Below are 288,358 nucleotides of genomic sequence, written 5' to 3'. Positions count from 1 at the left end.
GCCGTTCTAATTTTTCAAATCTCTCAAAATCAATAGAAAACCACACATAAGACTAAATCTCTGGATAATAACATTAAACATTAACTTTCTTGGTTGGACACTTTTCCATATTATCTACTAAAAACAATCCACATTAAAAATAATTTTTTTCATTTATTAAACTTGTGAGACACAATTCATTAAAAATGAACTCTAAACTTAAAAGTGACTCCCTGAAGCATAGATTTGGCAATAGATAACTTTTTAGAAGGTCCTGGCCAGTATCCTGATCTAAAATGTAACTCTCTCTTTGTCATCTACTATTAATAAAGCACCTGATAAATCATTCCCATTTGAACCCCACACTGCCACACAAAAAATCAAAATAGACTTTTTTTTTCATTTGAAAAACTGAGAAATTGAGATTATGAAGAAAATGACACCTGTTCAGTCAAGTCATAATGATGGAGCTAGAAGTTCAATCTAGTTTTCTCAGCTTTAGGTTTTATTAACAAAATAAAATAGATAAGATCTTAGTTCTGCAGCTGGAAGAAAATGGGTTAAAATACTGGCTGTGCCATTACATGCTGGAGGGTACTCGACAAGTTAGGTAATCCCTTTATCAGTCATTTTCTTTATCTTTAAAATGGGGATAGCAATCGTGTCCATGTCAGTATTGGTATAAGAATTAAATAATGACCGAGGCAAAGTACTTAATATAGTCCCTGGCTTGTAATAAGCACTCAGTAAATGTTTGCAAATGTAATCAGCCTTGTCTTTTCTCCTCAATAGAGGGAGCCTCAGGGAAGTGGTAAAAGCTTGGCTTTGGTATCAAACAGATGCTACCTGATTTCTGTTTTATCACATGACCTGTAAAGGCATTACTTACCTGTAACCCGTGGGCCAGTTTTGTTATGTGTGGAGCCTTAAGGAATATTCTGAAGATTAAAGCTCTGATCTACAGAAGGGAGCATTTAATAAATGTGCAATTTCTTTTATTCTACCTTGAAACTTCTGAAAAAAAAAAGTTTATGTACTAAGTACTTATTTCATCCTATGCATTTTGCCCTAGTGCTTACATTAACCATCGTATTGAACACTGTATCACCAGCACCTAGGACAGTGCCTGCATCTTAGTAGGCACCCAACAGATACATGTTGAACTATGTATTTCATGCAATGGGAGACAGAATTCTCTGCAGCTTAGGATGGCCAGAGAAGACTCCATGAAGGAGATAGAATTTAAGTGAGTCTTGAATAATATTTGGAAAAGATGGTCACCATATAAGAACAGAGAATGATAGTTGGGTGACTTGCTCCTGAGATCAGCAGCCCACAAAACCTAAACTTCAATTACGGGGAGGAATGATGATCCTTGTAGAAGTCCTAGAGATGATATCTTTCTCTCTCTATTTTTTTTAAAGATTTTATTTATTTATTCATGACAGACGCAGAGAGAGAGGCAGAGGCAGAGACACAGGCAAAGGGAGAAGCAGGCTCCATGCAGGGAGCCCGACGCCGGACTGGATCCAGGGATCTCCAGGATCATACCCCAGGGTTAAAGGCAGCACCAAACCACTGGGCCATCGGGGCTGCCCATCTCTCTCTCTCTCTCTCTCTCTCTCTCTCTCTCTCTCTCTCTCTCTCTCAGATTTATGTTTTTATTTGTGTGTGTATGAGAAAGGGGGCTGAGGGGCAGAGGAAGAGGGAGAGAGAGAATCTCAAGCAGACTCCCCGCTGAGCATGGAGCCAGATGTGAGGCTCAATCGTAGGACTCTGAGATCATGACCTGTGCTGAAATCAAGAGTTGGACGCTTAACCAACTGAGCCACCCAGGCACCCGAGAGATAGTGTCTTTCAAATCCAACACAGGAGTCATTCAGCATTCCAAGGCAGGAGCGATACAAATCCTAGAAAGAGCATAGGGAAAAATGAGTGCAGATTGGTAATTTTGGAAATGGAAAAAAGTTAAAGTTATCTTTTCCATCTTTCAAAAGTAGTGGTAGAATGGTTCGTTAGGCTGTGTTCACAATTCTGATTTAATGAAATTTCAAAATACCAGTTTCTCCTTCATATACTTTCCTTTGACTCTATTTTTTTTTTAAATATTGTATTTATTTATTCACGATAGACACAGAGAGAGAGAGAGGCAGAGACATAGGCAGAGGGAGAAGCAGGCTCCACGCAGGGAGCTGATGTGGGACTTGATCCCCGGTCTCCAGGAGCACACCCCGGGCCAAAGGCAGGCGCCATACTGCTGCGCCACCCAGGGATCCCCACCTCTAATTTTTCTATATGACTATAATCATCCCATTAATGTTAATGAATATTCTAGGCATACGTAAAAAGGAGCTCTGGGAGCATTGCTATCTTGTAACTATGGGTTGCAACTTTGTTAGGAGGTAAAGTTTTGTTTTAATAATTGGAAAATATTCAAAGGCATTGGGCTCCTACCTGAGGTGGGGGAAAGACAGCTTCAGAAAGTTCACTGAGTTTTCTTCTGCATGGCACCCTCAATTTTGGGTGCAAAGTTATCTCACTGCTAGAGGTAGGCTGTGTTAGGTAAGAGTTCAAAGTGCTAAGGACATGGAAACTATATCAACAGAGGTTTTTGAGAGGCATAGGTACATGCATCTTGGCTTTGAAATTTCCTTTTGAGGCAACCCTGGACTGTGTTAGAAGACAGTCACTGATTTCTCTGTTGAGGTTGGAGACTCATGCTCTTTTCCCCCTTTCTGAGTCTCCTGGACACACTCCATCTGTATCTGTATCTGTATCTGCTCTTTCTGTAGCTTTGATAAACTCTGCTTTCACCTCCACCTCCACCCCCTCAAAGAAAAGAACAGAATAATGAGGTTAATCTGAGAACTTCACATTACATTTTGACTGCGTACTCGAAAGACCTTTATCTATTTATTAACTTGTTCATGTCTTTATTTAATTTGTAAAAAACATCTCATTCCCATTCCTATTGACCATAATCTGGAGCTTGTCACCATCCAGAACTGCTATACTTAAAGTCTTCAGTTTTGTCAATCTACTCCCTGGCCCTGTAATTACCCCTCATCATCTGTTCTACAAAGCCCACACAGTTTATAATTCCAGGACACTTCTCCTTTATCTTCACCTATCAATGTTGTCAATAACTCACTGCCTTCCCCTCCAGCCATGATTCCATGCTTCACATTCTAACCTCTCCTCTCCCCAACAATCTAGATTCCAATCTGCTGCCACCACTGCCTCGTAAAACACCAGACATAGAAGAATCTAGTGTTTCCAGCACTGCACCAACAAAGTAAACTTCTACCCAGTGCCTCCCCAATTTCTCCTCTATTCTTAAAACACTTAGTCCTTAAGAAAATGTAGCTATTAGGGACGTCTGGGTGGCTCAGTGTTTGAGCGCCTGCCTTTGGCTCAGGGCGCGATGCTGGGGTTCCAGGATCGAGTCCCATATCGGGCTCCCTGCATGGAGCCTGCTTCTCCCTCTGCCTGTGTCTCTGCCTCTCTCTGTGTGTCTCTCATGAATAAATAAATAAAATCTTAAAAAATAAAAAAGAAAATGTAGCCATCAAATAAAAGTCCTCTCTCCACATCTGTCTCTCAATCTAAAGATCCACTTGCTTCCAAACTCACTATTCTCTTATTTCTCCTCTTTTAAAAGAAGGGGTGTCCCTGCTCCTAAAGTTAATCTCTGCCTGAGCTCTTGTGTTTCTATCTCAGCCAATCTCTCAAGGCCTTTACCTATTAGTAAGCCCATCTCCCTCCCGTATTCTCAAATCTATATTTTCCCCCCTTCCTATCAGCATTAAGGTTGCTTGAGTCTCTCCTATCTTAAGAACAACAAAAATTCCCCCCAACTCCACATTGGCCTCCTTCTACTATCATCTTCCTTTCCCAGCCGGAACACCTACTCAAAAGGGTTATCTACTCTCACTTCCTTTCCAACAACCCCTTACTCTTCATACTTTTCTATATTGTTTCTGCCTTTACAAGTCTATTACAATAGACGTTCTCACTAATGATTACAGTGATTTCTTAGAGTTAAATCCAATGGATCATTATTAGTCCTTGTAACTCTCTGTAGAACTTGACATCATTCTTCTGTTCCTTTCTCCCAGAATCTTTCTTTCCTTGGCCTCTGTGACATCATACTCCTCTGCTTTCTTTTGGTACTTTCTCTATTTTTCCTTGCTAACCCCTTTTACTCAGATTTTTCTTGCTAGCTTGTCTTTCTTTGTCTGTTTCTTAAACATTGATGTCTCTATGGGCCTGATTCATCGTCAGCCCTTCTCTTTATTACAGACACTCTTGCCAGTCAATCCCATTAGTTTCCATGGTTCAACTTTCTACCCATAGGTTGATAACTCCCAAATGTATATTTCCATTTCAGTGGCTCTTCTGAGTAACAGGTTCATACTTGCAACTCCTCTTGGACAGGTATGTCTGCCTTAGTTTGCAGAGCTATTGAAAACTATTTTGTAGTTGTTATGGTGATGGTAGAAAGGGACTGTGGAGACCGTGGTGTTGGTGTGGTAATCTGTAATTGAGAACATTTAGTAAATTAGACCTTTTGAGCTAATGCGCCCTAGATAAATTGCTGTGATATGAAAGAGTTGTAGACCTATTAAATCTTGATCCCCTACCCCTAGGGATGTTAGGTGTGATATTAGGCCAATTTCTCTAAACCTAACAAAATACTATATACTGGTTGGTTTAAATTACAGAATTTATTTTTTCACAGTTGTGGAGGCTAGAAGTAGTGGAGGCTCCTCCAGATCAGGGTGCCAGTGTGGTTGGGTTCTGATGAGGCCCTCTTGCTGATTTACTGAAGGTCATGTATCTTTTTTTTCTCTTTTTTTAAATAAATTTATTTTTTATTGGTGTTCAATTTGTCAACATACAGAATAACACCCAGTGCTCATCCCGTCAAGTGCCCATCTCAGTGCCTGCCACCCAGTCCCCCCACCCCCTGCCCACCTCCCCTTCCACCACCCCTAGTTCGTTTCTCAGGGTTAGGAGTCTTTCATGTTCTGTCTCCCTTTCTGATATTTCCCACTTATTTTTTCTCCTTTCCCCTTTATTCCCTTTCACTATTTTTTATATTCCCCACTGAATGAGACCATATAATTTTTGTCCTTCTCCGATTGATTTATTTCACTCAGCATAATACCCTCCAGTTCCATCCACGTCGAAGCAAATGGTGGATATTTGTCGTTTCTAATGGCTGAGTAATATTCCAATGTATACATAAACCACATCTTCTTTATCCATTCATCTTTCGATGAAGGTCATGTATCTATCCTCACATGATGGTGGGCTGGGGCGGGGTGAGGAGAGACAGTTTTTTTCTTCCTCTTCCTATAAGGCTACAGTCCTATCAGATAGGACCTTACCCCTTATGATCTCATTTAACTTTAAATATCTTCACAAAATCTCTATCCACAGAAACAGTCATGTCAGAGGTTAGAGCTTCAACAGGGACATAATTCGGTCCAAGATTGAACTCAACTTCATACTAAAACCAGCTCCATTTGCTGTGTTCTCAATTTTAGGGAGTAGCACCTGAGACAGTGTAACGCACCCAAGTACTAGTAAAGAAAACAGATGCTACAGCCAATCTTCTTGGGCTCAATTCCAGGTTCTAATCTTTCACTGATAATTTGTCCTTGGGATCCACTTCTGTCATCTGTAGATGGGTTTATTATGTAGTATCTATCTCATAGAAATGTTGTTAGAATTAAATGAGTTGATATAATTCTTGAGATGGTGGCATGCCCATAGATAAGAGTATTAAAACAGTGTTTAATAAACATCAGCTGTTCTTATTATCATCCACCTAATTGATTAAACCAAATGCCTGCAAGCCATCCTTGACCCTTACCTTTTGCCCTCCTTACCTTTTAAGTAAAGTTATTTACTTAATTTCCAGGTTCGACCTTCCTCCATTCGTTAATCTTTTCCCCAAGCCAGTAACCATAATTCTGAATTGCTAGAATATGTTATCCAATCTCCCTTGCTGTTTGTCTGCCTTCCTTCTGATTTATTCTGTCCCCACATCTAATAGTGGTTTTCCAAAGATGTGAATTTCATTCCAGTTCTATGCCTAAATCCATTCAATGGCTACCTATAATTTTTATAATGGTTTACAAGGCCCTTTGTGATCTTTCCATGGTCGCTTTGTATCCTCATTTTCCTCCCTCACAAATTTTCACTCCGTGTGGTAGCCACACCAGCTCTGTGCTTCAAGGTGGTGCTTTCCAAGAAACTTTTCTACTTCGTAACACACACAAAGTCATAATACATATACTGCACATGAGGAGAAATCAACAAAGTTGCTTATGTTGAACAAAAACTTGCAACGCCTGGGTGGCTCAGTGGTTGAGCATCCACCTCCTGCTCAGAGTGTGATCCCAGGATCTGAAATGAAGTCCCACATCGGGCTCCCTGCCTGGAGCCTGCTTCTCCCTCTGCCTATGTCTCTGCCTCTCTCTGTCTCTTGTGAATAAATAATCTTTAAAAAAAAAAAAAAACTCAACTGAAGAAATTTGGAGATATAATTGGCTTTTACTAAGCAATTCGTGAATCAGGCAGCATTTTGTCTAGCAAGTAGAGGGGAGCTCCAAAGAGTTGTAAAAATGGAAGGTTATTGGGGATCCCTGGGTGGCTCAGCGGTTTAGCGCCTGCCTTTGGCCCAGGGGCGGTCCTAGAGACTCGGGATCGAAACCCGCATTGGGCTCCCGGCATGGAGCCTGCTTATGTCTCTGCCTCTCTATCATAAATAAATTTTAAAAATCTTAAAAAAAAAAAAAAAAAGGAAGGTTCTTGTATGAAGGACTTTGAGGCAAGAAAGATATGAGCCAAAAAAGCAAGGTCGCCTTCCCCTAGGGGGAAGGATAGAGGATTTTATAAGATGGATTATGTCATCTTCCTTGGAGGAATAGAAAGGGCGCCTATGACGGATTACTTTACTGGTGCTGATCAGAAAATTCCTGACTGACTGATTAAGACTTACATTTCTGGGGGAGCTTGACAAGACAATTGGGTTAGGTATTAAGCCCTGGTGTGATGACTTGGCCTAAGAATGACATTTTGGGCCTGTGATTTTCTTTTTAATATTGTGTCTAGGGGCAATTGGCCCCGATTGCATCTAGCCCCATCTCCCATCAAGAGTTGGTAAATCAAGATTCAAATATATCTGTAACTCACATCATAACACTAGATCTAGGGCACATTAGCTTGAAACCTCCGAATAATACACCAGATGTTCTGAATTACCAATTATCACACCAGTATCATGATCTCTTCCGCCCTTTTCTACAGTCAGCATAACCATGACCAAAGCTCCTCTAAAATTCAAGCCAATCCTTCACATTTCAGTTTATAGATCACTTACTCTAGAAGACTTCACGTTATTACCCATTGGTCCAGGTCCAATGTTTTTCTTATGTATTCCAAATAGCAGCTTGGGGGCAGCCTGGGTGGCTCGGCGGTTTAGCGCCGCCTTCGGCCCAGACTGTGATCCTGGAGACCAGGGATCGAGTCCCATGTCGGGCTCCTTGCATGGAGCCTGCATCTCCCTCTGCCTGTGTCTCTGTGTGTGTGTGTGTGTCTCTCACGAAAAAATAAATTTTTTAAAAAATGTGCAAATGGCAGCTTGTAACTCCCCTTTTGTAGCTTACATAAAAATATGCTCTTGGGGAACATGCTGCAGTAATAGATAAATGCCTAGGATCTAGTGGGAGCATAGAAAAATCTGCAAAGTGTACAAGAATCCAGTGTTAACGTAAAGTTAATTCTCAATAGTACCTAAAATTTCTGACCAGTGTTGTCACTTCCTGTACTTAATTAGGTAGATTCTTCATTGACATACTTAAACACTTTTTACATAGTAAACCAACTTCATTTTTAGCTAATGCAATTGCCTACCTTAAGTACCAGTATAAACTAGCAAGATAATCACTTTCCTTTAATAATCAGGAAGATGTAGCTTGGGATATGCCTGGCTTTTGGCAGCAGCACCAGAGTAAATCTAACTAAATGGTAGATATTTACATGCAGGTTCATTTTGGGAGAAAATCTTTAAATGCTCTCAAACATCAGAATCTCCACATATACATGGAAATTCCACTAAACCTTCCAGAAACAATGTGAATTCAATGCATGATTAATTTATCCTTTTGGATTTTTGACTCAAGTCTATTTCCAGCTGTGTGAATAATTGAGAATTAACTTGACATTTTAACATCTCTATTCTTGGAAATAACAACAGTTCCACTAATTCCTTAGTGCTTATTAAAGATAAACTAAAAAAACTAAAAAAAAAAAAAAAAAAAAAAATAAAGATAAACTAAAAAAAAATTTAAACTCAGTTTATTTCACTTTTAATATCCTGTTAACATCTTTGGGACTGATTTTATATATATATAAATATATATAAATATAAATATATATAAATATACATACATATATATACACAGAAACACAAATTAATCCCTGTTCTTCCTTTAAGATAATTTATCTGATTTTGGATTATTATGTATTTTTAAGCAAAACTTTTACATAAGAAAAACATAGCAGATATGAGAAAAGTGGCTAGGGGTTTTGGGGTTTTCTACTAATACAAATCAAAACCATATCATTAACTGACCTACTCATTACACAAATAATGCAAAGGGAAATTTAGGAAAATTGATTAGGTAAGAAATTAAAGCCAGCTGACTAGTTAACAATGTAGCTTTGAAACCCATTATTATGTTTGTGTGTGATCCTTTAAAGAAGAGGGGGTTAACCACATGACATTTTGAGGTTCTCCCAAAATTGTATTGCTATTCATCTCCTGTTAGTTGCCTTTTTGCTAACACATTCATAGCACCCCAATCATCAAGTGAAAAACAATATCCCTTGGCTCTACTTCCTTCTCTGGCCACCAGCTTATTTTCCTTTTTGCCTTAGCCAACCTTAGTTAGATGCCAACATTTCCTTTCCTTGTATATTTCCTTAACTTCTCTTTACTCTTCCGCATTGAAGTCTGCCTTCCATTTATCTTTCTGCTGAAACTATGTTCACTGATATAACTGATAACCTTTTATTAGTATTATCTAGGGAGATTATCTCAACCCTCTGTGTGCCCTAGGCAGTACTTGATAACTACTGAGTACATGACAGCATCTCTTCTTCCTTCTTTTGCTCATGAAATGGTAAAACCAAGACAGCGCATCTGGGTTCAGGCCCATCCCAGGATGATGGGATAAACAGTTGCTGGCCAAACAGCACATGAATGGACCGAGGACTGAAGGTCAGTCTGTGGTCAGTGTAGCTGTGCCAGCCGCAGCCATAGTCTCTTTCTCAGATTGAGCTCAAGTTCCCAAAGAGAGCTGAAAAAAAAAGAAAGAGGACTTGACAAAGGGAAAGGGATTGAAAAACACTGAACATGTATGTATAATTTGTAAGGTCATTCTCTACTCTATTTGTAAGACTAGACTGTGAGCCAGGATATGCTCATGCTTCTGAGGAACGCCACCAGGCTACAGCAGAAGCCCCCATGGTAGCCATTAGAAAATCATTGGAATCATCGAGAAGTTATACTAACTATGGCTGAAAACATCTATTATCTTATGGGCTCCAGAAGCAATAATGAAACTTGATCCAGGGAGGTCTTGGAAAAAGACTGAAAGAGTATCAGGACTGCAGCCAATTGGCAGGTATCCACAATCGACCTTTATCTTGTTTGGCCTCTCCTCAAGAGAACTCTTCCCTCACCTCCAATCTACATGGTATTCCCTATCTTAATGTTGCAATAGTGTATAGTTGCTTTCCCTCCAGTATGATATCATTCATAAATAGCTTCAGCATATAAGTATTTTATTTTCTATCTTATCTTAATTCCAATATAGTTAACACAGTGTTATATTAGTTTCAGGTGTACAATATAGTGATTCAACACTTCCATACAACACCCAGAGTTAATCATGACAAATGCCTTCCTTGATACCCATCACCTGCATCTACCCTACCACCACCTGGCTCCCGTCTGGTAGCTATCAGTTTGTTCCTTATAGTTAAGAATCTGCTTCTTGGTTTGTCTTTCTTTTTTTATTTTTTTTTCTTTTGCTCATTTATTTTATTTCTAAGTTCCATATATGGTAAGCCCACAATGCCATTGGAAATGTGGTATAGAGTACTGGTATAGAGTCTAATTCTGGACCCATGACACTAGAGTTCAAATCCCAGCTGTACCTTTTATTGTCTGCGTGTCCTTGGGCAAATTACTCAAATTCTCTGTGCTTTAGTTTCCCCGTCTGTTTAAAATTAGGGCCACAGAGGAATGCCTGGGCAGCTCAGTCAGTTGAGCATCTGAGTCTTAATCTCAGGGTCCTGAGTTCAAGCCCCACGTCGACTCCATGCTGGGCATGGGGTCTCCTTAAAAATAAATAAATAAAATTGGAACCATAGAATTGTTGTGCAGGATAAATAAGCTAATTCTTAGAGAATGCCAGTAGAGATGTTAATTAAAAATTGCTCCCTGATAGGAGACACTCTCAAGATTTTTTCCAGTGTTGAATACTCAGCATAGGTAAGTCTGACTAATGTTGTTTTCTTCGCAGTTGGCAAGTTGATATGTATGTATTTAAATAAACGCTGACATTTCCAACTAAATTTATCATTTTTATTGTTGGAATTTATTAAATTCCAATTAAAGTTATTAAGCTTACTCTAAACAAAGGGAAGCAGCAGAAGGAAATCACCTAATGATTAAACTAGCATTGCATGTATATCTACTCACCCACTCACTAGGAGGCTAGTCTTTGCTTCTAGCAACTGATGTTTTTTTTTCCTAGTCTTGAAATTGATATTTTGGTCTTTGGGAATTGGATACTTGTAGGTTCTTGCATCCCAGTTTCATTCAGACTGCTCCAGATCTGGTGGTTTTGTTGTTTTTATGATCTCCTCTAATGTGCCAGGTGGGTGAACAGGTCTCTGTTACCTTGAGGGACTAAACATAGATGATAGATAGATAGATAGATAGATAGATAGATAGATAGATAGATAGATAGATAGATGATAGGGTTTCAGCTCTATTATTGAACTAACCTATTTATGACAGTTAAATGCATTTCCCCTTTTCCCTTTCCCACATAGTTTTCCAACCTAAATGTCGAGGGCAAAAATTCTCCTTAGACCCCCTGTTGACTGGGTTGTTCCTACCCTTGGGTCTTCTGTGTAATTTCTCCCTACTATATGTGTGCTGCAGTGGCCGGTCCCTGCACCTCAGTACAGGCAGAGTTTCTAGGGGTCATCTGGGAGTGCAGTGAAGACCTCCTCTGACGTGTAAAAGGTGAGGATGGGGTGACCCGCTATTCCCCATATTTCCTCTTATGATGATCTCTGACTTAACACATGTGCATGAGTCATCCATGGCCCACAATATGTGTTTTCTCCAAAGCTGCTTCATGTATTTTAGAGCATGACACTTACTCTATCTTTTGTAATTGCCTTAAAATGTTATTTACATTACAATCTCATAGGAGAATTGCCACAAAACACAAAACCAAAAATAGAATAGAGGTGACACAATGACAATCCCTTTACATGAGAAAGGGAGGGTATGCTCACCAATGCCATTCCTACCTCAGAGAGGCACCAGAAGTTGGTAGTTAGGAATTTCTTGCTGATTACTTAAGGCTGGTTGCAGCCAGAACTCTGACCTGATGAACTGCATCTTGTCCTATCTTGCTTTTCATGGCTGTGGATAAACATTCTATCCTGAAGACTCTTAGAAACCATATAACTGGGGTGCCTTGGTGGTTCAGTTCGTTGACCATCTGTCTTTGGCTCAGGTCATGATCCTACGGTCCTGAGATCAAGCCCTGCATTGGGCTCCCTGCTCAGCAAGGAGTCTGCTTTTCCCTTTCCCACTCCTTCTGTGCTCTGTCTCTCTCCCTCTCAAATAAATAAATAAAATCTTAAAAAAAAAAAAAAAAGAAACCATATAACATACTGGAAAGCAGGCTGAGCCTTCATGGTAAAGAACAGGTACAGTGAGGTTCTGCATTTAGGAGCTAGAAAGGAATCTTAACAGTCATCTAATCAAAGTTCTGATTTTTTCAGATACAGAAACAGATCCAGAGAAGATGGAGAGCTACCCAAGAAAAGCATGTAGCCAGCCGGGGACTAGAGGCCTGCTTTCTTCACTGGAAGCTAGAATTTCTCCCACTTTGCCATCTTGCTTCCCCCATCCTTTGGAAGAATTCATCATCTGGCTTCACAGTTCTGAGAGGCTGAGTTCTAGGATCAGCAGTCAGGAAATTCAGATTTGCAGCCAGGCTGGCATAGTATAAACTACATGGGTTCTAGAGTAAAACCCCAGCTGCTACTTCTCAGCTGCATCAGCTTTACTAAGTCACTTTCTCACTTTTTAGTTTCATTATATATCAAACATAGGCATCAGAGAGTTACTATGTTATACCCAGCCTTGTATACTCAGTATATCTTTTTGCTCCTTCCCTACATTTATTTCCCTCCAAGGGCTCCATGTCTTTGTCATGGCTTCGAAGGAAAGAAGGAAGGAAGGAAGGAAGGAAGGAAGGAAGGAAGGAAGGAAGGAAGGAAGGAAGGAAGGAAGGAAACTAGCTAAGTATTATGAATACATCATTTTAAAGGTTGCCCTTGAGTGTAAATCTAAGGAGAATTACTTATAATAATTATTCAATAATTACTGCCCGTTGCAACTTTAGGCTGGCAGGGCTGAAAGAAAGCATTTCAGCTTTCTGTTTTACTCAAGATTATAGTATTAGTAACCCCAGTCTATTTACAAAAGGCAACTGGAATGGCGCAATTATTCAGATAAAAAACCAAGATAAAGACTAAGTTATTTTTCTAATTCTTTTAACTAGAGTCTTTCTTTTGGAAGACCCTATTTCTGTTCTCAGAAAAAAAAGCCAACAGTAAACAAGTTGAAACTAGTCTCTCCTTTCTCTCACATGAAAGCATAGAGCACTTGGTCTCTCCTAGTTCTCAGTTTGAAAGGAACTTACAGAATGCAACCTTTACCTTTTCCTGCCCTGTTTCTGCTTTTTACAAGCCCAGCCCACTCCCTGTGCCCTTGAGGTCTTCCTCCCTCTTGCTCAATGAACTGACCTTTCTGTTTTCATCTCCTTTCTTGTCCTTCATCCATAAACATGTTAATCTTTCTTTCAATCTAAAAAAATAAGATAAAATTAGACCCTGCTTTTTCAGTCACACATCCTTTATACATTATCCCTCTCGTGTCCTTCACAGACAATTTTTAAAAATACCTGTTTCTACCACTCTGAAGTCCATTATATTCTAATTTCAGCTTCAAAGCCTCTACTAAACTATTCCTGTTAAAATACCAGACACATCACTATTGCCCAAGTCAGTAATTCTCCCCAGTCCACAGGTAACTTGGTTTCTGTATGCATTTGATACTGTTCCCTTTTCCTTAATACTTTAAAAAAGCTTAAAAACAAAACAAAACAAGAAATAGACTCCCATTTTGGAAAATTAGAAAGTACAAAGAAGCAAAAAGAAACAAAAATCACCAAGATTTCATGACCTAGGAGGAACAAAAACAGCTGGGTGTGCATCTTTACACTAATAGGTATGCTTAATATGAGCATGCAGGCGTGCACACACACACACACCCCAAGAATATGCTATTTATTGTATTTGAATTTGGTCATAAATGTAGTGTGAACTTTGTCACACTATGTCAAAAGGCATTTTGTCAGTGTTTAGAACTTATTTTTAACTTAACAAGTCCAAGGATATTTCTTTCTTTCTTCTTTTTATTTAGATTTTGTTTACTTACTTGAGAGAGAGAGAGAGAGAGAGCACATGAGCAGGAGGCAAGGCAGAGCCACTGAGCAGGGAGTCCAATAGGGGACTCAATCCCAGGACCCTGGGACCATGACCTGAGCCAAAGGCAGATGCTTAACTGACTGAGCCACCCAGGCACCCCTCTGAGGAATATTTCTTATAGATCTTTTCTAACAGTTGAGTATTACGCAAGCAACAAACAAAGCACATATAGCTATATTAATATTACAATAAGTAAAAATTTAAGCTGAAACAGTGCTAGAGATTAAAGAACATCATTTTATAATGATTACAGTGAATTTCCTGGTTTAATTCACCAGAAAAACTTAACAATTCTTTATTTGCATGCAAGTAAAATTATAGCCTTAAAATAGATCAAACAAGCACTGCCAACTCCCAATGCAGAGACATTTTCATTGCTTTGGTTCTCCAAAGATGAAATATTTCCTTCCTCTTTTCCAAACGTGCTCACCAAAGTTTCCTGGTTTCTCTGTCTAGTTGAAATTTCCATATATTACCATAATAATTTCTAATACCTGTATTTTCTATGGATATTGAATAATAAAATTAAGAGTTTTCCAGTCCTTTATTACACCCTCAGAGATAATTTTCAAAAGTGAGGGTCTTAAATAATCTGTGTGTATGTGTGTGTGTGTTTGCATGTGTATGACTGCTTTCATATTTATAGAAGTAGTTAGAATTTCACCTAAATGTGAAATACATACATACACACACAGACACCCCCTTCAAATAAAAGAGAAACAGGGACAACTGGGTGGCTCAGCAGTTGAGCGTCTTCAGCTCAGGTCGTGATCCTGGGGTCCTGTGATCGAGTCCAGCATCGGGTTCCCTGCACTGAGCCTGCTTCTCCCTCTGCCTGTATCTCTGCCTCTTTCTCTGTGTCTCTCATGAATAAATAAGTAAAATCTCAAAAAAAAGAAAAGAGAAACAAATTCCTTTTTTTAAGATTTTGTTTATTTTTTTAAAGGATTTTATTTAATTTGAGGGAAAAGAGAGCACAAGCAGTGGAGAGAGGTAGAGGGAGAATCAGCCTCCCTGCTCAGCAGGGAGCCCGACTCAGGACTCGATCCCAGGACACCAGGATCATGGTCTGAACCAAAAGCAGATACTTAACTGACTGAGACAGGTGCCCAACAAACTCCTTTTAAAAACATGTGGCAAGACAGAATTTTGTTCCTTCTTACAGCCCAAAGACCCATTGCCAACATCCAGAGCTAGAGTTCTTAGTTTTAAAAGTAGGGGGCTTTTTGTAAAACAGGAAAGGTGAAAATCAAAAAGAAAAAAAAAATAGAAATTATCATTACTAATGTTATACAAATTCTTGCAGATAATATAATAGACATACTATTTCCCAGCTCATTTTGTAAAGTCTGTGTAATCCTGATACCAAAAGAGCTGGAGACATTACCAAAAAAAAAAAAAAAAAAAAAAAAAGGAAAAGGAAAATTACAAATTAATCTTTCTTATAAATGTGCATACAAAAATCCTTAAGATATAAGCAAATCAAATATTACAACACCGAAAAAGCATAACCCATTGTTGGTTTAATTTGAAAGTTCAACATGATTTAAATATTAAAGAGAAAAGTTATATGATAATTAAGTAGGTGCAGAAAACGCAGTTATCAAATTTAAGCTCCAGATCATGATCAAAAACTCTCTGCAAAATAAGAATGGAAGGAAAAAAATCCCAGTCTAATGAAAAGCATCTATAAAAATACCCGAGTTAGTATCATTCCTCTGCTGAAATACTGAATGCTCTTCCTCAAAGACAGGCAAAAGGCACAACTGTCTACATTTCTTTAATAGATTTACTTTTTAGAACAGTTTTAGGGTAACAGCAGCATTGAGAGGAAAGTAGAGAGTTCCTGTACATCCCTGGCTCTCACATATGCAGTTTCCCCCTTAGCTACAGAAGGTGGTACATGTGTTATAATCCATGAACCTACATGTACACATCGTCATCATCCAGAGTCCAAAGTTGACATCAGGGTTGGTTCTTGATATTGCACATTCTATAGATTGTGACAAAAGTATAATAACATGTATCCACAGTTGTAGCATCGTCCAGAATGGTTACACTGCATTACATTACATCCTTTCTGTTCTACCTATTGCATCTCTCTCTCCCTCCAGTCCCTGGCAACCACTGGTCCTTTAACGTATAATCTTGCTCTTTCTAGAATATCATATAGTTGGAATGATCAAGTATGTAGCCTTTTCAGATTGGCTTCTTTCATTTAATAACATGCATATAAAGTTTTTCCCAGGTCTTTTCGTGGTTTGATAGCTTATGTCTTGTTAGCACTGAATAATACCCAACTGCCTGGAAGTTCTACAGTTTATTTGCTTATTCACCTATGGAGGATATTTTGGTTGCTTCCAAGTTTTGGCAATAATGAATTAAGGTGCTATAAACATTCCTGTGCTGATTTGCAAGGGGACATAAGTTTTTGATTATTTTGGTAAGTACCGAAGGATGTGATTGCTGGATCATATTAATTTTTAAGAACTTCCCAAATCATATTCCAAAGAGGCTATGCCATTTTGCATTTCTACCAGCAATGAATGAGAGTTCCACTGATACCGCATTCTCATAAACATTTGGAATTGACAGTGTCTTGTATTTTGGCCTTTCTAATGAGTATGTACTGATATCTCATTGTTTTAGTTTGCACTTCCCTAATGACATTTGATGTTGAACATCTTTTTATTTTTTGTATATTTTTTTATTGGAGTTCAATTTGCCAATATATAGCATAACATTAACCCAGTGCTCATCCTGTCAGGTCCTCCCCTCAGTGCCTGTCACCCAGTCACCCCATCCCCCTGCCCACCTCCCCTACCACCACCCCTTGTTCGTTTCCCAGATTTAGGAGTCTATCCTATTCTGTCACCCTTTCTGATATTTCCCACTCAGTTTCTCTCCTTTCCCTTCTTTCCCTTTCACTATTATTTATATTCCCCAAATGAATGAGAACATACATTGTTTGTCCTTCTCCGATTGACTTACTTCACTCAGCATAATACCTTCCAGTTCCATCCACGTTGAAGCAAATGGTGGGTATTTGTCATTTCTAATGGCTGAGTAATATTCCATTGTATACATAGACCACATCTTCTTTATCCATTCATCTTTCGATGGACACCGAGGCTCCTTCCACAGTTTGGCTATTGTGGACATTGCCGCTATAAACATCGGGGTGCAGGTGTCCCAGCATTTCACTGCATCTGTATCTTTGGGGTAAATCCCCAGCAGGCCAATTGCTGGGTCATAGGGCAGATCTATTTTTAACTCTTTGAGGAACCTCCACACAGTTTTCAGAGTGGCTGCACCAGTTCACATTCCCACCAACAGTGCAAGAGGGTTCCCCTTCCTCCACATCCTCTCCAATATTTGTCATTTCCTGTCTTGTTAATTTTCCCCATTCTCACTGGTATGAGGTGGTATCTCATTGTGGGTTTGATTTGTATTTCCCTGATGGCAAGTGATGTGGAGCATTTTCTCATGTGCTTGTTGGCCATGTCTATGTCTTCCTCTGTGAGATTTCTCTTCATGTGTTTTGCCCATTTCATGATTGGATTGTTTGTTCTTTGCTGTTGAATTTAATAAGTTCTTTATAGATCTTGGAAACTAGCCCTTTATCTGATTTGTCATTTGCAAATATCTCCTCCCATTCTGTAGGTTGTCTTGTAGTGTTGTTGACTGTTTCTTTTGCTGTGCAGAAGCTTTTGATCCTGATTAAGTCCCAATAATTCATTTTTGCTTTTGTTTCCCTTGCCTTCATGGATGTGTCTTGCAAGAAGTTGCTGTGGCCAAGTTCAAAAAGGGTGTTTCCTGTGTTCTCTAGGATTTTGATGGATTCTTGTCTCACATTTAGATCTTTCATCCATTTTGAGTTTATCTTTGTGTATGGTTGCAAGGGAGTGGTCTAGTTTCATTCTTCTGCATGTGGCTGTCCAATTTTCCCAGCACGTTTATTGAAGAGATTGTCCTTTTTCCAGTGGGTAGCCTTTCCTGCTTTGTCAAATATTAGTTGACCATAGAGTGAGGGCTCATCTCTGGATTCTCTATTATTTTCCATTGATCTATGTGTCTGTTTTTGTGCCAGTACCACACTGTCTTGATAATCACAACTTTGTAGTACAACCTGAAATCTGGCATTGTGATGTCCCCGGCTCTGGTTTTCTTTTTTAATATTCCCCTGGCTATTTAGGGTCTTTTCTGATTCCACACAGATCTTAAGATGATTTGTTCCAAATCTCTGAAGAAAGTCCATGGTATTTTGATAGGGATTGCATTAAATGTGTAAATTGCCCTGGATAGCATTCACATTTTCACAATATTAATTCTTCCAATCCATGAACATGAAATATTTTTCCATCTCCTTGTGTCTTCCTCAATTTCCTTTAGAAGTGTTCTGTATTTTTTAGGGTATAGATCCTTTACCTCTTTGGTTAGGTTTATTCCTAGGTATCTTATGCTTTTGGGTGTAATTGTAAATGGGATTGACTCCTTAATTTCTCTTTCTTCAGTGTAATTATTAGTGTATAGAAATGCCACTGATTTCTGGGCATTGATTTTTGTATCCTGCCATACTACCGAATTGCTGTATGAGTTCTAGCAATCTTGGGGTGGAGTCTTTTAGGTTTTCTATGTACAGTATCATGTCATCTGTGAAGAGGGAGAGTTTGACTTCTTCTTTGCCAATTTGAATGCCTTTTATTTTTGTTGTTGTTGTTGTTGCCTGGTTGCTGAGGCTAGGACTTCTAGTACTATGTTGAATAGCAGTGGTGAGAGTGGACATCCCTGTCATGTTCCTGATCTTAGGGGAAAGGCTCCCAGTGCTTCCCCATTGAGAATGATATTTGCTGTGGGATTTTTGTAGATGGCTTTTAAGATGCTGAGGAATGTTCCCTCTATCCCTACACTCTGAAGAGTTTTGATCAGGAATGGATGCTGTATTTTGTCAAATGCTTTCTCTGCATCTATTGAGAAGATCATATGGTTCTTGTTTTTTCTCTTGTTGATATGATCTATCACATTGATTGTTTTACGAGTGTTGAGCCAGCCTTGCATCCCAGGGATAAATCCAGTTGGTCATGGTGAATAATCTTAATGTATTGTTGGATCCTATTGGCTAGTATCTTGTTGAGAATTTTTGCATCTGTTTTCATTGGGGATATTGGTCTATAATTCTCCTTTTTGGTGGGGTCTTTGTCTGGTTTTGGAATTAAGGTGATGCTGGCCTCATAGAATGAGTTTGGAAGTATTCCATCCCTTTCTATCTTTCAGAACAGCTTTAGTAGAATAGGTGTTGTTTCTTCTTTAAACGTTTGATAGAATTCCCCTGGGAAGCCATCTGGCCCTGGACTTTTGTGTCTTGGGAGGTTTTTGATGACTGCTTCAATTTCCTCCCTGGTTATTGGCCTGTTCAGGTTTTCTATTTCTTCCTGTTCCAGTTTTGGTAGTTTGTGGTCTTCCAGAAATGCATCCATTTCTTCTAGATTGCCTAATTTATTGGCATATAGCTGCTCATAATATGTTTTTAAAATCGTTTGTATTTCCTTGGTGTTGGTGGTGATCTCTCCTTTTTCATTCATGATTTTATTAATTAGACTCTTTTTTGTTTTTAATAAGGCTGGCTAATGTTTCATCTATCTTATTAATTCTTGCAAAGAACCAAATCCTGGTTTTGTTGATCTGTTCTACGGTTCTTCTGGTCTCTATTTCATTGAGTTTTGCTCAAATCTTCATTAACTCTCTTCTTCTGCTTGGTGTAGGTTTTATTTGCTATTCTTTCTTCAGTTCCTTTAGGTGCAAGGTTAGCTTGTGTGTTTGAGTTTTTTCCAGTTTTTTGAGGGATGCTTGTATTGCGATGTATTTCTCTCTTAGGACTGCTTTTGCTGTATCCCAAAGGTTTTGAATAGTTGTATCTTCATTCTCATTAGTTTCCATGAATCTTTTTAATTCTTATCTAATTTCCAGGTTGACCCTTTCATCTTTTAGCAGATGCTCTTTAGCCTCCACATATTTTTCTTCCAAATTTCTTCTTGTGATTGAGTTCAAGTTTCAAAGCGTTATGATCTGAAAATATGCAGGGGACAATCCCAATCTTTTGGTATCGGCTAAGACCTAATTTGTGACCCAGTACATGGTCTGTTCTGGAGAAAGTTCCATGTGCACTTGAGAAGAATGTATTTTCAGTTGCCTTTGGATGTAAAGTTCTGTAAATATATGCAAAATCCGTCTTGTCAAATGCAAATTTAAAGCTCTTATTTCTTTGGAGATGTTGTGCTTAGAAGATCTGTCATTTGCAGAAAGAGCCGTGTTGAAGTCTCCCAGTATTAGTGTATTATTATCTAAGTATGTCTTTACTTTGGTTATTAACTGATTGATATACTTGGCAGCTCTCACATTAGGGGCATAATTATTCATGATTGTTAGGTACTCTTGTTGAATAGATCCTTTAAGTATGATATAGTGTCCCTCTTTATTTCTTACTACAGTCTTTGGGATAAACTTTAATTTATCTGATATGAGGATGCTGTATTTTCTCAAATGCATCTATTGTGAGTATTAGATTTAAAAGAGGAAACAATAATGCTGCCTTTCTTTGCAGATGACATATGGTTGTACTTGTAAAAATTCCTAAGTAATCAATATAAAATCTACTAGAACTTCTAGGTAAATTTAGCCATGTTATAATATCAAAGTGACCTTGCAAAAATAAACTATTTTTACTTCCCCAGATTTGAATATAAGATTAAGATAAGGTAGCATTTATAATAACACCCAAAACAAGATACTTAGGAATAAATTTAGTAGGATTTGTGTTAAAACTCTATATTTAAAATTATTAAATATTTTGAGAGAAATTAAAAAAGACCTTGAATATGTGGAGAGACATATATCATATTTGTGAATTATGAGGCTCAGCACTACTAAATGTTCAGTTGTCCCCAAATTGGGCTATTGATTTTTTGCAATCCCAATTTTAGCAGACTTTTTAAAAGTAGAAGTTGACAATATTATTTTAAAATTTATATAGAAACTCAAAGAACCTAAAAGGAGCAAATTATTTTTGAAGTAATTTTTTCCCCAATAAGTGGTGCTAGAAACAGTAGACCTCTGTATGAGAAAAGAAAAAGATGCTGACCTCTGCCTCAAGTCACACACAAGTACTAATTTGAGAAGAATAATACACTTAAATGCAACAGCCAAAACGATAAAGCTTCTAGAAGAAAATATAGAAGACTATATTTGCAAGTTTGTGTTGGGCAAATGTTTCTTAGAAATGAGAAATAAAGGTAAAGTTTAAAAAATGAAAAATTGAATGTTAAAACTTAAAAGTACTCATCAAGAGACATTACTAAGAAAATGAACACACAGCCATAGAAAGAGAAGAATATTTGCAACACATAAATTTGAGACTAGGAATGGTATTCAGAATATAGAAACAATTTCTACATTTCAATTATAAAAAGATAACCAGCCCAATATAGACGTGAGTCAGACACTTAACCGACTATGCCACCCAGGCACCCCTCAATGTTGCTAATCATTAGAAAAATGAAAATTAAAACTACCATACAAAATAACTACATAGGCACTAGAGAGGCTGAAATAAAAGCATAGTCAAATGTTGATGAAGGTGTAATGCAAAAAATCAACATATATTGTTGATGGGTGTGTAAATGCTATTTTGGAAAACTTGTAATATTTGAAAGATTTAAATGTATTTCTACCCTATATATACCATATATATATATATATATATATATATAGTTATTGGTATATATATACATATATATATATCCACAGCAGGTCCATTTTTAGATTTTCATTCAGGAGAAATAAAAATATATATCAAAAATAACTTTTACAAGGACATCCACAAGCAGCTTTACTTATAATAGCATACTGAACCTGGAAACAGTCTGGGTTTCCATTAACTGAAGAATGAATTAAAAAATATACAATGGAATGACATTCAGCTATAAAATGGAATAAATTACAGCTGCATGCGACAGCATTATACAGAGTGAAAGGATCATGACATAAAGAAATACATACTTAGGGGCACCTGGGTGGCTCAGTCGGTAAAGTGTCTGCCTTTGGCTCAGGTCATGATCTCAGGGTCCTGAGATGGAGTCCCATGTTCCACTGAGAGTCTGCTTCTCCCTCTGCCTCTGTGCTCTCTCTCTCTTTCTCTCTCTCTCTCAAATAAATAAAATCTTTTAAAAAGATACATACTTATATGAATTCCTAGGAAGCCTAATTTATGATGGTGATGAAAATCAGAACAGAGCTATTTCTGGGTGAGAAGAGACTAACTAGAAAGAAGCATAAGAAAATTTTCTGGGACCATAAAAACGTGCTATATTTTAATAGGGTATAGGTTATATATCCATTTGTCAAAACTGATGATACTGTACCTTTAAGGTCTGTCTACTTCACTGCCATAAAATAGACTTCAAATTCTTTTAAATGGGACAAAGCAAATACTGATAGGGAACTAAAATTCACAACACAAGATACTTAATTTCCTGTGGATATTCTACAAGGCAGGCAGACTGCTATAAAGGCCCGCTTGCACCTCCCCACCCTAAACCCTTCAGGATCTTGTTTTCCTCTTTTCTAATTCAGCAAATGTGTGTAGAGCAGAGGATGACTGACATGCTCACTGGAGGTCCAGATATGGTCTACCTTAGTGAGTCAGTGGAAATGTGGGAATCTCCTCCTTTATACATGTTGCTTTCTGATTCTAAAGTCTACCATTATAGGTTAACCTTGACTCTGACTCAGTACACTTCTATTATATTACAAAATATGATTTCCCAATATTATCCACAGATTGGTCACTCAGTCTGCTAAGATACATTGCTTCCTGGTCCATAGATTACTACTCTTTTCTGGTCACAGGGATCTCTGATGGGACATTTTTTTTCTCCCAGAAATCATAAGACTGATGTATAATTTGTGGTGCAGGTTTTTGTTACAGTTCATTATTGTCACTTTCTCTTTGATTTGGTGGTACACAAGGAGAAATGACAAGCTTTTCATTTTCTAGGTTACAGTAAAAATTCTACTTTGTATCCCATTGCGTTTTGCAAGTTATTGTTTACTCATTGTGTGAGATTGACGAAATAGTACTAATCAGTAACCCGTGGGAGCATAAAAACTGTGCCCCGGCTAATGGTGTATAGGAATTCTGGGATGTACAGTCTAAAACATTTTTTCTTTCGTTTTACACAGATACACTCTATAAGAAAAAATAACGAATTTTTAAATTTTTTGTTATCATTTCTGAGTATATGCATTGATGAAAGAGACATTTTTTTTCCCTCACTTGGGAAACTTGAATATAATCACAGAGTGCTGACAACAATTTCCAGAAGGCATTTCTGTTCTGCTTAATGTTATTTAGGTTTGGGTATGTGAGCAAATATTTGGTGACCTGAATCGTATTGTTTACACAGTGAACAACCAAATGAGTGATGTGGGTTTTGCTATCTACTCATTCAATATCCTGTGAGTATAAAACGTTTGAGGGGGTTTTTGTCTCCTGGGCAGTTCTTGTGCTTATGAGTCTTTGTAGAGAGAAAAATACGTCATTGAGTAAACTCAGGTGTAGCCAAAGTGTAGTAATGACCTTCATTAGTGATCTGGCTGTGTAGATTGGATTTGCCTGAAGCTTCGTCCCTTGGGATTTATGTGCTTGAGCGTTTTGAAACATATTTTCCATTCAAAACTAAATGCAATTATTATTCTTTAATATTTATGTATCTGGGCAGCCAAAGCCTGATGGAACTGACCTCCAGTGTGTTGACAGGGAAGGTTGGGTGAAAGACAAGTAATTCAGATTTCACCTCTTCTCGCCTATGAAGCCTTCTTTGTTCCACTCCTTTCCTCCTCATTCGTCATCCCCTTACATTCTGTGTATAGTATTAGATTTGCACTTATTGATATGTATGTTTATTTTTTAACTGTTGAGATGTGATTCATATACCATAAAATTCACTACTTTAATGTGTACACATTGGTGGTTTTCAATACATTCCCAGAGATAGGCAACCACTGTTACAACCTAATTTCCAAACATTTTAAACAGCCCTGAAAGAAACCCCATATCCATTAGCAATTACTCCCCATATCTCCCTGACCCTAGCCTTTAGAACCACTCAGCTAATTTTGGTCTCTATGGACTTACCTATTCGGACATTTCTTATAAGTAGAACCAAATAATATGTGGTATTTTGCAGTTGGCTTCTTTCATGTAACATAGTATTTTAAAGAATCATCCATATTGTAGCATGTGTCAGCACTGCAGTCCTTTTTATTATCATATAATATTCCATTGTGTTGATATACTACATTTTATTTATCTAAGTATCAGCTGATGGACATCTGTTTTTTTCCCCCACAGTTCCAAGTGTTTATTTTTAAATTTTATTTAAATTCTGTTAATTAACATATAGTGTATTATTTGTTTCAGTAGTAGAGGTCAGTGATTCATCAGTCTTATATAACACCCAGTGCTCATTACATCCTGAGCCCTCCTTTTAATGTCCATCACCCAGTTAGCCCATCCCCCCTCATCGCCAGTGACTCTCAGTTTGTTTCCTATGATTAAGAGTCTCTTATAGCTTGTTTCCCTCTCTGAATTAATCTTGTTTCATTTTCTTCTCTCTTCCCCTATGAATGTCTCTTTTGTTTCTTAAATTCTATATGAGTGATATGATAATTGTCTTTCTCTAATTAACTTATTCCACTTAGTATAATATCCTCTAGTTCCAGTTGATGGGCATTTGAGTTATTTTCGCTCTTGACTATAATGAATAATACTACTATGGATATCTGTGTACCAGTCTTCTTGTGAACATATGTTCACATATGTTTTTATTTCTCTTGGATAGACACCTAGGAATGAAATCGGTGAGTAATATAGCTCCATTTAACATTTTGAGTAACTGCCAAACTGTTCTCCAAAGTCACTGCATCATTTAACATTTCTACCAGCAGTGTATGAGAGGTGTGGATTTTTCCACATCCTTGTCAACTCTTATTATTGTCTGTCATTTTGAATAGAGTCATCCTATTGTGTGTGAAGTGGTATGTCATTTCATTTTGATTTGCATTGCCCTAATGACTAATGATTTTGAGTCTCTTTACATGAACCTATTGTCTGTCTAGCTTCTCTGGAGAAATGTCTATTCAAATCCTTTGCCCATTTTTAATTTGAGTTATTTATTTATTTATTTTTGTTATTGAATTGAAAGATATACACTCCCACAAAACCATACTATGGAGAAAAAATATATCCCCCCCGCCCCCCACAAAAGAGGATGCCCTTTTATGAAAGGAAACAAATTCCAAATAGCAAAAGTAACTGTAAATATGCTCTGTTATTCACTTCTCATTCTCTATCCCATTGCATTAAATGCCATTCTCTTGGGATCTCTCTTCCAGGAAGATGATAAAACTCTACAATAAATTGGTTTAAAAATAATAAATTGGTTTGATTTTAGGTATTTGACATCTGAAGATAGTGATCTTTTAGCCATCTATTCATCCATTCATCCATCCATCAGTTCAGCCATTTACACATTCATTCATTCCACAATACATTGAGAACCCAGTACTTGCTCATTGTTGGACTGAGTAGTCAGAAAAGGGCCAGTGAAAACAGACATGGTCCCTGCCTCATGAAGCTCATTGCGTGGGAGGTAGACAGTGATCATCTAAGTACACAAATCAAAAATAGTGATAAGTAGCTGTACCTGGTTGGTTCAGTTTGTTAAGCATCTGCCTCTTGATCTTGGCTCAGGTCATGATCTCAGTGTGGTGAGATCGAGTCCTGTGACAAGGCTTTATGCTGGGCTTGGAGCCTGCTTAAGATTCTCTTTCTCCTTCTCCCTCTGCCCTTTCTAGCCCCCTCTAAAATAAAAAATAGTGATAAGTGCCATGAAAGATGTAGGGATCTGACCCAATTTGTCAAATTAGAGCAGGATTTCCTGAGGAAGATATTTGGATAATTTGAAGGAAAAGAAAAAATTATTAAGTGAAAGTACATGTGAGAGGTGTTTCAGGGAGAGGAAATGGTAAGTGGAATGGCTGTGCAGTGAGGACAGGGTACATCCAGAATTGGAAAGAAGCCAGGAAGTTTGAATAAAGAGTGAGAAAGAAAGCAGCAGGTGAGGAGGCTGGGGCTGAGGTGATCTGGGATTTAAGCAGTCAGAGCATCATAGGACATGTTAAGGAGCCTCTTATTTATCTTAAGAGCACTGTGTTACTTTTGAAGGGTCTTAAGAAGGAAGAGAATATGGTGAGACCTATTTTAGTCAGCTCACACAGTCTCTTGTATGGGAGAATCAACTGGAAGAGGCAAGTGTTGTACCAGAAAACCAGGTCAAGAGCTTACTATAGGAGACCTTGTTATTTGAATTAGGAGTGGCAACAAAGGAGAGAAAGAGAGAGGGATGTGCATAGATTTGAAGATACTTTAAAGATGGTATCAGTGGAACTGGTGATGGGCCACTGTCCTTATAAAGGGATAAGATGTCAAGGATGACAATGATATGTATATACTATTTACAGGAAGAGGTGACACCAGGAGAGGACCAGATATGAGATAAAGGTGACAAGTTTTAAGTGTTGGTCATATTGAGTTTGAGGTCTCTTTAAGACACGTAGGCAGAGATGTCAGATAGAGAGATGGATACATATGTCTAGAGCTTGGAATTTTAGGTAACCTGAAAAGTTAATGAGGGGAAAGACTTTTAGCCTACTACATGCCATGAAGAGAAAAAAAAAATCTGTCTATTACAATGAGTAATTATCAATGTTAAATACAAGATTAACTATAAACACTTACATATAATAAGCATCCCAGACTTTCCCATAAAAATGTTAGAATAACATAGTATCCTGAATTAGTATCCACCTCCTTCATGAAGCCTGGTCAGACCCATCCCTCTGCTCAGTTCTTTCAGGCACTACAGCAAAGGACTCTCTCAGCTTCCGTTCCAAGTCTACTAGTCTTTTCCTTTTCTGATCATAAGGTCTTTTTATGATGCACTTCAGAGCTTTATCTATTCACAAGTTTATACTTCGGTAGGATGTGTTTCTATGTTTTTGTGTTTTTCTACACTTTTTCACTATAAACTTTTTATAGAGCAGCAGAGGTTGTCATTATTTACTAAAGAAATTGCATAATTGTAAGTAGATAACAAACCCCTGAGTAAAAAATTAGAGTTCTGCAAGCAGAGTAAAACAAGCAAACAAAATCCAATAAGTCATGTATCTCAAAAGCCTTAATAGTCACATTACGATCAATATGCTTATGCTAAGTCTACCCACTCACTAGGCTGTTTGTTTCCTGGTTTCCAAAACATCAGTAAATATTTACTTATCTTATTCATCTTTGTTAGGCTGTAAATCCTGTGGAAGGAGGAATAGCCCCTTTCAAGCCATTCTTTATCAGTGCAGAGCTCTTGAGGGAGTTTGCACAGGAAATCATAACTCATTTTAAATAATGACATTTGGATTTACAAATGGAACTCTTGACAGCGTTCGAGAAGGTTAGTCTCAGAAGCCAACGTTTTAATTCAAATAAGAGGTACAAGCCTAGTGTTCTGTTAAATTTGGATATTTGGTCTTTTGGAAGGATCCCTTTATTTTATTGCAGCACACTCTACCTGAATTTCTACAGGCTTTTTGTTTTTGTTTCTGTTTACACAGTTAAAAGAACTCACAGGTGCTATGGGAATGAAGTAATAAATAACCTGGTCTGGATCACACAAATATGGCCAGAGCTAGAACTGCATGCCGGGTCTCCTCACTCTTAATCTAAAGCTCTTTGTGGGTTTGATCATGAGGAAGAATGTGGTATAAGGACTAGGGGCTGTGTATACACGTGTTAGTTGTCATCTCCATGCAGTGCATCAGGAGACCCCACTTAGAATCTTCTCTTCCCCCCTGCCCCTGCTTCTCCCTGCTTCCAAACCCTTTTCCCCAATGATGCTGATGTTGCACTATTAGTATTTCCTTTCTTTATTTTAAAGGTTATATTTCTTGACACAAATACCTCTAGGAATGGTAGTTAGTAAAACATAATCCCTCAGGTACACTTTAGTGAGAGACTCTGTGAACCAGATAATTTACTAATAGGTGTGTTTGACTACTAGATGATAAAAAGGAGCCTACTGGGGTGGTGAGGAAGCCAGGTCAGAGAGGGCACCAAGGATGAGGAAAAGGAAAAAGAGGCTCCCAGTGACTGGAGATAAGCTTTATATCTGATAGAAGCTTTGTATCAAACCAGACTTCCGCTTTCTCATTCAAAACACTCATCACAAGTGTTTTCATCATTTTTTTTCACTTACAGATTCCAGTAATCCGGGACCTCCAATTCAAGACCAGTGTCACTGATAACTCAATTGATAAAACAGAGGCAGATACACTCTGTACAAACATTTCTCAGTATGACCTTGTAGATAATTAGGGGTGAAACATATTTTCCATTTTAAAAATACAGGACATTTTGAACATATTGTTTATTATGAGGGGAAATCATAGAGAACCAGAGTTCTTACCCTTTGTTCTGTTTCCATAGCTGATTTGATAATGGTAGAAATGTCTTTTCAGCTAGTGAGATTTTGTATGCTTGTACTACGATTTAGCTCTGCTTCCATGACAGGACAAACACTGTTAGAAGAAGGATGAAATAGAATGGAAAGTGGAACAAATAAAAAATATTAATCTGGAATCATTGGTTATATTACTTGTAAATAATTAAAATAATGCCAAACGATACCAATAATTCCTGAGCTGGAATATTCAGGAGTTGCCTAATTCCTTTTCAGTTCTCAAAGTTTATCTTAGTCCCTGAGTAAATAATACATTTTTATTTATTAGTGTTATAAGGTTAATAACACTGTAATTTGTAGTATTAGGAAGTTACTGCCCTTTTAAAATGATCCTTGTTGATTGTTTCTGGATTGTTTGATTCTTCTTTTCCTCACTTTTCCTCCTTTCTTCTCTTCCCGTCTTTCCCTCCACCCCCATCTCCTGAACCGATTTACAATCACCATAAGTCAAGTTATTTGTCTACTCATAGACACCTGTTCAGGTTTTCTGCCTACATTTTCCCTTCCCATACTTAGAAAATATCATGTGTGAAAGATACTAAAGAATTTTTTTTTTGTATTCCAGCTTTTCCCTTAGTAAAAAAAAAAATCACAAATATTCTTATTTGATGTATCTTCATGTTATAATGCAAGCAAGAACATTATCACCTAATGAGCTTATCAGTTAGCATAATCCATATATATATTAGGTATTTTATAAATAGTACGTGATTGATGAAGAATATATTTTTTAAATTATAGGACTACTGTGATTGTAATATTATGTAATCTTGATATGTAAAGCATAGCAACGTACATCATCATGGACACATACCTGCAAATCTCTGTCACATATCAAAGCATGGCAAAGGCTGTTTCACTGCAATTGCTGCCACTATTACCAAGTTACTGCTTTGAAGACAATTAGAATGCAGGAAAAGTGTAGAAACTTATGGTGCAAATGAGATGCCATTGTTGTGTTCCTCCAATCTTTATTCATATCCTTCAGCTCTCCTTCATGTTGGTTTTAGGATTGCAGGCATCCACATTACTAATTGACACTGTTGGCTCCAAACTGATGTTTGAAAATGTTAACACACTGATTGTGTTCAGTTAAACCTATTTTTTAAATGATATCTCTCATATTTTTCTTGTTCCTGCCAGACAAGATTTTATTACTTGCTGACTGTTAACTTGTACTTTTTTGGCTGATGGCATTTTGATGGGGGGAGATCTGGGTAAACAGCTTTAACGTGGTGGCCTTACAACAAGATGCTATGTCCTACCTTCCTCTACCTTACAAACTCCTTTCCTCCTTAACTCTGGCTGAAAGCAGACAATATTTCAGGGTAGGATTAGAAGCAGATAGCAAAGAATGAGCTCCTAAAATCACAGTTGCATTAACTTTGGTCTTGTAGAGATTTAGAAAGATATTTGATTTTTGAATTAGTTGCATGGATACTCCAGACCTTGAAGATTATTGCATTAATTTTGTTTAATCAGCATTTTAAAATATCTCATTTTTATAAGATGTAAAGGTGATTTTATTAAACTCTATAAAAATAATAAATATCTATTATCGTGTATAAAGATATATGTTACATATATATGTGACAAGTACATATCAGATACTTGCATCTGAGATAACCAAAGCAAAATTTGGGATTAAAACACCAGTATTGTGACGCCTGCATGGCTCAGTGCTTGAGCATCTGCCTCTGGCTCAGGGTGTGATCCCAGGGTCCCGGATCGAGTCCCACATCAGGCTCCTTGCAGGGAGACTGCTTCTCCCTCTGCCTGTGTCTCTGCTTCTCTCTCTCTGTGTCTCTCATGAATAAATAAAGTCTTAAAAAAAAAACAGTATTATATTTTAACATAAAAATCAATATACTATAAAACATTAAAATTATCTGTTGCAACTTATTCTTTGGTCACCTTTCTGGAGTTTGACCAAGCCCATTGTTAAACAATGGCATAAAACACAAAAGAATATAAATAAATGAGAAAATTTTAATTAATAGTTTCCAAAGTTAAAAATTAAAAACATATCAGTGATCAGTGACCAATGAGGTTGGATCCACATTGTCAATCAATTTTGTTTTCTTCCTTTTACTACTGTGCTACTCACAGGATAAAAAATTTGAATGGGTAAATTATTAGAGGCAAAACAGAGACACAAACAAGAAATGCCTAAATCAGGTAACCTCATAACCTTGATTTCAAAATGCCAAAAGTTACTGATGATGCATTTTCTTTTGATTCTTCACTTGGCTTAGTAGATCAAAAGCAAACTTGTGACGCATTCTAAACTTGCTTTTAAATGCAATATTTGGTGAAAGATCAGGAGAGAATCCCATCTCCTAATTGAAACCAAGGGAACTTATTTGCTTTTTTAAGATAACAAAATATTAAGAACATCAAGGAAAAGATATTAAACAAAAATACTTTTCACCATTGTGAAAATAGTCTATAACTTGAAGTACTTGTGAAAGCACATCAGAGACCCCACTCAGAATAATGAAGCTGCATGCACAGCAATTACTCTGAGTGAGTGAGGCTTTAATATCCAGTATGTGTGTCAGAGGCCTGGGTCTCCCTGACAGGATATTGCAATTTGGTAATTCCCTTGGGGAAAGGGAAATAATCATGTTGTTACTCTTTAACCATAGACAAGGTTTGAAATGATTGAATAGGGTATTCAGAAACCTAATGAACTATGATGTTTCGAGGCAGGACACGGTTATTACGCATTTTCTGAAGGGCATACAAGGTTATTCATACTACTCCCTCTTGATTACCAACCACCCCAACCCCTAAATATTGTTTTTAACCAGTTTCCACATTGAAGATGCATAACAGGGGAGATATTTAGGGCAATATCAATGCTTTGGAATAACTATGTTCCAGCAATGCAGACATCAATGGCTTACTCTTGGAGCCTACTCTGGCAGCATAGAATATTGAAATGTCGCCAAGTACCCGATATTTATACTTCACTGTCTTTCAGATCTTTATGTATATTACTTACATAGGCCATATGCATATAGGTGAATTATTGGATGCAGAACTAGCTTAAACAAACAGAAACTCCTACTTTCTTTCCATACTTAGATTCCTTTCCTTTAGAAAATTGACCTTTATTCAAAAGTTTATTAACTGTCCTAACCTGTCACCCAGATCCAGATTGCCTGACCCACTTGATGAGTAAAATAACCAAGCTGATGAAAACTACTTCCGTGCTCATGATAGGTCACGAATGGGTCAGAGCTCTGTTTACCTATTAATGCAAAAGGCCTTATATAATTAGTTTATTTTCTACAACCTCTTAAATACACGAGTTGCTGAAATCAATTGAGTTGTAATCATCTGCGGAATCAGTAGTAGGGGAGGACAAGTCTCTAGATCTGAGGTATGAGAGCTTCCTAGTTTCCATTGTATACAAAGAGAATGAGAAGAATGCAGGCTTTCCCTCTCTTATGCTCCTTGGAGTAAGGTTTGTTTGTTTTCCTCCACAGTGTAGTCCTCCATTATCAGCAGATTTCACTTTTCAGGTTTTAATTACCAGCGCCAATGTAGTCTGGAAGCAGGTGATTCTCCTTCTGATGTATAATCAGAAGGTCAATAGTAACCTAAGGCTACATCACAAAACCTGTGTCATTCACCTCACTTCGTCTCATCACCTAAGCATTTTATCAGCTCACATCCACACAAGAAGGGTGAGTACAGTAAGATAATTTGAGAGAGAAAGCAAGATCACAATCACATGACTTTTATTACAGAATATTGGTATCATTGTGCTAGTCTGTTATTGTTTATGAACAATAGTTCATTTCTTATTGTGCCTAGTGTAGAAATTAAACTCTTACAGGCATGTATGTTTAAGAAAAACACAGTCTCTAGAGGGTTCAGCGCTATCCACAGTTTCAGGCTTCCACTGGGGGTCTTGGAACGTATCCCTCATGAGTAAGGGGGGGACTACCGTCATTTTTTTCAGCTTTTAAAAAAATGAACTGCCAGTTGTTTTATCTTTTTCTCCAGCTAAGCATTTTTCATTTGTTCTTAATTTTGTTTTACAGTTAAGATGAAAAAAGTTCCTACAGCCTTAGTTAGTTTCTTTCTCTTCCCTCGCCACCACCTCTGTTGTCTCCGCATACCTGGATTGTCTTGGTATACTTGCCCTGATTGTGTGAGACCTTGCCAGCATCCCATATGTCATGCCAGGGATCCTGGGTGGCTCAGCCATTGAGCATCTGCCTTTGGCTCAGGTCATGATCCCAGAGTCTTGGGATCAAGTCCCACGTTGTACTCCCCATTGGGAACTTGCTTCTCCTTCCGTCTATGTCTCTGCCTCTGTGTGTCTCTCATGAATAAATAAATAAAATCTTAAAAAAATATGTCATGCCAAGAGGCAACTGCAGAGTATCAATTGTATTTCTTACTACATGATTTGAGTTTCATAGAGGAAAACCTTTCCTATTTGTTAGTACTATAACCCCTTTTCTTAAAGTTCATATTATCATTACACTCTGCAGTGCTCAGAAACTAGATTCAATCATATTTTTAAATGAGTTGATTTTTTTCTGACAGTGATAAACAAATAAGGACATGTTTGTAAAATATAAGCTAAGCAGTTTTACTATATTTATTACAATATTGTGCTTTATTAAGAAATATATATTTAAGTTTTTGTTTTATCAAGAAATATATATACTTGGTCTGCATCACAGCTCAGAGCTCCCCAAACTCTTGGAATTTCCTGAGCCACAGGAGCTGTGGAAGCACCTTTTGTCATAATATTTGGTCTCTTATCCTCAGTTGCTTTAGAACCATAAAGGTAAAATGAGTGTCTTGTTATTCACAACATTCAAGCCCTTTCCAACACAGCTGCCTTTATGTTAATGAAGATGACTTTTGCAAAACACCTAAGGTTGGAGGGTGGTTGCCAAAGGAACCAACCAGAAATAGAGGGTTGAAACTTCCAGTCTTACCTTCTGATTTCTAGGGAGGTGAGGGAGACTTAAGGTTGAATCAATGGCAAATGAGTCAATTACCATAATGAAGCCTTCATTAAGAATCCAAAACTATGAGGTTGGGTTGGGGGGTTTTTATTGCTTCCACCAGAATGCTTCCACATGCCACAATGCTGGGCCTCAAGCTCCATGAGGGCAGAGGCTCCTTTGTTCTGGACCTTGACTTATGTATTTCTTCATTTGGTTGTTGATTTGTATCTTTTGAGATAAGTCAGTAATCTAGTGAGTAAATGGGTTTTCCTTAGTTCTGTGAGCAATTCTAGCAAATTAATCAACCCCCCCAGGAGGCATTGTTGGAGCCTCAATCTGTAGCCTATAGATCCGAAGCATGGCTAACAACCTGGTGTGTGTGTGTGGGGGGGGGGGGGGGAATCTTGTGGGACTGGGTTCTTTACAAGTAGAGTCTGATTCTGTCTCCAGGTAGATAATGTCAGAATTGAGTTGAATTCTCAGACACCCTGACAGTGTCTTAGACTTGCTTGTTGGTGTGGGGAAGTCTACACACATGCGCGTGCGTGCGCGCACACACACACACACACACACACACACACACACCAGAATTGGGTCCAGGAACCTAATTCATTTATGTGGCAATGTATTAATTTTCTACAGATGTCTAGGAAAGTAGCTCTGGAAATCAAAACAAAACATGAAATAAATGGAAGGAAATGAAGTCAGAGTCACAGTTGTCATGGAACAATTTCATTTGAATGCTTGGTTCATTTAAAGATTTCTTCTGCAACTGCAATTTATGATTAGAGCAAGACTGGTGGCCTGACACCCCCTGCTGACCTGTGAGAGAATGCTGTGGCGTCGCCCTTCAACATTTACTGAAGGGACACATTCTCTAGGCCTTTTTCCATTGGTCATTATGATGACTGCTGACACATTATATTACTTCATCCCAGATTACAGTAAAAATTGTTAATTTGGAGTGATCTTAGAAGCTGATTTGAGGCCCTTGCACATTCTCATCCTTTGCTTTTAGATTTGGTGACACCAAAACTGTCCTGTAAATTAACTAGTTGTAGCCATGAGCATGCTATCTTTGAACTATACCATAATGCTAGGTCTGGATAATGCTAAATTATTAGGCCAATTTTATCTGACCAACTTTACCGATATGAAAACTGAGTTTAGTAAACAAGGGAGATAAGATGATATAGTGCTAAGTCTGGAGAAACTAGTGTTTCATTTGTTGGTCTTTAGTTCATTGGTTAGACCATTCAGATCAGTGTGACTGGCGCACATAGATGTCTCCATAGTGTCTAAAAGTTTTTTCTATATTCCAATGCTTATCACTTGGTACCAAAGGCCTACTTACTAGCTATTTCCACAAAAGAAACATCTAACTCAACAGCCCTTCCAAATAACTCTTGGCTTAGAATTTGAGCCAGCTTTAGGTTTTCTTTTAATGGACACTGACTGGAGGTCATTTTGTGCATGTGAAAATTCTTTAATTCTTTAGAGCCCCCAAAAGTTAGTGGTTTATATTATGCAGCAGCACTTAAAGAAAATAGCAATGCTGGGATTAGAATTTGATTCTAAGGGCAGCCCTGGTGGCTCAGCGGTTTAGTGCCTCCTTCAGCCAGGGCATGATCCTGGAGACCCAGGATCGAGTCCCACGTCGGGCTCCCTGCATGGAGCCTGCTCCTCCCTCAGCTTGTGTCTCTGCCTCTCTCTCTCTCTCTCTCTCTGTCTCTCATGAATAAATAAATAAAATCTTTTTTAAAAAAAGAATTTGATTCTAAGCTTGTATAATCTTCTGGAAGATAGAAACTACATTCTCCTAAAATTGCTATACCACCAAATAGGCATAATATCCTCTAAGGCCTTTCCAGTTGGAACAATTAGTATTAAGAATTGGGGAAATCTTTTTCTATTTATAGTCCCATAGAAATGTTGACTTTTTCATAGTTTACCACTGCATATCATTTAAAATACATACAGTTGAACTTTGAACAACATGAGTTTGAACTGTGCAGGTCCACTTAATATGTGGATTTTTTCAATAAATACAGTGCAGTGCTATAAATATATTTTGTTTCTTAAGATTTTCTTTTTTTACGATTTTATTTTTTGGCAGAGAGAGAGCACATGAGCACCAGCAGGGGATTAGCAGAGGGAGAAGGAGAAGCAGGCTTTCCACTGAGAAAGGAACCTGATGTGGGGCTCAATCCCAGGCCCCTGAGATCATGACCCAAACAAAGGCAGACGCTTACCTGGCTGAGTCACCTAGGTGCCTCCTATAATTTGCTTAATAGCATTTTTTCTCTAGCTTACTTTATTGTAAGAATACAGTATGTAATGCATATAACTTACAAAATAGACGTTAACTGACTATGTTATCAGTAAGGCTTCCAGTCAACAATAGGCTATTAGGTTAAGTTTTTGGGGAGTCAAAGTCGTCCATGGCTAGAGTTATAAAGTGCCCCCATTCAACCTGTCCTACTCAGCAGGACAAAGCAGTGCCTGATGTATCTCATTCTGCAACAGTGGACAGCACTGCTCTAAAGTTACTCTTGGGGACGCTCAGTGATTGAGTGTCTGCCTTCAGCTCAGGGCGTGATCCTAGTCTAAGGATCTAGTCACTCATCAGGCTCCCTGCAAGGAGCCTGCTTTTTCCTCTGCTTATGTCTCTGCCTCTCTCTCTGTGTGTCTCTCATGAATATCATGAATAAATAAATAAAATCTTAAAAAATAAAAGTTACTCTTGCCCTGGGGAAAAGGGTCGATAACCATATATACCAATTAGACTGCAGCCCCATCAGGTGCCTGGGTGGCCAATAGGTTAAGCATCCATCTTTCACTCAGGTCATGATCTCAGGGTCCTGGGATCAGGCCCCACATTGGGCTCCCTGCTCAGCAGAGAGTCCACTTCTCCTTCTTTCCTGCCCCTCCTCATGTTCTCTCTCACTATCTCTCTCTCTATCGCAAATAAATAAATGAAATCTTAAAAAAAAAAAAAAAAGACTTCAGCACCAGCAGTGGGCTGCGGACAGACATCTACTCTGACTGTTGGTCCCACCCACCATCAAAAACCTGACAAGGAGCAGCATAGAGAGCCCTCTTGTTCAAGGTCATTGCAACCCAAAGACAGACTGGGGACAGACATCTGCTCTGACTGCCCGCCCTGCCCATGAAAGTCTCTTAACGGACAATGCAGGGAGACTGCCCTACACTTTCATGTAACCATAGTTCCAGTAAACAGGCTGAAGGCAGGCATCTGATCTAACCCAACTACAAGCACAAGGTGGCCCCAGACCAGCCCCTTAATACACAGGGACCAAACCCTGCTCACAACAGGCAAAGAGGACCATTGCTCCTGGCTGGACTGAAGGTATGTGGGGCTCATTTGCAACAGTAGGGCACACAATATAGATAGGGGACACTACTGAAGCTCCAGGTTCTAGGAAACAGGGGACATTGCACTACAAGGCACTACAGGACCTATTCTTCATAAGGCCACTACTTTCAAGATCAAGAGATATAGCTGACTTTCCTAATACAGAAAAACAGAGAGTTAGACAAAATTGGCGGACAGAGGAATATGTCCCAAATAAAAGAAGAGCAAAAAAATCACAACAAAAGAACTAAATAAAGTGGAGATAAGCAATATACCTGCTGGAGAATTCAAAGTAATGGTCATAAAGATACTTACTGTATTTGAGAAAAGAGTGAAGGATCTCAGTGAAATGTTCAGTGAAAAGAGAGAAAATATTAAAAAGAACCAATCAAAGATGAAGAGCTTAATAACCAAAATTTAAAATACACAAGAGGGGATAAGTAGTAGTTTAAGAGAAAGCAGAAGAACAAATCAGCAAGCTGGAAAGCAACAAGCTAAATAGCAAAAAGAAAAGAGAATATTAAAAAATGAGAGTAGGTTAAAGGAACTCAGTGACATCATGCAACATAATAACACTCACATTATAGGAATTCTGGAAGGAGAAGAGATAGAAAAGAGAGGGAAAAATTGTTGGAATAAATAAAAACTTCCCTAATAGGAAAGATACAGACCTCAGATCCAGATGGCACAGAGTGCCCCAAGAAAACCAACCAAGGAGGTCCACACTAAGACACATAACAATGAAAATGACAAAAAGTAGTGATAAAGAGAATTTTAAAAGCAGCAAAAGAAAATAGTTATAGGGTGAAAATAGTTATATACAAGGGAAATAAGGCTGTCAGCTAATTTTTCAGCAGAAACTTTTCAGGCAAGAAAGAGTGCATATATTCCAAGTACTGAAAGGAAAAAAACCTACAGTCAAGATTACCCAGCAAGGTTACCATTCAGAATAGAAGGAGAGATAGAGTTTCTCAGACAAACAAAGGTTAAAGAAACTCATCACCAATAAAAGCCCTAAAAGAAATGTTAAAGAAATTCTTTGGGTGTAAAGAAAAGGCCATAATCAGGAGGAAGAAAATTAGGAAAGGAAAAAAATTCACAAATACATACAAACATAGTAAAAGTAATGCCTTAATCACGTATAAAACCAGCAGAGAGTTTAAAGCACAAAAGCAGTAAAATCAATTTTATCTATAAAAATTAGTCAAGGAATTCACAAAATAAAATGATGTCAGGTATGACATCATGTATATATAAAACCTGGGAGGAAGGAAGAGTAAAAATATAGTGCTTTAAAAATGAGTTCAAATTTAAGTAACCACCAATCTAATATAGACTGCTAGATGCCTAAGCTAATTATATATGAGTCTAATGGTGAACCACACTAAAGGTAGCCACAAATCAAAAACCCGTAAAATATATGCAAAATATAAAGAAAAAGGAATCCAAGTATATCCTAAAGAAAACCCTCAAACCACAAGGGAAGAGACCAAAAATAGAAAGGGATAGAGAAGAACTACCAAAACACCTGGAAAACAAGGAACAAAATGGCAATAAACACATATCTTTCAATAATTACTTTGAATGCAAATGGACTAAATGCTCCAATCAAAAGACATAGGATGACTGATTGGATAAAAAGATTAAGACCCATCTATGTAGTGCCTGCAAGCGACCCAATTTAGACGTACAGACACACGCAGATTGAAAGTGAAGGAATGAAAAACGTTTAGCGCAACTAGAAAAGAAAACCAGGGTAGCAATAATTGCATTGGACAAAATAGACTCTGAAAGAAAGACTGTAACAAGAGACAAAGACACTACATAATCGAAAGGGAATAATTCAACAAGAAGATATAATAACAATTGTAAATATTTATACACTCAACATGGGAGCACCCAAATACATAAAACAACTATTAACAAACATAAAGGAAGTAATCAATAATAATACAATAATAGTAGGGGACTGTAACATTCCTCTGACATCAATGGATAGACCACTCAGAAAATTGACAAGAAAACAGTGGCTTTGAATGACACATTGGCCCAAATGGATCTAATACATATATTCAGCACATTCTATGCAAAAAATAGCAGAATGCACATTATTTTCAGGTGTACATGGAACATTCTCCAGAATAGATCACATGTCAGGCCACAAAACAAGTTTCAACAAATGTAAAAAGATTGCAATCAGATCATGCAACTTTTCTGATCACAACAGTATGAAACTAAAAATCAACTACAAGAAAAAAATCTGGGAAGACCACAAACATGTGGAAGTTAAATATCATGCTACTAAACAATGAATGAGTCAACCAGAAATGAAATAGGAAATTAAAAAATACATGGAGACAAATGAACATGAGAACACAACAGTCTGGAATCTTTGGGATGCAGCAAAAATCTTTCCTCTTAGGAAAGAGGAAAGATTATAGAAATACAGGCCTACCTCAAGAAGCAGGAAAAAATCTCAAACAACCAAACTTAAACCTAAATGAGAGAGAAAAAGAACAAACAAAACCAGCAGAAGGAAGGAGATAGTAAAGATTAGAGCAGAAAAAAAAATGATATAGAAACTAAAAGAAAAAAAGCACAATACAACAGATCAATGGAACCAGGAGCTTGTTCTTTGAAAAGAGCAACAAAATTGATAAAACTCCAACAAGGATTATTAAAGAGAGAGAAAGAGAGAGAACCCAAATAAATGAAATCACAAATGAAAGAGAAGAAATAACAACCAACACCACCGAAATACAAACAATTATAAGAGAATATTATGAAAAATTATATGCCAGTATGTTGGACAACCTAGAAGAATGGATAAATTTCTGGAAACATAACTTCTCAAAGTTGAATCAGGAAGAAATAGAAAGTTTGAACAATCTGAGTACCAGCAATTGAAATCAATGAGATTGAATCAGTAATCAAAAAGCTCCCAACAAACAAAAGTCCAGGACCAGATGGCTTCACAGGTGAATTCTATCAAACATTTAAAGGGGAGTCTTTGAATGCAAAGGGGAGACCAAAAGTGATAAAGTACCAGAGAAAATCTCCAGAAGCAAAGAGAAAACAACTAATAAAATAACAATAAATACATATCCATCAATAATTCTTTGAATGTAAATGAACTAAACACTCTAATCAAGACACAGCATGTCAGAATGAATTAAAAAAAAAAAAAAAGACCCACCTCTATGCAGCCTACAAGAGACTCATTTTATTTTTTTTTATTTTTTTTTTTTAATTTTTATTTATTTATGATAGTCACAGAGAGATAGAGAGAGAGGCAGAGACACAGGCAGAGGGAGAAGCAGGCTCCATGCACCGGGAGCCCGACGTGGGATTCGATCCCGGGTCTCCAGGATCGCGCCCTGGGCCAAAGGCAGGCGCCAAACCGCTGCGCCACCCAGGGATCCCAAGAGACTCATTTTAGATCTAAAGACATCTTTAGGTTGAAAGTGAAGGGATAGACTAACATTTATCATGGAAATTAATGTCAAGAGAAAGTTCGAGTAGCAATATTTATTTCAGAGAAACTAGACTTTTTTGTTCTTGTATTGTTTTCATCCTGTTTCAGTGTCACGATAGTACTGGCCTCATGGAATGATTTTAAATGTTCCTTCTACTTTATTATAAGATTTTGATAAAAGCATTCATTAACTTTTTTTTAAAGATTTTATTTAATTCATGAGAGACACAGAGAGAGAGGCAGAGACACAGGCAGAGGGAGAAGCAGGTTCCATGCAGGAAGCCCGATGCGGAACTCCATCCCAGGACTCTTGGATCAGGCCCTGAGCCAAAGGCAGAGGCTCAACTGCTAAGCCACTCAGATGTCCCTGTTTTTTTTTTTGTTGTTGTTGTTTGTTTTTTTGTTTTTTTTTTTTAATTTATTTTTATTTATTTATTTTTTTTAAACATTTTTTTATTTATGATAGTCACAGAGAGAGAGAGAGAGGCAGAGACACAGGCAGAGGGAGAAGCAGGCTCCATGCACCGGGAGCCCGACGTGGGATTCGATCCCGGGTCTCCAGGATCGCGCCCTGGGCCAAGGGCAGGTGCCAAACCACTGCGCCACCCAGGGATCCCCGTTTTTTTTTTTTTTAATTTAAATGTTTGGTCGAATTCACCAGTGAAACCATGTGGACTTAGCTTTCTTGTGCTGGAAGATTTTTGATTTCTAATTTAACTTTCATTCTTGTTATTGTCTAAGAAGATTTCCTGTTTCTTGAATTTAAGATTCATGATTCAGTCTTGGTAACTTCTGTATTTTTAGTAATTATCTGGGTTTTTTTTTTTTTTTCCTAAGTTATCCTACTTGTTAATGTATAATTGTTTATAATCTATTATCACACTATGGATTTCTGTGGTTATCTGTTGTATTGTTTTCTCTTCCGTTTCTCATTTTGGGTTTTGAAACTTTTCTTTTTTTCTCAGTTAATGTAGTTAAAGCATTACCAATTTTGTTTACTTTTTGGAAAAACCTGTTCATTACTTTCAATGTTATGTTCTTGTTTATTCTGGGCTCCATTTTACTTATTATTTTTCTTTGTTATTTCCTTCCTCTACTAAATTTTAGCTAAGGCTCTTCTTTTCCTAGTTCCTTGTAATGTTGTTTGTTTGAACTTTTTTCTTAATATAAACATTTATAGCATAAATTTCACTCTAACATCTGCTTTTGCTGCATCCCATAAGTTTTAGAACATCATGTTTTTCTATTGTTTTGAGCCATATTTTGATTTGTCATTAGAGTTCTTATTTGGCCCATTGCTTGTGCGGTAGTGTGTCATTTAATATTTATATATTAAGTATTTAATATTTACATTATAGATTCTTCCAGCTTTGTTTTACTGTTGATTTTTAGTTTTGCACCATTGTGGTTGGAAATATATTTGGTATGTCTTCTTAAACTTGTAATATTTGTTATATTACATTTTTTATCTGACTAAACCAGGGGACTCTTCTGTGTGTACTTGAAGAAAATGTGTATTCTATTTTTTCTTGGATGGAATGTTTTGTATACATCTTTTAGAACCAGGTATTCTGAGGTATGCTTCAATTAAAAAATGTTCTTGTTGAAAAAAATTACTTTTACTGAAGGTAGTCATTTAACATAAAACATATCAGAGGGGAGGTGGGTGGGAGGATGGGTGAAATTACCAAAGGAGATGAAGGGTACACTTCTCATAATGAGCAATGTGTCACGTATAGAATTGTTGACTCATTAGACTATACACCTAAAATGAATATAATACTGTATGTTAACTATACTGGAATTAAAGTTTTAAAGCTTAATAAAAAATAGTTAATACTTATTTTTTCCAAACCGTTCCAAAAGATGGAAGAGGAAAGAAAGCTTCCAAATTCATTCTACAAGACCAACATTATTCTGATACCACAACCAGATGAAGACAAGCAAAAGCTTGAAGAAAAAAAGCAAAGAACTACAGGCCAATATCCCTGATGAACACAGATGTGAAAAACCTCCACAAACTGTTAACAAACCAAATCCAACAATACATTGAAAAAAATCATTCACCATGATCAAGTGAGATTTATTCCAAGGATGCAAGTGGGGTACAATATTTGCTAATCAATCAATGTGATACATCACATCAAAAAAAAAAAGCTACACCTGAATGTTCAACTCTGTGGAGGGTCAGCACCCCAAACCCTTAATTTTTTAAGGGTCAACTGTACTTTAGATTTCAAGTTACTTAGAGCATTTACTCAATGTATTCTGTTGGAAAGTACCATGTTATAGTCTACCTCTTCTTCCACTATGGTACGTTTACATTTCTCATTAAAGTAAAAAAGACGTTCAATTCAGATTTTAAATAATTCAGTGTTTAGAATAAGATCTGGCACATAGGGGATCCCTGGGTGGCGCAGCGGTTTGGCGCCTGCCTTTGGCCCAGGGCGCGATCCTGGAGACCCGGGATTGAGTCCCACGTCGGGCTCCCGGTGCATGGAGCTTGCTTCTCCCTCTGCCTGTGTCTCTGCCTCTCTCTCTCTCTCTCTATCTGTGACTATCATAAATAAATAAAAATTAAAAAAAAATTTAAATCTCAACTCTTGAGTATATATCTTTTTATTATTTTGCATGATGCAAAGAGAAGTATACATATACATAAAAGACTTCTACACCCTGCATGAAGTATGACGGTCCTGAGAAAAATCACACGTGCAATTATTTGAGTTTTGAGTTAAACTACCCACATTTTCTATGATATACCATTCATACAGAAATTTTAAAAAAAGATTTTATTTATTTGACAGAGAAAGAGAGCTAGCACACAAGCAGGAGGAGTGGCAGGCAGAGGGAGAGGAAGAAGCAGGCTCCCCACTGAGTAGGACCAGGGACTCGATCCCAGGACCCCAGAATCATAACTTGAGCTGAAGGCAGATACTTAATGGACTGAGCAACCCAGGTGCCCCACGAAATATCATTTTTAATCCAAAGACCTAATTACAGATTAATTATGGTTATTTGGACTTTAATATCTTAAAAATGAATGGAGTGAGCCTGTCACTTCAGAAAATATAACCAAATGTTTGTTACCAATAGTAGCATTTGAATTTTCACATGAAAATTAGAATTTGGAAAAAATTCACCGTGAGCTTCCAAATACTTAAAGACTCTTCTGCTGAGATTGGTAATAATAGTAACAAATGTGCTGTTTTATTTTCTGTAATGAAATGTGTTGGCATTTTAACGAGCTGCATAATTTCAATGAGCCTATATTTTCCAAATGACAAACAAGTATGCTACAAAGTCCTGCATAGATTTAAAAAAATCTGGGTAGGACAGACCAATGGGTTTATTTGAAGATAAAAGAGTAGGTTTATTGATATTTGGTTTCAGCTTTCACATTTCAGCTCACCTTTAAGAAATTACCACTTGTTATCAATACCATGGGTGGTATCAAAGGTAATTTTTTAGAAGACTATTGAAATAGCTCTCTTTTTCCAGTAGCACACTTGCTTGTGGCTATATTTTCCTCATAAAGTTTAGCTGAAATGTATATTTCAATAGACTTATGATAGAAGTAGTATGAGAATCCAGCTACTTCTCTTCAGCCAGACATAAAAGAAATCTGCAAAAGTGTCCAATAATCGCACTCTTCTCCCTAAAATTTTTTGGTTGGGGAATGTTATTTTTCATTTCAATATATATTTACCTTAATTTATAATGAATTTATTATTATTTAATTTTTTAAAAAGATTTTATTTATTTATTCATGATAGACAGAGAGAGAGAGAGAGAGAGAGAGTCAGAGAGAGAAGCAGGCTCCATGCTGGGAGCCCAACGCGGGACTCAATCCTTGGTCTCCAGGATCATGTCCTGGGCTGAAGGCAGGTGCTAAACCGCTGAGCCACCCAGGGATCCCTTATTATTTAACTTTTTATAAAGATTTATCTATTTATTTTTAGAGAGAGAAAGAGTACACGAGCAGGAGGGGCCGAGAGAGAGAGACAGAATCCTAAGCAGCCTCTGCCCTGACATGGGGCTCAACCCTGAGATAACCACCTGAGCTGAAACCAAGAGTCCAACGCTTAGCCAACTCTTACTCTCCCACCCAGGCACCTCTATTATTGTCATTTTAAAATGAATATATAGATAATTGTTCCAAACATTTCTTTTTGATTTCAAGCGCAGTAGATATTAGTAAGCCATTTCATCAAAAACTTTCTTGGGTCCTCAATTATTTTTAAGAATATAAAGAATTCCTGAGACAAAAAAGGTTAAGAAACACTAGTGTAGAATAAATGTCTGTTGTGTGGCATCTTCACACCATAGAATCCCTTCAGTCAAGGGCTTTAGAAGATAGAATAAGGACTATAATTCTGTACATAAAATAAACTGGAATAAAGCAATAATATGTAATCAGGCATGACTCTAGAAATTCCTTTAAGATAAAGAGAAAGGAACACATTTTTGTGACTAAAGGTATACCACAATTAATGAATAAAATGTTTTTTGAGAAGTTATTTATGAATTGAGAGATTTATGAATTGATTGCAACTGGAAAGTTTTCAGGCTGCTGTTTATTCTTCTTGTCAATACGAGGGTAGTAATAATCTTACCAAATGCTCAAGATGAAATTCTTATTATCTGGTGACTTGGAGATACCGATAGAGGGACAGTGGACTTCAGTAAGTTTGTACTTTTTTTTTTTTTTTTTAATGTGCTTGAAAGCATTGATGCTTGATTCCTGCTAGTTTCATAATGATTATTTCTTAGATTTCCTTCTTCACTCTACAAGTGAGAGTGGCTTTACGGTAGCCTTTCTGTGTAATGAGAGACTTTACCCGACTTGAAAGCTCAGTGAGGTCTTTGACTATTTTTCTACTTTATTTGTAACCAGCTGCCAAATTGTACTGTCTCTTCTCTTCAAATCCATCCCCATTGTCCTCTTCTAATCCAGATGATCATTACCAAGACCTGGCTTTTTAGAGGGAGATCTTAGCTGATCTCTCTGCTGCTAGGAGCATTAAATATCTGACTAGAGCAGTGATTTGATCTTGTCACTTTTGAGCATAAAACGCTCCAGAGGCTCATGATTGCCTATAAAATACTTCCTCAGCCCAGCATTCAAGGGCATGCAATACTATTAATTGTCTCCAGACTTTGTATTCAGAATGTCTTTCACTATAGCTCATCAGGGCAGGAAGATTTCCCAATGTCCTGCATAAGACATGCCTACAATTGAAACCAGAGCTTGACTTTTGTAACCCTACAGACAAAAATGTCCCCCTCCTCTTCCAGTTACAGATCCCATTGTCCAGAGTCCAGGTCCCAACTTTTCCAGAAATACTCTTCCCTTTCTTGTAGAATTTAGAAATAAAAATATTAATAATACAATTACAGTGCTTCCTCTGTGCCTCAAATCCTAATGCTACATGATATGGGTGACTTACAGCAGAGAACGATGTCCTATTTTTTTATCATTGGCAAGGTGGTGAGCCATAGTCTTTGGAGTTAGAAGATCAACTTCAAACTCTAATTATGGTTAAAGAAATTTGGACAAGTCATATCAACCTTTTGTACTTGGTTTTCTCACGTGTAAAATGGGGATGATAATAATATATACTTTACAGGATCATTAAAGAATCAAATCAGAGAATGTCTCTTGAAAATGACAAGGCTCCACAAAGTTTATTATTACTATTACTGCTGCTATTATTACTACTCTGATTATTGTTATTATTGTTGCTATTATTGCTTTTTTATGTATGTAGGTATTTATTTTTTTTAGAAGATTCTATTTACTTATTTATTTGAGAGAGAAAGAGAGAGGTAAAGAGAGCAGGGAGAGGAATAAGCAGACTTCATGCTGAACACAGAGCCCCACTTGTGGCTTGATCTCATAACCCTGAGATCACCACCCGAGTGAAAACCAAGAAGCAGAGGCTTAACTGACTGAGCCAACCAGATACCCCTAATGTGTGTATGTGTTTTTATGCCCTTAATTAGGATATAGTTTTGAAAGGGAAGTATTGAGCCATTCTTTACTTTTTAATCCCCCCTTGGTAACTAAAGTTCTGAATATAAGAATGAATGTTTACAAAAAGAGAAGTAGACTGTGGTAACCCACAAATAAATTTTTTGTTTTGCTAAGAAAAAAAAATATGAACTGGGAGATTAGCAACGTGGAGCTTAATTCTGCTTTTATTGAGGGATTGTCTCATAGTGATGAGAATAGTCTTACTACTAAAAAATTTTGAACCGCAAGAATTTTTAAAAGATTCCAAGATAAATAATTTATAGCTTCTCAAGGGAGAATGAGGTTAAAATTCTGTAGGGAAGGAATGAACCAAAACAGAGGAGACTTAAGCATGAATCAACATGAAAAATAAAACTGTAATAGAATATACGGTTGGCTAAATTCTGGGAAGGTGGCTTACCTCTTACACACAATAACTTATTACAGAGATTAAAGCTTAAGTCATCTACATAGTTCAATTTCTAATGTTCAATCAGCTCAGTGGTCGGCAACCTATATGATAGATTATGGTGTCATAAGGAAACTAATGTAAAATTAATAAATTTTCAGTGCTTCCAGAATTATAAGAAATGCTATTAAACTTTTAATAACCACATGCTGACTTGAGAGTTACCACATACTATAACTTAAATGAAATCCTGAGCCAATGAGAATGTTCAAGGTTAGGAATAGCTGGTAAGAAGAGGTGTGGAGCACCATGCAAGTGCATATATGCAAATATGAAGCAAATAGCTTCATAAACAGAGGGATCAGCGAGTATGATAAAGGTAGGAGGGCATGTAAGGGATAACATCCTGCTTGTCTTCTGCTCACTGCTCTTCTCCAGCCTTTATAGGGTAGGTCAGCACCTACCTGTCCCCTCTGTGCAGTGCTCAGCTCTACGTTAGACTCTGGAACCAAATCAAGGGAAATTGGCTTCAAATAAATGATGTTACTAATCCCTCTGATTTTGAGTCTTGCCTGCTTCTCACCTTCTGCCTCTTATGTGATCAAAGAAACTCCCCCTTTTGCTTCCTTTGTTCCCAAGCCCTGGTTAAATTGGCATCTACTCAGTAATGCACTACTTTTCATCACCTCTCTTTGTCACCAACACCAATTGCTTCTTCTTAGTTTGGCGCCCTTGTTGCCTTTTCTACACAATGGGGGTGAATAAAATTTAGGACTATAAAGCAGATAGTTTGAAGAAGTACCTAAAATATGATAAATTTAATTTTCTTCCCATTGAAGAAAGAAAGGACTTTCCGTAGTAACAAGTGAAAGAAAATTAAGAGTAAAAGAAGCTAACAAGTAAAAGAAAGTTACATATTGGCACTGAAGCACAGGTCCCACAGACAGCCATTTGCACTCAACCCATTGAGCAAGTGGAGTCAAACTCTGTGATGACCCCCATGGAAGCCACAGCAGTAGAGTTTGTATTTCAGGATCATGTTCTGAGCTATTGGTGGAGTGAAGGATCTGAACGATGCTTCACAACAACGTCTGGAAATATGATTACTTTACTTTGGTCTTCAGTGAAGTTTTCTTGAACTTCTATTATATGCCAAACAATATGCTAGCTAGTAGGGGTTCATAGATGAAAGAGACTGGTTTTTGCCTTCAAGAAACTCACTGTTTTGATAGATGAGGCAAGAGGTTGTGATACATTAAAAAGAAAATCATTGGGGATGCCTGGGTGGTTTCGGCTCAGGGCGTGTTCCCGGGGTCCTGGGATCAAGTTCCACATTGGGCTCCCCACAGGGAGCCTGCTTCTCCCTCTCCCTATGTCTCTGCCTCTCTCTGTATGTCTCTCATGAATAAATAAATGAAATCTTTAAAAAATCAATAAAAAGAAAAATCACTGAGGTGAGAAGATTTGGGATTTGGTGAAATTGAGCCATACCGAAGAGTCACCACAACAAACAAAATTGTGTGGTGTCAGTAATAATTAGGACACAATTTTATTTGAAATTCTTTACTTTTTATCTCCTGAGGAGAAATCAAGAAACTGTGATGGGACACAAACACAAGGATTGAAAAAGAGAGATAAATGACAACTAGTTTAAAACACTTCAAGTGTAGCAAGGGAAAAATACATGTGAATGTTCAGTGATACAAAAAATTAACATCAACACTAAAAATTGCAATGTGGTACAGCTTGAATAAACTAATAATGAACATGATTATAGGGAGATCTCATCTGAAGGTGATTGGAGAAGACTTTGAGAGTAGTTTTTGGGCACCCCGGGTGGATCAGCGGTTTAGCACCACCTTCAGCCCAGGGCATGATCCTGGAGACTCTGTATAGAGTCCCGCGTTGGGCTCCCTGCATGGAGCCTGCTTCTCCCTCTGCCTGTGTCTCTGCCTCTCTCTGTCTCTCATGGATAAATAAATAAATAACCTTAAAAGAGAGAGAGAGTAGTTTTCAACCAGAACCTGAAGATAATGATAGAAACTCTTATCCCATGGCTAAGTCTAGGTAATGACTTGTCCCAAAGCACAAGGACAAACATTAGCAAGTTTGGTTGAAGGATAACAATGAAATGTTGTTGGCCAAAGTAGAGGGTTCAAATTGCCAATTAATAAAATATGAGTTAAGGGTTGAGCTGAGGAAGAAAATGGGTGACCCTGAATTATAGACTCATGTGGACACATGTGAACTTAGGTAGATCTATAATATCTCAAGAATTTAGAACTAGCAATTTGCTGAAAACAAAGGAATCCAGTGGGTCTGAGAGTCTGGGGAGCAGGAATTTATGGTCACCTGGCAGAGTAGAGATATCCATTCATTCATTTACTCATTCATTAATCTAATATTTATTGACAACTTACTGTGTTCCAAGAAATGTTCTAAGCATTTGGAGGAGCTCTGAAGCTTTATGAAACTTACGTCCTTATGGAAGAAGTCAGAAACAAACAGATAAACAAACAAATGAAGAAATTGCCAGATAATAATTGCAATTATTATTGCAAATTATTGGAAATTAAAAGAAATCATATGAAGAGAGACTCATTTTTCTCTTAAATTTGGGCACAGGGAAGGAATGGTAGTAGAGGAGGGCTCTTTGAAAATGTGACATTTAAACAATGACCTGGAGTCAAGAAGGAGATACACATTTACACAGGGATGTGTGGCTGCGATGAGCATAGTCTGATGGAGCAATTCCCAGCAGACAGACTAAATTCAAAACCCTGGGAGGCCAATGTGGTCAAGAAGGAGTAGTCAAGGAACAAATGGCTTAAGTAAGCAAGCTGGGTAAGGGAGGATGAGGATCCTGTGAGGAAGGATCTCAGGAACTTAAACCACAATTCTGAGGTATAGAGAAGCCAAGAGCTAGTTCAAAGAGGAGAGGTCCAAGGGCTGGGTGTGGGCATGTGTGCGAGATTCAGTCATGGATAAACTGAGCAATGTTAGAATTCGGTACAGTTGGGGCATCTAGGTGGCTCAGTCAGTTAAGCATCTGAGTCTTGATTTTGTCTCAGGTCATGATCTCAGGGTCCTGGGATCGAGCCCCATGTCACGCTCTGCGCTCAGCGTGGTAGTCTGCTTATCCTTCTCCCTTTGCTCCTCCCCTCACTCACATTCTTTCTCTCTCAAATAAATAAATAAAATCTAAAAAAAAAAAAAAAAAGAATATAGTACAGTTTGCTGTAGTAAAGAACCAGAAATTAGCTTGGGTCTGAGGCAGTGTTTTCTCATGAAAGACTTTGTAATAATAATAATAAAAAAAATAACCACAGTAATTGTTCCAGTGCTCTACCACCTACTTGTGACAACCTTCTGTTTCCTCTTTGCCTTTATAACTTTTACTCATTTTTGCCTCTTGGTTGAAATCAGGTGTCTCATTCTCCTTGATCCAACTCCCCAGTCTTGGTAGAGTTTAGAAGTTCTTACTCAGGGATCTGTGAATACACTATTACTATTTCCATATAAGTACATTACTTTATGTTTGCATTTCTGCTACTATGTGAGGGTTTTCAGGGCGAAGGACTAAATCTTATTCTTCACATCTCAAGTTATTAACATAGTGCCTCGCACCAGGATGTATTCAATATATATTTTTGATTGAATAAATTAATGAAAAAAATGAGTAAATGATAGCTTATTAAAATCCTTTTAGAAATTAAGGCAAAAATATAAAATAAGAGTAAAGTATATGAGTATGTCTCATACACACTGGGTTCTTTACTTAAACCATGTCTGTTAGTTCTCACAGCAAGAAGTCAGTGTGGTGGAGAGTGAAATCATCCATCCTTTAGAGTCAAAGAAACTGCACTTCAGAATCCATAAAGCCCAGCAACAAAGTGGAATATCTAGTGATGGGCAAGGCTGGGAAACGACGCTGGGCTCTTTCTAGTTTGCCTAGGATCACAGCATGGATGGTGTTGAACTCACAGATATGTGCACAAGAAGGAAAGTTTTCTGCCAGAGGGCACATAGTTCCTGATGGCTGTGTTGCTGTGAACTTTTTTGACTATTAGGCAATGGAGAACAATTTAAGTTTCTGAGTGAGTAATAGGATAAAATGTATTATGCTATCTATGATGGACATGGTCTTTGAGATAATTATTCTCACTACTCTGGGTACTCTGTATAGGCTGAATTAGAGAGACCAGTTAGGGGTTAATTATAGTCCCCAGCTGTGGAGTTGTGAAAAATGACAATTGTGTGTGTCCCTAGAACTAGAAAAGAAAGAAAAAATAAATTAGGAGATATTGGATAGGAAAAAAATAACAGGACTTAAAAATCTCATTAGATGTGAGATAACAAGGAGAGAGTTCATTTAAGTATGGGGTTTCAAGTCCACAGATCTTAAGAGCATCCAGGAGTTTTGGATGGCACCTCATTTAAGGGATGTGCTGGATGCTGCCTGAATGAAATTCATTACATTTTTAAAATATCCAATGTTCCACTAAAAAATCATGGAGTGGGTGGATGCAAATCAGTGTGCAATTCATGTCTCATTGTTCCTCATCTAAAAACTAGTAAGAGATTTCTTAGATGATTTTAAGGGTCAATGTCCTCTCTAAATTTATAAAATTCTTGAATTGGAACAGTTTCTTTCTTTTATGTGACCCTCCTTTTCCTTCCCTCTTCTTATTTCAAAATGATGGCCCTGAAAGTGATCATTATCTAGATGAACAAATATGTTTAAAACAAGCATATAATTAGAAATCTTTCCCAGGTTTTGTACACACGAAGTACATTTTTTGGTTTGCCAGTGCTGGAAATGTTTGTGATGGCTTCTTGGCTTTTAGTAAGGATTACTCAGCACAACCACCTGCTTTTTTCTTTCTTTTCTTTTTTAATTGCTTGGGATGAAGCTGACTGTTTTCTATCATGGTGTTTTCCATTTGATAAAACTCTTCTGTTTACCTTACTTTCAAACATTTCTCTGTAGCACACCCTTGGAGATGGCTAAGAAATCCTGCTGTCATCAGTCATCTACGTTAAGTATGTTGCAGAGTCTTAAACATTTCTAGAATTTCAATATGGGCAGTAGCAGCAAACAGTTTGTGTCAATCATGCCTCAGGATTCACTGTACCTTACCAAAAAAAAAGCTGAACCAGAATTTGAGAAGCATGATTTGGTAGCACAAAGGAGAAACATAGGAAAAACACATTATTATGATATATTAAATCCAGAGCAGTGGGGCCTTGGAAATTGGAATGTTGATTTGCAACATCATCTTCTGAAATAATTAAGATGTGTTGCTGAAACTAATAGCCAGAATAAAGAAAGTAACAAGAGAAAAGGGCTCAGAAGACAAAGCAGAAGGAATTCATTAATTTGAAAATATTTATCGAATACCAATTATTAAGATATGGAGGCATCATGTTAGACATTGGTCATACAGCAGAACACAAAAGAGACAGTCCCTGCCCTTCCAGAGCTTACAGCACATAGAGTGTGAAGCTATAGGGAATGTAGGTATTGCATAAACTATTAGAAATTTTAAAATGAAGAACTCCAAGTGAAATGGAAGGAAAAGGAACTTGACTTTGGGCAGAGAAAGAGGGGATATTGTTGGCCTGGTAAGATCTTTTTAGGAAAAGGCAATCTTTAAGATTAAAATTAAAGGTTAGGTAAGTGTTAGCAAGGCAGAAATGTTGGGAAAGGAATGGGATGGGATAAGTATGAAGGCTAATTAGACCCACAGGAGCTGAGACATTCTTGGAATTGAAAAAAAATCCATTTCTTCTTTCAGAACAGATAAGATTTGGTCAAGATTCTTTGAGACCATATCAAAAAGAATAGGTAGCAAACCAAAGGAAGTGGGGAACCATTGAAGGGAGGTGACAAAGATCTGTGTATTGAAATGATCATGTTAACAGCTGTTGGAAGTACAAGTAAGTAATACTTATGTGTCTAAGTGTGGCTCACAGAAAATAATGTCTATTTGCTCTAAATCTAGGCAGTAAGGAAATGCTATTTGTCATATTGCATTAACTGAAGGAAGAGCAAGAAGTTTAGGATAATGGTTTATCACATTATTAGGCAGCCTAGTTAAGTTTTCCTTTTTGATGGCAACCCTTGCTATAAGATTACAAACATTTGTACTGCTGGAACAGTGTCAAGAGCCAGGTTCCCTAGCCTTTCTTAAAAAGCTTTCTAAATATCACAGATCAGGAAATCACTCCACTCTTTCCTTAAAAATCAAAACAAAACCCAAACAAACCCAAAAACCTAAATATAAATTTGGAATGCCATTTTAACATCATGATTTAAAAAGAATATAATTTCACAATAAATGGTAAGCCTTCTAATTCCTCTGTAAGGACAGTTAAAAATTTTTGTGCATATGATTCTTTATTTTTCTAGTTTGTCCACAAAGCTATAACATTTTGTCACATCCACAATGTCCCAGAGCCTGAATTTTGTAAACCTTAATTCTACTTATCACAGAGACAGGATAAAAACTGGTGCCACCTTTACCCTTGAACCAATTATATCCAAGGTCACTTAAGAGTTGAAATACACTTTAATTCCACAGCTGTGCCTTTTAGGATAGACCAGAAGGAGGCTTAACCTCTCTTACTGACAAAGCATGATTAGTTGCTTATTCATTGAAGGGGAGCAAAAGTTTCTCAGAATATTCCTTTTGCTTGATGGGTACTAGGTTTGTAAATATACCCCTGGAAGAGACAACACAATTGTGATGAGTCATCATGGTTTCATATAAGGATGCTGAAATGTAACCTCAGAATAGGAATAGAAACTGAAAACTTATTTTAAGACTTCTCTGATTTGTAACATTTTTTTAAAGGAACAAACACAGGAAATAAATTCGATGCATGTATATTAATTTAAATTGAATATATTTAGAAAATAAAGACCCAGTGAACAACCCTAAAAATGTTTCAAATCATGGACATTATGTTTTTAGTTTTACAATTAAGAGGGTGAAGTAATAAGCAATGAAAAACGCTGATGGGTAATGAGTTCTTTTTTATTTTATTCTTAATAATAATAGGTCTTCTGGTGGAAGAGAGCTTTGGTAAGAGGAAAATGTAATTTCCACTCTGGATAAAGTAGGCATAAGGAAGTTTGTGAGTGAGTTGAGTTAAAAATAGATCTGGCCTACGACCCAGCAATTGGCCTGCTGGGGATTTACCCCAAAGATACAGATGCAATGAAACGCCGGGACACCTGCACCCCGATATTTACAGCAGCAATGTCCACAATAGCCAGACTGTGGAAGGAGCCTCGGTGTCCATCGAAAGATGAATGGATAAAGAAGATGTGGTCTATGTATACAATGGAATATTACTCAGCCATTAGAAACGACAAATACCCACCATTTGCTTCAACGTGGATGGAACTGGAGGGTATTATGCTGAGTGAAATAAGTCAATCAGAGAAGGACAAACATTATATGGTCTCATTCATTTGGGGAACATAAAAAATAGTGAAAGGGAATAAAGGGGAAAGAAGAAAAAATGAGTGGGAAAAATCAGAAAGGGAGACAGAACATGAGAGACTCCTAACTCTGGGAAACAACTAGGGGTGGTGGAAGGGGAGGGTGCGGGGCTTGGGGGTGACTGGGTGACGGCAATGAGGTGGACACTTGACGGGATGAGCACTGGGTGTTATTCTATATGTTAGCAAATTGAACACCAGTAAAATATAAATTTATATTTTTAAAAAAAAGTAGGCATAAGGAAGTTGTGAGTGAGTTTGTGAGTTTGTGAGTGCTTGGGTGGCTTAGTTGGTTAAGCAACTGCCTTTCTGCTCAGGTCATGATCTCAGGGTCCTGGAATTGAGTCCCTCATGGGGTTCCCTGCTTGGCAGGTAGTCTGCTTCTCCCTCAATCCCTCCCCCTTGCTTGTGATCTCTCTCTCTTTCTCTGTCTCTCAAATAAATAAATAAGATCTTAGAGAAAAAAAAAAGTTTGTGAGTTTAGTCTTAACCTGCAGAGGAGTGACACTGCATACCTACTAGCATATCAAGAAGATTTTTTCCAAAATACACAAATGGAAATGCATCAAATTAAAAGCTGCAGGGGGCGGGGATCCCTGGGTGGCGCAGCGGTTTAGCGCCTGCCTTTGGCCCAGGGCGCGATCCTGGAGTCCCGGGATTAAGTCCCACGTCAGTCTCCTGCATGGAGCCTGCTTCTCCCTCCTCCTGTGTCTCTGCCTCTCTCTCTCTCTCTATGTCTATCATAAATAAATCTTTAAAAAAATAAAAATAAAAAAAAAAGCTGCACAACAAAAGAAAGGAGTAGCAAAATGAAAAGACAACTTATGGTTTATTTGCAAATCACATATCTGATAAGGGCTTAATATATAAAGAATTCATATAACTTGATAGCAAAAAATTCTAGTTAAAAAATGGACCAAGGGGATCCCTGGGTGGCGCAGTGGTTTAGCGCCTGCCTTTGGCCCAGGGCGTGATCCTGGAGACCCGGGATCGAATCCCACGTCGGGCTCCCGGTGCTTGGAGCCTGCTTCTCCCTCTGCCTGTGTCTCTGCCTCTCTCTTTCTCTCTGTGTGTGACTATCATAAATAAATAAAAATTAAAAAAAAATGGACCAAGGACCTGAATAAACCAAGAAGGCATGCAAATGGCCAATAGGACAATGAAAAAGTGCTCAGCATCACTAATCATTAGAGAAATGCCAGTCAAAATCGCAATGAGCTATCACCTCACGTCTGTTAGAATGGCTACCAACAAAAAGACAAGCAATAACAAATGTTGGTGAGAATGTGGAGAAAAGAGAACTCTTGTGCACTGTTCATGGGATTTTAAATTGGTCCAGCCACTATGGAAAACAGTAAGGAAGTTCCTGAAAAAAAAAAAAAAAAAAAAGAATGACCCTATGATCCAGTAAATTCTGAGTCTGTGTATTTATCTGAAGGAAATAGAAATACTATGTCAAAGAAATATCTGTACTTCCATGTTTGTAGCAACATTATCCTCACTAGTCAAGATAGAGAACCTAGGTTGTCTATCAAGAGATGAATGGATAAACAAGTTGTGAATTTTGTGTATATAATGGAATATGTTTCAGTTATAAAAAATGAAACCCTGCCATTTGTGACAACACGGATGGAACTTGAGAGCATTATGCTCAGTGAAATAAGTCAGAGAAACACAAATACTGTGTATTCTCACTTACATGTGAAATCAAAAAATCCCCCGGAACCCAATTCATAGGAAAAGAGATCAGATTTGTGGTTACTGGAGGCAAGGGGTGGAGGGAATTGGATGAAAGGAGTCAAAAGGTGTAAAATTCCAGCTATAAGAGAAATAAGTGCTGGGGATGTAAGTACAACATGATGACTAGAGTTAACACTGCTGTATGCCGTATGTGCAAGTTGCTAAGCGAGTAAGTCCTAAAAGTTCTCATCCAAAGGAAAAAAACAGCATAATCTTGTCTTGCTTGTTTGATATCTGTCTGAGATTATGGATGTTAACTAAATTTATTGTGGTAATGTCACATTTTAGAAAAGTCAAGTCATGATTGCTATACGCACAAGCTTATACACTGCTGTACGTGAATTATAGCCCCATAAAACTGGAAAACAAACAAACGAAAACAAATAAACAAAACAAAACAAAAGATGTTTCTCCAGAAACTTGAATGCCTTGCTTTCTTTCTCATTCCTTACATATTTGAGAGCAGAATAAATGCTATTATCATTGGGTGGTTTTGCTTATGCAAAATGGTAATGTCGGCTAAACTTGTTTTAAATTATGTATGAAAAAAAAAAAACCTTGAAAAAAAGCCATGGTCCTTAAAATCAGGAAGACTTGAGTTTGCTCTCTGCTCTAACACTTAGTAATTTACCTTGGGCAATTTAATCATATGTCTTAGTTTCCCATTTATAAAATGTAGATAATGCCCTTCGATAGTGTAGCTGAAAAAAATTTTTTTAATAATAAATTTATTTTTTATTGGTGTTCAATTTGCCAACATACAGAATAACACCCAGTGAGTGTAGCTGAAAATTAAATGAAACAGTATAACTGTTTTTCTGGACCCTTGCTAAATGGTCACTGTTCTCCTCCTATGTTCATTCTTCTGTGCCAGGATCCAGTCTTCTCTGTGTACTTACCTCCCTTTGGGTGAGGATACTTTCCATCCATCTGCCCGGTCCAGACTGTTTTCCCCAAGGAAACATACAAATGTTAACTTTCCCATTACTTCTCATATCAAAATGCGCCTCTTCAATTAATTGTATATTTGAGCCAAGATTTATTTACAAAAATGTTTATCAAAGTTTTGTTTATAATAGTAAAGAAATTGGAAACAGCATAATATCTTGAAATAAGTTATCCTTTAATAATAAATTATAGTGTCCCAATACATTGTAATATTACACCATTATTAAAATATCTTATTGATATGGAAAAATATTTCCAGCATACTTGAGCAAGTAAAAATAAAGATTACGAAGTAGTTATATTACAAAGGAATTAAAAAATACGTATAGAGTACATATACATGTACAAAATAAAAAATAGTGATATACAACAAAATGCTAGTCAGTGTTATCTGTAGGTGGTGATTTTTATTCTCTTTCTTCTATAGAATTAGGTACGGTGGCTACAAATTCTGTAACACAGGATCTAAGTCATTTATTTTCCTAAGTCAAACTTGAACTGTTCCTAGCCCCTATCTGGCTAGAACATTTAATTTCAAGCATTATTGAAACTTCTTTGCACTTAAAATTGTCCAAGTTTATGCAAGTGTTCTGTGGATCTCGTAAAATTCAAGACATACATTTATTTTAAAGATTTTATTTATTTATTTATTCATGGGGGGGGGGTGGGGAGGCAGGCAGAGACACAGGCGGAGGGAGAAGCAGGCTTCTCACAGAGAGCCTGATGTGGGACCTGATCCTCGGACCCCGGGATCATGCCCTGAGCTGAAGGCAGAGGCTCAACTGCTGAGCCACCCAGACATCCTAAGTTCCAGACAGTTAAATAGAATCCCCTGATTTTGATATATTCTGATTACTAGTGATAAGCCCATGCCCAAGCTGCATCATGTTTTGAAATTTAAGAGCTGTTTTCCTGGGGATCCCTGGATGGCTCTGTGGTTTGGAGCCTGCCTTTGGCCCAGGGCGCCATCCTGGAGTCCTAGGATTGAGTCTCACGTCAGGCTCCCTGCATGGAGCCTGCTTCTCCCTCCGCCTGTGTCTCTGCCTCTCTCTTTCTCTATGTCTATCATAAATAAATAAATATTAAAAAAAAAAAAAAAAAGAAAGAGCTGTTTTCCTGCCTCTGCACCAAACTTGAGTTCTGGGAACTCCTACCAATCTTGTAATCTCAATCCTTTACTTTCTTCTTCAACTTGTTTTTCAATTTTTCATATAGCAAGGCTGTTTCCTACAAAGAATAAACTGGTTTTCTTTTTCCATGTATTAATTCTTGAAGTAAAAGGCAATTAGAAGATTAATTTTTTTTAAATTTGGACTTTATTTTTTTTAAGATTTTATTTATTCATGAGAGAGAGAGAGAGAGAGAGAGGCAGAGACACAGGCAGAGGGAGGAGCAGGCTCCATGCAGGGAGCCCGATGTGGGATTTGATCCTGGGACTCCAGGATCATGCCCTGAGCCCAAGGCAGACGCTTAACCACTGAGCCACCCAGGCATCCCAGAAGATTAAATTTTAATAAGTATTCTTAAGTACTTAATATGTATCTCCCTGTATTACTTATGTATTACTACGTAGTACTATGTATCACATACTATGTATAAGGCACAGAAGTCCCTAATTTTAAATGGAGTCCCGGAATCATCAATCTTTTTTATGCATTTAGTAATTTTTTAAAAGATTGAAGTACAACTGTCACACAATGTTGCATTAGTTTTAGGTGTACAACATAGTGATATGAAATTCTATGTGTTATGCTGTGCTCACCACAAGGGAAGCTACCATCTGTCACCATACAACGCTATTACAACACCCACTGACAACATTCCCAATTGTGAATTTTGGGATGGAGCCTGGTGTGGGGCTCTGCGCTCAGCACAGAGTCAGCTTACCCCCTCCCTCAGCTCCTCCCCCTGCTCTCTCTCAAATAAATAAAATCTTTAAAAAAGAAAAAAAAGTAGGATTTGGGCTTTGCAAGCATACCTGGGAGGGGAGATGGAAGTAAGTAAGGAGTTGAGGTTAGCAATCTTTTCCATACTTTGTACCGGCTGCTTTAGTAGTCCTACAACTTAAAATATTCTTTGTGAATGGAAGACAAAGTCATGATTTGGAGTGGAGAAGAGAAAAATACCTACAGCAGGAGAACAAAACACACCAGAATGACATGTACATTATCAGAATGTTTAACAATGAGTTTGTTACTTACCTCATATAAATTTAAAAAAAAAAAAACCCACAATAATTTAGCAGGAAAGAAAACAAAGCATGTGTATATTAAAACTCCAAACTTTCTCATTTCCTATTTACTTGGGAACTTTTTCTTTGACTTCTCAGGCTCAATTAATTTATCTGTGAATAAGCAAAGCAAAGGGAAATGACTATAAAAAGATGTACATATTTTGAGGTTAAAGGTTTGGTTTAAACTCTTTTTTTTTTTTTTAAGATTTGTTTATTTATTCATGAGAGACACAAAGAGAGAGGCAGAGACATAGGCAGAGGGAGAAGCAGGCTCCCTGCAGAGAGCCTGATGAGGGACTCAATCCCAGGACCCTGGGATCATGACCTGAGCCTAAGACAGATGCTCAACCACTGAGCCACCCAGGTGCCCCTAAACTCTGACTTTGCTGTTCAATTGTGGGTAAATCACCTACTCTCCAAGAGTCTTTGATGTTCTATTCTTTCAGTGGAATGATAACAAGAAAGTTGGGGGCAAGGCTGTCAGGACCCCAGTTCATCCCAGAGGTCACTTGCAGCTCCCATATGCTGGGAAGACTTTCTTCCTTAAGCACTCATGTCTGCCTCTCTAGGGATTTAGAAACAGAGGACATGTTTTGTAATCCCAATCTCTTTGTTTCCCAAGTTGTTTTTCCCAACTTTCAGATGGCAAAACTGATTCCAACTAAGAATAAACTGATTTGTTCAGATGTAAGGTCAGGAGGTAAGCAGCAGTTTGAAGATTAACTCTTAAATTTCAATTCAACATTATCAAATACATACTATGTATAAAACATTGAGTCTCTAACTTTGAATTGAGTCTCTGAATCATCAATCTTATATAAATTATTTTGCCCTACCATGTGTCATGGGCTGGTTTATTCATGCAGTTGACTTTTGTCAATTTTTTTCAACCTTCCACTTCCATCCTTTCCATCTTGACAGGCCTCCTCTTGTTCAGGGAGTACACCACATCTTCTTGGCACAGTAATCACTTTGGCTTCCCCTTCCCCACATCAACACCTCTATTCTTCAGTCTATCCTGCTATCTTCCAGAATATTAGTTTAACAGTGTCATTCCCCGACTAAGATCCAAAAAACCAACACCCATCTGTGACAAAGAACCAACTACCAAAATTAAAATAAAATGGCACAACTAACCACTGCCATCTCTGATACCTGGGAAGTTTCTTATTCACTGCAGGAAAATGTCTAAATTTCCCTATTATTAAGGAACTGTGAAAGCCAGATCCCCAATGTACATTTCTAAGTTTATCTTCTACTGCTCTCCCCACAAACTCTCCTCATCTAGAATTGCCTTTGTACTTCCTCCCAACCATGAATGCTGGCCTTTGCCTTTTCTACTCAAATTTATGATGATCCATCAAATTATAATCCAAGTTTCATGGCCCAATTTGGATTTTCAGATTTAATTTTGTACTCCCTTGTTGCTATTTCCTCCCTCCAGGACTTCTTGTTCAAGACATTTGTAATGGCTTTCAGTCATACATATCTTTTATATTTCATGCGTCAATACAGGTTTCTGAGCTTGTACATTTCTCCTACACTCAGTTTCATGGCTGATTGGCTTATTTTCACCCTTCAAGTCTCAGTTGACATGTATCCTCAGAGAGGCCTTCCCTGGACATGTTGGATTATTTTTTTAAGTCATTATCTTATTTATTCTGTTCCTTGCCTCTCCTGTCCAAGGAGGATATAGTCTCCATGCAAATATGAACCTTGTCTATCCCTTTTGTTCTCTCTGGTTGCTAACAACATGCTAGGCACATGATGAGTAGGCAAGACTGCAGGAGAATGGCTACATTAAGTCCTTGGTAAAGCTAGATTATGTTTTAAGGTCTTCCCAGGAGCCAATCTTATCACAAAAGCAACAGATAGACTTCTTACTTTCAAAGGATGAAGGCACTTGGCCAATGGATTTATCAGTTAGTAACCTGTGCTTTCTGAGTTTGACTTTTGCCTCCCCAAGTAAATTATGGATTTTTAAAAGGATCTCTCAGTATAAGTATTTAAAAATCATAAATGAGTGATCAAATGAATGAATCATATTATTGGGTGAATGAATGCTATTTATTAAATATATATTACACCCAAAGAGAATGCTGTGTAATATTTAGTAGAACATTCCAAAATGAAACGACCCCATATAACTTAAACTATGAATTTATAACAAATATCAGAATGGGTGTTAAGGAAAATAGAAATATCTATAGAACCAAATGAAAGGGAAATTGGTTTTTCTAGAACTACTATTTTTTTAAAGTTTTTATTTATTTATTCATGAGAAACAGAGAGAGAGAGAGAGAGAGAGGCAGAGACACAGGCAGAGAGAGAAGCAGGTTCCCGAGCCCAATGCGGGACTCGATCCCAGGACTCCAGGATCATGCCCTGGGCTGAAGGCAGACACTTAACCACTGAGCAACCCAAGTGCCCCTAGAACTACTATTTACAATAAAATAGTCCCACCCTTTTCTTCTTATTTTAGTGATATATGAAAATATTATTTGATATTATGGTGCTTTCTTTAACTATAGCAAATGATAAACAAGAATGGACATACAATTAGTTAGGGTACTAATTTTTTTTTTATTCAGATTTTGGACCAGTCTATTTTCAGGACAGTTAAAATACCTCAATAGGATATTAATTAAGAAATATTTAATTTTTGTGTGTCAGCAATATTTTCCTCAATGGTCCTATCTATATAAGTAAAACAGTTGGATAATTTTGCTAACTTGGAATGGATTTGATTATTATGAGTGTTTTGGTTTTTTTTATAGCAGTTTTTGGATTTTTGCCTTAGTTGTTGTGAGTTATCTTAAATTTCATTCTATCCTAAAAAACAGATTTGGGACAAACTGAGATTAGAGGCTAGATTAAATGTAATGAAATTAAATTCTAGTATGTGATTCTCTTTGTTAGCTGGGTGAAGGTTAAGAGTTACTTGCTTTTCTTTGCTGTGCTTTCAGTCAGACAACAATGACCTATATATATTGGGAATGAAGAAAGACAGATTTTCCAAAGAGAAATTGTTGGGCCTGACAACATATTTGGACAATCAGATAACAAAAGTGCTTTTGAAGATGTTTAGTCACTGGTTTTACAGACATAAATACGGGAAAGCTATTACTCTTATAAAAACAGGACTCACATCTATCAGAGCTCAGTCACTTGATGAACTCTGGACATTCACTTAGCAGTAATTCTTCCCACTCAAATGAAAATGTCAGAGAGGGTGGCAAAACATGAGAGACTCCTCACTCTGGGAAACAAACAAGGGGTAGTGGAAGGGGAGGTGGGCGGGAGGTTGGGGTGACTGGGTGACGGGCACTGAGGGGGGCACTTGATGGGATGAGCACTGGGTGTTATGCTAAATGTTGGCAAATTGAACTCCAATAAAAAAAAATAAAAAACAAATTCTTCCCATTCAGAATTACCTTCAAAGAAAAGGACAGATTCTCTCATGGTCATCAGTACAGCTAAATTCCAGGAGTACAAATATTTAAAAAATTCTATCAAGTGCCGGCAAGTCAGTTTTTGAGCTGTGTAATTGGGCTGGTGCCTATTCTGACAAAATTCCTAAAACTAGACATGCACTTGCTTTACCAAATTTAGAGGGATCTTGGAGAGTAGAAAACAACTAGCTAAATTATTTCCATGAGTAGGTAAAATGCACGAGGACAATTCAGCTTCCTCAAAAGTTCCTGAACATGGTTTGTCTATAGTCAAGATTTTTTACTGTGTATTAAGTCATATTAATTGCTGACTGTAGGGATCCCTGGGTGGCTCAGTGGTTTGGCGCCTGCCTTCCACCTGGGGCCTGATCCTGGAGACCCGGGATCGAGTCCCATGTTGGGCTCCCTGCGTGGAGCCTGCTTCTCCCTCTGCCTGTGTCTCTGCCTCTGTCTCTCTCTCTCTCTCTCTCTCTGTGTGTGTCTCTCATGAATAAATAAATGGGGTCTTTAAAAAAAATAAAAAAATAATTGCTGACTGTATGACCCGTTCCACTTGTACAATATAAACGTGCAATTTGTGATAGAATCAGAAAGGATCCTGATTTGATTTTCACCTCTACTTTATCTACAAAAGAAGAAGAAATGTTTTTAAGGTACAGTAATATAAGTTGAGGGGCAGTGTAGAAAACTTCATGGTATAAGTCTGATAGTAAAATGATCTGACTTGTAGGAAAGTTTTTCTGGGAATGAAATCTAGGATGAGTTTATGAGGGGAAAGGAGATGAAAGAGTGAATCCCATATGATAGCACATGTAACAGTAATAAAAGGGTGTAAATTAATATTTTCAAGGCAAAATGAAAAGGAAAATGTAGATATAAAAATTTTGAATCTAGGGATCCCTGGGTGGCGCAGCGGTTTGGCGCCTGCCTTTGGCCCAGGGCGCGATCCTGGAGACCCGGGATCGAATCCCACATCAGGCTCCCGGTGCATGGAGCCTGCTTCTCCCTCCGCCTGTGTCTCTGCCTCTCTCTCTCTCTCTCTGTGACTATCATAAAAAAAAAAAAAATTTTGAATCTAGAAACCTAAAGATGAACGAAGGACTTGGGGTAGGAAGGATAGGCAAGAAAGTAAGCATTGCTGATGAGGAAGAGAATGATGGAAGTTTCTAACCTGAAACTAGAAATTAGGAGCCTAATTTCATGATTGTAGTGATTAATTATACCACAAATGTAGTAAGATATAAACAACCTGGCTCCTTACAGACTCTATCTAAAGAATAACCGTGATATTGCCAGTGCTTTATTTGCTATAATCCTCTTACTGTATTTAAAAAGAAATTAACAAGGAAAACATTTTTAAAATGTAGTGATAATCTGCCTAATACGTTCAATTAGAAAGCAATAATTAAGAAAAAATTATTGTTTCCACTTATCAAGTTAAAGTATTGATGTAAATGTATGGGTGTAGTAAATGTATATGAAGAGTACAGGTGATTACTAGTAGATATTTAACGATTAAAATATAGTTCTTATTGTTCATAAATACTCTTCTTAAATCTGTGCTTTCATCATGACATTTAATTTTTAAATGCATTATAAATATATCTTTTAAAAATAATTTATTTATTTAAAAAGAGAGAGTGTGTGAGCAGGGGAAAGAGAGAGGGAAAGGAGCAGAGGGAGAGAGAATCTCAAGCAGACTCTCAGCTGAGACCGAACCTCATGTCCAGATCAATCTCAGGACTCCAGGATCATGACCTGAGCCTAAATCAAGAGTCTAACATTCAACCAGCTTAGCCACCCAGGAGCTCCACATTATAAATACATCTTAATTAGAGTTCACTCCACCCTAAATCTCTGATTAGCTTTATATCACCAAGAATTTTACCAGTGTAGGGGAGGGGAGTAGAAAAACTAAACTTTCTCCTCCTCCTCCTCTTCTTCTTCTTCTTCTTCTTCTTCTTCTTCTTCTTCTTCTTCTTCTTCTTCTTCTTCTTTTTCTTCTTCTTCTTCTTCTTCTTCTTCTTCTTCTTCTTCTTCTTCTTCTTCTTCTTCTTCTTCTTCTTCTTCTTCTTCTTCTTAAGATTATTTACTTAAGAGAGGGATAGTGAGAGAGAGCATGAGCAGGGGGTAGTGGCAGAGGAGATGGAGAAGCAGGCTCCCCACTGAGCAGAAAGCCAGATGGAATGCAGGGCTCTATCCCATGACCCTCGGATCATGACCTGAGCCAAAGGCAGACACTTAACCCACTAAGCTACTCAGGTACCCCAAACATTCTCTTCTTTAATAATGATGAAAATAGCAGTTGGCAAGCAGAATGTTACCAGGTTTAAGATACCTCTGAACCCACTATCATAGAAAACAAATTCAACAAATATCCTTTGAGTTCCTGGTGTAATATACATTTTGGGAGCGGGTTGACTAGAATGAAGAAGGCTTGCTTCCTGTCATCATAAAGCATAACATATATTTCCTTTTACAACCAAATATAATACAAGTTGATTAGTGCTCGAATGAATTGTTTTATGCTGAAAAGGGGATTGGGTGTAAAATTTTCCAAAGTGGTAATTGAGTTAACCCTTTCAGGATGAAGATTATTTCAGTGGCACTTAAGGGCGAGGTGTACAGGAAGAATTAGTTTCTGTGTTGAAAGAAAGGTGAGGGTCTATTAGTTGGAGGCCAAAAATTTCACAGGCAAGAATGACTTTGATTTTCTTTGATTAATATTTGGAAGAAAGGGATGACTGGGGGCCCCTGGGTGGCTCAGATGGTTAAGCATCCAACTCTTGATTTTGGCTCAGGTCATGATCTTAGGGTTGTGGGATGGAGCTCCACATGGGGCTCCACACTCAGTGCAAAGTCTCCTTGAGATTCTCTCTCTCTCCCTCTGCCCCTTCCTCGCTCGTGTGCCCTCTAAATAAATAAAATCTTAAAAAAGAGAAATGAATAACTCATATGAATGATATTCACACACAGATAAATAGTAAGAATACCAACTCATTATTTTACTATAAACATGGTCACAATATGGACCAGAATACTCAAGCATGGCAGTGCATAAAAGGGACATATTATTACAAGCAAATTTGTTACTGGTGAACATTTAGAATCTTCTCTGTGTCTATCTGCAATCTGAATTGGATTTTCCTATTCAACTCTGTTAGTGTTCTTTTTTTAATAGTAAAACATTTCAATAATAAATAGGTACACATAACTCTAGTATTCCCACTCCTCCCCTGTAGTGAAGTTCAGGAAGAAGGTGAAGAAGGTGGCCTGATGTTGGCAGGACCAGGTTTTTATCTCTGAAGCCATCTCTGATCATAAAAATGACTGATTGGATCTAACTTGAAATTTGCAATGGACAATTTTGCCTTTACGTTTTCCACGGTAATTATTACACTGGTATTTTAAGTTCATCATAATAGTGACATGCAATGTTAGGCACACAGAAATATGTCCAAGCATACAATTAGAACTTCTGGAGCAATACATGGATGTTGTGACTCCCTCTAAGTAGCCCAAAGCATATCCACCTGTATCAAATGTGGAGAAAAGGACTTCTTTACAGATGACTTGGTCTCAACTTTGACCAAAAGGCCAGCTTCACTGAATTTGTTTCTTGGTTGAGAAACACAAATCAGGCCAGAAGAAGACCTAGACTATGAGAAATATCTTTGAAATAAAGAAGGCAAGTTTGAAAATTTTTGAAGGCATACCTGTGTTTATCTATCATCTATCTATCATCTATCTATCATCTATCTATCATCTATCTATCTATCTATCTATCTATCTATCTATCTATCTATCTATCATCTATCTATCTAACCATTTAAAGAAGGTATCCATTGGCATACTGGCTAATTGCTTTCATTGAATGTATAGATTTTACTACAAATAGTATCTCATTCCTCATGCCCAAGTTTCCAGGAGGCAAATCACTTTCATGCAGTTAGAGCACAGGATAGGTGAAGCAGAAGTTGTAAAAAGAGAACGGAAAGCAACTTCATGTAAAAGAAGAAAAATCCATCAAAAACATCAAGTTCTTCGTTTACATTTTTTGAGCCATGGATTTTGACAAGTATGTACTTCCTTCTTAATTAATTCAGCCACTTTTAGGACTGTTCTATTTGCTTGCTTATCCAATGCTAATTATTATTAGGGCTCATCATTCTCAGTCTAAAATGTTCAGGTGTTGATAAGTAACAAATGGTATGAAACTCATTGCAAAAGGAGGGACTGTGTTTAAGGAGGCAGCTACCATACCACTCAGTTTCAGATGGGTTTTACCAGTAGTCCTCCTAAAAGACCTTCACTGATCACCAGCCCAGGAAGAGGAGTCTTCAGATGTAATTGATAGCACAGCCTGAAGCAGGCTCTGAAAGCAGTGTCTCTCTTAACCTAAGGTGCAGGCAGAGGTCCTTGGAGCCAGTAGATATAATTTTGGAGAAAATGGGATAAAGATAGTAAATCTGAATGTGTACTATCCATTTAAAGGTCTATCTGAATAGTGAAATCGGGTAGGGAGCCAAAATGGATGCGGACATGGAAGCCATGGAATAGGGCAATGAGAGGTGGTCTATATCAATTATAGATAATTGATATCTATATTAATATATAGCAGTATTGAAAGCTACAATTTTTTATTATCAAACTAGAACACTACGAAGCTCATGAAAAGGAAATCTTTGTCAGAGTCTTAGGATGAGCATACCTTGCAAAACATAATCTTTGACCATTTGTACCTAGGGAAGGGGAGAAAATAGTAGTATGCTCTCAGTTTTTCTCTTCCACACACATTGCCTCTCAAGAAATTTGGGGTCTCCAAAGATACAGATGCAATGAAATGCCGGGACACTTGCACCCCGATGTTTATAGCAGCAATGCCCACAATAGCCAAACTGTGGAAGGAGCCTCGGTGTCCATCGAAAGATGAATGGATAAAGAAGATGTGGTCTATGTATACAATGGAATATTACTCAGCCATTAGAAATGACAAATATCCACCATTTGCTTCGACGTGGATGGAACTGGAGTGAAATCAGTCAATCGGAGAAGGACAAACATTATATGGTCTCATTCATTTGGGGAATATAAAAAATAGTGAAAGGGAATAAAGGGGAAAGGAGAAAAAATGAGTGGGAAATATCAGAAAGGGAGATAGAACATGAAAGACTCCTAACTCTGGGAAACGAACTAGGGGTGGTAGAAGGGGAGGTGGGTGGATGGTGGGAGTGACTGGGTGACGGGCACTGAGGTGGGCACTTGATGGGATGAGCACTGGGTGTTATTCTATATGTTAGCAAATTGAACACCAATAAAAAATAAATTTATAAAAATTTTAAAAAAGAAATTTGGGGTCTTCTTGATAACTAAAAAGATCTTGATCTTATGAGACACTACAGGCCTTTTTTAGGAAGGAGAGATTTATAATATGCCATGTTGAATTTATGGGAAAAAATAAAAACAAAAAGGAGTTGATATTTGGGCTGCAGAAGGCAGATAATCCTGCAGACTTAATGATGGAGTCTGCAGAAAATATATTCTTTGACAATGCTAAAAAAGAGCTAGGAGAGTGTGCCCCCTATTTGATTAGGGCCAAAACTAGAAGACCCTGTGTTTGAAAACAAGCTATACAAAATGAACCTCTCAATCTTTAAAGACAGGGATCCATTCTTGTGGGCTTTGGATAAACTTAAACAGTACACTTTCTTTATTATAGTGACAGAGGGTATTTAAATTTGTATTACCCATTTGTGATTCTACGTGATGAGATTTTTTCCCCTCTATATCTCAAAATATACATTAGAGTCTTTGGTGTGTCTTTAATCTTAAATTTCCAAACAGTCGGGTAGGTTATCAACTCAGGTGTTTTGAGTTTGGGGAGGAACTATTTGAATAGATCATTTAAAGTGGGCTTACATCGTTCATCTCCTAAAGGTACACATTTGATATTTTGGGTCTGTCTTAACCTTTCCTTGTATAAAGAATGCAGATGCTATTTAGCTTTTCAATTTTGTTCTGACTTGTTTGGGCACTTGGGAGGTGGGAAGAGGAAGCAGTAACTGCTTGAGCAAATAGGTGCTTCCAGACACACACACACACACACACACACACACACATCCATGAGGTTTAGGACCAGGTAACTTACGCATTATTTTAAGCACGTTTTGTGACTTCAGCCTGGCAAGTAAACATTTACGTTTAAGATATCTGCTTCTGCGAGAACACAGCTTTCCCTCTCTTCCTCTTTCATTCCACCTTAAACAGCTTGCAGAAGCTAAAGGAAACCAGCCCACATTTTAGCTCCTCCTACCAAGGATCAGACTTGAACTTCACCGCAGTCCCCGCCGAAAAAGGATCCTGACTGAAAGCTAGAGGCCAAAAGGAGCCAGAAGAATCTCATGTAACTCGGGGAACAGTAAGCAATATATTTACTCTCGCCCCGCTCCACTTCCCCCCCTCCCCTCCACCTCCTTAGCTTGAGGTCTGTATCTTACTCGGAAGGGAGAAAGGACGGAGGCAAACCTGGGATCCACTGCCTTACAAAGTCTGCGTCTTCTCTCTCTCTGCCTTTTGGAAACCAGACACAGGTCAGGGAATTTAATTTCTTTCTAACAAGTGCCAGCTTGCTTCCCGGGGTCTGAAAGGTGCAGGGGAGTGGGACCAGGAGGGTATTCCCTCATCCAGAGCCCGGACGGAAAGCGCACGTTCCCCTGGGCAGAGGTGGCTCTGGTTGGGCTCCACGTGACGCTGCGCCCTGGCGCCCCATCCTCGCTGTGCTCCTAAGCGGGGAGACTTGGGGGGCTCCGTCTCGTTGCAGTGAAAAAAAGAAAAGAAAAGAAAACAAGTCATTGCCATAACTTATGCAAAAGCATCCCTGGGGTTTTCATATGCTGCGGGGTTAGGCGAAAAGAAAGACGATGTTGAAAAAGAGAATCGTTTGCAAGACGCCTGGTACTCTAACTCGCCCTTCCCTAAGTTATTGGACCTGCCAGGAGAACCAAGCTCAAACCTAGATGCTGGGAAAGACTTGACAGAACAAGAAGTAAGGTTAAGTTTTGAGCGCGAATACTCTTTTGGTCATTTCGTTTTAGACAAAGAAGTTTAAAAGGGCATTTGGATCTGAAAGAAGAGTGGCTTAACATATCTAAAGCTCTTACAACTCATAATGGTAGCTGTAAAAATAATGATTTTCATCTCAAAAACTAGAACAGGACATGCTCTTCACATTAGTTGATGATGTAAGCATTTATTCAGCTAAGGTGGATGGATGAAGTCTACACTCAGAAGCATCTCTTTTGGATGGGTGTCAATTCTCATTTATGATATTTGCATATATGACCCTTTGAGTTCGAGGAGGATTTGTGTTGTGTTTTGTTTCTGTTTGTTGCAGGAATTTGGAATCGTAGCCCAAGAGATATTTGCAGGGAATTTAGTGATGCAAACCCTGTTAAGAATTTTTAAATTTTACTCCAGAAGTCCTTAGACCCTGACAATCAAGTTTGATGGTGGGATAAGAAACAAGTATTTACTTCTTTCATTGAGCCAAGGAAGAGTTAAATTTTAAATTAAGCAATAATTGTGAAATGCACAGAGAAGTGTGTATTCTGCCTTTGCTCAAAGCAGCTTTACAAACTTCCTGAAAAGGCAGCACAATTTGTGGGTCAAGAAACTAAGAAAACTATTTAATAATTTTCCTTTTCCTACTTAAACACAAATGCAAAATATCCCATTAGGGACTTACAATGATACATTTTAACATTTTAAGTCCTTATTGGGGTATTTTGCATTTATGTTTAATTAGGGAAGGAAAATTGTTTAATAGGTTTCCTAGGACCTGATAAAGTTCATTCCATAGAAATAATTTGGCCTGATGGTTTTTAACCCATCAATATCTTTCTTTCCTGGTGTCACTGCTTAGAAAGCAAAATCATGAGACCAAATCATTTTCATATTAAAACATATGTTCCAGGAATAAAAAAGAGGAAGACACGGTTGCTGTGGTTCCTTTTCCTCTCTCATAAGCCTTTCATTTGCCTTCAGTTTATTTCCCTCCTCTTGCTTGTAGACTTTATAGCTTTAATTATTCTCAACTTTTTTTTTTAACCCACAGAACCTTTTGCACATCTTATGAAAGCTATAGACTCCCCTCCCCAGAATAATGTGTGTATGCTTCTCCAACATGCACAAATTTGGAGACACCATTAGGATGATCACAAACCCTTCAAAACAATTCATGCCACATGAACATGTAGTAGTTTTTTGAACTTTGGAGTTTTCTACTAATATTAAATAATAAATCATTTAACTTATAGGAACTATTGGACAATGAATATTGCAGTGCCCTTGTTGCCATTTATTCAATTAGCATTCTGGAACTTATCTAAGCAATTTGGTGTAATGAAAAAAACTACTTGCCTGAAAACCAAGTGACCTAGATTCTTGACTCAACCCTTAGAACTAACTGTATGATGTTGAGCTTTCCTTTTTCTGTAGCATCTGATATTTTTTATTGCTGAATGCAGTAAGTAAAACAAACAGGAAAATAAGATACAAGTTATAGTTTATTGGATTATGGGATGTCTGTATTTCTTGCTTTTATTCCAAAATTCCTGACAATGTTTCCCAGGAGGATTCTTTTATGATATCCTTGTTTTTTACAAAGGTAATTCCTGGTCACTTTAAATTTCATTAGATACAGAAAATTGCAAAGGAAGAAAGGAAAAAATGACCTATAATCTCCTCAAGGGATAACTCTTAAAAATGTCATTCATTGGGATCCCTGGGTGGCGCAGCGGTTTGGCGCCTGCCTTTGGCCCAGGGCGCGATCCTGGAGACCCGGGATCGAATCCCACGTCAGGCTCCCGGTGCATGGAGCCTGCTTCTCCCTCCGCCTGTGTCTCTGCCTCTCTCTCTCTCTGTGACTATCATAAATAAATAAAAAAAAAATTAAAAAAAAATGTCATTCATTCATTTATTCAGTCAACAGATTTATGGACTATTATACATAAGTACAGAGACAAAGAGACACAAATTCATGAATATACATCTGTTTTTACTTCTAGACATTTTTCTATACATACTTTCACATGTAAATTTTACAGAATTGTTATTACATTTTTAAAAGGTAAACTGAGGCATGTCAAAAATTTTAAGAGTTTGTTTGAATAAAACTTGATTGGATAGGGACAGCACCAAAGGGAAGTGGATAGAAGCGCTTTCCCAACAGGATCTCCAAGGAGAGACTTATAATAAGAAAGAGTGGAGTCGACATAACAAAATTATTGATTGCCCATAGTTTAAAGCCTACTTGGCTGTTTGTGATTGGTTGTCCTTACGTTTCAATTCTGTAGGTTTAGTTTTTAGAGCAGTTTAGATTTTGGTTTGCTTATGTAGGCCATCGAGGCATTAGAGCCACCTCGTCTAATGGCCTCCTTGTTTCATTAGTTTAACACATAGTTGCTATTTTATAACATGCTTAGTCCTCAGTCATGAAGTTTTCTGTTAACATATGATTTTTTTATACTCGTGTATAATTTTGTATTCATTCGTATCTGAAACAAATATTATTGAGTCCCTACTATGTGTTAGGTGCTGTGCAAGTAATGGCAGTCTATCCATGAGCAAGAGTGGTTCCCACCGTGAGTTAGTTTGTAGCCTGTGGAAATATTATATTGGTTGATTATAAATTGTTGGATATTTAGGTGGATTAGTTTTCTATTCTAAATAATGTTTCAGCTCTTTTTATAAGTGTTTGTACACATCTTTGTACTTCCTTTGGATAGATTTTTAAAAGTGCATACCAGGTTTTAACTTACAAAGTTGTGAGATCATAAGCCATTTTTTTAATCAAAACACTCTTTTTCAACTGTGAAATCGTAATAATCATAACAACAATTGAGTGTTTGGAGGATTCTCAAAAATATTTAACAAAATATCATGGAATTATTTTTGCCATTTTGCTCTTGGGAAAAATTATATCAATTTATAAGCAGTATAGAAGAGTAGAATTCTATATGCTAACATGGTGTAATCACTCAAACAGAACAAACAACTACAGATTCAAAAACTTAGTCAATGGTTGTATAAAAGGGTATCTTGTTTAAATTTATACTTTTTTTCAGAAATAAGGTTGGCTAGTTTTATAGTGGCCACTCATGTCTATATTTATGAATTGCCTCTTTCAATGTGATTTTTAAATATTTTATTTTTCAGTTTTAATTCCTAATATGGTAAATTTCAATAGAAATAACTCATATAATCCAAGTCCCTTTAAGGTCCTCAATAATTTTGAAGTGTTTGGGGTCCTTAATATCAAAAGCTAAATGTTAAACTGGAAGTAGAAAATTCTCTACTGCTTTTCTCAATTTTGGAAGATAGTTCTTATTTTAATGAATTCAAATGACTTCAGTGAGACTCAGCAAGCTGTTAAGTGATCCTTATCTGAGTTTGACAGCTGCTGGGATAAAGAGGAGAGATTGCACCATTTTCTTCTTTATTCCTTCTCAGCACACACATTTGTGAAGCCCTGGTCCCTCTTTCTTAATCTACTACCCCATTTTCTTGACTTCTGGAGTGTGCAGGGAAATTTAGGCATTTCAGGTAATAGTAGATTTTGAATGAGAAAGCAAATGTCCATCATATGGGTAATTTCATGATCTTATAATACATAAAACTCATATATATATATATATAATATAAAACTCATATATATACATATATAATAATGAGCTTATCTTGCTTAGGTTTTGATTTTACTATTTAATTTATAATTTGTTTTTTTGATTACTCAGTTGGAAAAAATATCAGGGGGCCAATAATACCTTTCATTTGCATAGCATTTTGTGGCTTATAAAGGGGTTGCTTAATAACTTCATTCCCACAATAACCATGTAAGTTAGCAGAGTACGTATTCCCATTTCAAAGATGTGAAAAGAGAGAGATTGAAAAGTCAAATCATTTGTTTAATGCCCAAGCCTTACAATTTCTGTTTTCATGCATTTTATGTTCCAAGTGATTGAGTTATATTTCCAATTTTGATGCATACTATTAAGGCTGTCAACTTCTTCCAATTTTTATTAACATCAGAAAAATTATAGGGGAAGAACCAGAAAATATGCATCCTAATTCTGTATTAACTCCATTGTTCTGTGCTTATATCTGGGCTACTGATTAACATAATAGGGAAGTTACACAAGCATTTAAAAATTGATTGAAAAAGTAGTGTATGATTTAGATTTTTTTTGTCTTAGAGGTATGTAGTATTTTACATAGATATATGCCACTTGGAGAAAACAAAGAATATGAAGTTTTAGCCAAAAGTACAAAAATAGACACATCATGAGTTATATAAGTACCAATTTTACCAAAGATTTTACTTCCAGTGGTAGTGGAGCATTCTCTTAGAATGTTCTAAGTATAACCTACAGAGCCTATTGCTCTTTTTAGTTCTTATTAATCCTGGAAGTTGACCGAAAGCGTTTGTGTCAAAATGGTTACTCTGACCTTGGATTTAGCATTATTTGACCTTTCCGAACAATCCAGGAGCTTATGGTAAACCAGATACTCCTTTTCAGCGGTGAAAACCAACTTTTGTTCCAAGATGGTGTATCATGCCTATGTGTAACTTCTTAGGAACTGATGTAGAGTGGGTCAGTTTTGGTTGCTGGATGCCGCTATGCCACTAGAAACCAAGGTCAGTGAACAGCTTCTGCATTTTAGTCAGTAAATTGACATACTTTCAATTTGCTCCATACTCTACTGCCCATGGCATTACAAGATAAGCAGATTGAGTGCAATACATGGACTGTAAACTGTGATGTTAGACCCCTTATGGAAGGAGGTATTCTTGCTGGATTCTGGATTCATAGTTGTAGAAGAGATCATGTCTGCCTGGGATAGGCTGGGGGCAAATAAATAAATGGTATCTTTTGTTTTCTTTGGGTTCTCACTTTTAATTTATTGAAATGAAAGAGTAATCCATCTTGTAGACTTTTTTTTACGTGTTTTTGGTTCCATATTATGAAAGTATTGAGAAAAGTAATTTAAAGCAATTATGTAAGATTTTATAGAAAAGCAGTTTGGGGAACAGTGCCTAAGGGTGCATGTAGTTATGAGAACCTGCCATATAGACACCTGCATCTGTAATTCAGATTTCTTAATATCCATCAGTCCCTTGTTATATATATCACAAACATCAAACAGGTATTAAATTCCTTTCCATTCAACTGTCATGAAGAAAAGGCAGATGAATTTAAAATTGATTGAGGTCATGGACTTCGGCCTTAATGAGATAACACTAGAACAATTCCATCATTCACAACACAGTCTTCTAAATCACTACTTTTTTTTTTTTTACTACTTTCAATTTTTCAATTTATGATGGGAATTCATGTTCAGTTAAAGACTTCAAAGTATTGTTGGGTCCTTGATCCTTAGAAAAAGATACTAATAACATATTTTAGGAAGATTTCACATAACAAAAATTTTAATTTAAAGAGATTTCCTGGTTAAAAATTGCACACTCTTAAGATGGTTACTTAGAGTCTAATACTTGGTACTTATTTTTTTTAAGATTCTTTATTTAGAGGGAGAGAGAGTGTGTGTGTATGTGTTTGTGCACGCACACATGCATGAGCGGGGAGTTGGGAGGAAGGGGCAGAGAGAGATCCCAAGTAGACTTTGTGTAGGCTGGACACAGGACTCGCTCCCATGACCCTGAGATTCTGACCTAAGCTGAAACCAAGAGTCAGAGTCGGAGGCCGAACTGATTGAGCCCACCAGGTGCCCCTACTTAGTTTTCTTTCTTTCTTTTCTTTTCTTTTCTTTTCTTTTCTTTTCTTTTCTTTTTTTTTTTTTTTTTTTTTTGTGATGATCTCCAAGGAAGGATTTTTTTATATTTAAAATACATAAAAGTTCACAATAGTTACTTGGGATTTTTTTCCTTATCTGCATCACAAACAATGCCCCTGCTGTCAAGGAAAAGCAATAAAAGAATCCATTTTGTGAGACTCATTCAGTGTTTGCAAAAGCTCTTACTGTTTAAATTATGTTTTAGATTGACGGATTGATTAGGTTGAGTAATACCTTGTGAATTACTGTCAGAGTAAAAACACTCTTGTATAAATTATGATTTTCCGTGAGTAAAATAATTTCCAGCTTTTTATTAATATACTACATAGTGTGCCTAGGAAAACAGTAGGAAAAAATGTATCTTTTTAATACTTGGAAAAAGAATAGGTTTTATAGGAAGCAATTTAGAAAATCTGTGCTCTCTCACTTAAGAATCTTACCTGTTGGATTAAAAAAAAAATCTGGGTCTTAACCAGGAATGGTTGATCACAGGGCTGGGTGCATATATATTCCTTCACCAGTTCAGGAAGTTTTCATTCATACATACATACTGCTAGGCACAGTGCTACCTTTCAGCATACCTGGGTGAATAAAACAGGTATGATTAATTCCCTCTTGGAAGAGAGAAGCAATAGTTAAGCAGATGGTAAACAGATAATAAAGGAAGCAACCAGGTTGCAACAGCTGAGAATAACCTGGGGAGGGGAAGGATGGAAGGCTTTTGCTGAGGTGAAAGGTAAATGGAGCTGCTGAAAGATGGGAAGCCATGAGTGGGAGGTGAATGAGTGAGTGGGAGTGAGCAAGGTGTGGCTCAAGCTGGGTCTCTAGGCAGAGCATCTATACCTGAGCCAGAAAAAAACAAAACAAAACAAACAAAACAAAACAAAAAACCAAGGGAGCTGGGTGGAAAACCAGGGATTTGGGAGATGTCATGGCTGCAAAGAACTTGGTTCCAGGGAAACAGAAGATAGAAAAGTGACTTCGTTTGAATACTGCAAGGTTATTAGTGATCTTAATAGCAGTTTCAGTGGAGTGGTGGGGACACCACGAAAAACAAAACACCTAAAACAAGAATACATAGAAATTTGTGAGCTTATAGAATACAGATATATAAAGATATATAAATACCTTTTATCTAAGGTAATTATTAACTAGCAGGGAGTAGTTACAAGTTGGCTTGATTTCCATCAGGTGGTAGGAAGGGATTTGGTCTTTGTTGCTTTCACTCCTGTTGGATTTTTACCATACTGGTTCCTGGCCCTGGTTCTATATATCAGTGAACCTGCTCTAGGAGCCATTGTGCTGGTTTTTCGTTTGTTTTTTCCTTCTTGTCCTACTTGCTAGAATTGTTGTCCTTCTGAGCTTGGATTAAGAGTGCGCCTGCCTTTATTGGGTGCCTAGCTAAATCCAGTGTCTGCCTTCTATCACCTCTGCCTCTGCTCTTCTTAACATTTGCTTACTTCTCCAGGCTCCTGGAAGCCATCAGTACTCCCTCAAGATAATGCTGGCTAGAATTTGAAGCATTGTAGCTCTAGAGTAGAGAGATAGCTAAAACATGTAGTTGTAGGGGTAGAAAATGACCATCAGAAGAGAAGGTTTTTCTTTTATAGCTTTGCTTTCAGGATGTTCTTTCTTTAACCTGACATAAACCCTTCATTTTGCAATGAAAAGTCATTTCCTTCTCTTTTCTTTTCAATCCTTCGAGCTTTGGAGAACAGCTGGTTACTATAATTGAAATGGTTTTCTTCAGGAATGAAAATAATATTCTTGAAATATTGACTCTTAACATTTTTTCGAGGTTTAAAAGAAAATCTTGTTGTTGCTTCGATTCGTTAGACATTTTTCATAAATCCTCTTAACATCAAAGTGCTTTAGTTTTATTCAAAGGATGGCCAGGCACTTTCATGAGTGGAAGCAATGAGCCTGTGTAGGTCAAGCCAGGCAGTATGGTGAGGAGGGAAAGCCCTTTGTGGCCTGATCCATTTAGGTTCGCTTCTGGCAAACCTTTCCCAGTTGCGCTACCTGCCACTCTAGTTTCATTTCTGTCCTCCTTTCCTCCTACCTCTGTGAGACATGCCATGAATTAGAAAGTCATTCTGTACTTTATTCCTGCTTTTGCCCATATCTGTTTGGCTACGGTTTAGATATAGTTCTCTAACTTTTTCCTGTCCAAAATGAAGGAAACATTTGCAAACTGAATGGGAGAGTATGGCACTGTTTTCGTTAATTTCATATTTTTACAAACCCACTGGAACACTTTTTTTTTTAAAGCTTTTATTTATTTATTTGATGGAGAGAGAGTGAGCGTAAGCATGGCGAGTGGTCAACAGAGGGAGAGGGAGAAGCAGGCTTCCTGCAGAGCAGGGAGCCCGGTGTGGAGCTCAATGATTCCAGGATCTGGGATTATGACCTGAGTATAAGGCAGATGTTTAACCAACTGAGCCACCCAGGTGTCACCCCTGGGACATTTTATTATGTCACCAGCAGAAGTGCAACAGAGGCATTCTTATAGATTTTATTAATATCCTTGGTACTGTTCTCTAGCTGGCAGATCAAAGGTGGAGAAAATGTAAATTTCATATTTTGAAGCAAATGACAATGTTTCTAATTTATTCCAACCTGTATTTATTTCATGTAACATCTAAATATTCACATTGGGCTTACACGTTCATCCTGGTGCTGGCAGAGGTGGATAGTACAAAAAAAGCGCTTAGTTTTGTATCATTTTACCTTTTATTGTGCTGTTAGTTCTTTTGTCCTCAAAAATGTCACACTGAACTTGAAAACTATATAGGTACACTCCACAGACGTAGAGAAAACGTGCTTGCAAGGCTCTAAAGCATATATAAATATCGTATAAGGGGTTTTCTAGACCAAATGGACTCCATGTATTTCAACATAATGGGTTTTCTTTACAATCCGATGTTTCTATTTCATGAATTTTATAACGTCCTACTGTATCAGGGGGTCCCTGCAGCTTTCCCAGACTTCCAGACTGGTCTGGTCGTGGCACAAAAAGAATTCCTGAGGCTATTCCTTTCAAATGCTTACTTGCACAGCTCTTAATCCTGCAAAAGGCAGGGTTTCCTGTTTAGTTCAAAAGTGAATTGCCATTCACAGTATCTAGAAACACATTTCGAAAGCTTCTTACAACCTGAGAAAAGAACAGGGAGATGAGCATTCTACACGTCCTGGATTGTGTTACACGGGACTGGAGTGGAAATTCACTGTTCTTTTCTTTTTTTGTCATTTAATTTCCGATAATGCCTGGAATGGGTGGGTGTACAGCTCCTCTGATCCTCCACAATCCTGCTATATTGATTTGTCCTCTTTTTCCACTTTTAAGATCATAGTCAATGTCCATATTTTAACTGCAAGGTCAATCTCACTAGCTGCCTGAAATAGTTATTGTGTTAGTTGAAAAAAAAAAAGTAAAACAAACCCAAAATGTTGATAATTTCATTCAGTAATAAAAGGGTTCTCATGAAATGTTTAAGTCAGTATGACGATTTTCCTGGGGGTTTTCCCTGGACTGTTTAGAAGAAAAGATATGGCTTTCCCTCCTGTGGCAATCTTGAGTACGTCATGAGAAAAAAGCAGCAATTAAGGAGGGAGTGGAACCCTCGACAAAACGCAAATACTCCCTAGGGGAGGATTTTTGCAAACTGTCTGGACTAGAGAGAGAAAGCTGTAGAAGTAAATACGCCTCTCAAAACATTCTCTTTTTTTCTAGCATTTTGTGTCACATCGTTAGGTATATTAAAAAAGTAACACCAAGTCATCATTGTTATCCTTTTTTTTTTTTAAAGTAAAAGAACATTATTCTACATTTTCTGAAAATGAACATGGTATTAGTTAATACTTGGGGTGCCTGGATGGCTCAGTTGGTTGAGCATCTGCCTTCAGCTCAGGTCACCATCCCAGGATTCTGGGATCAAAGAGCCCTGCATGGGGTTCTTTGGAGCTGCTTCTCCCTCCCCTTCAGCCCCTCCCCAATGCTTGTGCATGCTCTCTCAATCTATTTCTCTCTCTCTTTCAAATAAATAACATCTTTGAAAAAATTTTAAAAATATAGTTAACACTTGTCAATGTAGTGGTATTCCACAATTGCCTATGTGGGAAGAGGAATTTTTAAAACAGTCCATCTACTATTTGTGAGTAAACATCTTACAAGTATAATTCAAACCTAGAAAAGGGTGAAAGATGAAAATGACTCTCTTAAAGTTTGATTTGAGCAAACATAAATTCAGTTTTTCATTTCTCTCCAATTTTTATCTTGAATCTACTCTGTACCACCAAACAATAACTTTGCAACTTCAAATTTTGGTCAAACTAATATATATATATCCTTTTTATTTTGGCTGTATTTCCTTTTTAGCTTGAGTATGTAAGGGGCAGGAGAGAGGAAGACATGTGGTAGGATAAAGAGAAAGAGTACCTGGTTCAGCCCTTTCTCCTACAGGGTGAACTTGACTAGTGTAGGAAAGGAAAAATTTCTTTCTACCCTTCAAGGTTCTTCCAGCTAGTCTAAGAATTAAATTATCATGAGGCAGATTAACAGGAGAAAAAACCCAGAGTTTAACTCTGTGTACATGGAAGCAAGACCTAAAGAAATGACCAAGACAGGCAATTTTTGTATTTTTTTGGACAGAGACAATAAGTCTGTGAGGAATTGACAAGACAGATAAATTACTGTTTGGTGCTTCATTTAGTAGGGAATCCTAAACTAACTTGGGCTGGGGTACTAATTTAGTAAAAGTAACAAGGGTCATTCATACAGCCTTTTCAGCTTTGAATTCCCTATCTTTGGTGATAAGGATGTCTCTTTAACTTCTGGTACAGGGAGGGTACCTTTTGCATGGGAGATTTATTTTCTCCTTTGTGGAGACAAAGGTGGGATGGGAGGGTGGGATGTGGGGGGTGGTCAGAGTGTTCTTTTTGCACTGGCTGTTTCTTAAGTAACTTTTATTTAAAATAATCAGCATGCCAAAGGGGCACATTTTGGAGCAGTCTGTCCTTGGCCCCTACACTATGTTTGTTAACATCTTTTGGCCTCAGCTTATATATTTGCACAATGAAGTTCTGCCTGGGTGATGGTTGTGAATATTTCTTCCAATTTCAAATTTTGTGAACTTAAAATAGTGAGGATGGTGGCTTGGTTTTGGCCACCAAGGAAACAATGGAAAATAGCAGCTCACTAGATAGTCAAGGAAAGAAAAGCCAAAAACTGGCTCAGGGATGAGGAGACATTCTTGCTTTGTTTATAATGCAGCATGTGAAACTGGGCCAGCCAGTTTCCTAGCCCTTAAAATAGACAGGTTCACCTGGATTAGTACTTCCCAATTGTGAAGGGGTTGAATAAACTGTTATGTATTGTGTTTTATTTATAGAGTATGTGTGTGTGTGCACACATATGCATGCTCTTTTTAAATAACCCGACAAGGGAGACTGGACCATCTAAAAGATGCTGTATCCTCTTTATCTTATCCACAATTCTAGTTTAGACGCATTTCCTATCACATTTGAACCTCTCTGGCTGGTTGTGTCCCTTCCTTCTAAAGCAACGCATTTCTCCATGAACAATTGTATGCTTCTTTGTTTGACTGCTATGTTTATATTACTGATGTGTTTTAGGCAGAATTGTGCTCGCCCTGCATCATATGTTGAAGCTCTATCCTCTGTATCTTAGAATGTGTCTGCATTCAGAAATGGGGCCATTAAAGAGGTGATAAACTAAAATGATGCCCTTAAGATGGTTCTTAATCTAATCTGACTGGGTTCATTATAAGAAGAAGAAATTTGGACACAGAGACACCAGGGATGAGTGGGCACAGAGGAAAGACTGTGAGGCTATGGAGAGAAGGGGACCATCTGTAAGCCAATGAGAGGCCTTAGAAAAAAAAGCAAATCTGCCATTGCATGCATTTTAGACTTCCAGCCTCTAGAACAATAAGAAAATAGTGTCTGTTTAAGTCACCTACTCTGTTTTTTTCTTTTTTATTCAAATTCAATTAACCAACATATAGTGCATCGTTAGTTTGGCGTTTTATTATAGCAGCCCTAGCAAACTAATACAAAGTGTCACTTCCATCATGCCATCTCTATGCTGAGATCCTCTCATATGCTGTTGCTTAGTGTATAATGTCTCTGAATCTCTGCCTGTCCTTCAGGGTCTCATGTGACAGGACACTAGAAAAAAAAAGAATTTGGTATGAGGCCGAGGGTCAGGATTCCAGGGCCTTCTCAACCCCTGTTAACCCAGATGACCTGGGAAAGTTTCTTAGTCTTCCTGGAAGACAGTGCTTCCTCCTAGAACGTGGTAAGGGAGACTTTGCCAATTAGGCAAATCACTTAACCTTTCTAAAGGTTAAGTTTTTTTTTTTAATCTCTAAAATGGTAATAATCTCTCTCATTATGAACATGAAATGAGGTGGTATGTATAAATCACTTAGCACGGTACTTGGCACCTAGGAAATGTTTAATGAAGGTGAACTTTTAAAGTTAAGTAATCAAATTAGCAATTGCTAAGATATCTTCCAGTTTGTCATTCTAGAGTCTATTAATAGGCTTTGCTTCCCCTTGATTATTTCTCAATACAAGACCTCATCTGTGGTTTTCCCCCTGGCACACCATACAAATTCCCAAGTTTGTTCATTCATCTTTTCAGTTAATAGTAATTGAGTGATCATCTGGGGCCCAACAGGAATACAGGGAGAAGGAGATGGAACTTGCCTCATGTTGCACACAGTGAGGGAAGCATACACTGTGTATAATGGGATTGTAATGTGTGACAGTGTGGCAAGAGATATCAAGAAGATATATGAGGGTCCTAACCTAGTAGATAAAGAGATAGTTTAAGTTTACAGTGGAACCCTGCAGGACAGGTAAAGACTGTCCTGTAGAGAAGGTGTGAGGACAGGAGAACAGCACCAGGAAAGCTGGAGGTTGGACAAAGCATCTTCAGTGAGAGTGTGGCTCACTGCTCCTGTCTTTTTTTAGAGGAAGTGTTTTTCATTTCCCCTCTCTATACATTTAAGCTTGATCATGATTTCAAATATCAGCTTAGTTATTCTCCTTTTCTATCAAGCCTTTTTCCTATTTGAAACCACCTGACTCTTACTTCTCTGAAACTCTAGTAGATACTCTATATACTTGTCTGTTTAAATAACAAACTCTCAATAATAGAAATTTGAGAGATAAAGAAGCAGTGCCAGAGACCTAAGAATAAAAACAGCAGGACAAGCCAAAAGAAGTAGCATGGACATTAGCCACAGGGATGGGGTATCTGCCTGCAGGATATGGAAGGCAAGTTCCATTCCATTGGGTTCCTGGCTTAGGAAACACACTTAGTTAATTGATGTGCATCTTTGGTGGCATGCCTTTAGATTTCCTTGGGAATAGGGAAGTTCTCCTAACAGCTTTTCCATACTAAACTGAGACTACGGCTTAGAGACATTTCTAATAAAGAGCAGCTCATTTGCCTATCTTAATTCCTGTTGTTCATTTCTCTCTTCTGTTGATGATAGCAAACTCTTTGCTTAGCCCAGTTTTAAAAAAATGTCCAGCAAAATAATCCAAGAATTAAAAACAGTTGCGCCATTATGACTATATACCTATGCAAGGATGAAGATGGTGGGAACAAAAGTTCACTGCTTTTTGCCTTTGGAACATCTTTCTATCTCCAGCATAATGGAGAAAGTTTTGAGTTTGGAAGCAGACAAGTCAGTGGCCCAGGATTTTTTTATTTTTAAAATCTCAACAAATCAGAAACAGGAGTATTTCTTCATTTCTGTTACAACTCATTGTTGAGTATGGAAAAAGTACACAGTCTTTAAAAGAGGTGCTTAGCAAATTTGCCTACTTGAGTTTCTTAGAAATTTCCAAAGAGCCAAATAAATCTCAGGAAATTGGAGCAATCTGGGGGAAAAGCACCGGTTTCATAAGCAACCACAATAACAACAAATGATAATTTTGTGTATTTATGACTGGCTAGGTACTGTGCTTGATGATAGACATATTTTCTTTCATTTCGTCATCCCACTGCCTCTGTGATGTGTGGGGGCCATTTCCTCTATTTTACAGATAAGGAGACTGAGGATCAGGCTCCTATAGTCAGAGAAAGGAAGACACAAGCTTGAACTGAGGTCTGGCTCCAGCAGGGAGCTTTTGTGTTGAGCCCCTTATTAAACTAATCTGTTCTGTTATACAGTGAAATGAAAGGAAAGAGGGGCACCTGGGTGGTTCAGTGGTTGAGCATCTGCATTTGGCTCAGGTCGTGATCTCAGGGTTCTGGGATTGAGTCCTGCATTGGGCTCCCCATAGGGAACCTGCTTCTCCCTCTGCCTATGTCTTTGCCTCTCTCTGTCTCTCTCATGAATAAATATATAAAATCTAAAAAAAAAAAAAAAAAAAAGGAAAGAGGAATGGATCCTTGGCTTACCTATCTTTCTTTCTTCCTGATGCCACAGCCCCTTCTCTTCCTGTTGTCCTATCGCTCTATGCAGGGAAAGAGAATTGACAAAGCAGCCCACTCTATGTTTCTGGTTCTTGTTCACTTTTCCCAGAGAAGCCTGTCTTGCTCTGACAACATGACTAAAAGGGTTTTGGATAGACCATACACTATTCAGCATTCATGGAAAGCCAAAAGTTACATTGCACGGGCAAGTATGTTACAAAGCGTATCCAAATTTCCCCTCTCATTAGTGTTCAGAAAGTTTCTAATGACAGGGCAGCCAAAAGAAAAAAAAAAAGTAAAGAAATTAAAGAAAATCTGAGCTTTCTATCTCTTGCTTCAGACTTAAAAGACTGTATACTCACCAAGGCTGGTCATTCAGCTTAGTTATAAGAAAACAAAACACAAAACCCCCCAAACTCGTGTCTTATGAGCATTCATGACAATGGTTGTGCAACCTAGTTGCAGTAAGATTTCCAGGACTGAGCCAGTTGTGGGGAAAAAAACATTTTCCCAGTGTTTAATGTGGCTAGCTGGACAGAATGCCTTAATTTCATAAAAACCTAAAATATCTACTACTACTAGGGGGGGGAAAAGGATAAAAGGATGCCTATTTGTAACTGGAATTGAAAATGCTGTCACTGTCTTGACAATAATGACCAGTAATTTTACCCTGAAGAACATAAACCTTAGTCAGTTCCCATATGACTGTTTTCTTTCTTCTTCAGAACTTACTTTGGAATGGAAATTGCACATGTAAATTAGACCCATACACATGTATTGGATTTGTAAGTAACTTTTTAATTTTGAAATAATTTAAGATAAGAAACTGCAGAAATATCACTGAGTTCCCATATCCCTTTAGCTAGATTTCCCCAGTGTAACAGTTTACATAATCATTAGGATATTATCAACATCAGGAAATTGACAACAGCATAAGTCTATTAACTAAACTACAAATCTTATTTGGATTTCATTGTTATTTTGTATATATTAGATTTTACCCAGTCTGACAATCTCTGCCTTTTGACTGGAGTATTAAATCCGCTCACATTTAATGTTGTTATAGTTATGGCTGTATTTCCAACTGCCGTTTTGCTTTCAGTTTTCTCTATGTCTCACGTCTTTGTTGTTCCTCTATTCCTGTGTTCAGTTCATAGTTTCCAGTGGACCATTTCAGTTCCTTTGTTGATGTGTTAACTATATTTTTGAGTGATTTTTATAGTGCTTTCTTTCTAGGAATTATTTCTAGATATGCCTTCATTTACTATAATCTACTCTATGTAAATAATAACTTAATTTGAGTAAAATATGGAAACTTTGCTCCACTGTAGTTCCAGTCCTCCTTTGTGCAATTACTGTTATACCTATTAAGTCTATATATGTTATAAATCTAATAATACAGTACTGTAACTGATTGTTTTAGGCTTTCAGTGTCTTTTAAAGAAGCTGTGAGAAAAAAAGAAAAACTATATAGAATATTTTATATCAAATACCATCTGGTCTTATATCCTTACTCCATTACAGCTCCATATCCTTCCTATCTTTTGGACTATTATTTTCATATCTACGATATCTTTAAGTAAGCCCCAAAATACAATTTTATAATTATTATTTGAATGCAATTGACTTCTAAATCTGTAAGAGAAGAAAGTAGAAAGCTATATTTTTGCTATCTTATAAAATTGTTTTTATATAATCTATTGGCTCTCGGTTTCTCTGTATGGCTTTGAGTTACTGTTTGGTGTCACTTCCTCCCAGCCAAAGCTTTCCTCATTATTCCAGTGAATGCTTCTCTCCTGGCAAAAAATTCTTTCAGGCTTTATTGATGTGAGAATGTCTTTATTTCTCCTTCACTTGGAGGATAATTTGTTGGATATAATATTCTTGGTTAATAGTTTTGTTCTTTCAGCAATTTGAATATGTCCTCCCACTACCTTCAAGCCTCTGTTCTGACGAGAGGTGAGATTTTAATCTTATTGTGGTTACCTTACACAGAATGAACTTTTTTTTCTCTTGTGACTTCCAAGACTTGGTCTTGGATTTTCAGCAGATGGACTATGATGTGTATAGATTTGAATCTCTTTGTATTTATCCCACTTGAAATTGGTTGAGCTTTTTGATATGGTTTTAATCAAATTTGGGGAATCTTTAGACATTATTTCTTCAAATATTCGTTCTTTCCTTTTTTTCCTCTCTTTTCTGCTGAGATTCCATTTACACAGCCTATTAGTATACTTGATGTTGTCTCCCGGGCTTTAAGGCTTAGTTAAATTTTCTTCATTCTTTTTATTTTTCTTTCTGTTCTTCAGATTGAATCATCTCTATTCCCATATATAAATCCACTGATTTTTCTGAAAGTTTAAATGTGCTGTTATCCTCTGTAGCAAATTTTTCATTTCAATTATGGTTTAACGCCAGAATTTCCATTTGGTTATTTTTTCTATTGTCTATACCTCTTTATTGCTATGTTACTGTGTCATACTTTCCTCCAATTCTTTCTGGTTTTCTTTAGTTCTGTGACCATGTGTATAACAGATGCTATGAAATATTTGTCTGTTATGTTCATAATCAGGAGTCCTGCAGAGATAGTTATTATTGGTTGCCTTTCCTTCCTGTGTCTGGCTTACATTTTCCTGGGTTTGTTTATTTTGTTTCTATTGTTGAACAGTGAAACTTTTAAGTTAGGTATTGTAGCAACCATAGAATCTCATCCTTCTCCCGGGAGGGTTACTCTTTGCTCTTTGTCTTAGTGGCTTCTTCTGCTTGTTCTATGGAGTCTTAACCCACAGTGTTCAGACTCTGACACTCTGATGTGTCAGCACAGTTTTCACTTTTCATTCTTATTTTGAAGCCTAGTTCCCCTAGGTGCTGCCCTTGGGTCAGCATATTTCTGTTGTTAGCTAGTGATTGGCAAATGTTTGCTTAGACATCTTGAGCAAGTAAGTCTACCTTGTGCTGTTTAATCAGCATGTGGCCTGGAGAATTTCAAATACAAGGAAATTATGAGTTCTCCCTGGTTTTTACTTTCTGCATTTGCAAGGCCTCACTCTTAGTGGGTATTTTGCTAAGTCCTCTGAGCTTTCTTCATAGGGGGTATAGTATTGCATATACACACAGCCTTCCAGACTAGGAATAAGTGGGCTTTAGCAACCGTGCTCTTTGCTTATCTCCTCCTCCAAAACTTGCTATTAAATTTCTAAAATGGTCTGCAGTTTTTGTAGTTCTTCCAACCAATATGGACTCGATGCTAGTATTAAACTTCCCACATTGTTTGCTGCTGTGTCTCTATTTTTTTTAAGATTTTATTTATTTATTCATGAGAGACACACACAGAGAGAGAGAGAGAGAGAGAGAGAGAGAGAGAGGCAGAGACACAGGCAGAGGGAGAAGCAGGCCCCATTCAAGGAGCCCGATGCTGGACTCGATCCCGGGACCCCAGGATCATGCCCTGGGCCGAAGGCAGGCACTAAACCACTGAGCCACCCAAGGATCCCCTCTCTATTGCTTTCGATAATATCCCTGGGCATGGAACTTTCTATACTTTGTTCCAAATACAGTTATTTCCTTCACCCTCAAACAGAAGGCAACAAAGCTGTAAATCCACAGGACTGCTCTATCTTCCCAGCTAGAACTTCTATGCTGAAGAACTGGAGGATGGTAGATGCAGTTTCTTGCTAAAATATCATAGATTCTCATTGCTCTTACTGAAATTTAATAGTTTTTTTAAAAAGATTGAAGTGTGGTTGATACACAATGTTATATTAGTCTCAGGTATATAACATAGTGATTCAACAAGTTTATATGTTATGGTATATGCTATGCTCACCACCATGTGGCTACCACCTGTCCTAATATATCACTATTACAATGTATAATTATAAGGCACAATTATATGCCTTAGCAGACTTCTAAAAAATAAGTGCTTTTGAGGTGTTCCATGTCCTTTGATTAGTTTCCAGAATTGATGTTTATAACTCTGACCAATTTTATCTGCTTTTTAGAAAGAAGATTTTCTAAGTTCCTCATTCTGCCATTTTGGAAGTTGGCACACCTACATGTTAAATTTCAAAGTGAAACTTGAAAGTGGAAGCTTTGGTCAAGACTCTATGATAAAAGAACTAAGAAATCAAATACTAAAGTAGTTTGTGATACAGCCTGTCCTTTTACATTTTGAGTAAAGCAGGTGGACAAGAACAGTATTTAACTCTCAAATTACATGCCACCTACTTCACCAGTCTTAAGGCTCAGAATAGCAGGTATGTGGGGAGGACTTTAAGAGGGTTTTGTGTTGTTGTTTGTTCATTTGGGAGAGAACTGATTGGAGTAGAATCCTTTTGGAATCCTTCCTTGGTGAGGAGATTTGGAAGAAATATACTTCCTAACCCCTAATCAAGAGAGGGGCCTTTAAAGAGACTACTCAGAGTCTATCAGAGAGTTTAATATGCATGTCCTACATAGGCTGGTGTCTAGTTGGGCCTGAGAAACATAAAGGGCACAAGTAGCTGAATGGAGAGTTTCATTTGGGAAGCAGTTGTACTCTCTCTGTTGAGTATTCTCTGCAGACTGAAGAGAACTGAGTGAAAGGATCTTAAATCCTATACAGAGGTTTTGCCTGGTAGGATGAAAGAACCACAGAAGAAGACCTGTGGACATAGACCACAGGATGCATGGGGGCTTAGAAGAAAGTATAAGCCTCCAGCTATAATAGAGATGCATTGCTACATTCCAGAAAATACAAGGAAGAGATCTCAAAAGTAGAGTGTCCTAGAAGAATTTGCAAAAGCATCTATTTATGAGAAAAAGAATCAGCTTTAATATATACCAGGCCCAGGGTTCACAAAACCTGCTTATGATAGTATAGTGAAGTAGTAACTTTCTTGCTCCTGTATCTTTGCCAGCCTTCTCCAGCTCGGAGGTGTTAAAAACCAGAGTTCATGAGTTAGAAGGGTTAGGCTGTAGACAGAGGCAGAGAGAAGCCAATGACCTTATCTTTCCCTGCTATAGTTGCAGAGGAGAAAAATTTCAACTCTAAATCAAGTTGAATTTTGGATGGATACATGGGCCTAGCATTTTAATTTCTAAATAGGCATATTTAGAAATTATATATATTAGAAATTAAATTAGAGATTAAATATATGTATATATATAAATTAAATATATATAAATATATATGTGTGTGTATATGTATATATATCTCCAATTTTTTAGAAACATTCTGAGGCTGACCAAGGTTTCACCAAAGTAGGAGAAGACATAGCCCTGAGTGGATTTAAAGAGCAAAAGAATGTTTCTCTAGGATTAAATGCCATGAATTATATATGTTTACTATCTACCTTTTATTTTATTTTTTAAGATTTTATTTATTTATTCATGAGAGAGAAGGCAGAGGCATTGGCAGAGGGAGATGCAGGCTTCTCGCAGGGAGCCCGACGTGGGACTCGATCCCAGAACTAACTCTGGGATGATGCCCTGAGCCAAAGGCAGATGCTCAACTGCTGAGCCACCCAGGCGTCCCTATCTACTTATCTTTTCATTTCTAACCTAATAGACATGGACAGTTAGCTATCATAAACATATCTCCTGCTTTTAGCTTAATATTTGGGCTGTCTCTGTTCAGATCTTCCTGCAGGATACAGTAGTAACCGTGGTGGTGAATAGGTAGGTGGTGAGCGCAGTGATAATGAATGGAGTTGCTGGAAATAAGAAGAGGAAATAAAGCTGCTGACACCAAACTTTGGGTGCTAGCAACACATTTCCTCTAAACATTTTGAGTACTAGTCTCATCTCTTCTGAAATATATCAGTTCTGCTTTTTTAATAGAGAGAGAGAGAGAGAGAGAGATTTAACATCCGTGGACATTAGGAATGAAAGAGAGAGACCTCAAAAGAGAGTGCCAGTACTATTTTCTAAATTTCCTTCATACAGAAACCTGACCATGTGTAATATTCATCCATTCATCCATCCAACAATATTTATTCTGAACCTACTACATTTTAGGCTCTGGGCATTAGGGATAACTCTATGAATAAGACAAATGTGATCCCTGACTTTATGCATCCCTTAGTTCTCTCAGGAAAGGCAGACCTTTTGTAAGTTGAGTGAAAGACTTGAGCCGGAGTGCAAAGTGCAAATGGAATCAATAATAGGCAGACTAGACATACTTTGAAGATAATGGAAAGTTTCTCTGTGGAAATGACACTTAAGCCGAGTCCTGAAGAAAGGGTGACTGGGCCTCTCCTCTATTTCCAACCTCACCATTCATGAGTCCCTCATCTCTCAGTTTTTCAAACAACCTGCCTGGAACACAACATTCTGAACCCACTCCCTCCTGTCCCTCCAAAGCTAGCTATTTTCCAGAGCCCAGACCTCAGATTACTCTGTAGTTCTGCTTTTTTGCTCACTTCTCTCATTTTATATATCTCTATTTCTAATTGTTTTCTTTATTTCTCAGATTACTTGTTGTCTGACTGCCCTCTAGAAATGAGGAAAGGGAATGTATCTAACTTATTTCACTTTTGCCTCTCCAGACACTGGAATAGTTTTTGATACATAGGAGTTATGCCTTAAATATTTGTTGAATAAATGGATGGAGAGAAGTGGTAGGTTACAGCTGTGAGTGAGCAAGAGTATGGCACCACTGAAGAAAGAAAACAGTATGGCCATAACATAGAAAGAAAAGGGAAGGATGGAGGGATAAGACTGAGGGAGTTGATAGAAATCATCTTGAAGTCATGAGACCATTAATTTCAAACTTCCATTGGCAGGCCATGAAATGAATTTAGTGAGCTACTATCATATTTAAACACATGAAATAGAATAGATAGATATAATAGAAATAGAATAGATAAACACATGAATAGAACTGGATATACTCTTAGGATATACTTTCTTAGGATATACTTTCTTAGGATATACAGTTCTTTGTAAAACTGTCAAATCAAATTTGTTTCATTATTTTGTTTATGTGTGTGTGTTGTGATATGAAAAGGTTTTCCTACTTTGGATGGCATAAATAGGTATGAAAGCCACACAATAGATATGAAATAGAAAGATTTCTAATTTTAGAATAAAGGAATAAGAAACCACTGGAAATATTTTTGTAGGGGAGTGAGTTTCAAGATTCCTTTCCAACTCTCGACATTAATTATAGTGTTGTTGCTTTTGCAACATGTGAGTGTGAAGTACCAGGCTAGGCTGTAGTTATTGCCACCTCAAGGTTACTTTATGCTTATCCTACATGTATCCTTTCTGACCACAACACTAGGATACTAGAAGTCAACCACAAGAAAAAAATCTGAAAAGACCACAAATACATGGAAGTTAAATAACATGCTATTAAACAATGAATGGGTCAACCAGGAAATAAAAGAAGAAATAAAAAAAGTACATGGAAACAAATGAAAATAAAAGCACAATGTTTCAAAACTTTTGGGATGCAGCAAGAGTGGGTCTAAGAGAGAAGTTTATAGCAATTCAGGCCTACCTCAAGAAGCAAGAAAAATCTCAAGCAACCTAACCTTGTACCTGAAAAGCTAGAATAAAGAACAACAAACCAAATCTAAAACTAACAGAAGGAAGTACATAGTAAAGATTAGAGCAGAAATCAATGATACAGAAACTAAGAAAACAATAGAACAGATCAATGAAACCAGGAGATGGTTCTCTGAAAAAAATCAATAAAATTGATAAACCTCATCAAGGTTTACACAGACACCAGACTCATCAAGGAGAAAAGAGAAGGGACCCAAATAAACAAAAAGCACAAATGAGAGGAGAAATAACCAGCACCACAGAATTATAAACAATTAGCATACAGTTTTTCATAATATTGTAACATATTGGACAACCTAAAAGAAATGGATGAATACCTAGAAACATAAATGACCAAAACTGAACCAGGAAGAAACAGAAAATTTGAAAAGACTGATAGCCAGCAAGGAAACTTAATCAGTAATCAAAAACTCCCAACAAACAAAAGTCTAGGATCAGATGGCTTCACAGGCAAATTTTACCAAAAATTTCACCTAACTTTTAAAGAATTAATACTTATTTTCAAACTATTCCAAAAAATAGAAGAGGAAGGAAAACTTCCAAACATTATCCTGCCAACATTATCCTAATAGCAAAACCAGATACAATTTTTTAGTACAGGGCAATATCCCCATGGAGCAAAAATACAAAAATCCTCAACAAAATACTAACAGACCAAATCCAACATTGTATTAAACATTATATTAACATTATATTAAACATTATATTAAAATATTAAAATATTAATATTAATATAAAATATTAAAATAAATAAAAAACATTATATTAAAAAATTTACCACAAGGAAAGGATAATCTCAAATCAATCAGTGTGATCACATCAATAAGGAAAGGATAAGAATCATGTGATCATTTCAATAGCTACAGAAAAAGTACAAAATCCATTCGTAATAAAAACCCTCAACAAAGTAGGTTTAGGGATCCCTGGGTGGCGCAGCGGTTTAGTGCCTGCCTTTGGCCCAGGGCGCGATCCTGGAGACCCGGGATCAGATCCCACGTTGGGCTCCCAGTGCATGGAGCCTGCTTCTCCCTCTGCCTGTGTCTCTGCCTCTCTCTCTCTCTCTGTGTGACTATCATAAATAAATTTAAAAAATTTTTTTTTAAAAAACAAAGTAGGTTTAGAGGGAACATACCACAACATAATAAAGGCCATATATGAAAAACCCACAGGAAGGAGTATCCCATAGGAAAAGGATAGTAAATGGTGCTGGGAAAACTGGACCACTTTCTTACACCAGACACAAAAATAAATTCAAAATGGATTAAGGGCCTAAATGTGAGACCTGAAACCATAAAAATCCCAGAGAAGAACACATGCAATAACTCTTTGACCTTGGCCATAGCAACTTCTTTCTAGATAAGTCTCCTGAGGCAAGGGAAACAAAAGCAAAAACTACTGGGACTTCATCAAAATAAAAATCTTGTACATAGCTCAGCAAACAATCAACAAAACTAAAAGGTACCCTACAGAATGGGAGAAGAAATTTGCAAATGACATATGCTATAAAGGGTTAGTATCCAAAATACATAAAGAACTTCTCAGGGTGCCTGAGTGGCTCAATTGGTTAAGCATCTGACTTTAGATTTTGGCTCAAGTCATGATCTTAGGGAAGGGGCAGAGAGACAAGGAGAGAGAGAATCTTAAGAAGGCTCCATACCTAGAGCAGAGCCCACTGTGGGGCTTCATCTCATGCCCTGAGAAGGGATGCATGTGCCCCCATTTTTATTGCATTTACAATAGCCAAGATATGGAAGCAGCCCATGTGTCCATCAATTTTTGAATGGATAAAGAAGTTGGTGTGTGTGTGTGTGTGTGTGTGTGTGTGTGTGTATACACACATACACACAATGGAATATTCAGCTATGAAAAAGGATGAAATCATTTGCAATTACATGGATGGAGCTAGAGGGTATAATGCTAAGCAAAATAAGTCAGAGACAAATACCGTATGATTTCACTCACATGTGGAATTTGAGAAATAAAACAAATGAGTAAAGGGGAGAAAGAGGGAGAGAAAGACAATCCAAAAAAACAGACTTAACTATAGAAAACAAACTGTTGGTCCCCAAAGGGGAGGTGGGGTAGTGGATGGGTGAAATAGGTGATGGAGATTAAGGTGTAGACTTGTGGTGATGAGGACCTGTGATGTATGGAATTGCCAAATCACTTTGTTGTAAACTTGAAACTAATATAACACTGCATGTTAACCAACTGAAATTAAAACAGAACTTAAAAAAATTTTTAAAGAAGGAAGGCCTGCATGCATTGAGTATTTACTATGTTACAGGCACCTTTCACCATAATTAATTCATTAGTCCTCACTACAACATACAGTACATTCATAGTCCTATTCCCATTTATGGTGGAATACACTGGATCTTAAAATGTGAAACTGAAGTTTGAATTGAGGTCTTTCTAATCCCATATCCAGTGGTATTTTGACCAAATTATGCTGCTTCGATGAAGAAAATAATATGATTTTCCCTCAGGCATTGTATCCCTGATAGTATCTTGGCATTACTGTACAAGCATATGGACTTTTCAGCTTCTGGAAAGGGAATTCTCAGGAATCACCAGTGATGCAGCAACATAAAGGCTTCCTGCTCTTGGGTCTAGGAGCTTCATATGGCCTATCATGTATTTGAAAGAAGAATTCTGTTAAGAAATTGCTTCACTTCTAGAGGGTGGTAATATAGGGGAAATGTACATTTTCATCAAGATGAAACAGTACATTATAAGAAGATAGAAGTCAACTTTTAGTAATTACAAAGTAAGTGATTAAAAGAAATGTTTTATTTAAAAAATATTTTTTCTAGTAAAATTAATGATTCTTGATGAACCAGAACAAGGAAGAAAGGAGATTTTCATTTTATACAATTTTTAAATAGAGAACTATGAGTGATTTTTATCTTTCTTATAATATAGCTTCATGGTTTTCATATTACAAATAATGAAGCCAGAGTGGTAGAAAAAATGCAAAAGACACATGTGAAAAAGGACTATTATCCAAAATATACAGAACTCTTAATATTTAACAGAAGACAAACAGCCTGATTTTTAAAATGGACAAAAGACCTTAACAGACACTTCACCAAAGAAGATAGATAGGTGGCAAATAAACATATGAAAAGGAGATCACATCATATGTCATCAGGGAAATGCAAATTAAAACAGCAGTGAGATTCCACTGTATACCTATTAGAATGGCCAAAATCTAGACTGCTGACAACATACACTGTAGGTGAGGATGTGAGCAACAGAACTGCTGAGTATTGCCGGTGGGAATGCAAAATGGTACAGACACCCTGAAAGATAGTTTGGTGGTTTCTTATAAAATGAAACATATTCTTCTATTTGATTCAGCATATAGAAGAATATATTTGGCACTTGATATTTACCCAAAGGAAATGAAATCAATCTTATGTCCACAGAAAAAGTTGTACATAGATGTTTATAGCAGCTTCGTTCACAATTGCTAAAATTTGGAAACATCCAAGATGTTCTTCAGTAGGTGAATGGATAAACTGTGGTACATCCAGACCATGTAATATTATGCAGATCTAAAAAAAAAAAAAAGAGTTATCAAGCCATGAAAAGACATGGAGAAAATGTATTAAATACATATTACTAAGTGAAAGAACCCAATCTGAAAATCTGAAAAAGCCAATGTGAAAAATCACATACTATGTTATTGCCACTATGTGACTTTCTGAAAAAAAGCAAAACAATGGAGACAAGTAGAAAGATAGGTGATTGCCAGGGCTTGAAAGATAAGGAGGAAAGAATAGACAAAGATTTTTTACGGTGTGAAAATACTCTTATGATACCATAATAATGGATACATGTCATTATATATTTGTCAAAACCCATAGAATGTAGAACAGGAAGAGTGAACTCTAAGATAAACTATGGTCTCTGTGTGATGATGATGTATTAGTGCAGGTTTATCAGTTGTAACAAACGTCCCACTATAGTAGGGGATGTTGGTAAGGAGAGAGACACTGCATGTGGGGCTGAGGGGCAGAGAGTATATGGGGAGATCTCTGTACCTTCCTCTCAATTTTGCTGTGAATTTAAAATTGCTCTAAAAAATATTAAGCCTTTAAAAATAAAGGCAGGAATAAATAAATAGATGCTATTCTTTTTGCTTAGAAAATGATGAAGTGAATTTAAAAATTCAAAGGCACTTCATGAGATCGCATTTGTGTAAAAACAAAATTCAAATCCTTTCTTTTCCTTTTTACTTTAAATATATGAATATGCATTGGATAGTCTGGAAAGCTACACATCAAAATAAAATCGTGATTATATTTTATTCTTGATTTGTTTCCATAGTTCATATTTGTAAAATTAACCATGAGTTATTTTGTATAACTTTAGAAATGTGATGTTTAAAAAGAAAAGAAACATTTGAAAAATTTTTAATACATTTTATTCTGAAATAAAAATGTTTTAGAATTTATGTATTTATCATAAACAACAAAGACATTTGAAAAGGTGTTCCAAATTAGATGTGACACATATAGAATACTAACATTTAGGTATATGTTGAGGGGAAAATATCTATGATGGAAGAACAAAATGTTTATTGAATATTTTTTAAAAATTTTAAATACTATAGAATAATTGTAGAAGAAAGCAAAGTATATAAAGTACTTTTTCATTATTTTTTCATATTTTTCATTCCTTTTTAACTGCTTCCAGATTAAACTGGTATTTTAGAATGAGTAAACTTTTTAAAATATATCAGCGCTGAAGTGGAAATTCAACATGAATGTATCTTTAAAGTTCTTAACAAATAGCTAAGGTAAAAAATGTTCCTTTCTTATGAATTTGTGTAACACTGGCCCAATTGAGAAAACAATGACATGTGGCTTTTTAATGAGAAACAGTACAAAAATAATTTTAATTTTTTTGTAAGTTCAAGGAATGTCTCATGAAATACTTGGCCAATGCAAAAAAAAAAAAATCTGGAGTTTCCTAATAACTACTAACAGAATAAATTTGAACAAATAAATATGGAAATTTAGCTGTACTATCAAAATATGTTTACCCTTTCCCTAAGTTATGTGTGTATACTCGGTCATGTAAACAATTGGGAACTCAGTCTATCTGGTTCCCTTGGGTGGACTTTTACTTCCTAAGATTCATATTTATCATAATTTAAATCTTAGAACTGCATCCAAGAGGAAGCTTAACAATAGTGATTGTTTATTTTGTAGGTTTTAAAGAAGCTTGAGTGCCAGAGAAGACCTTTGAAGTGTGAAGAGATTTCCTGTAATTAAAACCAAAATGTCATTTATAGATCCTTATCAGCACATTATAGTAAGTCACTTACTGTTTATATGTCCTTTCTGGGAGGGAGGGAGGTATACTTCTGTGCATGAGTATTGGTAGCATTGGCTAATAAAGTAAAAGTCTATGACAAATCCAGAACCTGAGATACTTGGAGGGGAAAAAAATGCCAAAACATGTGTAACAATACAGAACTTCCATGGAACGATAAAAAACGAGGTTACCACTTAGCAATGATCTGTCTATGGATGTTCTACCCTTACTACTAATAAAAGAATTATTGAATTGAAGGCTATATTTTGATATGTGTTGCCAGGGTAAAGCATTCTGTAAACTTTCTCTTTGCTATGCTTAAACCAATAGGTGGTTAGTTTATAGTCAAGAGTAACTTCAAATTTTAGTATGTATTTTTCAAAACTTAATTGGAAGTATACACCTTCTTTTCTGATTGAAAAAACAGGGATTTCTTTGCTGAATTCGACTTGAGATCTAGTTAGGTTTTTGGACTGGAAATAGTTTTTATGGATATTAAGGAACAATCCAGAGTCTTATTATTACTTAAAATGAAGCACTTGTTCTCTTACCCTACATCCTTCTCTAGCTACCATCCTTTCTCTGTCCCTACATGGAGAGCAAGGATTAACATACTACAGTTGTTTTCTAGTGTTTTCTTGTGCTCTATTCATAACTCAGATCATTAAAAACTGGACTCAGCTTTTCCAATTCACAAAAAAAGCCTCCTCAGGGGCCTCTTTTGGTGCTGAATTCAAAGGACCCTTCAGTAACCACCACAACCCGCACACCAACACCCCACCCCAACCTTCCCCAACCTCCACTGGTCATTCTCTTCTTAAAACTCTTCTCAATTTTCAGATTTCTCTGTTTCTGTTTCCTGTTTTCTTGCAATTGGTTCCTTCTCAAGAACTTTTCTTTGTAAGCTGCTCTTTCTTTTGGACCTTTTTTTTTTTTAATTGAGGTATAACATATATAAAGTGCATAAATCTTAGTTGTTCAGCTTGATGGATGAACCTATGTATTCCGCTCATGAAACCATCATCCAGATAAAAATACACAGCATTAAAAGTAACCCAGAAGAGTTGCTTATGTCCTTTCCAATCAATAGACTCCACAAGGTAACCAATATTTGACTTCTTTTACCATAGATAAGCGCTGCCTGTTTTTGGCCTTCATGTAGATAATCCATGAGATTCATTCATGTTGTTATAAAGCAGCAGAATTCTACCCTTTTACATTGCCATGTGATATTTCCTTATCCGAATATACTACAAGCTATCTAGTCCCCTGATAACTTATCATCTCCTCACTGAATGGCAGTGGTGCCCCTACTGTAAATCAAGCAGCCTTATGTGTGTAGCTTGATTTCTATACTGTTCTGTTGGTCTATTAGGCTTTGTTATATAATGTTGATTGTATAATAGATCTACCTTAATTTCTGTATCTTTGAGATGTATCATATATTTTATAATTAGTTTGTCAATTTACACACACACATACACAAAACTACTGAAATTTTTATTGGCACTATAATGATTTTATAGACCAACTAAGGGAGAGATGATATGATAATGTTGAATCTTCCCACCCATTAATATCCCATGAATCTAATCCAAAACTAATGTTATTATGATTATCTTTAATTCTCTTAGGAGTGTATTGTAGTTTTCAGTATGAAATCTTTTATAGTATTCCCCACCCCCACCCCCACACCTGCAATTTCAGTGACTCGTGGTCAGACTTTATACAGAAGCAGATGATCCTCCTTCTGACATATCTTCAGAAGGTCAATAGTAACCTAACACTACTACCTCACAAAGCCTGTGTCGTTCACTCACTTCATCTCATCACCTAGGCATTTTATCATCTCATATCACCACAAGAAGGAGTGTGAGTACAATACAAGATACTTTGAGAGAGAGAGCACATTCACTTAACCTTTATCACAGTATATTGTTATAGTTGTTCTATTTTATTATTAGTTATTTAATTTCTTACTGTGTCTAATATAGAAATTAAATTTTATCGTAGGTATGCGTGTATAGGAAAAAAACAGTATACAGGGAGTTTGTACTATCCACAGTTTCAGGCATTCATGGTGGGGTGGCAGGGAGGTTGCTTGGAATGTATTCCCTGAGGCTAAAGAGGGATTACTATATATCTTTTTTTAACTGTATTTCTTGATAGTTGATGTTTTAGTGTCATTGTTTATAGATTTTATTTTCCAATTAGTTTGCATTCATATCAAGATACAATTGATTTTTGTAGATCCAGTAAATTTACTGAATTTCTTTATTAATTTTAATAGTTTGTAGATTCTTTTGGATTTTCAACTTATACATTACTGTTATCTGTGAATAATGCCAATTTTATTTCTTCCTTTTAAATTTTTAAATATTTATCTTTCAAGCTTTATTAATTGTAGACCATCTATTTTAGGTGTAGCACATAGGTTTGGAAATACCATATTTTCATAATTGCTAACTGAAAAATATTTTTATTTCATCTGTCTTTTGACTCATGGGATACTTAGACACGTTGTATATTAATTTTCAAACAATTGTCTTTGATTTCTAATCTAATACCAGTACATTCAGAAAACATACTCTGCATGATTTTCTGTTGTTTGTAATATATTTATACATAATTTTGGCCTAGCATATTGTCTATTTTGCTAAGTGTTCCATGTACAACAATATGTTTCATTTTCAACCTTTGCTTTATGGATTTTGAAGATATGTTATTAGTTCATATAACTTCTGGATGATATATTTTTCTGTCTAATTGATGTTTTATCATTGTAAGTCCTTTTTTTATCTCTAATAACAACTTTTGTTCCTAGATTAAATTTTACTTTGTCTTTTATTATTTTGACCCTTTCCAATTTCTTTGATTAGTGTGTGCATCCTTTTATGTTCAAATTTATACTTTTCCTTATATTTAAGGTGTGATGTTTGTGAAAAGCATATAATCAGAGTTTAAAATGAGATGATCTTTGTTTTTTGAAACAATATCCTACTTTCCACAATTATGGTTTTCTATACATGCATTTAAACAATGAAATAAAATTGTTTTTTGATATAAATGAAGTTTCTATATGTTATGTGCAGATTAATTTCTTTCTCACCCCACCACCTCAAGACAAGTTATGAATTTCTATAACTCTCAGAGAATTTAATCAATGTGTGCATTCTTAAACTTTAGCATGAAATTCAGCACTAAGAACTGAAAAGGAAGAAGAAGGTAAGGTTAAGGTCTATAACCCTGAGCTTAAGACAAAGACCAACAATAATTTTGAATGCTAACATTTGGACTTTCAATTCATTCTGCCTATAAAAATATTTTATTTTATTTTTTCCCTGAGCACTTAAAATTATTCATTGTTTGCCCATTGTGTACCACTCCCTGTCAGTTGTGAATAGGTACTGGGGTTGCAAAATTGTGTCAGACATATTCCCTGAACTGACCTTATGGCTAGCAGAAAAACCATTTATCTAACACTAACCATACTTTTAGAAAGGGCTCTGATTAGAGACAATGAAGATTATTCTGGGAATATACAACATGAATAACTAATAATAGGAATCCTCCTGAAATTCCTAGTGGGAGTGACGTATAAGCATAGACCTGACGGTTTAGTACAAGTTAAGTGGAGAGGGAGAACATTACTTCTTTTCTGGATTGGAAAAAAGCAAATGTGAGGTAGTCTGGAGATGAGAAAGCTCACTTAAGAAAATGAAAGTTCAGTATGGTTGGAGTATAATACACTTCAAAGAATATCCTCATTTCAAATGTCCTTCACTCTCCTACCTAAATCTGACCAGGTCTTATTAGTGACCACTCTACAGTCCCCACACATCACTTGTCAGATGACCTTGTGAACTGGCCATTTAATTTCTCCTTTTAACATGGCAGAGTTTATTTAAAAATCAAACTGCTTCTGGATATGTTAAAACTCATTGCTGTCACCTTTTCTAGCAAATTTGAGCTAGAGCTAAATATTTAGGACATAGTAATTGCCTATGTGGCATCGTGATATGATGAAGCATGCAAACCACAGATCTGTATCACAGGTTTTGTTACCTTTCCCAGCGTCAGAGTGGGACATTTATAGCACTTTTAATTGGGGATCCCTAAGAGTTTGTTTTTTTTTTTGTGCCTCAAGGCACACAAGATAGGCCTTATTTTCACTACACCTGTGATGCAGTGACATGTTGGGGAATCCCATGGGCTGATGCAGCAATTGACAGCCAGCAGGTTCTCTTTCTTCCAGGGCTGGCTTTTAGGAACTTGGTACAAAATGGAGTGATAAACATATCTCAGAATTCAGTTTCCATATGATTAGAGTCACTGTGAATAACTTCTTAGCCTGAAGGATGTTTATGTCTCCAGGATTTATTGAAATTCTCTTGGACCAATTTTACAAGGATAGGTCAAGTATAAATCATTTATAAAAATTTCCATCTTTTTGCTCTGCAAATGAGTCACTTCCCTGGAGTGAAAAAGAATCCACACCTCTTCCCACCACTTATTAGCAATGGAGGGCCACTGTCCCACATCCACAGAAACTAAGGTTGTCTTCACATTAGACAGCCAACCACATGGGTAGGCTAACATGAATGCCTGCTAAAATACAGGAGCCTTTTGAAAAAACATCTTTGTGGGGTGACTGGAAATTTTACCAAGAAGGTAGAAATATACTATTCTTGATTATTACAGTAACATAGTGGGGGGTGAGCAACACTGGGTAAGTAATCAAAGAACTAGTATTCTAGTGGTAGTTCCTGTCTTCAGTTACGTGCTCATGAGCACTTAAACTGAGTTTTAGCTCCTTCTTGTGGAAAACAGGGTATGAATAGTACCTGCTGTGTCTGCTTCATAAGGTTCTTAGAAATAATAAGTTATTATGTGTATAAAGTATTCTCTAGACACAGTAAAGAAAGTTGTTTCCAGCCAAGGGACATCTGCTATTGAGAAATAAAAAACAACAACAACAACAACAACAAAAAACATAAAGGTGGCAAACTCCTATAGCAAAAGCCTAGCACTATGCAAAACTAATAATGAATTTTTATGGCAAATAGCGTATTTGTTGTTGTTTTGTACAAAAGTGAAAAAGAGGATGGTTAGTGATAGCTTCTAACCTTTCCCTGATACCAGTTATTCTTTAAGGTGCAGTCTATGGAATTTTCGACTTAAAACAGGAGGGTGGTTTACTAGGATCCTAATCCTTAGAAGGCTCACACTCTCTCAAGGCTGCTCAGTCTCAGCTACCTCGTCTCTGGATCACGAAATGCTCCTGCAGCAAAACTGTGCTTACCACTCTAGGTTTTTTGTGCTTTCTTTGGCTTTTTGATCTCTTCCCTGGTACTTAAGGCCTTTCTATTGTGTTAGTTCTTTGCTGCTATGTTATTCTATGTTCTCTAGGGACACAGAATCAAGAGGAAATAGAGAGGGAGATAGAATCTTAATTTAGCTTCTAAACAACAGAAATTTATTGCTCAGAGTTCTGGAGGCTGGGAAGTCCAAGATCAAGGCACCAGCATAGTTGCATTTGGTGAGGGCTTTCTTCCCTGGTTTGCAGCCACTCTGTCCTCACAAGGTAGAAGAGGCAAGGAGTCTGTCTAGATTCTCTTTAATAAAGGCACTAATCCATTCCTGAGAGTTCCTTACACTTACCAGAGCTCTTATCTTGTAATCTTTGAGGGGTGAGGATTCCGACATACGAATTTAGAAGAACACAAACATTCAGACCATAGCAGGTCAATCTAGACATGGAGATTTATTTTGAAGACTTGTCTCAAATGGTTATGAAGGCTGCAAAGTCATACAGTCTTCCATCTGCAGACTGGAGACCCAGGAAAGACAGGGGTATAATTCAGTCCACTACAGGAAGCTTCAGAACCCAGGGGGCTAATGGTATAAATAGAATAGCCATCCAACATCAGAAGGTGAAATGAGGCAGTTCAGTTTGAGCAGTAAGACTGGAAGAAAAGAGGCAAATCCCTCTTGTTCTATTCAGGCCCTAGACAAATTGGAGGGTGCCAGTCCACACTGGGGAATGCCATCCGCTTTTCTGAGTCACTGATTCAAATTTAATCTCGTTGGGAAAGACCCTCACAGACTCACACCCAGAAGTAATGTTTGATCTGAGCACCCTGAGGTCAGTCATAGTCACTTTTTAGAAAATCTTTATTTATTTTGTAAAAACTTACTCAGTTTTTAGTTATTTTTTGTGAGAAGTATTTATGTAGGAAGTATCTTATGACTGTTTAATCTACCATTATTACAAGTGGAATTCCCCCTGGGATGCCTGCCTTTGGCTTAGGTCATCATCCCAGGGTGCAGGGATCAAGCCCCACATCAGGCTCCCGGCTCAGCAGAGTGTCTGCTTCTTCTTCTTCCTCTGCACGTCTGCCTCCCCCTGCTTGTGTTCTGTCTTTCAAATAATAAAATATTTTTAGAAAATAAGATTTAGGTGCTAAAAATTTGAGTGACTTGAATTTTAGGTATCTTGGAGATGTTGTAGTCACTATAAGTTTATGGTGAATATGCCATTAAGTGACTATTTTAGATGCAAACTATGTCACTATCAATTTTTTTTGTACTAGTTTTCTGCTAAAGCAGTCTCAGTAATCATTTATTATGATATGTTATTACTGTATTTGATATATATTTATTGTGTAAGTGGGGAAAGCTTCCTGTTCACTAGAGAGAAGAAACTCAAGTCTTATTTCTGATTATGATTTTCTTTTAATAAAGAAAAATCTAGGGATCCCTGGGTGGCGCAGCGGTTTGGTGCCTGCCTTTGGCCCAGGGCGCGATCCTGGGGACCCGGGATCGAATCCCACGTCGGGCTCCCTGTGCATGGAGCCTGCTTCTCCCTCTGCCTGTGTCTCTGCCTCTCTCTCTCTCTCTCTCACTGTGTGCCTATCATAAATAAAAAGAAAGAAAGAAGAAAGAAAGAAAGAAGAAAGAAAGAAAGAAGAGAATCTAGCTCTGCTAGAGCTAACAAATTCTTTGACAAATTACGTGTTTGGGACATTAGGATAATTTGTGCTTATGGCAATCCATGACTGAGAATTCTCAAAGCAAGTTTAGGTAGCATTATAGATTTTTAGTAGATAAACTGGACGCTCTTAAAAAAAAAAAAAAAAGAGTAACACAATACCTGTGCCTCTCAAAGTTTTAGAATGAAACTCCACACCAGGAAACGAAACTAAAAATAGGTATCTTATCTAAAAAAAACAAAAAAAAAAAACAAAAAAAACAAAAAACTATCCTAACTCTTAGATGACATCCGTGCAGCAATTCTTTTAAAAACATTTCTGAGATCTGTCTGAAATTGTCTGTTGCTGATAGTGATGATTGCAATCTCTGGGTTCAGTAAATGAGATTCTCCAGTCTTTATCATACTAACAGACTGGTTTTAGTTTGAGTTAAAGTTAGGCAATGGCAGTTAAGAAGAGAAAGAAAGATATTTATTTGCATGCAGAATCTTCCTCCTCTTCCATCAGATTTATTTTATGATTGTTTCTTTGGTTCTTCTTTGTAACAGCAGAACTTTCAACAGGTTAGAACAATCATCAAATTGATTTTGTACAAGCTGACTGGTTCTTTTTGCCAAAGCCCAATCATTTTAGTTATAGATGGTAATATAATTCTCCAGAATGAATTTAATGCAGTAGCTATTTTCCTAATGACTGGGAAATTGTAATTGTGAAAAGAAAAAGGGTTGTGATTTTCACTGTGGAAAAGATTAGGGATGAAAAAAAGACACTCAAGAAAGGTAATCCAAGACCTGAAGGCAAAGCTTAATCTTGTGGCTGAGTCAGTGTATTGAGCTAATATTTGACATCTCAATTGAAATATGGCATCTCTTTTTTGCCAGCTACCATTGTGCTGAGTCATTAGTTTCCTCAGAGAACAATGGTTGTGGAGTCAATAATATCATTTCCTTTGGTACCACCTCTGAGACATAACCAAAAGTCTCCTATCCAAGTTGAAAGCTAGCCTCATCCATACTAGTTTGAATTTATATGTGATACTGGCCCCAGGAAACAAGAGAATTATCAAAAGATATTTGGATAGTTCTTGATTAACACTAAATATTTTACTCCAAGAGTTTGTACTTACTTTATAGATACTATAATCTTAACAGCTCTTAGAGCGTGATTTTGACGCTCCTGTTCTGAAAAATAATTTACAGATAATCTGAAGATTTATGGTTTCCAAAATTAACTTATAAAAACCAAGAAGGTTGAATTGCCAGTTATTTCCTGTGAAGAGTATGCAAGTATTTCATTCATTATAGTTAAGACAGGGTTGAGGCTAATGGAAATAAAAGCAGATTAAAACAGAGCTGAATGATAGAGGAAGTAACTCAGTTACCAGAGGAACTTCAGATCAACTACAGATATAATAGACTGATTATAACTACTCACTTTGATAAATGGAAACAACTTTTTTTCACTATTAAGGTATTGATGTTTGGTGTTAGTCTCTGTGTAAGTAAAGGAATATACAGAGTGAGGACAATGGCGACAAGAATGGATTCTAATATAACTTTAATTTTTACTATCTATGAGATGCTGGGAAATTATTTAACCTCTCAGAATCTCACTTTAGTCTTATATAACTACAAATAATGCCTACTATATAGGATTGTTGCAAAAATTAAATGAGAATTCGCATCTAGAAGAATATGTAACATACTCAGTGAATCCTTATGACATTATCATCTCTCTGTATGTTATTTTTTTTTTATAGTGTGGACATTTTTTAAAGGATTTTATTTTAATTAATCACTCCACTCAGTGTGGGGCTCAAATCCACAACCCCAGAGATCAAGAGTTGCATGCTCCACTGACTGAGCAAGCCAGGCACCCCTCGGTATATGTTATAAATAAACATTTGACATAAATACACTTGCAGTAATTTAAAAAATCATGTTAAATAATAGTGAATATTATGGCTAATAATTTTTTGTCATTAGGGAATTTGTAGGCCTTTGAAAACTCATGTGGTATTAGAAGTTCTAGGGTATGAAAAGAAGAGTATAGATGATTTGGGGAGGATGTGTACATATAATATTTATTACTGAAGAGTTCACTTTAGTAGAGAAAGCTAAGCTCTAAGTTGGTTTTTCAAGAGCTCTTATTCTCTTTTTAGGGGCAAGTATCATTTTGTCTAGAATTTATTATTTTATTTATTTCTTTGCAGGTGAATGTCTAGTTCTAGCACCATTTGTTAAAAGATTATCTTTTTTCCGTCATATTGCCTCTTTGCTCCTTTGTTAAAGATCAGTTGACTATATTTGTGTTAGTCTATTTCTAGGGTCTTTATTCTGTGTTGTTGATCTACTTGTCTATTTTTTCACCAATACTATACTGTTTTGTTTACTGTAGCTTTATAGTAAATCTTAAAGTCAGGTAGCATCAGTTTTCCCATTTGGTTCTTCAGTATTGTGTTGGCTCTTTTGGGCCTTTTGACTGTCCATATAAACTTTAGAATTAGTATATTGATATGCACGAAATAACTTGCTGGGATTTGGATTGGAATTGTACTGAATTTATATATCAATTTGTGAAGAACTGACATTTTGACAATATTTTGTCTTCTATCCATCAACATAGGATATCTCTCTATTTCTTCATCGCTTTCCATTCATCAGGGTTTTATAGTCTTCCTCATGTAGATTTTGTACATTTAACAAAATTTATACCTAAATTTTCATTTCATCAAATAAGTTAGGTACTATTTCTTCTGATTCTCTCTTCTAGGAGAGATTGGAGAGTATTGGTGTAATTTCTTTCTTAAGTAGTAGAATTTAGCAGTGAATCCATCTGGGCCTGGTGCTTTCTGTTTTGGAAGGTTAAGTATTGACTCAGTTTCTTTATAGGCCTATTCAGATTGCCTGTTTCCACTAGTGTGAGTTTTGGCAGATAATGTCTTTCAAGGAATTGGCCCTCCATCTAGATTATTAAATATGGGCTTAGAGTTGCTCATAGTATTTCTTTATTATCCCTTTGCTGTCCAGAAGCTGGAGTGAGCTTCTCACATTTATTTATGATATTTATAATTTGTGCTCTCTTTATCCTTATTTAGTCTGGTTAGAGGCTTATCAATTTTGTTGTTCTATTCAAATAACTAATTTTTAGTGTCATTGATTTTCTCTATTGATTTTACACTTTCATTTTTATTCATTCCTGCTCTAATTTTTACTATTTTTCTCCTGCTTATTTTGAATTTAATTTGCTTTTATTTTTCTAGTAGACACTTAGATGATTGATTTTAGATCTTCTTTGGATAAATGCATATAACAAAATAATATATGAAACATCCATATGTATGAAATAATATGTCAGTATATGTATTACTTAATTTCCTTCTAAGCACTACTTTCACTGCATCCCTCAAATTTTGGTAGGTTATAGTTTCATTTCCATTTAGTTGCAGATATTTAAAAATTTCTCCTGAGACTTCTTCATTGATATATGTGTTATTTAAAAGTGTGTTATTGGGCAGCTGGGGTGGCTCAGCAGTTTAGCGCCACCTTCAGCCCAAGGCCTGATCCTGGTGACCCAGGATCGAGTCCCACATCGGGCTCCCTGCATGGAGCCTGCTTCTCCCTCTGCCTGTGTCTCTGCCTCTCTGTGTGTCTCTCATGAGTGAATAAACACAATCTTAAAAAGAAAAAAAGAAAAAAAAAAAAAAAAGAAATAAACCATTTCATTCTCATGGTGTTAATTTACACGAATTTCATTCGTGTTAATTTACTGGTATATGTGTGTATGTCCTTTAAAGGGAAAGTCCAGGGCAGCCCTGGTGGCCCAGCAGTTTAGTGCCGCCTTCAGCCGGGGGTGTGATCCTGGAGACCGGGGATCGAGTCCCACTTCGGGCTCCCTGCATGGAGCCTGCTTCTCCCTCTGCCTGTGTCTCTGCCTCTCTCTCTTTGTGTCTCTCATGAATAAATAAATAAAATCTTTAAAAAATAAATAAATTTAAGTGTGTTATTTAAACTCCAAGTACTCCGTGATTTTCCAGCTATCATTGTATTTTGTTTTCCAATTTAATTCCATGTGGTCTGAGAGTACACATTGCATGATTATTCCACATGATCTTAAGAAAATGTGTGTTCTGCTCTTGGATGAAGTAGTCCATAGATGTCAATTATGTCTAGTTGACTGATGCTCCTGTTGAGTTCCAACTTGTCCTTACTAATTTTCTTCCTGATAGATCTATTTTTCTTTCTTTCTTTCTTTCTTTCTTTCTTTCTTTCTTTCTTTCTTTCTTTCTTTCTTTTTTTTTTTTTTAGATCTATTTCTAATAGAGGTTTGTTGAAGTCTCCAACTATGATAGTGGATTCCTTTTTTTTTTTTTTTTTTTGGTGGAGTAGTGTGTGTGAGTTTTGATTGTATAAAGCAACACACTTCTTTTTTTAATACAACACACTTTTTAAAAAATAAGCATTCATTTCATTTGTAATTGATAATTTTATTTATATGGAGTAAAACTTTAGCTAGTCAGAGAGCCTCTAGACATAGATGGTATTTCTCTTCAATAATAAACTTGAGGGGATCCCTGGGTGGCACAGTGGTTTGACGCCTGCCTTTGGCCCAGGGCGCGATCCTGGAGACCCGGGATCGAATCCCACATCAGGCTCCTTGCATGGAGCATTCTTCTCCCTCTGCCTGTGTCTCTGCCTCTCTCTCTCTCTCTCTCTGTGTGTGTGTGTGACTATCATAAAAAATAATAATAATAATAATAAACTTGAATAAGAATTATCTTGAAACACTTTACATGCTTCTCTGCCTTTTTAAACAAAGTATGCTCATCTTTCGTGACCCCACTTCCTGATGTTGTGTTATAAATCTGAACATAAATTATTCTATTGACAGAGTAATAGCTTCAGAAACTGTTGAATGCTGTACAACTGTTGATCCTGTATCTCACTACTCATTTGTCAGTATTGCCAGTATCTTAGCTCTTTAAAATCAATTATGGACTTCTAAATCAGTTAAGCAAGTCTATTGAAGTTAGGAAAGGTAGGAGTAATCTCTTCTAAGATTAAACAGGTTTGAGCTTTAGATAAGGACTTTGTAATTTTCACTTGCTCAGAGAACTTTGTGAGTTCCTGCTTCCTTATTCTGTTTTGGTTGATAGGGTTGTTTGGTAACTACTTTCTCCTTTAGGTGAAGTATTTAATAGTCTTCTAGAATCTTTTAACATTGCTGCATATGGCTTATAACAAATGCATTACAATTAATGTAAGTAGTTCGCCGGTTATTGCCTTAGGTCCAAAGGATTTTGGATACTGCTCTGGAACTGTCTTGCCAAAGAAAACTTTCATTGAACAGTAACAATAAAAACAAACAAATCTGAATAATGCAAACATCTTTCTCTCTGACTTTGCCTTTCTAAGCCAGGGCTTCCTTGTCATTCAATACAAAGCCTGATTGTCTTCCTAGAAGGCCTGCAGTCCTGATTTACATTTTCCCTCAAGCTTGGTAAACCTGTCAGCAAAGAAGTTGCCGGTAGTTGTAGTAACATTTTAAAGCATGATCTAAACTTCTCAATAATTCCGTGGTGGGAGCGAGGAGAGACTCAAATAAGAAGCAGCCCTAGGATCAAAGGATGTTTCTGGTATGAATGTTACTTCCCTTCAACTGAATATTTAACTAGTCTCAAGGCAACAAGGAGAACGGTTTGCCTGGATTCTATATTGGAAGCTTGGTTTTAATTTACTGTTATTTATTTCCAGGTGGAGCACCAGTATTCCCACAAATTCACGGTAGTGGTGTTACGTGCCACCAAAGTGACAAAAGGTGCTTTCGGTGATATGCGTAAGTATCCTTATTTGCCTTTCTGTTGAAAATGAATAATAATAGTTCACTCTTTAGTTGCTCTAATTCTCAGATATAAGGGGGGGGCTGTCCCTCTTTCAAATGTGGTTATCTTTCTCTAGATCTTTAAATGATAACGTTTTGAATGATTCCCTGATTCTCTGTTATCTGTTGGAATAGTGTTTTATATTGACTTTACATTAATTGAGAGTACTTGGAGTCAGGCAAAATTACAGTCTCATGACATACAGATTTTTGGAGTTAAAATAAATTCTATTTAATTCTATTTTGGAAAGAGTGCTGAGTCAAGACTTCAAACAAGCTGCCTCCAAGGCACTGTGCCTACAGGATTAAAAAATGCAGTTTCTCTAGTTCTTATGCCTTTAAGTGTGTTTACTGTGTATGGAAATAGCTATAGAAACTGGTGTAGCACAGCTCGACAGGACCTGAACCACACACAGCCTGAGGAATTTGAATTAACTTGCTGGCAGTATCCTTCTCCATGCTTTGAAAAGCAGTGTTTCTGGCTCATCTCCCCACTCAAATGGCTGGATGTCACCAAGGTGGGAATAGAAAGAATGATAAGGATTTTGATGAGGAGTTTGACAAAGTTTTAGATTATTGCTAAAACATGGGAATGGGCAATTGAGCCCTCGGCACAGGTTTTCAAGAAAGTACAGAGATTGCAGTTAATGGGGCTGGGGAACTAGGACGAGTGCCCTGACTTTGAAACTGGTGCTCAGAGGAAGGAAATGTCAGCAATGAGAGTGCAGAGCGGTCCCAGGCTGAGCAAACTGCATATTCAAGAGTGAGAGAAGAACAAGAGGAGAGGAGTGCTCATGAGGACTTAGCACAGGTTCAGCAATATTAGAAAACAGATAGCAAAGGACAAGGGGGACAGGTACTGATAGGACAAAGGCCAGGACTGAGATTTCATCAGCAATGCAATGGGAAAACTTGATGGCCTTTGAGTTACAAGGCACATGGTTGGATTTACATTTTTAAAAATGTTTGTCCTGGCCATAATAGGTTAAAAATATTAGAGAGAAATGTGGGATATACTTTTTATTTTTGAGAATAAAAATTAATAGTGAATAGAGAAATAAAAATAATACTGAACACAAGAATAAAACTCATGCTGAAAATGGGCCAACATAGAAAAGTTAAATACTTAGAAAAGAAAAATGCAAGCTCAGTGTTCAAGCCTTCAATGAATGAAAAAGAGTATGTGGGAAGTGGTTAAAAGAAGTAAAATGGGAAACAGGGTGGAGAATCTAATGGCAAGAGTTTTGGATGAGCAAAGAGGTTTTCACGAAAGGTGGAGGAACAAGGACCATTTCTTCAACTCTTCTCTGGACCAGGAATTTATATATATTAAATTTTATCCCCTACCTCAGCCCAACCCATTTAGTCACTCTCTGGTCAATGTTCTTCTGAAGTGATTCTTATTTTGCTTTTTAAAAAATAATTCTTCGCATTTTCATCATTTAAATAAGAGTTCCCTGGGAGAAAGAGAAGTCAGATCAGAAGCTATATTTAAGAACTGGTATAGTCCCCATGCCCTGGAGAAAAGGCACAGGCTCTCCAGTTCAAGAGGTTGACTCTTAGAAAAGCTGTTCTCAATTCACCCGAAGCCTATGTCAGGAACTTGCCAGGCATGCAAGTTACAGACCTAATTTGACTTTTAAAAACATATAGTTATATACAAAGCAGCAGCAACTCTTTCCCATAGTGCTGGACTCTGCCAAGCAGAGACAATGGGTGTCACTGTGTTTAAGATGAGCCCAAGAGCAGTTCAAACCCCATACTCTGTGAGTCGCCTTCAACTGCTGTGGATTTGATTTCCTAGCTGCTTCCCCCAAAGGCACAGGCACTTGGAATTTATTTAGAATTAAGGCAGGGGAGGGGTGCCTGAGTGGCACAGTCAGTTAAGTGTCTGCCTTCTGCTCAGGTCATGATCCCAGGGTCCTGGAATCCAGTCCTGAGTCAGGCTCCCTGCCCAGTGGGGGGGCCTGTTTCTCCCTCTGCCTCTGCCTCTCCCCCACCCACTGTGTTCTCTGTCTTTCTCACTCAAATAAATAAATTTTTTTTAAAAAGAAAAGAATTAAGGCAGGGGAGACAGTGGTGCAGCAAATGTTATTTGAAACCTACATAAGTGACACTGATAATATACGAATGAATGGGAGGTAGTAACTTGTCTCATGAAACAGGGAAAAAGGTGCATTTTGGGTTCCCCACAGTGTGTATAGCACAGGTTAGACCCATGGTCTTTAGAAGTTTTCTTTGGAAAATGAAGGACCCATGGAAGGAATAATCACTGGCGATTAGTCACTAGAGGAGATAGGGCAGTGTTACAACATTCTGCTAATGTTTTTATTCAGCATTTGTAATTTGATTTTATTTCACTTGAATTATTACATGATTTTTTTTTTTTTTTTTTTTTTTTTTTTTTGGAGTGTGGAGGAGGGAATTGTTGCCAAGTCTTTATATCAACTTACTAAGTTTATAGAAAGTCAGGAGCAGGAAAGAAGGAAAAACAAGAGAAAGTCTTAGAGAAATGAGTTTAGCAAGAACGTTAGTATGAAAAAGTGAAGGGATGATACACAGTGCCAAGCACTTTATTTTTGAGCAGTTGTAGGAGATTATCACAGTGAGGAAAGGTATTGGCATTAATTGTCACTTTTCTAAGAGGGGTTTTGCTGATATTGGTTGGTGAGCTGGATCAATATGAATTACCAAGTAAACTGAATTTGGGATCTTTATATGTGGAAGTTCTTTCAATATGGACAAGGATAAAGCTACAAAAAATATTGTAAGGTCTGTGAAGACCATCATAACAGAAACTTACACTCTCTTCTGCTCTTGATAGTATCTGCATTTATTTAAAAAGGCAAATTTCCATAGTTTTACATGTTGGTAAAGAGAAATGACAGATTACTGTTGGGTTTTTTGGTTTTCTTTGTATGTGGGGGCTTTCTCAAGGGTGCCACACAAATCAAATAAAGTATTGATTCCTGGTAAAATGTCTGTATCTACCTTTTTCTTTTTATGAGCTAATACTAAGATGATATCAATTTTTTATTTTGTCCCTTGATAAATCACCTAGTTCTAATTATCACCACTTAAAAATAATGTATTAAATTGCTAAACCAGCATAATAAAATTAGCAGCACCCCATGAACTGTCTTCTGAGGGGTCAGAGCTGACCTTGTAATCATAACATCTGACATATTTCCTTGTTTTCACCTGAGGGCCTTGGGCCAGCCAAGAACAGGACAGCCGCTTCCCAGACCTGGTTGCCAATCTTACTTGTGTGCTCAAATGTATCATTTATACCTGTATCCCCAGGCTAACCCTTCCTTGTATTCTTATGCTCATGTCATATGAAAAGGTAGTTTGAAGTTCATATTTGCACTTGATTCACCATAGTCTATTTTTTAAAATAAGTACTTTGCATTAATTTGACAATATTAACATAACTCTTTTAAAGCTATAGGAAGGCAGTCCCCGTGGCTCAGTGGTTTAGCGCCGCCTTCAGCCCGGGGTGTGATCCTGGAGACCCTGGATCGAGTCCCGCATCAGGTTCCCTGCATGGAGCCTGCTTCTCTCTCTCTGTCTCTCTCTCTCTCTGTCTCTCATGCATAAATAAATAAATAAAATCTTTTTTAAAAAAATAGCTCTGCCTTATTAAAAAAAATAGTAATAAAAATAAATAAATAAATAAAGCTGTAGGAAGTTGTAGTTAGATCTAACATATAGCCAGGAGCATATTAACATTGCACCAGGTGCAAGTGTTGGATGGATATCTGATTGAACTTTGCATTAGTTATTGTTCCTTTCTTCTTCTAATAGAAGTTACATATTTGAAAATGACTACAGTGACCATAAAATTTCAGTTGGTAATACACTTTGTGCATATGTGAAACAAAAAGCATACACCCCTGGCCTCAAACCTGATTTTAAAATGGAATGAGAGAGCTGGCAAAAATGTTTTAGCTACCTCACTGAGTTTCTGCTCCTTTTAAAAAGTGTTGAGGAAAACACTGATCATATATCATAAGGGAGGCTAGTCTCAGAATCCAGAACTAGTCATGTTTCATTCTCTAAGATGAATCAGAAAATGGATACCATAGTGTTTTTGTTTACCTCTTTTTTAAAGATGTATTTACTTGCAGGAGAAAGAGAGAGCGAGCAGGGGGTGGTGAGGGGAGGAACAGAGAGAGAGAATCTCCAGCAGACTTCCCGCTGAGTGAAGGGCCCAACCCAGAGTGCCATCCCCCTACCCTGAGATCATGACCTGAGCCAAGAACTAGAGTTGGACGCTCAACCTACTAAGCCATGCAGGAGCCCCACCAGTGTTAAATATTTTTAATATCCTAATTAAGCATATATACTAAAGATTCCTGTCTGGTCTTAATGGACACTGAACTCTTTCTCTTTACAGAACTATCATCATCAACATTAGGGTTTTCAAAGACAGTTGTAGGATTGCGGATGGATCGACTTGCCTTAAGTATTTAGGAGAACACAGAGCTTAATTCCAACTTTAAACTTTAAGAAAAAATAAATATACTCGGGAGAATTATGAACTCATTGTATTGAAACCAATTTTTATAAAGTTGTATTGCTTAATATCCTAAGGTACTCTTTGAAGGTTTTCTTAAGAACCTCAAGCTTTTGTTTTTCATAATGTCTGTGTCTATGGGTAAATGGTGTTTTATTGGAGAGAAACTCATAGCAAGATCTAGACCAAGTTCCTGATTTTTAAACAGCTGTGCCATTTGCAGGTCCAAGGCTGACCTAATCTCCCCAAGTAGTGCTTTTCAAAAATTAATGTCTTTATGAATCACCAGGGGTTCTCAGTCAAAGTGCAGATTCTATTCAGTAGATATGGGAAAGGTCTCCCTCGTTCCTCCAGTCTTGCTCTCACAAGGAGTAGCCTTGACCCCTCACGTCAAGAAACACCGAGAGGATTTAGCCTCTTCAAGGGACATGACTCTCAACACATAGTGTCAATAATTCCCTGGGAAAGGAGCTTAGAATTCAACCTTTCTATTTGTAAATGTTAGCCTGGGAGACAGGGTGTTGGGTGTGTATGTGCAGAAACATTACTTAATTTTTTGAGAATCTTCATCAGCACCAAGAGCAATGTAGAAGTTACTTTGAAAATATATTATTGGGGCACCTGGATGGCTCAGTTGGTTAAGTGTCTGCCTTTATCTCAGGTCATGATCCCGGGGTCCTGGGATGGAGCCCCACATCGGGCTCCGTGCTCAGTGAGGAGTCTGCTTCTCCCTTTCCGTCTGCCCCTCCTCCCCACTCATGCTTGCTCTCTCTCTCTCTCTCTCTCTCTCTCTCTCAAATAAATAAATAATTAAAATCTTTTTTTCTTTTTTAAGAAAATATATTATCCCTCCTGGTAGACACTCTTGATTATCACAGTGATCAAATTTCTAAGGAGGAGGCAGAGTGTATGTATGAAAGAACATGGTCTCCAGAGGCAAAACACTACTCACTAGTCCCATGTCCTTGCGCAAATTTTCTGTCTCCTTTTTTCAGCATAGAAATGTTATGAGAATTCAATGATTGAATTCTTAGCACTCACATACCTGAAGCATAGTACACCCTTAATAATTACCTATTGTTGTTAAAATTATTTCAGATACCAACATCAGAAGACTTTCTTTATTTCTTTCTTTTTAATGGTTTTATATTATTTATTCATGAGAGACACAGAGAGAGGCAGAGACATAGGCAGAGGGAGAAGCAGGCTCCCTATGGGGAGCCTGATACGGGACTTGATCCCAGGACCCTGGGATCACGCCTTGAGCCGAAGGCAGATGCTCAACCACTGAACCAATGAAGTATCCCAGAAGACATTTATTTCTTAAATAAAATCCATAAATTCCATTGTGAATTTCTGTGTTGAGCATGTTGCTGGATCTTTGTTTTTTTCAGCTTGAAAGAAATAGATGGTGGAATGGTACTTCGGTTATCTTTTCTGATACACTTTGGCACAGTTCATTCCTGTGCTCCTCTGATAGCTGTTCAGACTTCTGTTTAACACCTGTCACATAGGTATCTAATCGTGCATTTGTAAAACTGTGGCCTGTGTCTTACTCACTTTTTAGAAAATCAGTGCTTAACTTTAAGTCTGGCATAGTAGTAAGATGTCAGAGAATTTTGGATTAATGAATAGAATACACAAATGGGTGTAATTTTACCTTTCTTCTTGGATATTGCTTCCTTTTTGCCTCACTCAAGAGAATTTTAAAAATGATTTTAGGGGCACTTGGGTGGCTTAGTCGGTTGAGCATCTGTCTCTTGATTTTGGCTCAGGTCATGATCTTAGGGTCATGAGATCGACCCCCTTGTCAGGCTCTACAGTGAGCATCGGGCCTACTTGGGATTCTTTCTCTCCCTCTGCCCTTCCCCCCTAAAATATAATAATTTTATACTCCATCTTTTTTTGGAAATTATAAGTACTGCTGTTATCTCTATAGTAATCTAGAATTTTCCTGGGTTTCAGTGTACAGAAGCTCTATAACACTTTTTGGATTACTATAATCAATCTTTTCTTAGATTATGGTGTTTCAAATATATATTTATAAATTATAAATGGTACTGTTGTTGGCCTATAGCAGCCTGCTACCCTTAAATATATTTTTCCAGAATCAAACATTTCCCTAGCATTAGTCCTTAAGTTAATGATGAACATGAGTTCTGGTTTGCTAATATTTTTGGAATGTTTTTGAGTATCCACCCAGGATTTAAAAAATTTTATGTATAATGAAACTGTTTCCCAGTGGAATTTTTATGAAAGATAATTTCAAGATGAATAAAGTGTTCCAGAACATGCCTGTCTCTGATCTCTTATCTTGTCTTTTCTGTGAAGTTGGGAAATACGTTGTGTTAGGAGGGCACTACTGTTGTTCTTTCATTTAGAATGTCACGTAGTTTATTAAATGACCAAATGTTTTAGGAGTACAGTTAGTCCTTCTTATCTTTATTTAAATGTCATAGGATTTCGTGTGTGTGTGTGTGTGTGTGTCTTATATGTATATATTTGTGTGTCTAGGTCTGATGAGTACAGTAAATAATGTCCTATGATATTTTGATAATATCAATCGGTCCTTCTGTGGATTTTCACCATATTTATTCAATAAGATTAACAGCTATACTTCGGTTGTATATTTGGTAACAATGCTTTTGAGAGATAATAAAAGCAGGTTCCAGGCAGCCTGGGTGGCTCAGTGATTTAGCACTGCCTTCAGCCCAGGGCCTGATCCTGGAGACCTGGGATTGAGTCCCATGTTGAGTTCCCTGCATGGAGCCTGCTTCTCCCTCTGCCTGTGTCTCTGCCTCTCTCTCTCTGTGTCTCTCATGAATAATAAATAAAATACTTTAAAAAATAAAATAAAATAAAGCAGGTCCCCATCAAAATGAAGAGTATGTTACCAGTACTAATAGGGACAAAATCCACATGCTCCCTCCCTCCCTCCCTCCCTACTTTTAAAGACATCACTAATAGAGCCTACTTAGTCTTTTTTTTTTTTTTATCATATATGTCTTGTACCTGAGCTTCTTTGTATTAAAATACTTCATACACTTTTCATGTGTATATTTTAACATGTTAATGTTCTACCAAGTGAAAGAAAGCCTTCATTCTAAAAACTTTTTAAAAACTGAATGATATGCAACCTTCTTTACATATGCTAAGTAAATTCTCCTTGCCAAAAATCTATATCACTTCTGTATTGAAAAGGTGTGATATAATATCTTATGGAATTAAATTTAAAAATAGTTAAACGTTTCTTAAATTTCCTCAGAAAAGCTTACTCCTAAACTTTTTATATCAAAGAGAATAACTTTGCTGCTCTCAGTTTAAACATTTATGTGAAAACATTTATCATATGTTATTTTAGTATATTTTCGTATTTTAAAATTTTTCTTAAAAATAAAAATTATATAACATAGAAATTGAAATGACTAGTGACCTTAGCCAAAGGATAGTATGGGGATTTTTGTAAATCTTACTCCTTAGAAATATTCTTCTATTCTTGCTCCTCTGGATGCATCAATACATATTTTATGAAATATTTTAGATAAAATTCTAGACAAAATTATTTTAAGTTGACATACAAGGTTAACCCAAATCTGCAGATGCAAAATGAAAGAACAGCCTTGAACTTTTACCTTTGCAAAAGAAATGTTAAAGAAATATATAACCCATTATTAATGTCCATTATTAACATCTTCATCAATAAATGCTGAGCATCTGCTGTTTATATTTCATACTCACCCAGTGCCTCGAGAAGTACAAAAAAATAATAAACATAATACTTGTGGTAGATAACTTTATTGAGTGCCTGTCCCATACCCAAAGGGAAGCATGGGTTAGACATTGGAGCAAGCATTCTGGAACTGGCTTGCCTGGATTCACATCTCCTTTCTATTTATAAACTCCATGATTTTGGGTAAGTTACTTAACTTTTCTAGGCCTCAATTGCCTCAGTGGTTAGATGGGGCATAATAATAATACTTTCCTCATAGGCTTTTAAAAATGAGGTTTAAATAAGATTACAGAGTGTTTAGAAAGGTTCTTGATGAATAGTATACACAATATGTGTTAAATAAACAAAAATGCTGAGTAGCGTTCTTAGAACTTAACATTCTTCATTTATTCAGTTTAGTAATATGAGAAGTTATATGCTGTTTTTATTTTAATTTTACATTTTTAAAAAGACATTTGAGCACTGGGTGTTTTTCTGTATGTTGGTAAATTAAACACCAATAAAAAAAAAAAATAAAATAAAATAAAAAAAGACATTAAGTAAATAATCCAAAAATCACACAGCTATTATATTTTATGACTTGAACCTAAACTTATCTCACTCTGATCCTTATTTGTACAGCAGCTTTGCCTTTGACCTGTTTGTGGCCTAAATGAAAAGATGAAGTAGGTCTGAATAACTCTGGAAGCCCAACCAAACCAAAAAAGTGTACTCTCACTAATTATGTATTTTGGCCATATGATGTTACTGATTTTGAAAAGTGTTGGCAGGAAGCTTCACAGAAGACTTCACAGCTTGAATGGAGATTGAGATAGGTTTGATAAGGAAGTAGAATTTTAATATGTTATTATTACATCATTTTGACATTTCAATTTAGAAAAAAATCATAAAAGGTTTCAAACATGGGACTGACATAATATGTATAGTATACATTATTAGGGAATCTGGCCATTTTTTAACAGTTTATGCTAGTGAATAAATGTCAGGTAGCAAGGATGATGCCTTGTTTGAGCTTAGTGGTTCTAAACAGGGGCAGGAGAGTGGTTTTGCTGCACAGGGTACATTAGGCAATAACATCTAGAGACATTTTTAATTGTTACAATTGGAGGGGGGGGGTCCTACCGGCATCAAAAGCAGTTGGTGGATAGAGCCCAGGGACAACATCCCAGAGCAAAGAATGATCTGACCCAAAATGTCAGTAATGTCAAGATTGAGAACTCCTTCTTTGATGAAAAATAAAATTATTCTTGTGTAGGATAGAATGCATATATACAGCTAAATCCATATAGCTAGCATTAATAATATAAATAAATATATTTTATAATAATTTTTTGCAGAACTACACTTTCTCTCCAAACTAAGCAGATGCCAAGAAACATTCCTAGATTCTAAATGTTTAAAAACATTCCAAACATAGATACTGATAACAAAGGTATTTTTGTTTCCTTCCAAAGAAGTATCACAGAGATTTAAGTAAAAAGGCAATGCAAGTAACAACAAAAATTTCAGTTCTGTTATAGATTGACATTTCACTGGCTTTGGGTTGTTTTGAGTTTATCTTCCTGTTTTCTCTCGTGAATATCAACTTTCTTTACAGTAACGTATTGTTTTTGTTTGTTTTGTTTTTTACTATATGCCAGATGGTAGCCTATTTCATTCATGTACTAAGTCAATTGTCAGTTCAAGCTGTACCAAGTCAGTTGTGCATAGATGCTGCTGGGCTTTCTTCCTGGTATCCATTTGGCTGATGCTCCATTCTGATGGTTTCGTGTCCCTTTACAAAAGGAAACATGTGACCTGAGAAAGCACTTTTATAGATCTGAGGGTGTGAGAAGAAGATGAAAAAATAGAGTTCAAATTGGAGACCCTGCCTGATAAAGGGATTTAAAAATTGTGTTAATAAAACTGCTTTGTAATTTCAAATGAAGGAAAGGTAGTCTATGATTATTTTGAGTTAGACAATGTTGGTCTTGTTGGAAGGTCTTTGCTCTTCTTTCTCCAGTGTATCCAGAATCACCACCAAAGTTCAGTTTATAAAACTACATTGAATTCTTCACTAACATTTCCAGCTTCTGCATTTCCAGCAATTTGCAGGGACTGCCCTTCAGCATCTACAGCTGTAACAACTCCCACTTTGAGCCTGTGCTAGAGGAAGCAGGGACTACTAGCTATAAATAAGTCCTCTGACACTCTACCTTATTCCTTGGAGTTGTTGAGGGAAACATGCTGGGATTCACAGGTTTAATATTATTTTTGCATTCGGAACTTGAAAATAAAGGTTAAATGCAAATATACTTGGAAGAAATGACTGGCAGTGACTTATATTAAAATACAAATGAATGGGGGACACCTGGGTGGCTCAGTGGTTGAGCATCTGCCTTCATTCAGCTCAAGGCATGATCCCAGGGTTCTGGGATCGAGTCCCGTGGCAGGGTCCCTGTGGGGAGCCTGCTTCTCCCTCTGCCTATATCTCTGCCCACCCTTGTCTCTCATGAATAAATAAATAGAATCTTAAAAATATATATATAAAATATATATGTGGGGCAGAGCTCCAGGAAGGTTGAGACATGTTAGCCAAGAGTAGAGAGAAGTTAGAAATGGAAGACAGTTGCGCCTTTTCTGCAGTATTGCTTGGGGCTAGTCCATCATCCAGTACTCCAATATTTATATGTTCCTATAATGTTTCAGACTTTATGCTGGACTTTTAGACATAGTAGTGAATAGAAAGGCTGTGATTCCTGCCATGATGGAGCTTGCAGTTTAATAGAGGCAAAAATAGGTAAGAGTTATTAGTGTTGGTATATTTGAAAGAGCAAGGAGCTTGGCTTCAGAAAGTCTAGGTTAAAAATCTAGTTTCTGAATGACCTCGCTCAACTTACTAAATATCTTGGAGCCTCAGTTTCCTCATTTCAAGATGGAAATAATGCCTAAGTCAGCAAGTTGAAACTTTATGTGGAATTATTTTTATTTTATGCAGATGTGTATAGATGCAGCCTCTAGGAACATGATTTATAGTGGCCAATTTTACCTGAAAAGAAAACAGAACAATTGACTTAGGGATGTATGAGATGGATAAGGGAAAAACAGAGAGAACATCTCATTCCACTCATCCTTTATGTGTACAGTATTTGGACCCTTGAATATTCTTGAGACAAAGACAACAACATAATAATGTTTAGTTATTAGCTAAAATGCCCAAAAAGAGCATAAGACTATGCACAAATAAAAGAGAAGCTATGTTTTCTTACTCAGAACAGATGCTTTTGCTATCAATGTGACTGTGTGGAATGTGCGAAGGAAATGTGTGGATTCCAGAGATGCCTCATGGCCTAAATGTTGACTCATGAGGGTGATGCTGCAGTGCATGGTGGAGGAGAATCATTGACTGGAAGGAGAACCTGCGGTCCAGTGTGTGTGGGGGGGGCCCTACAGGCCTTTCTCACCACACTTAGGCCTGCCTCTGCAGTCTTAGTTAGTGAAGGACAAAAGTGTGGTTTACAAAGATAATTGTGGCATTATAGTGGAGGTGTTATGAAGAGTGGTTTGGACGTGGGGAAAATAAACAACTGTGGGATTATATGAATAGTCCAGGTGAAGATATTGGGGCAGTGATATTTTGAGTGGGCTTGAGGAACACGAAGTGGTAGCCACATTAGGGATGGAATAGCTGGAACTCTGAGAGAGATTAGATACAGGAGCTGTGAGGAAAAAAGAATGACTCTTGTGTTTCCAGTGCTAATGGCTGTAAATGATGGCTCCTGGTAAAATAGGAAAGTCAGAAAAAATACCAAGTTTTTATTATTAGGTTTTTGGTTTATTTTGGTTTGTTTTTCTTTTGCCTTGCAGGTAAGGAAAGAAAGATGGAAAGAAAATAAATTTGCGTTGTACATGTGGGGTTTGAGATATTTTCAAGGCATTTAAGAACAGTTTCAAAATCTCAGAGTGGAGAGAGCTCAGAAATGTAGATTATGGAGAAGATCCTATTTATATATAAGGTAGAGTCAAGAGAGGATGAAAGGACTTCCAGAATGGATTCAGAATGGTTTTTTAAAAAATGGAAGCCTTTAAAAATATGTTACTCAGCAATAGGACATGTGATGAAGATACTCACATTTGTCATGTTTATACCACTTCCTCCTTGCAGCCTTGAGGAAGTGAATGAATGCATCATGACCACCATTTAAACCTTGAAGACAATCAACATAAAGGATCTGAGATTAATCAAACTGCAGGATTCATGTGTGTTCTCATGATCTGAGGGGTTCATACTGACTGTTTTTTTAAGACTGTATCTATAAGATAATTCCTTTACAAGTTGGTTGTGACTATGTGAGCATTAATTTTTTTGAGGGAGGTCACCTCATTTTGAAGGACTTTTTTGAAGGATTTGTAAGAGATGTGAAATGAAAGCCCACAATTTAGTGGTGAGCTGAGGGGGAAAATGTTGGAGACAGATATACTGAGAGAATATTTACAGAACTAGGTAGGAAATCACAAATAATGATATCTTTTATTTGCACAAAAAGCATTGCATTAAGAAAAGTTCATTGAGTTATATACTGAAGCTATAATAGGGGCAGATAGTTGCCAGGACCTAGGGGTTGGGAGGCAGGACTAGAGAGATGTCCATCAAAGGATACAAACTTCTAGTTATTTTTTTTAAATTATTATTATTATTATTTTTTTACAAACTTCTAGTTATAAGATGAATAGGTTCCGGGGATCTTATAACAACATGGTAATTATAGTTAACAATACTGTATTATATATTTGGAAGTTACTAAGAAAGTATATCTTTAATGTTTTCATCACAAAAAGAAATGCCATTTATATGAGATGATAGGGTTATCTCCTTCCAGTGATAGCCCTACTGTGATAGTCATTTGGGAATATGTGCATCAAATCATCATGTTGTCTACCTTAAACTTACACAGTGTTATATGTCAATAACATCTTGATACAGCCAAGAAAAAAGCTACAATAAGGAGAATAACTGATTATGTAATAGAACAAGGTGGAGCACGATAGGTCGGAATTTTATAAGATATGGGATTGGAAGCAGTAAGTATAGACTACATTTTTTTTTAAAGATGTAAATGTATTTATTTATTTGAGAGAGAGCACAGTGGGAAGGGCAGGAAGAGGGAGAGAGAGAAGCTCAAGTGGGCTCCATGTTGATCACAGAGCCTGACACAGGGCTCCATCTCAGGACATGACCTGAGCCAAGACCAAGAGTTAGACTCTTAACTCACTGTGCCACTCAGGTGCCCCCATGTAGACTACATTTATTTTTCTAAACTTTTGCTAAGGATAGGAAAGATCTTGAGGAATTGGCAAAATTAATGAAGTTGTTTTTGTTTATAGGTTGGGAAGATGTGGCCAGGGCAAAGCAAATATTTAGAGATTAAATTTTGGGCTAGGGTAGGTGACTTGAGAACTGCAGGAAATTTTTGGATAGTCATATGAAGAGTGGAAATAAAAGGAATAGAGATTAGTATATATTTGGTCAGGTTAATGACTCAATGGTCATTGGACTATGCTGAAGTAAATTACAGAAGAGAATTCATTTCCCCTAAGTGCAACTTAGAAAACACAGAGTCAATTAATTTAAAAAAATATCTGAAGGATTGAAAAGCCACTGAGTCAACTAGGATTTGAAGGACCAATATCCCAGAGAAGAGAAGTCATTGAAGTAAGCCCAGGATTCTGTAAGCCATTTCCTCTATCAATCCACTGCTGGATCTAGGTGGTTTGGGGGTGACAGGGAGATAGGGATATAGGAAGTAGCCAAGCAGTGAAGAGGCAGAGAATCCAACAGAGCTTTGGCAATCCTGAAGGACTCGGGGATGAAAAAACTGTATTTCACAACTAAGCCAGTTAGAATTTGAGGGTCAAGATCTCTGATAGAAGAAGCACAGAGAAGCTGAAAAGAGAGTGCCTTCACCATATGCACTAACTAAAGTCAATCTGTGCAGGGTGACAGGCTGAGAAACAGAGATATTGGCAGCCTCACAGTGCTAATAGGGAAAAAATTGAAGATCAGAACTTCCAAACATAAGCCTACTAAGCAGTGGGAATGAACAAGAGGTAGGCTGAACCTTACCAAGATTTGAATCCATTCCATTTTTTATTAGATTGAGGAGATCCATCCTATTCTCACTGCCTGCCAGAAGATAAAATGGGCCCTCTGTGGAGATAGGTCTATCTCCCATGCAAATTTTCATTAAAAAATCTGGCATTCAGCCAAGAATTGCCAGACATATCAAAAAACAAGCTCAAGAAAAATAAGTAGATCTACACATAATATTTAAAATAGCTAAGATTAACATGTTCAAGAAAATAGATGGCAAGATGGAGAATTTTTACCAGAGAACCAGACATATAAGAAAGAATCAAATGGAAAATACAACTAAAAACACGGTAAGTAAAATTAAAGACTCTGGGGATCCCTGGGTGGCTCAGCAGTTTAGTGCCTGCCTTTGGCTCAAGGCACGATCTGGGAGTCCCAGGATCGAGTCCCTGTGTCGGGCTCCCTGCAGGGAGCCTGCTTCTCTCTCTGCCTCTCTCTCTCTCTATGTCTATCATGAATATATAAATAAAATCTTTCAAAAAATAAAAAAAATTAAAGACTCTGTAGACAGGTGGAATGTAGTTTGGACACAGTTGAAGAGAGGAAATTAATTAACTGAGTAGGTTAGTGGAAAATATCCAGACTGAAACATGTAGAACAAAAAGGGAAATAAACTATAGAACAAAAGCAGAAGGAACATCCAGGGCATGATAAAAAGCACTGGGAAGGAGAAAGTACGTGTGTGTGTGTGTGTGTGTGTGTGTGTGTGTGTGATGAACCAAGGATAAATACAAAGAATACCAATCTTAGGTGTATTGCAGTAAAATTTCTGGAAACTAAAGAGAAAGAAAAAAAATTCTAAAGGCATCCAGAGGGGAAAAAAAGACATTCAAAAAAGCAAAAGAATGAGAATGGATTCCTCAACAGAGTATATAGAAACCACAAGCTAACAGAATGACATCTTTGAAGTGTTGAAATAAAATGCTTGCCAAAATAATCATGAAGAAGCTGAAGAAAGATGATTTATACTACCTGACATCAAGATCTCTTATAAAACTCTGGTAATTAAGACTGTGGCATTAGTGTAAGTTTCAATGAATAAACTAACGGACTGGTAGACCAATAAAAGTCCAGAAACAGACTTGCATTCATAAGACCACTTCATTAGTGCAAAAGTTATATTGCAATGCAAGGATTAAAGGTGGTATTTCCAGTAAATGCTGCCGAGTCCATTGGTTGTACATATGAAAAAAATAATAACGCCCTCCTCACACAACACACAGAAATTAATTCTAATTGGATTTTAAATCTAAAAAGTAAAACAACTGAGATTTTTTTGAAGAAATCCGTGCAAACACTGGTATAGCTAAAGTTTTCTTAAAAGACAAAAAGCATGAATAATAACAAAACAGATGAACATGCTTGACTCTTAGGCATTTATTTTGATCAAAAGACATCATTAAAGAAAAGAAAAGATAAACCCTAAATCAGGAAAATATATTTGCAATGTATGTCTGTCAGAGGACTCATATCTAGAATATGTAAGGTAATCTATAAATCAATACAAAAAGGCAACCCAATAGAAAAAAAATTGACAAAGGATTTGAGTATGCCCTTCATTCAAAAGAATATCCAGCTGACCAATAAAAACATATGAATAAGTATCAACCTCATAGTCATCAAAGATGTGTGAAATAAATCCATATTGAGATATCCTTATACAGCCGCAAGATGTTTAAAATTACAAGACCGACAATATTAAGTACTGGAAGGATGTGCTGCCGTGTGACTCTTAACATTAGGGTGTACATACTGTGGCATAACAATTTCATACCTAAGTAATTCCATTCTTAGGAATCTTGCAAAAGAAACATACATATGTATGTAAACATGTATTCAACAAAAGCCATGTCCAAGGATATCCACAGGCAGCACCATTGGTAATATCCCAAATTGGAAACAATCCAAATGTCCATCAACAGTGAAATGGATAAACATATTATGGAATATGCATTCGATGGAGAAGTTTACATCAATAATAATATTGTACACGTGTCAATGTGAATGAATCTCACAAACTTAATGGTGAACATAAGAAGCCAGACCCAGGAGTACATATTGTATCTATTTACATAAAGATAAAAAGTGGATAAAAATATTCTCTGGTGATAGAAGGTAGGGTAGTGGTCACTTTTCTGGAGGGAGTTGAGCGAGGTTTCTGGAGTCCTGCTAATGTTCTATATCTTGATCTGAAAAGTCAACAGACTACAGTTGTAATCTTCTAACTCTTTGGCCTGTATAGTATCCTTCAACAAAAAACTATACATTAAAAAAAGAACCAACTGCATTTACAATTTTTACATTTATCATTAGGCTAACAATCTCTTTCCTGGCCAGCCACTCGGCCAGTATAGTATGGAGAAAGTGAAGAGGTTGTCAATCACTCTAAGTTTTTAAACCTTTAAGTCAAAGAGCTTTAAGTTCTCCACATAATTAGTATTATCACAAAATCATAAATATTTCAAAGGAGGGACATTTGAGGACAGTATTCAGAGGCATTTACTTAAATTATTTTTTTATTTTTTGGTCTTACTGCAGTATTCCTATTTTGGTGGCAATAGAAGCAGAATGCTTCCATATCAGCCTGTAGCCTTATATAGATTGCCAACTGACCTACCTCATGTACTTTATTCTTGGATTTGTTTTCATGTGGCCACTTGGAAATGTCTTTAAAGACTGGAAAGAAACGGAAGTGAATTACTGGATTGTCCTTAATATAGTCTATGGGCAGAATAAGTCCATGACCAAAGGCCAGTAAGCCTGTTGACTTTTCAATGCCAAACGTTTCTACTTTGCTGTGGGTGTGTTATTTGTATCATTGTTCGTCAATTCTAAGAATATATGCTTTAAACCATGTTTTTCAAACTTGTGGACCTAAGAATCACCTGGTCAAGTGTTAAAAAGGCAGATTTCCAAGCCTAGGCTCTGACTGAAGATGCAAGGTGTTTGCATTTTTGACACTCCAGATGATTCTATGAAGATACTGTAAAGGACTGCATTTTGAGAAACCTACTTTAAATTTACCATCAGCGGTAATAGCTATTTGAAAAGTGATATTTTAGCTGTGAATTTGGGAGGACTATTCCTTCTGGGATTTTTTTTTTTTTTTTTTTTGCTGTTCATTGCAAGAATTATAATAGGTTATGGGTCATCTTTATTTAAAGCAGGGTTTATTTAAAGAGGGTTTAAGTTGCTGAGCACAGTGGATATGAGAAAGCAAATGGAGGACATCTAAATAGAACTTACAGAGTATAGAAGCTGCCATCAGCCTCTATCATGAATCACATAATATTTTGCTCAGACAAAGCTGAAATGACAGATGGACCTGTTATTAATTTAGACAGGCACTCCTTAAACTACTAAAGTTTATGAGAGGTTTTACAACCCGGGAATTCTGAAGCTATTTCGGGTGCATGTAGTTTCATGCCATCTTTATGGGAGCAAAAGAGATCTGTATCCCACACCCCCAACATTTTTGTTTGTCAAGATTTAGATAAAAGGATGAGATGGAAGAAAGTCTTTGCCCACACATTACATCTTGGCTTTACCACCTGTTTGGCTGGAACTAATCAAGGTGAAGCTGAATCAGTGAGCCAACATCCAGTTACCCCCTAGGCATTAATTGACAAAACCATGAAATAAATATACAGGAGAAAAAAGCCCCAAACATTTCTTTTCCTGCATTTGCCTTTTTTCCCCCTTCATGCATATCTCTAAAGCACTGGGCTTAGTTTTGCTGTCAAAATGGACTGCTTTCTCTTTTCAAAGCTTCCAAGAAGCTTTCCCTTTCCAAAGCCAAAGAAGATTATAGATTATGTAAAGAAAGTGAGCTATGTGATTATCGTAATCTGATTTTAAACTTGTGTCCCCAAACTCCCTTTTCATCCTGCAGTGTCTACCACTGCTACAGATGTTTCTCGGCTTGCAAAGATTAGCCGTGATGCTGATTGCAGTATCAGAGTTTGCAGCTGTCAGTGGTTTTCCACTGTCCAGCACCCTTTGACATCTTAACGTTGAGGTCTCTTGCTCATGAAGCAAGGGAAGAAGCTAAATCAACGACCACTCTTGACAGGAGTTGTAGAATATTGATTGTATTTAAAAGTGAAAAGAAGAACCCAAAATGACAGCATTGAACTGGATTCTAATTTTCTTTAAAAAGTCCGTTGATGTTTTGATGTATAAGTGTAGTGTTGGTATCTTGTTGCATGCTCTTTTCTTTATCATTTTTGTCAGAGTTAGAATTTGCTAAAGTGTATAACCTGGATTGAGCATCCAGAATGGCTTAGAAGATGCTTATCTCCCTTCAGCTTGCTGCTTCTTTTCCTACATGGTTTCTTCCAAGGAACTTAGCTTTCTGCTTCCTCCTCCTTGTTTGGCCCAAGAAAACCTTTCCCTCCTTTCCTCAGATTCAAATGAGAACCAAGCCTTAAAGGCAACTTCTCCACCTACGATTTGACTTTATTTGTGTGTAATAATCTGAGTGACTGAGTTACTAGTCACTGGCGTGGTGTATCTGCTTGTCTCCTATTTACCCTGGCCTCTAAAATTAGGCCGTTAGCATTTGACTCACTTCCATAGTTCAAATCTGCAGTTTCGTGTTCGGCTGCCTGTTAAAGCCAAACTGCTTCTTGACAGGTAGTTCCTGGCATAGAGCAGGTGTTCAAATATTTGTTGAATGAATGAGTGATATTTAACATTTGCATGTCTCCTCTTCCCAGGCACTTTTTGTTTTCTAGATTGCTTTTTTTTTCTTGGTTTGGGGTTTTCTAGTGTTTGGGGGAAACAGAAAAAAAGCATTAGCCCCATGAGAAAGAACCTACCCTATGGGATGACGGGCTACATTTTTATACATTTAATGTGAAGTACAATTGAATCTCTTCCTTTAAATCACATGTTGACTTCTACTCAAAAGAGGAAAGATACTTTTCTTTATGATCTTCCATCCCTCACTATTCTAAATATGAAGTTTTATTTCTGATTTGCAGTTTTGAGCTCTGGCGTCATGGCAGAAACGCAGTTAAGGAAAAGGAACATTTGGTTGAGGAGGTGGGAAGAGTCACCATGTAGAATGCCCTTCTCTTCTTTGGCCCATTTCCCCTTACCTTCCTTCCTGTTCAGCCTTTTTGTTTTCTAGTTTGTCTTCCATGGTCCTGTTGAGAGAGATCAGCATTGAGTTGGAGATTGCAATATGTAAATATATCAAGTCAACACACTGGATGCCTTACACAATACTATATGCCAATTATATTTCCATAAAAATAAATAATAAGTAAAATTCCAATAGCTGCCTATTTCCTTTTCTCTAAAATAGGGTATCAAAAATGTGAACAGAAGATGACCTACATCAGTATCAGCTAGAATATTTGTTTAAAAATGCAGATTCCTTGGGCCGCTGCAGATCTACTGATCATGGGTCTTAGGCAAGGAGGGTCAAGGGTCTGCATTTTTAATCCAAACCCCAGGCATTTATGTTGTACCTCTTTTGAGACTCAGCTGCCTTTGACCAATGATGCATAAAGTACAAGTGAGAAAATTTAATAAAAGACAATTCCAAATGCTTATACTTCATTTGTAGATCTTTCCACTTTACAATAAAAAGGCACACTTAAAATATATATATATTTTTTAATTTTTCTTTGAAAAACAATCATTTGAGAACTATTATTTTTGCTTTTCCTTTGTTTTCAATTCTTATATCTTTTTTAAAAAAATATTTTATTTTATTTATTCATGAGAGACACAGAGAGAGGCAGAGACATAGGCAGAGAGAGAAGCAGGCTCCCTCCGGGGAGCCTGATGCAGGACTCAATCCCAGGACCCTGGGATCATGACTGGAGCCAAAGGCAGCCACTCAACCATTGAGCCACCCAGGCGTCCCAATTTTACATCTTTTTGTATGGATCTCTGCGCCACCTCTCTCTCTCTTTCTCTCCCCCGTCCCTCCCTCTTTACCTCTTCTCCCTCTCTCCCTCTCTCTCTCTCTCTCCCTTCCTCCTTCTATCCTTTCCTCCTCTTTTCCATAACTCTAAGTCCCAACTCCTCTTTCAATAGCAATGCTTACCTTATGATCTTGTTTTTAGCACTTAAGAGCATGATGTCATTAAAACAATGTGGCAGCCAGATCTTCCTCTGAGACTTACTAGCTGGATATTAGATTGCTTAACATCTCTCAGTTCCTGATACCTCAACACCAAAACAGAGCACCTACCTTGGAGTGCCTTTAGGAGATTTGAACGTAAAAAAAAAAAAAAAAAAAAAGGAGATTTGAACGTGACTAAAGTGTATAAAGTGCTTGACAGAGATCCTAGCAGTCATTGCTCAACTGTTGGTTTTTGTGGTTATGAATTACAATGGTCACATGGGAGAGGATGTGTTAAAGAGAAAAACTGACTCCTTACATTAGGAGACCTTTAAATATTGTGATAGTTGTTAGGTTCTGAAGAGATAAAAAATGAGTAAGACTTGATCACTCCCCTCAAGTTGTTGAATCTTGTAGGAAAAGACAGATAAATGTGTAATTACATCTATAAAATGTAGTGTGTGGAATGTTGTAAGATGGTGAAGGGTTCAATGGAACCGCTAAGGAGGGACTGATGAGTGTTTCCACTGCTTAGTGTCAGTTGCCTTATTGTTATGTGTATATATATATATATATATATATATATATATATATATATATATATGGAAGAAATTTAAATACTTCCTTTATTTGCAATTGATTATTTCTATTTAAAATGGCACCCACGTCATGCCCTGACTCCAGCAGGCCTTTATGTACAAGAAAAAGCTGTTACATTCCTTAAGACGTCCACTTCCATCTGATTGAATACTTCTATAATAAATACAGAAACATATGTGGATTACTAATATAAATACCAGCCCTTAAGAGCTGTTCAGTGCACAACCTGTACAGCTACCCAAGGCAACCCCATAACTACAATATTTATCTCACACTGAGTTTCATGATTTTGTTTGGCAAAGAAAGTAATTAGGATCATTTTTCTAATGTAGACAAGCACCGTGATCCTGAACCCATTATCTTGTCACCATCATAGTCCCGGAGTGAAGGTTATACTGTAGTTTGCTGGGTAAGATTGTTCTCATTGTTAAGCAGTTCCACTGAAGTGTTGACTGAACATGTCCTTTAGGTGGATAAAGGAATTCTGAGTAAATTCATAGGAATTCATAGGAATTCATAGGAATTCATAGGAATTCATAGTCACCTCATAAATGATTCCTTATGTTAGGACTGTTAGGGTGGGCAAGAAGTATCAAACCTATGATGTTCTTCCATTCTGGAGTATGTTGTCTCAGACATTGTAAATATGTTACTGCATCTTCATTAAAAATAATCTGAAAACACATATTAATAAAAATAGGAATTATGAATCACATTTTTGCCTCCTTCTCACCTGTGTTTACTGTCTACAGTTGATACTCCAGATCCGTATGTGGAACTTTTTATCTCCTCAACTCCTGACAGCAGGAAGAGAACAAGACACTTCAATAATGACATAAACCCTGTGTGGAATGAGACGTTCGAATTTATTTTGGATCCTAATCAAGAAAATGTTTTGGAGGTCAGTGAATCATTTGTGGACTGTTAGATGGTCATCATTCATGTGGAAGTTGCTGCTTGAGCTTGTCCCTTTCATGCCTTCTTTCTCCTTGGTTAGGTGTAGTTGGAGTCCAGCTGGGCAGCCTGCTACACTGGGTGCTAGCTGGTGTACAACAAGTGATGTGAATATCCAGTGGGAAACACAAGAGTCTGATAGAGCTGGGAAGTATCTTTTATCTTCCTCATGTGTTTTAGAGAAAACATATTTTCTATTATGAAGAGGAGGGTTCAAGGACAACAGAATAACAGTATCATCAAGGGATTATGACTTTAAAACAAGTTAACTTTATTCACTTAAAGTTTCTAACTGAAAATAATTAACTTTAAAAGGAATTAAAATAGATCTTTCCCAAAATGGTTGCATGGATTTTCTACATTAATTTACTTCTCATACTCCAAAATAGCATTTCCTCTGAGGGAGTGGTTAAGGTTCCATTTTTGAAAACATGATAATGAATAAGTCAATCAGGAAAATGAAAAAGTTTTTAATGATCATTTTAGTAGCAAATGTGTCAGAAAGAAAAGAGAAGACAAAGTATAACCCTTTGAGTATTGAGGTCTCAAGCTATTAAATATCATTCAAGAGCTTTCATTTTTTTAATGTGGTAGAAACTTTAGATATAATTTCCAAAAATTCAAGAGAAACCGTTTTCTCATAGTCTACCTTTTAATCTCTACAGGTCACATTAATGGATGCTAATTATGTCATGGATGAAACTCTAGGGACAGCAACGTTTCCCATATCATCTATGAGAGTGGGAGACAAGAAAGAGGTTCCTTTTATTTTCAACCAGGTAAGCAACACAACAGGATTATTTCTCAACCTTATGTCAGATAAAAATCTATTCTGCAATTTATTTTATTTATTTGTTTACTTGAATGTTGGGCTTTTTTAAATAAGATTTTACTTTTCTTTTGAGAGAGAGAGCATGAGAAGGAGGAGGGTCAGAGGGAGAAGCAGACACCCCACTGAGCAGGGAGCTTGATGCAAAGCTTGATCCCAAGACCCTGGGATCATGAACTGAGTTGAAGCCATATGCTTAACTGGACTGGGCCACCCAAGTGCCCTTAAGTGTTTGTTTTAAAGAGAAAATTTTGTTTGCCCTTTTACTTCTTGTCCAAGTCTTTTTTTTTTTTTTTTTAAGATTTTATTTATTCATGAGAGACACACACAGAGAGAGAGGGAGAGAGTGGGAGAGAGAGAGAGAGAGAGGCAGAGACACAGGCAGAGGGAGAAGCGGGCTCCATGCAGGGAGCCTCACGTGGGACTTGATCCCGGGTCTCTAGAGTCACGCCCTGTGCTGAAGTCAGCGCTAAACCACTGAGCCACCTGGGCTGCCCTTGTCCAAATCTTTTTATTGTTCTGATATTTATAAACTTTGGTTGAGGTAATACACTAAATAATACAGAGACATTAATCTCTGTGGTTGTTTCAAGTGAGGCAATGGCTTTAACTTCCCCCCTCCCCCCACAACCTCCACCCAAGCAGGTCTAGCAAAACTTTTGGGAGGATAAAGGAATATGTAAAATTTGAGAGAAATGGCAGAGAGAGAGAGAGAGAGAAGGAATGAGTGAGCTCAAAAAGAAAACTGTTGGAGGGCACTCGGGCAGTTAAGCATCTGATTCTTCATTTCAGGGCTCAGGCCATGATCTCAGGGTCATGGGATCAATACCTGCATCAGGCTCCTCTCTCAGTGGGGAATCTGCTTTGGATTTGCCCTCTTCTTTTGGCCCTCCTCCTGCTCACATGCTCGTGTTCTCTCTTTCTCTCAAATAAATACTTCTTTAAAGAAAAAGAAAACTGTTGGAACATCCAAAGTGTTCCAGGGTTACATGTTTAGAAATAGATTAAGCCTCTGTGGAGGGATATTTCTACCTCAGATAATCCTCAAATAATTAGGGCTGCATCAGTGAAAGGTGAGCAGGAATTGTTGTGTTTGTTTTCTTTACACTTCTAGGTTTGCTATATGTATGAAATTTCAAAAATTAAGAAACAACAAAGCCCTAGAAAAATTATTCATGCAGCACAAACAATGAAGTTTGAATTTTATAAGAAACTACTTTAGTAGTTTACAATAAGAAATGTAGGTAACTGATGGATCAGTATCCAGAAGGCTGGTTAATGTATTAATTTCTTGTTGGGAGAGGCTCTGTATTTTTGCTCATCCTTGGAATGACTTCAGATTGCTGTCTTCACCCAAACTGCCTATTCCTTAACTCTCACCTCCTTTCTTAACTGTTATTATCTCAGGTGACCTCCTTTTTCTCTGAAGCCCTAAGGTAATGTCTGTGCTATTCATTGGGCATGAGTCATTTAAATCGTTCGATTTCTTATCTCCCTCCTTTTGCCCATAAACTAAAATCCTATAGGTCAGGAATACTGGTTATGCATACCTAATTACAGAGTTAATTCATAGCTTATATTTATTAAAAGGTTATATATACCTATTCAGGAACCAACTTAACCCCAAAGGGCTACCTGACCAGTTCATGCAAGCAGAGCAGCCCGGGTGCCTTGAGGACACTCTAGTCACACACTCTGCTGACTCCTTCGGCTGCTCCAGGAAGCCTGTCTTCTACATGTCTTACTCCGGTGCCAAGAGATACACTCCCATAGTCCTCTTAACTTTTTTAAAAGTTATTTCATTCATCCCTCTTGCATATGTTTATTGAAGTCCACCATGTACCCTCCACTGTGTTTTGTGTAAGGAATATAAAGAATAAGACACAGGAAGCTCTTCCCTCGGTTACCTATATGTGGGGTAGAGGTGAGGTAGGGACTGGAAGAGGAAGTGGGCATAGGAGATATAAACATGTGAGAAATGAAACCACCACACGGTGAGATAAGCAGCAATCAGGAATGTGTGGTAGGAAGACAGAATAAAGACAGACTGTGTTGTAAGAAGAAGCCAGGGACCGCTGTATATGGGTAATGTCAGTTCCGTCCCTCGCTATCTATTTCATCCTGATGAATAGCTCTTCTGTGCCTTGATTTACTCATCTGTAAAATGGAGATAATATCTCATAGGAGAGTTTATGATAACTCATTTATAATTGAGTTAATTTTATTTATATATAATATATCCATGTAAAAATATATAGTATAATGTATATTACCTCTACATACATTATAAATATATTAGGCGTAATTATTTAATTATACTTTAATGCAGTTTATTACAGAAGATATAGATTCTATGTTAATTTATATATTAAGTATAAAATGTATTACATATGAAATATATAATGATGCTTGGTTGTAGAAATACATACAATACTGTATGCACAGTTGGGCTCTGTGCAGCGTCTATGAAGGTTTCTCTCTTTCTCTCCCTTTAAACCCTCCCCGCTCTCTCTCTCTCAAATAAATAATTAAAAAATATTGTATGCACATGGACATATACATACATAATTATACTTTTATATATGCTTTTTTAAAAAAGATTTTATTTATTTATTTGAGAGACAGTGAGAAAGAGAAAGAGAGCACAAGTGAGGGGGAGGGTCGGGGCAGAGGAAGAAGCAGACTCCGATGCAGGGCTCGATCGCAGGACCCTGGGATCATGACCTGAGCCAAAGGCACTTAACGAACTGAGCCACTCAGACTTATGTCTTATTACATAAGATACAATGTATTGCTTTATGTATTTATTATGTAATTTATTACATATTAAACATATAACAATGCTTTGTTATAGAAATATATATCACTCCTATATGCACATGGATGTATACATCCATACATATAGTACTTAGAACATCTTAAGCACTATATAAATGCAAAGGCATGGAGTCTTGAAAGAAGAAAGCAAGTTGGGGCCTGGCAAGTTACTAGGCTTTGTTGGTACAAGTTGATGAGCGGAGGGTGGGGGTAAAGTTTAGAGATGGTCGAAGGCTAACATTCTGCAGCCTTCCGAAGGCATGCTGCTAGGATTGGTTCTCCATCAATGGTTGTTGAGAGCTTTGTAAGCATGGATTGGCCTTTCCAAAATATGTTTTTCTCCCTCTTCAGTCTGATGATAAAGAAGATATTATAGGGAAACATGCATTTCCTCTCTTCCTGTCATTTCCTATGGTTAGCTGTGTAACCTCCGGGCTCTAAAAAAGATGTTCTACATTCCTGAATTTAAAGTAGCTTACATAATTAGTTTCTTTAGTGTGCCTGAGAAAACAGTTGGCCAAACAGCATTTTTTTCTTCCCTCTGTTCTTAAGAGTCCTATCTGAAGGACAATTGTTTGTTTTGGTGACCTGTGATGGTAGAGGGGAGGAAGGTGCATACAGCTGGGTGGAGAGCCCCTGGCATTCCCCAGATCACGTGGTGGGCCCTATGCAAGCTCTCCAGGCTTGCCTCACCCTTGAACCCCATCTTTCAGAGGAGTATGGGCTTCTTTCCACAGTGTTCACAGAGATGAGAGAGAACAGACTGTGAGGGAATAATGTGAGAAAAGAAGTTTTTAAACTATTCTTGAAGATGATTATAGCAGTCTGAAACAGTAAAAAAAAAAAAAAAAAAAAAAAAAAGCACTCGGATTTGGCAAAGAGAGAACACGTTGCCAGCCAAGACATTATTAGCAAAAAATTCTTCAAAATTTTGTCATCCAAAAGTCAATACTGAGTCAACATAGAGTGATTTCTGTGGCCAGCAGCCAGATAGAGAAAGAACAGGAGTCTCCAACTGGAGATTGCCAGATTCCCACGGGGCTTGCTCTACCCACTCAGAGAATTGGGAATTGGGAGATCCATTCTCTCATTTTGTCTGGGTCACTAATCTCCCTCTTGAATGTTGATTATCACTCTTTCTGTCTTATTTTATCTCTAAAATAAAAGTTTTGATGAACTTATTTCTAAGATCCTTTCTAATTTATAAAATTCCATGATTTAGAAAAAATATATTTTTTCATATGACCATTTTCATTCAAAAAAAGTTTAATTCTTTCCATTTTACAGATATGGAAACAAAAATAATAATAATGCAATAATAAAAATATTTCATTTTGTGCCCACCCAGGGACTCAAAAAAAAATTCTTTATTATGTGATTTTAAAATACTGACCTAGGGGATCCCTGGGTGGCTCAGCGGTTTAGCGCCTGCCTTTGGCCCAGGGCGTGATTCTGGAGTCCCGGACTGAGTTCCACATCAGGCTCCTGCATGGAAGCCTGCTTCTCGTTCTGCCTGTGTTTCTGCCTCTGTCTCTCATGAATAAATAAATAAAATAAAACAAATAAATAAAATACTGACCTATTATTTTTTAATATGAGAATTTGAGCAACTAAATTTTTGCAGCTAAAACTTTGCAAAATGTTAAGAAAGCTACAAAAAGTTCATTTTCAAGGAACTAATAATCTGTTTGGAAAGGAGTAGGCATTCATGTGTAAGCCAATAAGTAATACAATAAGCAGTGTCATGAGGCATGTTCATTAATTTACTTAGGAGTTATTAAACACTTGTTATGTTCTAGGCAGTATTCTAGGTGATTAGCAAAAAAGTAGAGGATATGATAGATGATGTTCTGGTTCCCAGAGAGCTTGCATTCTAATGGGTAAGGTAAATAGGAACAGAAAACAAAGGATAATCAATACAACATGAGCTATAGATAACTACTGTGAAGAAAATACAACAGAGGGATGTGATAGGTAATAGTTGGTGGGCAACTAAAGTTTACGTAGTCAGGGAAGCATTATAAAGCATTATATTTTCCTCTAAATTTTATTATAAAAATTTTCAAGCATAAAAAAACTTGAAGGATTTGTATTACTGCCATAGAGATTCTACAATTAAAATTTTTACCATATTTTACTTTGCCACACATTTCTCCATCTACCTATCCATCAGACCATCTTACTTTTGAAATATTTATTTATTTATTTTAGAGAAAGAGAGGGAGAGAACATAAGCGGGAGGGGTAGGAAGAGAGAATCTCAAGCAGACTCCTCGCTGAGCACGGAGCCTGACTCTGGGCTTGATCTCACGACCCTAAGATCAGATCTGAGCTGAAACCAAGGGTTGGCTGCCTAACCAACCATACTCCCCCCAGGCGCCCCAAACTGTGTTACTTTTTTTATGCATTTAAAAACAAATTGGGAGGGGGCACCTGGGTGGCTCAGTGGTTGAGCATCTGCCTTTGGCTCAGGTCATCATCCCAGGGTCCTGGGATCGAGTCCCACATTGGGTTCCCCGCAGGAAGCCTGCTTCTCCCTCGGCCTATGTCTCTGCCTCTCTCTCTCTGTGTCTCTCATGAATTAATAAATAAAATCTTTAAAGAAAATAAATAAATAAATAAATAAATAAATAAATAAATAAATAATAAAATAAAAACAAATTGCAGGGGCACCTGGGTGGCTCAGTCAGTTGGGTATCTGACTCTTGGTTTCTGCAAGGGTAGTGATGTCGACGTCATCCAGCCCTTCCTTGGGCTCCACACGCAGCAGGGAGTCTGCTTAAGATTAGCTCTCTTCCTCTCCCTCTGCCCTTCTCCCCGCTCATGTGCTCTTTCTCTAAGTAAGTAAGTAAATAAATAAATAAAATCTTTAAAAAAAACAAAAACAAAAACAAATTGCAGACAACACTGTGCTTCATACCTAAACCCTTTAACATATCGTTCACTAGAGTTTAGTACTTATATAGTATAATTTTAAGTGCCAAATAGTGTACATAATATATACAATGAGAGTTATAAGAAGGAATTATTCATTCATTCATTTCACAAATAAGTATTGAACACCTACTGCGTGACAGACAGCCTTCAGGAACTACCTGTTTAGCAGTGAACAAAACAATAAGAATCCTTATCCTCATGGAACTTATATTTTATTTAGTAAGAGACAAGAAGCAAGATAAATAAGTAAAGCTTACTTATGTTAGATAGTGATAGCAATAAGTGCCAAATAAACCAGGGAAGGAGGAAAGAGGTGTTTGTATATGTATGTAAGGGGGTTGCAAATGCAATTCCAAAAATGTGGCTAGGAGCATCTCCAATGATGGGGGAGGGGCAGAAGTCTCTCTGAGTAGGAAAGTCCTGAAATGGAAGTTTGCCTGGCATGTTGAGTGACAGCATATGGCTGGAACACACAGAGAAAGAGTAGTAGGGATTGTGGTAGGAGATGAGGACAGGACGGTGAAGGGGGATGGGGTTTCAGGGAGTTAGAGTGGCTATCAATGGTTTAGGCTTGTCCTTAAAGGAAGGATGTGGTTGGATCACTAATGGGGTGGAAGGCCATTTTGGTGAAGAGAATAGCCTGAGCCTTTGCTCATAGTCATGGGACTTGGAAGGGCAAGTGTGTTCAGGAAACGGGCCTAGAGCAGTGTGATGGGAGCAGAGCACGGGCATAAAGGAAGGTTGGGTACACTGGGATCAAACTACAGCAGAGCTCAAATTTCAGATGTTAGAATTTAGATGTTTCCTTACCGATAGCAGTGAATCATGGAAGATTTTTGCCTGGGTAACAGGGAATTTTGAGCAAACAGGATCTGGCTTCTTCCTCAGGTGTATTTATTAGTAAGCAACAAGTTAGTAGGCAAAGAAACAGTGTTTCCTAGTGAAAACCAAAAGGTTGATGCAGCTTTAGCAGACCACTTCTGTGGCAAGGGACAAGGATGAGGAGCTCAGGGTGACTTGAGCTAAGTCAGTGTGGCAGCAGCTTTCCTGTGTCTGCTGTGTGAGAGCTGAGTGGAATGATTGCTGGTGGCAGCGAGGACCAGCTGGAGCTGCAGAGCGGGAATTTACAGTAGACCTGGCTCTTTCTGAGACTGCGAGTGATCATTCAGTTTTTGAACTTTTTTTGTTGTTTATCATTATTTGTTGTTTTTAGGAGAAAGCCATTCTTAGGGCTGGATCCACATTTTTTTTTTTTTTTTCTAGCTGACATTTAAGGTTAGGTTGTGTTTATTGCAGTCACAAAGTGAGAGAGCTTCAGAGTTGTCATTTGAAAGAAATAGGCAGGACCTGCTATTTTGGACTCCAGGCTCAGAGTCAGCCAGCCAACTGCCTGGGTTGGAATCATGATTCTGCTACTTATTCCCCATGTTAATGTTGAACAGATTATTTTTTTCTTTTCCTCTTTGCCGTGCATCCTCATTTGTGAAACAAGGTTGTATATAGTACCTACCTCTTAACGTTGTGGTTTAGTTAAATTAATCAATAAATGGAAAGTTTTAGAACAGTGCCTGGCCCAGTAAGCACTAAATAAATATTAGATATTCTCATTCTAATTGTAACTGGCCAGATTTAACTATTTGCCATGCTTCATGAAACGGACTTAACTATTAAACTTAGTTATTTGTTGGAACTTACCAGAGTGAAGTTAGATGTAGAGCCTATAAGGTTAGTGATCGTTTAGCACACTCCAAAAATATTTCAGTCATCCATCACTGAATATATCACGTGTGGCTGTGGCTTATAGAATAAGATATGGAGAGATAACAGCTTTCGAATTTGGCGTGTTTTGGGTAAACAAAGTGACCCACTTCAGAGAATCTTAAAAATGCAGAGGTTTTAAAGTACGATAAGTAAGAGTACACTTCTTTATTCTTTAGATGAAATTAGTTTGTTTTGGCCAATTCTTTGAGGGAGGTATAGCCTCTAAAGTTTACATGGCACAGTGCTTTTATTTGCCCTCTTTATTTAGATGTTGGTGGTATTGGTTAAAAATAGCCTTGTCTCATGGCTTCTGTGACATCTGATTCTGGCTGATTGCTTTCTTTGGTTATTGCTTATCCATGACTGCAAATTTGAAAATTAATGAGGTTCTATAGAAGAGAGAGTGGCAAAGCTTTAAAAAGATGGTAGTTTTGATGCTGAATTCAGAATGTGAAGTGTCAGGATGATTTTCTTTGGGAAACTGTATTGACCTATGAAGACTAAGGCTACAATTTAGTTAAGTGAATGAGACAAAACAGAGCTTGGAAGGGAAACAAGAGAACTGTATACTTTTATGAGAATTCTGGGGGATGTTTGGCTAAGATGTGAGTGCCAGCAGATGGGTGCAGGTCAGAGTTCAGACATAGGTCAGGCATTCCTGGCTTTAAGAGAGAACACATTTTTATTTGGGGGTGCCAGCAATGAAAACCTAAGTGAGTCTTTTTTTGACACTTTCCTAATTTATAACTTTTAAATTATAGGGCATTTTAGAATGTTATGTCTCCTTGGGTCCTCTACTAGACCTAACGCCCATCAAGGAACAGAATATGTTCACTTTAATTACTATTGCATACCTAGCCTGATACACCTGAGGTGCTTGAATCGTTTTTGGATAAATGGATAAATGACTACACTTATGGGAAATACAAAAAACCTGGGAAGTGCTCAGACAGGAGTAATGAAGGTAAATTAAGAGGAGAAACTAGAGTCTGAGAACTTCCCATTTGTAGAAAAAGAAGTAGCATTTTGGTTTGATAATATTGCTCTAGGAAATCTGGTTTAGAATTTCCAATGTCTACATACGGAAAAGGGACCTTATGTCAAGGAGAAAGAGATCATCCTCAAATGTAAGAAGGAAACCTGCATGAGAGAGTGGAACATGACTATAGGGCAAATAATGTATTTTTTTAATCTTTCAAATCTTTTAAGACCATTTGGGATATTTAGGGGGCCACAATTCTTGGATGAATGGATTAGATGATTCCTGGTAGTAAATACAAATTTTTTTTTAATTAACAAATCATACATGTTGACTAGAGTTACTGTGGTGATCATTTTGCAATGTATAAAAAAGTTAAATCATTGTGTTATATACCCGAAATTAATATAATGTTAAATGTTACGTCTCAATTAAAAAAAAATAAACATCATATATATTTTAAAAAGTGACTTTAGCAGTATCTCATTGAATTTTAAACTTGCAAAATTTGCCTAGATGTGATCTGGTTTGTCTTGGTGGAATTGTGATTTCCACCCTACACTTGAATTGCCTCTTGTTCAGATCCATCTCCACTTCCTTCTTCACTGGATAGAGTTGCAGTGTATGGAAACATGATTTTTAGTAAAAGTGGCCCTTATTTTTAAATACAACTTTAATTTTATCATGTACAGGTCAGGTATATACAAATAAAGCAGAAAATATTCTGTAATTCACTCAAAAGATATAAATGATTATTGAACCTGCATGGTGATAAGTTTCTCTTTTTGTCCATCAAGGAGGGAAAAAGAGGACATTAAGTCAGGAGGGATCAGAATTCAAAATAATGTTTTATTGATGGTAAAGGTTGTAAATGCTGGAGTATACTGATCAGCAAAGGCATAATATACTTGAAGAGCTCTTTACTAATAGGACAGGTTCTCAAGTTTAAAATCATTTGTGTGCTTCTTTTTGTAATAATAATTTTAAATGACCTCCTCAATGCCAGTCACTATGCTTGTTGCTTTATCTTTATCATTTCAAAATGATCTTGAAAAGTTTGCGAGAGAATTAGTGGATTAAATACTTTAAAAATTATTTTTAAATCTAAAGTGGCTTCTTTTATATAGTTTCTTTCTTCTAGGTCCTCACCTTCTCCCTCCCAGGTGTACAGCTTCCATTGTAAGCATCTCAAATTGCTTTCCGCTGTGGAATTCAAAGATGAGATTGTTGTTTTTTGCAAGAATGTACAATGAGTACAGTCTGCTTCTCACATTTATAATTCCTAGAAGAGGTGGAGTTCTTCTCATTTGTCTGGCTTCTAGCAAAGCATTATGGGGGTGGGGGAGAGAGCCAGAGAGACTTGGTCACCTTTCCTTCAAACTGCTTTGATACTGCAAGCAATGTGGAAGACCATGATGCCGTGTGTGGGAAGGAATTTACAATACTTGTTTAATGCCTCACAGGAAGTACATATTTTTGTGGCTATTGTATCTGAACTACAAGTTTCGGGTCAAAGGGTGTGGAGGGATTGTAAATGTCAATCTTCATCGCATGTCTAAGTATAGCACAAGTGGGAGAATTTAAAATTTCCTCCAGATGGTGGGTGATCCACTTGGGCAACACGTGGAAGTGAGGATCCCGTCTGACAAGTCCCATCACAACACATTCTGTAGTGCTCCACATGGTGGGGAAATCCCGTGTCTTCCCTTCTCTTATCCTGCCTTCATTTAGAAAGTCTTATCAATCAGTGTAGGATTATGAATGTCTTAGCCAAGAAGCACTGTGGGTATATGTAGACATTCTATGCAGAAGGCAAATATGACCACGAACATAGCACAGTTGCTTTCCCTTTTATTTATTAAGTTGTCAGGACAGGTAGACATTAGATATATCTAGACATTGAATATCTTAAGATCTAAATTGTTTAGGGACCTGCCAGTTGGGGGAGCCATCTTTTTCTCAAGTGTGTCACGATGCAGTACCTTGGACTAGGAAGCCCATTTCAGCCTTGAATCTTTCCATTTGTTAGAAAACTTCACAAAGGGTTGCAACATTGTTCTTTTAGTTTCCATTCTTCTGTGATATGTTTGCCCTCTGGAGATAGAAACAATAAATCTAGTCTCATTTAACCCCAGCTTTTATATATATATTTTTTTGGGGAAAAAAACAGACCATGTTTTACCCATGTCTTGTTTTTCTCCCTAAATATCCAAAGCAACCTCATTCACTATAAAGTTTTCCAAGCCCTCTTTGGGAAAGATTCTATTTGAAATTTAGAAATAGGGAGTAGACATGATATTCTGGGACATGGTCTGAGCAGTGCTGCACTGGTAGAAAGCAGTTATGTTAATTGTTTAGAAGCCAGTCACCTTTTTGACTTAAAACTGAACTCTGATTCATCTGGGCATGTGTAATTCTATTTGTACCAGGATTCTTGAATATTTTGTTAACTTAAAAGTAATTTGATATGCTGCCTTTGATACATAAAGGTCATAGGATTTCATTGGAACCGCCGTCTGTGTTAGACCAACCCATGATTTTATATTTAGCAGCAATGAAATGTTTCTTGACAAGGAAATATTGCCTTGTGTGCTCCCCTCATGCACACATGCGCAGTAATTCAATAGGTATTTATTGATTATGTGTTATTTACCAAACTGTGTAGTGAACTATTAATAGAGATTTGTGTAAGATAAAGTTTACAGTTTAGTGGGAGAGGCAAATTCTTGTACAGATGATTTCAGTACCTTTTTCTTACTCATAAAATGCAGTCCTGAGAATTAGCCATGAACTTACTTTAACCTTTTGGAAAGCTTCTAATTTGTTTTTTTCCATCCTCTGAAACTAAAAAGAACACAAAGCCAATAATCTATACCATTTTGTGTTGCTTCTAAAAACATCCTCTTCACCTTTTAAGAGGCATATCTGAGTTCCATCTGAAGGTATTGGACAGATTCACTCTAACTATATTCTATGCTAACTGATAAAATAAAAATTATAGCACCTTTTTACAATTAGGCAGCAGCCTTCAAAACATTTTCTCATTTGGTTCTCATAACAATCTAAAATTACAACAGCCAAACTATGGAAAGATCCCAGATGTCCATCAACAGATGAGTGGATACAGAAGATGTGGTATATACATACAGTGGAATACTACTCAGCCATTAAAAATGAAATCTTGCTATTTGCAACAACGTGGATGGAACTAGAGGATATTAGCTAAGCAAAATAGGTCAATCAGAGAAAGACAATTATCATATGATCTCACTCATGTGTGGAATTTAAGAAACAAAATAGAGGATCATGGGGAAGAGAGGAAAAAATAAAATAAGACGAAATCAGAGAAGGAGACAAACCAGAAGAGATTCTTAATCATAGGAAACAAACTGATGGTTCCTGGAGGGGAGGTGAGTGGGGGAATGGGCTAACTGGGTGATAGACATTAAGAAGGGCACAGGATGTAATGAGCACTGGGTATTATATAAGACTGATTAATCACTGAATTCTACTTCTGAAATCAATAATATATTATATGTTAATTGCATTTAAATAATTTTTTTAAAAAATATAAAATTACATTATTCCTAACTAATGACAGGGATAATACTGAGAGGATCTTTCCATACAACAGATAGATAGTCTCTGGAAAGACACCGTTTAATACACCTTTTTCTCTGTAGATATTAATCACTGTCTTTTCCATTAATCCAAAATTGGCCTGTTGGCAGAACTGGGTACTCCCATAAACTTGGGTGGCTCACACAGTGTTGAAAAATAAAAACCTGAGACTCACCTCCCATTTGAAGATGCTTCCTGAGCTGGCCACAGGAGCTGGCTTCTGGTCCTGCTGCCACTTTGGATAGGTGTTCTGTCTCCAGTTTATTACAGCCCACACTTGTCATAAATGCACAAATGCTAGGCTTTCTTGACCCACGGGGAGTTCCTGAAAAATAGGCACAACATCTTCATAGTTTTTAGCACTCAGGCAGTTTTTATGTTTCATGCATAATGATTGTAGAACTCAACTACTTCATTTTAACAAAGGAGGAAAAACTAACCAGAGGCAATTCTTATGTTTACTAAAATGACCAATTAAATAGATTTATATCACAAAATATAGCTATATATATATATTTATTGAAATGCATTCATAATTTAGGGTCTTCATGAAACTTTATTACTTTTAGTTTTAGGATTCTTTTAGGTTAAAAATAACCTGGCACTCAAAAATTGTTTTGACCTTGTTTGCATTATATGTAACACACATCCATTTTATGACCTAATCTGATTAATACATCTGTCTAGGTCACTGAAATGTTTCTGGAAATGTCTCTTGAAGTTTGGTAAGTGCATTATATTTCATTGGGTGGAAAATACTGTGAGTGATCTGCTGACTTATTTTAATTGTTAAAGGGTAAAGTTTGAAAATATGAAATAATTCTGACAGCTTTGAACATAAAAAACACATTATACTTTTCTTTAACTCCTCCCTAATGATTACTGCACTAAAAACTAATAAATTGCATATCTTTACTTAATTTTCCTGTAGTTTGGTCTTTAAATAATAAAGTTTAGGGCTTAGAAGGTCAATAATAAGGGCTTTTAGAAATAGTCCTCCTTCAGGTTCATTTCCCGTAGAAATGAACAGATATGGTTATTTAAGCCTATTCTTCATTGTTGTTTCAGATATATATTCAAAAACATGAAAGTAAACTAAACAGGAAGCTATAAAAATGAAAAACTGAAAATTGAGACTGTTTTTGTTCATGGAGATCAGTAGGACTACAAATAGTAAAGTTCCATGAAGCATGTTGCTCTTTCAAAGTGGTCTCCAAAACAAATGTTGGAAAATCGTTTATTTATTTTCAAATGGTGCATCTTAGGGGAGTCAAGCCTGCCTGGAGAATTAGCAGGATCTAACACTGAGTTCACTACATCTCACCTCCCTCAAACTCTCTGGGTCTCCTTGAACTTCCCCTGTTGAAGTGGGTTTTACCCAAGTAAATAGTACACATTTAATTTACCCAAATATATAACATTCTTCTTTCATGTGATTTGCCAAATGAATGAAGATGGCTGCATTGATATTGGTTAGTATTTCTTTCTCTTATTTTGTTTCCAGTAACATGTTGATTCAACTTAGTAAATTATTACATAAATTACCACTGTCCCTCAAGATTTGTCAGGAAGTACCAAAAGACAGTCCTAGTAATTGAGTTGTGTTATTCTGCATGTATTGATTCTTGCTTAAAAGTGGTATATTTTAGCATGAGATAAGAAAAATTTTTATCTGACAAGGAAGTCATGCTGTTTGTCTTAATGGAAAATTATCTTCATTGCTGTAATTAGGACTAATTATGTAAAAGAAATTTGCTGTAACAAAGCATAGTTATCAAAAAATGTAGGAAAAAACTCAACTAAATAAGGTACATGTGTCCAGAAGCAATTTACAGTATGTTTATAATGAATTTTAATCAAACTCTATTTTTATGTGTTTGTCTTGACGCTGAAATGGAAATGTTCTTTAAAGAAAAAACTTTCAATGGAATGTCTTCCATTAGATATAAAATAAAATCAAGAAAGAAAATTAGATAAAGGGAAAAGCAGAGAAAATGGGTGGGAAATATCAGTGAGGGTGACAGAATAGGAGGGACTCCTAACTCTGGGAAACGAATAAGGAGTGGTGGAAGGGGAGGTGGGCGGGGGGGGTGGGGTGACTGGGTGATGGGCACTGAGGGGGGCACTTGATGGGATGAGCTCTGGATGTTATGCTATATATTGGCAAATACAAAAAAAAAAAAAAAAAAGTAGAGATAATACATGAAAGAAGAAATAAATGAACCAAACTTCTCTTACTATATTTATAAAATTACTCAACATTTTAAAATTTTCTTTTACATATTTTTGCTAATATCTTTTTTTTTAATTAATTTTTATTGGTGTTCAATTTACCAACATACAGAAAAACACCCAGTGCTCATCCCGTCAAGTGTCCACCTCAGTGCCCATCTAATATCTTTAAACATCTTTGTTCATTGCTCTGTTCACAGATTTTTTTTTTAAATCATACTCCTTGTGCTTAATATAAGAGAGTGATCATCATAGTATATTATAAGGAGCATGAGTTCCAGAATAAGAAGCCCTGGTTTTAAATCTGCCTCTTGCTAATTATGTTAACAGTTGAAACATTTTTAATCACTTTTTTACTCATTTGTAAAATAAGAAAACAGTGCATTATAAGCATATGGTGATGATTTAATGAGATCTTCTTTAGAAAAAGTATTATTTTATTTAATACGAAACAAAAATTTTCCACATGTGTAACACATATTCATAGTAAAACTGTTTGTAATAGTTTACAGAAATTAGAAGCAACCTCAATATGCATGGATAAATAAATTATACTATAATCATATAATGGAAATACTCCACAGTAGTAAAAATGTTTGAATTATTTCTATTTCTTTTTAATTTAATTTATTTATTCATGAGAGACACATAGAGAGAGGCAGAGACAGGAAGAGGGAGGAGAAGCAGGCTCCATGCAGAGAGCCCAATACGATACGGGACTCAGTCCCAGGACTCATGGATCACGCCCTGAGCCAAAGGCAGATGCTCAACACTGAGCCACTCAGGCATCTCAGAATTTTTTCTATTTCTATATCTATTTATATGAATCTCAAAAACAAAATGTTCCATGGAAAAGAAATTGCAGAATACATACAGTTGATAGCATTTATAAAAAAATTAAAAACATGTAAAATGACTCTATATATTACTTAGCGATGTAAATATATACTATAAAATTATAAATAAACACACTGGATAGTAAAGAGCAAGTCTAAGGTAATGGTTACTCTAAGGAGCAGAAAAGGAAACACAATTGAGGTAGATTAACAGAGACAACTGTGCTAATGAGATTTTTATTTCTTAAAGTGGTTAGAAGGTACTCAATCTAATATATTATAATAAATAATGGAGAGTTTACCCTAAGACTTGACTTAAAAAATGCTCATTCACTCTTACCTCTTTTCCTCCTTGTTACCTAAGCCTCAATAATCAAATTTAATAACTGTGTAATCCAATGTTTTAATATATACTGACCATGTTTTTAATTATTGGATGATATGGTTAAATGATCTTTTCAAAATTTACAGTTAATTTTTTAAAGATTTTTATTTATTTATTTATTTATTTACTTGAGAGAGACATAGAGAGAAAGAGAGAGCATGAGCAGGAGAAGCAGAGAGAGAAGCAGACTCCTCTCTGAGCAGGAAGCCCAACACGGGGGCTCAATCCAGAGCCTCAGAATCACAAACTGAGTGGAAGGCAGATGCTTGACTGACTGAGCCACCCAGGAGCCCTACAGTTAATTTTTTTAAAGTAGATGTCCAAAAATAGAGTTACTTAGTCAATAGGAATACACATTTTTATTATTTTTGGTGCTCATCACTAAAGCACTTCCAAAGTGTTTTTGCAGATTTATATTCCCAAAATGAACTTATGATAACATTGTTACTTTGCCTTTCACCCAAGTACTGGAAAATAGATACTTCAAATATTTCATAAAAATTATTAATAATACATTTGAAACTAATGATGTACTATTATTGGCTAATTGAGTTTAAATTTAAAAATTATTAACAATAGCAGTATTTTTAAAATTTGCTAATGAAGCTAAATATTCTACTGGTTTTCATTTTTAATCATATATGCTCTTTTGTGAGTTATCCATATTTGTCCTTTGAGAATTAAAATATTATTTGTAATGATCAAATATCATTACAGAGTACATAGCCCAGAGGCAATGAAGTCTCTTCTTTTGGTCTACATTTCACAAGGAAGAAATACACTGAATTAATAGAAATGATGCTTCAACTTAATTGATTCTGAAGGGAAGGACTTTAATGAATAGTAAGGAGGCAGTATTCTATTAGTGAAATTCTTGCTTCCTATGTTTGGATTTATCACATTACAACATAGATTTCTAGGTTTTCTTGTTCTGGTTTGTTTTTTTTACTATTTTTAAATTCAGTAGCTGATTTTATTTATTTATTTTTTTAAATTTTATTTATTTATGATAGGCACACAGTGAGAGAGAGAGAGAGGCAGAGACACAGGATTTTAGAGTTCAGTATTGGACCTGTCTCATTTGTGAGGCATTGCTGCTGCATTGTGGAAAATACATCACGTATTTGCTCTGTGCTCCTAACCAATAAGAACTTCAGTGTTTTTGATCTGTAATATGGAGTCATAAAAATAATGTATTGTATAATAATGTATAAGATCCATTCCCATAATTTCTGCAGTGATACATAACTATATATCTAATGTGGTTTCTGGCATAGTATAGGTTTCTGAGAAGTTGCTGCTGCCATTCTTAGAAAGGAAGGGTTATATATACATGTAAGGGTTCTGAAATCCTCCAGCCATAACTTATTTGGGGGGGGGGGCATCTTGTTGACAAGGCAATTCATTAAGATTGGAATGTTAGTGTTTTGTCATGAAGAAGTGGGGGATGAAGGGCCCAGGGAAGGAATTCTTGGTCAAGGAAATGTGGGAAATACTGTGCCAAACAGATCTAAAGATAAAGTCTTTACCATGATAAGATGAATTTATTGGGGGCTGTTTGCTTGTTTTTTTGTTTGTTTTTTAAACATCTCATACTCTATTTTTGGGAAACATGCCTTGGAACATGAGGCTTAAGACTGCCATGATTTTATACCCTTATTTCGGGTCCCTTTCTAGGAAATGGCTTGAGGGGAGCAATGAGCATGTATCAGTAGCTACTTGGGACTGATTGATTTATAACAGGGTTACTGGGGATGTTGGCTCATGACTGTCTGTTTTATGTACAGTTCATCCCCAGACCTCCGATTCAGTATGGCTCTGTGTGATCAGGAGAAAGCTTTCAGACAACAGAGAAAAGAAAACATAAAGGAAAACATGAAGAAACTCTTGGGTCCAGAGAATAGTGAAGGCTTATGTTCTACACGCGATGTGAGTTGGAAACATTTCAAATGTTATTATAATTTAATAATAATGTTGTTTGTACTCTCTCCCAAATTTCACCCAAATATGGACATATTAAGATGGATTGAGCATTGTATCTTCAGTTTTTTTTAAATTTTTATTTATTTATGATAGTCACACACACAGAGAGAGAGAGGCAGAGACATAGGCAGAGGGAGAAGCAGGCTCCATGCACCGGGAGCCCAACGTGGGATTCGATCCCGGGTCTCCAGGATCGCGCCCTGGGCCAAAGGCAGGTGCCAAACCGCTGTGCCACCCAGGGATCCCAGTATCTTCAGTTTTTTAAGATAAGATGTTTCATAAGTACAAATTCTTTGAGGAAGATCATCACAAATGCTGCCTGTATTTAGTAATATTAATCAGATCCAGTTTTAAAAAGTTGCAGAGACATACTTATGCACAAACAAGATACTTATTAGTTTGAAAAGTTTAGCCTCAGATGGAAAAGTCTCATTGAATTTATTTTATTTTTATTATTTTTTAATTGAAGTATAGTTGGCAGTGTTACATTAGTTTCTGCTGTACAGGATAGTGATTCAGCGAGTCTGTTGGTTATGCTGTGCTTATCGTAAGTGTGGCTACTATGTGTTACCATACAACGTATCACAATACCATTGACGATATTCCCTGTGCTGTACCTTTCATTTCTGTGATTTATTCATTCCATAACTGGAAACTTATATCTCCTACCCCCTCATCCCTTTTGCCCCTCCCTCCAACCTCTTCCTTTCTGGGATCATTGAATTAACTTTAATATAGACTAAGATGAAACAATTGTGGGGATGGTCATTACCAAGCCAGAAGAAAGTGTTACCAAACTTGTTAATGATAAAAAAATTAACAAAAATAGGTAGATGTGAATAAGGAAGATGAAATGTTTCAGACTCTTAATATTTTATAGCAGGGAGTTAAAAGCTATCATCTCGGATTGACCAAATAATTAAGAATAATGACCTCCACATTTAATGTTTTTCGTAATCCTAATTATAAGGAAATCTTAAAATATTTTTGTGAACAAATTATGGAAGTACAATCCTTCATTTGTACTTCTTTTTCTTCCCTTAAGTACCAGTAAAATAAATACCATTTATTATTCAATATCTTGTAACATAAAAAACATTTTTGGCTACTTATCTGTTCATTTGTGCCTTCACTGATCACCTATCTACCTACTTATACATCCATCCAACCATCCATCCATCCATCCATCCATCCATCCATCCATCCGTTTATCCATTGGTCTATCCTTCTGTCTGAAATCTATAAAAATAAATTGCTGCTATAGTTAATACTACTGTATTACATATTTGTAAGTTGCCAACAGAGTAGATCTTAAAGTATCACAAAATATAACCATGTATGAGGATGGATGTCAAGTAGACTTATTGTGGTGATCATTTCACTATACATAATCATTATGTTGTACACACCAAAACTAATGAAATGTTATATGCCAATTATACCTAAAAAAATTTTTTTAATTGGTGCAGTGATGCTCAACAGATGATAATGATGAAATTTCTTCTTAGAGACATGTTGTGTAATTTTTTACTTACTTTTTTGAGCTTCTCTGTTAACTAAATATTTTAAATAAGTTATTTTAGAAAGATAATATTTTTATTAAATGCATAAGTAAATATATGCATTAATACATGCATATAAATGGACATACACATATATTTACATGTATATGTATATGTACACACTCCATACATGCACATATAAACCAGGGATTCAAGATTCTTGTAATTTAAGGGCAAAATATTGGAAATGAGACATAAAGTATGAGTGAGGGAGCCAGTTGGCCACCCCTATCCCATATGTGACTGTGAATTTCCAATTGTGTTATTAGGTGGGTGCAGAGGTGTTTGAAAGCCAATCTGCTGCTGCTGGAATGGCTTTTTTTTTTTTTTGTTACAAGAGCAGACTTTATGATAAAGGGTTGCCTATAGGGAAATTTTGCTAAAAGGAAGCTTGGAGGAGATGCAAAACCTCTATTGAAATTTCTATTTAAAAAAAAACCAGACTTACAGATTTCATATCAGCTATCCATCTTGCTTGCCACTATACAGATCCCTCATAGCACTTGTGGTTGATTATTTATTGTCTCAGGTTAATTTGAAGACACTTTCTTCTCTACATATTATTCAGAAGTTTCTAGCTCCCTGGGAAATGTTTGTTTTTTGTTGTTAATGTAAAGTAAACCTTTCAGCAACACTTATATATCCTTCTTTTTATCCCCATCATTGTTTGATATTGTTAATACCCTTGGAACAGAGAAATGACATTTCAATTTTTTTTTCATTGCTGCCATTTGTCATTTGTTGAGATACTGCTAAAATCTGGCAATGAGCAAAGCTGAGCAGTTACTTTCCTTGGTGAGTTTAAAGCCTAGCTGAGGAGAAAAACACTTGAGCAGATAACACAGTGATGTGTTAAGTTCTTTTTTTTTTTTTTAAGAGTCATGAATGGAAGGATATAAGAGCTTACAATAGAGTGACCCACTCTTTCTTTGTGGTAGAGAGATGGTGATGGGGTTCAGGACTCACCTGCCCAGTATATGGCACCCCAGCATATTGAATATCTCAAGCTGAAGGAGTTTGAGAAGACTGCAGAAGCAGGAAGCTCTCTCCGACCTCCCACTCTTCTCCCCTGCAGCAGGTCTTAAGACCCTCATGCAAGAGGTGCTCTCCCCAAACCTGTACAAAAAGAGCATCCTTATCTCCAAAGATAGAGAGATTCCAAGAAGAATCTGAACAGACAGGTCTTGCTAAATATCCTCCAGTTCTCTACACTTAAATTCATACACTGACTTATCTGATTTCTATATGATCACCCATTCTTCATCAAACCTAGCTTTAAAAATATTCAGATGTAACTATTTCTTTTGGGTATTCATTCCCTTAACTTACCTTAAATAAATATGCATGCTTTTCTCCCATTAATGTCTCCTGTTAGTTTAATTTTCAGACCCAGCCAGGGACCTAAAGAGAGTCGAGGAAAACCTTTTCTTCCCTTACAATGGCAAGTCCTCCTCGAATGGAAGACTATTGGTCAAGCCTTGAGGAATGAGTTTGCTAGAAAAGAAAAAAAAGCAGGAAATGGATACATCTGTTAATTCCCAGATGTCAGCTTCATTTGAGAGACTCTGTCTTGCAATCTCAGTTTTTCCTTGCCTAGCTGCTTTTCAGTTGTTTCCAACAATTATTTCTTTCACTCCCAGCCACTGATTTACCCTCTGTTCCCCTCACACCTGTTTGACTTGCTTCCTAATCAAAGAGAGATCAACAGACGTTAAATGACCAAGCCTTCCTTTCTTGCCAGAAGATTGCCATATTCCACAAGCTATGCTATCCTTTGTTTCTTCCCTCTTGAATTCCATGGAGCAAACGGCCCCTTGTCTTTCAAATGCAGATCCACATCAGAAATGGATTGCCAGCCCCAACTAGGAGCCCTAGTATGTCAATCATCCAGTCTTCCCAGGACCACTCTTGTCCCCTGAACTTCTCTGCCTCTATCTCTATATGAAGTTTTACTGTAAAAATATAAACTCTGACATGAAGGAGAAAAAAGGAACAATCACAAAATCTCCCTGGAATGTACCTTCCCATCTCTCCTGCCTCTCCACTTCTCAATCCTTATGTTCACAGACTTCTCCAAGTTTCCTACACCATCTTATCCTCTTCCCTTCCTTTCTCAGGCTTCTGACCTCGTTATTCTAATGTAGCTACCCCACCAATCGCTCATACTAATAAGTGCAAAAGATCTGGCTCTGTCTCCCCCAGCTCTGTGGGTGCCAACAACATATTTCCCTACTTTGTGAAACATTCTCTATCCTTCACCTACTGCTTTGCCACCTGCCTCCCTGGTGCCCTGTGGCAGATCTCCCCTTGTGCATTCTTTAAATATACAAGTTCTTCACCATAGGCCCTCTTCCTCTTCATTATGCGTTCTTCTTAAGAATTTTCTCTCCCTTCCATGATGTCACCCAGCACCCACGTCCAAAGAACTTTCTGTGTCTATCAACAACTTAGAACCCCCTTCTGAGCTTCGGGCCTGAATGTCTGTGCACCTACTTGATTTCTTCACTGGTATCCCTCACATCTCAAACTCTGCATGTCTAGAGCTGGACACAGCACCTTGGTTTCTGTCAGTCCACTTATGCCTGTCCCCCTAACCCCCACCTTCTGTTCACTTTCAAACCAGAGCTTAAAACCCTTCCACTGCTCACCAGCATCTGTCTCAACTCAGTTTTTGCCAGATCATTCCCAGGTCACCACACTCCTTCAGTGGGTGCCTCTTAGCTCCATATCTCCTCAGAACCCTTGTCCAGTTGGTGCCTTTCCCCACACTGTTTCTCCTCCCTGTAGCATGCTTCCCCTGTGCCCACCCTCTCCCCATTCCACCTGCTTTTCAGGTAACCAGCACCCTCCCTCCTATGCTTTGAGCAGTACATATGTAGCTGCTTCTGAGACTGTCACCCTGACCAACTGCTCCCTCTTCTCCCCCCATGTCTGTTAAGTCTCAGTTATATTCTCTGTGGCATAAATATGCACATTATCTTCTCAGCATTGACAACACTAGTACTTAAAAAAACTTGGCCAGGTATTCATTTAATATCGGTTTTCTGCAGCAGATTATAAGCTTCATGAAGATCAGGACAGTGTCTGGTTTTTTACTTTTATATCCCTGGCAGCTGGCATAGCTGCTGGCACATGGTAGACCCTCAGTAGATCTTGTGTTGAGTGAGTCAGGGCACAGATTCGGGTGGGGGCTTGGCGCTGCTTCCAGGGAATGAATTAGCTAGAGAGAGGGATGAGGAACTCAGAACTGAGAAATACAGTATCGGGTTGGTAGGGAGAAGACACAGGTTGAGGAGAAAAGTTTGGATGAAAAGATCCCAGTTTGAACTGTTCCACTCGAAATGTGTGTGTGGGTACCCGAGTGGCTTAGTAGGTAAAACATCTGCCTTCAGCTCAGGTTATGATCTCAAGGTCCTGAGACAGGACCTTGGCTCAGCAAGCAGCCCACTACTCCCTGTCCCTCTGCCTGCCGCTCCTCCTCTTGTGCTTTCTTTCTCTCTGTCAAATAATTGAAATCTTAAGAAAAAAAAAAAAAAGAACTGTATGTGGGATACATTGATGTAGATGCCCAGTTGGCCTTTGTCCTTAGGTTCTCCTTTTGCAAAGGGAAAGTTGCTGCTGCAACACGCCCACCCCTCCAGCCCCCCACAATGCACTCCTTGTTTTGTGGAAAAAGGAGTCTTCCTGGGAAAATGAAACTTGGCCTAATAGTCATACAAATTGGCTTTTCTGCACTAGATGAAAGATGAAGTAATTATGTTTCTATCTGGGATATTCTTCAAAAAATATTAAATTCATGTTTTTGGAAGTCATTCTTGGAATTAAAACTTTCACTGTAGTTGTTTTAGTTTGGTCTAGAGTTTTTCTGTCTTGTCCAAAATAGTTTAGATATATTCAGAACCACCCATTCCCACAACACAAGTGACTTTTTTTAAAAGTTTTTTTTGTTATTCCTCAGTCAAGAGTCTCTTAAGCTCGCAAGTCCCTTGCTCTCTGATGAGACTTCACTTTCTAGTTAGTTCTGGCTAATCATCCTCCTTAAGGAATGCAGGACAGGCTGTCATGGCGGCTCGACAAAGAAGAACAGTCCTATTTAATTCTCAATGCACAGACTGTCTTTCTCTTGTTCCCAGTGTTCAACCAACAGACAGCATCCAGCCTAGGACTTCAGTGTACAATTAAAATGTTGCATACAGGGATGCTTGCATGGCTCAGTGGTTGAGCGTCTGCCTTTGGCTCAGGTCATGATGCCTGGGTCCTGGGATCTAGTTCCTCATTGGGCTCCCCACAGGGAGCCTGTTTCTCCCTCTATCTATATATATCCCTCTGTGTGTGTGTGTCTTTCATGAGTAAACAAATAAAATCTTTAAAAAAATAAAATAATGTCGAATACATTTGGGCAGCATAAACTTGGACTCCTTCACTTCTGTGCTTCACTTGTAAAATGGAGACTGTGTCTCTTATTATGTAAAAGAATAAGTACTAGTGCTTGTAAGCATCCAGCTCAATGTGTAAGAGCATATAGTAGTTGCCCGAAAGAGTAGGAACTATTCTACTTGAGTGTTGCTGTTCTACTGCATAATACCTGAGGGTAATCATTGTCAAATGTAATAAAACCTTGCCTAATAGCCCAAGACCTTATTCTCTTAGGTCCTAAGACTTTTAAAAAATGTATTCTCCATAATAAAAAAAAAAGTTTTAAGAATTTATCAATTTGAATCATTTGGAGGGAGGTGTTTCTAAAATATGTCATTCCTTGCTCAGATTGAACTGATTTGAGTGTTCTCATGTCTGTTTCATTTGTGATCAACTGCCATTTCCCCATGCTTTACATGTTTCCTTGAAGTAATTTCTTCAAACCACTCCTTTCTCTTTCAGCTTTATTGTTGTGGAATTCAAATCTGATAAGCAAGATTGTTGTTAGAACAGTGTCTCTGATTAGTGTAATTTCTCTATGAATAAAGGCCTGGAATCTTTCCCATAAGTAAGATCTGTAAGACTGTGTACATGGGGATTTTTGGCATAGCTGGATTGTTCAGAGGCCATTCTTATAAATTTTCTGGTCTGAAAATAGTTTTGGTCAGACGAAACTTCCAGATTATAGCCTTATGGGACGGGAAGTGCTACTCTATGGTTTTTGTGTTCCCTAGTAACTGACCATAACAAACCAAAACTGGCTGGGGTGTGTGTGTGGGGGGGTGTGTGTCCAAAATATGGACTTGGAATAGTGGGGAAGCAAGAGAAGAGAATTCCACTGTAGCCTTCATCTGAGACTAAAAGAGAAAGTGTTTCCTCTCAAGTCAGGATATATTACATAACTTCAGTTTAAACAGATAGATGGCTTTGGGTAAAGTATAAAGTGGATCATAAATAATACATTCTGTGAGTGCTATTCTGTACTGAAGTCTGTCATATAAATTCAGTGAAAGACTAGAGAAAACAGAGCCATCTGGTGACAGAGGAGGAGGTAAATCAAAATAGTTTGTGGAGGAGATGTGATAGAAGTCAGCCTTGAGTTATCAATAAGAATTTGTATTCCTTGGGTATGTTGTTTCCATCATCTGGAATATTCTCCCTCTTGCTTCTTACCTTCATGGTGATGGCAGCACTGTGTACTATCAGTTCTTATTCGCGTCGTTCTTATTCGCGTCTTAGATTGTGAAGATGGCAGGGCAGACTGTGTGGAATTTCCAATAGTGGAGGCCAGGGAGATGTACTGCGCAGATGTGAGTTTCCAAGGATCCAGTTTCAGGATTCAGGAGGTGGACTTGGAGTTTTTCTCATCTGACATAGTGTTGGGATGTGAACAGCCAAGAAATAAGAGAGCTGGAGTCGGTCTAGGAAGTACTTGTCCAAGAGGCCCAGACTGTACTATGAGGCGGGTGACAACTGAAGACTGCAGAGCTCCTGAGACAGGCTCAGGGGGAGGCATGCACCAACACACGTGTCCAAGCAAGGAGGGAGGAGGTAGATGGGGACAGGTGCTGGGTGTGCTGCAGGTTTCAATTTGTTTTATAAATCACATGGGCATTATGTGAGGAAGCTTCCAGGGTTTAAAGGACCAGGGGCTGGATGAAAACCAAGTTTCAATTTCATGTAAACTCACTTTTAAAATTTTGCATGTGAAATTATGGCTATGCTGGAAAAAATTGTACATAGATTAAAATGAGATCATATATACTACTTTTTGTATATTTTGTGATGCAAACCAAGTCAGTGACTTCATTCCCTTTATATACAAAGGTGTTGCCTAAGTTTCTGACTAGAAATGGCCTGGACATCACTTTGGGAGGACTGGTACTGGGCACAGGATGTTGGGGAGGCAAAGCCCACTGTGGGAATTACCATTTACCAAGTACCGACAGCCATGTCCGCTCCTACCATTGCTAATACTGTGGAGGTGCACTGGTAAATCAGATTCAGTAATTGTCATCTTTGCTTCTATCCTCTAATTAATAATAATAACAACAACAAATAAGTAAAGACCTAGGATGCACAGTCTAAAGCCTGAACAATTTTAATATTGTAATAATCACTGTGATATGCTCGTTCAGTCTTTAAAAAAAAAATCAATGCTATTTTTAAAAAATTTTCCTTTATGCTTGTAGGGTTGACTTTCTCATTTTCAATACAGCTTCTTTGACCCCTTTTATAAGTTGGTGGGGAGTCATCAGTTGAAGGTTACAAAACTAGGGCGTGGCTACCTCCTTGAGTGTATGTTCAAGCGTCTTGACCTGTGCTTTGGGGAACTGGGGGCTCAGGTGGTGGTTGACACTTTGGAAAATTGACTTTCAGCGAAAGCAGAGGAAGAAAGTGTTCTGATTTGACATTCATACCATATTTTTCTCCAAACTGGCCAGAACAGAGAGATGATTTGGGGCAAATTAGAGGGTAAGGAAACAAGTTTCAATAGTGTGGAGTTTGTGGCATCTTCAGGCATCTTTGCCTGATTTTACCTGCAAAAAAAGAAAAAGGAATAATTTGTGAATGATCATTACTAACAAATACCAAACCCAAATACATAACAGTTCAAATGGTTATAACTATTTATGATTCTAGTAAGAAACTGGCATAGGAAATTCTAATACTTAAATTTTTTGACTTATAGTCCTCTTTCATACTATTCAGTAAAATATAAACTCTCTTAGAAATTAAAAAATATTTAATCAACTGGACTGCGTGTTTTAAAAGGTACTATCAGAAAAATATCTTAAGTCTCTATTTTACTAAACATAATGAACTGAATTTTCATATAATATCACTAGTTATATATTAAAACACCTTCTTCCCACTTAACACGTGAAAAGTGTCTTAAATAATTTACCAAGGGGCAGCCAGGGTGGCTCAGCGGTTTAGCGCCACCTTCAGCCCGCGGCGTGATCCTGGAGACCTGGGATCGAGTCCCCCGTCGGGCTCCCTGTGTGGAGCCTGCTTCTCCCTCTGCCTGTGTCTCTGCCTCTCTCTATCTCTGTGTCTCTCATGAATGAATAAATAAGATCTTTAAAAAAAATAAGATAAATAAAAAATAAATTAAAAAAATAATTTACCAAGGAAAAGATTTTTTCTTTGAGTTTTTCATAATTTTGAGTATCCAAATTAACAATTTTGTTAAGACCTGATAGTTTTGGTACAGAGGTGGTTACTTTTCTTTAAGACATGAAATGGGGTGATTTTAGATGAGATTAGCACTCAGTTGAGTGAACTTTGAATAAATTAATTGCCCTCTGTAATGTGGGTGGGCCCTCTGTCCAATCATTTGAAGGCCTGAATAGGACAAAAAAGATCAGCTTCCTTGAGCAAGAGAGAATTCTCCAGCAGACCGCCTTTCTCTCCATCTGCACCATTGGCTCTCCTGGGTCTCTGCATGCTGGTCTTCAGACTAGAACTGCATTATTGACTCTCCTGGTTTTAGAGCCTTCATTCTAATTTCATGATCCAATTCTATATCAAAAATCTCTTTCTTGATAGGTAGATAGATAAATACATCTTGTTGATTCTGTGTCTCTGTAGAACTCTGACTAATACAGGAGCCAAGGAGGAAAAAGCCCTTAGATAATTTTCAGACCTTAAAAATCTATGAAAATATAAACCAAAAAAATCTTTAAACACTTGAGAATTTTCTTTTGCAAGAGAAGAAATTAATAACATCCATAAGCCTGTGCATCAAGGTAATTTAATCACAACCACAGGATTTTTGGTAAATGAAAATTCATTTCCTGTTATCATATGAGAGAAGCATGAGAAATATTCATTGATATCATTTATGCACAAATACTGATGCTATAAGGTCTAAATATAACCTAAAACCTGTCAACAATATTTATCTCTTTGCTTCTTTTAGATTTTAAGCCAGGACTAACAGCTGCTTCTTGTAACTCCTCAGTTATTTCTTTGAAAGTTATTTCAGTATGACCAAGGCTATTAAAACATCCAAAGTTAGCCTTCATTTATTACGTAAAATTGGGCTGAAATCATCGAAGTGACACATGAATCTGAAATGCAAATTAGCTAAATATCAAATGGTTTCTTTTACTAAAGTTTTCTCTTTCTTTCTGAAGATGAGTAAAAAGAGTGACTTATGATGTCGGTGAGACCTTAGGTCACGTCATGGTTTTATGACCAATTAGCCGCGTCTGTACGCAGACAGGGTGTTCGCATACATTGAATATGTTTTCATGTGAATAATGGAAATGACACTCTCCTTTCGAGAGCTGGGAAAATTAGATGAAATAAATTGAATGCAAGTGCCCATACTTGTGCCAGACACACAGTATTTTCTTGATAAAGCCTAATCTCCCCTTTTTTATGTTAATAAAAATTTATATTTTTGTAGGTTTTATAATTCCTATTCTGTATGAGTTATAGGATCTAGTGTGTTCTAGGAGCTAAAGGCCTCAAGGTTATTAATTCTACGCAGTATTTCTACATGTAAGGAAACGGAGTCCAAGGATTTTTTTTTGCCTCAGGTCACAAAGTTAGTTGTAGGGAAAGCTTTCAGAGACAGTGGACCATAGTGAATTAAAAGCTTTAGAAAAAGGGGATCTCTGGGTGGCTCAGTGGTTTAGTGCCTGCCTTTGGCCTAGGGCATGATCCTGGAGTCCCGGGATTGAGTCCCCACATCGGGCTCCCTGCATGGAGCCTGCTTCTCCCTCTGCCTGTGTCTCTGCCTCTCGCTCTCTCTCTGTGTCTCTCATGAATAAATAAATAAAATCTTAAAAAAAAAAAAAGCTTTAGAAAAAGAAAAATAAAATAAATAAGTAAAAGCTTTAGAGTCTGACAGATCCACTTTTAAGTCCACAAGACATTACTTTCTAGCATTGTAATATGGAAAAATCAACTTCTTTGTATTTCAATTATTTTATCTTTAACATGTAGGTTATATCTCAGAGTTGTGAAATTTAAATGAGATACATAAAAACATTAATTCATGTGTAGTAAATGAAGATGGGAATTATAATCTCCATAGTCATTCAATTATTTGATCATTCAATTTTCATGTACAAATATCTGACATTTGTTTCATCTGATAGCACCTCAGATACTTGACTTTAAAATCTTACCTGAAAACTCTAAGAATTTACTGTAAAGCAGTAATGAAAACAGCGGGTTATATAACAACCAATTCCAGTTTAATAAGTGACTACTTCCAGAAAATTCCTAACAACATAAATAAACATCCCTAAGTATGTGTTGGTTACTGGCTTATGAAGAAGGACATATGGAGAGCTGTTTTCTCAGGATTAGAGAAAGTCTTATATTCAGTCTTCCAACTTTTCATATTAATCTGACCCTGAAAAACAGTTCAGGTTGTGTGTTTTGTGTTGAACGGTATAACTTCTTACTAAGAATTTTCTTTCTCTAAACTATCTGATTTGTATTAGGTTTAATGTTATTTTCAATAATGCAGTGTTACAAGTAACCAAATCAAAAGGCTCAAAGGCCTCTAAATGATTTTTGAATATAAACAATCTTCCTCCTTCTACAATATCAACTCTAGTACTTTTTTTTTTCCTTAAAGGCCTTCTTAATCTTATTTTTCCCGACTCTCTCGTAAACTCCTGCTACAATAAGAAGACTGGTCCTTTGGTCCTCAAATCACGTACCTTTCCTGCTTATGACTGTCTTGGCTTGACCTTGGAACCTGTGCTTGGCACATGGCAACAGTAACTGTTCACTGTTATTATTACATTGCCCATAAACTCAACTCTTTTTTCAAGGCCTAATTCCAATCCTTCTTCCTTCTAACTTCTTATCTGGTCTGCTTACAAATACTGTATTGTGCTCCATTCACTCACTTTATATAACCCACTTTTGTTTCCTATCTTAGCTTTCTTTTCCCTCCACAAAGTTTTTAAGAACTTACATATTTTGCTTTATTTACAATTTAAACATTTATATTTGAAAGCATTCTGTGAATCTAAACATACGCAGGTTCAGGGCAGCCGGGATGGCTCAGCGCTCTAGCGCCACCTTCAGCCCAGGGTGTGATCCTGGAGACCTGGGATCGAGTCCCCTGTCGGGTTCCCTGCCTGGAGCCTGCTTCTCCCTTTGCCTGTGTCTCTGCCTCTCTCTGTGTGTTTCTCATGAATAAATAAAATCTTAAAAATAATAAATAAACATACACAGGTTTAGAGTCATTTAAATTGCTCCATTGCACCAAACTGGTGAAGTGTATTTTCATGAATGAGGTCTCGAACCTGCATCTAATTAGGATGACTAGAGTCTTTCAGTTTAGGGCCACTTGGTATCAGAAAAGAGCCCTGGATTAGGAAATTAGTCCTGGGTGTCCTGCTCTTAATTGTCCTACGTCGACTAAGACCTAACCTCTACAGACTTCCCATTCCATATGCAAGAATTCCATAATCTTTTTGGTCCTTCTTGATCTAAAACAATAATTCCATGAATATATGTATTTGTCACATTGGTCAGTAAATACCCAAGAATCAGGATCCAGGTGTTCGGAACACAATGCATTCGTGTCATATATTCTGTATTTCTGAGATTGAGTGCAGTATTTCCCCTTCAGCTGGCCCCATGCCCTGGGATTTTCCTCCTGGGTCATGACAACATCATCTGCTGTAAGCAAACCTAGAAACCCTAATGGTCTGACCACATTCCTTCCCCTCTTATGCCCGACAGCAGATTGGTCATCAGATTTTCTTTGTAAATATGCCTTGATTCTATTTCTCTCCTAAGCTTCACTCTAGAGATTGAAGAAAGGAGGATTGCTGTCTCCCATTCATGCCTCAGAAGAAAAGAAAACCATGACTATTAGAGATAAGATGGAACTATCAAAAGTGGAGCATCTGGGTGGCACAGTTGGTTGAGCATCTGACTCATGATCTCGGGGTCATGAGTTCAAGCCCCACATTAGGCTCCACACTGGGTGTGGAGGACACTTAAAAAAAAAGAGCTGGCACAAGTACATGAGCTCATCTCTGCACATGCACTCCATGATGTGTGCATTTATTCTGCAAATGAGACTTCATCACAAATTTAGAAAATAAAACCTGATAACAGTATGACAAATTTGATTTCACTCCAGTCAGATAGTCCAATCAGAACATCCCTACTCACTTATGTTCTGTTCTTCCACCCACCGGGATTTCATCCTTCACTTCATTTCTTATAAAGCTTTGAATTCCTTCATGATCTAATATCTCTGCTCCATGAATTGCTCAGTCTTCTATCTATAATTTTTCTCTGATAATAGTTATTATTGAGAAACAATGTCAAGCAAAAGACAGCCCTTTCCCCAGTAAATATTTCCATCCATTCCCTCTTCCCTTGTCTGTCTCGCCCCACCCCTACCTTCTCCTGCACCCTACCTTATCCTCAGTAGGCTCAGAATTTTCCTGGAAGATGTTGGATTATACTCACCATGTGCCTGATATTCTGGAGCAGTGGTTGTTAAATTTTTTTGGTCTCAGAAATCCATTATACTCAAAAAATATCAAAAGCTTCTAGGAGACTTATTTATATGGGTTATACCTATGAATATTTACCATACAAAAAAACTAAAACTGAGAAAACTTATTAGAATATGTATTTTAGATAAGTCCTTGTCTTGTTAATATAAATAACATTTTATGAAAATAACCATATTTTCAAGAACAAAAAAAAAGTGAGAAGAGCAGCATTGTTTTACATTTTTACAAGTATCTTAATTGTATGATTTAACAGAAAACAGCTGGATTCTCATATCTGCTCTCGAATTTAATGTCTCTATATCACACATCCTGTAATTTCTAGAAAACTCCATCATACATTCATGAAGTCATGAGAATGAAAAAAGGCAAATAACATATTACTGTTTTCATGAAAATAGTTTTGGCCTTGTGGACACCCTGACAGCTGTGTATACTTTGAGAACTGTGCCCGAGGGTAAAGAGAAACCACCAGCTCTCTTAAGCAGTAAGGGTTCAGATCACAAAGAAAATGACAATCTCTCCCTCTCCAAAGACTTGTAATTCAATCATGTTGCAGACAGCCTTTGCCTCTCTATTGCAAAAACTCATGGTTGACTCATGCTGCTTCCATTTTCGGAACAGCCTCCCCTCCTTTTCTGCCCTCATACCTCCCATAGTGAAGAACTGTGCATCTTTAAAATGAACCTCAGGTTTCTTTTTTATTTATGAAGCTTTCTCCACCACTTCAATTTCTCTGATTGGCATTGACCACACTTTCTGGACCTCATGTCCTCCTAGCCTGTAGCACTTTATTTTAGTAAGGCATATTAGCATGAGCCTGGAAATAGGAGTTTGGGATTTAACTTCTGACTGTATTTGCTGGTTGCATGATCCTGAATGAGTCTTCAAGATCTTGTTTCCAAGTGCTTTGGTTCCTGACCTATAAAATAGATGCTTCATATGGATTTTGTGAAGATTAAATGAGATAATTTCTATAAAGTGCTAAGAACAGTTCCTACCAGATACTAAGAGCTCAATAAATGTCAATCTATCCCTATTTTTATTATCATAATTGTTATTACATTTATGCCTCACTTAAATAAATGATATTCCTATATCTACATGTAATGACCAAGAGATAGAGATCCCTCAATCAGATTTATTTAATAAATAGATTTAATATATAGATTTTGTAGACCTTGTCTTTTTTTAATCATTTGAATAATAGCATATATTTTGAAATGAGTCAGCATAAAGGAGCAGTAAGAATTCTGGACCAAGAGGGCACAGTGCTTACTTAACTACACATTACCAGCTAATAGATCTTACACAGGAATATCAGCATTTTAGAACTTCCATCTACAAAATGAGCAAAGATGTTTTTGCTCACTTCCCAGGATTTTTGAGAGGATCATAAGAAAAAAAAGTGCACCCAAAGCAAGCCAAAAACTGCAAAGGGTCAAGCAAATACAGAGACTTACGGTTGCTATTAGTTTTTAATAGAATTAGTTGGTAGTTTAGTAATGTCTACTTTCTAATAGACATTCTTAATTTTCTTATGTGAAGCATTTGCTTTATTAAAAAATTAGATATATCAAGGTATGAGTGAACTTAAAATTCTTTATTACCAAATGTGGAACATAAAAAAAATTGAAACCAAAAGGGAGTGTGTTTTATGATTTACAAATGATCTGTGTTTCATCCCTTGCAGGTGCCTGTGGTGGCCATATTGGGCTCAGGTGGAGGGTTCCGAGCCATGGTCGGCTTCTCAGGTGTGATCAAGGCGCTGTATGAATCAGGGATTTTAGATTGTGCTACCTACGTTGCTGGTCTTTCTGGCTCCACATGGTTAGTATACATTTTAAATCTTAGTTATATTGTGCTAAGTGCTTACCATTTATCTACTGAAACTTTAGAAAAGAAAGGAAGACTTAGAAAATTGAATGTTAACTTCAAATTACTGAAGTGTTCCAGCTGAATGCAATAATTTGCTTCTTAAAAATGTTTTTTTGGGGTGCCTGGGTGGTTCATTCAGTTAAGTGGCTGTCTTCAGCTCAGGTCATGATCTTGGGGTCCTGAGATTGAGCCCTGTGTTGGCTCTGCTCAGCAGGAAGGCTGCTTTTTCCTCTCCCTCTCTGCTGTCTCTTTCTCAAATAAATAAGTCAATTTTTTTTAAAAAAATGGTTTTTTTAAGGCGAATTCACAACTAATGATGACTTTCTTCATAAATTTACTCCTTTTAAGCCTCTTTGTAACTTAAAATGTAGTTAAACATAAAATTAGAAAATAGATCAATTGAAATTCTATATAAAGATCACAGAGGTGGAATAACATGCTCCACCCATAATTAATTTAATCTTCCTATAATTTGCTGATTTGTAATCTTTCAGCAATCATGTCTAAGTCTACATGATTCACTAGGTATTCATTTTCTTCTCTAGGGCAAATAGAATGAAATGCAAGATGTCTTAGTATATAGAAGAATGAAAACAACTTTTGAATGCAAAAACGGAATAAGTTTCACTGATTGGCATCTAATTATGAAATTAATCCTTTAAATGTATTTAAGCTCAGTTAAATTTGGATAGAGATGTAAAACGTCTGTACATATAATATTTGTACACTGTAGATTTGCCTTTTTACAAACATTTGTGAAACATGTTCAAAGAACCTCCTATGTACTTTTTGGTTTGCCTAACCCACAGATGCACATTGAAAATCAAATATTAGTTCTTCCTCTGATGTCTCAACTATGAGTGTCACCTTATTACAAAATGTCTGACTTTGACTTACAAGGCTTTTTAATCATTCAGCCATAGTAAAGTTCATCGAGCATACTATACTATATGTGTCTAGCATTTTAAGATTTCTGTACCTTCTCATCCTGAGATGGATCTGAGTTTTTTCAATTTTAACTAAAAAAAATTTGACTTAGAAGCCAAGGGATTTGTCTAATATTGCTAGCAGAATCAGCACATAGAGTCAGGCTTTTGATCTTTTAGTCTAGGATTCTTGAACTTAAACCATAGCCTTCTCTTGGACAGCCCTATGTTTTGCATAGAGGTTCATATATAAAGAATCTATAGTTTCTTAAATATTTTTAATCAGATTCTTTAGCTAAGAAACAAAAATTAAAAAAAAAGAAACAAAAATTTACAACTATATTTGCCACCTTCTTTGTATGTACCCTCAAAATGATTTATCTCTTTTGAAAGAAGGGTGTAGCCCATCATTATTCTTTCCCTTGAAGGAAAGAGCAGGCACCTGCCTGTTTAATGAGTAATATGATGGAAAAACTTGGACCCTTAGATTAATTGGCCTCCTCAAACATTTCATTATTACTCTCTGAGTGGTTTTCTTCCTCCGAATTCACATTTGTTAGATCCCTGTGGTCATTCACTGACTAGTACATTGCAAGAAGCTTGCTTTCTTAAACTCATCTAATAAAGACAGAGCAGGTATGATTTGGGTTGCTGATCTGAGGATATAAAAGTGTGTTTTTAGGCTTAATTAGAGCTGCACTCATTGCTTTGGTTATGAATTGGGGGCAGCATCTTATATTCTCCTGTCAGAGTTCTAAAAACAAGTCCTGCAAAATGTAATTAAGAGCATTTGAAATGTTACAGGCCAATCATTTAACTATCAGAGGCCACATGTTGATATGTACATAAACTTCTGCTCTATCCTTCACTGTCTAATTTCCTCAAGATTAGCCTTCTCTTATTTATTCCATTTCCTTGAAAGCCACTCTATCCTAAAATCCTTTCAATTGATTTTCACCTAGCAACCACCTAATTTCCAAATATAATGATGTCTTTTGAAGTTCTTTTCCTCCTTGACGTTTTGGTGAAGTCAGGGAAGATGAGGTTGGGGGTTGAGACATTACACACGGTACCTGTCCCTCTTTCAAATCCCCCTCCTATGCTTCTTGGTTTGTATTTCATCCTCTCTAATTGCTCTGTCCGCCATACTGTCTTTACTACTTTCACGTCTTTACTCCTTAATGTGAGCTTTCCTCCAGGACCTCCCTTTTGTTCTGTTCTAGCTACACACCTCTCCCTTGGGAATTTCACCAACTTCTACCATTTCAGTTATTACCACCAATAATTTAGTTCATGGGACTCTAGAACATCCCAAAAGCCAATGAACCAGAAAAGGAAAGAAATCTCTTCTGGACAAGACAAATAGCTGTCAGAGAATCGATTAAAAGATGACCCAGAGGTCAAGGATGGAGAGAAGTACTGGATCTTTTAATAGGGTGAAACATCTGTGAACAGCTTAGCTTAGAACTGAGTTTGGAAATCTTTAGTGATTTTGGCAAGAATCACTGAGGTAAATAAAGAGCACTTTTGAACATGAAATTGCAAATAGAAGTGAATAGAAAATGAAAGGAAAAGGGGTAGGTGGGTAAACCTATTGGAAACTGTTATCTCAAGAAAGGGAATATAGGATTCATATAACTAAGTGTCTTAGTTTTGTTTTCAGAATTTAAGAAACGGATATTTTTGTAGAAGTCTGAGTTAAAGGAAACAGTCTTGAAGGTTGGATGGAAGATAAAGAAATAGAGGGTTCATGGATAGAAAGAGATTCAGACAGAGGACAAGACAAGATAAAAAGCACAGGTGAAAGCTCTTCATCATGGAGAGAAGAGATACTTCCTGAGACAGAAGAAAAGGTGGTCAGGATGATTCATGTTAGTTTTCTCTTGAAAAGTATAGGTGAGATGGTAAAAAAGTTCAAAGGAAGGAATTCGGAAGGACTTGGATAAACAAATTACACTCTTGTGTTGTGTAAGTTTTTATATTCTACTGACACATGACCATTAGTTGGCACAAATGAGGTAATACGGAAATATTTGGAGAAACCCTGGACCTCCCAAAAAGTTTTCTGTGATCACAAAAGAGAATTTTATGTAGGACAAAGGCTTCCCTTGTAATGGCCACTACATTTATGGTGATTACCTCTTAAATTATTTTTGGATGATACTTGTTATTCATTGCATGTAAGTATTAGCCAACTAGTCAACACAACTTCTCTAGTACAGCTCCCCCAATACAGCTTCATTTGCAGAATCATAAGGTACTATGGGATCTTAACTGCCACTGTGCTCGTATGGTGTTGCCATCCAAAGAGAAATAAGAGCAGCTCTACATCTATAACAGGGTTCAATTCATTAAACTGACTAAAATGGAATTCAATAATGAGAACTTCCAGTTCAATGGTCTGAAGAATTCCTGCAGCACTGAAAAATGAAACAATTTTAGGAGACATTGCCACTTTAGAGGTGATAGACCAAAAGATCAAGATGTAAGTTAGAGAAAATCTGTTGTTTGAGGTAGGTACTCTGTTTGTCTTGTTCACTAGGGAGTATCACACATCTAATGACTAAATGAGGATTTGTATAAGTATCTGCATTTTGAGGAGAAAATTAATCTAGAGATTTCTTTAGCCTTATAGGCTCTTCGCCTCACAAATGTCAAGGGTCTTCTCAAGTCATTCCAAATTTTAGTTGCTTTTGAGACTTGCTTTTGACACTTTTTTAAGCATAGAACTTCTATATGTTTACCCCTAAGGATGCTGAGTTGCCAAGGCCTTGGAAGTCAGGCACCAGATATTTTAAAATATTGGCTATGTGATTTGGAAGAAGGGATTGCACTGAGAATTCCTTGTGGAATTTTTTAAAGATTTTATTTATTTGAGAGCATGCATGAGAGAGTGACCGCATGAGTTGGGGGAAGGACAAGAGAAGTGGGTGGAGAGGGACAAGCAGACCCTGTACTGAGCATGGAACCCACACAGGCCCTCAATTTCATGATCCTGAGATCATGATCTGAGCCGAAACCAAGAGTCAGATGTTGCTCAACCACCTGAGCCACCCAGGCACCCCTCCTGGTGGGCTTTTTTTTTTTTTTAAAGATTTATTTATTTATTCATGAAAGACAGAGAGAAAGACAAAGAGAGAGAGAGAGACAGAGACACAGGCAGAGGGAGAAGCAGGCTCCTCACAGGGAGCCTGATATGGGACTCAGTCCTGGATCCTGGGATCAGACCCTGAGCTGAAGGCAGATGCTCAACCACTGAGCCACCCAGGCATCCCTCTCCTTGTGGACTTTTGATATGATTTAGCTGTTAAAATTTCACACTTAGCCTAAAATGCATCATATGGAGAGAATGATGTGTCCCATCATATAAATATGTTGAAAAATTAGAGCCAGATATTTTCTGATTTATAGAGAAATAATGTTGAGGACCCTTTCATTTAACTACCTATAGAGACTCTGGTATGTCTAAGAACCTTCATTTTAGCAACTTAATTGGTATAATTAGGAGTCATGTATTGGTAAAGAGATGAAAATTAAGGCTTAACTACAGAGTTGCAAATTGGAGTGATGTTTGCGTGCTTTAGAAGATAGTGTGTCCACAGAAACCAGTCATAGCTGAATCTTTCCTTGGTGAAACCAAGGTAATGAAGAAGGTTATTTAGGGAAAACTGGCCACTGCCTACCACTCCATCTTTAGCTTCACCAAAGCTAAAACTCAGATATTAGATGTCACCACAATGACATCATAAAAGGTCTGTCCAACTCACACTCGCGAATTCTAAGGAATATGGTGTCATAAATGCTAAGCAAGTGGAGAACATTAGGCCAGTGCCAATGGCTGAAGTATTCTAGGTCTTTCTGTCTCTGACTAGGGCTTGTATCCTCGAACCAGCCAATTGCTTCATGATAGGGAAAGGATGAGAGAGGGAAAATGGGAGAAAAAGATTCCCCAAAATTAATGAGTTCACTTAAACCTTTAGAGGGCAGAAATGGACTGGCATCCATATACATTTTGACCACTTAAAAAAATCTACCTCTGAAACTGTGGCACAAGTCTTAGCTTTTGAGCAATCCTCCAACCCCAGAGAGAGGATTTGCTTGATCTAAAGCTGATGGCTAACATTGGGAGGAAGGGAAGAGAGGGGAAGGGACTTCAGATCTTGCTGGAGGCAATTCATGGGGTATAGGTAGTTAGTAGAATCATAAATTAATTCATTTAAAGACCAGCTAAATATAGATAAGAAAGGAAGTCTTAAATAATGTCTGTGGGATTTGAGTAATTGCATTATTCTGCTGAATATTTGGAAATGACAGCTTCCAAAAGCAGAATGATCATATTATTTCCTTTTTACCTACCTTTTAAAAAAATCATTCTGCAGCTAAATTGATTTCTACTGACATAGTGTGGTTCTTTTCCTTATTTTTTTCTAGCTTCTTTAAGGAAGGGATTTAATATATCTTATTATAAAGTAAAACTGGAATGAATCCGATAAAGTAAGTATATATGTAACTAGAAATTCAATTAAAAATTCTTGCTATAACTTATAGCTCTGAGAAGTGTGAAACAGAGGATTGGGTTTAAGCTTTCCAAAATCCAAGACAAAATCCAAATTATATACAATGACATAATACAATTTTTAATAAGTTAAGAACAGGTCAATGGCCCATGCAGGTAGAAATTATTCTTGTTAGTAAGACCAGTAAAGAACTTCTTAATGTTCTCAAAGAATGAAGCATATCCTGAAGAGTTCCAGAACCAGCCACTCAGAGGCTCAAAATGATGTTTTATTTTCCTACTTTTATTATGTTCCTAAGTGTAAAGCAATACATTCCATCAATGTGTACAATTATTGAATAGTATGATGAGGTCCAGAAAATCAAGGACCTCTATCTGTTGTCTCTATCTGTTGTCTATCTGGATGAATCATGTGATAGACCTTGGAATAACTACAGGAATGGACAAACCATGTATCTCTCAAACATCCTAAGCTATATTTTTTTATAGATATTTGGTGATTATACCACACTCAAGTTCAGAGTAAATATTTTTGCTTTCTCTTTATCACATGTTTCTGGGAAATATTAGGAATCTAATTTATGTATAAAGATCTTCTAAGAATTTTTATTAAAGGCAGCCTGGGTGGCTCAGTGGTTTAGCGCCGCCTTCAGCCCAGGGCGTGATCCTGGAGCCCCAGGATTGAGTCCCACGTCGGGCTCTCTGCATGGAGCCTGCTGTTCCCTCTGCCTGTGCCTCTGTCTCTTTCTGTGTCTCTCATGAATAAATAAAAATCTTTTTAAAAAAAAAATTTTTATTAAAAAAACTTTTTTTCAGAGCATGTGTTCCATTTTAGGTCTCTCATCATCCTCCATCTGTTAACTTATAATTATTTTCAATTTGTCTCTAAAGAACTCTGAATCCAATACAAAATTCTAATTTAATGTAAAGAGGAAGTTGTTTGGTGTCTAAGAGCTGAAATCTTATTTAGAAGATTTTTTAAAATAAGAAAACCTATCAGAGGAGAGGGCATATTTTAAATTCTAATTCTGTTTTTAATTGGAGAACTGTGAACATTATTTATTTAGATTCATCAATCCTCTCTTCATCTTTAAAATAGAAGAATTGAAAGCTATTGTAGGTCTTCAAGGCAACAACTTATGTACAGTTAAGCAGCACATGTCTTGAGCATGGCAGCGACTCATCAAGGGTTACTTGTTTCCCCCTCCATGAAGGAAAGATAAATCATTATAGTAGGCATTTTAATTTGAATGTCAAGGAAACAAGAGATTAAATTATGTGCTATTTTCTCTTTGGTTGGATGATGTGATAGATATTTATTTTTTATTCTCTTCTCTCAGTTCAATAGTTCAAAAAACCGTGCTTTCCAAGTGCCAGGCATTGAGGCCAGAAAAAGAGGAATAAGTAAAGTTTTCCCTGCAGGAGTTGATAACTTAGTAAGTGAGGCAGATGAGTAAGTCATACTTCATATTCGGTATGGAGAGCTATAATGCTAGAGATATTGGCACACAGGAAGGAGAGTGGTAACTGAATGTTTACTATCTAAATATCAAACACCAAGGTAGTATCTACTGATTTCCAGTATTACTAGAAGTGGTCAGATGCTGGTGACCAAGAATTTCCATAAGAAAGCATTTACCTTAAAGACTCATTTCTCTCTAGGATTTCACCATCAGATTTGGATGCTCAGAAATTCTGGGATCTAAAATTGGCAAAGCTTAGGATTCTGTCCAAATCACAGTGGACAAAACAAACAAACACACAAAAACACATTGGTCAGGAAAATTATGCATTCATAATAGGTTAGAAAGCACATTTTCTGCCTGTAGATAATCATTAGGGAAAATCAAATTTTCAGATTACTTGAGTAGGATTATATAGTAAATCAGTTTATTTACGTGACTCAAATGTGTTCACCAGTCTCTGATAGTCTTATAGGTCTTACCCATTTCCAGAGGCTATACAGTGAACAGTAAGCCCAGTGTGGCATCCTCCTCAGTGGATTGGGCATGGGAAATCCACTGTTTCCTCTGAGACCTCTCTTTTACTTTGCTTCCATTGTAGACTAACTCCTTTCTGATTGATACATTCTTTCCTTTAACGGATTAATATCTTCAATCAGATAATTAACCAACTCTCTCTTCCTTCCCTCCTTTATGTATTTATGACAGAGAGTACCTGCCTTCTTTGGAGACCACTATGTAATGTCCTTTCTCTTCATGAATCATCTTTTGTTTTCTTTACAGGTACATGTCAACCTTATATTCTCACCCTGATTTTCCAGAGAAAGGGCCAGAGGAGATTAATGAAGAGCTAATGAAAAATGTTAGCCACAACCCCCTTTTGCTTCTCACACCACAGAAAGTTAAAAGATATGTTGAGTCTCTATGGAAGAAGAAAAGTTCTGGACAACCTGTCACCTTTACCGATATCTTTGGGATGTTAATAGGAGAAACATTAATTCACAATGTAAGCTATGATTCAACCTTCAGTCCTTCTGATACAAATAGACTTTGTATATCATAATATTTTAATAAAACAAAATGATACATCTTATAAAAGTCACTTGACTCACCTGATCCTATCAACAATGTGTAGTGAGCACATACTCCCTGCCAGACATAACATTTCTACATTTCCAACTAGTTCTTACTCATTCTGTGTAATAGTTTTGATGTAGCGAGGTACTTTTGTGTTCTTTTTCTTTGGAAAAATACACATTTTAACCCTTAACTGCCCACCCCCACGCCCAATGGCAGTCTTTTTAAATAAGGAGATGAAAACAAGTAATAATGGTAGAGGAAAAATAGAGGTTGCTGAAAAGAGAGTCAGAAAAGGGAGTGAGTCACAAGAAACAAGCCCATTTGACATATGACGACAGTGTGACCCTTCAACTGAAGATAAAGTTGGGGGAGATAAAGTCTGTGCCAGAGAATCTGGGGTCCAGACTCTTTCTTCTTCATAGCTTCATAGCTGCCAAGTTGTTCTTCATTTCAAATGTAGACATAGCCTTTAAACTTGTGGTTGTTTTTAGAGTGAAGATAATTACCTCCCTAGAGCATACTTTTGTTGTATATTAGGACCCAGAGATTTCTAGAAAAAAATAAGACTTATTTTTATTATAAAAGTTTAAGTGAAAAAAAAAAGTTTTAAGTGTCTTGATTGCAAGTACTATTTTAAGTAGCTTCCTATCTGTATCTGTTACTATTTAAAACCATGTATTTCTTCTGTGGACAGAGAATGAACACTACTTTGAGTAGTCTGAAGGAAAAAGTCAGTTCTGGTCAGTGTCCTCTACCTCTCTTCACCTGTCTCCATGTCAAACCTGATGTTTCAGAGCTAATGTTTGCAGGTACGAAATCTCCTCTTTCAAAACGTTTCCTCGAACCTTTGAACTGTTGGTTTGTCATGATTGTCATTAGAGGAAGCTCATTAGCAATTTTAGTTGTCTGTTTTTGTATATTTTCTGTACCATAAAAACAGTCGAAGATACAAGAAAATATTAAGCTAGATGATTTTCTGATGGTAGAGAATATTCCATGAAATTAGGTACTAATATATCTTGATTTAAATTAGCGAAATAGAAATTATAAAAAAAAAGTCCTAAAAAAAAAAAATAAAATAAAATAAAAAATAAAAAAAAAGTCCTGACTGTAATCTCAATTTTCATTACTCAGTTCTCAAGGACTTTTAACAAAATAGTGTGTCTCGTGCTTTTAGGCAATGCATATTCTTTTGCTTACTGCTTATATTTTCATTAAATTGGATAACATATGTGATTATCATTAAAAGCACTTTTATAATTTTTGTAATACAGTACTTAAAAAGTATGACTCTATACTTGTGGCAGATGAGGAACAAAATGCCCCATTTTGTTAATTCTCAAATGTAAATATTTGTTTCTTCTACAGAAGCTTTGCCTCTTGCTGGGTGCTCTAAAACATGTAACATCATGTTTCTGGGAGCTTTGGCAGTCCTAGTCTGCAGTATGGAAGCATTTCTGACTATAGCTAGTAGGGTTCGTTGTAATTTTAGGAAAATACCTCAAGAAAACCAGTCACACCATAAGAAAAAAAAAAGTCGTTGTGAATGGCATGAAATTAACAGATTTATTTCCAGAAACATTTTGCAATTTTACAAAGTCTCACTTTCTTCAACTGACTACTCTGAGGCAAGAATTTTGAATTATTTATAAAAAGCAGTGCACCCGCAATTCACTCATTCAAATGTTTACCAGTTACATTGACTAAAATATTCATTACGCTTATGGCTCAGAAATCACTTATCATATTTATTATCCTATTCAATTTTGCTACAACTCAGGAAGTGAGGTCTTTTCAGCTGTGCTTCATAGAAGAAAAAAACAAAACCTCAGAAAGATCAAATGATTTGTACATTGCCACACAGAAGTAAGTAGCAGAGCTGAGACTTGTTTTCAAAAATCCTTTGTGTTTTTTTAAACATTTTATTTATTTATTTATTTGACAGAGAGAAAGAGAGAGAGAGAGAGAGAGAGAGAGCCTGCACATGCGCACAAGCAGGGAGAGTAGCAAACAGAGGGAGAGGGAGCAGGGAGCCCAATGCTGGGCTCGATCCCAAGAACCAGGTATCATCACCTGAGCTAAAGGCAGGCACTTAACTGACTGAGCCACCCAGGCACCCTTCCTTTGTTCTTTTTATTAAAATATTGGCTTCTCTGGTTACTGACTATCGAAAATATAGTATGCCAGGTGCTAAGCATGAACTCCCCTCCCCCACCACAGTATATTGCCTCTGTTCTATCAGACCTTATAATCTAGGAAATTTACCATAATTATTAAAGAAGTTAAGGCACAAGGAAGAAGTTACTATGCATTATTCCTGTGACTAAGTTACATGACATCTGTTAGTCTGTTTCCACATCTGTTAAATAAGGATGAGACTGTCATAGTGTTTCTATAGTGTTTCTATAGATAAATGATATGAAGTATGCAAAGTACATAAAACACTGGCAGGCCCGAATTAAGGTTAAGTAAATCTTAAAAATTTAGTGCTCTATGAAATTTATATGAGAAATCAGAGGTCTGGATCTTAACTACAAATAGGTTTTCTATATAAAAGGCAAATTTAATTATTGGATGAGGATAAGGCGTAGATTAGGAGTCTAGGATAACCATGGCATGCTCAGCAGTAATAAAGAGCAAGATCTTGATTGTAATGTTTTTAGAGAGAATTGAAATTTTTGCATACAAGAAAAGTAAGTGCCATGAGGAAATTGACTTTGTTTTGTTTTTGCTTTCCTATAGCTATTGTTTTGTGAGGTCTTGGAATGTTTGCAGATAGGTTGATAAATCCTACTAGTATGCTTGTCAAATATGTGCATAGCCAAATAAGCCATTTTACCCCAAAAGCATTATGATATGGTCAAACAAGCCCTAGACTAATTTGAAAGTCTTGTTTTAAAGCTGAAATACCTTAGGTAGGCCATTTAATCTCTCTGATTTTTATTTTCTTCATTATTTAAAAAAAAAGATGGTATTAGTAAATATCAGATTTATCTTACAAAACTATTAAGACAATCACATGAAGTAGGCAGAAGGTGGCACATCATAAAGAGACAAAATATGATAGTGTCACTACTATCGTTAAGAGTGTTAGGACATTTTCATAGTCACCTTTTTTTATTCTTTATTCTGAACTTTGAGGCCAGTAGCCTATTCTCAATGGAAAATCTGATCATAATCATTAAGGAACAAGTCATTTTAGATTCCCCTAGAGTGGGAAAGGCTGTTTTATGTTCAGCTAGTAACCTTCTGACCTCGATGTGTGATTTGGGCCATCTGCCTAACTACGATATTGTTACTGAGATGAGAGATACACCATTAACCTTCATTGTGAAGCTTTTACGATAAGGAGGTTCAAAGCTCTGTCTTCCAACAGAGTTGGACAAAGCCATCAAGCATTAGTTATATGGATCTTGTACCCAGATAAGATATTCAAAGGTGTTATGTTATGAAGGTTCAAGTAGCTTGGGTTATTGAGGGGAGGTGGGGGAAGAGCCATGTCTATACTTCATTCCTTTAAAGTTTGCTCAGATTAAAAATAGATATTCAGGGGGAAAATAGCTGCAATATTATCTGAATAATATTTTTAAATGTCAAAGAACCAAATTATCTTAGCTTACAGAAGTTTTATCAACTTTGTTTCACAATATCAGAGAATGTTTTTCTTCCCTTCAGAATAGTTTTAAACATTTTCTTCTTTTGAAGATTTTAAACAAATAAACATTAGATGTTTAAACTGTCAAATTTTTGCCTCCTTCACTTACTACATTGCTTTCATTTTTACGTTTCCATTGGTCCGTAAATTGCATTTACTGAGCCCAACTTAGAGAACTCCACATCATGTTAAATTCTTTGACATCCTATAAGAGTAGATATATAGTATTATATAGTATTGTATATATAGTATTCAGGAAAGTTATAATCCCATTAACAAGACAAAAATAAAACATGAAAAATGAATGAGCCATACACATAGCATATTATGATCTATTAAAGTGTGTAGAACCGACATGAGAGTAAGATATCATAGACATTTAGTCCAGTCATAAAGACTTCACATGGATAATGGAACTCAGATTTCATTTGAACATACACGGGTCTATCAAGAGAGATGAATAATTCTTGTTGTGTGAAATACCATGAGAAAATACTCAGAAGGGGAGCCCAAAGTATGTTTTTGAGAACAGTAAAAAGAAACTGGCCTTATTATGAGTGGGTGAAGGTGGATGGTGCATTTGGGAAAATTATTAGTGCCAAGTTATAAAAAGAGCTGAATTCCAGGGAGAAATCTTTTTATTCAGTTATAATGAAAATGGGAAATATTTTGATATTTGGGGGCAGGACAATAAATTTTTTAAGTAGTGTTTTGGGAGGAAAAAAAAGCACTTTGGTGATTCATATGGGTAGATTAGCAAGGAAAGAAGCTGGAAGCACCGCTATAACTCTGCTTTTGTTAGTGAGGGAGTGATGTGATGTCAGTTTAAAAAATTCCTTTTTGGGGCTCTAATAGTGTGGCTTACGGAAATAGGTAAGATAGACTGGGAGGAAGGGTGAGGAGTTCCTTTCCAGATAAGCATAGTGGGATGTGATGACATTGTGTCTAAGCTTAAATGCGCAACAGGAAGTTGGAAATGAGTAGATGGAGGTACAGGAGAGAGGTTCAAGTTTGAAATGTACGAGTCAACAGCAAAAGGAATAGTCACATACTCGAATGGTGAGTCCTTCAGTAAAGACTAGAGAGCAATCTCACCTTGAGAATGTCTGTAATTACTGTGTGCACGCACCATAGCATTAATAAGGAAGAGATTACTAGAGAAATTATTGTTTCAGTACCCAAGATAAGGGGATGAAATTCAGAGATGGGAAATTACTTGTAGTGATACAGAAATTTTCCTAGCAGCCTCTGATTCATTGCTAGTCATGTCTCACTACCTCCATGTAAATCATTATAAAGCATACCACTTTCCGATGAAAGGTATGTGTGCCACTTGGCTTTGATTTGAAATGAATTATAATGTGTTCTCATCCCAAATGTGATTGCATAACTTCCTTCACGAAAGTAGAATGTTATGATCTGCCACTGAGTAAACAATAAATAGACACCCACAATCCCTTTTCTAAAACGTTGGGGATAGGTGTTTTAGAATTCAGAATATTTTAGATTTTAAAGCTCTGTTATATATTATATAATACCCTCCCGTTCAGATTTCATAGTCAAATAGAGTAATTTCCTTAATAGAATGTGTCAATATTCATATTTAGTGAGATAAATAAAACCTAAGTCTTGCATCATTTCAAGACTCTTTCTTTTCCTGCTGAATGAAGTCAGGTCAGATTTTACCGCCAAATGAATAGCACAAAAAAGCTAGGGGAATTTCGAGTCATTTGGATTTTGGATTGTTTGGATAGACATGTAGTAATTTCAGAAGGGAAGGGAGGGGATAAAGGAGAGCAGAGAGTTATGGGTTAGGCAAGAGTGGATGGTGGTGAGACTTTACAGAGGGTGGCCAACAAAACTGGATCTTGAACTAAAGGTTGAGAAGGAGCAAGCCTTGTGATCACATAAGGTAATAGAGAGCATAAAAGCATGGAGGTATCGTTGAACTTTCTCTTTGAGGAACATTAAGAAGACTTGTGTGGCTCAAGGGGAAAGAAGAGCAAGACCAACATTATGGGAGATTGGTTAGGATGTGAGGCCAGGGAGCACCAGCCGGACCATCTTGAAGCCTTGTTGACCATATTTTTATGTTCAGTGTAATGGGAAGTCATCAGAAATCTTTCAGCTGGCATTAGTGTGCTGTGATTTCTATTTTTAAAAATTCATTCTTGCTCCGAGTATCAAAAATATAGGGAAATAGAGAAGAGATGTTTTAGAAGACTATGGCGGAGATCCAGGGAAGAAAGTATGGCACTTGTGCCAGTAGGGTACAAATGGCTGGTTGGTCCATGGTGGAGAAATGGGTAAGCAGCCTGTTTCTAACCATATCTGGTAAGAAAGTCTATAGAACTTGAGTTTTTGTATGGAGGATAAAAAGGGAAAAGAACTGTCAAGAATAAAGTCTGAATAGTGGTATAACTATCTGCAAAGTAGTACCATTTACGAGGCAAGGGGGACTGAGAGTAGCAAGTGTAGGACGTGGGAATCAGAAACTGGGAATTCTTTTTGGATGCCTAATTAGATGTAGTGATAGCCGTGGATATACATGAAATCTAATAGTAGCTACCATTTGTAGACTGATTAAAATGTGCTATGCCCTCTTCTGAGTTGTTTACATTTCTTAACTCATTAGATTTTCAAAACAATTCTACAATCTCCTGATTTTATTCATACTCTGTAGATTAGAGGACTAAAACTTGGAGAACACAAGTAATCTAACGAAGGTTGCATAGTTGGTAAGCAGCAAAATGGGATTTGAACCCAGGGCTCTGGCTCTATAGCCTCTACTTCTAGAACGTATGCCTTTTGACCCTATTGCAGGTAGTTCTTAAGACACTCAGCATACGAACTTTGCATTATAATCTTGAGTCAGGATAATGGTTAATAAGCAAAATTAAAGAAAGATGAAGAAAAGGCAAATGTTGGAGAACACTTTCTTCCATTTTCATAGTCTGCTTGCATTATCATAGTTTAACTTCTATCTCCTTCATGGATTTTACAATTGAATTAGCAGTTTTCTGTTTTCCATTCTTTAGAATTAAGATGGACTTCATGAAAGAAGCTTTTAAATGCAAAAGATGTTCAGTTTGTACAAATTGGAAGGGATCCTTTTGCATTTTCATCTCAATAAGCTCTTTTCCCCCAGTGCTCTTTTCCCCCTATACAGTGCTATATACATAAAAGACATTTGGTTAATTTTTAAAAAATATTTTAAATAAATGAAAATAATCAAGGCATTGTTGGAAATGATCTTTGGGTGCATTTCTGTAGTATTTTCCTACTAATGGATTGCACTTTTTAAAAATGTTTTCAGATTGGGTTGAATTCAGTCCGTATGAGATCGGCATGGCTAAATATGGTACTTTTATGGCTCCTGACTTATTTGGAAGCAAATTTTTTATGGGAACAGTTGTGAAGAAATATGAAGAAAACCCCTTGCATTTCTTAATGGGTAAGTCATCAAAAACTACCATTTGTTTGCTTGACTGTTTTAAATCTTGGTGCAGTCTAAGTTATTCTCCATTCTTGCTTGGTTTTAGGTGTGTGGGGCAGTGCCTTTTCTATATTGTTCAACAGAGTCTTGGGAGTGTCTGGCTCACAAAATAAAGGTTCTACAATGGAGGAAGAATTAGGTATTGTAAAAACATGTTTCTATTGATCATATTTGTGCTAAACTGATAAATTTTAACATGCCTGATTTTAATTAGTAAATTAAATCATCATTAAGATTGCAATTGTACTAAAGTTACCAATAACTTGGTTAAGTCAACTTAAATATTTCCTAGGAATCATCTGTATATTACTTCTTTTTTTTTTTTTTTTATTTATGATAGTCATACAGAGAGAGAGAGAGAGGCAGAGACACAGGCAGAGGGAGAAGCAGGCTCCATGCACCAGGAGCCTGATGTGGGATTCGATCCCGGGTCTCCAGGATCGCGCCCTGGGCCAAAGGCAGGCGCCAAACCGCTGCGCCACCCAGGGATCCCTGTATATTACTTCTTAAGTATTATTCTGACACTGAGGTTTTGAAATTCATAAAAACTATTGATTCCTAAGAATTTTTAACTAGAGCATCTTCATTCCCCTTAGTCATCATATATATAAACATGCTATCTGTATTCAAGAATATTCCTTTTATCAAATAGAATTTGCTTTTCAAAGATTAGATTCATCAGCAGTTGAACACAGGATGACACCTAAATTCATGCTTGCCTGCTCATTTACCCCTTAAATACTAGCTTGTTAGAATTCTGTTGGCTTCCTATAGCTAAGTCATACCAAAAAGGAGTATTTCAAATTCCATCTAGTAAATGAACACTAATGATTTTCTTTAAGTCAAACTCAATGGCCCATAATAAATTAAAAAATAATATTTACAAAACTTGAAAAAGTAGACAGACTGAACTGAGGACCAGCAGTTTTCATTCATTGTAAGATGAATGACAGGAACATCAGTTTTCATGGTTGAGTAAATTTGACTCAAAGCAAACAAAATGAAACACATGTTCGGTGTCTTCCAAATGCCTTGCCAGCTGCTTCCTTATGGCTATTTTGACTGGCTGTGGGAAGAACCAGTGATTGCTAAATCTGAATTTGGAACCAACCCAGCAGTGACTGAGGACAGGTCCTGTAGATAATCAGCACATGACCTACCAACTACCTCCCGTCTGTCTGTGAAGCATCACACGTCTGTGTGAGGAGAGTTCACAGAATAGTATCAGTGACATTTTCAACAATCAATTCAGTTGAAGAATACTTGCATGTAAAAAACTTAATGTAGACTTTTCTTTCTGACAAGGTGCCCTTAGTTTTTTCAGGAAGTGACAATTGATTTAAGTAAGCTTTATATGAAAAAAAAAAAACACACAATTGTAACATTAATTAATACACTACAAAGTGGCTTATAAGTAGTGTTATCATTCCTCCTTTAAAAGCCATTTTAGGGATCCCTGGGTGGCGCAATGGTTTGGCGCCTGCCTTTGGCCCAGGGCGCGATCCTGGAGACCTGGGATCGAATCCCACATCGGGCTCCCAGTGCATGGAGCCTGCTTCTCCCTCTGCCTGTGTCTCTGCCTCTCTCTCTCTCTGTCTGTGACTATCATAAATAAAAAAAAATAAAATAAAATAAAAGCTATTTTAGCTATTGCACATTAAGCAAACAACAGTTTTCCATAGTCCTTAATATTTTCTTCAATAGTATCAATTGTATTTTGGGGGGGTTGTTCTTCATAAAGTAGTGAAGAAGTGATCTTCCGAATGCCTTAGAGCCAAAGATTTTAAAATAAAAATAAAAACAGTAAAGAAAGCACTTTGTGCTTGAACTTTCTCCTGTCCTCTGAGTGGCACTCCGTTAACAAGCAGCCAAGGCAGATGGAACTCTGGAGCCTGCTCCAGCTGGAGCTACAGAGCCCCATTCTCAGGAGGAGCTATGAGGCCAAGAGTATATTGCTGAAATGCTCTGACTTGACTTTTTTTAATGAACGTTACACCCCACATGAATAAGTACCCTGTTCTCCATTCTAATTTTATGGAAATCACTAACTCTTCTCAAAATTTTGTAAAGATTTCAGAAGAAAAGGGATAAAGAACAGACGGAGCACTTGTTACGGGACTTGTTTCTCTGTGATTCCTCTCTGTTGAATAATCCAGATAAACCTGGGGCTTGTTATTTTTTCCTCCTATGGCAGGAAGAGAATAGGGCTGAAATAACAGATCTGAGGTGGGCGAGACAATGGCCGAAGGCCAAGGAAAAGGAGAGTGTTTATACTAAATAATCTTCAGAATATTCTTTGTTGTGAGATGTTTCCTTTGGGGCCCGTGGTTTGGCAGCTTATTCACTTGTCCTGTGTGTCAGACTAAGGGGGAATATTGTGCACTTGAGACCCAGCAGCCAGAAGGATCCATGTTACCTCAGATGAGGTAAGGGTTTCCAGAAATGAGACCAGAGAGGTGACTGAGGGGAATCTGAAGATGCCTGGTGACTCTTTTCATCCATCAGCTCCCCAAAGTCTACCTTTTAAAGGGAGGCTCAAAGGTGGTTTCTGTATGTGCTTCCTTCCTTCTGAAGAAAGACATTATAGTATATTGGACCATAATCCGATAACTCTAAATGAAATTCTTTACATTCTCAAGGAATTCTGAATATGAACAATCTGTGCTCTTGAACAGATGAAGTCAAATGTTATACCATAGGGATGGAAAATAAATACATTCAAATGTTTAGCTATCTCTTGAAAATATCTTTATAAAAGAATATTTTGGTGAACCTTGTTTTTTGTGAACCATTTTCTTAAATGATAGTATCAAAAATGACCCAAAAAGAGAGAGAGAAGAAAAACTTACTTGCAGAAAGAGAATTTTGTTCTGCTAAATACATACAGGACCAGAGACACATCTACTGTATAGGAAACCTAGAGCAGATCATTTCTTAACACCACCCCTCTTCTACGCAACAAAACTACTTTCTGTAATAGTCATGAAATGAAATGAAGATTAAGCCGAGAACATGATCTTTTATTGAATTTCATACATGTAACCATGCCAGTAAAATTAAATAAATCTAAAATTAAAATGACTACCTCAAGCATTTAAAACCCTTTCATTATATACCCTCAGTCGTTCATATATATGACATTTACGCAAGTATGATAAATATATGCAGAGTAATATGGGGGAACTAAGTGTTATACATGTATTTCTCTAAGTTTGGAGCCCTCAAATTACTGTGTCACTGAAAATTATAAATTTAGAGTCCGTTTCTCTGAGTTCAGAGCCTTAAAATGACTCTATCAGTGAAAATTATAAATTTAGAGTCAGTGTTTTTAAGACCAAAAAAAATTCTATTGACTAATCAAAGAAAAAATTCATTGTAGAGAAAGTGGTTTCATGTAAGTATCCAAAGAAAGTTTGATTTTTCTACAAATGCTGATGTTAAGAATGATCTGTATGCTCTATAGTTTAGGTAATTTTTACTTGAAAAAAAAAACGAGTTATTATGTGGATTTTACTCTTATCTTTGTTTTAAGTGTTAAGGATCTGTTGTTTCTATTTTGGTTTTTATAATTACCCTTTTAATATATTCTGAGGAAGTACAAATTCTTTTTTTTTTTTAAGATTTTTTTATTTATTTATGAGAGAGAGAGAGAGAGAGAGAGGCAGAGGGAGAAGCAGGCTCCATGCTGGGAGCCTGACGTGGGACTCGATCCCAGGACTCCAGGATCGCGCCCTGGGCCAAAGGCAGGCGCTAAACTGCTGAGCCACCCAGGGATCCCCGGAAGTACAAATTCTTGACTCCAATAGGCACATTTCAACAACTTTCAGGATTATTGAAAATCAAAAGATACCTTATATTAGTAGCTTTCATTCATTTTGAAGGAATTGTTCTGTAGTTCCCCTGTGGATTTTGGTTTTACCCTACATTTACCCTCCTAAACACCACTTAAACATATTTAATTGAAGAAATATATACCTTTTTGATATAAAAAGGAGCCTCCTATAATCAAGTTATTTTTGTCAGGATTAAGATAAACATTTTTTCCCTTTAAATCATGAATGAATAGCTTTAAACTAATTTTTCCTGCCCTAAGACATTTTGTTTTTCAATGAGAAATTTGAAAACACTAGTGGAACTATGAATTTCGGGACTAAATTGTTCAAAATTAACACTAGTGAACTTGGTAGATCTCACTTGGTGGTTTTTCTGAGATTACTTCCTTACAGTAAATTTAATTGTGAGTCTTGACACCTGAAATCCTTCAACTGTTTTGATTTTTTTCCCCACAGAAAATATTACCGCAGAGCATATTGTGAGTAATGACAGCTCAGATAGCGATGATGAAACACAAGAACCCAAAGGTAAGAGGATCTGCTCTGGCAGAAGTCCATTTGTGTAGAAATGCATGTTGTGTCTGATTCTCTCACTCAAGGTGCTAATGGTAATCTCTGCTCTCCGAGCAATATAGAACTGTAGCTTTCTGTTCACTGAAAGAATTGATACTATGTGTGTAATAAAATATGCAACACATAAATATCCCTTATGTTTTTCTTTTTAAGACCTCAAACTATTATCCATGGAACAAATGGAGAATAAACTGGAATGGTAGCAATAACGAATTCTAAGTCCAGTTAGAGCGCCAGGCTTCTTGGCATGAAAATTGTGACATGGGAGCATTTTTCTTTGGCTTTAAAACTTAAAATTTCATCCTTAAAAATCCTATTATTGATGAAGTATCATGTGAAAAATTATTCTCACTTCATTACTGAGCCTTATCCCATTGTCAGCAATCCACCTCTTAGGAAGAGATCAGTGATGAAGTGGGGTAGAATTATGAAGAACTTTTTATTGTATATGTTATTTATAAGTGTGAATGAGTTCTTTCACATTCTGACAAGGCAGTTTTTGGCTTGGTGTGGATCACCGTATCAGGGATGAAGCCTGGGCAGGGATAAGGTGAGGATCAGGGGGATATTTGTAGCAAATGTTAGGTGGTCAAATTAACCCCTGGGTAAACATCCTGTGACAGTTTGAATATGATTATCTAGATTTTAGAAGACACTAGATGCTTTCTTGCTCTAAATTTCATGAATCCCTCCAGCCATGGTGTAGATATTGGAAAAGCCTGTTTTATCCTTGCTGAATCAACATTAAAATTAAAATTCTCTTTTCACAGCTGGGCTGTGACTCCCTCATAAGATAAGTTTGTATAAACTAGAGGGAAGGTACCTTCTCTGGGAAATGCAGCTACACAAGCTCACAGCATGACTAGCGTGTAGTTTCTTGTAAAATTAATAATAGTAATAATAATAACCCTTCCCTGGGCACAAAATTTTCGACCAGGCACAAGATTTGAGCATTGCTCATGGTCTCCTCTTCAGTCCCTGTTGACCCACTGTCCTGCTGTTTCATGCTGGAAAGTCAGTCCTAATTCTGGCTCCTTCTTATTTTTAACTTTAATTTTTTTAGTTATTCAGGTCTTTTTTTTTTTTTTAATTTCCTTTTAATGAAGGGTGCCAGCCAGTACAAAGGGGATAGACAGTATATGCCTAACATTTCTAGAATTAATATGTGTTGACATAGGGACTGTCAAGTGGGTATAATAATGGCTTGTTAATTATTAAGGAAATTGCTATAGATGGTCAGTACATTTGATCACTTCTGGTTATCTTAAGGCTAAGAAATTCAAAGGCCCTTTGAACATACATACCTATTTTGGTTTTAATACCACCCTAGATTGGAAAATTATATTTAGGATGTTCTTGGGATTTCTTATTAGCTCTTAATATTCTTTTTTTTTCTCTTAAATAAAATTTTTTGGAGTAGTTTTAGATTCTCAACAAAATTGAGCAAAAAGACCAGAGAGTTCCCGTAGATTTCCTGCACACTCCCACCCACACTCAGAGCCTCCTCCACCTCAACATCTTATATCAGAATTGTGCGTTTGTTATAATCCATGAAACTACATCGACACATCCTTGTCACCCAAGGTCCAAACTTTAGGGTTTACTCTTGGCATCATATATTCTATAGGTTTTCACAAATGTAGAGTAACCTTTATCTACCATTATAGCTTCATACAGAGTAGTTTCACTGCCAGAAGCATCCCTCTGTGCTGTTTATTTATTCCTCTATCCCTCCCATCCCAACCTCTAGCAACCACTGATCTTTTTACTGTCTCCACAGTTTTGTCTTTTCCAAAATGTCAGATTGTTGGTATCATACGGTATATATAGCATTATCAGATTGGCTTCTTTTACTTAGTAATATGCATTTGAGTTTCCTCCATGTCTTTTCATGGCTTGATAGCCACCCCCTCCTTTTTCTTCTTCTTCTTCTTTTTTTTTTTTTAGCATTGAATAACATTCCATTGTCTAGATGTACCAATTTATTTATCCGTTCACCTATTGAAGGGCATCTTATTTGCTTCCAAGTTTTGTCAATTATGAATAAAGCTGCTATTGGTAAAAACTAAAAAACATGATTGTTGGATCATATGATGGAAGTAAAATTTAGTTTTGCAAGAAACTTCCAAAGTGGCTGTACTATTTTGCATTCCCATGAGCATGTATGAATATTTTTGTTGCTTCATATCCGCACCAGCATTCAGTGATGTCATTGCTTAGGATTTGGCATTTCTAATTGGTGTGTAGTGTTATCTCATTGTTGTTCTAATTTCTATTTCCCTGGTGACACATGATGTGGAGCATCTTTGCTTACTTGCCATTTCTATGTCCTCTTTGGTGAGGTATCTGTTAAGTTCTTTTGCCCATTTTTTAATTGGTTTGTTTGTTGTCTTATTGTTGAATTCTGAGGGGTCTTTGTATATTTTGGATGATAGTCTTTTATTGGATGTGTCTTTTACAAATATTTTCTCCCAGTTTGTGGCTTGTCTACTCATTCTCTTTTGAAGCTTCTTCATTTTTCATCATATGATTTTGAGCAAGGTCTTTAGGAATTTTTAACTTTAGTTTTTTGCAAATCTATGCTGGCATCATTTTACCTGCTCTCACAAAATTGTTATAATTATCAACTTGCAAATGCATACAAAGAGCTTTAAGTTGTAAAAATCTATGCAAATAGAAATTTACTTATATTATTACTAAAAAAGCATCAATTATCATTTATCTATTGACTGCTGGGTTTGTCCCACAAATGGTGCCATTTCCAAATATCTTGTAAGGAAAGATCTCTGTCTAGGACAGAAGTGGGGTTTATTTAATAATAATAACAAAAATGATGATGATAATGGTAATTATGTTGGTGATAAAGAAGGAAGAGGAGGAAGAGGAAGAAGAAAGAAAAAGAAGAGGAGAGGGAGTTGGAGGAATAGGAGGAAGCTCCAAATTTTTGGAAAATAATTGGTATCTTTGTATCCTTTGTGACTGGAGGATATAAATCATTCACTTTATTTTTTTAAAAAGATTTATTTATTAATATATAGAGAGAGTGGGGATCCCTGGGTGGCGCAGCGGTTTGGCGCCTGCCTTTGGCCCAGGGCGCGATCCTGGAGACCCGGGATCGAGTCCCACATCAGGCTCCCGGTGCATGGAGCCTGCTTCTCCCTCTGCCTGTGTCTCTGCCTCTCTCTCTCTCTCTCTCTCTCTGTGACTATCATAAATAAATTAAAAAAATTTAAAAAAAATAAAATAAAAAAAATAAAAAAAATATATATAGAGAGAGTGCATGGGTGCGCACACATCTGGGGAGGACCAGAGGGCGAGAAAGGAAGAGTCCCATGCAGGGGCTATGTTAAGTGTGGAACTTGATGCTAGGCTCAATCTCATGACCCTGACATTACAACCTGAGCTGAAACCAAGAATCAGCCACTTAACCAAATGAGCTCCCCTGGTGCCCCCAAATCATTCACTTTAAAGCCCAACTTGTCCTTTGAGAGTTTTTCTTTGTCATATTTGGCTTTAGAGAAGTGTGAGGTAGAAAAATGTATGTTTTTTTTGTGAGTATGTAGTCACCTGAATTGGTTACTGAAAGGTCCATTCATTTCCTCAGCTCATTAAGCTAATCCTTATGAAGCTAAAAAAAAATCAGTATTTATTATGATTTTATGTATGTCTAGTTAATATTTATGAGAAATTATGAAGTTTGAACATAGACTTTCTTTTTCTCAGATGCATATATATATATACATATCTATTTATATAGAGTTGCCAGAAATCTGAAGAGAGGGATGCAGGCAAGTGGAATTATACTATACCACACAACCTTCCTCAACTTGGATTATGAATGAATAGTATTGATCATGATGATACAGCTATCACTGCCACCACCATCTCTACTGTTACCTGGTTTTTATTATGAATTTAATACAGGCCAGGCATTTTTGTAAGAGATATACGTGAATGCATTATCTCGATTAATCTTCACAACAGCACCATGAGGTGTCCATGAAAGCTGAGAAGAGTTACTAAGAAGCAGTGGAAAGAGGATTGAAATCCAGGCAGTCTGATTCTGGAGCCAGTGTTCTAAAAAACTGCACGATGCCGCTTCCCAGTGGTCGTGATGTGTGCACAGGTTTTAGGGGAGAAGTCATTTAAAACTGCTTCTTTTGGAAGATTGTTGGATTTCAAGACATTTTAAAGCATGTGTTTAAATTACACGGTTTTAAATTCCAAACTTTATAAGCAAGGATGAAATGACTGTTTCTAGAGTGTTTACTGAGCAGCAAATATGTGTGTTGAGCCCTTCAGTTGTCTGTTCTCAGTTTGCATGATTTCTGATGTTTACTAAACAGGAGAGGGAAGAAAACTTAGTAATAAAGAAGGGAGGATTAGCTACTGTGGAATTTCCCTGTGTGTGTGTGTGTGTGTGTGTGTGTGTGTGTGTGTGGCCAGAGTAAAAAAAAAAAGGAAAGGACAGAAAGGGGAAAGTAGTTTGCCTGGAAATGTAAGAATATACCAAGTAACACATCAAGAACACATCCTGTAGGGGTACCTGTGTGGCTCAGTCGATTAAGTGTCTGTCTTGGACTCAGATCATGATCCTGGGGTCCTGGGATCAAGCCCCACATCGGGCTTCCTGCTCAGCAAGGAGTCTGCTTCTCCCTCTCCCTCTGCCTTCCACTACCCCTGCTTCTGCACTCTCTCTGTGTCAAATAAATAAATAAAATCTTAAAAAAAAAAAAAAAAAAAGAACACAACCTGTAGACTGATGGTGGGTAAAGGATAAAGTAATAACAATTTAAGAAAAAAAATGATTAACTGAAATATTACTGTATTAATTTATACAAATATTTGTTAAATCAAAAGACATAGAGCATCACTATTAACCTTAATATTCAATTACCTAGAGATTTTTAAAAAATTTTTTTATTTAAATTCAATTTAGTTAACATATAGTGTATTATTAGTTTCAGGGGTAGAATTAGTGATTCATCAGTTGCAAATAACACCCAGTGCTCATTACATCACATGCTCTCCTTAAGGCCATCCCCCAGTTACCCCATCCCCAATTGCCTCTCCCCTCCAGTGACCCTCAGTTTGTTTCCTGTAGTTAAGAGTCACTTATTATTTGCCTCCCTCTGTATCTTATTTTATTTTTTCCTTCCTTTACCCTATGTTCCTCTGTTTCGTTTCTTAAATTCCACATATGAGTGAAATCATATGGTATTTGTCTTTCTCTGACTTGTCTTTCTTTGACTTATTTTGCTTAGCATAATACCCTCTAGTTCCATCCATGTTGTTGCAAATGGCAAGATTTCATTCTTTTGATGACTGAGTAATATTGTATTGTGTATGTGTATACACACACACACACACACACACACACTCAGACACATCTTCTTTATCCATTCATCTGTCAGTGGACATCTGGACTCTTTCTGTAGTTCACCTATTGCGAACATTGCTGCTATAAACATTGGTAAACATTGGGGTGCAGCTGCCCTTTAGAATGGCCAACAGACACATGAGAAAATGCTTAACATTTTTCATCATCAGGGAAATACAAATCAAAACCATAATGAGATAGCACCTCATACCGGTCAGAATGGCCAAAATTAACAATTCAGGAAACAATAGGTGTTGGCGAAGATGCGGGGAAAGGGGAACCGTCTTATACCATACAGTATGGAGGTTCCTTAAAAAGTTAAAAATAGAACTACCCTACGATCCAGCAATTGCACTACTAGGTATTTATCCAAAGTTTTTGTTGTTGTTGTTGTTGTTGTTGTTTTAATGGATTTGGGAATCTATATGTTCTGGTTCTTTATCCTTAGGCACTGAAAATGAAGATGCTAAAAGGGAATATCACAATGATAATCAAGCAAGTTGGGTTCATCGTATGATAATGGCTTTGGTGAGTGATTCAACTTTATTCAATACCAGAGAAGGACGTGCTGGGAAGGTGCACAACTTCATGTTGGGCTTGAATCTCAATACATCCTATCCAATGTCTCCTCTGAAAGACTTGATGACACAGGAATCGTTGGATGAAGATGAATTGGATATGGCTGTAGCAGGTAAGCACACAAAACATAATCCATGGAAGCTAATTCAGGAGATCTTTATTCCTTTCGAGTGAGAAGCCTTTTGATTCTTAGCAATGCTTATCCATTTATGCTCAGGTACGGCAACATCTATTTAGTGTGTGAAGGGCTTCAAATTACTGGGAGTTTTTTTGGGGAAGAAAAACATTCATTGGACAGGAAATGGCATAGTTATGTCAGCATAGAAATTTTTCACTGAACCACTAAGGGGGGATGTTAGATCTTCTCTGTATTGGACAAGGTTCACTCAGAAAACAGGAAGCCTTCTCCCTTGCTTAACTGAGAGGGATTCGAAGTAGGGAATCAGGTGTTGACAAAGTTGTTCCAAGGCTTGGAAGAGCAAGCTCTGGGCTGATCTTCCAGGAAGGATTCCAAAAACACTTCAGAATCACCCCCACAAACGCCCCCACAACCGTGCCTGGCAGTGGAAATGGCAGAAATGTAGCCTCTGTCTCATTTCCTCCTTTGAATTTTCTGTGGGCGTTTCTCCTCTTGGCAGAGGGCAGGTCTTAGCAGACCCAGCACTTTTCAGAATCCTGGTTGATGTGGTCCTCAGCCCGACTCTCTGCCACAGCACAGGAGTTGCCTGCATTCCAGGGTTCCGAGGGGAGGTGACTTCACCAGCCTCAGAGTCTGTGAGGCTACTGAGTCTGTCCCTCTAGCTCTCAGAAAGGTTAGGTCACTTTCTTAAGGCCAGCTGGTAGGAGCCCACTCACTGCTGTGTCTGTTACGTTGCCAAATTCCAACGAATCATTCCCTTTCCTCTTCAGTTCCCTGCATATTTCAAATTAAAAGTTAAATTTGCCATGGTGACTAATCAATACATAATAATCTTTCTTATAATGATCCTACATTTTTTTACATCTAAATCTTTCTACTTCATCATGCCATCATTTTTCTGTTCACTGCCCAGATATCATTTCTCATTTATTTCTGCTTCAGGGCATCAAAAGCAGGATGCTCTAGAAATGTAAGTGGGATTTTTCCAAAAACCTTTCTTCTACTATTTGGTGGAGCATCGTGCCTCTAAAATATTTGGAAAAATTAGGACGTGGCTTTAGGTTTGGTGGTGTTTCTGGTAGTGCTGTTCCCATTCGTTGTCTGAACTTAGGGGACATTGCAAAAGCAGGTTACCTTGTTTAAACAAGAGGAGTAGAAACTCACTATACTTTGCATTATGTTTATGGCATCCAAGTCTAGGATATGAGGTATGGTATGATTATTTACCTGCAAATGACACCCTTTCATATTAGCAGTGATAAAAGTCCATTTGTGATAAAGTCAATATCTGTTTTAAAATTCATCCAAAATTTAAAAAAAAAGACAAAACACTTGCCCATTAATCAATGATCTTATTTGTCTTGTGTCATGTGATTATACTTACTGCGATTAGAATATGCATTAAATGTATATTCCTTAGAAACTGAGCCTTCATTGATGAATGATGATGGCTGTTAAAAAAAACTTGGTCTCAAAGATCATTTAGAACTGAAAAGAATCTTTAGTTATTTTACTTTAGAAAAAAGAATGATCAAAGAGAGTCATTCTCACTGCCTACAATTTCTTAGCTGAGCTAGAATGGGGTCACAGACCTCAGTGTTGCTCCGAAGCTTTTCCTTTCTGCTACACTCCCTTCCCCAAAGCTTTGTTAGTCATTGTTTTGCTGATGTCAAATGGAAGTTTCCTTTCTGTGTACTATATTACATCTGTTTTATGTTATTACTTTGATCGAATTACCCAGCATAGCTCCTGTGATTTGCACAGCATGCATTCTGCACTCCACAGTTTAACAACTCCCTGGTGGTTTTGCAATACTTTATGTAGGTTCAGAGGTGTTTGAGTTGCTAGATCAAATACAGCAGGCCTAGTTAAATTTGAATTCTAAGCCATATATATGTGAGTATATATGTAGTGTGAGAAGACTCATGGACAGTTCTCATAAAGTAAAATGAGCAAGTAGAAAATGTAATCGTCTCAAAATACGGTATTACATCAATTAAAAATTCTTTTGTTGACCTATTTCGGAATGCATGAGCCTAAAATTGTTGGAAAGAACCTTAAATTTTATTTCCTAGTGTTATAGCTCATAAAAATTCTATTTCACTCACTCTGTATTTATCTAGTTGAAAAAAATGTATATGGGATATTGATTTTAGTCAAGAATTTACTAAAATCGATTTAGTCAAGAATCCAGCCAGGTCAGTGATGAGTTCATTCAGATATATAATTTACAAACTAACATTGCCAAAAATGACTGCATCTTAGACCAGATTTACTAAATCAATTAGTGCTCTCTCAGACAGTTCTTTACTTAGACGCTGTCTCCTGATTATTTCCAAGTTTTAGATTAACCATGTATATGTAATTAAAAGTTAAAAGATTTATCATAAACTGTAATCATTATGGTTCATAAAATCTTCATCAAAACTGTTTATTATAAAGGGGTGCCTAGGTGGCTCAGTCGGTTGAGCCAAGTCACAATCTGAGGGTCCTGGGGTAGACCCCCCACATCAGGTTCCACACTGAGTAGAGAGTCAGCCTCTCTCCCTCTGCTTCTGCCCCACCCCCTACTTGTGTGCTCTCTCTCTCTCTCTCTCTCTCTCTAAAATAAATAAATAAATAAATAAATAAATAAATAAATAAATAAATAATAATCTGTTTTAAAAACTTGATTTATTATACAGTTGAAAATACTGCAATTTAATTAAAATGTTAAGGTTATATCTCTTATTTTTGTACCCCCATGCAAAATAGAAATAGAGATTTTTATCTTATCTAGATATTAAGAAAATCTTACATTTTAGTGTAGGAAAATCTTACATTTTAGTTGACCCTATGGTGATTTCATTTGTACCAAGTAAAATTTGAGTATTTTAGAATTAAAACAATCTCTCAACCTAAATTGAGAAAAAAATAGTGCAGTCATTGTGCCTACTATGCACACCTTGCAGACAATCATTTGAAAATAAGAAGAATAATAAGATGAGGTAATTCCTCTTGTTTGTTTATTTCAAAATAGTTGTATACCTTTAGAAACTAGGAGGCGCTGTCTATTATTTATGTGACTTCTTTCCTGTTTACTTTTGTGTTTACGTTACTTACTGTGACACATAACATCTGGAATTTTAAAAATCGAGGCATGCGTTGATTTAGGCCAGAGTTCAATACACAAACATCCAAACATTTTGTACATCATATATTGAATCTGTGTGAGGTATTTATATAAAATGACCATTGCAAATGCCCACAGGGGAGCTGCTTTAAGGAGATGGTACATCATTATAAAACACAACATGTTTCCACACCTACCAAAGAACCTGATTAACTCATTTACAGGTTTAGAAACCCTGTATGTTTTGAGCTATGGGAGGATGTTCTTCCGTAGTGTCATTTATCAAACTCTCTCTGACATTCTAGTAGATGTTCAATTGGGTTCAAGTTCAAATAAATTTGGAAAAACTAACAACTCCATCTCCCTCTTCACAATCGATGGGATACTCTAATGAATTTAAGGAGCCCTACTCAATGTGCCTACTTGAAAAGCAGACTGGCTTACATTCAAATCCTAACTGGACCACTATTAATGAGATGGTCTTAAATAGTTATTCTGTATGTTGGCAAATTGAACACCAATAAAAAATAAATTTATTATTAAAAAAATAAATAAATAAATAGTTACTTAGCATAATCCTCAGTTAACAGTGTTAGAAAAACTAGAGCCAAAAAAAAAAAAGAAAAGAAAAGAAAAACTAGAGCCAAACTAAAAACCAACACCCCTGATCCCCATGCAACCTGCAACCTCAGGGCAGCGAGGTTGCAACAATGCTCACTCTTTTCCCCAAATAGAAAGAATAGTACCTGTCTTATACACTTCCTGGGAAGATTAAATAGGAAACCCACAATCTAACATGGTCATTACATTAAGCTGTCGATCTATTTCTCAAACCCATTTGATCATGAAACTTTTATTTTGTGTAGAGAACATCTGTTAATATCTTGCAAAACTACTGTGTTTGCAACACAATTAAGAAACACTGCTTCCTTTCAATTTATTTGGAAGGGTGGAACCATGGTGTTTAGCTACATGCCAGAGCTGGAACTTGGTCACATAATGACCTCTCAGACATCATCTTGGATATAAAAGAGGAAAAGAGAGACTACCATTTTTGCGACAAGAAGGAGCATATCAAACAGAATATGAGAGAAGTGGTCTGTCTTGGTTAATCTTTTAGCTGAAAGTCAGAAGAGCACTAAGTATATGAAGCCAAAGAAAAATATTTGTAAACTATCATTTTACTTTATTATATTAGGGGAAATCACTGCACTGTAAAAAACATTGCCCACTAATGTGTTTTGCAAACATTTGTATTTACTTGTGATTAAAGACACATATTAGTGTGGTTTTAATGATTGACAGATGCATGTGTAGTTAGCCTCTCTACATTGTAATTACTGCTTTTTAAGCCATTTCAGTTTTATGGCCAGCCACCTACTGAAGTAGCAATGTGACACACTGGGTCTAACAAGGGGACTAAGCAGAGGGCTGAGACCTGGGCCTGCCTTGGAATCCTATCACTGTGTGAAACCGGACCTCTTGGGCCTTAGTTTCCTTATCTTTATGTATTTTTTAAGATTTTATTTATTTATTCATGAGAGACACACGGAGAGAGGCAGAGACATAGGTAGAGGGAGAAGCAGGCTCCCTGTGGGGATCCTGATGCAGGACTCGATCCCAGGATCCCAGGATCACGGCCTGAGCCAAAGGCAGATGCTCAACCACTGAGCCACCCAGGTGCCCCAGTTTCCTGATCTTTAAAATGACACTAATAATGGCTTTTCTGTAAGAGTCTCAAAGGATGATAAATCTCATATATGAAATTTCTAATGCATTAGAGAAACTCAAAATAAATGAAGCTATTTTGAAGAGAAACAAAAGTACCCAAATACTGAACTTCCAGCCTCTTAGTAAAATATTTTAAAACGAATATAAGACAAGGACCCACAATTGTTCACCTTTAAAAAGCTTAAGCAGGGGATCCCTGGGTGGCGCAGCGGTTTGGCGCCTGCCTTTGGCCCAGGGCGCAATCCTGGAGACCCGGGATCGAATCCCACATCGGGCTCCCGGTGCATGGAGCCTGCTTCTCCCTCTGCCTGTGTCTCTGCCTCTCTCTCTCTCTCTCTGTGACTATCATAAATAAATAAAAAAAATAATTAAAAAAAATAAAAAGCTTAAGCAAAAGTTTTTAAGCAATAAAAATTTCAGAGAAAAAATATTAAAATCGTGTTTGATGATATATGTATTTTTCAATGTTACAATTCTTAGGTTCGTGTTTCTGTGACAGAATTTTAGAATTTTGGCTAGTAGCAAAGTACTTTGTCACTACAAACCATAAGTACTTAATAGGAAAGGAGACTTCATCTGGAGGTAATTATTTACAGAATAATTTCTCTTTTCTCTCCTTGTTGGCCTAGTATTCAACTCAGACATAGCAAGACTTTTTTTGTTGTTGTTTTTAACTTGGCCTGCCTTTTCATTTAGTCACATGACCTTATTCTTATCTAAAACCCTCTCCCTATTGCTTTTTTTTTTTTTTTTTTTAGCATATTTATTTTTTTGTTTAAGACCATTCATTCGCACCTTGTCTCATTCACCAGTTCTGGACAGTACAAATCACCTCAGCTGTAAACTCTTTTTCTCTTCATTCATAAGCACACTAGTATATGTTTATAGCATTTGCTTGTTAGTATTCTAGGGATGAGAAATTTTAATAAATAGGAGAGAAGAAAACACATGACTCTCTGTTACCTGTAGAAACAGAACAAGGGGGTGCCTGGGTGGCTCAGTGGTTGAGTGTCTGCCTTCGGCTCAAGGCATGATCCTGAGGTCCTGGGATCAAGTCCCACATTGGGCTCCACATAGGGAGTCTGCTTCTCCTTCTGCTTATGCCTCTGCCTCTCTCTGTGTGTCTCTCATGAATAAATAAAGTCTTAAGAAAAATAAAAAGAAACTTAGGAGAATAATTATGTTTTCTTGAGTAACTAAGTCCAAACCTAATTTAGAACTGTTTCAATTCACATTGAAAAAACCTCAAACCTAATTGTGTTCACTGGTGCTCTTCAGATTTTAATGATGATGAAGATTGTGTATTTAATGGGACAATAAGAATTTAAAGATTTGCCTTTCTCTGGGATCCCTTGCTCTTGAAACATAATGATAAAATTCACCATGAGAGGGTTATAGTCAGTATCATTCTTATTTAGAAAAGAGGGAAGAAACGAACATGCAGTGGGTTCCCACCACGTGAATATTTTTCTGGATAATAGGTAGTAACTACCTTGGATAGGTGATTCTATAAACACAGGTCAGTCTGACCCTCTAGGTTTTATTGTTACCTCTTTGAAAAGACTTGCCAAGTGGAAGTTACAAGCTTTCTCAGAGATCATAATGCCTGTCTAGTATGAACATCCTCATGCTGTTCTGGAGCTTTCCAGCCTTCTTCTTAATAGAACAAGTGTGAGGATTTGGAGACAGACCAAAACAATTGCATGTCATTTCATTCAACTCAAATCAGTTCAATTCTGATCACATCTCTTTTCCTGGGAAATGAATGAGGAGCCCCACGCGTAAATGTGAAGAGGAGCATGTCACCATTTTTTCTTAAAAACAAATGATTTCTAGATCCTCTCATCACCCCATACTACTCTCCTCCAGTACTGTAGCTACAGTGGGCTTCTTGCTGTTCCTCAGATATACTGAGTCAGATTCCGTCTCAGGGCTCTTTCCTCTCCCTGGAAAAAGTAACCCCCCAAATATTTGGATGGACCGTTCCAGATTCTTAATCTGGCCTCAGCTCAAGGCCTTCTTCTCAAAGAGGTCTCTCCTGATTATCCAACTGAAGTTACTCCCCATTCTATGACCCCCTATCATTTTCTACCATGTATTTAATACTGCCTGAACTGTTTACTGATTTGTCAGTCACGTACTCTGTTAGAGCAGAGTTTGTGTCTTGTTTAGCACCTAGAATAGAGCCCAAATAGTAACAGACAACAACACGTCTGCTGAATGTGTTGGCTGGATTATTTCCTTGGACTCCCCTCACTTTGGGAGATGCAGCGTGGGATCCATTCAGACTCTGCTGCTGCCTCATTCTGTCACTGCAGGGATTAATTTATTTCATCCTCCACTAACAGATATGGTCGTACCTCACATGTCTGTTATGATAAAACAAGATAATGTGTGAGGAAATGTTTTTAAGCAGTAAAGACCTCCTAGATGAGGTGAGGTAAGGCAAGGCTGATAAAGCCATCATGATCGCAGTTAGACTTCATGCCAGGGCCTAAGCTAAGTACTTTCCATACATTGTCCCACTTAACTTTCACAGCACCCTTATTTCATTCTTTTACCCAGACAGCACAGAAATTGAAACTGAGTCAAAGACAATGACTCATTTACAGAATCCATGCCCAGCTCTGTTTGATTTCAAAGCCTGAGGCCCTAATCCTAAGAAATTCTACTTACAAATTTACATGAAAAATATCTTTATGTTCTAGATAATGTTAAGTGGTCATTTAATTCATTCTTTTGTCTCTTTCCTTTTTAAAGATCCTGATGAATTTGAGCAAATATATGAGCCCCTGGATGTCAAAAGTAAAAAGATTCATGTAGTGGACAGTGGCCTCACATTTAACCTGCCATACCCCTTGATCCTGAGACCCCAGAGGGGAGTTGATCTGATTATCTCCTTTGACTTTTCTGCACGACCAAGTGACTCTAGTCCTCCGTTCAAGGTAAGGAGAACTTACATAGCATTCCATTATCTAGCATGTTCTTTCTCATGCCTGGATATATCTTAGTCCTCTTTGCTCCAGTTTCTCATCCCTTGAGCCTATTTTTCTACGTGATTATGAGTCCTATTTTAAAAACACAGATGTGATTCAGTTGCTTCCCTTCTTAAAGAAGCTTATGAAAAGAAAATGAGAAAAATAGAAAAAGGAGAAACTTGTAAATGGTTCCCATGGCCCACATTAATAAAGTTCACAGTCTTAGGCAGAACAAGAATGATGCAACATATCTGAAGTTCAAGGAAATTAGGCTGAGATTTGGATGTTAGCAAGAAAAAGATAATTAAAACCATGCATGGGAAGGGATACTCAGAGAAGAGGACATAAAATGCTATTTTGAAGATCCAACAGCAATCATCAGGGGAAAATAACGAGAATCAAGGAAGTGTACAGTGTTGTAAAAAACAATTGAAGGTATTTAACAACAAGGAAGTCTTTGGTAAACTGGACAAAGCAGTTTCAATACTGCAAAGACTTGAAGGAGGAGTGGAAGATAAGAAAATGGAGATAGGGCACCTGGGTGGCTCAGTCAGTTAAGTGTCTGCCTTCGGCTCAGGTCATGATCCCAGGGTACTAGGATTGAGCCCTGTGTCGTGCTCCCTGCTCAGCAGGGAATCTTCTCCTCCCTCTCCCTCTGCCGCTCCCCACTGCTCATGCTCTCTCTCTTGCTCTCTCTCTCTCAAATAAATAAACAAAATCTTTTTTAAAATTGAGATAATCCTGTAGACTGTCCAGGAAAGAAGGAGATGTGCCGTGTCTGTAAGAGGAGGTGAGGAACAGGAAAACCGTGTACGTGGAGAGGTGGGTTGTTAATAGAAGAGATTTGAACGTGTTTAAATGCTGATGTCTGGGGGTCGTTAATGAAGATGTTATTGGAGAATGGAGAGATGACGTATCTGATAGGGTCACAGCCCTGGGAAGGTTATAGGGGTGAGGAGTGCAAAGGAGATATAAAAATACAGGTGGAGAGTAGTATAGAAACATCTATATTAGGGCAAGAGAGGAGGGAGAAGATGATGGCTGCGGGTGGAAGTTCACTGTTTACCTAACAGTGAGAGGAGAAGTTAACAAAGTACTCATCTGATGACTTTTCACCCTTGTAGAAATTAGAAGTCATTATTATCTTTTGAGGGTGAGAAGGTAGAGGTGGTGAAGCCAGGATTGTGGGGAGAATAAAAGTCTGCCTCTGAAGAAATAAGAACAAATTCTGAATAGGCCAATATATTGCTTAGCAGCACTGTGGCCTCACCCATGTGAGACCATAAATGTTACTCTTTCCTCCTCCTGGAACACCTCAAACTTTCTTTAGATCATCTCAACTGTTACCTTTCCTGACCTCCACAGCTAGAGTTTCAGTACAAAGGACTTAGTAGATTCTTCTAACATGGCAATGTTCGTGGTGTATGGTCTATATTTGTTTACAATATATATATCTCTTCCACTGTCTGCGAGCTCCTTGGGCACTAGGACACTATTCTGAATGTATGTTTTGTTTTAATCACTTGGTTTTAATAGTATTATAAGTGCCAGCCGAAGTATGAGTAAGTCATTTTTTGTGAGTGAATGAATGAAATGCTGTAAGAGTCATAGAGTTATTAACCCTATTTCATAGAGTAAGAAATGGAAATTCATAGAGATTAAGTGAAACTGTCCATGATCTCCCAACCAGGAAGAGCCAGTGATAACCCAGGACCTCTGACATCTCCTTTCCTTCCCATTATACTGTGATCAAACTGCTCTCAAGATTAAGAGTGGCTATCACAACTCTTTAATATATATAAAGTCTCATATTTTAAAAATGCTTTCATGTTTGATTTTTTTTTTGAGGCAGTTAATCACTAGAAAACAAGGATTGGTGAAATAGGCAATTTCATCATATCAACAACTTAAGTAAGATAATGGGTGAACAGAACATAGCCCAGGACCTGGCTGGGAAAGTGCTAGCTATGAAGTGGTCAAGCTGGACCAGATTCGAAGACTCCAGAATGGCAATCTAAGGATCTTTCCCCTTCACTAGCTGCCTCCTTTGAATACATTGTACATGTACTTTTTTCTGTGCAGTGTGCTGTGTACAGCAGTTAATGATAAACCATGGTTCTTGATCTCCATAACATTTTAGCTTTCTTGGGGGAAAGACTTTTATATACAAGAGTCGTTTGGAAGGAAAATAAGAAAAATATTGATAAATAGTTACTTGACTTTATATAAGCATGTGTATTATGGGCAATCCATATAAGAATAGATTGGTGTGTCCTGGAGCAGATGAGCAGGGAAATAATTAGAATAGGATGAAAATGGCACATGGATGGCAGTAGACCAATCTGAAGAAATGGAGCAATCTGGTTAGAAGTGATAAATACTAAGCTCCCATCAGGAGGGCTTTAGGGCTGGATGATGGGAAATAGAGAATCAGTGATGGGTTTGCAGCTGACAAATGACTTCATGAAATTGGAATTTTAGGATGATTAATCCCACAGTGGAAAGTAGGATGAATTGGAGAATGAAGAGCAAAGATTAAAATTAAGAAGGATTATACTGCAGAGCACCTGAGTGGCTTGGTCAGCAAAGCATCTGACTCTTGATCTCGGCTCAGGTCCTGATCTCCACATCGTGAGCTTAATCCCTGCATTTTTTTTCTTTTTTAAAGATTTTATTTATTTATTCATGAGAGACACACAGAGAGAGGCAGAGACACAGGCAGAGAGAGAAGCAGACTCCACAGAGGGAGCCCCATGTGGAACTCTATCCTGGGACTCCAGGTTGCACTCTGGGCCAAAGGCAGGCACGAAACTGCTGAGCCACCCAGGCATCCCACAAGCCCTGCATTAAAAGAAAAGTTAAGGGATCCCTGGGTGGCGCAGCGGTTTGGCGCCTGCCTTTGGCCCAGGGCGCGATCCTGGAGACCCGGGATTGAATCCCACATCGGGCTCCCAGTGCCTGCTTCTCCCTCTGCCTGTGTCTCTGCCTCTCTCTCTCTCCCTCTCTCTCTCTCTCTCTCTCACTGTGTGCCTATCATAAGTAAATAAAAAAAAAATTTAAAAAAAAAGAAAAGTTAATTTTTTTTTTTAAAAAAAAAGAGGGATTTAGTATAATCCAAGCATAGGATAATGAAGTACTGTCCAGGTGAGGTGACCAATAAAGCCAAAAGCAGGATTTGATGACCCATGAGCAGCAGTGGGGAGGTGAGTTCCAGTGGATGACTCTAAGATGATATCTTAGAAACTGGTTCTGGAGGTGGAAGAAACTGTATTATTCATTTCACCAATGGGAGTGTAAAATGTCAAAGCCATCATTTTATATATGAATCACAGCTCTACTACTTCATGAGTTAACATTGGGAAGGTTTTAGAATATCACTTTGTACCTCTCAAAAGAACCATTGTATTTTGTCGTGGTTTTTAAATGCACTCTCATTCATTATTTCTAATTAAGAATATGTACTTACTGTAAAAAAATTTGGAAATTTGGAATATATATCATTTCTATTATTCATAGACAACAGCTGCTGGTATTTTACTGTTTTCCTTTAGTCTTCCTTGTGTGTGTGTGTGTGTGTGTGTGTGTGTGTGAACACCAGGATCATACTGCTTTGCATTCTGCTTCTTTCTACTTAAAATTATAAGCATCTTCCCATATTGTTAAATATTTTTAAACATAATTATAAATACAGCATGGTATGTAAATATCCAAGAATGTTTTAACAATGCTCTGTTTTCGACTTTCAGATTATTGCTATCTTGTCACTTTCTTTCTAGTGATCATCCTCACATGTGAATCTTTAATCACACTTTTTATTAATTGCTTGGCTTCTTAGATATGGATTAGTTTAGGATTTTAATAAATATTTTAAGATTGCTTTCTCATAGAGTTGCACCAAATTACATTACTATATCAGATTGTATATGCAAGTCCTTGTTTTACATTGCTGTGCTGGCTGAAAAATATTAAAGACAAAGTAAAAACAATTTACAATATGACAGAAAGAAAAATACATTTTGCTTCAATTTTTCTGCTTTGCCTGTGAGAGTAAATAGTTTGCCATGACTATTTTATGCTCATGTTTTTAAACTATTTTTAATTAAATAATTAGTATTACTGCTATTAAGTATTATTTTATAGCTTAAGGATATTAAAGTTTATTTTATTTTTGCAAATATGATCAATGAGTCTTTTGTATAGGGTTTTTTATTTCTGATGATTTTAACATTTTAAATATTTATGTAGTCACTTCTCTCACTGGTTTTCTTCTTGAAATTCATATTTAACAAGACCAGTTGCATACAGATTGATATTTTTCCTTTTATGATATACTTTTAAAGTATTCTAACTCATTAATGCATTTTTCAAGCTCATTTGGAATATTAAAAATGATTTTTTCAACTTATGAGCGTTATAATTGTCATTATAAAATATGCATTTCTTTGTGGATCTAAAAGATTACCCAAATATAATAATAATTATTATTATATTATTTTTTAGAGAGAGGAGGGGGTGGAGGGGCAGTGAGAGAGGGAGAGATAAAAAGAATTTTAAGCAGGCTTCATGCCCAACCCAGAGCCTGATGCAGGGCTCTATCTGACAACCCTGAGATCATGACCTGAGCCAAAACCAAGAGTCAGACACTTAACTGACTGAGCCACTTAGGTGCCCCTGAAAGATAATTTTTAAATTGATATAAATACTACACTATTAATGCTGAAGTAGGACACTTGTTTTTTTTATTATTTTCAGGATATTATTTTAGATATAGTAAGTTTTAAAAATTGATGAGGAATCTACATGAAGGTTTTTGACAGGAGGGGGAAAGAAGCTCCAGTGTAATAACAGGATTTTATTATATCAGTTAAATAGTGAGTAGTTTTCTGTTTTTGAGATTGAAATATGAATGCCATTTGTAATAAATAGCAGAGCAAAAATACTGAGGCAGGAATTAAAATTGTAAACTTTATTTCACAATTATTGATAAAAGCATTTCATACGTATAGTTAAGTGTCAGATTTTGTGAGGGAGATATGAATGGTAGATATCACGGCTTTTGATAGAGGCAATCACAGTTATTTTATCTATGTTGTAACTGGCCTTGGAAACTGATGATGTCAGTATCAGTAATAGTAGAGGCTTTTTTTTAAGATTTGTAGTCACACACCCTAATGGTCTGGTTATAAAAAGCCTCATGATTCTAAATAAGATTCTTATCAATGGATTTAAGAAAAGGAGCTCTAGGTTTCATTTTCGTCAAGTTTTTTGTTGTTGTTGTTGTTAACCCTTTAATAGCTTAGATAAATGCCATGCAAATTTATTTCACCATTAGGGCCAATCCAAGGAGAATTCTAATAGCATTTGTCTTTAATATTGGTCATGAAAATAAACCAGGGTCTTCCTATTCAAGTCTGCAAAAGAAACACACTGTGACATTAGAAAAAAAAAAAAAATTTTTTTTTAAGAAAGTTTGGCTTGAGGAGCAAGCAAGGAGTATAAGAAAATTCAGAGGACCCCTGGGTGGCGCAGCGGTTTGGCGCCTGCCTTTGGCCCAGGGCACGATCCTGGAGACCCGGGATCGAATCCCACATTGGGCTCCCGGTGCATGGAGCCTGCTTCTCCCTCTGCCTGTGTCTCTGCCTCTCTCTCTCTCTCTCTGTGTGTGTGACTATCATAAATAAACTTAAAAAAATAAAAAAATAAAAAGAAAATTCAGTTTGCCCCTAGAGATTTTTTTTTTGCCTTACTAATTTTTTTAGAGACTACTAGATTAGAATTACTATGCCATAAATTATGTTATTTTATATTATGCTGCTATATATTGGACATAAATCTAACTCAGTTTTTCAGTGCCCTTTGAAATGCTTAGTGAACAGAAACCAGAACAATGGATTCATTTTCTTAAAAATAAAGGAAAGAAGGAAGGAGAAAAGGAAGGAGGAGGCAATAGGGAAGGCAAAGAGAAGGAGGGAAAGAAGGAAAATTGGAGATAAGCCAGTCTCCACAAATGACAGAAGTAATGTATCTAAATTGACTTTATCTTTCTGTTTTTCACTCAAGGCCAAAATTCCATCAAACTCCCCCCGCCCCCCCAACACACACAAATAAAACAAAAACAGAAAAAGAATTTATTTTTCCATACTAACCTGATTTATTTGTTAACATTAAGGAATGATCCTTGTTTTAGAACCTCTGCATATGATTTACTTAAGACTTGTATTTTGGGTTGCAACATCATGGTCCAAGTGTTAGCTTTCCGGGCATTGATCCACTGTGGCTGATAAAAAGAACTGCCTGTTGTTAAATGTACCATTTATGGATTTACCTTAACTATTAGTTTCTAAGGGCTACCATCATAAATGACCACAAATGCATGCTTAAAAACACAGAAATGTATTCTCTCACAGTTTGGAGGACAGAAATTGAAATCAAAGTTTCCTCTGGGCCACACTCCCTCCAAAGGCTCCAGTGGAGAATCTGTCCTTGCCTTTTCCAGCTTCTGGAAGCACTAGACTTTCCTTGGCTTGTGGCTGCATAACTTCAGTGACAGCCTCCACCTCCAATGGCCCCTCCTGTATGTTGTGTCTTCTTAAAAGGACATTTGTCATTGGCTCTATGGCCCACTCAGAACCCATGATGATCTTATCTTCAGACCCTTAGCTTAATTACCTTTGCGAAAACCCATCATTCAAATAAGGTCACATTCACATGTCCTGGGGCTGGATGGAGGGTTAGAGAATGGACTTATCTTTTGGAGGGCCACCACTGAACCTGCCACATCTGTTTTGGTCATTAAGGATCAGATGCCTTGGGATGAGTAGATACACCCAACATTAAGTTCTCTACATATTTTTGTGAAGTTATAGTGACATCTTGATGAAGAACTAATGAGAACTGTAAAGTACTACACATGATTAAATATACGAAATTATTTTCATGCTATTATAAAGCTCTTGGATCTTAAATACCAGCATGCTTTTTATTGGAAGTGTTGATGACCATACCCACAAAATATTGAATTCTAAATTGTAGCTTCTGTCCATTGTATCTTCTATTACTTGCTTCATTCATCTTTTTAAGATTCAACTTATTTACATATTTACATGCATATTTATACTTCTACCTCTTCCCAATCCAAAAATAGATTTTAAATATTGAGAATCATCATAGAAAGCACATGTCTTAGGTGTGTGCAGAGAAAAAGCTCATTTCCTCTTGAGAGAAGCTAATTTATTATATATAAATATGTATTTATACATTTAAGAATACATAAAAATATATATTTATCCACATATAAAAATAAATAAAATGGCATATATATGCCACTCATGCTCTAGTTTGAATATATTTCTGTGTTACACTGTATTTCTTATCCTTCATGTCTTAATACTCAAAATTAGAATATCTTACAAGTATCACTTTGAAGGGTACTGTCAAATTTTTATCTCCATAGAAAATCATTTTATTTTATTTTATTTATAAAGATTTTATTTATTCATGTGAGACACAGAAACATAGGCAGAGGGAGAAGTAGGCTCCCTGCTGGGTGCCCAATGCAGTACTCGATCCCAGGACCCTGGAGCCCCTGATCATGACCTGAGCTGAAGGCAGATGCTCAACCACTGAGCCACCCAGTTCCCCTGAAAAATCATTTTAGTACTATGTAAATTACCATGAATTAGTCTATGGAAATCTGAAGCATATGAGGGGTCCAACAAACAAAATGGATACTTACTATAGAAAACACTTCTGGCACGTTGCCTAATTTATGAAGCAGCAATATTCTGGCTCATGGCATTCTTCTAAAATACTCTTTTCAAACTCTGCTCTACTCCTAGTCTGGGTCATTGTTTCTCAGTCTTTACAAACAGGGAAACGAGACATCAGAGAGGAGATCATTTTTCCATCCTGTAATCACCGTCTTTATAGTCATCAGTTTTTAACCTTTTCCACAGAAGGATCATATCAGGAAAGGGAAAGTTTCAATTGCTTCCCGATTCCAGCATGAAATATCTATCTAAAAATAGCTTGGTCTTTTACCTCACGCAGTTCCCTTTTCCTCTTTCTCCACACATCCACACACATCATTAGTCATCCTGAGTCATGTTTGTAAACACTAGAAAGCTCTTTTTTGCCTCATTCTCACGCAATTGATCCACAGTATGAACTTCTGGTTTTATTTTGGTGTTGAATAATCTTGAATGAATAATTGTGAAAGTGCCAGACAAGAAATAAACTGAGTAATTCAACTGAACAGAGGGTAAAAAGGCTGGTGATAAACGTTCCCTCAAATTTCAAACTATATATATATAGTTTGAAGAAAAATATACACACACACACACACATACCATATATATATATAGGATTTTCAGTAAAATATCATATTTTGTCTGTGAGTTTATGCAACAACTGCTTTAATATACATGAAATCCTGTGTTCGCCCAGGTTTTATTGTAAATGGCATTGAGAGTAGATCAGCTTAAAATTCACAACATTCCAGAAATATCAAGAACAGTAAAAGTTCAGGGGCACCTGGGTAGCTCAGTCAGTTAAGCATCTGCCTTCAGCTTAGATCATGGTTGCAGGGTCCTGGGATCAAGCCCCACATTGGGCTCCATGCTCAGCAGGGAGTCTGTTCTTCCTCTCCCTCTGTGTGCTTGCTCTTGCTCTCTCTCTCAAATAAATTAATCTTAAAAAGAAAAGAAAAGAAAAGAAAAGAACAGTAGAAGTTCAATGTATATTTTTCTATAAATTTAAGGTACTATTTTAAATGTAAATATAAATATTTTAAATATAAATTATATTGTTAAATATAAATTACCGAGTTTTTGAAAATACATTATCTCGTTTAATCCTCACAGCAATCTTGAGGAAGATAATGGTATTAACTTTACATACAATGATAGAAAATGAGTTGCTGAGAAATAAGAAACAGGTGGGATGTAAGTGAAATCAGATTGGGAACCTACTAATTCAGGGATAGTGAACAACCTGTTTGTTTGGATGATTGATTGGTTCTTATGATTCCAATGGTGCCATTAGCGGTATATCACTACATATACACCACAAAATAATTTCTTCCCTGTTGACTTTGTGGTGGCTACAGAGTATGTCTCAGACTACCTGGCTAGCAAATTAAGGTGCCTGTGTTTGAGGTGGGCTTTTTAGACTGCACAGCCCAGGCATGAAGCCATCCATCATATCCTCTGCCTCTGTTATACTGCACTATAACATCTATTATTTATCTTTCCCATTATTTATGATCTTCAAGGATTCAAAGACAGCCAAGTTATGCCTAGAACATTAGCAGGTGCTCAATAATAATTGTTGAGTGAATTAATGTAACACTCTGAGAAAATAGTCCACATACCCTGCAAATCCCATGGTAAATACTTTTTACATGGAATTTACTACAGTTTTAAACCAAAGGAGTTATTTGATTATTATCTCTCACTCACCAGGCTATAAATCCCATAATGACAAGAGTTTCACTCACTATGATGTCCCCACCTCCTAGCATGGACCTTTGATTTGTAGCTAATAGTTATTGATGAATAAATTGATGCGATGACAAAGAATAGTTTAAATAACTTAATATTGTAATGGTCATTTCCATAAAACCTCATCTCCATGGGGAATTTCTCTAATATTGTACCTCTCTTTTTCTTTTTCTTTCCTTACTTTCCTCCTTCCACCCCTTTTCCTCTCTTTATTGACATTTATTTATCAAACTTTTGTCAGGCACTTCTAAATACTATACACACATTCTTTTATTCTTTTTTTTTTAAGATTTTATTTATTTATTCATGAGAGACACACACACAGAGAGAGGCAGAGACACAGGCAGAGGGAAGAAACAGGCTCCATGCAGGGAGCTCGACATGGGACTCAATCCCGGGTCCCCAGGATCACACCCTGGGCTGAAGGCGGCGCTAAACCACCAAGCCACCCAGGCTGCCTGACATCCTTTTATTCTAATGCAATCATGAGATATATATTTTTATTATCATATTTATTTTATATTTGGGGATATTGAGTGTGGAGACATCAGGAAACATGCCCATGGGCCCAGAGCTTGCACTTGACCTTAGGCAATTGGGTCCCAAAGTCTGAGCTGTTGACACTGAGAGTCTGCTGCTTATTTTCCCACTACACCTCAAGCTGTGTATAAATATAACTAAGCTGTATTTATGGCATCTCTCCATATTGATTTATACTTTCTAGTTTAAATCTAATACTGCACATGTCTGCTTACCCACTCCATTAGTCAGCCTTGATGCAGAAACAAACCTAAAATCTCAGTGGCCAACAATAAACGTGTATTTCTTGGTCATGTTTCATGTCAGCAGCTACAATTCAACTGCTGTGGCTCTGTCTACATGTCTTCTCATTCTGATGGGAATGTTTAATTCTCTTACCGGGAAGGAAGCTAATATGTGGAAATAGTCACACAATCTGCCATGTCCATTAACTAAACTCTTGGTTTCCCTGTCTGGCCCCTTCTTGGCCACTACACTTATAACATTCTGAGTCCAGAAGTTAAATTCTTTTTATAAACAGAAGCAAAAAAAAAAAAAAAAAGCTGATTCAAAGTAACTCAAATATGTTTGCATACATAAAATTTATTAATTTTAGTTGGCTGTTTTGAGAAGGTACAGGTAAAAATTCAGTACCAGAGTGTTCCTCATTTTGCTTCATTGGATTCTTTGACTCTGAAGGGTTTAAAAATGTTCACATAGCTTATAAATAACCAGAGCCCTAATGTTTTTTTTTTCCTATAGCCATTACATCACTATAGTTTCATTCATTTCACTTCATCAGTAAATTTTTAAAAGCCTCCTATGGAGCTAGCCCTATGCCAAAAATTAACCTAATAGCGAGCTTGTTTATAGAGTGCTTTAGTATTTTGTTTTTAGATTAATGAGCTCCTTGAGAACAGGGTCATTATTCATCTTAGCAAGGAGCACATTGCAAGCACACAGTTAACACCTGATGGATATTGAATGGCCAGACCAACATTCTGAATAAGTGAAAACTGAAAATCTCTAAATGCGTCTTTACTTTTCCTCCATAGGAACTCCTCCTTGCAGAAAAGTGGGCCAAAATGAACAAGCTCCCCTTTCCGAAGATTGATCCTCATGTGTTTGATCGAGAAGGACTGAAGGAGTGCTATGTCTTTAAACCAAAGAATCCTGATATGGAGAAAGATTGCCCAACTATCATCCACTTTGTTCTGGCCAACATCAACTTCAGAAAGTACAAGGCTCCTGGTATGTTGAGAATAAATTATATTCTGTAAAGTAGAAATCTGGTAACAGAACAAGACTGGTATTAAGCAGGTTTATAGTGGCACTTGCAATACTAGCTATTACAATTTTGAATGCTTCCCTTACCTTGATAGAGAACTATTATCCTGAGACTCCAAGTACTTCCCCTCTTTCTCACTCCAAGATTCCCTGAGTTCCTCATAATTCAGGAACTGATGTGTTAACAACTCCCTTGATAAAAATCTCTGGGGCTTTACCCAAAACCTGGACTTATGTTGGTTCTGATTGATTGACACCTTTGTTATAGGGATTATTAAATATTCTGAAAATCATTCTTGCAAGGGAGCTCTTGTTTCAAAACAAATCATGCAAAAACTCTGGGAACTCTAAGTGACCACAGGACTAGTATAATCTAGCAGTACAGCATAGATAGTTATTTCAGGTTGCTTTTATTATATGCCATAGAAAAAGAGAATCAAGTTCAAGGCACAGTTGTCCTGTTTTACTACATCCAGAATCTATAGCCTCTTCTATATCCTGGAAAATATTGATTAACAAAAGGAGAGCTAGAGATTGGCATGCAGGATGCTCAAGGCCTAAGAACATATTATCCTTGGACCAGAAAGTGCAGTTGGTATAGGAAAGATATAAGAGATAATCATGGAAGATTTGGCACAGGATGACAGAGAAGAGATGGTGGAGGAAGACAAAGAAAGGATCAGTAGGGAGGGAAGTTATTACAAGTCATACTTCAAAACAAGAGAAGGAAGAATTGGCTGATATTTTTAGTTATTGGGAGTAGAGTACTTGAAACCTTCTATGACTGTTATTTCTCAAGGAGAAACTACATAGGGGATTCCTGTGGCATGGACACACTTAGTTAATGTTTTGGTTTGGATTTCCCCAGAAGCAGATTCTAAGAAAAGAATTCAAGTGCAGATGGTTTATTTGAGTGGACTAGGGAACTTTAGTAAGGATGTAGGGAAGTAATAAAGGTAGACAACAAAAGATGTGTCAGTAAGCCAAATACCATGAAGAGAACTTGACCCTGTTGGGAAAGTCTAGGAAATGGAATAGAACCTATTCTCCAGAATCATCCTTCATATTCATACAACAAGAGGCAAGGGAACTGGGGTATTTTATAGCCTAACTTCCTAGAGTCTCTGGTTGACTGATGCCTGGGGCAGAGTGTTATTTATCAGAATTTACATTCTGCTGCTAGAGAGCAAAGCAGCCTTCCTCTGTTGCAGGATGGTGTAGAAAGAGGCAGATGCGGGCAATTGGAAGTTACCTAAAGCAGAACGCTTAGATATCCCAACCCAAGAAATCTGGGTGGGAGAATAAAGGTGTGTACTACAGATTCCATGACCCCACTGGGGGCTCCCAATGTTATGTTTACAGGTATTTGTATGTTTTCTTTCTTCAGTTTTAGAGATATTTTGCTGTTTTCAAAATTACCATTTGAGACCCTTCCAATATTTAGGTGTTCCAAGAGAAACTAAGGAAGAGAAAGAAATAGCTGATTTTGATATTTTTGATGACCCTGAATCACCATTTTCAACCTTCAACTTTCAATATCCAAATCAAGCGTTCAAAAGGCTGCATGATCTAATGCACTTCAATACCCTGAACAACATTGATGTAAGTATCTCCTGTGATCACTGACAGTGTCACACACTTCCCTATCACATGAACACAGAAACACCTTTTTAATTCATTAAAAATAAAAGTAAGGTTCATGAATGATACCACCCAAATTGTACCATTTTGTTTTTTGTAAATCATTTTATTGTTCTTATTTGTGAATTATAAAATTCACAAATAAGAAAAAGTAATCCCTCTAAATTGGCAGGGCCCATATTTTATACTATTATTTGATCCAAGGATTGGTTAATACTCAGCTGCTTTCCCAAAGCATTGTCATCTGATAAAATAAATTATAAGTAGGGAGAAAAGTGTTAAAAAGGCAAATATAAGAGTAGGAAAGTGAATGCAACCAAAAGTGTAGTTAATCTGCTAAAATATCACGACTTTTCGTAGATAGACTCATGCTTTTAAATGTCTTTATTTTTGTAGATCTCGAGAATGTTGCCAAAAGTAGCAGCCTTCCCATTTTTAGCCCATGAGATATCAAGTACACTTTGCGTTAGGAACTTCAAAAATGACTCATTCTCTTCACTTTGGTCATCTCTAACCCCCGTATATCTGCAGCTAGGATTCTGTGATGATGTGAGATTCTGTAATCTCTAACTTATGGTTTAAGAGCGCTGTTGTGTAACTGGAATCATGTTTGCTTGTAGTTACAAATCATAGTGTCTGTCAAATTATTATCTGTTGTGAAAGCCCAAGTTCATTAGCCTGGCTGGATTTTGCACATTAAAAAGAAGAAGAAGAAGAAAAGAAAAGGAAATTCATTGGAAAGGGAAAGGTGTCGTATCTGATTTGCCAGTCTTTTTGGATACCTTGCAAATGGTACCAAAGAGAGCACAGTATGTGGATGAGGGTTCTGGGTACGTAGGATTTAGTTAGATTTTGTGCTACCAGATTTCTGACACGCACAGCTCACTTGTTAGTTTAGTTTGGCCTGAGACTAGTAGTGATCAACTGTGTGCGGTTATAACAATTATACTGTATTATGTTTTAATCAGTATCTCTCATTTTTGTAAACACATATGAAAATTTTCCCTAATAATCTTCAGTTCCTGAAACTCTAAGATGCTTTCTTGTTATCCTTTATCTGAATATGTGATAACTCATGAAAAACATGCTTAGCAAAGTTATGGCAGGTGTCATTTCCTAAATATGTTCATTTTCTTTGTTATGTTACAATCACTGGTCATCTGAAATTCCTATGCTATTGCTGAAAATTTAAAGAATATTAAGAGAAAATCAGTATTTTTAATCTATGATTTATAGGGAGTGAACAGACACTCTCAGGATAGACTTGTGTTTTATAAAACCTCATCCGGTCAAAAGAGAAGAGAAACTAAGGGATAGTGTCAGAACAATCCTATTCCTAGCATGAAACTAACAAACTCAAAACTGTATTCCTTGAGATAGAATGTATTAAACTTGATCTGTTGTTCTCAAATGGGAAAAAGAAAATAGACTGTAGGAATACATAAATACCCTCTCGGACTTGGAAAAAAATAAAAGGATACCGACACAAACATACATATTTATATCTGTGTATATTATAGATATGTGTGAGTGGATAGATATCTGTAACTTAAACAACTATATTTCTCTCATTGTTTTCCAGTTCTGGTTTATATAAAACCTGCTAAGCTGTTTGCTATAAAGAATGATATGGCTCTATTTTTATATATGCTTCAAAGTAGTTTGTTTGACACATAGATGAAACAGCAAAAGCCTAAACAAATTGGACTGAATTCCAAAATTATTTTCCCGACATGCCGCTCATCAAACATCACTTAATAAAGCAGGATTTCATTGCTTCCAAGAACTTCTCTGGCATAGTGTGCAGAAGCAAGGTCATGGGCTTTGTATTTCATTTAGATCTCCGTGAGCCACATGACTCGCCTATATGACATTGAATAAGTTAATTAAACTTTTTGGGCCTCAGTTTCCTCATCTCTAGAACAGGTGTAACAGTACCTTGTCATAATAGCAAGAGTGAAACGTTGGGTAGCACATGACAAGTCAGAAGCTGCTCGATAAATGGGAAGCTTACCTATGTGTGTCTATATCCTATACCAGGATGGATACACCCCCAGACCTTTGCAAATGCCCAGAATTAATAATATAGACAAGTCTATAGACGTAATAGCAGCCTGGCAATAAATTTTTGAGTGGGGGGTGGCACGAATGAATGTAAGCTTCCTCTTAAATCATATGACCATTGAGATTTGTGCTCAAGGGATTCATGTGTGTGAGTGTTCATGCTCGCGCGTGTGTGTGTACATTTCATACCCAGGTAGGAATTCCAATGTTCACTGACATTTTGTCTCTTTTTTGATTACCCTCCCTGACTCTTCACTTTTAACCAAGAGAACGTATCTTACTAGAATCAAAGCTTCTTGATAAGTGATGATAAATGAAGACCAACCAAACTGCTGAGGTAGGATGCTGGAGAGATCGTTAGGCTCAGTCATTAGCTAACTCACCGCTTCCCATGCCATTTGGATAGAGTTGCTTGCAAATTGTGAACACAGGAAACATAAACTCTTCTAATGCAGACCCCGACTGCCAACTACCAAGAAGATGGTTTTCAAGTTTGTGGCCATGACCACTGTGGCTTAAGGCACATTTTCATCTTCAATTAACATTCTGGCTTCACTGTTTATTCTAAAAAGCCCACGCTGTCTCCGATAGCTGGATGCTTCTATTGGTTTCTTTTCCCCCAGAGATCTCAGCTGGCCTGCTTTGCTGAACCTAATTCTAGATCATCTTTAGAGAACTTTGGCTGTTTCTGCTCTCGTCATCACAGCAGCCTGGGTTTCTCATTAGCATCAGGTTTCTGCAGTTACTCAATCCTCCCAAATTCCTTCTCACTGAGCATTGCCTCAGTGCTTTAACAATGGCAGTATTTAAGGGGGAGAGTTGCTAGTGGGGGTTTTTTTTTGGGGGGGGGGTTTGGTTTTGGATTTTTTTTTTTTTTAAAGAAACTTAACATAGAGTGACTTATACCAACAGACATGTGGTATGTAGGAAATGCAGAGACTTTGGAATCAGACCAAGGTGCGTTCAAATCCTTGCTCTTGGCTGAGTGACCTTGGACACATTGGTTAGCTTTTCCAAATTTTACCTTCCTCATTTGTAAGGGGAAACAATGATGCATATCTTATAGGACAGGGTGAGGATTAAGTAAAATAGTATAATTTAAAGGCTTGGCATGTAAGAGACTCTCAATAAATTGAAGCAGCTAATATAATAATGATAATATTATCAGTGTTCATATTGTCTTCTGTTTTTGCTTATATATTTTAAACCCTTTAAAAACACTAACTTGCCTTATCTATCTTTCATATCCTCCAGAGACACTGATCACAATGCCTGGCACCTAAAATAAATATACAATGAGATTGTCATGAATGATTTTTAAAATGTCATTGACTTACTGGCTGAAGTGTTGAAGAGTTTCATGTGATAGGAAGAAGGTATTGCAAGTGTCAGGATGCAGGTCTGTTGGTTGGAGGCAGAATTCCTGACCATGCAGAATCTCTACGCCACGTATGCCTGGGCATGGAGTGTGGCTACATGCTCTACTCATAAAGCACCAGTTTGCTCTAGAGAGAATATAACCCAGGACTTGTTGATTCAGACCTCACAGGAAAACGTACTGTTAGGCAGTCTCAGTCATTCAATTTATTAAATCAGTAGGTATATTCTAAGAACAGATTATGTGTCAACTTACTCAATATATACCAGTGGTGCATAGTAAATAATGAACTTTTAAAATTCTTTCTCAAACAGTTCTATAAAGTGTTAAATACCAGATACTAATTACAGTGAGGAAGCAGGATACCTGGATGACTCTGGTTAAGCATCTGACTCTTGATTTCAAATCTGGTCGGGATTTCAGGGTCCTGAGATTGAGCCCCGCAGCAGACTCTGCACTGGGCGTGGAGCCTGCTTCAGATTCTCTCTTTCTTGACTCCAAACTCTGGGAAACAAACAAGGAGTAGTGGAAAGGGAGGTGGGGGATGGGGTGACTGGGTGACAGGCATTGAGGGGGGCACTTGACGGGATGAGCACGGTGTTATACTATATGTTGGAAAATCGAACTCCAATAAAAAATTTAAAAAAAGAAAAGATTCTTTCTCTCCCTCTGCCCTTCCCCCATCCCTGCTTGTGCTCTTTCCCTCTCGAAGAATTAATTAATTAATTAATTTAATGAGGAAAAGCATATATCCAGAAGTACTGGTACTAATTCTTAGTTTATTGATATTTCATCATCATAATAGCATTTAGGTACAAGTTAAAGTTTTTATCTTTTAAAAGTAATTTAGAAACTTATTATAATCATGGCCTAATATGTGAGGCCCAAATCCATCTACCTTTAATGCTTCCTATAATCTCTTTCCATCTTATTTATTCATTAATTCAACACGTTTATTGAGTCTCTACTGTGGCAAGCACTGTTTTAGTAACTAAAGGTATAACAGTGCACAGAAGAAAAAGAATGAAAAAAGTTTTGAGTGTTTCATATAAGCTATTTTTCGCTCACATATTTAACACTCAAACTTGCCTATGAGGTGGGAATCTTTATTTATATGTGAAGAAACTGAGGCAAGGGTAATGGAGGCAGATTGCTGGAAGTCACACAGTTACATGGGGAGCCAAGATGGGGCTGCAGGGTTGTTTTTTTTTCTTCTCACTCTCTCCTATTTTTGAACCATCTGCTTCTCAAGCAGCCTTCTTTCTTCCTATTTCCCAAACACAGGCGAGTTTCCAGATGCTTCCTACACGTGCCATGACCTCCCATCTTCAGCCTTTCTACAGGATGGGCTTTCTACTGAGAACACTCCATCCGTCCACTGCACTTAACAGAATCTGCCTGTCCTTCCATGCATCTCATTGTCTCCCTGGTTGAACTTTGTTTAACTCAGCCTTCTGTGCATTCATTAGTTGTACAAATATTTATGGTTTCTCTTCTGTGTTGTAAGTGCTGTGATTAAAAATGACAAGATTCATAAGGCCCCTGCTTTCTTTTCTTTTTTTTTTTTTTTTTTAAGGCCCCTGCTTTCATGACACTTTAGTTCTTATTGGAAAGGCAGACATTTGCTGGCAGAGTCATAGTAATTTAAACCAGAATGTCTTCTTGTATTCTTCTAGATCTGTAATTTTTACTTCTCTTTCAAAATATATGATAATTTCGGGATCCCTGGGTGGCGCCTCGGTTTGGCACCTGCCTTTGGCCCAGGGCGCGATCCTGGAGACCCGGGATCGAATCCCACGTCGGGCTCCCGGTGCATGGAGCCTGCTTCTCCCTCTGTCTGTCTCTGCCTCTCTCTCTCTCTCTCCCTGTGTGACTATCATAAAAATAAAAAAAATTAAAAATTAAAAACAAAAAACAAAAACAAAATATATGATAATTTCTTCTTTGGGATCATTTCTAATTTTCCACTGTGGGAATTCAGTGTTTGCTTGTAGACTGCTTCCGGTCTTCTGTCTCTAAATTTGTTCCTTTTTGAAAGAAGATCCCATTTTGTATGTTTCCTTTTCTTATTCTCTGCCTTTCTGGCCATAGATTTAAAGAGTCTGGATCAACAATTAGGAGGCTTTTGAAGAGCACAAGTGAAGGATGACTTGGGTCAGTCACACTACTTAGGGAAGGGCAGAGGCTTCCATCCTTAGGGGATGGAGAGGCTTGAGAGATGAGGGCTGTCGTAGGAGGGCTTCCCGCGGAAGGGAAGGATTTGAAATCTCAATTTCAGCGGGGAATAAAAGAGGAAATGATATGAACATGATATGAAAGGATATGAACGATATGAAGAGATATGAATACTACTGAAGATTACTTCTAATATCATTTTAAAAATAGGAAGATTCAAAGATAGCATATTGCTTCTTTGGATACATGTAATGGTACCATGTATCATGCCAGAAGGTTTGGATTTAGCACTGATGTAAGATTGAGTTTAGTCTCTTCTGTTTATATTATTGAATTATTAATCACACCAAATGGCTATGTTCTGCAACAATCTGAAAAAAATCTGGGCAATGATTTCACAATGTTAATGTGCCACCTAGTGGTTCATCTTGCACACTCTAGTTGCATATGATTAGAGTTTTTCAATTAATACATGTAAATATTAGTTTTCCTTTATAAGAATGGCCTATTAGAAATACCTGCCAAGGTCCACTTACGGTAAATCCACTAGCTCATGGTAATGATATTGCTGATTTTTTTGTACTTATGAATTAGTTATAAAGGAATTGACAACAGTTATTAATATAATTTCCCTATGTTTTTTGATATTTTAAAGCTTTTTAGGTATTTGGAAAATAAGTGGTTGATTTTTATTTTACTTGGGTTTTTCTCTGCAATGAGAGTTCCTGTGTCCTGGGCTGGTATGGTGAAAGAGAAATCAACTGAAAACTTGCTGACATAGTATCCAGAAAGCAGAGAGATTATTAAAAGAAGATGTAGTAGGACACAGTTGATAGCAGAATTGATTTGCTGACTTTTACCATTTAATAAGCCCATAATTGGATACACATTGTGTGTTTCTTTCTAGTAAACTTTATAGCCTTATATCCAAATTAAAGCGCCTACATTTTCACACATATGATCAATTTAAAAATAACAATAGATGCCAGTTATGGAATGTTTCCTAGGTGCCAGGTATTGTGCAAAGTACTTTATATAAATGAACTTCAATCCCCACAAAAACTAAGATAAGTATTATTATTCCTGCTGTGAAGAAGAGGGAATGAGTTCAAGGATTTCAGTTAATTCCCTTTGATCTCACATAGCCAAGAAGTGATTATACCTCGAGGTCCTTAGTCAAGGTCTCCTTCATAGGCCTGAAGCCTCTTCTGTCACCGTAGAATTAATGATGTTTCCCTTACTCATGAGAAAAAAGGGCTCAGCATATACTTGCTTTACTTAAAAGACACAATAACATTTGAGTCCATAAGATAACTACATATACATATATATTATGCTTTATTATATATATTCTTTATATATAATTTAAAAATCATAAAGCAAATAAAGGTGTCACGTTTCTATGATAAAGCCCTGTTTCCAGAATACAACTGTTTGTATTTGTACAACTGTTTAAAATTACCATTAGAGAATTAGACGGGCCTACCCATCGAGAACAGCATAAAGTCACAGAATATTTGTCATGTATTAGCACCACCCAGGTCATGTATCTCTCTCCTCTAGGCATTGAACTTGGCTTGTTCAGTGACGCTGGATGTGGACATGGGAAAAACCCCTGTGCCAAGTGGGCCACTCTAGTTCTGGGTTGGAGGGGGCCCTAAATCCTAAGCTGCTCGGGCTTGCCAAGTATGGCAGGAGCTGAAACACATGCAGATAATACCTAAATGTTGTTTAACAATCTTTGAGGTAGAGAATAAAGGGAATTGTAAAATGATCCCTGTGATATTTTTCTTTGCCTTCAAACTTCTATCTCATTGGTTAAGATGAAATCCTATAGTCCTGTCATAGGGAATGGAGTCTTCCTGATTTGGGCAGGGTTCCAAATAAGCGGCAGAACCAAGATTAATATACAGGCCTCTCTTCCAAAGCCCATTCCCATTGCTCTGCAACAACTGTTTCAACTAAATTCCAAGTCTTATCTTCTTTCCAGAAGTTTTTAACTAGGTTAACTTCAGACCAGAAGAGAATATAATTGGAATAGCTTAGAGGTTGGATATAATTGGAATTCTTAGAGGTTGTAGTCACCATTAATTTGAGTATATATGAAAATTATCCCGAACAAAAAATAGTCATCATCAATAAAATCACAGAGTATGTTATTTCCTTGAGAGAGGACAGTCACGTTTTATAACTATATTTATTTAGCTGAGAAAGCAGGGCAATTCTTCAGCAATGCTTTCTTTTCTCATTAGGCTTAAAGAAAGTCTTCTACTTCCTTGTGGTCTCTCATTTATGCTTGTCCACTAACAGTAAAGAACATAAATTTTACATTTAGTAGTGACTTGTTTCTACCCTCTTATCAATTCCCCATTGAAAACTAGAATAAAGATCAATTTACCAGGTTACAAATACTTTACTCACAATTTTACCAGCACAAAATCTGGAACACTCCTGGAGTAGTTCTTTCTCTAGTTGGGGAAGGAAGATTATCTGGGTATGAGCTTAACAAGAATATAATGGTGGGATGTTAGATTTAAATATACACATGCATGACTCAGAGATTTCTCTATTTCAAAAAGAAAACTATAATAAAAAGATCAATTAGATTTTTTTTGACCAAACAAATGTCTACATGAGTTTAGAGCAATACTAATTACACATCTTTCCCCCTCTATTTGCAGGTGATAAAGAATGCCATAGTTGAAAGCATTGAATACAGAAGACAGAATCCATCTCGCTGCTCTGTTTCTCTTAGTAATGTTGAAGCAAGACGATTCTTCAACAAAGAGTTTCTAAGCAAACCCGCAGCATAGTTTGTATAGTGGAAAGGGCAGCAATTTCTGATGTTGAAGCAGTTTGAAATTCCATTACAACTGGATTTAAAAGCATAGTACAGATATTAGTACTGATCACAAGAGACTGGCTAATACTCAAAGCTGCAGTTATTTAGCTGCACAGAAATAATACCATTATAAATTTGTTAGATTGACAGATGATGTGATTATGTAAAAATATACTCAGCTACATTTTCTGTCAGTATGCATTTCCTGATGCAAATGTAAAGACATAGACTGTACTTTTAGACATTCCTCACCAACTATCTTATATGTCCTCTTTTTTAAGAAATTGTTTTCTTTTTAGAATATTTAACAGTTCAGTTTCAATAAGTAAGACTTTGCATTGTGTGTAAATGTTATTCACTGACTGGATTTATTCATACCATAAGACAACACTATTTTTTATTTATATACACATGTATGCATATATGAAATAAATCAATATGCAATTAGCATGAGATAACTGAGTTTTTGTTTATTTTTAATGGAGTATTGTTCTGTAGCTATGAAGGATTCTCAGATTCATAGCTTTCAAACAGAAAATTTGTTAATCCTAAATGGTAAGATGAAACTTATTATTTAAAATCATGATTATTTTTCATAAAGGAGAAAGTATGTATAATTTGCTGAACAAATGGTATATATTTACTCAGCAAGTAGAAAGAAAGTGTAACCTCTTCTAGTTTAATATTTTACTTTGAGATTATCTTAGATTGTCCACCAGAGAACAAGTGGCCTCAGCAAAAAAATCCAGAAGAGTGGCAAAAAATCTATAAGACGTGTTTTAGGGACAGTCTGTATTGTATGACTCTGGTTTCAGGTACTATTGAACTGCTAAGGTTCAGGGTTGGTGTAAAAGTAAGGAGAAAATAACATAGTAAGGAAACTTATTCATCTATTTATTGTTGGTCACCTCCACTGGAATGTAAGGTCCTTGAGGGCAGATCTTTTCTCACTTTTCTGCCACTACATCCCCAGATCTTACAGCATGCCTGATGATCTGGGCACTAATTTGTTCTATGCATAAATCAACCAAAGAAAGAATGAACTTTCAATTGTCCCCTTCTTTATTATTGTTTTTGCTTTTCCTCATAGATATAAATGTGAATAAAAACTGAGAGAAAAAAAGACAACTGAATGGAGAGGTTAAAGAAAAGTAATTCAAAGAAAGAAGAATGAATATCCAATTAACTTAGCACCATTTATTGAAGAGACTGTCTTTTCTCCATTGAGTGTTCTCAGCCTTGTCAAATATTAGTTGATAGTATATGCTTAGGCTCTTAATTCTGTTCCATTGGTCTATTTGTCAATTTTTATGCCAGTATCCTACTGTATTGATGACTATAGCTCAATGGGATAGCTTGAAATCAGGAAGTGTGATGCCTCCTGCCTTGATCTCTGGATTTCTTTGGCTATTTGGGGTCTTTTGTGGCTCCATATAAATTTTAGGAGTGTGTTTTCTACTTCTGTAAAAATGCCACTGAATTCTTAATATGGATTGCATTGAATCTATAGATGTAGATTTTGGTAGTATCAACATTTTAACAATATGAACACGAGATACCTTTCTACTTATTTATATCTTCAATTTTTTTCATCAGTGTCCTACAGTTTTCAGAGTAGAGATTTTTTATCTCCTTAATTTATTTCTAAGTATTTTATTATTTCTGATACCATTGTAAATGTATTTCTGAATTTCAGAAAGTTTGTTTACTGTGTAGAAACGCTACTGATTTTTGTATGTTAATTTTGTATTCTGAAACTTTATTTTATATACTGCAATAGAATTCATTGATTACATCTTTTCTTTTTTTGGTTGAATCTTTAGGATTTTCTATACATAAAATCATGTCATCTGCAAAGAGAGACAATTTTACTTTTTCCTTTCTAATTCTGATAACTTCTGTTTCTTTTTCTTGCCTGATTGCTCTAGCTAAAACTTCTAGTAATATGTTGAATAGAAGTGGTGAGAGTAGACACACTTGTCTTGTTCCTGATGGCAGAGGAAAAGCATTCAACCTTTTTACCATTCAGTATGTTGGCTGTTGAGTTTGTCATATCCGGCCTTTATTATGTTGATATATTCCTTCTATACCTAATTTGTTAAGAGTTTTTATCATGAATGAATGTTCAGTTTATCAAGTGCTTTTTCCAGTTGTCAAGATGATCATATGATTTTTTTTCTTTCATTCTATTAACGTGATATATCACATTGATTGACTTGCATATGTTATGTCCAACCATCCTTGCATCCCAGGGATAAATCCCAATTGATCATGGTGAATGATCTTTTGTATGTGATGCTAAGTTCAGTTTTGCTAGTATTTTATTGAGAATTTTTGCATTTACATTCATCAGGTTATTAGCCTGGAGTTTTATTTTATTTTTATTATTATTATTATTTGTAGTTTTCTTTTCTACTAGGTGTTCTTTTCTGGTTCTCTGTCAAGATAGTGCTGGCCTCAGAAAATGAGTTTGGGAATGTTTCTGACTCTGATTTTTTGGAAGAGTTTGAGAAGAATTGGTATTAATCCTTCTTTGATGTTTGGTAAAATTCACCAGTGATGTCATCTGGTTTTGGGCTTTTCTTCCTTGGGAAATTTTGGATCACTGATTCAATCCCCTTACTAGTAATTGATCTATTTAAATTTTTTATCTCTTCCTGATTCAGACTTGGTAAGTTGTATGTTTTTAAGTTTGTCCACTTTTTCACAGATGTCCAGTTTGTTGGCATATAGTTGTTCATAGTAGCCTCTTATGATCACTTGAATTTCCGTGTTATCATTTGTAATGTCTCCTTTTTCAGTTATAATTTGGTTGATTTGGGCCTTTTCCCTTTTTTCCTTGGTTAGTCTAGTTAAGAGTTTGTCAATTTGGTTTATCTTTTCAAAGAACTAACTCCTAATTTGGTTAATCTTTTCAATTGTTTTTTGCTCTGTATTTCATTTATGTCTGCTCTAGTCTTTATTATTTCCTTTCTTCTAACTTTGCTGTTCTTTTCCTAGTTCCTTAAGGAGTAGAATTAAGATATTTAAGATTTTTGTTATTTATTATACTTCTTTATTGCTATAAACTTCTCTTTTAGAACTGCCTTTGCTGTATCCCACAAATTCCGGTATGTTGTTTCCATTTTTATCTGTTTCAATCTTTATTTTTATATTATTTCCCCTTTTAATTACATCTTTGATCCATTTTCACTAAGTGTTGTTTAATTTCCATGTGTTCATGAATTTCCAGTTTTCTTCTTGTTAATTTCTAGTTTCATACCATTGTAGTCAGAGAAGATACCTGATATAATTTCAATCTTCTTGAATTTACAAAGACTTGTTTTATGGCCTAACATATAGTCTACCCTATAAAATGTTCCATGTGCGCTTGAGAAGAATGTAAATTCTGCAATTGTTGAATAGAATATCCTGTATATGTCTGTTAGGTCCAATTGGTCAATAGTGTTATTCAAATCTGCATTTCTTTATTGATTCTCTGTCTGGGTGATCTATCCATTATTGAGAGTAGAACTTTTACTTCTATTAGTTTTTGCTTCATATATTTAAGTGCTCCAGTGTTAGATGCATAAATGTTTATAATTGTTATATCTTTTTGATATATTGACTCCTTGATAATTATATAATTACCTTCTTTGTCTCTTTTAACTATTTTTAGTTTAAAGTCTATTTTGTCTGACATAAGTATAGCTACCCCTGAATTGTTGTTGTTGTTGTTGTTGTTGTTACTATTTGCTTGAAATGTTTTTTTCCACCCCTTCTTTCACTCTTAGTCTATGTGTGTCTTTTTTTTTATTACAAACTTATTATAAAACTTTATTGAAATATATTAAGGAAGACTGAAATTTATGATAAGCTAAAGCATGTCTTGGTTAGGAAAATTCTAGTGAATATGTTGGAAATAAAAGTTGGATTTATACAGATCCTGTAACCCATGAGTTCTGTTCCTAGATATGTAGGTCAGGCATACAAAGAGATACCATCATTCTCATCATCATTACTATCATCACAGTTAACATTTACTGAGTATTTGCCATATAGTTACAACATTAAATGTGTGTATTCACTCATTTATTAGCTTATACCATATGAAAATCCTGATATATGACTCTGTTTGGACAACAAAAATCACAATTACACATGCTTCAAGCTAATATCCATCTCAATATTCTGTGTGTGTCTTTAAGGCTAATGTGAGTCTCTTACAGTCAGCATATGGTTTGATACTGGTTTTTTAAAATCTATTCAGCCACTCTATGTCTTTTAATTGAAGAAATTAATCAGTTTATGTTTAAAGTAATTATTAATAGTTAAGGACTTACTGTTGCCATTTTATAGTTTTCTGGCTGGTTTGTAGATCCATTATTCCTTGTTTCATGTCCTGCCATCTTTTTTTTGTATTTTGATGTCTTTTGGTATTAGTGTGCTTTGACCTTATTAATTGTGCTTTTTTTGTGTGTTGGGGTGATTAAGTTTTCCTTTGTGGTTATCATGAGGTTTACATAAAATATTGTAAACTGATAATGCCCTATTTTAAACTGATAAAACAACTTCAATAGAATTCATAAATTTTGCACATTTACTTATCCTCCCCCCCCCCTTTTAGGTTATTTCTTTTATAACATACATGTTTTTCCTACATCATATAATAGATTGTTATTGTTATGGTTATTTTTAGTACTATGGTTCTTTTTCTTTTTTTTTTTTTAACTTCTAAACTAGAGTCTTAGGTCAATTTTGCACCACTATTACCATATTGCAGAATCTAACTATGGCTATATATTTCCCATTACCAGTGAGATTTACACTACCTTTTTATGTTTTTGTGATGTTAAATTGCATTCTTTTCCTTCCACTCAAAGAGCTCTCTTCAGCATGTCTTCTAAGGTCCAGTGGTAAGAAACTCCCTTAGCTTTTTCTGGTTGGGAAAGTCTTTATCTCTCTTCTGTTTCTGAAGGACAGCTTCATTAAGTTTAGAATTCTTGGTTGACAGTTTCAATATTTGAATATGTCATCCTATTCTCTCTTGGCCCCACAGATTTCCCTGTAATCCCTGTAGTGTGAAGTTAGAGTAGGGGATCTTGCAAAACAACTCACAATGCTTGGGGGTGAGGGTGGGGGCTATGGCTACTCATCTCCCTAGATTCTCTTTTCCTACCAGAGGAACCAGAAACTCAGGAAACACCTTCTGCATAGTGCTGCACTGGTCTGGGGAAGGAGCAATTCAGTCCCTAAGTAGCTGCTGCTCTTACCCTTCTAATGTGATCTTAGTCTCTGTGGTGCAGGGGTGGGGTGCATGTATATTGGTGGTGGTACTTTAGCACTAACCCTGGTGTTCTAGGATTCTTAGTGGTGCCTTAGTTGTCCTTCTTATGAGGGGAAGCAAAGTCAAGAGCAACCTATGTAGCCACATTGGTGACATCACTCAATCTTGGCCTTTAAATCCCATTATTTACAAAAAGAAACCTAGGCTTCTTAGAGAAGTGGCTGATTTCAGGGCTGGGCTGAGACAAAAAAACAAAAAGTATAAAATAAAATAATTTTAGATCACTTTAGTTTGCCAGAAAGCAAGGAAGTGCTCAAGGAATAACAAAGGCATGTCAAAAAGACACAGAATCCAGCTTGAAGGGATACCCACTGGCTCTATTTGGGAAAATTGAGCATTACAATAAATAATAATAGTAACATCATAATCTGTTATGCAACAGATCGTATAATCCCATTGAATAATATAAGAAATCATTATTTTGTTGAATAAATATGCTGATAGTTAAATAAGGAATCATCTCAAGTCATCTCAAAGATAAATGTTAATAGTTAAGAAATCATTTCAAAGTAATAGGCATCTTTTATAAAATGCCTATGAATTATAAAAGGGGAAAAAGTAACTTTACAGTGGAAAAACCTTGCAGAATAATCGAAATTATCATCAGTAATTCAACAAATCAAAATCTTGCACACTTAATAGGATGCAATGGGATGAGTGTAGCATCACTCATGTGCTGTGTGATAGTCTTACAAAGATGCACCACCCAAATCTGTTCATGAATAAATATCAAGCAAGCCCAAAGTGAGGGAAATTCCAAGCATAATTTTCTGTAATAGTCAAAATTATCAAGGAAAGACTAAAGAACTGTTCTGGACTGAAGAAGACTAAAGAGAAATGACAACTGAAGACAATGTATGATTCTGACCTGAATTCTTATTGTTATTAAAGATGTCATCAGGACAATTATTGGAACTTAAATGGGTTCTGAGGATTTGGTCATAGAAATGTATCAATGTTAATATCCTGGTTTTGATTGTTGTATTGTGATTATATAGATTATCCTTTTTTCTGGTAAATACAAATTAAAATTTTCTGGGTGATAAGACGTTATGTTGGCAGCCTACTTTCAAATGGCTCAAAAAATAAAAAAAAATCTCTTCAATTTCTACCTGCAACTTTTCTGTAAGATTAAAACTTTTTCAAACAATTATAATTACCTGAAGCTTTAGCAATAGGATCTCAGAAGATTTTCAAATAATTAAAGAGGTTCACATGAGTGGCTCCCTTTTCATATCCACATTTTCTTCTTTTAACTCTTCCTACAGCTGATGAGTGCAAATTTTACTTATCTATATTGAATAAAACACAAAGAGGTAACCATAGGCTAAAAATTCTATAGAATTACTTTCACTGAATATTTTAAGGAATAGTTTTACAGCATCCTAATGATTTTGTAATGCCTTCTTACTATAATACCAAGTGACAGATCCAGTTGGTGCCATCATTGGCTGCATAAATATAAGAGCAAAGTTAGCAATAGCCAATAAAAAAAGTTTTGTTGTATAGAAAAGTTGTTCTTTTGGTTGAACGCTTTAAACAGTGCAGATAAGTAGACATTTATTATGTCCCAGTACGTGTAAGATGCCATGCTTGGAAATGAAGAGAAACTGTAGCAAGGAACTGGTTGGTGGTAGCCCAGATCCCCTTTGCCTCCTCTGGGCACCCATCGCCCAGCTGCGGCGAGGATTGGCTTTTAAAAGCCCACAGCTTGCAGCCTTCTTCTGAGAGCTGCCTTCAACTGAGGAAATGTGCTTGTGGTGTTAGGACTTCCCCCTGGAAGAAGCCTGCAACCAGTCACTAACTGATACAGGGCTATAAAAGGCACCTTATCTAAAGATGGGCTCTTCTCTGATGCTTTTCCTGCCTTTGGGATCTGACTGGGATCAGGCTGAGGTAAGACTACAGTTAAATCCACTTTTTTTTAAAGATATGATTTATTTATTCATGAGAGACACAGAGAGAGGCAAAGACATAGGCAGAGGGAGAAGCAGGCTCCTCTCAGGGAGCCCGATGTGGAACTCGATCCTGGGACCCGGATCTTGACTGAGCCAAAGGCAGACGCTCAACCACTGAGCCACCCAGGTGTCCCAAAACCCACTTTTTAAATCTAGCTTCACTATTCTTCATCTAAGAGTACTTCTTCAACATATTGCTTACACAAGAACCTTCATCTCAGCCTCTTTCTCTAAAGAACCTGATCTAAGATAGATGCCAAAGTACCTGGGACTGGATTGTTTGAGTTTACAAGTTAGTAAAAGAAAAAAAAAATAAAATAACACCTGAAAAGGCCAAAAATTATATATATGTAATATATATATATATTATATAACAATACATAGCGAGATATATATATCGTTAAAAGTGGGATAATGTGATAATTAGGGATTTTTTTTTTAATTAGGGAAATTTTCATTAAGAATTGGCATTTAGGTGAATTCTTAAAAGACAAGTAGAATTTCAAATTGGCTGTAGGAGACAGTGATTTCCCTACTGGAATAAGCTAAATAACGCCTTGGGGATTCTGTATTCCTCAATACTTTTTTTTTTTTTTTTTAAGATTTATTTTAGAGAGAGAGTGTATAGGGTTAGGGAGTGGGCAGAGGGAGAGGGGAAAGAGAATCCCAAGCAGACTCCACATTGAGCAAAGAGTCTGACACAGGGTTCAATTCCAAGACCCTTGAAATCACGACTTGAGCTGAAACCAAAAGTCGGTTGCTTAACTGACTACACCAGGTGCTCCACCTTCAACACATTTTAATACCACTTTAGGATTTGTTTTGGCATCAATCTTAGTACCTCAATACATCAATCTTAGTACACTTAACACATCAATCTTGTATTAAGTTTATGAACCCCCAAATCCTTAAGATATTTTTCAAGGCAATTTTATATGTTGCAACAAATTAAATCTAATCAGGTGAAATTTAATGGAAATGAATGAAGAACACTGTACTGAAATCCAATAAACCAATAATGCAGTGGAAAGAGAGAAATACGACATCAAGGTTTAGGGTATACATCCAGAATATCCAAGGAAGAATGACTTGGGTGGGGGGGAGTGGTTAGAAACAATGTCTTGAATCCATTGATAAGACATTTATTCAGATTCTTCTATATACTAGGTGTTTGAGACCCACTTAACACACAGGTAGTAGAGCTGTTTAAATCTATTGGCTTCAAATCTCAGTTTGGAATGAAAATATAAATCCTCTACGTTGGGGCACCTAGGTGGCTTAGTCACGTAAGTGTCTGCCTTCGGCTCAGGTCAGAATCCCGGGGTTCTGGGATCCAGTTCCACGTTGGGCTCTCTGCTCAGCGAGGAGTCTCCTTCTCCCTCTCTCTTTATCCCTTCCCTCTCCACTCATGTGTGCGTTCTCTCTCTCTCAAATAAATAAATAAAATCTTTAAAAAATTAAATAAATCCTGTACGTTGCCACTCTCCCTTCCAGAATACCTAACAGACATAGCCATTGAACTATCATTCTTCCTGATGAGTCTGGAGGCAACTTTAGATTTCTGCTGGGTACCTGCCCCAGGTCAGTCATACCAGTTGATTAGATTTGGCATAAGAGGGGGATCCCTGGGTTGCTCAGCGGTTTAGCACCTGCCTTCGGCCCAGGGCATGATCCCGGATTCCAAGGATCGAGTCCCACATTGGGCTCCCTGCATGGAGCCTGCTTCTCCCTCTGCCTGTGTCTCTGCCTCTCTCTCTCCCTCTCTCTTGAATAAATAAATAAGTAAAATCTTAAAAAAAAAAAAAAAAAAGATTTGGCATAAGAATTGAAAACCACTACTAAGTTTCTTTGGAAGAGAAATTAAATACCATTCAATTGCAAAGAGGGAAAAGTTTCTACCAATTACATTTAAAAAAAAATGGAATAAAATTCATGAGGTGAATAAATTCCTTGTCACCAGAGTTATTCACATATTCACAGAGCACAAATTCAAAAGATTCATTTGCTAGGTGTGTAGCGAGGGACAGTGTAGATGACTTCATGGTATATAATTCTGTAGCTCTGTTTGCATTTTAATGAGGATGCTTATTTATCTACGAAAAGAAATCTATGATGCTGAAATTTTAGTCCAAGAAACTGGTTGGAGAGAGATTTTAGGCAGAATTCTAACCATTATCATGTCCTGAAACCCATTATGTACATTATTGTCTGCAGCTCCCAACGAAGCAACTTTAATACAAATCCCTTTCTCTAACGTTTTAGCCTGAGCTGATTTCCTCTATTTCTCCACACTATGCTGAGTGAAGATACAAAGTAGTGGTAAATATAATGACTTAATGTCAAAAATACTGTCAAAAAAAGAAGCTAAATGCAGCATGGCTTATGAGGCTCTTCACATCCACAACCACACAAACTTAGCCTGATTTCCCACTATTCTTTCTTTGCGCCAACTGAACCAGGTGTGCTTTCTCATGCTCTGGTCATTAATTGCATTTTTCCTATTAACAATTCCTTTGTACAACTTGTTTCTTTTGGATTTTTCTTGTAGATCCAGTGGAAATATTCTTTTCAGTGAAGCCTCAAACACCCCTTTGCAGACTTTAGCACGTTCCTCTGTGCTCCCACCACTGTGCCTCTAGAAGAGCATTGTGTTCTGTTTCCACCAAAGAAATAGCAAACCCATCCCAGGCTGAGTTTCTGATTTTCATCAGCTAAGCTCTTGTTTAAGTAATTTGTGGTTTAGGTATTAGCATTTATGTTATGCTTACTAGAGGCAAGGTGCTCTGCTAAACATTGTAAAGCATCAAGGGAAATAGTGACAACATTAATCAGCTCTAGGAAATCATCATGGAATGAGGTTAATAGAATAATTGTATACTTATATTAAAACACCCCTAGAAAAAAAAGGAAAAGTCTCTAACAGAAGCTACACTAGAATTCTCTCAGTTGACTAGCACACAGGAGGCCAGAGGCTCAGTGTCCTCACAAGTCTCATGGAAGCAAGTTTCATCATCCCCTAATCTAGCCTTCATACTGCTCTCAGAACCTCCTTTCAAAAATGCAAATGTGATTGTCATTTTCCCCCTGAAAATTGTTCAGTGCTTCCTCATTCAACCCAGGAAAGTAGTCAAAACACTGAGGAGACAACCATAGGTTAGGGCTGTCTGGTTTCTACCTACATAATGAGCCTTTCTTCTGGCTACCACCCCCCCACCCGACCCAATCACAATCCTATCCTTGCAATCTACATTCAGCTCACCAGTCTGCATTATTCTATCCACAAATCCTTGTGTTTATATTTACTGGCCACTCCATTAGCAATGCCCAACTCATGCCTGTCCTATTTACTATAAAACATATCTTCCTTGGGAGTCCTAGAAACATCACCTCCTCTGTTATGTTCCTTCCTTACTTCTTAAGCTGGATTGAAGAGTTCATTCTTCTATGTTATCATTTGCATTACTCAGTTCCTGAGATAAATCTGTAGGAGTCTGCCCTGCCTGGCTGGCACAGGGCCTGGTGGGCTGACAAGGTATCCTTCACTGAGAGACAAATGGGAGACATGATCACTGGGAAGCCCAGAACCCCATCAGGCAGTAAGTCTAGAAGACTGACTCATTTCAAATAGAGCCTCAGATATTTGACCTGTGTGGGTTTCCTCCACCCTGATTACTTTCAGGAGCCTGAGTGCCCCCTGGCAGCCAAAGCCAATGGACAAGGCAGGGAATGTGCATGTGCAGGCTGTGCAGGTGAGGGTAGCCAGGGATCTGGAAGGAAACAGCCCTTGGGAAAGGCCTGATCTCAGGAGCAAGCTGTTTGGGATACGTGGCATCTCTCTCATTCCAAGCCTCATCCTACAAGAATGCACATATTCCCCCCTGAAGGCAGAGCCAGAGGAAATCACACTGCCTTGCCATCATCTGGCCCAGCAGACTGGCTGCAGCACCCTCCAATAAGACATACATCGGACCACTGATTGCTGTAGAAGCCAGGGACCCCATCATTAAGCCAGTCCAAATTTGGACTATTACCATTTTAAAGCTACTTCCTCAGAAAGATTTTCAGGGATGGGCTCCATATACCCAAGAGCTATGCTGGTATCTGGGGACAGGAAAGAATTGCCCAGGCCTGAAGGATCCCAGCTGCCCAAGGCTGGCTAAAGCCTGCCTACTTACACATGGGTGTGCTGCATAGGTCAGGTGAGCGAGAGACTTGTTCCAGGTGAAGCGCCTGGTGCTAGGAGCAGGCTGACAGGGTATAAGGCATCTGCCTAATTCTAAACCCTAATCTGCACAAATGCCTATGTTTGCCCCTGAAGATAAAGCTAGAGGTGTATGGACTGCCTGGCCAAGACAGGGACTACCAGGCCGCTGGGATAGCCCACACTGAGACTTCTGGGAGTCTAGATTTCAGGTAAGTCCAGAACCTTATCCCGCAGCCATTCCAAATGGGAATTGGCCACCACTAGTTTAAAGCTGCCACTTGGGATGCCTGGGTGGCTCAGCAGTTGAGCATCTGCCTTTGGCTCAGGGCATGATTCCAGTTCGGGGATCGAGTCCCACATCAGGCTCCCTGCGAGGAGCCTGCTTCTCCCTCTGCTTGTGTCTCTGCCTCTCTCTGTGTGTCTCTCATGAATAAATAAATAAATAAATAAATAAACTCTATAAATAAATAATAAAGGCTTCTTCAATAAATAAATAAATAAAGCAAGCAAGAGGGCAAACTGCCACTTTAGGAAGATTTTTTAATAGGTGGGCTCCCTCTGCCCTAGAGCTGTGCAGGTGGTTTGGGAATGGCGCAATCATAGGCCTGCAAGGCTCCAACTGTACTTGGGGGGAGGGCAGAGATGATGCATACTGCACATGTGTGAGCTGTGCAGGACACGGTAGCCAGGAAAGTGTCTAGAGAAGCCAGGTCCCCGAGCAGGCTTTTGGAGGTACAAGGTATATAGCTAATTCCAAATGTTACCTACATAAATGTGCATATTCCCCCTGAGTGCAGAGCTAGAGGAATCAGGGGTGATTGCTGGGGTGGGGCCACATGAGATGGTTGGGTTCCCTCCAATAAGAGACACCTGGGACTCTTGATTAATGGAGAAGCCCAGGACACCATCAGGCAGCTATTCCAAATGGGGACTCACAGTATCCAGTTTGAAATGGAGCCTCAAAAATATTTTCAGCATGTGGGTTCTTTATACCCTGAGGCCATTACAGTGGCCGGTGTCCTGCAGAAGCTCAGTGGATCTGGAGCACCCTGGGCAGGCCAAGTCCTGATAATAGGGTTTGGACTGCGCATGTGCAGACAATGCAGGTCAGGGTAGCCAGGATTCAGGAACAGGACCATAAAGGTTGAGGTTGGTTGGTAGGAGTGGGCTCTTGTGGGCAGCTGACATTTGCCTAATTCCAAGCCTTAAACTATACAAATACATATATTCCCCCTGAAGGCCACACTGGAGGAATCTGGGCTGCCTTGCCAGGGCAGGGCAACTTGGAATAGTTGGGGGACTGTCCCATAGAGACACCTTGAGCCTTGATTTTTGGAAAATTAGAAGAGCCCATCAGGCAGCCAATCCAAAGGAGACTGACAGTGGTCAGTTTAAGGTGGAGCCATAGAAAGATTTTTGAGAAGTGAGTTCTCTCTACCCCAGAAACTAGCAAGTAATCTGGGATTGGTCTGAACTTGACAGACCTGGAGGGCCCTGGCAGTCAAGGGGTGAGCTGTCAGGGAACAGACCCTGTGTGCATGGGTCCTACAAGTCAGTAGTCAGGGACTTGGAATAGGGCAATGTCAGGTAAGGCTGGGTCATGAGAGAGGCCTATGGGGATGCAGCCTAATGGCCGATACCTGCTATTCCTTGTCTCACTGAGGGCAGAGCTGGGGTTTTTTTAAGTTGTCTTCCAGGGAGGGGCTGATTTTGTAGGACAGGATATCCTTCATTTGGAGATATCTGGGAGTCTCTAGAGAACCCTAGTTCCCTAAGGCAGCAAGTCTGCATAAAGGCTGACCTCACCCATTTGCAGCTGTTGGCTCAGAACTGTATTCTGAAGGTGTGATCCCTCCATGCCTGAGGCTCTGCAGGTGTTTGGGGGCCTGGCCAGAGTTTCACAGGGAGTCTTAATCACTGCTGAAGTCTGAGACCCCAGCAGACAGGAGGACTGCTGCCAACTTTGGCTCACTGTGTTGGTCTTAGCCCCACAGGCCTATGGGGCCCTGGTTGCCAAGGGCACCCAACAGGATATGTATGGCTTATGCAAACTGCATGGCTCAGGCCAGCCAGGTCCTGAAACACGGCAAGTGTCACAAGAAGCTGGTTCTTAGGAGTGGACTTTTGGGGGAACAAAATGTCAGCCAAATTACAAGGTCAAACTACCCATTGTGCAATATTCCCCCTAAAGAGAGAGCTGGAGGTTTTTCCCTTGCCTTGCCAGGGAAGGGCCAAGTGGGCAGGAAAGGATATCCTTCATTAGGAGACACCTAGGAGTCCTAGTTCCTAGAGAAGCCCCAAACCCAACAAACAGCAAGTCCACATGGGAAGTGTTGCCCATTTGCAGCTGCAACCTCAGAGGGATTTTTGAAAGATGGGCTTCCTCCATGCTGGAGGTTATGCGGGTGGTTGGGGCCTGTGGCCAGAGTTTCTAAGGCTTGAAAGGCCCATCTTTTCAAGAAATGGCATATCTTACTGGACATGTGTAAGCCTCACAAGTCCAGGTAGTCAGGCACCTGTAGCAGGGCAATGTTGGGCAAGGATGGGTCACAGGAAGGGGTTCTTGGGAGTACCTGGCATCTGCCTAATTTGAAACATTAGCCACTACAGAGGTGCATATTCCCCTTGAAGGCAGAGCTAGAGGAATTTGGACTAGTTAATTTGATCTACTGAACCGGTCTGGGTATTCATTACCAAAAGATACCTGGGAGCCTTGACTACTGGTAAACTCAGGACCCCAGCAAGCAGCAAGTCCAAATGAGAACTGATTGTTGTAAGTTTAAAGCTGTTATTTCACAATGATTTGGAGGTGGGGAGGAAGGTTGGGCTCTCTCAGCACTGAAGGCTGTGCATTTGATTGGGGACTCATCTGAGCTCCATAGCACTGGAGTATCCAACCAAGGGTAGATAATGGGCAGCAGCCTGCCCATGTATGGGCTGCTGCAGGTCTGGGAAATCAGGGACCTGAATTGGGTCATGTCTGGAGAATCTAGGTTTCCTGGGTGATTTCTTAGGGGACCACGGCATCTGCCTTTTTCCAAGCCCTAACCTACACAAACATGCATGTGGGGACCAAGAGTAGGCTGCCCCAGAATATGCCACCTTGGCATACTTATTATTTTGAGTTAAAATTACTTAAGAAACAGCCAGTGCAAGAAGGACACCCAAATTTCCCTTTGCCTCCTGAAAACAGGAAATAAATCCCCCATGTCAGTGGTATTCTCCCTGTAACCAGGAAGCAAAGAGACATCCTTGTCATCAGAGAGATTGTTGGTTTATAGCTCTCCTGAGAGCTTTCCAGGTATAATTTTGAAACCAGGCCCACTTACATATGAGGCTTACCTTGCTTGGGTAGCAGCAAGAGGAAAGGATCCTCGCATTTGCTTGCCAAATCTTAAAAGTTTATAAAGAGGCCCTAACTAGGTTCAGTCACATATACAGTACAGGAGTTCTCAACACCACATCACTATCTCAAGGCTCTCTTGGAGCAGCCTCTGGGAGTGGGAAAGGCAAGTGGAACCCACATTCCAAGGACAGAAGAGCGGGTGAGGAACCTCCAAGAGCCCAGTTCACAGGTCTATTAGCAGTCATGTCTTTTTGATGACCTTACTCAACAGACAGGTAATTCAGTGCTGAAGAAGCTTATATTAAAATAAATAAATAAACAAACAAACAAACAAATAGACCAACCAGTCGACCGACCTTGTTGCTTTTTTAAAAAATATTTATTTATTTGAGAAAGCGAGAGTGGGGGAGGGGCAGAGGGAGAGAGAATCTCAAGCAGACTCCTTACCAAGTGCCCACTCAACACAGTGTTTAATCTCACCACCCTGAGATCATGATCTGAGTTGAAATCAAGAGTCAGGAGCTTCACTGACTTGAGTCACCCATGCAGCCCCAAAAATCTTGTAATTTTTATGAATTTACTACTCCCGCCCAAATTCTATTTAGAATTCCTTACTAATTAAAGCTCCCAGACAGAAGTTTTCTTACTGTTATTCTACTGTCAGTTCTACTCTCTTTATATAGTCAATTCTTCACAGATTTATTATTTGTCTACAAAGTATAAAGGCTGCTTATCTCTATCATTTCTTTGGGTCTCAATTTTAATATTGAGCTTCTGTCCATAGTTAAACTTTTTTGTTTTTCTCTTGTTAATCTGTCTCATGTCAATTTAATCCTAGGCCAGATGGAAGAACTTTGAAATATAGGGAAATGTTTTTCCTGTCCAAAAGTTGCTGTAATTGGCAGGATAAACCTCCCTGGCTGGACGCTGCTGCAGCTGAGAGACACTGTGACATCTGACAAAAACCAGCAGAAGGTAGGAATCCTTACTATGTCAACAACCCCACCCACCAGCTCTCTGCCTGAAGAATCTAATGGAGCAAGAGTGGGGAGAGTCCTTTTTCTCTCTCTAAATTTAGATCATCAAGAGAAAATATTCGTGGAACTAGTTCCTTGGGCTTAGCAACCTTCATAAATTTGGTAAGGTACTCTTGCGTTGAATGATTCATTTCTTCCCAGAGATGGTCACTGTTTGTCTTTTGTGTCATTTGTCATAAAAAGGAATTACCATGGGGAAAGAACACAGACATAGGCCTCATTAGCCTGCTGTTCCAGCCAGCCTCACAGACTGATGAGCTCAAGGTTCTCATCAGACTAGTGTCTGTTTAAACAAACTTTGCTGGGGGTCCTCTACGTTAAATCTGGATGAGGTTTTCATTTAATTTTGTTCTGTGTCCTAAGAGCTTGGCTTTCTTACCAGGAAGGATATTCTCTGGTCTTCACCATCCACAGGGTACACCTACCTGGGTGCAACTTGGTCAAATAGACTGGGGTTTCAAGATGTGCACTTACTAGCCACACTCTATTTGTCCAGACATGCCAGCTCTCAGGGGAATTTAAGAGGTCCCAGCCCATGAGGGACCTTTGTCATCTTAACATTTATTGTTTGTTAGTGCTAGAAGAATCCCAATACTGTAGTGACTTCCCTGTGTCACAGATTAGCAAGTCTGTGATTAGAGACATCTTATATTTTCATGGGAAACTGGAGATACTGTTTTCACCACCCTCTCCTTACTACGTGTATGATGAAGGCCTTTGCCTTAGTAAGATTCCACTTGTCAATGGCCAGATGATGGATATTTTAAATTGGCCAAATTTGAAAGAAAAAAGAAATTTCCATAGAGAGTACTCAATAGTCTTATTAATAGAAAGGCTACTAATAAGGAAAGTAAAATTTCATCCAGTTTTTACATATGAGACCGACAGCATAGTTTGTCTAAACAGATGCCAGTCTGACAAGAATCATGAACACACCAGTCTGTGAGGTTGGCTTGAACTGCTGGCTGACAGGGCCTATGCCTACATTCTTTCCGTATAACAATTCCTTTACTAATCTAAATGCTACACTTAGGGACTCCTGTGACAACCTGAAAGAATGGAAATTAGACGTCAGACAGAAATTAATGTCCACCTCTGATAAAAGATCCTTTTCTCACAATCTGGCACCATTTATTTTTTTTTCAACTTCCCTTTCCCTACATGATTTACACAGAGCAAATTTTAATTCTTTCTTTTTCCCTTAATGTTATAAATCTTATCATGTCTTTGAACTATAAAAACAGCCCACAGTCACCTGAAACTGAAGGGAAAAAAAAGGAAAGAGACCTTTTTAAAAAAGAAACAATTAAAAGGCCTCTTATTCTAGCACAGCCTCCTTAAGATTATTTCCAGGGACAAATACAAATCTTAGAAATCTTCTCCATGAGTATTAAGAGACTTTAGCCACCTGAGCAAGTAAATGTAACTTATTTCAACTGTTATTTATAAACTAGTGAGTTTTATATTATTTCAGAACAGAAACTATAAGGTCTCTGTATTTGTCTATATGTATTTGCATGCATGTATGTTACAGATACACTATTTTCCTACCTCCAGGTGGTATTGTCATAATTAATTTGTAAAAGAGCTCTTTTTAATTGGCTTAAAGAAAATTAAGTGCTTATATAAATTGGTATTCATAAAAATTCTCCAAAATAAAACGGAAACTTAATCCAAATGAATTTCAGATTTATATGATCTGTAAAATATTTGGCATTAAAGCTTATTTAAGGTTAAAGCTAATTTAAGAGATAAACACATCCTTAGAGTTAGCAACATTAAATATAATACTTTTATCCTACCCAGGTTTCTAATCAAATAACTTTATGTTATCGCTGTTATAAAATTTGTCAGCAAAAACAAGAGAATAACTGATTTTGTTTAATGTCTTGTGAAGTTTTCATGAGTGATCTATACATAATTGTTGGGAGCAAATGTTTAGATAGATGTAAGTGGAATAAGAATTTTTAGATCATCTTTTTAGTAACAACTATGTTTTATGCTATCCATACTTAAGGATAGGTACAAAATCATTTTTGATAACCTGAAACTTTAAAGTTTTGCCAAGTGATGACTTAAGTTACATTCATTGAATAATAATTTCCAAATAAGATAAAATAATGAAACATCAATTATTGAATGTAGGTTTATCTACTTTGGGTTTTTCTACTACAGAGAAACTAAAGCTAAAACGTGGGTCTGTTAGTAAACATGTTTTATGCTTTATTAAAAGGTTGTACTATGAAGATAAACAGTTCTAGAAATTATAAAATGTGTTCATAAATTTGCCATCAAAAAATGCTGGTATAACAGTTCACATCTGCTTACTAGATTTCACTAAAAATTAAAGTTTCTACCAGTTAAGAATTCCAATTAATATATGTGCTTAAAGCTACTAGAAATAAGGAAAACATCATCTCCATGTGCAAGAAAAGTAGAATGTGTGTTTTCAGTAAATGAAGGTATGGGGAATAGAAATATATTTTTATTGAGAGAAAAAGAAAGTAATTTTGTCTTAGAGGTTAGAAAAGAGGGAAAACATAAAATCAAGTGTAAAGAAGAAAGTTGTAAAAGATTTGTGAAAAAGGAATCTTTGCAAAGGAATTTTATGGGTGGTCAGGACTGGCTAAGATTGGAATAAATCTGAGTGAGCTTTAATATTTTTTTAAGATTTTATTTTGAGAGAGAGAAAGCAAGCAGGGGAGAAGCAGAGGGAGAAGAACAAGCAGACTCTGCCATGAGCGTGGAGCCTGACATGGGGCTCAATCCCACAACCCTGAGATCATGGTTTAAGGTGAAATCAAGAGTTAGATGCTTCACCGACTGAATCACCCAGGCGCCCCAGTAAATGAGTTTTAATATCAAAAGTACACTGGTGTAACATTAAAATTGGGTTTACACTTTGTTAATAATTCTCTTAAATTATTGGTTTGCTCTTGATAAGGGATTGTAAAAGGTTTTTGGATTTTTTTTTTTTTTTACCTTTTTAAGTTATCTGCTTAGAAAACAAAGATTTTATGTTTTATCAAAATAATCTCTTGTGCTTCATGATGTCCTTACCATCAGGTCTTTGATTATTTAAGAAAATTGAGTCCTCTTAAAAATACAAGACCTGAGGCTTTACTTACAACTACATAAATTTCTGCACACGCCTTTGTTTTTTTGTTTTTAAAGATTTAATTTATTTATTCATGAGAGACACAGAGAGAAAGGCAGAGACACAGGCAGAGGGAGAAGCAGGCCATACACACAGGGAGCCCAATGTGGGACCCTAGGATCACACCCTGAGCCGAAGGCAGGCGCTTAACCACTGAGCCACCCAGGCATCCCTGCACATGCCTTTGAAATCTTTTATTTTCACTTTAGTTAAATAAATAATTAGGTAATGTTTCAAAATTGATAGTCTGATTTAATCAAATGTTCAAACCTTTTGATTTGTCAGACTTCCCAAAATCAAACTCTAAGAAGACAACAAACTAAGTTTGAGGTTTTCTAAAGGGTCCCTGGAACAATTGAAATAATTTGTTCTCCTTGTAAAAAAGAGATATTAAACTAATTAGGCTTATTTGGTATGTTAAATTAAATGGGAAACATTATCATATAAATTATGCTAAACCTTCTTTGATTATATTTGTGTAAATATATGTTGTTGAAATATGAGATCTAGAAAGTATAAAATTCCTAAGACTCTAGTATGTCCTGACATATTATTCTTCTTTGTTTGTTTATATATTTTATTTATTTGGGGGTATGGATTTTTATTTATTTTTATATATTTTTTAAGTTAAATTCAGTTATTAACATACAGTATGTTATTAGTTTTAGAGGTAGAGTTTAGTGATTCATCAGTTGCATATAATACCCAGGGCTCATTACATCAGATGTCCTCCTTAATGCCCATCATCCAGTGACCCCATCCTCCAGGCCCCTCCCCTCCAGCAAACTCTCAGTTTGTTTTGTAGAGTTAAGAGTCTCTTATGGTTTGCCTCCCTCTTTGATTTCATCTTTTCATTTTTGCCTCCCTTCCCCTATGATCCTCTGTTTTGTTTCTTAAATTCCACATATTAATCCTGGTATATTATTTCTTGTAATTCTAATTATCTAAGTATCTTCTGTTTGTATAACAAAAATAACTAAATTTCCTTGTCAATTGCACTGCAATGAACTTGAATCAGATCTTTAACCATGGCCATTACTAAGTGTTTTATCATTTATAGACAGTGATATATTACTTGGATGCTTTTACAAAGGTATTCCTGCAAAAATGCTTCATCTTCAAAGAGATTCATAAAGAAGACTCAAGAATACATGTTTGTTATAACTTGAAGGTCACAAAATTGAAGTGGGTAAGAATTTCCAGAATTAACAGGAAGAACAGGATGAGGCACAATAAGAATTACTTGGGATGAAATAAACTAAAGAGGATAATTAAAATTTTTATGACTTTTTGTTTGAAACATTACTGATTTGTTTAAATGCTTTGTTTTTCCAGATTTAAGGGAATGTTTTTTTAAGCTAATTTCTAGTAGTTTGGTAAATTACAACTTTGTGAAGCAGAATTAGAATAATCTTCTTCTCCCTACCTGATCCCTCCGCAATTCAGAAACAGTAATTATTCTTGTGTTTTCATGGCAGTATATTTATTTGCATACATTCAACAAGAATCTGTTCTCCTTGCAACAGGACAGTTGGAAATGCTGGTTATATTACTGAGGCTTTGACTGGAATGTCATATTTGAGAGAAACACACATGGACTCCAATGTAGCCAGACAGCTCTCAGGAATTAAGTTGACTTTATGGAACCAAGTAAAGCCCCTGGAAAAACAGCCTAATACCTGGGTTACAGGATTCCCAGAAGTCTTATCAGGCAAGTAAAGGAGGCTCTTTCCTGGCAGGTGCAAGATGCCTTGGATATCAGGATATCTTGAGGACCATGAAGAGAGAAGTAACCCAAATCTATAGATATTTCAGGTAAAGACTGATGACAGCTATTTGGTTGCTTAGTCTTGAGAGGCTGTTAAAAGTTTAATCTGAAGTTTCCTTATGAAAAATTCCAGCAAAGATTTTATAAAGCATACATGACCAATTGCTATTCTTGTGGCATTTATGTAAATAATCTGATCACATTTACTAAAACTAAACTGATCTTACAAATTAGTCTTTATCTGACTAATTTTGAAAATAGGGTGACTTCAGAGGGAAAAATTATGTCTCAGTAACACAGCTTTATAGGTATTAGATTATGGTTCTTTTGTCCTTGAGGTTTTGTTTCCTACCTATAAACTAGACTAGATTACAAATTCCAGTTTCCTCCATTGTCTGGTTACAACTCTCCAAAATAAAATTTATTATTTTCTCCCATCCTTGTGACTTGGAATCATTGAAAACTAAAACTTCCCTTTTTCCCAAAGCTCTGCAAATGGAATATGAATGACTTTATGTAAACTTCAGGAAAATCACAACAGCTCATATGTAGACAATCTTCATGCCTGCTGCTCTGTGGGCCACTCCAAAAGATCACCAGAGACCTTCAAACTATAAACCAGAAAGAACTGTCAGATTGTCACTGCCTGCTCTCTATCTGAAGATGCTCTGAGCCTAACATCTATACAGGTGCTTGTCCACAGGTGTGGAGGGCCACGGCTTCCCAAAGCTGGCAAGCTAGCTGGCCATGTTGGTCAGGCTAGGTGCAGACCTAAAACAGAGCAAGTATTGGGGGACACTCGGTTATGGGAATGGGCTCTTGGGGAGTTCATGGCAGCTATTTAAGTCCAAGCCCTAACCTACACAAATGTACATATTCCCTCTGAAGATAATGCTGGAGGATTCTGGACTGTCTTGTGAGGACATGGTCAGGCAGGCTGGCTGGGGTATCCTCCACTAAGAGACACATGGAAGCCTCAATTGCAGCAGAAGCTTGGGACATCCTCAGGCAGTCATTCCACATAGGGTTGGACTGTTGCTCATTCAGCTGATGCTTCAGCCATATTGGAGGTTGGGCTTCTTCTATCCATGAAGCAGTATAGATTTGGGGGTGGGCCCTACCCCCATAGCTTGGAAGGCCCCAGCTACCCAAGAGCAGCTGAAGGGGTGCATACTGTTTTTGTGTGGGCTATGCAGGCAAGGGTAGTTAGTAACCTACAACAGGGCAAATGTCAGAAGTGGGTGGGACACAGGAGTGGGCTTTTGGGTATGTAAAATATTGGCCTAATGGCCAGGACTTCTCACCCATTCTGGAATATTCCCCCTGAAGGAAATGGTGTAGGTTTACAGATGCTTTTCCAAGGAGAAGCAAACAAGACAGAGTGTCCTCCCTTAGGAAATGCCTGAAAGTCTCCTTTCCTAGAGAAGCCCTTGACCCATCAGATACCAAGTCCACTTGGGGAGCGACTATGGCCCATTCATAGCTGTCAGCTTAGATTGATTTGGGGAAGGTGAGGTCCGTCCATGCTGGAGACTATGCAGCTAGTTTGTGTCTGGCTGGAGTTCCATAGGCTTGGAGTGCTGGGTCTGCACGAGTCTGGCTTCTGGGTGATAGGTACTGCCTGTGTACAGGTCATGCAGAACAGGGTAGACTTTGAAATTGAAACAGAGTAAGCATCAAAGGCAGAGTCATAGAAGTGCTCTAATGAGGTTACCTGGTATCTGTCTAATATGAAGTCTTACTCCACACAAATGGGCACATTCCCCCTGATGGCAAACCAGGAAAAAATGGACCATCGTGCCAGGGTGAGGCAGGGTGGGGTGGCCAGGGTACCCTTCAGTAACAAACACCTGGGAACCTTAATTGCTAGAGAAGTTCTGGACCTTAGTAGGCAGCCAGTACAAATGGGGATAATTTGTCAACAGTTTAAAAGCTACTGCCTAAAAAGGCCTGTCCACACTCCCTGCCAAAGTCTGGCTGACAAGGTGCAAACAGTGCATCCATGGGAGGTGCAGTTCAGGGTGCTCGGGGACCTGGAACAGGGCGATGTCTTGCAAGGTTGGAGATGGACCCTAGATCCACAGGCCTGAAGGCCCCCCGCTGGCCAAGAGTACGTGCTACGGTTCTAACTGCTAGTGCCCAGCACTGGAGGTCAGTGTAGCCAGGGACCTGGGCATTGGTTGGCAAGGCTGGGACATAAACTGGGGCCGGGGGGGGCAGCTATCGGAGGTACTTGACATCTGCTTAATTCCAAGCCTTAACCTCTACAAATACCCATATTTCCCATGAAGGTAGAGCTCGAGAAATCTGGACTCCTTTTTACTACGGCTGGATGGGGCAGAAGCTGGCCCACATGTTCGCCCCCCCAAAAAGACACCTGAGAGCCTTGATTGCTGTAGAAGCCCAGTTTCCCTCAAATAGTAAGTATCTGTGGAGACTGACAGTCACTCATTTTGATGGTCCCCACTAAGTGATTTTTGGAAAGCGGGCTTCCTCCACCATTGAGGCAATGTAGGTGCTTAGAGGTGGACCCTGGATTCATAGGCCCGGACAGCCCCAGCAGGCCAAGAGCAGTTGGTAGGGTTCTAGCTCTCATGGAGGTCAGGGTGGCCAGGGACCTGGAAGAGAGCCATGGAGAGCAAGGCCAGGTCACCGGAGCAGGCTACTGGTAGTAACTGGCATCTGCCTAGTTTCAGGTCCTGCTGTCAGTGCTAGAGCACATTGCTAAGGTGTGACAGTGCTGGTGCTGACGGACTGGATGATCCTCTTCACCAGGTGACTGCACAGCTCTTGCCACTGCAACCCAGAGAGTCGTCTTTAGGCGGGAGCTAACTGCCCCATGGCCTTCAGAGAGCTATTTTAGATCAGAGAAGTGTGGCCTTGTGCAGACCCAGCACTCTCTCCTCATCCCCAGAGACTCTGCAGTCTGATGTCCCCTTGCATAGGGGACATTTTTTTTATTATTTGTCAGAGAATGAGAGGGAGAGCAAGAGAGCATAAGCAGAGCAGCAGGTGGAAGGAGAGGGGGAAGCAGGCTCCCTGCTGAGCAGGGCACCCAGTGCAGAGCTCGATCCCGGGACCCTGGGATCATGACCTAAGTCAAAGGCAGATGCTTAACTGACTGAGCCACCCAGGCTTCTCTTCATAGGTTTTTATTAGCAAATCCCCAGCAAAGCCTGAGCTATGGAGTTCTAAAGGGTGAGAACAGATGAAATGACATCCTGACACAACTTCCTTCATTCTTGTTTTTTCATTTTTTTCATTCTCATATCAAAACAACTTTAGCCAACTATAACCATTCTTCTGTCAAAACAACTGTAACTCATATTAAGCCAATACATGAAATCCAACCTGGGATTTCAGATCTTTCCCACTTTAATTAATACTAAGGGCCTAATGCCCAGTACCAATCTAAGCTCATAAAAATATCACGCCACCTCATGATTCTACACCACTGGCAATCTTAATCGCTTAATCTTTTGGGAGTATTTTTATTTGACACACATTCTTTTATACCATAGTTTAATGACCAGTTTAAGGACCATATTCCAAATATTACAACAAAGAACTCTAACATGATAGCATATCCGGTTGCCAAATGACCACAACTTAACCTTCTTAAGCCACTCTGTTTAACTTTCTTGACAAACATGTTTCTAAATAAAAATCACTTTTATAAAGCTTCAGGGGGTGCAGGCCTGCATCACACTACCAAGTGCATGTTCAATTGCCATAACACGAGAATTCAAGGCAATCGTTATTTTAGGGGATACAGGTTTCTGTTCGCTTTTCAATTCCTGCCAAATTATTTATTAATCTCATCTCCCAAGTATGCCTTTACTTAAATGTTCTAATATAGGATTTACATTTATTAGATTTTAGGAAAGTCAATGTGAAATATTTCTCTGGTTATTTCAATAGTTCTTTCGTCTTCCTTTGACCACAAACAATATTTTTTTTCTTCTATGGTCAGATTCACTACCTAGTCTAGTTTTACACATTCCCTCACGCCATGTTCCTTGTTTTTCCCTTGACTCTAATAGGTTGGGGTAAGATTTGGCTGAGAGCAAATATTCTGGTCCAGCTTTCTCCTGGTTGAGGAGGCAGCAGGGCCATAGTCCTAGGTACCTGTACCATAGCTGTGTCCACATCTATACTCTAGTAGTAATAAAGGTATTTTGGTTCTGTTCCAACAACACATCCTTAGGAACATGTCTTCCTTCTAGTAAGGGGGCCATTTGGGCCCTCAACTCTCCTTTTGATATAACAGAACCCAGAAGTGTGGTAGCCCATGTCTTATTTCCTCCTTTAAATAACAATAGTCATTTTATAGTTGCCCAAGGAATCACCATTAGGATGCATGGTATCTACTTGACTTCTGGTTGGGTTGTATATTATCTCAGATGAGATCAGATCTCAGATCAGCATTGCCCTAATTATAGCTATTCTAGGAGTATTTCCCACATCAACCAAATCTTACCTGTAACATTGACCATCTACAATTTTAGAGAAACATGTTTAAAATCCTTTCTTACTATTTCATTATTTTTAGTGTTTTCTCCCAACTTCTGTTCTGTCTGCTTCAGTGTGAAATGCATTTATATTGCCTATCATATCCATCTGTACCCAGCTATAACAAAACTGTCATTCATTGCATGTGTGTTAAACCGAGGTTCAAAATTTTTCTTAATTTATTTGATGAATTTGGAATTGCAAAAAAAGTGGCTGCCGTTGTTCTGCCAATGAAATCCCTACCAGCCTAACATGATCTATAAGGTTTTCCCTTCATTTTAGGGAATCTGTTTTTGGTATAAGTTATAAATTGGGCATAAGTGAAGGTGGATAAAATAGAGTACAATTTGGGGATTTGTATCTGAATTGAAAATCCTGTATATTAAATTTCAAGGTACTGCCTACTATAATAGGTTCCAATATGACCAGGAAAAGTTTTATTAGCAAAGATTCCCATATTTTTAGGGTAGAATTCGGTGATAGAATATAGGAACTCGAAGTATACCATGAAGGATAACAATATGTATTATATACTATGTTTCCTGTGTGTCTTCTTTACCCCTTACATGGTGTTCCTGTTCTTTTAAAGTCTGGGCAGAGTCCATGGATCAATTCATTTCTAATAGATCACAATGGATTAAGTAATGTAAGTTGGGAGTATAGTAAATAATCATTTTTTTGCCTATTTATATTTGAAAATATAATTTGCCCATTCTGTGTATTCAGCAGCTGCTTTTTGACAAAATGTTAGATCACCAAGTAAATTGGGAATTAAATTAGGGTTATTTTTTTTTAAAGATTTTATTTATTTATTCGTAAGAGACACAGAGAGAGAGAGGCAGAGACATAGGCAGAGGGAGAAGCAGTTTCCCTATGGGAAGTCTGATGTTGGACTGGATCTCAGGATCCAGGGATCATGCCCTGAGCCAAAGGCAAATATTCAACCACTGAGCCACTCAGGCGTCCCTAAATTAGGGTTATTTTTAACAGAGTCTCTGCCACAGGTCCAATGCTACACTCAATTCAGTAAAACAAGAGAAAAGTACAAAAGCCAGTAGCTAGTTGTCTTGGTATATATGCCGGGCTATACTACCAAGAGCCATTTAGCATTTCAGGCCAATCATCATGTCCCAAGTCTGTGTCTGTGGGGGCATGTTGTTCAGGATCCTTGTTACTTCTTGTAGAGATTGAAGTAGAGGCCTTCACTTCTTCAGCTTCCCTAAGTATTTAGTTTCTCCATTGACTGAAGGTTTCCCAGGGAGTAGATGGTGCTGACAGTGAAGGGTGGGGTGAGAGTTGGGCTAGTTGGGTATGCTAGTGATATGATGATGCTGGTGCGTCCTCTGTTGCAAAAAGGTGCCAGGATGGAGGAAGTAGAGAATTTCTGTGGAGTTATATCGGGATCAGGAGGTAACATTCCACTTCGGAATGGTGGTACAGCTGCTATTGCTAAAGCTGTCATGAGCCTGTCATTGCTACAGCTGCAATGAGTATGGTATCCAATAGTGAGCAATAGACAAACCAGAACAGCCGGCAGGCAGCATGCTGGACTGACCAGTTTAATAACCTTTGTAGGATTAAATATGCATAGCAGATTCATGTCTGCAAACTGTAGTGTCCTATAAATATTTCTTTCTTGTTCTATTTTAAGACATCTATATTTATTATAGACATTATTGCCAGTATTTCCCCAATCAAGCCTTGAATCAAGCTAGACTAAATATTAGGCATCTAGAGTCAATACAATAAAATTTGGAGTCCCTCATGCCTGAAATTTTTATAAAGGCATCTTATTTTCTTCAACTTGATGTAATATACCTTTTCTTTCAGTCACCTAGTAGATTTTATCATTGTTTAAAGTAATACTTTTCCTTTTAATTTGTATTCTGGGCCATTGCTAGTGCTGATGCTTATTTTTGTGGGTGCTTGAAATATGATTACAATCGGGGTTTTCCCAGCCTTTTCATATATATGGTTTAGATATTTATTTTAGTTTAGTCCAGGTTTTTCTATTTAGATTGTCAGAAGCAACCTAAGCTTTTGCTTGAGCAAGCCATTACACCTTTCAATGAATCCAGAGGCAGTTGGGTTGTAGGGTAAATAGAAGTTCCACATGATGCCTTCTTCCTTAGCACATTTTTTTATGTTAGCTCTCCTGTGAACTGGGTAATCTAATTTTATGATGGTTGGGATACTATAGCCAACAATCCAGGTTTCTAATGCTGATGGTGGACTTTTGATCATTTTTCCTTCAAGGACTGGGTAATCATATTCCTGACCATGTGCCTACAATTGTGCATGCATAGAGTTTACTCTCTGATATAGGTAAGGGTTTTATCTAATCAACTTATATAATTTGGAAGAGTCTTTTAGCGTTTTTATTAGAGAATTCATTCATGACCTACTCTCTGATATAGGTAAGGGTTTTATCTAATCAACTTATATAATTTGGAAGAGTCTTTTAGCGTTTTTATTAGAGAATTCATTCATGACCTATGCTTTAAACATTTGGCAATTCTTTACATTTCCTAATCTGAAATTGGAGATTTTTTGTAGGTATACACCTACATTTTTCTCTAACCATGTTCTACAGCCATGTGTGCAGCATGATCTGTTTGGTAATGACTCCATACTCTCAACTGACATAGCTGTGGTTTCAAGTTGTATGTTGCATTCCCCTTCCTGTATATGTGTGGTTATGTTTTGAGTTGATGTCTTCATGAGTAAGGAATCATTCTCCCTTTAAAGTTAAATATTAGGAATCTTTAGCTCTTTACTTTTTGTAGTGAGTTTGTCTACCTGGTTATTAAATTCGATTACCTCAGCATTGTCCTTTTGATGTGCAGAGACATGTGTGATGAATAGGGAGATGTCAGCCAGTGCTATACTGCCATATATCCTTACCCTATGTTCTTATTTCCCATTTTCTAGTCATTTTCCCAACATGTTCCTGACCAATGAACTCTTCCATTAGCTACTGCCAAAGATATACCTCATTCTGAGTTTCATTAACAAATTATTCAATCACTTATCTAATGACTATTTGTATTTTGTAGGGCCTCATAGATTGCATGCCAGCCAATTGAAAGGCTCATGTGGGCAATCTGTATTCTTAAGAGTGGTTCCGATATTTTTCTGCCTTCAGAGGACCAACTCATGCCTAGAAATTTTACTATAATATGGGGTCCTTGGACATTACTTAGATCAGTGACTATCCTCAGATGGAGGGAATTCAATTAACTATTTTGACCCTTTCTGTTCTTTCAACTTATCATACGTAATGAAGTCATTATTATGGGAAATGCTGGTTTATGTATTTTGTGTTTTCATCAAAGGCCTGAATGTTTTGTGTTATATGGTTGTGGGCTATTACTGACCTGTTAAGGTATCTTTGTGATACCCTAGTAAACTAGTATTGTCTGCCTTCCCATGTGAATGCAGTCACGAGTTGGCTAGTCTCATCAATTAGAATAGCAAAGAACATGTCAGATAAAACTATCATTATGTAATCAGTTCCAGATTCAGCAGTGATACTGTTTAATGATAGCACCTATATCTAAGAATGATCCCTCAATTTGGGGAGAGTGGTTTGTTTGTTTGTTTGTTTAATGCATATAAATCTATTGTAAATCTGTGTGACCTTTCTGGCTTTTTAACAGGCCAGATTGGATTAATATATGGCAAAATAGTAAGCATAATAACTTATGTAGGAGTTCCTGAATATTTACTTTGATTTTTGTGTATCCTATTACATCCATTCCAAGACTGTTTTCTAAATTGGGGCCTATAAGGCATTCAGCTTTAGTGGGTGGTCTATCTTCCATTGTTAGGAATATAGATTCTTATGTTCCTGGGATTAATTTTCCTCCTAATTCTCCAATAGTCCCTTTTTATTGTTGAAGAGTTTTCTAAATTAGTAAGATATCTTTGTATCAATGTTACTTGGGAAGCTGTATCTAACAACATCATGGTCTATTGTAGTTATTTTTATTTACAAAAGGCTTTTCTATTGATGTGGGCAGTATAGCTTATGGGTGGCCTGCTGAGTCCTTAGGGGGAGTTCATAGGGTTTACTCTCTCTGGCAATCAGTGGTTTGTCTTAATGGGAGTAGGTTTCATAAAGGGACTCATGTATTGTAAATGGATTAGTGAGTCCAAATGTGGTTTTATTCTCTGTAGGTCTATTTCCTTAAAGGTTTGGTTGTTTCCATTTCTCTAAGATTATATGTAGTTTTTGAGGTTTCTATTTGGATTTCTATTTATATAATTGGTTTTAAAAAGTGGTAGTCTAAATGTTTTAAGGGGCTAAAAGGGCCTTATAAATGTAGGTCTATAGGATCTATTTGATTGGGTCTATTTACATTAAGTATCAAACTACTTTGTTTGTAGATATGTGTTAAAGCCATAGTCTTTATCTTGACTTAGTTCCTCAGTTCTTCTTTATCAAGTCAATGAGTCCTGTGTTTCTGAGACTTGCAAATAATATAAATAATGCTGCTCTGCCTTGCAGGGGGCAGCTTTTAGACTGTTTAAATTTGTTCTGTTGTTCCCACAAGTAATGGTGAATGTGTCCACCCCCATCATTAATCATAGTTAATAGTCCTAATTTCATTATTATATTTGTAGCTTCCCTTGATGTTTCCATAGAGATGTTTTAGGGATCATATATATCTATAGGTATAGGCCATATTAATCTCTAGGTTCCTGCTACCCAAACAAAGATCTTTGTAAATTAGTATTATTTTCTCCGAATGCTATAAGGTGTTGATTCAATGTAGCATCAGTGGTAATGAGTTCAAGTTGTACAATCTCTGTTCCTGTAGGGACCATGTTTTTATTTTGGACCATAAATCTAAAAGCCATTGAGTTTCTTAATGGCTAAGAAATTTATTAGAATTTATTAGAATTCCATTCTAATTTTTGTCATTTCTTGTCTGATGTAAGCTTGCTCTTCAGCAACTCTGATTGGTTTCATATTCTCATTTGTTGTAGTCTTGTCTGGTTTCATGAGACTAGCTTTTAGTTAAAGTTATCAGGGTCAAAGGGTTAAAATAATCCTTGTCCTGGGGTGTAGAATCATGGCCTTAGGAACAATGGGGTCTGGTTTCTTCTTACTCTGGAGGTTACTTTCAATGCTAGCCTTTCTTCTCTATATCTGTTATTTAATGCTCCTAAGAAGAGCATTGGAATGTTTTCTTTTGTTGTTCTTTTTAATATAGGATATAACTCACTGAATTGAGTGATCAGGCCAACATCCAGAGTTTAAGTTTTTCTGGACTAAGTATTCAGTAGAATTCCAGGGATCTTCAGAAAGATCCACCCTTAAATCATCTCTTGAGTAATTTTGGTACAGTGAGGGAGTTAGGCATATTTACCATTGTCTTCTTGCTGCCTGATGAGGTCTCATGGTTCTCTAGGAATGAGGACCCTAAAGTGTCTTCAAATGGAGGATAGTCTGTCTTGCCATTTTAGCTTCTCCCCTGCAAGTCAACTGAAAAATCTGCAGCTCTGTCTTTGAGTAGAATATGACACAGTGGGTAGTTAGGCCTTTATGCATTAAGGCTGATGCCGTGTATCCCCAGTAACTCCCCTCCTATGATTATCCAACATTGCCTAGTTTTATGTATCTGGCTATGCTGACCTATGTAGCCTATGCCTACCAAGACCCGTCACCTGGCCTTGGGCTACAAGGGCCACTGCAGACCTAACGGAGCTCTGGTGTTCCCCAACCCCTTGAATGGCCTCAGAGTGAAGGGAGCTCACCCCTTCAGGAGGAATATGCACATTCATGGAGATTAGAATTTGCAATTAGGCAGATGCCTGCTACCCCCCAATACAGCCCATTCCTATGACCCAGCTTCTCCTGACACTTGCCTTTATCAGGTCCCCTGCTCCCCTGACCTGTGTGGCCTGTGCATGTGCAGTGCCCAGCCTCAGTTCTTCAGGGATGTGTAGTACTGGTGGTTCTAAACTAGCTATATGGCCTCCAGAGCAGAGGGAACCCTCTCCCTGAAAATTTTTCAGCAGCATTTAAACTGGCAATAGGATCCATTTGGTTTGGCTACCTAATGGGGTCCCAGGTTTATCAGTGTAGTGGCCCAGAGAAGATTACACAAAAAGTTTCCAAAGTGGCATATTAATTATCTTGAAGTTATTTTAAAAATGGCCAGTGACCTTCCTTTGTCTCCTGAAAGCAGTGAATAAATCTTCCATGTGAAAGGTATCCTCCTTGCATCAGGAAGAGACATCCTTATCCTGAGAAACAGGTAATTTACTCATTTCCTCCAGTGTATCATTTAAAGCTCTCGTTTCTTTGGAGATGTTGTGTTTAGAAGATCTATCAAGTGTAGAAAGCGCTAGATTGAAGTCACCAAGTATAAGTGTATTATTATCTAAGTATGTCTTAACTTTAGTATTAATTGATTGATATATTTGGCAGCTCCCACATTCGGGGAATATAAATAATAGTGAAAGGGAATAGAAGGGAAGGGAGAAGAAATGGGTAGGAAATATCAGAAAGGGAGACAGAACATAAAGACTCCTAACTCTGGGAAATGAACTAGGGGTGGTGGAAGGGGAGGAGGGCAGGTGGTGGGGGTGAATGGGTGACGGGCACTGAGGGCGGCACTTGACGGGATGAGCATTGGGTGTTATTCTGTATGTTGGCAAATTGAACACCAATAAAAAAATAAATTTATTATTTAAAAAAAAAGAAACAGGTAATTTAGGGCTGAAAAAGTCTGCATAAACAAACTGTGTTACTTTTACCAATTTATTACCACAGCCCAAATTTTGTTTAGAACTCTTTACTAACTGAAACTCTTGAATATAAGTTTTGTTTGTCCTGTCCATTCCTCACAGATTTATATTTGTTTGTCTAAAACATTTAAAAACCTCATGCCTTAGTCATTTCTTTGAGTCTCAGTTTCAACATTGGGCCTCTATGCACACATAATTTGATTTTTTTTTTTTCTCCTTCTCATGTCAATTTAACCCTTCAGCCAGCTAGAAGAATCATGAAGGGTAGAAAAAAAAATTTCTTCCCCACCAGTTGGCATAGGGGCAGGATAAATTTCCCAGGCTAGACACTGTTTGCTTTGAGGCTGCTGTAGCTGAGAGATCCCAGCACATCTGATATACAGCTGGCAGAAGGTAAGAATCTTTACCGCATCAGCCTCCTGGCTCTCTGCCTACAGTATCTAATGGAGCAAGCATGGGGAGAATGCTTTTCTTAATTTAGATTAGCTGAAGAAAATATTTGTGTAAGTAGTTCCTTGGGCTTAGCAACTTCTATAAATTTGATGGACTGCTCTTGATTTGAATAACTCACCTTCTAGAGACAGAATAACTGTTTCATAAAAGGAATTACCATAGGAAAAGAATGCAAGTATAGGCCCTTATAAGTCTGTTGTTTGAGTTAGCCTTACAGACTGGTGAGTTCATAGTACTTACACACTAGCATCTGTTTAAACAAACTTTGCTGTGGGTCTTCTAATGAAAAAAAAAATCTATGGGGATTTTCCTTTGGTCTTGTTTTAAACCCTTGAGAGTTTGGCTATGTAACTAGTGAGAATACTCTCTAGTCTCTACCATCCAGAGGATGCACTTATCTGAGTGGCCAAAAAAGCTGAGGTTTGAAGACCTGCAGTTACAAGAAGTATTCTTTTTCTGGCCATTCCAGCTCTCAGGGGAGTTTCCCCATAAAGCATATTTTTCATCTTAAGTTTTGTTGCTTATTATGTCAGTGCTGGAATGTACCATTCCACTAGTGCCTGTTCAGTGTCATGGACTAGCATGTCTGACTGGAGAGGTCTCATTTCACAGGATAGCAGAGATACTATCTTGACTACATCATTCTTACTGCCTGTGCGATGAAGGCCTTTGCTTTCTTATACTATTTTGGGGAGTAAAATTTTGATTAATGAGGGCCAGTGGTACCTCTTGGTATAAGACTGGAAAGTTGCTGCAGGGTCTTTCCATTAAAAAAATGTTTATTGGTTTCAGTCACTATTAAGATTAATATGATTCTATTCATCGGGGCCAGATGATGGATCCTTTACAGAATGAAAAAATATTTTTAACAGGTCTGTCTTTCCATCTTAATGTCTAATTCAGTGTAAATTCCCTTTCTCAAAATCTGGCGTCCAGCTGCATTTTCCTATAAGATTTACACTCTGGTCTAATCTTTAGGCCAAAGTTTACTACTGTTCAGGTAAATGCTAAAAGCCAGAAAATAAATTTAACAGAAACTGGGCTTTATAATTCCTATCACTTTTCAAGGCTCTGTAATCAGGCTCTGCCAGCTTCAGACATTCTCATGCAATTTCCTTTGCAGATATCCTAGACTCCCCTCCACCACCCATAAAAAGAAATTCATCTTTTACCTCCACTTTCAGAAAATCCTACCAAATTTGGAGAAAAATTAGAAAGATTTGTGGCCATTCACAATACTTCCCTAACAGAGAAAGCAGATGACCAAAATTTCTTCTAGGCCCTCCTACAAATAATCAGCTAAAGGCCAATATTCAGGGGGCTGATAGAAGCAAAGGTTGAATTGTGTATTCAGAATGCTTTACACAGATTTACAAAGGCATAAGTCTTTTAAGATTCCTTGATATAATGAAGTTAGAAAGGTGGGTTAGATATAAAGACATTTGAAAGGTTAAGTTAGAAAGGTGGGTTAGTCCCTTGGTATTCAGGTTGTAATCCACTTGCAAATCTTTACAAAACTGGAAATGCAAATCTAGAAAAAAGGTCAAACTCACCTTTCTTCTCTGTCCCTTGAAGTTATAAATTTCATTGTGTCTTTAAAGAGTGAACACAGTCCACAGCCAGCCTGAAAGTGTGTGTGGGGGGGAGTGGGGGGTGGAAAAGAGGCCTTGTTAAAAATACAAAGTAAAATTAGTGTTCTTGCCCAAACTCTGGACCACAGTTTCCTTAAGATTACTTCCAAGGACAAATACAAATCTTAAAAGTCCTCTCCAAAAATAGCAAAAACTTCAATCATCTGGGTAAACTTAATTTATTCCAAATACTGCATATAGCAGTACTGAGTTTTATATTGTTTTAAAACCAAAACTGTGATATGTGTTTGTCTATCTGTATATGTGTGCATGTCATTTATATATTTTTCTATCCCTGGATGGTATTACCAAAATTAATTTGTAAAAGAGCTCTATTTAATTGGCTTAAAGAAAACTAAGCATTTATATACATTTAGTATTCATAACTCAAAAATAAAATACATATTTAATCCAAATAAACTTCAGGTTCATATGATCTGAGAAAATATTTGGTATTAAAAGTAATTTAGGGTTTTTGAGTTAATTAAAATAGATCTTATAGTTATCAGATTTAAAAAGAAAACTTTTAGTAATAGAGCAGACTATAAGTTCATATTATAAAAATTTTTCAACAACAAAATAACTTGCAAGAATGATTTATTTTATCTGATATGTCATGAAGTTTTTCTGGATGATCTGAATGTATAATTGTTAAGAACAAGTAAATCGATTTAAGTGTAAATAAGTTAAGAAGCTTTTATGTAAACTTTTTCAATAGTTTCCCAATGTTTTTTATAACCTGAAACTTTGTTTTATTAAGTGATGAGTTAAATTCATTGAATATCTAGATCATTTCCAAATGAGATAAAATGAAATTTTAACTACTAAATACGGGTTTACCTGTTTTGGCTTCCTTATTACAGAGAAATTAAAGGTGAATTTGGATCTGTCACTATTTTTTATAATTTATTGAAAGATTGTATTATAAAGAAGCACATGTTTCTAGAAATATATTCATGGTATAACAGATTTATAATTCTTACTACCTGGATTTCACCAGAAGTTAAATTTCTAAGGGTTAAAAATTCTAATTAATATATGTTGTTAAACCTGAAAAATAATAAAGGAAACCTCTCCATATGTAAGAAAAGTAAAATGTGTGCTTTTGATAGAAGACAGTATGAGGAATGGGAATGTATTTTTGGTTGGAGGGAAAAAAAGCTAATCCTATCCTAACATGCAGCTGGTTATGTAAAAAAGAAAAAACTTAGGACAAAATCTGAATATAGGAAAGTTATAAAAGATTTGTGAGAAGGGAATCTAAAGGAATTTTAATGTGTGGTCATGCTGATTAAGATTAAAATGAATTTATTTAAAAATGAGTCTTAATATCAAAAGTAAGCTGGTACAGGCTCTGGTTTAAGAATGGTGAGGTAAGAAGACCCTGAACTCCCCTCCTCCACAGACACATCAAATATGCACCTATTCATAGAGCAATTCCTCCTAAAGAAAAACTGAAGGCAGACTGAACAACAGTCCAATAAAAAGATGAAAGAAAGGCAGGAGAGATGGAGACACCAGGTGAAAGGGACTCCCACCTTGATACTACCAATTGCAGCAGGGAGGAATAGTACCAGGGGACTTGAGCTGATCTGTTTGCCCTGGGGCACAGAAAAAAAAAAAAAAGCTGTAGTTTAAAAGATCAACTACAAAATAAAGGAACTAGCCCTGGAACCCTGCCAAATGGTGAGATATCTGCTGGAACTCCCTGGGTCTGTCAAGCTGTAGAGCGCCAGGGTTTACATTCGCCATCCACTTTGATAATGAAGATACATGCAGGGTCCAGGGCCATAGCTGGCCTGCTACCTCAGTGAGCCCTGGGCCCCTACCACATATGAGCCCTAGATGCCCTGGAGTACTGATAAAAAGCTGTGATGTAGAAGAGCAAATAAAATATAACAGACCTAGTGCTAGAACTCTGCTAAATGAAAAGAGAGTTGCTGGTACTGCGGGTCAGAGCTGCTAATAAGTACCACATTTTATGTTCCTCCTCCACCTTGATAGCACAGGTGTGAGCAGCATTCTGGGAGCCATACCTTGCCTGCCACTTCAGCCTAAAGTACCCTGGGACACAGGAAAAAAAAGAAGTGCTTTAAAAGAGCAACTAGAATATGAAGGAACTGTCCTAAGACCCCACCAAATGGTGGAGGAGATGCTGGATCTCTCACTGGGTCAGAGGGGCTGCCAAGCACCAGTTTATGTTCCCCTTCTGCCTTGACAGCAAGGATGCTAGCAGGGTCCAGATGCCCTGGGTGGCCTACTACCTCCTTGAGCCTGGAGCCCCTAGCCCATGCCAGTCCCAATTATCTCAGTAAAGTGTCCCCACCATAGTACACACCAACAGATCCCTGGTCAGCGTTTACTACAGCTCCAGCCACTGCACCAAGGTGACATAGATGCAAAGCATGCCAGAACACTCCATGACCACATACCACTTTGGCTCCAGATGGCTTGTAAGGGACCCATGGTGCACAGCACTCTGAGACTTCCCACCTTATGCCTGCCTCTGTTCTAGCTGCCCCATTAGGGCACCCTCTTCAAAGAGAACCTCAAGACTACCAAGCCCATGCCCACTTCAGCTCTAGCCATCCCCCAGGGCAGCCCCAGAATGGACTTCCCCAGGACCCACACACCGGCTGTAGTTCCAGTCAACAAGCTAAAGTCACTGGGCACACACAGTCTACATAGAGGTTGATCTTACACAAGACCATTTTCTCAAGTTTAAGAGAAGTAACTAATTCTATCTAATTCATAAAAGCAAAGAAAGTCAAGCAAATGAAGAGATAGAGGAATGTGCTCCAAATGAAAGAACAAGACAAAATCTCAGAAATGAAACTAAATTAAACAGAGATAAGCAACAAGCTGATAAGGCATTTAAAGTAATGATCATAAAGATGTTCACTGGAGAAAAGAATGGAAGAACTGAGTAAGAGCTTCAACAAAAAGATGGAAAATATAAAAGGAACCAATCAGAGTTGAATACAATAACTGAAATAAAAATATTCTAGAGGGAATCAAAAATCAACATCAACTTAGTCAACATCAAGTGAACAAACATTTGCATTATAAAGGTTCGAGAAGGATAAGAGAGAAAAAAAGCAGAAAATGTATTTGAAGAAATAATAGCTAAAAACTTCCCCAATTTGAGGAAGGAAACACATCCAGGTTCAGGAAGAATAGAGAGTTCCAAACAAGATGAACTCAAGTGAGGGCCACACCAAGACACATAATAATTAAAATGTCAAAGGTTAGGCCATCTTGTGTCCCCATGTGTGCACCTAATCCCAGCTAGTCTACCCAAGACACCCTGAGCACCAATCCTAGTCCCCCGTGGGGCCCCATTTCCACTCCAACAAGATGGAAGAAACTATCATGAACCAGGAAAAACTTGCCACACACACACGTTGGTGGGAAAGGAACTGCTCACTGAAAGAAGGTAGTTCATAGAATGGCTACAGCAGATGATAGAGAACTTCAGTTCTTCTTAAAGAAGTTGGGGACAAACTATCTCTGGTATTGAAAAAGTGAATGTGTTCACAAACCAGGGAACAGTGATCCACTTTAACAACCCTAAAGGTCAGGCATCCCTGGCAGCAAACACTTTCACCATTATAGGCTGTGCTGAGACAAAGCAGCTGACAGCTACCCAGTATCTTAAACCAACTTGGTAGAGACAGTCTGACTCCTTTAACAGTCTGGCTGAAGCTCTGTCCAAACAATCTGTGAATGGAAAAGCATCACTTGCTACCAGAGAGGATGAAGATGATAAAGCTCCAGATCTTGTGGAGAATTTTGATGAAGCTTCCATGAATGAAGCAAACCAAATTGAGTCAACTTCTGAAGAAGATAAAACCTGAAGATGTTACTGGGAGCTGCTGTTTTACATTATGACCACTTTTTAAATTTTGTTCATGTATCTGTTGCAATCTAGATCTCTAATATTTTTAAGTCCAAGCCCTTTGGGCACTGCAACTCTGCAGTTTTTACTTATGCATAATTCATTCTTTGCAGCTAATAGGCTGAAGGAGCCTGGGAATAAAGTTTGAAACAAAGTTAAAGTTCTTTGCCTAGTTAAAAAAGTCAAAGTTTAAAGATAGAGAATTTTAAAAACAGTGAGAAGCAAGAAGTTATGTACGATGGAAACCTCATAAGACTATCAGCTGATTGTTTTTAGGAGAGACTTTGTAGGTGAGAATGGAGTGGCATGGTATATTCAAAGAGCTGAAAGAAAAAAATCTGCAACCAAAAATACTTAGCAGTATTACCATTTAGAATTGGATAAATAGTTTCCCAGGCAAGTAAAAATTGAAGGAGTTCTTGAGGTAAGAAAGGAAAGGCCATCATTAGAAGAAAATTATGAGTAAAAAGAGTAAAACATGACAACATATACATAAAACATGGAAGTGGAGTAAAAAATGTTCTTTTTAGAACATGTTCAAACTTAAGTGGCCATCAATTTAATAGAGATTACTATGAACTTAAGATGTTATATATAAACCTCACAGTAACTACAAACCCCAAATCTATAATCGATACATTAAAAAAATGAGAAATCCAAATGTAACACTACAGAAACTAATCAATCACAAGAGCAATAAAGAAAGGAATAAAGATCTACAAAACAGAAAACAACACAATAGCAATAAGTACATACTATCAATAATGACTTTACATGTAAATGGTCTAAATGCTCAAATCAAAAGACATAGGGTGGTGGAAGGGGGAAAAGCAAGAGTCACCTATCTGATGCCTGCAAGAGACTCACCTCAGACCTAAGACATACATACCAAAAATAAAATGATGGAAAAAGATATTTCTTGCAAATGAAAGCAAGGGGAGAAAAAGCCAGGTAGCAACTATACCAGACAAGATAGACTGTAAAACAAAGACTTTAACAAGGGACAAAGAAGGACATTACATAATGATAAGGGATCAATACAACAAGAAAGTATAATAATTATAAATATGCACCCAACATTGGAATACCTAAATACTTTACATAAAGTAAGTATTATAAGACCTAAAGGGAGAAATTGGTAGTAATACAATGACACTAGGGGCTTTAACATCCCACTTATATCAATGGACAGACTGTTTAGGCAAAAACAGTAAGGAAACAGTGTCTTTGACACATTAGACCAGATTGATTTAAGATATATATAGAATATCTCATCCAAATACAACAGAATGCACATTCTTTTCAAGTGCATATGGAATATCCTTGAGGATAGATCACATATTAGGCAGCAAAACAATTCTTAATAAATTTAAGAAGATTCAAATCCTATCATACATCTTTGCTGACCACCATAATATGAAACTAGAGATCAATCACAAAAATAAAAAAACACGGCACATGAAGGCTAACCAATATGCTACTAAACAATCAATGGGTCAATGAAAAAAATCAGAGGAAATTAAAATAATACTTGGAGATAAATGAAAATGAAAACATAACAGTCCAAAATCTTGGGACATAGCAAAGGCAATTTTAAGAGCAGTTTATAACTGTACAGTCCTACCTCAAGAAACAAGAAAAATCCCAAATAAACAATGTAACTTTATACCTAAACGTGCTAGAAAAATAACAAACAAATCCCAAGATTAATAGGAGGAAGGAAATATAAAGATCTCAGCAAAAATAAATGAAATAGAGACTAGAAAAACAATTTTATAAAGATGAATGATAACAATAGCTGATTCTTTGAAAATATAAATCAATTTTATATTTATCTGGTTTATCAATTAAACCAGACTCTTCAAGAAAAGGAAAAAAATTAAATTGGAAATGAAAGAGTAGTAATAACCAAAATCACAGAAATACAAAGGATTATAAAAGACTACTACAAAAAAATTACATGTCAACAAGTTGGACAACCTAGAACTGGATATATGTCAACATATTGGACAACCTAGAAGAACGGGATAAATTCCTGGAAACATACAGTCTTCCAAAACTAAATCAGGAAGAAACAGAAAATTTGAACAGACAATTAGTAGTAACAAAATCGAATCAGTAATCAAAAAACTATCACCATCAAAGTCCAGGATCCAATGGCTTCACAGAGAATTCTACCGAACATTTAAAGAAAAGTTAATACCTATTCTTCTCAGAGTATTCAAAACCATAGAAAAGGAAAGAAAAGTTTCCAAATTCATTCTACAAGGCCAGCATTAGTCTGGTAACAAAACCAGATGAAGAGACTATAAAAAAAAAGAAAACTACTGATCAATATCCCTGATGAGCATAGACACAAAAATCCTCAACAAAATATTAGCAAACCACGTTCAATAATGCATTAGAAGAATCATTCACTGTGACTAAGTGGGGTTTACTTGGGGATGCAAGGATGATTCAATATTTGCAAATCAGTCAAGAATAAAAATCATATGATCATCTCAACAGATGCAGGAAAAAGCATCTGACAAAATTCAACATCCATTCATGATAAAAACTCTCAAAATGGACCTAAAAGAAACACACCTCAATGTAATAAAAGCCATTTTTTAAAAACCCACAGCTAACATCATACTCAATGACAAAAGACCAAGAGCTTTTCCTCTAAAAAGCAGGAGCAACACAAGGATATCTACTCTCACCGTTATTATTCAACATAGTATTAGATGTCCTAGCCCCAACAAAAGAATTAAAAGGCATTGAAATTTGTAAGAAGTAAAACTGTCACTATTTGCAGATGACATGAAAGAAACCCTGAAGATTCCACCAAAAAAACTATTAGAATAAATGAATTCTATAAAATTGAAGGATACAAATACACAGAAATTGCTTGCACATTAGCCTTGGCAACATTTTTGTAGATATGTCTTCTTAGGTAAGGGAAATGAAAGCAAAAATAAACTACTGGGACTACACAAAAGTTAAAAGCTTTTTTGCAGTGAAAGAAACTAACAAAATGAAACGGCAACCTACTGGATAGGAGAAGATATTTGCATGTTATATATCCAATAAAGGATTAATATAAAAAATATATAAAGAACTCATGCAACTCAACACAAAAAAAAATGTGATTGAAAAATAGGCAGAGGGGGGCAACTGGGTGGCGAAGTTGATTAAGTGTCCAACTCTTGATTTCAGCTTAGGTCACCATCTCAGAGTCATGAGATTGAACCCCGAGTCTTTGATCCTGACATCTGGAAATCTTCTCAACTGGCTACCCTGGTTTATAATATGCTCCAATCATTAACCACTGCTTTGTTTCCAATGAAATGTCTCTTATTTAATAAGATTACTTACTACTGATTATTTGAACTATAGGCCTAACTTGGGGAAAACACCTGTACACTGCCTCCTGAAATGAGTTTAATTGAACTGACCTAGTTCAACAAGAACCAATTTTAGCATGCAAAACTTCCAGGGAAGTTTCAGAGGAGGGAACCATAGGGGATAAAAGCAGGCTGCCCCCACAAATGTGCTCCTTTTGCATATTGGTTATTTTGAATTAAAGTTACTGAGAACTGGTTACTATATGAAGAAGACTCTGACACTCCTTTATCTACAGACAGTAAGAAATAAATCTTCCATGTGAGAAGTGCCCTCCCTGTATCAGGTAGAGACACCCTAATCATCAGAGCCAAGGAATTCAGAGTCAAAAAGGTTATATAATCAAATCTTTTTACTTTAACATTTGGGCTAAAGTAGTAAATTAGTAATTTAGAATTATTTACTAATTAAGCTCCAGAACATAAGTTTTATTTGTCCTGTCAATTACTCACATATTTTATATTTCTTTGTATAAAACATTTAAAAAGTTGCATGACTTGGTCATTTATTGAGGCTTAATTTCATTATTGGGCCTCTGTATACACATAATAAAGCTTCAAGGTTTCTCCTGTTAATCTATCTCATGTCAATTACTCTTAGATCAAGAACATGGAAGGGTAGAGAAAAAAATTTCCTCCCCAAAACCAGTAATCAGTGCTCTCAGGTATCTCTTAATGAAAGATATCCTGACCAGCCTGCTCAGCAGTGCCCTAGCAAGGCAGTTCAGATTCCTCCAGATTTGCCTGTAGGGAGAATATACATATATGTGTAGATTAGGGCATAGGTTTAAACAGATGTCATAGATCCCCAAGAACCTGCTCTTGACACCTGTACCCTTCTGACATTTGCCTTTTTTCAGGTCCCTAGCTACCATGACCTACCATGACATACCAGGGTAGGCACCTGTCAGCCAGCCTTGGGAAGTCAGAGCCCCAAGGCCTGTGGAGCATCAGTTGGTCCCCAACCACCTGTATCACCTCCTTGGGCAGTGGAAGTCAACCTCTAACAATATTTCAGAGGCATCAGGATGTCAACAAGTGACATTCAGTCTACATTTGGCTGGCTTTCTGTTGAATTCTGGAATTCAGCAATGAAAGCTCCCAGATGTCTCTTATTAGAGGCTACATCAGCCATTCTGCCTGCCATGATCCTCGAAGGGCAGTCCAGTTTTCTCCAGCTCTTCCTCAGTGTGAATATGCACATTTGTGTAGATTAGGGCTTAGAATTGGACATATGATTTGTACTGCTCCCAGCCAGATTTCTACTGAAATGTTCCCTTTAATAAGTGCCTGGCTACCCTGACCTTCATTGCCCACACCATTTGTATCCCAACATCAAGCTTCTTCAATAAAATATATTTAAAACACCTGAGTGTCTCAATCAGTTAAGTGTCTGCAATTAGCTCAGGTTATGATCCCAGGGTCCTAAGATCAAGTCCTACATTGGGTTCCTTACTCAGCAGGGAATCTGCTTCTCCCTCTACCACTCCCCGCTGCTCATGCTCTCTCTCTCAAATAAATAAAATCCTTTAAAAAATTTTTTTAAAAATTAAACACAGGTGTAAAAAACAGGACAGTAATTAACATGACTCACTAACCTTACCAAAATTACCTAAGATGTGGTTTACGGATAGAATTGATTATATATTCATTTCTGAGGATTCCTGAGAAAACTACAGAAGGCTTAGGCCAGAAAAAAACTTAAAATTAAGTAAACTCCAGATGTTGGCCTGATCACCCAACCCAGTGAGTTATATTCTGTATTAAAAAGAACAACTAAGAAAGACATCCCAGGCTTGGCTGGGATAGAGCCCAGAGGGCATGACCTGCTCCTTGAGAGAAGATAGGCAAACAATCTGGGGGACAGACAGTATGGAGATAGCAATCTGAGGACCACCTGGGGTACTCAGTGGGGAGATAATTTGCTCACCTCAGGCAGCATCCCTATTAGGCAATATTCACTGAAGCATCTCTCCAGGAACAGGGGAGCTGGCCGATGACATTTCCCTTCCCCAACCCTTAGCATAAACACAGAACCACTAGCAGGAGGCAGCACAAAGCTGACACTGGCTGCTTAACTTACTAAGCACCTCCACCACCACCCCCACCCCTGTACACTGGTATGATTGCCCTTGCCTTCCAAGTCAAGTTTGCCTCAGTCCCAGTGTGGTGGGCCCCACCCCCAGAAGACCAGCATAACCCCTGCACATACCACGTCTCCTGATCAGAGAGTTCTTCAGGGCCTCAGTTCTGGTGGAGTTGGTGTCAGGTCTCATTTCACAGGCAGACCAGAGCACACCTATTTAAAACTTGCCACATTCAAGCAGGGACCAAACACTTCCCACACAGTCAAGGAGAGCCTCTACAGATGACTGGCTTGAAGGACAGAGCAGCTAAAACACAGCAGCAGAGTGAATGCAGCACACCCCAGAGATATTCTCTGAAGTGCCAGGCCCTGGACACTACATGACCTCTTCTTCATAAAGCCATTACTTTTAGAAGAAGGAGACATAACTAGCCTAACATAGAGAAGCAGGCAGAGACTTAGACAAAATGTGAAGCCAGAGGAATTTATCCCAAATAAAAGAACCAGATAAGGCCACAGCCAGTGATCTAAGCAAAACATGCCTCATGGAGAATTTAAAGCCATGATCATAAGAATAGTCACTGGACTTGAGAAAAGAATAGAAGATATCAATAAGACTTTTACAAAAGAAATGAAAGAGTTAAAAAAGAATCAGAGATGAAGATTACAATAAATGAGATTGGAAACAGGCTTGATGCAATGAATAGCAGGCTAGCAAAAGTAGAGGAATGAATTAGTGACCTAGAAGATGAAATAATGGACAATAATGAAGCTGAACAAAAGAGAGGATAGACTTAGAGAACTCAGTGATTCCACAAACACAATAACATTTGTATTATAGCAGTCGTAGAAGAAGAGAGAGAAAAGGGGTCAAGATATTATTTCAAGAAATTATAGCAGAAAACTTCCCTGATCTGGGGAAGGAAACAGACATCCAGATCCTGGAGGCACAGAGAACTCTCATCAAAAATCAACAAAAGCTGGCCAACATCAAGACATATTATGATTAAATTTGCAAAATATACTGATAAAGAAAAAAATCTTTTTTTTTTTTTGGATAAAGAAACAATCTTAAAAAGCAGCAAGATAAAAGAAATCCTTAATTTCACCTTAACCAATAAAGGTAGCTGAAAATTTCTCAACAGAAACTGGGCAACCCAGAATGGAGTAGCATGATATAATCAAAGTGCTGAATGGGGAAAATCTGCTGCCAAGAATACTCTATCCAGCAAGGCTATCATTCTGAATAGGAGAGATAAAGAGTTTCCCAGACAAATAAAAACTAAAAAAGTTTGTTACCACTAAATCAGCCCTGCAAGAAATATTAAGGAGAGACCAAAAGTAACAAAGACAAGAAAGGAAGAAAGGATCAGAGGAAAATCTCCAGAAACAATAACAAAACAAGTAATAAAATACCAATGAGTACATGTCTATCAGTATTACTTTGAATGTAAATGGACTAAATGTTGTAATCAAAAGACATGGGGTGTCAGAATGGGTAAAAAGAAAACGAGAACCACCTATATGCTGCCTACAAGAAACTCATTTTAGATCTAAAGATACCTGCAAAAAAAAAAAAAAAGATAGCTGCAGATTGAAAGTGAGGAAGTGAAGAAGTATTTATCATGCAAATGGATGTCAAAAGAAAGTTCAAGTAGCAATACTTATTATATTGGTCATATTGGCTTTTGTACTCTTGTATTGTCTTTATCCTGCTTGGTTGTGGGGGTACTACTGGCCTCAAGGAATGATTCTGAATGTGTTTCATCTATTTCATTATTTGTAAGATCTTTATAAAGATTATCATTAATTTTTTTTTTAATGTTTGGTAGAACTCATCAGTGAAACCACGTGGTCTTAGGTTTTCCTATACTAGGAGATTTTTTATTCCTAATTCAACTTTCATTCTTGTTATTGATCTAAGATTATCTACTTAGATTTAAGATCTATTACTATCTACTGGATTTAAGATTCATGATCCAATATTAGTTACTTGTGTATTTTTATGAATTACCTAGAAGTTTTTTCCTGTTATCTGACTTGTTAGTACATTATTGTTTACGGTAATCTGTTATCACATCAATGTATTTCTGTGGTTATCTGTTGCATTGTTTTTATTTTTCATTTTGGTTTTTGAGTCTTCTTTTTTCTTAGTTAATCTGTAGTTTAAGCATTGCCAATTTTGTTTTATTTTTTTATTTTTTAAAATTTTTAAAAAGATTTTATCTATTCATGAGAGACACAAAGATAGAGAGAGATGCAGGCTCCATGCAGGGAGCCCGACGTGGGACCTGATCCCGGGACTCCAGGATCACGCTCTGAGCCGAAAGCAAGCACTAAACCGCTGAGCCACCCAGGGATCCCTGATTTTTTTTTTAAACTTTTCTTTACTTTCAATGTTATGCTATTGTTTATTCTGGTTTTTATTTATTTTTCTTTGTTATTTCCTTTCTCTACTAAGTTTCATCTAAGTTCATCTTTTTCTAGTTCTTTGTGCTGTAATGTTAAATTGTTTATTTTAACTTTTTTCTCTTTTTTTTAAATAAAAGTCTTTATAGCATAAATTTCACTCTAACATCTGCTTTTGCTGCATCCTATAGGCTTTAGAATATTGCGTTTTCTTTCTCTTTTGTTTTGAGACATATTTTGATTGGCTGTTTGAGTTCTTTTTTTTAATGATAAATTTAGTTTTTATTGGTGTTCAATTTGCCAACATATAGAACAACACCCAGTGCTCATCCCGTCAAGTGCCCCCCTCAGTGCTCATCACCCATTCACCCCCACCCCCCGCCCTCCTCCCCTTCCACCACCCCTAGTTGGTTTCCCAGAGTTAGGAGTCTTCATGTTCTGTCTCCCTTTCTGACACTTCCTACACATTTCTTCTCCCTTCCCTTCTATTCCCTTTCACTATTATTTATATTCCCCAAATGAATGAGACCATATAATGTTTGTCTTATTTGACCCATTGCTTGTGCACTAGTATGTTAATATTTACATATTAAATAATATTTACATTGTAGATTTTCCAGCTTTGTTTTATTGTTGATCTTTAATTTTGAATCGTGTTTAGAAAATATACTTGGTATAATTTCAGTCTTTTTAAACTTGTAATATTTGATGTCTCTTTTTATGTGATTTAGCCAGGGGATTCTTCTGTGTATATCTGAAGAAAATGTGCATTCTATTTTTCTTGGATGGAATGTTTTATATATATATATATCCCTGTTTTATATGTTTTATCCCTGTTTATATGTTTTATATGTTTTATATATATATATATATCTTTTAGAATCATGTGTATTCTGAAGTATGCATCAATTTAAAAATGTTCTTGTAAAAAAACTTCAACTAAGGGTACTCATTTAAAATAAAGTATATCAGAGGGGAGGTGGGTGGGGGGCATGGGTGAAATAGGTAGAGGGGATTAAGGGTACACTTAACATGATGAGCACTGAGTAATGTATAGATGTGTTGAATCATTATATTGTACACCTGAAACTAACATAATATTATATGTTAACTTTACTGTTATTAATATTAAAAACTTAATTAAAGAAGTCTTCATGGAAAACAGCAGGGGAATTTAGTAATATAATAATGACATTAGGACTATTAAATGTGATTTATGATAGAGGACAGACACCCTCACTAATATATGTGGAAGCAACAGAAAAATTTTAAAGGTCTAAACCGCATACCCCCACACTAGAGAACAGCATTATTTACAGTATTTCCAGGTGCCAGAAACACAAGAAAACTGATTGACTTGATAAGAACAGCTGAGAAATTAAATCAAGATAAAGGTTATGGCTTGAACGCTCATGTATATAGACAAAAGGCTTCCACCTAATGTAAATAAACCAAATCAAAATAGAACACATAAATCTACAAGGTCCTTTTGGCAACCTAAACCATTTAGACCATCAGCCTTTAAAACAACTATCAAAAAAGAAACCCAGCAGAAACTTCAAAAACTATATACAGTGGCAAAAAGATGGAAACAACAAACCCTTTAGAGGAAACAGAACTACAGAAAATAAACCCACCTAGAGACTCACTAACCCATTTACTATAAATACTATACTAACCATTTTATAAAACCTAATCCCATTAATAAACAAGCCACTAGAAGCCAAAGAAGAACCAACCCTGTGAGCGCCCCCTCTCCCCGCCCCCCAAGGGACTCAGCAGTCTCTGTGTCTTGGCCCAAGCTGGAGACAATCACCTGTATGTTACACTGGCCATAACAATAAAAAACCCTTTTCTAAGCAAAAGTACTATATATGCCAGCATGTTGTTCGGTGCTGGAGCTCAAGTAACCATGATACAAAGATATCCTACAAACTTAGAAAACCCTTTAACAATAAAAAGGGACTAATTGAAGGATTGGGAAGAAAACCCCTATGAGTACATAGATTCCTAAGAATTGATAATAGACCAACCATTAAGGCTAAATACCTTATAGATCCCAGTCAAGAAAATATTCTTGGAATGTATGTAATAAGACATATAAAAAAATCAAGGGAAACATTCAGTAAGTCCTAAACTATTGCATCTACTATTTCACCATATGCTAACTCAATCTGACCTGTTAAGAAGCCAGATGGGTCATAGAGATTTATAGTACTTTATAAGAGTCTAAGCATTCTCCTCAAATTGAGGGAGCACTCCTGAATACAGGTGCTAACATAAACAATATCATCATTGGATCTGGAACTGATTACCTGGTGATAGATTTATCTGACATATTCTTTGCTATTCCAACAGATGAAGAGAGCCAATTCATGACTACATTCACATAGGAAGGCAGAAAATATTGATTTACTGGGTTATCACAAGGATACCTTAACAGCTCAGTAATAGCTCACAACCATCTAAAACAAGACATCCAGGACTTACATGAAAAATGCCACATATACACAAATTAGTATTTCCTATATTGATTACATATTTATGGTCATAACTTGGAAGAATAGACTAAGGTCACAATAGAGTTAAGTAAGTTCCTTACACTCAATTGACCCAAATAAGGACCATCTTAGAATCCCAGACTACAGTAAATTTTCTAGGCTAAAGTTGGTCTTCTGAGGGGGAAAAATACCAGATCCAATTATAAACAGACTGCAAACCAACTCCTACCACAAAAGCAGCAGCTCAGAAACTGATAGGACTGTTTGGATCTTGAAAATAGCACAAACCACATACAGGGATCATATTAAGACACAATTATGGAATAACTAGGAAGAGTAGGGAACTTAGATGGAGAGACTCAAGAGTCAGCCTTTACTTATTTGAAAAAAATGCTGTCAGGACTTCTTAATATACCAGTTAATGAGGACTGTAAATAAGGAATGCCTATATTCAAAAGAGTTTACAACATAGTCAATGTGGACTGAACACTGCAGGACCCAAAATTTTACCCAACTGTATTTTGGACTGAGAAGTTCCCATGGTCTGAGAACATACACCAATCCATTGAAATGTTCACTTAGGCACTCTATGAGGCCCTACAAAATACAGAGCCACTAACAAAAAATACACCAGTTAACTTCAATTTCAACAACCTATCCTGGGATGAGTAAAGCAAACCCCTGACAAACAGGGTACCTACTCCTAACCATAAACTTTAAATGTATAAATGGTATATTTATGAGCAGGATGTATGGTTGGAAGGTCAACCCTCAGCATGAACTAAGGAAATTTCAGTAAAGTCAATGATGGTGCCAGAATTTTCAAGGGGTGAGCCCATCCAAACTCAAGCTGTTGGGCAATCAGGAGCATCCTGGCCCATGGAACTCAACAATACATGGTTTATAAATAGATCACCTCCATGACACTATCTGAATTATGATGGTAGTCCATGGCCTTGAGGACTAATGATGGTCTAACCCTGACAGAATCGGGCTCAGGAAAGTCAGCACAATATGCTCAGCAAATAGTCAAAATACATGATTGAATAATCTGTTAATGAAACTCAGAATGAGGTATATCTTTTCTCAGATTGATGGGCAGTAGCTAATGGAACAGTTCCTTGTCAAGAACGTGTTGGGGAAATGACTAGAAAATGGGAAATAAGAACATAGGGTAAGGACATATGGCAGTATAGCACTGGCTGACATCTCCCTATTCATCACACATGTCTCTGCACATCAAAAGCACAATGCTGAAGTAACCGAATTTAGTAACCAGATACACAAATTCACAAGGAAAATTCAAAAGAAATTTTGAATCACTAAATTGTACACCTGAAACTAATATAACACTGTATACTAACTATATTGGAATTAAAATAAGAAAATAAATTAATACATACACAGATTGGTTGATATGTGGAATACACTTAAAGCAGCTATAATCTTATAGACTACTAGTTGGAGATAACAGATAACCCAACCAGAAATAAATAGATGCCACATCCTAATGCCTCTAATTCCTGGGCAACTGTGAAATTAGACCACTGGCACTTAAAAAAGGGAAGGTGACATCGAGTTACCACACTTTTATGATTCCCCAGTATCAACAGGGAGAGTGGAGCCTATGAAACATGGAAAGCGCCCTGATGATAGAAGGAAAATAGGTTCTATGGATATCTGTTGGAATGAAACCAAAATACCTTTATTACTACTAGACTTTGACTATATCGATGGTATATGGCTATGTCTATGGCTTTGATACTTTCTCAACCAGTTGTATGTAACATAGGAAATTGGACCAGGATAGTATGCTCTAAGCCAAACCTCATCCTAACTTCCTGGAGTCAAGGGGAAATTAAGGAACATAAAATATGACAAGATGTGTCAAACAAGAACAGGTCATAAATATAAAAATAGGAAAAAAGGGCAGCCCGGGTGGCTCAGGGGTTTAAGCACCTGCCTTTGGCCCAGGTCGTGATCCTGGAGACCCAGGATTGAGTCCCACGTCGGGCTCCCTGCATGGAGCCTGCTTCTTCCTCTGCCTGTGTCCCTGCCTTTCTCTCTCTCTCTGTGTATTCTCATGAATAAATAAATAAAATCTTTTAAATATCAGAAAGGGAGACAGAACATAAAGACTCCTAACTCTGGGAAATGAACTAGGGGTGGTGGAAGGGGAGGAGGGCGGGGGTGGGGGTGAATGGGTGACGGGCACTGAGGGGGACACTTGACAGGATGAGCACTGGGTGTCATTCTGTATGTTAGTAAATTGAACACCAATAAAAAATTAATTTATTAAAAAAATAATAATAATAAAAATAAAATCAGGGAAATATTCCACACTGAACCTCCTAAAAGTAATATAGTAAATGCAAATCATACAGGGAAATATTCCACACTGAACCTCTTAAAAGTAATCTAGTAAATGCAAATCATACATTAGAAAATACAAGTAATGGCACATTTGGAAGATGAGACTGTAAGTGTCAAAATAACTTTGCAGGAATTGAAAAGAATAAAAACGTGCAACCCTAAAACAATGACAGGCTTGAACTCTGATGTTATGGCAATTGATAGTGCTATGCAAGCTTGTGCCTCCTGGAGCTTTATAAAAATGATCTCTACTTGGAAATATATTTGTCAAGGAAGTTAGGCTGAGTGGTTTAAGAAAGTTTTTTTTTAGTCATTTGGCAATTGGATATGGTACCGTGGCAGAAAGTTATGTTTATATTGATAATATTAGGAATATGGTTACTGAAACTGGTCATTAACCTAGAATGTATGTCAAACAAAAATACTTCAAAAGATGAATGAGTGTGATTAAGATATAAGTGATGTAGAATCACAAGGTGGAATGGTAGCTTTGTGCACTTAGATTTGTACTGGGCATTAAGCCCTTAGTTTTAATTAATGTGGGAAAGTTCTGAAATCACTGAGTGGATATCACGTATTGGCTTAATATGAGTTAAAGTTGTCTTAATATAAGAATGGTTATAGTTAAAGTTGTTTTGTTACAAGAACGAAGGAAGTTGTCTCAGAAATGTCATGTCTTGCTTCAACGTGGATGGAACTGGAGGGTATTATGCTGAGTGAAATAAGTCAATCAGAGAAGGACAAACAGTGTATGTTCTCATTCATTTGGGGAATATAAATAATAGTGAAAGGGGATATAAAGGAAGGGAAAAGAAATGTTGGGAAATATCAGGAAGGGAGACAGAACATAAAGACTCCTAACTCGGGGAAACGAACTAGGGGTGGTGGAAGGGGAGGAGGGCGGGTGTTGGAGGGGAATGGGTGACGGGCACTGAGGCGGACACTTGACGGGATGAGCACTGGGTGTTTTTCTGTATGTTGGTAAATTGAACACCAATAAAAATTAATTTAAAAAAAAATGTCATTTCTCTGTTCTCACCATAAGAACTCAGCTCATGAGGGGTCCTGCTGGGGGTCTGTTAATAAAAACCTGTGAAAGGACTCCTGGGTGGCTCAGTCAGTTAAGTATCTGCCTTTGGCTCAGGTCATGGTCCAGGGATCCTGGGGTCGAGTCCAGCATTGGGCTTCCTGTTCAGCCGGGAGCCTGCTTCTCCCTCTCCCTCCCACTCTGCCTGCAGGTAAGAGTTTCTGGGGATGAGGAGAGAGTGCTGGGTCTGCACAAGGCCACACTTCTCTGATCTAAAATAGCTCTCTGAAGGCCATAGGCCAATTAGCTCCCGCCTGGTAAAGGCAACTCCCTGGATTGCAGTGGCAAGAGCTGTGCAGTCACCTGGTGAAGAGGATCATCCTGTCTGTCAACACCAGCACTGTCACACCTTAGCAACGTGCTCTAGCAGGAGACTGGCGCTCTTGCACTGACAGCAGGACATCAGCTCTGGGCTTAGCCCCGATCACAGGGCCAACTTATATAAACCTACATACAAGCCAAACTTAGACTCATTCCTTTCATCTCCCCTTGCCTGGAACAATAGTGTGATTAATCGAACATTGTTTTGGAGTATGTCATTCTTTAATGACTAATTGGAAGAAACTGTTCTGTATGCTGTAGGCTTACAAAATTCACACGGTGAACCAACACAAGGACATTGTTGGCAAAGACAAGTCACAGGGTGCCTGGCTGGCTCAGTCAGTGGAGCATGCAAGTCTTGACCTTGGGGCTATAGGTTTGAGCCCCATGTTAGGTGTAGAGATTACTTAAGAATTAAAAAATCTTAAATATTTAAAAAGACAAATTCAGTCCCTGAAAATGATATGTCTCCCTAAACAAAACAAAGCTCCTGGAAGCCTGTGGAGCTAAGGCCCATCTCCAACCAAATGTATTGCCTCAAAGGTGGAGGAAGCCACTCTCCCCTCAAAGTCGCTCTGAGGGAACCACTGAAATGGGTGATAATCAGTCCCCATATTTACTTACTATTTGCTGGGATCCCGGGCTGTTGGCAGCCATCAAGTTACCCACGTGTTTCTTATTGGAGTATACCTCAGCCAGCCTGCAGGACCCAGCTACAGAAGGCAATCCGGAGTCTTCCAGGTCTGCCTTCAGGGGGAATATGGGCATTTGCATAGGTTGGGGTTTGGAAATAGGCAGAGGCTTGGTACCCGCAGTGGGCCCCCTGCCACCTGGCCTCAGTTGATATTAACCTGTTCTAAGCCATTGATAACCTGACCTGGGCCTCCCATGAATGCACCGCCCACAACTTGTTGGCCAGTCTTTGGCTGAGGGGGTCCTTCGGGTCTGTGGAACTTAGGTTCTTTCCAACCACCTGCTTACCCACTAGGGTAGAGAGAGTCAACACCTGAAAATCTCTCTGAGGCTAAAGTTTTAAACTGGTGACTGTCAGGACCCATTTGGACTTGCTGCCTGATGGGGTCCAGACTTCTCCAGAAATGGAGGCACCCAGGTGTCGATTATTGGAGGATACCTTGGCCAGTCCTCCTGGTCCTGCACTGAAAGGCAGCCCAGACTCCTCCAGCTTTACCCTCAGGTGAATATGTGCCTTAGTGCAGATAGGATTTGGAATGAGTCTCATGCCACGGATTCCAACAATCTGCTCTTAAAACCTGACACCTAGCCCCCATGTTGACTTGCTGCTTGATTGGGTCCCAGGCTGCTGTTGGAACCAGAGCCTCCAGGTTTCTACTAAGGGAGGATATCCTGTCCTGCCAGGGCAGCCTCTATCTGGCAAAGCAATTGAAACACTCCAGCTCTGCCTTCAGGCAAATTAAAATTAAATTATTACTGAAATATAATTTGAAATCTGTTAAGTAAATAACAGCCTAAAAATTGATGAAATGAATCTGACCGAACTAAAAACAGACAAATCTACAATCAGAAGTAGAAACATCAATTTCCTCCTTAATAACTAGATAAAAATCTAGAAGAATGTGGGGGTTCTAAAAATAATTATTGAGGGACGCTTGGGTGGTTCAGTGGTTGAACATCTGCCTTTGGCTCAGGTTGTGATCCCAGGGTCCTGGGATGGAGTCTGGCATCAGGCTCCCCACAGGGACCCTGCTTCTCCCTCTGCCTAATACTAATGCAAATAAATGTGAAACTCTTAATTTGATAAGAGAGCCAGTCAGAGATAAGAATCCTTTCAAGTTACTTTTTTTTAAGGTTTTATTTATTCATTCATGAGAGACACAGATAGAGAGAGAGAGAGAGGCAGAGACACAGACAGAGGAGAAGCAGGCTCCATGCATGAAGCCTGATGTGGGACTCGAACCCCCATCCCCAGGATCACGCCCTGAGCTGAAGGCAGGCTCCAAACCGCTGAGCCACCAAGGGATCCCTTCAAGTTACTTTTAAGAAAGTACTTACACTTGAGTCAAGTATCCTGGGACAAAATAAACAGAAGACATTTTAACCTTCATCTGATAGCTTAACTGGTGATAGTAATGTTTGCATGACACTTGCAATATTGTTTTCATGGATATTGAAATATGAGAATATATAAGTAAAAAAGGGGAAAATGTGTTAAAACTTTTTTTCATCCTATACTATTAAACTTGAATTGGAAAATCCAATAGGTACTAATTAAATTTAAATTTTATTTCTTTTTCAAATTTCTGACAACCAAAAGACTCTGGAAATAAAGACGCTTCAACAGTATTGAACACTTCCATCCATCATGAATAGTACAACTTGGATTCTAAGCACCGTTGTCCAATAAAAAGAATCAGAACTTCTTGGGAAGATGTATGATTTGGGTGTTGGGCAAGGGAAGTATACAGTGAGCCTAGACTGTCATGCTGTGCTAAAAGGAGGAGAAATACCCAAAGACTGATGGGGATATAACAAAGCAATCAGGTGCCAGTAACAAGACACTCACTAGCCAAATTTTGGATAATTGGAACTTCAAAGAATAATGACTATAATTGATTGTGACAAGTTGAGTAAATAAAAATTCACAAATCCAGATTGATACCATGTTTAAAAGATCTTTAAAGCAATCACAGAGGGTCACTGTTAACATCAGGTCCTTACTCCAAAAATTGGAAATAAAGGGAAAAAAAACTAAAGATTTACCAAATCTTTTCAGGTGAAATTTTAATTTAAGCAGAGTTGATAAATTCTCTTTTTTACACAAGAATGACAATAAGTGCAAATAAAAGATATGATTGGTCTTAAAAATCACTATTTTGCAGCCAACGATGAAATAATTGATTATACACAAGTATCATAAATAGATTCCACAAACATTAGGTGAAAGGCTTTGGAGAATAGTATGTACAGATGTGTTAACATTAACAGCAAAGACAACTTGCCAATTTAATAGGGTTCCTTTATATGTGAGACTCCTGGATTTCACCAGTGATTCACACTTAGATAAATTGACTCCATTGGTGATAGCCATGTTTCTCATTCTAAGAATGCCACTTGATTTGATACAATGCAAACTTACAAGATATCACCTTAAAATATTTTTATCTTAATTATGTATACCTTTATTTTCATCTTAAAGTTGTTGTGTTCTTATAGAAATTTAAAGGGTTTATAGCCGGGATGCCTAGGTGGCTCAGTAGTTGAACATCTGCCTTCAGCTCAGGGCATGTTCCTGGGGTCCCCGGATCAAGTTCCGCATCGGGCTCCTCGCATGGAGCCTGCTTCTCCCTCTGCCTGTCTCTACCTCTCTCTGTGTCTCATGAATAAATAAATAAAATCTTGAAAAAATAAAGTGTTTATAGCCAACTGATTCTAATTATGTTGTTTGAAATGTATGAACATAAAAATCATATTTCAGACTCTTGTGGTTGAATGTTTCCAAAGCCCTCTATACCAGCAAAATCATGAAACTGTTTTTAGATCTGAATATAAACACCAAAGAAGTCTTCATAGTTCTCAATATCTTAATTTTTAAATGACATATCTGATGGTTCAAAGGTAATATATACTAAATATAGAAAAATTAGAGGACACAGGTAAGAATAAAGGAATTAAACAGCCACTCTCCTCTCTATTATCTCTGAATTCAGTTATAGTCACTATAAAATTATTGTACTTTTACAATACAATAAGCCTTTTTACTATAAGCATTCAGTGTTCAAAGCATAATGTGTGTGTGTGTCTATACTTGATATTGGACTTCTGAAATAATTTTTAATGTCATAATGGCTATACACCTAATTGCATTTGAATTCCTCTTTATGATTTGTTTGAATTATTAAGTTTGCTAGAGAGACATAGGAGATCATGCACGTTATCATTTTTTTATAGATAGATGATAGATAGATGATAGATAGATAGATAGATAGATAGATAGATAGATAAGCAAAAGTAAATGATAACTTCTTACATCTTATAACCAACATAGGTATGACACAGGTCTCTATGAGTTTGTGAAGTGATATGATTTTGAAGATGGAGGCAAGCATTTTTTCCCCATCTCCTCTGAAATGAAGAGCCTCAGGAAGCCTCAGGTGTTATGGAGAAACCTTTGAGAAAGTTAGGAGAAGGATAAATAGAAGCAGGGACTGAAGTGATCACAACTAATTTCCTGCCACAGATATTTTATAAATAGTACACATAGCATTTTGGTTCACCAAGTTTTAATGTGGTGCTTTTCCGGAGTGATTCATTTGTCTCTCAGATTATATCATCCAAATAATATTTAACATAAATTCTGACTTATGAATAAAATGAATTAAAAAGTTGAAAAAATAACTGAGAAGAATTGGATTCATAATGAAAACTTTGGAATGAATGTACATATTTTAATTTTAGGACTGCATTTTAACCATTGCATCATATACTAATGGGATATGTCAGTTCCCCTTCCTGAGAGGTTACTCGAAATGTATGCGATGGTGTCTTTCTACAATATCCATGTTTACATATAAATTCAATAGTATCCCCGGTTTTAGAATAAAATTTTTTCTCATGGATCCATCGTAAATGTATGTTATGTTTTTCCATGATTTCTTCTGATATCACACATCCCTCTGAAAGTACAAAAATGAACATAAAACATTAAATAGCATACAAATATTTTCCACAGAATTTCAGACTTTAAAGTAAAATATTCTATACTGGGCTAGCACCTCATTCTCAAAACCTTTTCCAAACCAACTCACTGAAAATCCACGTAGATTTAAATCATTTTAAACAAAAAAGGATGTAAAAATAAGGTACTGTGCTTAATGTGTAATTGTTAAATATTATAATCAGCTATCATATGAAGAGCTTCTATTAAAGGATCTTTTGTTGCTGTTATAGCTTAAACAAGGATTTTTCCAACTTTATTTCCTCATATATTAATATTTGGAAGTCAAGTATTCAACAGAACAGTTGTTTGTTAATCCATGAAAATTCTATACATAGCAAAACATCATATTCATTATACTGATCTTCCCAAGATCTATGAGAATATTAAAATATTTACCTAAGCATTTCAGTGGTTCTGACCACTGTCCATTACTGCATATTATATTTCTGTTTCCCCAAAGTACATACAAGGCCTGGCATTGGCACTCGACTGATGATCCTGGAGCATATACTGATAATGGGAATGAGGTAATGTCTCCATTGGCAATCAGCAGAGGGGGCCCACATTTTCTGTTAGGGTCTAAAAAAACATTATTTGATTCATGAAAAGATCAAAGAAAAACACAGTTTAAAATAAAGCAATAAAAATATAGCAGAGTATTTAGTATCAAGACTTGTGATTTCTGCTGACATAAAGGATTCCCTGAAGAAACTTTAATCACTAAAATGAGAGTTACATTTTTAAGCCCTTCCTTTCACCCCATGTGAAAGCATACATAACGCATCAACAAATACATCTGCTTTACATTATTTTGATATTAAAAAGTGCTTTACTTAGAGAATAAATGCTGAACAGATTGAAAGCTTAGACAGCACCAAAAAGAATTATAGACCAATATCCCTGATGAATTCAGATGCAAAAATTCTCAACAAGATACTAGCCAATAGGATCTAACAGTACATTAAGAAGATTATTCCCCATGACCAAGTGGGATTTATCCCCAGGATGCCAGAGTGGTTCAACACATGTAAAACAATCAATGTGATAGATCACATCAACAAGACAAAAAACAAGAACCATATGATCCTCTCAACAGATGCAGAGAAAGCATTGGACAAAATACAGCATCCACTCCTGATCAAAACTCTTCAAATTGTAGGGCTAGAGGGAACATTCCTCAGTATCTTAAAAGATATATATGAAAATCCCACAGTGAATATCATTCTCAACGGGGAAAAACTGAGAGACTTTCCCCAAAGATCAGGAACAGGACAAGGATGTCCATTCTTACCACTGTTATTCAACATACTACTAGAAGTTCTAGCCTTAGCAATCAGACAACAAAAAGAAATAAAAGGCATTCAAATTGGCAAAGAAGAAGCCAAACTCTCCCTCTTTGCAGACGACATGATACTGTACATAGAAAACCCAAAAGACTCCACTCCAAGACTGCTAGAGCTCATACAGCATTCAACAATGTGGCAGGATATAAAATCAATGCCCAGAAATCAGTGACATTTCTATACACTAACAATGAGACTGAAGAAAGAGAAATTAAGGAGTCAATCCCATTCACAATTGTACCCAACAGCATAAGATACCTAGGAATAAACCTAACCAAAGAGGTAAAGGATCTATACCTTAAAAACTACAGAACACTTCTGTAAGAAATTGAGGAAGACAGAAAGATACAGAAAAACATTCCATGTTCATGGGTTGGAAGAATTAATATTGTGACAATGTGTATGCTACCCAGGGCAATTTACATGTTCAGTGTAATCACTATCAAAATACCATGCACTTTCTTCACAGAGTTTGAACAAATAATCTTAAAATTTGTATGGAATCATAAAAGACCCCAAATAGCCAGGGGAGTGTTGAAAAAGAAAACCGATGCCGGGGGCATCACAGTGCTGTATTACAGCTGTGATTTCAAGCTGTATTACAAAGCTGTGATCATCAAGACAATATGGTACTGGCACAAAAACAGGCACATAGACCAATGGAACAGAATAGAGAACCCAGAAATGGGCCCTCAACTCTATGGCTGACTAATATTTGACAAAGCAGGAAAGACTATCCACTGGGAAAAGGACAGTCTCTTCAATAAATGGTGCTGGGAAAATTGGACAGCCACGTGCAGAAGAATGAAACTAGACCATTCTCTTACACCATACACAACGATAAACTCAAAATGGATGAAAGATCTAAATGTGAGACAAGAATCCATCAAAATCCTAGAGGAGAACACAGGCAGCACCCATTTTGAACTTGGCCACAGGAAATTCTTGCAAGATACATCTATGAAGGCAAGGAAAACAAAAGCAAAAATGAACTACTGGGGCTTAATCAGGATAAAAGGCTCTGCACAGCAAAAGAAACAGTCAACAAAACTAAAGGACAACCTACAGAATGGGAGAAGGTATTTGCAAATGACATATCAGATAAAGGGCTAGTATCCAAGATCTATAAAGAACTTATTAAACCCAACAGCAAAGAAACAAACAATCCAATCATGAAATGGGCAAAAGACATGAACAGAAATTTCAACAAAGAAGACATAGACATGGCCAACAAGCACATGAGAAAATGCTCCGCATCACTTGCCATCAGGGAAATACAAATCAAAACCACAATTGAGATAGACCTCACACAAGTGAGAATGGGGAAAATTAACAAGACAGAAAACAACAAATGTTGGAGAGGATATGGAGGGAACCCTCTTGCACTGTTGGTGGGAATGTGAACTTGTACAGCCACTCTGAAAACCTCCAGAGTGTGGAGGTTCCTTAAAGAGTTAAATAAAGAGCTACCCTACAACCCAGCACAATTGCACTGCTGGGAATTTACCCAAACGATACAGATCCAGTGAAATGCCGGGACACCTGCACCCCAATGTTTATAGCAGCAATGTCCAGGATAGCCAAACTGTGATAGGAGCCATGATGTCCTTCAACAGATGAAGAGATAAAGAAGAAGTGGTATACAATGGAATATTACTCAGCCATAGAAAGGACGAATATCCACCATTTGCTTCAATGTGGATGGAACTGGAGTGTATCATTCTGAGTAAAGTAAGTCAATTGGAGAAGGACAATCATCATATAGTTTTACTCATACAGAGAATATAAGAAATAGTGAAAGGGATTATAAGGGAAAGGAGGGGAACTGAGTGGGAAAAATTAGAGAGGGAGACAAACCATGAGAGACTCCTAACTCCGGGAAATGAACAAAGGGTTCTGAAAGGGGACATGGGAGGGGGGTTGGGGTAACTTGGTGACAGGCACTGAGGAGGGCACTTGATGGGATGAGCACTAGGTGTTATACTATATGTTGGCATATTGAACTTCAATAAAAACTAAACAAAATTAAATTAAATTAAAATGCAGACCTCAAAAACAAAAGCCTAGAAATTTCCTTGTCTTTTTGTTTTTTGTTTTTTATTTATGATAGTCATACAGAGAGAGAGAGGCAGAGACATAGGCAGAGGGAGAAGCAGGCTCCATGCACCGGGAACCCGATGTGGGATTTGATCCCGGGTCTCCAGGATCGGGCCCTGGGCCAAAGGCAGGCGCCAAACTGCTGCTCCACCCAGGGATCCCCTCCTTGTTTTTTTTTTTTTTTTACATAACATATTGTAGTATCTATTGGATCTCTAGTCATTTTTTATTGATTTTCATTTTTTAATTTAATTTTATTTATTTATGATAGGCACACAGTGAGAGAGAGAGAGAGAGAGAGAGAGGCAGAGACATAGGCAGAGGGAGAAGCAGGCTCCATACACCGGGAGCCCAACGTGGGATTCGATCCCGGGTCTCCAGGATCGCGCCCTGGGCCAAAGGCAGGCGCTAAACTGCTGCGCCACCCAGGGATCCCCTTGATTTGCATTTTTATTACAAAATAAATATCCTCCCCCTTAATAAAATTCAAAGAATTACAAATTTGTATAATGTGAAAGGGAATAGATAGCTTTCTGTCTTGGACAAGATGAGGTAGAAACATTTCTGCTTATTCCTTCTGCTAAATATAACTAAAAATCCTGAATGTATTGTAAACACCAATATGAAAAGAGATTTCCCAGGCCTAGCAAGACAGAGACATTTCTTACAATACCTGAATTACTCCAGAGAGACCCCACAAAAGAAACCTAAAACCACACCTTTTTCCACGTTGATCAACAGAGGCCAGGTGAGGAACCTAGGCTCTACCCACACTCATAGGGAACAAGACCCTGTTCCCCCTTCCTGTGAATCAGTAGAGGCCAACTGGGAAGCCTGGGCTTGTACCCTGCATGGTAGTAATAAAAGCCTAACAAATAAAATATTTCAATAAAATGCAGAATTTTAAAACATAGTACTCAAAACATCAGCATATAATCAAAAATCATTCATCCTAGCAGGAACCAGGAAAATCTCAAAGGAGAGAGAAAATCAACAGAAGGCCACACTAAGATGGCATAGATATTGGAATTATTTGACAATGTTTTTTTTAAAATTCAATGGGAATTATAGAAACGAAAAATATAACAGATTTTTTTTAACCCACTGGATAGGCTTAGTAATAGATTGCAGATGCCAGAAGGATACATAAACTTGAATATAGAGCAATATAAATCACTCACTTTCAGACTCGACTGAAAACAAGCAAACAAAAAAATGGACAGAGCTTCAGGGACCTGTGGGAAGATAACAAAAAGGAGACACTCAAGAAAAGAAAGAGGAAAGGATTAGAGATGAAAAAAATATTTCAAAAAATAATGGCCAAAAATTTCCCAAACTGGTCATAAAACATAAATGCATATACTAAAAAAGCTGGGAAATCTCCAAGCAGGTTAAACCCAAAGAAAGTCATGCATCATAATCAAACTGCTGAAAACTATTAAGAAAAGGAAAAAATATCAGACTAGATAGAAATTATGCAAACCAATGGAAGAGAAAGAACTCAAATATCTGTGGCATGCTCATTTGTAACCATGGAGTCAGAAAGAACTGTCAACCCTGAATTCTATATGCAATGACACTACCCTGTTGGATTTAAGGGAGAACTGAAGACTTTCTGAGACAAACAAAAACAGAGAATTTGCTCCAGCAGATCTGTCCTTAAAGAATTTCTCAAGGAATTCTCTAAATAGAAAGGAAAAGGTAACAGAAGAATTAATACTTTGGGAAGGACAAAAAAAATGAAATAAAAATAGGGGTAATATAACAGACTCTCTTTTTCCTGTTTAGTAGGTTAGATTATTTTTGATGTTTGTACAAAATTACATAATTTGAAATGATTTGATATTGGAGCAAAACTACATCACATGCTAATGTATGTAGAGGAAATACTTGAGAACTTTATATTAAAAATGTGGGGAGACTCAGTGGACCTAAACAGAATCAAAGTTCCCACAGTTCACTTGATGTGGTAAAATGTCACTCCCCCCTATAGGGGAGTGATAAGCTATATATGTGCATCTTCATACATACAGCAACATTAACAAAACTATACAAAGAGATACACTCAAAAACAATATAGATATATCAAATAAAATGATTTTAAAATGTTTCAAAAATCCACCGGGAAGGCAAGAAAACAGGAATGAGAAACAGAAGAAACACACACAAAACAAATAATAAAATGACTGACACAGCCCCTAATCTATCAATAATTAAGTGTAAATGGTTTATATACTTCAGTTAAAAAATTGAAAATGGGGACATCTGGGTGGCTCAGCGGTTGAGCATCTGCCTTCAACTCCCGCAGTGACCCCCCGGCTGGTGATCAAGTCCCACATCGGGCTCCCTGCAGGGAGCCTGCTTCTCCCTCTGCCTATGCCTCTGTGTGTGTGTGTGTGTGTGTGTGTGTGTGTGTCTTTTTTTTTGTATATTATTTATTGGAGTTCGATTTGCCAACATATAGCATAACACCCAGTGCTCATCCCATCAAGTGCCCCCATCAGTGCCTGTCACCCAGTCACCCCATCCACCTACCCACCTCCCTTTCCACTACCCCTTGTTCATTTCCCAGAGTTAGGAGTCTCTCATGTTCAGTCACCCTCACTGATATTTCCCACTCATTTTCTCTCCTTTCCCCTTTATTCCCTTTCACTATTTTTTATATTCCCTGACTGAATGAGACCATATAATGTTTGTCCTCCGATTGACTTACTTCACTCAGCATAATACCCTCCAGTTCCATCCACGTTGAAGCAAATGGTGGGTATTTCTCTGTGTGTCTCTCATGAATAAATAAATAAAATTTTTTAAAAATATAAAATAAATTAAAAATAAATAAAAGTTGAAAATGGCAGGATGACATATAAACAAGATCCAACTGTATGGCGTCTAAAAGAAACTCGCTTCAAACGTGAAAACATAGGTGAGCTCAAAGTAAACGATTGGAAAATATATATATGCCAGGCAAAAGTTGATATGAAATACTACAAGCGGCTAATATAATATCACCTTTGTTGGCTCCCTTTATTTCCTGAACTGTAAATACTAGAAGGTTCGATGACCAAATTCTCAGACTTTTTTTTTTTTCTGTATACACTAATCCCTGGAATAAACTCAGCTAGTAAATTACCTTAAAATATAATCCACATGCTAAAGAAGCCCAAATTTATATCACATTCTATGATCACACCCCAGCTGCCTATTTCATGTCTCAATATGGAATTTCATAGGGCTGTCAGGTGCACTTAAGGTAGCTTTAATACATTTATTCCTCAGGAAATAACTTAATGTCTTAATGCTTTTTTAAAAAAAGATTTTATTTATTTAACAGAGAGAGCACGCACAAGCAGAAGGAGCAGCAGGCAGAGGGATAGGAAGAAGCAGGTTCCCTGCTGAGCAAAGAGACCTACACAGGGCTGGATCCAAGGCCCTGCTATCATGACCTGATGATTAGGCAGCTGCTTAACCAACTGCGCCACCTAGGCTTCCCTGAGTGTCTTAAGATAGGGAATTGTCCATGATTCCAACTGTTCTTTTAATCTGGCCAAATACCTCATGAAACAAATATACTACATTACTTAGTTCAATCTGAAAAAATTAATTTTAATCACCATGATTTTATTTGTATTTTTAAAATATTCCATAAGAGAGAAATGGCAGCTGATGGTGACAGTGGTTCAGAGAAGACTGAGGACCAGAAGGGGAATGTGACCTCCCCAAAGTCACAGCATAAATGGTAGAGCTGGAAGAGAACTGAAGTCTGTAACTGAAGAGAACAGAGGTCTTTCTGTTAAAGTCTTGGGAAACAGACAATTTTTGCAAATTATCTTGTGGGAAAAATGCCTAAAGTCAAAAGAAGCTGGAAAGCTTCCCCAGATGGTTGATGGTTGACGGAGTCAACACTGGATGAATTATATCAAAAGATGAAGGAAGCTGAAACAGAATGGCATGAGGGAAAAAGGAAAGTAGAATCTCTGTGGCCTATCTTCAAGATCCACCACCAGAAAACCCACTATATTTTTGAGGCACAGGTGACACACTGAACTTGCAATTGGCTTCTGAAAGGGGTGGGGCGGTCTTGTTTAGGACTGAGTATTTTATCTGTGAGATCTTCTAGATAGTGTTAGGACTGAGTTCAACTGTAGGACACTCTGCTGGTGTCAGATAATTGCTTGGTGGTGTGGAAAAAACAACATCATAATAGGAAGGATCCTCATACCAATTGAATAACACATTTCAGTCAGGATTACAAATAGACATCCTCAGTGGACGTAAGATAAAATCCATATATGATAACTGAAAATTTTCAGTTTTACAATTTGGTTTTGCACAATTAAAATAAAGCTAGCTTTCTCCTCTCTGTTTCATTTCTATATACTACCCATTCCTGACAACTGATCTTGTCTAAGCAATCAAAGTGTACCACCTTTTTTTTTTTTTTAAATTAACTTTTATTGGTGTTTAATTTACCAACATACAGAAAAACACCCAGTGCTCATCCCGTCAAGTGTCCACCTCAGTGCCCGTCACCCATTCCCCTCCAACACCCGCCCTCCTCCCCTTCCACCACCCCTAGTTCGTTTCCCCGAGTTAGGAGTCTTTATGTTCTGTCTCCCTTCCTGATATTTCCCAACATTTCTTTTCCCTTCCTTTATATTCCCTTTCACTATTATTCATATTCCCCAAATGAATGAGAACATACACTGTTTGTCCTTCTCCGATTGACTTATTTCACTCAGCATAATACCCTCCAGTTCCATCCACGTTGAAGCAAATGGTGGGTATTTGTCGTTTCTAATTGCTGAGTAATATTCCATTGTATACATAAACCACATCTTCTTTATCCATTCATCTTTCGATGGACACCGAGGCTCCTTCCACAGTTTGGCTATTGTGGCCATTGCTGATAGAAACATCGGGGTGCAGGTGTCCCGACGTTTCATTGCATCTGTACCACCTTTTTAAAAAAAGATATTATTTTTTTTATTTGAGATAGAGAGAGCATGAGCAGGATGTGGAGAGAGGGAGAGGGAGAAGCAGACTCCCCACTGAGCAGGAACACTGCTAAAGGGCTTGATCCCAGGACCCCAGGATGATGATCTGAGCCAAAGGCAGATGCTTAACCAAGTGAGCCACCCAGGTGCCCCAAGCTCTGCCACCTTTTTAAAGTATTATGATAGAACCATATTTGATAGAACCATTAGATAGGTGATAGACGATGATGATAGATAGATAGATAGATAGATAGATAGATAGATAGATAGATGATAGATAGATAATAGATAGATATTATATGATTGATATATGATACAACCATTCACAGAAATTTTAACTTGCTTTTTTTAATATATTGTTATATGAAATTATTAGGATTTCATACAAAATATCATGTATATCTGAGAAGCTGCACAGGATGTAATATCAAGACTTGTATGATTCTGAAGAAAGAAATAATTCATTGGTGAAATTCTAATCACATAAAGTAAGAATTGCAATATTTTGTGGCCCTTCCATTCATGCACTAGAAATATATATTTCTGCTTTCCCACATTCCAGTATAAAAATGATTTTCACAGTGACCGATGATGGGCATTGCATAGTTAGCCATCATATAAAGTTCCTGTACTCTTATACAACCTACTACAATGTCTCTTGGGACACTAATAATTTAATTTTTTCATTGTTTTTAAAAATCAACTCCTTGCAAAAATTAAAGAAACAGATTGATGGAAGGTAAAAAGAGTATATTAACTTCCTATTTCAGAAAGATGGAATAGAAGCATTTATTCATATTCCTTCTGCTAAGTATAACACAAAAGTCTGACATATTATATAAAACAAACATAAAGAAACTCAGACAATGCAGAGAAGTCAAATTTGCTGGGGATATAGAAACAGAGCAACAGAGCTGTGAATTGCTTGAGCTTCTCTTTGCTTCTTGCACATCCCAGACCTATGATGAAGGAAACTTTCAACCTAGAATCATGAAATTTACACCAAAAAAAGCCCCCAGTAGAATCTGCTCTCTTTCTAAGCAAAATACAAGAAAAACAGCCTACAAAGACAAACACTTTTTTTAAAAAAATAATACCTAACATATCCTTAAAAAAAAAAAAAACATGATAGAAACACTTCAGAATGCCTATCCATCAGCAAAGGCCAGGGACACCTGAGTGGCTCAGCAGTTGAGTGTCTGCCTTCAGCTCAGGGCTTGATCCCGGGATCTGGAATTTAGTTCCACATTGGCTTCCTTGCAGAGAACCTTCTTCTCCTGCCTATGTCTCTACGAATCTCTCCCTGTGTCTCTCATGAATAAAGAAATAAAAATCTTTTTTAAAAAAAAATCAGCAAAAGCCAAATGGGTAACTTAGATTTCCAACCTGCCTTACCAAATGCAGGTACTCCTTGCCCTTCCCATGATGTCAGCAAAGGCTGACTGCTTATGCTATACTTATATCCACAGTTGCAGCAACAAGTACCTCTCCTCCCATGGTATCAGTGGAAGCCAAGTGCATAGTTGGAAATGCACCTTGCTTGGTAATAAGGTGGTGTCAATCCCGTCTAGGGAGGTGTCAGCAAAGACAAGGGATAGGCCTTCTACTCCTGCCCAGCACTAATAATTCATTGGCTCCTTTACCTGCAAGAGTTGTGTCAGTGGAGACTTGATAAAATAGAAGGTTTACATAAAACTCCTATTCTCATTACATTATACCCCAGTGGTCCAGGATACAATTGGGAATTATTCATCGGATCACGGTTCTTTTCTCAAAAGAGAAAAGAAAATGAACAGATGCTAACTCTGAGATCACTCAGATTGTGAAATTCTCCTTGACATGGAATTTAAAGAACCTAAAAAGAATTATAAATTGAAAAATATAGATAAAAAAGATAACATTTTAAAAAACCCTCATTGGGAAGAGCTCAGTAATAAATTGGAGATGATGAAAGAATGAATCACTGATATTGAAGATAGATGAATGGAAATGACCTAATCTAAAAATAGAATGAAAACACACAAAATTAACAGACTGCAGGGACTTGTGGGGAAATAATGTGATTGGCATTCTATAAAGGGGGAAAGGTATAGAGCTAAAAAAAAAAATACTTAAAGAAATGTGGTCAGGAATTTCCCCCAAATGCATGTAACATATAAATATACATATTCAGAAAACTGTGCAAGCTCCAAACAAGATAAATCCATATCAAGACACATCATTATCATCAAATTGCTGAAGATTAAAGAGAAAGAAAAAAGATCCTAAACATAGTTAGAGAAATATAATGCAGAACCAATAGGCAAACAATGATTCAAATGGGAGATTACTCATCCAAAAATAAAGAAGCCAGGATAAGTGGCACAATATTTTTAAAAGTGGTAGAACAAAAGAACTACTAACCTCAAATTCAAGAATAAAAGAAAATATAACAAAGAGAGAATTAGTGGATTTGAAGGTAGGTCAAAAGAGCAATAAGAAAAAAGAATGAAGAAAAATGAGAACTAAATGAAGAAAAATGAACTACTATTCAAATTAATAGGTGAGACCTTCCCAAATTTGATAAAATATATTATCCACAAATCCAAGAGTCTCAACAAACTTCAAGGAGAATAAACTCAGACTCACATTAGAATCAAAGTATCAAATCCAAAGATAAAGAGGTAATCTTGAAAGCAGCGAAAGAGAAGGAGTGCATTGCCTATGAGTGG

General features: G+C 37.2%; 2 protein-coding genes and 1 pseudogene across 6 annotated transcripts; 2 read left to right on the top strand and 1 right to left on the bottom strand.

Annotated features, from left to right (window-relative positions):
• The first annotated feature begins 68,943 nt into the window (after positions 1–68,943).
• Positions 68,944–220,756, top strand: PLA2G4A (phospholipase A2 group IVA). Of its 5 annotated transcripts, none has more exons than XM_041725664.1 (19): positions 68,944–69,043; positions 96,706–96,808; positions 109,557–109,638; positions 131,494–131,642; positions 132,361–132,474; positions 145,326–145,363; positions 149,879–150,020; positions 165,257–165,393; positions 173,130–173,352; positions 174,121–174,235; positions 180,398–180,535; positions 180,624–180,716; positions 184,867–184,938; positions 190,812–191,054; positions 198,685–198,869; positions 209,977–210,172; positions 211,653–211,810; positions 214,181–214,250; positions 216,576–216,712. In XM_041725664.1, exons 2-18 carry the CDS (start codon positions 96,776–96,778, stop codon positions 214,211–214,213), a joined length of 2,151 nt encoding a protein of 716 aa, XP_041581598.1. In that variant the 5' UTR covers positions 68,944–69,043; positions 96,706–96,775; the 3' UTR covers positions 214,214–214,250; positions 216,576–216,712. The 5 variants fall into 5 exon arrangements, with proteins under 5 accessions (XP_041581598.1, XP_041581589.1, XP_041581563.1 ...); XM_041725646.1 differs by lacking the exon at positions 214,181–214,250 and adding an exon at positions 87,934–88,188 and having other exon boundaries at positions 68,985–69,043; positions 216,576–216,825; XM_041725655.1 differs by lacking the exons at positions 214,181–214,250; positions 216,576–216,712 and adding an exon at positions 220,148–220,756.
• A 37,060-nt stretch (positions 220,757–257,816) lies between these two features.
• On the top strand, positions 257,817–258,316 carry LOC121487797 (annotated as a pseudogene).
• An 18,656-nt stretch (positions 258,317–276,972) lies between these two features.
• On the bottom strand, positions 276,973–287,168 carry LOC121487788 (complement factor H-related protein 2-like). The gene is made up of 3 exons (XM_041749802.1): positions 287,105–287,168; positions 277,610–277,792; positions 276,973–277,169 (listed from the first exon to the last, which is right to left on the bottom strand). Exons 1-3 carry the CDS (start codon positions 287,166–287,168, stop codon positions 276,973–276,975), a joined length of 444 nt encoding a protein of 147 aa, XP_041605736.1.
• Between the last annotated feature and the right edge of the window lie 1,190 nt (positions 287,169–288,358).

The sequence above is a fragment of the Vulpes lagopus genome, chromosome 1, assembly GCF_018345385.1.
Source record: "Vulpes lagopus strain Blue_001 chromosome 1, ASM1834538v1, whole genome shotgun sequence".
Lineage (NCBI taxonomy): Eukaryota > Metazoa > Chordata > Mammalia > Carnivora > Canidae > Vulpes > Vulpes lagopus.
This window is presented reverse-complemented; position numbering and strand designations above follow the sequence as displayed.

What these genes read in the sequence shown, in the direction of transcription:
- LOC121487788 (XM_041749802.1), bottom strand. Translation starts at nt 287,168, where the DNA reads ATGCACTTGGCTTCCACTGATACCATGGGAGGAGAGGTACTTGTTGCT. An exon ending in TGCTGCAACTGTGGATATAA is followed by an intron (nt 277,793 to 287,104) that starts GTATAGCATAAG and finishes ATGTTTTTTTAG; the next exon opens with ACCCTAACAGAAAATGTGGG. An exon ending in AGAACCACTGAAATGCTTAG is followed by an intron (nt 277,170 to 277,609) that starts GTAAATATTTTA and finishes TTGTACTTTCAG; the next exon opens with AGGGATGTGTGATATCAGAA.
- PLA2G4A (XM_041725629.1), top strand. Translation starts at nt 96,776, where the DNA reads ATGTCATTTATAGATCCTTATCAGCACATTATA. An exon ending in AGGTGCTTTCGGTGATATGC is followed by an intron (nt 109,639 to 131,493) that starts GTAAGTATCCTT and finishes TACTGTCTACAG; the next exon opens with TTGATACTCCAGATCCGTAT. An exon ending in TACAATGGAGGAAGAATTAG is followed by an intron (nt 180,717 to 184,866) that starts GTATTGTAAAAA and finishes TTTTCCCCACAG; the next exon opens with AAAATATTACCGCAGAGCAT.